Source organism: Drosophila busckii, chromosome X (genome assembly GCF_011750605.1).
Source record: "Drosophila busckii strain San Diego stock center, stock number 13000-0081.31 chromosome X, ASM1175060v1, whole genome shotgun sequence".
In the NCBI taxonomy this organism is placed as follows: domain Eukaryota; kingdom Metazoa; phylum Arthropoda; class Insecta; order Diptera; family Drosophilidae; genus Drosophila; species Drosophila busckii.
The window spans coordinates 16,397,683-16,638,959 of record NC_046608.1 but is presented as its reverse complement, the minus strand read 5'-3'; the positions used below and the strand labels follow the sequence as shown (position 1 = coordinate 16,638,959).

The 241,277-nt window shown below is 35.7% G+C and overlaps 15 protein-coding genes and 1 long non-coding RNA gene across 18 annotated transcripts; 7 read left to right on the top strand and 9 right to left on the bottom strand.

Annotated features, from left to right (window-relative positions):
• The first annotated feature begins 442 nt into the window (after nt 1-442).
• LOC108607243 (vacuolar protein-sorting-associated protein 36) lies at nt 443-60,315 on the top strand. The gene is made up of 9 exons (XM_033294291.1): nt 443-870; nt 9,561-9,586; nt 21,905-21,925; nt 34,039-35,253; nt 50,556-50,712; nt 50,865-50,993; nt 58,404-58,663; nt 59,151-59,243; nt 60,164-60,315. The coding sequence occupies exons 4-9, from the start codon at nt 34,234-34,236 to the stop codon at nt 60,266-60,268; spliced, it is 1,764 nt and encodes a 587-aa protein (XP_033150182.1). The 5' UTR covers nt 443-870; nt 9,561-9,586; nt 21,905-21,925; nt 34,039-34,233; the 3' UTR covers nt 60,269-60,315.
• Nucleotides 20,722-21,357, bottom strand: LOC117134943 (angiopoietin-related protein 7-like). The gene has a single exon (XM_033294504.1). It carries the CDS (start codon nt 21,355-21,357, stop codon nt 20,722-20,724), a length of 636 nt encoding a protein of 211 aa, XP_033150395.1.
• Nucleotides 60,316-64,508: 4,193 nt separating the features above from the next.
• LOC108606678 lies at nt 64,509-84,818 on the bottom strand. The gene is made up of 3 exons (XR_001915467.1): nt 84,690-84,818; nt 65,971-66,037; nt 64,509-64,736 (listed from the first exon to the last, which is right to left on the bottom strand). It is a non-coding gene; the product is annotated as an uncharacterized LOC108606678 (long non-coding RNA).
• On the top strand, nt 66,787-67,563 carry LOC108606677 (uncharacterized protein DDB_G0288467). Its single transcript, XM_017997024.1, has 3 exons — nt 66,787-67,148; nt 67,210-67,357; nt 67,417-67,563. The coding sequence occupies exons 1-3, from the start codon at nt 66,800-66,802 to the stop codon at nt 67,523-67,525; spliced, it is 606 nt and encodes a 201-aa protein (XP_017852513.1). The 5' UTR covers nt 66,787-66,799; the 3' UTR covers nt 67,526-67,563.
• LOC108606676 (myb-like protein AA) lies at nt 71,556-116,326 on the top strand. The gene is made up of 4 exons (XM_017997023.1): nt 71,556-72,178; nt 107,777-107,931; nt 109,547-110,684; nt 113,873-116,326. Exons 1-4 carry the CDS (start codon nt 71,968-71,970, stop codon nt 115,453-115,455), a joined length of 3,087 nt encoding a protein of 1,028 aa, XP_017852512.1. The 5' UTR covers nt 71,556-71,967; the 3' UTR covers nt 115,456-116,326.
• A 14,566-nt stretch (nt 116,327-130,892) lies between these two features.
• Nucleotides 130,893-131,816, top strand: LOC117134929. Its single transcript, XM_033294455.1, has 2 exons — nt 130,893-131,015; nt 131,080-131,816. Exon 2 carries the CDS (start codon nt 131,082-131,084, stop codon nt 131,631-131,633), a length of 552 nt encoding a protein of 183 aa, XP_033150346.1. The 5' UTR covers nt 130,893-131,015; nt 131,080-131,081; the 3' UTR covers nt 131,634-131,816.
• Nucleotides 131,817-134,967: 3,151 nt separating this feature from the next.
• LOC108605557 (protein yippee-like CG15309) lies at nt 134,968-140,729 on the bottom strand. Of its 2 annotated transcripts, none has more exons than XM_017995320.2 (3): nt 140,508-140,729; nt 136,300-136,791; nt 134,968-135,528 (listed from the first exon to the last, which is right to left on the bottom strand). In XM_017995320.2, the coding sequence occupies exon 3, from the start codon at nt 135,509-135,511 to the stop codon at nt 135,167-135,169; it is 345 nt and encodes a 114-aa protein (XP_017850809.1). In that variant the 5' UTR covers nt 135,512-135,528; nt 136,300-136,791; nt 140,508-140,729; the 3' UTR covers nt 134,968-135,166. The 2 variants fall into 2 exon arrangements, with proteins under 2 accessions (XP_017850809.1, XP_017850810.1); XM_017995321.2 differs by lacking the exon at nt 140,508-140,729 and adding an exon at nt 138,160-138,247.
• A 467-nt stretch (nt 140,730-141,196) lies between these two features.
• On the top strand, nt 141,197-143,476 carry LOC108605614 (kelch domain-containing protein 3). Of its 2 annotated transcripts, none has more exons than XM_017995395.1 (2): nt 141,197-141,428; nt 142,161-143,475. In XM_017995395.1, exon 2 carries the CDS (start codon nt 142,165-142,167, stop codon nt 143,356-143,358), a length of 1,194 nt encoding a protein of 397 aa, XP_017850884.1. In that variant the 5' UTR covers nt 141,197-141,428; nt 142,161-142,164; the 3' UTR covers nt 143,359-143,475. The 2 variants fall into 2 exon arrangements, with proteins under 2 accessions (XP_017850884.1, XP_017850885.1); XM_017995396.2 differs by lacking the exon at nt 141,197-141,428 and adding an exon at nt 141,792-141,852 and having other exon boundaries at nt 142,161-143,476.
• Nucleotides 143,477-143,658: 182 nt separating this feature from the next.
• LOC108605615 (INO80 complex subunit C) lies at nt 143,659-144,247 on the bottom strand. The gene is made up of 2 exons (XM_017995397.1): nt 144,061-144,247; nt 143,659-143,998 (listed from the first exon to the last, which is right to left on the bottom strand). Exons 1-2 carry the CDS (start codon nt 144,194-144,196, stop codon nt 143,799-143,801), a joined length of 336 nt encoding a protein of 111 aa, XP_017850886.1. The 5' UTR covers nt 144,197-144,247; the 3' UTR covers nt 143,659-143,798.
• A 273-nt stretch (nt 144,248-144,520) lies between these two features.
• LOC108606472 (alpha-glucosidase 2) lies at nt 144,521-147,457 on the top strand. Its single transcript, XM_017996600.1, has 2 exons — nt 144,521-146,299; nt 146,363-147,457. The coding sequence occupies exons 1-2, from the start codon at nt 144,646-144,648 to the stop codon at nt 147,235-147,237; spliced, it is 2,529 nt and encodes an 842-aa protein (XP_017852089.1). The 5' UTR covers nt 144,521-144,645; the 3' UTR covers nt 147,238-147,457.
• Nucleotides 147,458-148,324: 867 nt separating this feature from the next.
• Nucleotides 148,325-151,230, bottom strand: LOC108606473 (molybdenum cofactor synthesis protein cinnamon). Its single transcript, XM_017996601.1, has 8 exons — nt 151,008-151,230; nt 150,183-150,949; nt 149,939-150,117; nt 149,612-149,881; nt 149,396-149,554; nt 149,164-149,326; nt 148,676-148,777; nt 148,325-148,611 (listed from the first exon to the last, which is right to left on the bottom strand). Exons 1-8 carry the CDS (start codon nt 151,036-151,038, stop codon nt 148,438-148,440), a joined length of 1,845 nt encoding a protein of 614 aa, XP_017852090.1. The 5' UTR covers nt 151,039-151,230; the 3' UTR covers nt 148,325-148,437.
• Nucleotides 151,231-151,442: 212 nt separating this feature from the next.
• Nucleotides 151,443-152,011, bottom strand: LOC108606475 (cytochrome c oxidase assembly factor 6 homolog). Its single transcript, XM_017996602.1, has 2 exons — nt 151,993-152,011; nt 151,443-151,910 (listed from the first exon to the last, which is right to left on the bottom strand). Exon 2 carries the CDS (start codon nt 151,807-151,809, stop codon nt 151,531-151,533), a length of 279 nt encoding a protein of 92 aa, XP_017852091.1. The 5' UTR covers nt 151,810-151,910; nt 151,993-152,011; the 3' UTR covers nt 151,443-151,530.
• Nucleotides 152,012-153,846: 1,835 nt separating this feature from the next.
• On the bottom strand, nt 153,847-160,502 carry LOC108606471 (histone-lysine N-methyltransferase EHMT2). The gene is made up of 10 exons (XM_017996599.1): nt 160,313-160,502; nt 157,489-159,234; nt 157,117-157,433; nt 156,745-157,055; nt 155,802-156,043; nt 155,541-155,731; nt 155,312-155,473; nt 154,714-155,251; nt 154,274-154,647; nt 153,847-154,211 (listed from the first exon to the last, which is right to left on the bottom strand). The coding sequence occupies exons 1-10, from the start codon at nt 160,367-160,369 to the stop codon at nt 154,016-154,018; spliced, it is 4,134 nt and encodes a 1,377-aa protein (XP_017852088.1). The 5' UTR covers nt 160,370-160,502; the 3' UTR covers nt 153,847-154,015.
• A 3,301-nt stretch (nt 160,503-163,803) lies between these two features.
• LOC108605867 lies at nt 163,804-165,866 on the bottom strand. The gene is made up of 3 exons (XM_017995679.1): nt 165,614-165,866; nt 165,178-165,548; nt 163,804-165,124 (listed from the first exon to the last, which is right to left on the bottom strand). Exons 1-3 carry the CDS (start codon nt 165,688-165,690, stop codon nt 163,863-163,865), a joined length of 1,710 nt encoding a protein of 569 aa, XP_017851168.1. The 5' UTR covers nt 165,691-165,866; the 3' UTR covers nt 163,804-163,862.
• A 258-nt stretch (nt 165,867-166,124) lies between these two features.
• Nucleotides 166,125-167,627, top strand: LOC108605871 (beta-1,3-galactosyltransferase 5). Its single transcript, XM_017995685.1, has 2 exons — nt 166,125-166,542; nt 166,596-167,627. Exons 1-2 carry the CDS (start codon nt 166,248-166,250, stop codon nt 167,501-167,503), a joined length of 1,203 nt encoding a protein of 400 aa, XP_017851174.1. The 5' UTR covers nt 166,125-166,247; the 3' UTR covers nt 167,504-167,627.
• Nucleotides 167,628-168,892: 1,265 nt separating this feature from the next.
• On the bottom strand, nt 168,893-203,893 carry LOC108605953. Its single transcript, XM_017995773.1, has 9 exons — nt 203,865-203,893; nt 198,187-198,249; nt 186,561-186,618; nt 170,638-171,799; nt 170,312-170,487; nt 169,971-170,244; nt 169,620-169,914; nt 169,444-169,559; nt 168,893-169,384 (listed from the first exon to the last, which is right to left on the bottom strand). The coding sequence occupies exons 4-9, from the start codon at nt 171,797-171,799 to the stop codon at nt 169,233-169,235; spliced, it is 2,175 nt and encodes a 724-aa protein (XP_017851262.1). The 5' UTR covers nt 186,561-186,618; nt 198,187-198,249; nt 203,865-203,893; the 3' UTR covers nt 168,893-169,232.
• Between the last annotated feature and the right edge of the window lie 37,384 nt (nt 203,894-241,277).

Sequence of the window (241,277 nt, the reverse complement as noted above, 5' to 3'; positions counted from 1 at the left end):
ACAAAACATAACGGTAAACTTACGCGTTTGCGGTTCACGCATTGCCTCTTGTTCCTCCAGCGATTTTTCCAATTGTACGCATATCTCATGTAAATTGGGATTATTTGCGCAGAGCTTATTAATATAAGTAACCGTGCGTGGTAACATTTTAGCACAATTTTCACTTGAACTTAATTTTCTGAATTTACCCGCAAATTGTTTGCTAAAAGCGCAAAAGTTTCGTTAACCGATCACAAGTTATCGAGCGATAGAACTTAACAGTGCGACTGCGCAAAATGCTCTTTAACAGTGGTGCTGCTCGACTTGCTCAATGATCGATCTCATTTGAGTCGAACATCAAACATCTCTCGCTTGCACAATTGTCTTTGGAGTCGAACTCAAACATTTGATCGTGCTACAACCTACATTTTCTTCATTGTCATTTTTTCCGTCGAACGCTGCAGGTCGCATGTGCACGCCGGTTGTTTGTGTGTTTTTTTTTACGTGCGCGTTGTTATTGTTGTTAACCATTGCTGATTTTCGTTTGTTTTGTTTTGTGGCATAAATGCATATATCAATTTTATGATATGAATAAAAAGCAGATTTAGAACAAAAAGTGTTTACAGTTATACAAACACACGCACGCACGCATAGGCACAGTGACGCATGCGCGACTTCTGTGGTGCAATTTACAAGTTTTGTCGTCGTTGTTGTTGTTGTGATTGCAGGTGGCAAGCAGCTTTGAGCTTGCCGCGCGCGCGCGTTGCAAATCGTTAAAAAAAAGTTTCCACGTTAAAATAGTAATAAATTTTGTGAGTGTTAATATTTTCAATACACATTGCTGTGCACAAGCCAAACTGTAAGGATTAAACAAGTCATTTATTGTTATTGGTAAGTAATGCATGCACAGACTTGTCACGTTTGCCATTGCTATAAAAAAAAATATAACAAAACTCAGAACTTTCACTGTGAGGCCTACACTTGAATTCGTTGAAGCGTGCAGAGCGCAAAAAGAAATAGTAAAAATTCAATGCAATACATTCATAAAAGAAGATATAGAACAAAGTGATTTGCCATTTATAGGAATTTTTGCACCACAGTGCGGCGTCTAGCGGCATTTGAGTTTCAAAGAAAAATAAAACTCGAACAACAGTTAGCGTGCGCTCTTGGGCTTTCGCTCTCTCTCTCTCTCTCTCTCTCTGTCCCTCTCTCTTCATACGCATGCCGCTACCCTTTAATGTAATTTTATGTTTGCTTTACACTGCGCTTGCTTACATTGCTCTCTAACCTGTGCGCTCTTGCGCTCTCGTTGTCAAGCGCTCGCGCTTACTCTCAAAGGCTCACAGGTATACAAAATGTTCAAGCTTAAGGTGTTTTGTGTGTGTTTTGGGAATTTTTCAACGCAGCTGCCGTTGCTCGGCCCTGAATGTCTGCGACATAAACACACACGCACACAAGTATAAATGTATATGTGTGTCGTATTTACGTTGCTTGTATTAATTTGGTGCCTTACCTGAGATTTTACTTCCAGCAACTTCCTTTTTTCTTTTGTATAGTTTTTTTTTTTTTTTTTTTGCTTTGCTACAAGTTTCTATATTTTCTTTGCTGCTTTCATTTATTTAATTTATGCACATTTACATTTGTACATGAAATGAAAGTAATTTAACTACGCTTAATATGCTTAATTATATTTGTGCATAGACAACTTTATTTATTTTCATAATTGCATTAATAGAAAGTGTAGATTGCCTAATTGAGTGGCAATTAAATTTATAAATGGCTTTGTAGTTATAAAACTTGACTTAAAAGACTAATTTAATAATTTAAAAAAAGGCAACTAAATAAACAAATGTAGAACTAACAAATTATATTAATAAAACTACAAATGTATACAATAATGAAATTTATATATATACGCGCATATTTTATATATTATTTCAATAAACAAACAAAAATTCGGCAACGCTCTCGAGGCTTATCGTTCATTGTTTTGAAATGCAGCTTAAGCGCAGGTAGAGGCAACAACAATAAACGAAAAGCGAATAGCAACAACAATATAGTGCAATAAAAATAATAATGAAAAAGTAAACGGCGACAGCTTATAAATAAACACACATATGTGTGTGTGTGTGTGTGTGCGAAGAATGTAGAAAATATACTCATGTAACTATATAAAAATATAAGCGCAAAGCTAATGCGACTAACTGCAGTTTATTTGTTTTTAGTAAAATAAAAACAAAGGTTCTATGAATTTTTATAAATTTATTATTGTTTTTTAAATGCAGTAATATAAATATTTCATTCTAAATATCTGCCTGAAGGCTTCAATTGCTCTGGCTAAATTATTGTAATGTAGAAATTTCCAAATATTTGCAAAGGCAAAAAATTTCTAACAAAATCAAATGCAGCTATGGCTTAAATTTTTTTTAGAAGATTATGCTTTAAAATTGTTATAGAAAAAATGTGAATTTATGCTACTAATTATGCATAGTATTCTAGCAAAGGCAGAGCTAGGATAACAGGAGAAAAAAAATATGCAAAAAGCAATGCAAACTTTTAGTTTTTTGTGTGTGCGTGGATAAAAGTGTACACGACTAAAAGCCGGATGGACTTAATGGGGATTTATGCATATGGGAAATATGCATACAGTAGAGACGCGCTAAATGTAATTTATTAATACTAAAATGTTGTATTAAAAACAATATTTGATTGCAGCTTATTAAAAAATCTTGAGTGAAATAAAATCAGCAAAGAAAAGTTAGCAGATTTTGAATAAATAATAAAATTCAACTTTTTATAGACTTGTGAAATTTTTATAAAATACTTAAGAATTACAAATCATATATTTTCTTGAATTTTCAAATGATTATTTGATTTATTTATTGTTTTTAAAGTATTTATGATCTAAATAAATTTGTCTTTCAATTTGACTCCAAAGTGTAGTTTATTGATTAATTTGCTTACTGATGCAAATTATATTTCAAGCTTAAATTTCTACTTTAATAATCATTTGAAAATTTAAAAAGAGTTTGTACGTTTTGGAATCATAAAAATGAAATTTGCTGCAGATTTTACATAAATTTCAACTTTTTATAGGCTTGTGAAATTTTTATAATATACTTAAGACTTACAAATCATATTTTTTCCTAAGTTTTTGGATTTATTTACTTTCTGATGCAATTTATATTTCAAGCTGAAGTTTGTACTTTTTCGTAAAGTATTTTATCGAGTGTCTACTGTACTTTGTGGCAAGCTCGAACTAACAGTTAACCTCGCCAAACTAAGCTTCTCAGCTACCCACAAGCCCACCCCCCTGCCAACCCAAAAGCCCGCCAGCATTTAGTGCTTTCGCACTTTCAACATTTTTTTCTTCTTGTGACGTCTCTCTGAAAGAAAAAACAATAAAAATTATGTTGCAACAACAAAGTGCAGGCTAGCTAAGCATTCTTTTTAACTGACTCTGTAGCTTTAGCTGAGCCTTGCAGCTTTATTGTGATTTCGAATGGGCAAGGAAGCGTAACAGGTGATTCGAGCTTAGGACTTTCTTTTTTGTTGTTAACAAATTAGAAGCTGCGGCTGCTAAAAAATAGTAATAAATTTATTATTTATGTCTGACAAGCATTTCAATTTGTTAAATATGTCACAAAAATTTGCTTTATTTGGTTTCATTTCTCGCTCTTTGAACTGTTTGCTGCCGCTGTCTGTCAAATTTTTTCATAATTTGCATTGACCTAGGCAAAGTTGAAACAGGAAATTGACATTTGTCCATCAGCTGATTGACAGGCACGAGAACGAGTGAGCTCTTCCTCTTGCTCCTCCCTCGCTATGTCTTTGTCCGGCTGTAGTTAGCACAAGAGCCAAGGTAGGCAACAACAGCCAAGAGCGAGGCATAGGCAAAGGGTGAGTTGCGGGGGGGTCTTTAATACAATGCACATGTCACATTTTGTAAGCCCCCTCCCCCCACCTCAAACGTTCGTTGCCAGCGTCTGCATTGCATGTCATTCCTGTTCACTTCCTCTCTCTCTCTCTCTCTGTCTCTTCTTTTCTGCTCCTTCGACCTCTTGGCCGTGCAAGTTTTTACAATTGCACTTGCAATTTTGTAATGCCCTGCAAGGCTTAGTTAACAACTAAATTGAGCCGCTTGACTTTTCATTAAGATATATGTACGTTTGCTTATTTATTCCTTTTAAATGAAACCATAAATATTTTATATTAACCTATTTTTCTGCTAATCAGTGAAATGTCTATCAAAATTTATTTAATAAAAAATTTATATAGTTAATGTTTACTGCTTTTCTATAAAAAAAAAATGTAAGAACGAAGCGTATTTGATAAGCTTTAAATATTTTGATCTAGCACGCACTTTTGGCTAAATACCAATTTATTTTTTTACATTTTTAAAATTGTTATTTTTTTAAGATATATTTTTAAAAATAATTTTGCTATAAATAATTTTCGTATTTTTTTTCTATAATTGTTTTTAATATAAATTTTTCATATATTAATACCAATATATTTTTTTTAGATTTTAAAATTGTTTTTTTTTTTTAATTTTTCCTATAAATATTTTTTGTTTGTATTTTTTATATAATTTGTTATATATATTTTTGTTACATTTTGAAAATATTATTTTTTAGATATATTTTGCCATAAATATTTTTTGTTTACATATATTTTCTTATATTTGTTTTGAAGTGTATTTTATGTTCGTCTGTGGGGGCTTTGCAAATGTTTCACATTTTGTGTTTGCCTGTTGTTTGTTATAAAGCACACAATTTACTGGCTCAACTGTTTCAATTTCAATTACAGTTGAGTTGCTCGAGACACACACACACACATAGGACAAGGTGCACATGCAACAATTTGGGGCACGCTGTATGTCTGTCTATGTGGTGGGGAGTAGCGCTTGTGGCAAGCAGGCAACATCTGTTTTGTACTGCAACTGCCACACACTCTCTCTCTCTCTCTCTCTATCTCTTTCGCTCAACATACTCGTGGTTATGTTTCATTACATTTTGACAAACATTTTGTATTTCATTTTTTGTTGCTTCATGCCCCATGGCAACTGTCTGCCTGCCTGCCTGCCTTTGGGCCAATTTACAACTGCTTGTGGCATGGTCAGTTGCAAGTATAAAAAATGCAATAAGCTGCAACACAGCAGCCTGTGGGTGGTGCAGAGCGGGGGCGGGGGCCTTGATGTAGTGCTTGTTATTTATTTATGTGAGCGAAGAGCGAAGAGAGTAATATAGAGTGAGAATTTAAAGAACGAAGCAGGCATAGAAAAGAGAAATCAAAGGAAATATATTTGCCAAGATTGATTTGAAGGAGGCAACAAGAAATGTAAGACAAAAGCAGAGAGAGCGAGAGAGGGAGGGAAAGAGAGAAAAAGTAACGACATTATTAACAATAAAAATACAAAAAAAGTTAGCGTAGCAGCTTTCAATTGGTCATAAGCATTCTGCACTTGATTGTCTTGCAAATTATGCAATCGACTTTACATATATGTATATATATATACATATATCATATGCGCTATCATATTAACTGTTGTTTGTTGCTTCCGCAACAATAAATTGTTTGCCAATTTTGATTGAATTATGTTTGACTGCCGTTCGTCGCGTTGGTTGCGTTTAATGCAATTTTATTTATAATTGCTATTTAATTTATGGCATAATCAGCTTGAAATGAGTCTGACATTTATGTGCTTGTTATAAATATTAACAGTAAATAATAAATAATACAATTATGGCAAGTAATTGAAAACGAAATCGAAGTTAAAGTAAATTGCAGCAGCGCAAAAATTTTAAAAAAATTTTGAAACAAAGTAAAAATTGCAATTAATAAATTGCAGCAAATAAACTTAAGTAAGCAATTAATGATCGGCTGCTAATATTTATTGACAAGCTGCAGATGTAACTTTAGCCTTAACATTTAACTACAGCTGTAGATACAGATACGCGTAGGCGTAGGCAGAAGAAGAAGAGCGAGCGAGAGCTCTTATCGCTGTGCAGCGTCTTGTGCTCGCTGCTTATCAAAAACAAACACAAATACAAATACAAGCAGTGAAAAATAAATAAAAATAAAAAATACAACTGTAAAGAGCAAGAGTGAGAGAGAGAGAGAGAGAGAGCAAAACAAGCGCTAACATGCACAAAAGTGTGTACACCCTACGCTCCAGCCCCGCTATACACCCTACTCTGCTGCTTATCAGGCTTATCATGCGTAAATGATAAATGGAATTGAACACAATTGTTGTTATTGTTGTTGTTGTTGTTGTTGTTGTTATTGTTGTGCAGCAAGCCGTGGCGGCTTTGCTTTTTGGTTTTCCGTTTAGGTTTAACTCCCCCCTTTTTTTATTTATTTTTTTGTTGTATTTTCTTTTTACTTTTGCTTACGTTTATCTGCATTTTGGTTTTGTTTGCTCGTTTGCATTGTTAAATATTTAACAAACAACAATTGCAACAGCAGCAGCAACAGCAACAACAACAACAACTTTGGCCAGCATGTTAAATTAAATAAATAACAAGGCGTGTCTGTGTGTGTGTGTGTGAAAGTGGCAGGGGGCAGTGGGAGGTACCGCCTGCTAGTTAGCCATGTGGTTAGTCTCTGAGTGGGTCAGTGTCAAGTCGTAAATCTTTTGCGATATGCCAAAGCCAAAGCCAAAGCCAAAGCAAATGACACCCAACTGAAAGCTTCAAGCTTCAATTGTAACAGGACTTGGCCAAAAGTTTACCACCCCAAAAGCAGCACCCACAATTAAATAAAATTTTCTTTTTAAAGTTTGCTTACGTTTCGTTTGCATATTTAGGCTTTAAAATAATTTTATAAATTTTTAAAACTGCCAAAATTCAATTCAATTTAATAATTTTTTTACTTTTCCTTTTTGCTTTGTCAACTGCCATTTCCCAATTATTAATTAATTAAAAACGTTTTGCTAGGCTTAAATTTGTCATAGCTAATTATGAATTTAATCAACAAATAATGAAACTATAATAAAAATTAATCGACGTTTTAAACAATCAATACATTTGTTGTTTCCAGCTGGCCTTAAACAATAACAATTAAAAGTTCATTTAAGAAAAGCTCTCTAATGACTCATCAACAAAAACAAAACAGAAACAGAGCAATAAACTTGTAGCCAAAGTAATTATATGAAATTATTAAGCGTTTTTTTTTTTTTTTTGCTTGTTTTTCTATTATAATATTATATTTGCTTTTGTGTTTTTTGCTGCGGTTACGCGTTTTAGTTTCAGGTTCATAAACCTTTTGAGTGTTTACCAATTTTTTGTATGAGCAAGAGCTTGTTGCAAAATACGCGAGTGAGAAAGAAATAGCGCTAGAGAGAGATAGGCAGAGTCGCTTAATTTAAAAACTGAACTAAACTATAATTGAAGTAAGAAATTGAATATTTTTGCAGTCAAGAAATTTAAAAAAAAATAAACAAACATGTAATATAATTTTAAATGATATCTAAATTTATTTTCACTTATTTTAAAATGAAAATATAAAATTTTATATATAATATATATATTAAATTGAAATTAATTATGCTTAAAAATATATTGTTTTTTTTTTCTTTTAGTATTTGTTGCTGCTGTTTATTTAAGAAACAAAATCTCAAAGCTCAAATAGCTGCGCACTTGTAAACTTTGCCCACAGCTTTTCCTGTTTTTTTCTTTTTGCTTTTCTCTTCACAAATTGGCTGCAGCAGCTTCAACTAAAGTACATAAATTTATGTATGTGTGTGTGTGTGTATGTGTGAGCAATAATGGTTTGCGCACTTAATTGACTGTAAAATGTGCAATCTTCAAGTTAATAATAATCGGCTGTCGAATACTTTTGTGTCTTGCAAGCGTAACAAACATTGCGAGCAACAACAACAACAACAACAATGAGCAATTAAAATATACAATGCGTACTGCATGGCGTATGCGTTATATTGGCTAAAGACACAAATCCAATAAGCAACACTAATAATTAAACAACAAATACTTCAAGTTTGTTTATCAACTTCACAAGCAATGCAATCGCTTTAAGTGGAGTGGGGCGGGAGCTGGGGGGTTCCTTTTTTTGATATTGTTTAATAATTATTATTATTTTGTTGATAAACTTGTTAGATGAATTTTTGTCGATTGTGTCAATGCTGTTGATTAATTATATAAATAAATTGTTAATTGACATGCAATTGTTTAAATGAGACATGTTAAGTAATAATGTATAAAATTCATTTTGTTTGCTGCCACATATAAAGCTTAAAATACAAATATTAAAAAATAGTTTGCTTTATTATTATTATTATAAATTTGTTGTTGGTTTTTTTTTTTTTTTAATTGATTACTGCTTATTTTATGCCACATATTAAGCTTAAAATATAAATATTAAAAAATAGTTTGCTTTATTATTATTATAAATTTGTTGTTTCTTTTTTAAATTGATTACTGCTTATTTCATGCCACATATTAAGCTTAAAATATAAATGTTAATATTAAAATATAAATAATAATTTGCTTTATTATTATTCTTTTTTTACATTCAGTTTTGTTTTAAATTTCTTTCAACTCTTGCTCTAACTTGAGAGTTTCCATTTGACACACAATTTAATACAAATTAACCTCATTTCAATAATTAGCACATAAGCAAAAACAACAGTAAAATTTTTCGCACAAAACATCTTCAAAGCAGTTGAGAACAATAATCGTTCTACTTTTGGGCCGCTCTTGCTATTCAACTGCAAATGATGGGCCATAATTTATTTTGGCCAAAAGACGTTCTGTCTTGTTTTTTTTTTTTTTTTGGTCTAGTCTGGAGGCTACTTTTGGGCTACTTTGGAGGCGTTTCGGTTTGTGGCCTCATAAATTCTCCAGGCACTGCATTTGCGTATGTTGACTGCCAGGGTTGCCACCGTCTCTACGGCTATAATTTATGTGCGAATTTTTATGGTTTTGTTAGTTTTCTTGTTTTTGCTTTTTCTTATATTTTTCCTAGACGAGGCGAGAATCTTTAACGCTTCATATGCAACATGCATTTGCCCTAAAAGTTGCAAAAACATTTCATATATTTGCATAGCAAACACACACACACATACACGAGTCCTAAGCCAGCATTTTAGCCAAGTCAATTGCGCTTTTCTGATTTTATTTTTGCTGCAGTCTTAAACTTGTTATAGCAAAATATTTAATGCATTTAATATATAAAATATATTTAAATAAATTTGCTTTGTTTAAAATATAAATCTAAACTTAGACTAATTATTTGAACTTACGCTATAAATTCATTTTTGTTTAAAAGTGTATGCTGCAGTTGAGTGCATTAATTAATTTACTATTATTAAATTTATCTTTTCGTTGCTAATTTGCTTAAGCGTCAAATAGTTGTTAAGAGCTTTGACTTATGGCTTAAAGCCTTAAGTCACTTTTATATAGCGGCTAATATTTAACTAGAAATTGTTTATCTTGACAGCGCGTGCGATAAACAAAAAAAAAATTGCACTACTTGTTGCTACAGAAAATAAAAACCAAAGCAAGAAAAAACAAAACAGTTTGTTTATATATTAATTTTTTTCTCAATATTTTTCTTTGCAGAGTTTTGCTGTCTGGACTGACTTTTGGTAAGTTTTAAACTTGAAGCAGTTTGTTTATGTTACAGTTATAAAGAACAAGAGCGAGAGCGAGAGAGTGGGAGTGGGAGCGAGCAGCGAACAAAAGTGCAACGGCAAAGATTTTTCAATAGGCGAAAACTGAAAATCAATTTCCGCTCAAGTCTATAACAAGTTCAGTTATAATAGTTTGTTTTTCAAAAGCAAAACTCGCGCTCTCTCTCTCTCTCTCTCTCATTCTTTTAAGTGGCAAAGTGTATAAAAAAGTTGGTTGACGCACGTGCCAATAAATTAGTGTACATTAAACTAAAGCGGCAGCGAGGGGGCGGGGGCGAGGGCGAGGGCGTGGCTGACAGCTGAAGCAATACACCTGCCGGCCCATTGAGTATATTTTCTTTTAATGTTGTCGCCATTTCCGGCCAAAAATAGAAGCAGCAACAAATTGACAGCCAAAGTAAAAGTAGCAACAAATAATAAAAGCATTACCTGTTGTTGTTGTTGTTGTTGTAGACAGTAAGTAACTGTAATTATGTAAAGCTGCCAGCAAGCAAAACTGATTTACTTTTGATTGATGCTAAGCAACAATAACAAATTGCCAAGAGGCAAACAAATTCCAAAGCCAGCAAAAGTTTGCTACAATTTAAATCAAAAAGTGAAGCAGCAAATAAATTATAAATTCTTTTATATAATTTTTAAATCGATGTGTAATAATTTCATAAAATAAGTAAGCATTGATTTAAAATATAGAAAATTTATGTACCATAAATTTTCTCATTTTTCATATAATTGTTATTAACAAGTGCAGTTTAAAAATAGCCAATCCATTAATAAACAATAACTATGATTGTTTTTCAACAACATAACAATGATGTTTATTGTTGTTGTTGTTGTTGTTGCTGTTGCTTTGGCTGCGAGCACTTGGAAAGGCAGCCAAAGTTTACGGAAGTCAACTGTCAAGACACTTGCTGCCCTTCATCATTTCGCTCACACACACACACACACACACATACACCCACACTAATGCGCTTCATCTCTCTCTCTCTCTCTCTCCCTGTCTGTCTGTCTGTCTGTCTGTCATTTGGAAAGTCTCTAGTTCAACCTACGCGACCACAATTCATTTTTCAGTTCAGCTCCATGCAGTCTGGTAATTTTTTCTAGCTCTCTACAGTCTCTGCTGCTGCTTTGTTTTATGTTATTTTCATTAACTTTTTTTTTTATAGTCTTTGCGGCGGGGGCCAACAACTGCAACTAGCAAAGCAGCAACAGCCAACAGCCAACAGCTTCTACTGCCTAAGTAAGGCCAAAAAGATCAAGAAAAACCAATGAAACCAGTTCAAAATGCATTTGCGCGTTTGTTGTTGTTGTTGTTGTTGTTAGTCGCGTTAATAATGCCAAAAGCGGGCAAAACGCCAAGACATTGTGCGACAGAGATAGAGTTAGCAAGAGTGTGAGCGAGAGGCAGACATGGGGCTGTTGGTGGGGGGAAGCGCAGCTAAGTAAAGTGCAGCGTCTAATGGAAGTACCTGACTAAAGCATTAACTACAAAAACACTTCACATATGAGAGCGACACAGTGGGGCAAAATTGTCATTAGGCTGCATTTATACATTGGCTATTTATTTATATTTGTTACACAGAGATTTAGAAAATTAATAATGCATAATAAATACTAAATATAAATAATATAAAATAATACAAGTAAAATTTAATAATAATAAATTTTTTAAAAAAGCATAATAAAAATATAAATAATAATAAGTATGGCTTAAAATAATTGCAAATAAAATATGTGGCGCTAAATAATATAATTAAATATTAATAATAAAAATTGAAATTAATAATAAATGTACTAAATATATAATATTAATAATTAATAGCAAGTATGCATTGCTTAAAATAATTAATATATTTAAAATGTAATTATTTAAATAAATAATAAATATAAATAATTATTAGCAAGTATGCTAAAATTTAATATATTTAAATTAAAAAAATTTAATTATAAAAATTAATAACAAAATTTATTTAAAGAAGTGCATTGCTTAAGATAAATCAAATACATAAACTTAAATTGATTAAACTAAACTAATGAAATTAAATTATAAAGTACAAGCTTATTATAATTTGGCTTTTAAATTTGTTGATATGCAGTTAAATAAAATTACATGTTTATCATAAAATTATAAACAAAAAAACTATATTTAAAAAAAGTGCACACAATTATTCGTTGCTTGCAAGCTAAAGTCATATACAGTCATCCTCTCGCTCTCTCTTCTTTCCCCACTTAGCATTCATTGCTTTAGCTTTTCTATAGAAACTCACCAAAAATCTGACTCTGTGTGTTTGTTTTTTTTTTTTCTTTTTTTCTGTTGTGTACCTTTCACTTTGAAAAGCGTAAAATGTCACAAACTGTTCAATAAAAACACAAATGACAATAAAAATGCGATAAAAAAAACAGCAAGCTGCAAACCGCAATGGCAACAAAAACAACAGTAAAAGCAACAATGCAAGCAATTGCATAAATTAATGTAAATTTATGCGAAAAATTACAACAACAACAAGAAGAAGCACAACAAGCGGCAGCAGCGCAAAGAGTTTTTGGCATAAAATAACTTTTGGCTTGGTTAAAAAGTTACTGCCGAAAAGAAATTGCACACAAGAAAATTTAATTAAATGCCATCCAAAGTGTATTAAATATAAATATATGCATATGAATTATTTAACCCATAAATTGTTGCTGTACAATTTTATCACTCGCCGGGTCAACAGTTTTTCGTTTTATTTTTTAGCTTTATTATTTTTCCTGCGCTATGGGAATAAAGATTTCCTAACACACTGAGGCTGAGGCTGCTTTTCAATTTGATTTGGCTTTATTGTGTTGTAAGTTTTCGTTTTTGAATTCGTTTTTTCATCTTCTTTTCTACTGCATAAAAAAGTGAATATAAATAACAGCAACGTAAACAAGTCAAGCAGCGTAATTTTCCAAGTTTCTTTGGCTTTTCTTAGCCGCTTGTCGAGCTTAATTATATAAACGCTGTTTTGTGTCCATAAAATGTTTTTCGATTTGCATAAATCGCTTAAGAAATGAGTTGAGTTGAGAAATTGATGCTAGCTTGTTATAATTATATAAAAATGCAACTTCATTAAAATACAATAGTTAGGCAGAAGTTTTATAGCCCAAGCCGAAGCAGTCAAGCAACAGAGAGTGAGCTAGAGAGAGAGAGAGAGAGAGAGTGAGTGAGTGAAAGAGAGAAAGCAGCGCTGCATAATTTCGAGTGTGTGTTGAAACGTCATAAATTTAACAACAAGTTGCCAATTTTAGTGTCAGCGGTTTTATGTTTATTAAGAGCAACAATTCATAGAGCAACATTAAATATTATTGCAGATCCGACTAAGGTATACACTTTGTATGTGCTTTTGTATAGAAATTTATTATGCTAGTTGTACAATACTATGCTGTATTTTTATATAAAATAAATAATAATTGAAAACATTATTTTTTGCAATTGGTTAAATTTTTTTTTAATACAGTCTAATCAATAGATTTGATTAATATTTGTCATTTTATTATTTATTTATTTTATTTTATTTATTTTATTTATTTTATTTATTTTTTATTATTTTATTTATTTATTTAATTTATTTATTTTATTTATTTATTTATTTTATTATTTTATTTATTTATTTATATATTTAATTGTATTTATTTATTTATTTTTTATTTATTATTTATCTTTCAACTATCTGAATTGAATTACGCTTAGATTGCAAATTATTTTGTTGCTGAGTTAATTCTATTAGCATATTTATCTTTAATTCATTCAAACTAAGTCCTTTACGTTCAATTTTTATGCAAATTCAATCAAATTGAATGCTGTATTTGAATTTTAAATCTCTAATCGAAATGCGCTTTGAGAGTTACGCCAGTTTATTTTAAAATATAAAAATATAATTTTTTAACTTGCTAAATGTTGTAAAACTTAAAAAATAAAATACTTTGCTCTAAAAAAATTAATATTTTGCTTTTTTATTTAGTTTTCACTACTAAATTCAATATAGTTGAATTTTATTTTAAATATAAACTTTCCAACTGTTGTAAAACCTTTTTAAAAGTAAAAAATAAAATACTAAATTAATTAAGCTATTTTTTTTTTTTTGAAAGGAAAAAGGAAATTACTTATGACTGACAAATTTAAAATATATATTTTATTTTATGTTAGCGTATTGGAAAAGCAAGTGCCATAGCTTTATAGATTTATTTTATATACTTGAGAGTCGCAAGTTGTTGCCAGTGCTGCGGCCTGTCAACTCAATCAGAGCAGCACCCCAAAGTACTTCTGAGTCATAAAAAGCAAATGCAAACATCAGCTGTGACTCTGACTGTGACGTCGACTGCGCTGTCGACTGCGAAAGCTGTTGGCAATTTAATGCTGCTGCACTTGAAACGAAGCGGCGAAGGCAGCAGCAGCAGCAGCAGCAGCGGGGGCGATAAAAATGACACATGGAGTGTGCCATGGAGCGAGAGAGCAAGGGAGAGTGTGAGAGAGCGAGAGAGCAAGGGAGAGTGTGAGAGAGCGAGAGAGCAAAGTAAATAAACTGCCGAGAAATATGGCGCAAACTATAGAAATTTTGCAGCATGAGGCATGCAGCAGCATCAAGTAGGCGTTAAGGCGTGGCAAATGATTGCAACTACAATCGCTCTCATTGTTGTTGTTGTTGTTGTTGTTGCCGCTTTGTGGGCCAAAAGGGCACAGCGAAAGTTGTTGTCGTTCTTATCAGCGCAGCTATGCAATTAATTTACTATAAATATATGCTATATATATATATATATATGTATATCTGAACGATGTGTCATTAGCTTTGTGCGCTGTATTGTGTGCATATTTATTATTATTTAAACTTAGTAAACTTCACTGTGCGCTCATTCATTTTGTTGTGTGTGTGCACGCATTTTATCGAATTTCGCAATTCATTTAATTGCAATGTATGCCTGGTCAGCGTTATTTATTGTCGGTAAATCGATGTCATTTGCAAATACAAAAAGAAATTTAAAAATAAATATTAACAATGCCAGAGCACAAAGCATTAATTAAACTATGGAAAAAAATGCTGTTTGCATTTACAATGGCAAAGCTTGTTAACTTTTTATTTATTTTTTTTTTTTTTTTGGTCAGCGACAAGTTGACAAAACAAAAAGTTAATTGTATATGGAAATAATTTCAATTGTAAATGCAACTAGTAGCAACAATAATAACAATGACTATATGTAGTTATAATAACAAACAGCAAAAAAAAAGAAAAAAAACAAAACTAAAACTGGTCAACTGATCAACCTTCAGTTTGGTTTTTGTTGTTGTTGCGGTTCAACAACTTGAAAATCGATTGCAACTTACTTGCGACTGCTGCTTGGCTGATTGGCAATGTTGATTTATGCTAACATAACCTAAAGCTTGCCCTTTTTTTTAGCTTGTCTGATACATAAGGCTATAACCTTGCTGCAACTATTTGGCCTTGGCTGCGATGTTAAACTCCATGAGGAGTACATTGAATGTTAGAGTATAAAATAATCGCGCGTTTCGAAGTTATAGTAAAAATGTTGATTTTCTATTCAAAACTTAAAATATATCAACATTTAAATTGGAATATGAGTCAAATTTTTAAATAAAAATAATTTTTAAATTTAAATAAAATTAAATTTGTGTGTAATTTTTAGATAATTTGTGATTTTTCATTTCATATTTGGAAATATTTGGAAACATTTAAATTCGAATATGCATTTCAAATAAACTTAAATTTTATGAAATAAAATTTGTTTACGAGTTTTTAGATAATTTGTTGTTTGAAATCAAATAATAAAATAACATATTGTTAATAAGGTTCATATTTGAAACATTTAAATTCGAATATGCATTTGAAATGAACTCAATATTTTAATAATTATTTGTATTAAGTTTGTGTGTAATTTTTAGATAATTTGTTGTTTGAAGTCAAAAGTTCATATTCGTATATCAATAAATTAAATATAATTTTAATAAATTGTATTCGAGTTCAAATTTCAAAACATTCAAAAAGATATTTTTTATTTGTTGCAAAAGTAATTTTATGGCAGGCTCTACTGTAATAGCGAGAAATTCGCTTTGCTGATAACAAAAGTGAAATTTTCCATTATAAGGGCACCTGCATTTAATATAAAAAAAAAAACGCAATTAGGCAAACAAAAAACAAATAAGAAAATGCTAAACAGACAAATAAAAGAAATCTCTTTAAATAATTTATTTGCACGCGAGTGAAGATAAGAGCAAACCGAAATTAGAATAAAAACAAGTAAAGTTGCTAAATATTTGAAAACATAAATTTTAATAGAGATAAAAGCGTTAAGGCGTCAAGTAAGAGTAACGGCAATTTAGGGGAGGGCAAAGTGGGCGGCAAGGCTGAAGCTCTGAGCGGCTGCTGTTGCTTTCGGGCTTCGCGCGAATTTATTTATTTATGTATATATATTTTTTTTTTTGGGTAGCGCGAGGGCGTGTGACAATATTTTTGGTTTGCAAATTAACAAGTTGAAAGCGCCACAGAGTGAGAAAGAGCAAGAAAGAGCGAGACAGAGCGCGAGCTATTTACTCATATGTGTTATAAATTTTAAAGTAGTTGGCATTTTTTTTTTGTTTTTTTTTTTTTTAAGAATTAATGCATGTCATAAGTTAACGACTTGAATTTCTTTTCGCTTGAATGTTCTTTGATTTTGTTGTTGTCATTTGAATTTGAAATTTTAATTTCATGTCTGCAGCTTTGCAATACGCTCGCTCTCCCTTCCCACCCCCCCCGCTTTACATGGCACACTTAGTTTTTCATTTCCGTGCGACCCAATTGGAAAAGCAAACCGTTGCAACAAACTAACAACAACAACAACGACGACAGCAATTTGCTGTAGCCTTTGCCAACTTTAATTGACATTTGAAAAAAAAATATTATGCACTTTTTTATGTATGCCCACTATACAAATGTTGTTTAATACAAGAAACAAAATTTATGTTAGAATAAAATCTGCCAAATAAAAACTTAATTAAATTAATTATCAAAGTAGAAATTGTTTAAGCATTTTGGACAATCTTTTCTAAACATTTCAATTTGCAAAACTATAATTTGTATATATTTTAATTATTTAGTAGCAGTTAGAGCTTAGTTAGCAAATAAATTTGAGCTGCAATTTAAAAAAATTATTTTGTTAAATTCGCTTTGCATATTTAGTTTTACAATTGTTTAAATGAATTATCAAAGTAGAAATTGTTTGGGCATTTTGGAAAATCATTTCAATGTCCATAACTATAATTTGTGTATATATTAATTATTTAGTAGCAGATAGAGCTTAGTTAGCAAATAAATTTGACAGTAAAATTTTGAAATATTTTAAGCTGCAATTCAAAAATTATTTTGTTAAATTCGCTTTGCATGAGCTTTGAGTTTTACAATTGTTTAAATGAATTATCAAAGTTGAAATTGTTTGGGCATTGTCGAAAAATCTTTGCTTAACATTTTCTATATATGTTGAATAGAGAAATGTTCTAAGCTGCAATTCAAAAATTATTTTGTTGAATTTGCTTTGCATGAGTTTGAGTTTTACAATTGTTTATCGCTTACTCAAGTGCATGGAAGTGTGTCTTAGTGCTATTTGCACAGTATTTTAGTTTAATTAATATTTTTTCCACTATACTTTTCTTTTATGGTATAATTGCGTTTGCTTTTAAGCTTATGGCGCACACAATAAATATAATTGTATGTGGCTATATCTATTTTTGCTTTGTGTCTTAGCCTTTAGCTTGGCTTTCCCACATTATTTTTGTATTTTCGTTGTTGTTGTTGTTGCGCACTTGCTGTAATTAAAATACACTTAACGGTGCTTTGCATTTTAGCTTTTGGCTAAGCGCTTGAAAAGAAAAAATAGCAACAACAATAAACAAAATGCCAACGACCTATGAAAAACTTAACGTAACTAAAACAACAATAAGCGTAATAGTAATAAAAAATTCAAATACTGCAAATGCGCAAAGCGTGAGCGCTAATGATTATTTAAATACGCTGTAAAAACAAAATATAAAAAAAAAATGTAGATAATAATTTGAGCATATTATAGAGAAAATTAAAAAAAAATTTAAAACATTTATAAATTATTTAATTTATTTACATTATTCATTTTATTTTGATTATTTATTTTATTTTATTTACATTATTCATTTTATTTTTATTACTTTTATTATTTTCTTTTATTTTTAATTTTATTTTAAATTTTTTTTTTAAATTTTATTTACATTATTCATTTTATTTTTATTACTTATTTTTTATTTTATCTTAAATGTAATTATTATTATATTATTCATTTTTATTATTTTTAATAATTTATTTTCTTTTTTTTATTGTATTTTAAATGTAATTATTATTATTATTCATTTTATTTTTATTTCAATTATTTATTTTACATTTTATAGCTAATTTACACGCCATTATTTTATTTTTAAGTTTAAATTTAAAATTAGGCTTAGCACTTAGCTAAGGCAATACACCTGGCTATATGTTTATGTGTATATATATTCAGACATATATGCAAAGGCTCGACTTAAGCAAACCTGCAAATGTGGCCAGCAACACATTTTAATAGCTTTTTGCACTGTCGTTAATATTATTATTATTGTTGTTGTTGTTGTTGTTGTTGTTGCTGTTGCCGTTGCCGTTGACTTGGCTTTGGCTATATGGCTGACTGGCGTTAGGCTTGAACTTTGGCTATGGCAGACGCCTTTATAAACATACACATAAAGTACAAACAATTTATGACGTCGAGCATAAAATTTATAACAACAAAAAAAGGAGAAGCAAAAGAAGTCAAATGGCTGCCATAGAGGGCAATTAAATGCACATGTGCCCGCTAGCCTACTGCCCACTCCCCACTCCCCTGCTCAGCCAGCGAACAGACACGCTGCATAATAGACAAATATATAAACAAATACACACACACACACACACACACACACACACACATGCAAAGCTACAAAAGAGGCAAAGCGACAACAACAAGAAGAAATTCCCAGCAACAGCAACAGCAGCAGCAGCTGCTGCTCTTCTCAATGAACTTTGCATGCATTTAATTGCCCCAACGTTGCCAACAACAGCAACAACAACAATGAGCAGTATAAACTACAGTTACCGTCTGACTGCAAATTAAATTTGATTTAAAGGCAACCAAGTTCATTATATAACCACCAATTGCCTATATATACACACGATATGCAACCACTAGGCGAAGCAAGCAGCAGCAGCCTTTCCAGCTAAGCATAAATATTTAAACAATTTTCTTTGTTTTTTCACAAATTCACAATTTGGGCTTATTCAACGTTTTGCCCTTCACATAATTATTTCTTTTATACATTTTTGTATATATATTATTATTTTTAATTGGCTAAAGAGCTCTCAGGCAGGTAAATAATTGAATAAGTAGTGAATGCAATTTGCATAAATTGCAATTATTTAAAGCTGCGCTTTTTTTTTTTTTTATCAAAATATACAATTATGACAGCCATTGAGCAGATATATTATGATGATTTTTGAGTTCTTAAATGAAAAGTTAAGCTATAGTTTGAAATATTTAAATATATTTCATTATTATTATATAATAATGCTTATTTATTTATGTAACGATACCAAAATATAATTATAAAAAATAAAAATAAAATATTTGTTAAAAAATTAAACGTAATTTGGATATTAAAACATAGCAGCTGCTAAATTAGCAATTAAAAATATTTATTTTTAATTAAAAGCAATATATTTTTTCAATTAAATTTAATTTTTTTGCTATAGAAAAATAAAATAGTATTGTTTAACTTTTGAGAATTAAAATATTAATATAAAAATATAATATTTATATATATTCAAAAATAATTAATTAATTTGAAAGCAGTTTCTTTTCAAATCAATATATGTTTTTCCAACTAAATTCTATTATTTTACTATACAAAAATAAAATAGTCTTAACTATTTTGTATGAATTAAATGATCTAAGATTTTGCTGTAGTGAATTTTTCGCATTTGTTAAACAAAATCGCTGACTAAAATGCGCTTAGCCGCCCATTAACCACTATGTGGCCTGAACAGGGACAAGGGCAGGGGCAGCGGCAGGGGCAGGGGTCTTGTTAACTATTGGTAAGCCAAAGCCAAAGCCTAGGCCAACGGCAATACACAAAACACTTTTAACCACTTGGCGGTGGCATGAACAGAACAGAACAGAGCAGGCTGCTTGCCTTTTGCGCTTGTTAGCGTCCACTTGCAACACACACACACAGGTACACACACATACACACATACACAAAAAATTGATTAAAGTTCTTGCAAACGCGGCAAGCGGCATCAATTACCTGTTGCGGTTTGTCTGAGGTTTTTGCCTCTTTTTATTTTGGTTTCTTATTTTGTTGGCAACAACAACAACAGCAACAGCAAATTAAGCAGAAGAGCAAATGCCAAAAGCAACAGCAGCAGACGAAACTCAAATATGATTACAGCGCTTGGCTTTTAGTCTCAAGCATTTTTCAATATATGCGCTAAACAAAATAATAATAATAATAATAATAATAATAATAAATAAACTGCATATAAAGTGCAGCATATATGCCAAAAAATATAGTAAACAGTTTAACTTAATTATTTTATATAATGCAGCATTAATTTGTTTTATTTATTACAAATTTAACAACGTTTTTGAAGTTTTTTTGCGTAGCGTCTTAATTTAATTCACCAAACTAGTTGCAGTCATATTAAAAAAATAAGGTTTTTTATATTAAAGAAAAATATGTTGTTGACATTCCAAAAACAAATACAAAATTTTAACAAAATTTCTTAAAAGAAACAGAATTTAATGTATGGGCAAATTAGAAGTAATTTTTATTTGAAAATCAATCAGCTTGTCATATCGAAGGCTTAAATTTCTTTATATAGAATTCGGTCTTATCATTATTTGCGTAAATCTCAGTTGATGCTCATACCATTGACTGGGCAACTCAGCGCAATCATTTGCACTCCAAGGAATTAAACTATTTTGATAAACTCCATTGCAATGACTAAAAATATATATATAAATACTTTAGTTAAGCTATTAAGTTGACATACTTACGATCTGTAGCAATCATTAAACCACCAGCCGCTTGCAAAGTCGACAGCACAATTATCATCAACATCATTATCATTATCACGATCTGATGTTGTGAATTTGAGCGGCTCAATTGTATTATTGTTGCCACTTTGTGGCACTGCAGTTAATATTTTATATGATTCTGACTCATTGCCAATGGAGAAATTTGTATAGCGTATAAAAAGTCTTGCGCCCACAGCATTCTCCAGCTGAATGAGCAGCTCGTGTGGCTGAAACTTTGTCAGCTGATGCAAACGCTCCAGGCCGAGCCAAAATTCTCCTTGCAAATCACCAAAGCCATTTTTGTACTCATGCCAGGCTCGATCGAAGTTCACAATTCCTCGATTGCGTCGTTGTATAATCGCATATGGCTTGTTGGGCAATGTGGAATCACAGGGCAGCTGGAAGGCATCCGTGCCAGGTATATGTATCCACTGTATAGCTGCTCCAGCATAAACACAACTAGTCGCTGGATTTAGATCAGCAGTTAGCTTAGCCTTGTCAGCCTGCAGTTCTATTATAACTCGTTGCTGTTCTTCAAGCTTAGCTTGGAATTGTTTGATTTGTAGCTCAAATTCTTGTCTCTGCGCAGCAAGTTGCTGTTCTAATTTCATTAACTTAGCATCAACGCATTCGCTTGCATTTGATTTTGGATTTTTAATCATAAGCTGCTCAAACTTAGTTTTATATTCTAGCAAATCCTTGTTCATCCATTGAGTTACATTATTTGCATATTCATTGCAATCCTATTGAAAGACAAGTCTTAAAATTAATTTAAAGCTTATTGCTCACGCTTACCACAGCACAATCCAATGTCGCATTCAATTTCACATAAAGCAGCAAAAACACAATTAATAGCTCAAAGTTTAAGCTCTGCATATTGAATTTATATAAACGAACGTTTCAACTGAACTGAATGCAAATTTGGACGACGATCGTACACACGTCAAAATGATCTTTGACTTGCTTAAATTATTTTTAGCTAACCCGATTATCATCTTCGATCTTTGGCCAAGCATAAGCCTTAACATTGCTTACGAATTGAATAATTTGTATGAGCATAAGCATAAATATTGTGAATTTTTATGCTAAGCAAATAAAATAAAATTCATAAATGAGCACTATAAATAATGACTATATTATATTTTCTTTTAATTCTAGCATAGAAGCCGTAATTAACTGGTGAGTTTTATTTTAAATAAAATAAAGTGAAAATTCTGCAGTAAATAAAAAATATCTGCTGGGCTAACCCTAGCCCTGTATAAAATAATATTATTTATAAATCGAAGAAGTACTAACTAACAGTTTACTTAAAAAATATAAAAATTTGTTCATAAATATTTATTTTATAATATTTATTTTCAAATATTTATTTTCAAATATTTATTTATTTATTTTTGTATTTATTTATTTTTGTATTTATTAATTTTTGTATTTATTTTTTTTTGTATTTATTTTTTTTTGTATTTATCAATTTTTGTATTTATTTATTTTTGTATTTATTTATTTCATTATTTTATTAATTTATTTTATTTATTCTGTTTATTTTATTCATTTTATTTATTTATAGTTTTTATTTATTTTTATAATATTTTTACTGTTTACATATAAAAGTAATTGCATTACATTTATTTATTTTTAATGGTAACTTAGAATTAATTCTTTATGACAATTTTGTATCCAGAGCTACTGAGACCTTTAGGCTGCATTGAATTAAAACGTAATAATTAGTTCAAAATTAGAACTGTCTAATTTTTATTAATAAAAACTTTGAATACTAAAGCTGCAGACATCGCTCACCGATCGGCTGAGCTAAAGTTTCTTTTATTCTTTTCAACTATTATTATTATTATTATTATTACGTTTTGTTGTCTAGTGATTGATGATACATTACATGTTCAACTCTCATGTGTGTGTGTGTGTGTGTGCGTGTTATTGGGTGCTGCAAAGAAAGCGCTTAATTGCTTTTGAATGCTTTCGTGAGTTGCATTTGCCGCCGCCAGTCAAAAGGAAAAACAAAAAAAGCAAAAAGAAAAATAAAATGTAAAAAATGTAAAATCATTAAGCAGCAGGCAACACACAGCACAGCAGTCGTCTCGAGACTTCTCCAACTCAAAGGCAGAAGTCTGAGCTGCGCAGTCGCGCAAGTTGTTGTTGTTGTTGTTGTTTTTTTTTTAAGTTTAGTTGCCACTACCATTGTCTATGGCGCTGGCGCATCAGGCGAACATTGCAACAGAGCCAGCCACAAGACCTTTAAAGCCGCAACCACAACAACAGCAACAACAACAACAGCAACAACAACAACAACAAAAGCTTGAGCTTCAGCTTGAGCACTTGTGGCCACATAACTTACGACAACGAAGCGTTTGAGAATGTTGGCTAGAAAAATGAAAAGAAAGCTAGCACAGCAAATAGAAAAAAAAAAAAAATGAAGAAAAACAGTCGCAAAAATTTGCAATTTATTTATGTCAGTGAATGTTTTGTCTTTGTTGTTGCTTTTCAGCCATTTTGGCATTCACTTGTGCCTCGGCTGGTTTTTAGTAACTGATAGATTGATAGTAACGTTAAATGCTTAAAGAATTGATTGCTTAACATGATATAAAAATACAAATAATAAAACAATAAATATTATTATTTACAAGCTAGTGCGTAATTGAAGCTACGTCTTAAATGTTAAAAAAATAGTAATAAAAAAATAAAATGCTTAGCTTAGCTTATAACTGCTGTTGTTATATTGTTTTTAGTCTAGACTTTGTTTTTTTCTGTCTGTCGCTCAACAAAACAAAACCAATTTGAGCTAAATTTGCGCTAAACGCATTTAACACAAAATTAACTTAATATGGACCGCAGCTTAAAAGTTTTGCAAAGAAAATACCTTAACAAACGGCAAAACAACAACAGCAGCAGCTGCAACAACAACAACAACAGCAACAACAGCAACAAATCTGTAAAGTTTGCCAGACAAGTGCGCATAAAGTTTTAGTTGGGCAGTTCGCTTGCTTGGAGCTTGGAGCTAAAGCTAGAACTAGAGCCTATTGTTGTTGAAAACAAAGAAGCTGCTCAACAGAGCTTGCAACATACAAACGATGTATGCAACGTTGTTGCTGTTGCTGCTGCTGCCGCATCATTAATGCATTGCTGCTGGCGGCGGTGGCATAGGCATACGCTTAAACTCGAATGTACGCTGATCAACAATATATATTGTTAGTTGTTGCTGTTGTCTGTTCGTTGGTACATTCGCTTTGCGATACACTTTGTTTGCAATAGAGGTATGTACAGTTTGTAGAGCGATTATGTAATGAACAGCAAATAGAATAGATAATAAAATATGACAAATTTCTGTAGCTACATTTGAATTTATTTTTAGTGTGGCTGCAGTTTAAAATATGACAATATATGTAGCTATAAAATAGCTAATTTAGCTTAAGATATTCAAATGTAATGAATTTATTTTTAATGTGCATTCACATTCAATTTTTCTTTCGTTTTATATTTATTTTTCTTTTACTTATTATTTTTTATCTTTTTATTTATATATTTTTTATTTATATATTTTTTATTTATCTTTTGTTTTGTTTTTCTAGTTTTCTTCTTTTTATTTAATTATTTTTTATTACATTTTTTTTTATATTTTTATTTTTTAATTTATATATTTTTGCTTGATTACTTGTTTTTTATTTTTTTTATAATTTTTCTCTTTATTTTTATTGCTTTTAATTTATTTTTTTTTAATTTTTCTCTTTATTTTTATTGCTTTTAATTTATTTTTTTTTAAATTTTTTTATTATTTATTTTTATATATGTTTGTATTTATTTGCTTAAATATATTTTAATCTCATGTATTTATTTTTTTTGTATGTATTTGGTATTTTCTTATATTTTGCTTTCGCAATTGTTCAACAAAGTGTATATACTAGTCGGGCTGCACTTTACAATCACTTGTTACTTGCTTGTTTTTTGGTTTTTAAATTCCTAGAATTTAATCAAGGTGCATCTCTCTAAGAAGAAGAAAAAAGGCCGCAAGGGCCGTCGCCGCCGCCGCTCAAGCAAACAAGCGCCCAAGCAAACGCGCTTTGCCCAAATAGTTGGAGGGCAAACTAAATAAACATGGACAACAAATGTGACAACAGCAACAACAACAACAAGCAGCAGAATGAAGCAAGAGTTGTGGCATAATGAAGTGCTGATAATGAAAGAGCAAGTTTAAAGTTGCTGTGAAATCATTTTGTAGATGAGCGTGAGCGATAAAATATCAACAGCATCGTTTACGACCGAAGATTTAGAACAGGCAACAGCACAAGTTGCAACTTGCACTTGAAGTAAACTATGTACGTGTGCTGCAAGTGTATCTGTGTGTGTGTGTGTGTCTTGCTGACTTTGCCACCTGCTTAGACGTTTCACACGCTATGCTCAAAAGAGTCATAGATACATTTGGCAACTGCTTTGTTTTAGTTTTTCCGCTTATTTTTTCCCATTTGGCAACATCTGTGGCCAGTTGTTGTTGTTGTGTTGTCTTTGCTTCCTGCTCAACTTGGTTTCACATTGCTCAATCTTCTGTTATTGTGTTGCTGCTTTGGTTTGTATCTAATCAATTTGCTCTGTGTGCAACAATAGAACTGAACTGTGTTTGCTGCGACAGCTGTTGCTGACTTTATTGTTTTGTATCTCTGCCCAGCCAGTCAGCCAGTCAGCCAGCCAGCTAGAGATATATAGACCTGCCCGACTTATATTTCTTTTGCTCTGCTGCTGCTTCTTCTTCTTCTTCTTCGCTTAAACGTGCTGTGCTCTGTGCGGCTGAGCCAGCAAATCTAACAATTAAATACGAATTAAAAACACAGCGGCCAAGCGAAAATACACTGCAAGCATAAATAGCACAAAATTTAAGTGCTAGCTTTAAATATTTACTAAAAATTACAACATAATAATTTGGACAGCTTAATTAGCACAAAAAATCGAACTGTTGAGCAATTTGTTTAGCTTTAAAAATTAATTTTGATATCAAATAATTTGGCAATTTAGATTTTTACGTTTTTTAGTTTCTAAAATGCACTTGTTTTTTAAAATATTATATTTTTTTTTATTACTTTTATAGTTGTGTTCATTTATTTTTTCGCTTTGTTTTGCATTTTTATTTATATTTATATTTTAAATAATTCATATATATATGCTTTTTTCTATTTATATATAAAATTTGTTACTCAATTATTTAGATTTTAGTACGTGGTTTTTAAAGTTTAAAAAATTTGTATTGATTTGCAACTGAAAATATAATAATTTAGTAAGCTTTATTTATTTTTTTTAATATTTATGCAAATCACATTTCAATTTTTAAACTTCTTTGCGGACTTAATAACTTTTTCATTTAAGATTTACATATTTAGTTATTTTATTGAAAATAGTCTTGAATTGTTTGCAGTGTAGAGAGCGCCATTTGAAAAGCGCCCAAGTTTAACTAATGAGCTGTGCCCAAGCGTTGAATCTTCCACACACACACACACACACACAGACACACACATACGCACACTACTAAGCATTTGCAGCTGCGCAGTGATTTTTGTTGTTGCTGATCTGCTTTTGTTTTCTGATTTTACGTTTCGCTTACCTGCGATGCAGCATGTATATATATATCAGTATATATATATATATATCTTTATTTTTTTTTTGCTGTTGTCTGAGCAGGATCGTTGATGCGGCAAACCGGTTTCTCTTTTAAGCACTACAAAGGCTTCAGCTCAGCTTCAGTTTCCAGCACTGACTCTATCATTTGCTGCTGCTGCTTCTTCTTCTTCTACTAAATTTTGGGTTGCTGCTGCTGCTGCTTTTGATTTGTTAAAATTTACACCTGCCACACAACTTGCCTCAGGCAGCAGCACACACATACATATATGTGTGTTTATCTATGTATTGGTAGCACCCAAATGTCAGCATAATTGTTGTTTGATTATTGTTTATCGCATGCAAACAATTTGCTAGTAGCTTCTATTACCTAATGAACATTTAGGCACTGCAACTCATTAAATATATTTACAATTATATGTTCATAATTGATTGCGTTCTATTTTGATTCGGTCGACCACAAATGCATTTGTTGCCTGTTTGCAATTTAATCTTAAATTCCAAACTATTTCGATTCATGTAATAGTTTGCGCATATTAATTGAAATTTATTTTCAAAGCGTTATATTTTTCAAAATAAACAAAATCAAATAATGCATTTTACTGCGAGGGACATTTACTTTTATATTATTTTGCATTCATATTGTGTTTATATTTAGTTTATATTTATTTATTTAAAGAATTTTTTCTTATTATGCTTAATGTTGAATCGACATTTATGAATACAAAATAAATTAAGTTCCAAGACAATAAGATTATTTTAAATATTTATTAATACTATTTTTTCTAATGTTGACTCGAAATTAGCAGCTAACTTTTTATAAATGAGATTATTTTAAAATATTTATTAATAACATTTTTTTTTAATGTTGATTCGAAATTAAATGGAAATATTAATTTGCGTTAGATTATTTTGGATATTTATTAAAAACATTTTTTCTTAATATATCGAAATTAGCAGCTAACGTTTTATAAATGAAATCATTAATTTGCGTAAGATTATTTTAAATAATTATAAAAAACATTTTTGCAAAATATATTTAATGTTTAATGTAATTAAATTTAATCTATTAATATAAACACTATATGAATGCAAATAAATTAAGTTTCAAGACAATAAAATTTTACATATTTATTAAAAACATTTTATCTAAATATATTTAATGTTGATTTGAAATTAGCAGCTAACAGCTAATAAATGAAAATATTAAATGCGTTTTTTTAAATAATTATTTTGTTTGTTTAATAAATTTTTATATTCATTTTTTATGCTGTAACTGTCTCTTTCTCTCACTCTAGCACTATCTCTGTCTAACTATGTGTAAGTGACTGGCAAACAATTTGACAAGAATATCAAAAGTTGTTTTTGGCAAGGAAACACGAATGCCTGTGTGGCAAGCGAATAGTTCTTGCAACTTTGTTGTGTTGCACGCATGTGCATGTGGCACATGCCGCACCTTAGCCAGCCCAAGCCAAGCCAAGGCCTTAATGGTCAGTCGGCATACTTTCTACGGCCTTTTGTGCATTATTTTGCGCCTTAAGGTCTTTTTTTTGGGTCTCTTGTTGTTGCATGCAGCTGCCGAAAAAAAAAAAAAACTTTCATTTGGCTTGTTGCAAATTCTTCGTTAACGTTTGCAACAATTCGCAATGCGCATTCGCGCTTCCAACGTCAACGTCAGTTGCTGTTGCTGTTGCTGTTGCTGCTGTAATGTCTGTGTAATGGCGGGGCCTGTGGCATTTTTTTTATGTTATGTGGCAGACGTGACAGGAAGTCGCGTCAGCAGCAACAACAGCAACCATAACAATAAGTGCTCAATGTCTTCAAGTAGCCAACGGAGCTATAAATCGTATATTACAAGCGCTTAAAAGCTGTTTGCGTTTTTTATTTTTCCTTTGCTGCTTTTACTTCATTTCGCTTCGTTAATCTTTAAACTCAGTTCGATGCAAGAAAATAAAAAAACACAACGCTGGCTGTTGAATAATTTTGTTGAAATAACTTGCAGCTAGTTAACTGCAATTAAATTACAAACTATAAAGATTGGAACTCAATTAAAAACATGGCATTCGCCTTTTTTTTTTTTTATTTATGTATTGCACAACAAATTTGTAGCTAAAATTACGTTGCTGCAATTAAAAAACAAATTAAGTTATTAGCTTTCTACATTTGGCATTCAAAATAATTTTTAAAAATCAAATTGATTATGCAAAATAGAAAATTTTATAATCAATATTTTGCATTTGGCATTAAAATAATTAAAAACAATTTTTAAAATTAAAATTGACCATACAAAATAAAACTACAACTACTGCAAATGAGAATATAACATCACCAAAGGAAAGCTTGCTGCGATCTTAGTGCGCTTGATTTTAAATTATAATAAAATTGTTAAACTGTGTGATAGTTAAAAGCCTATTCGAAATGTCTACATCCCAGGCAACAAAGAACTGCATAACATTGAAGGGTTCCGCTACTATTATAGTGGAATATCTAAGTAAGTAAATACGAGTAGAAAGCGGCAACGACGCTTGTATATCGCGCGCGTTTGTAATATAAAATTGTTATTATATTTTATATCAGTTATAGTTAGACTTTGATTGTAAAATATTCTATGCTGATATTATTATTATATTATAATTAAATGCGCTAACCAAAAAATTAAATTATTATATTTATAATTTATTTTAATATCAGAAGCAAATTATTTATTGTCATTTATTTTAATATTTAATACAAATGAAATGCAAAATATTCTATGCTATTATTATTACATTTTTATTTTTATAATTAAATAAATGCTCGAACCAAAATAGTTACTATATGTTCATAAAAATTTATTTTAATGCTGATATTTGCGTTAGTTTTGCATAAACGCGCTGCTTGGATGTTTAATAAAATTTTGCAACTGATTGCTGCAACTTTTTTAAATCTCTGCTTGCCACAATATGTTGCTACTGGCAACCGATTCCATTTGCAGCCACATAGAGCAGAGCAACGTGACATGGCCTTTGCCTTGCCACCTTATCTTTGACGTCTTTTGTTTCATTAACAAGCAGCAGAAGCAGCAGTGAGACAGTTGCAGCCTGCACACGACCACGCCCACGCAGCCAGCTACGCCCACACGCGTTTGGACACACTGTGAAGTGCGTCAGTGGACGAAGTGCGTCATTCAGTTTGTGTCGTCGCTATTGTCTGCGTTTCATATGCAAGCTGCCCTTTTATATTTACTCCCCTCCCTACCTCCCTCCCTCCCTCGCTGGCTTTTTTTTTCTTTGAGCTGAAATCGCTCACTGCCCACTCAGCTGCCCCCGCCTGCAGTACGCCCCTGCCTTGGACTCGCTACTCTCTCTCTCTCTCTCTCGCTCTCTCGCTCTCTCTCTGTTAGCTAGTGTCATAGCCAGTGGCAATTTTTTGCAGCCTTGTTTTCAACTTAATCTCTGGCGTTTTTTTGTTTTTGCCACAGCTTTATTGCTGCTGCTGTTGCTGTTGCCGTTTGACGCAAATTACAAACTGTTGCATGCAACACACAGTGCTGCAAGTTGCCTGCCTGCCACTATGCCCCACGAGCTGATATATCAACTTTACTTCTTTTTTTTTTTTTAATCATATATATATTTTTTTTGCTTTTCATGGCTGTTCTTGTTGTTTGTTTGTTTGTTTTTTGCTTGACAGGGCACCACGTACGCGACATGCTCGTTTGGATACTTTGTTGTGGGTGAAGTGTGTAGTGCTGGGTGGGCGTGTTGTCGTCGTCGAGGGCGTATGTCCAACCGGCGCCTTGTTGCCATATTAAAAATAATATGAAATCAACAAGCGACAGAGAGAGAGAAAGAGAACTTGCACTCAAAATAGACAACGCCAGAGTCACAAAGTTGAATTGCATTTGTCCGTCCCTCCGTCCGGCCTGGCAGCCAAACAAGCGATTGCATTGACATGTGAGCAGCACAGAGTGAAAATAAAAACAACAATAACAACAACAACACCAACGCAAATAAAGTGAAAGAAGCAGCAGCAAAAGTTAAGCTTTGGCTGCTGACCAGATATTGATATAGACAGTCGACACTATATAGCATGAGCAGTGCACAAAAATTGAATTGAAACTGTTTGGCCAATTAGACAACCAATGAGCGCTAAAAAGTTGCTAATAAATGAGCCAAAAGGTAAAAAATCTAAATTTTAGTTGCCAACTAAATATGAAATTGCATTTTAATCAAAGCGTATTTCAATGCTCTTGCAATTAAAAATTGAATGCATGTCACAAAAAGCTTTAAACAAATTTTAAAAATATATTTTCTTATGGCAGATATTTAATTGAAGCTAATTCGCAAATATAACTTAATGCAATAGTAATAATTTAAAGCATTAAAATTAAATTTTCAGTAAACTACTTACATAAATTAAACAAATTAAACTAAATGAATTATTTGAAATTATTTTCATGGAGCTTAAATTTATAAACTAAATTAAATATTTATTCAAAATAATTATACATATATAACTTAATGCAATATAATTAATTTCAATGAATTTAAAGCATTAAAATTATATTTTCATTCAACTACTTTTAAAGTTACATAAGAAACACAAATTAAATTTAATGAATTATTTATAACTATTTTCACTGAGTTTAAATTTATAAACTAAATTAAATATATATTCACAATAAATTTATCAATAAAATTTAACAAATATAAATATGCAATAGTATTAATTTCCTTGAATTTAAAGCATTAAAATTATTCATTAAATTGCTTTAAAATAATTACATTAAATGTCACATTTTGAAGCTGCTTACATTAAATAAAAATTAGAAATGAAATTTAGAATTATTTCTATTGAATTTAAATTAAATTTTTATGCAAAATAAATATTGTCAATTAAAAAATATACAATATATACATATGCAATAGTATTAACTTCAAAGAATTTAAAGCATTAAAATTATATTTTCATTTAATCATTTTAAAGTTACATAAAGTAATGAAATTATTTAGAATTAAATTCACTGAATTTATAAACTAAGCTGATTTATATTTAAATTAAATGTTTATTCAAAAACCTAATGCAATGTAATTAATTTCAATGAATTTAAAGCATAAATAAAACATTTTTTCATGCCAACTAAATTGATAACATATGAATATATTATCGAATTATTGCAATAGTCTTAATTGATTTGCTATGCCATTCAATTTGCCTTACGTGACGCATTAACTTTTTATCAATGAATACAATATGCGTTAACTTTATCAACTTTGACTGTATTTAGACAGAATTTCAATGCGCTCTCTATTCGTCAATATAATGCAACTAGCCGAAAATAGCAAAAACAAAAGCTAGACACGTGCCGCCTACTGCGCCTCCTCCGCCTTTTTTTTTTTTTTTTTGTGTGTCTGTCGCGTGGCTGTGGCTGTGGCACGTTGATGAGGCTGGCGCGCTATAAGCTGCCAAATAAAGTTAGTTGTCGAGCTTTGTGTGCAGCGCACTCGCCACACGATCGCATCAATATATATGTATATGTATATATATATATAGATGTATGGACGTGGCTTTGCTGCTTTTCGTTTTTACATTTTCTTTGCTCTCATGTCATTTTGTCTGTTTGCTCTCTTCGGCGCACACGTTTCGCTGACATGCACCTCCCACTAGGCATTGTTTGTTGCATGCCCCGGGGCCAGGCAGCCTCAGTGTCGCCATTGCCATGGCCATTGTCATTTCACGCTGCCAACAGTATAACAATCTGTGGAGAACACTGCTGCATGGCCAAACCAGCAGAGCAAACCGCAAACGAAAAAAAAATATTTTTAAAATGTATACAGCAAAGGAAAAACAATTTACGCTAGACAAAGCTTAAAACCAAACAATTGCTATACCCTGTAAATAAATTAAGACAAAACATTCTATAAAAAAAAAATTTGGATGCATAATTAACTCAACAAGTTAACAAATAATGAAAAATTAGGAGCAAAAAAATGTAACAAATTAAAGAATTTGCAGTTAAAAATAAATATTTTATATATATTATATTAAAATATTTTTTTAAAATAATACATTAATTCAATATCTATTACGTTTGCCATAAACAAGTTTTCTCAAAATGTCTGTCTATAAATAAATAAAAAAGTTAATAAATTAAGCTTAATATTTAACAAAAATGTATTAAAAGTAAAGCAACTAATTGCAGTAGCAAATTGTTGCTTATAATTTTAATATTTTGTTTTTTATATTTCGTTCGCTCTACAGCTGAAAGAATTGCCAATTAAAAAATGCTTGCTTTTTATTTAAAATTGAACAGAAATAATCAAAGAGTTTATTAAAATAAAAAGAGCTGCGTTTAAAAAAAGGAAAATGAATCCATCCTTTGTATACCTTAACTAAAATGCAAAGCATAGGAAAATATTCAAATCGCTATTTCATTGTCTAGTGCTATCGACAAAAAAAATAAAAGAGAAAGAAGCAGAGACAGCAGCTCCCAACAGTTTTGATATTTTTATTATGACATCAATGCAATGCGGCAAATTGATGGCTGCGGTCGAAGCCGCACGCGTTGCGCTAACTTTATGCAGCATAGCAAAATAAAAAGCAAGCGGCAGCAAAAAAAAAAATAAATAGTAGAAAATGTTTGTCTAAATTGAACGATTTAAAAATATTCTTTAACAATATGCGCGCAATCATGTTTGTTGTTAATGGTAACTGCTGCTCTTGTTTATTGTTAACAGTTTGGCATTGTTGCTGCTGCTGCTGCATATCCTATTACAATTGAGCTTCCTTTGTGGTTGTGGCAGCAACAACAAGCGCAGCTTGCCTCTTGAGTCTTGAGGCTTCAAGCTCAACTGGCGCTGAGCTGTCAGCAAGTTTTGCTTTTTGCCCCAAACCCCGCTGCAGCTCTAGTCGGGCGTCAAGTTTGCTAAAGATTCATTTAGTTCGCTCAACAGTCGGAGCAGGGGTTGAAATGGGTTGGTATGAAACGAGTTATGTTCGTTATTGTTTGACTTTGACTGAGTATTGTATTGGCTCTGTCCAAATTGCTTTTAACTAATGACAGGGGGGGGGGGGATGGTGAGCTTCTTTGTTAAATAGTTAAACAATAGAATTCCTAACATTTTATATTTTTTATAAGTATTTTTTAGTTTTAATAATTCTTTAAAACTTTATTTTTGGGTTTTCGCTTAGCGTGCCCAGCTACAGGTAGAACCAACCAGCGAGCAGCACATTGGGATTTACCAAACAATAAACGTTAATCATAAAAAAAACATTCATTCATCATTAGCCATTATTGTGAAGCAAACTTAGCCCATATCTTATCGATAATTAATGACTAAACACACAGACACAACACACGCAGTTCAGTGGGCTCAAGTACAAGCGTATTTCGATTTATTTTTATTTCATTTTTTATTATTTTATAATTTTTAGTATTATTATTATTTTTTTCTTATTATTTTTTATTATTATTTTTTTATTATTTTTTTATTTTTTTTTTTATTATATTTTTTTTATTTTTTTTATTATTTTTTTATTTTATTTTTTTTATTATTATTTTTATAATTTTTTTTTATTATTATTTATATTATTTTTGCGATTATTTTTGTAGTATTTTTTTATTTATTATTTTTTTATTAATATTTTTATTATCACTTTTTTGACTATCACTTTAATTTTGACTTTTATTTCTGTTGCAGGCAGCACACCCACCAGCCACCACCCACCACCCACTCAGGCGCCCGCTATACAGCCAAGCGGAAACGGAAACGCTAAAACTGCAAGCGACAATTGTGGAAAAACTAAATAAACTTTTTGTCATTGTCTCTTTGGCATTGGGGGCAACATTTTAATTGAAAAAGTTTTTGCTGCAAAGCAGAGAGCGAGAGACAAATATGACTATCAAATTGACCAAGTTATTTGGCAGAGGCAGCAACAGCAATGCTGGCAGCAACAGCAACGCTGGCAGCAGCAGCAATCACCAACAGTCGCCAGCGCCGCCGCTGCCACCGCCCAATGCCAATATGAAGCTCATCAAGTACTACGATCAGCAGCAGCAGCAGCAGCAGCAACACAAGCAGCAGCAGCAGCAACATGCGCTGCCCAAGACTATCTATGGACATACCTATGCCTGCCATGAGCTGGATATGGACGCAGACTATGATGATGAAGATGAGGACAATATGCTGCAACGTCATCATCCCTACAACAATTCACAGCGCCCATTGCTAGCCGAGCGGCGTCCAGCTTTGTTGCATCAACAGCAGCAGCAGCAGCAGCAGCAAAAGAAAAAAAGCAACAATATGCCGCTGCTGCCACCGCCATTGCCGCCACAACGCCAGACGACATTGCAACAGCAGCAGCAGCAGCAGCAACAGCAGCAGCAAGTTTATATCTCACCGTATGTGCAGCAACAGAAACGCGACAGTGTTAAAGGTCTGCATGGCTTCAACGACTTTGATGCACTCAGCCAACAATACAATCAACATTTGCAAAGTCCACACATTGGCTACCCGTACGGCAGTCCCCCCTCGCCCACCGCCCAATCGACAGACTTTTGCTTCGAGCGACAGACGAGCAGCTCAACGGCCACAACCAAATCGAATTGCAGCAATAGCAGCTATGCTGATGTGGCTTACTATGCGCAACAGCAGCAACACCCACAACAGCAACAGTTGCTGGCAGCATTCGAGGATGACTTCTGTGCGACGCAGCAACGTGCAACAGCCGCGACAACAACTGCCACAGGTCCGTTTATATTTGGCATTTCACCTGACCAACAGCATACAGATTATGGTCGCAATAGCCAAAGCGATAGCAACAGCAACAACAGCAGCAGCAGCAACAATAATCATCTACACTCTGTGATAAATGCCACGCCCAACAACAAACAACAACAGCAACATGCTGCGCTGGTAAGTGCCACAAAGCTTGCTTCTTCTTCTTCTTCTTCTTCTTCCTCTTCTTATAGTTTTAATTGCCAGAGATTATTATTAACTAGTGCGTTAGTATGCAATTAGTTTGCTTTTTAATTAGCAACAACTTAGCTAACAATGCAATTTGTAACAAGCTATAGAATTTCTTATTATGAGCTAAATATACCAACTTCGAGTTTCTTGGAACTTGGCCAGCTAATATAATTGGCACTAAAAATAATTTATTCCACTTGAACTTCATAAGTTCAGTCGCGCAAATTGTGAACAGCGTGGGATTTTGTTCTTTGTAATTTGATTTGATGAGAGTGAATGGCTTGGATTTATTAATCTGAACAGTTGACTTAACAGTTTTATTTTGATTACTGTTTTGTAATATGATTCCAAAAATTTATTTATTTATTTATTACATAAATTTATTTATTTATGCCGAGCTTAAAGAATATAAAATTGTCAACTTTTTTTTTTTTTTAATAATTTGCAACGTTTCTTTAAATTTATTACAATTTTTTTTATTTTATGATAACTTTTATTTAATTTTTTTTTTTATATTTATTTTAATTTTTACTTAATTATTTTTTTAATATTTAATTATGTTTTTTTATATTATTTAATTATTTTTTTTTTAATATTTTTTAATTATTTCAAATATGCTAAATTTGCATTAATTATAATAATTGCGAATTAATTGCATTATAATAATTCCCCTTTGAATTTTGACTGAATTATTCAGAGAACTTTATCAATGTTGAAAAACTCGTTAGTTTCGCTTGAATTTCAAACGAAATTTGCTTGGCATTTCACATGGAAAGCAACACGTGCATTTTTTTTTGTTACTTTTCAATTTGTGTGTGGAGCTCATAAAACCGAAAAAATTAAGCAGCACGTTGGTGAAATTTTTTCCGCACTTGAAAAATGCAGCAGGGTTTGGTGTTTGGGGCGAAACGCATTAGAATTTACTGTTGGCTATTTGATGCTGCTGGCTGCAGATTGAAGAAGCAACCAGCAGCAGCAGCAGCAGCAGCAGCAGCAGCAGCAGCAGCAACTTCTATTTTGATAATGGACAAGCCAGCAGCTCACCTACAGCTCTGCCGGGCGTGCAAACAAGCCAGCAAGCAAGTAAACAAACAGGCAGACAGAGAAAAAGAGAGAGAGAGAGAGAGAGAGAGAGAGAGAGAGAGAGAATGACAGAGGAACAAACAGAACGTTAAGCCAGGCAGCAACATAAAAATGACTGTGAAGTGAAATTGTAATGGAATTGGCAAATAGGTATGGGGAGAGCATAAGAGCATGGTAAGCCAACGACTGACAGTCTGTCTGCTAAGCTTGAAGAGCGACAGAGAGTGCGAAAGAGAGAGAGAGAGAGAGAGAACGGAGGAGAAAGCCTTTCATTGCTTGCAACAGTTCACTGGGGCGCCACGTTAACGACTTGACTGCAACAATAACAAAAAAAAAAAATTGAAAAAAAAAATCTTTTTTATTTTGCAATAACAGCTGCACGTTCTTAACTCCCCCACAACTCCCACCCCTTAACATTAATGCCCAGCAAATTAAAATGTTGCGCAAATCAAATGTAAGAAATTTTCTTGCTGAAAAGCAGCAGCAAATTCAGTAATAGAAAAAAAAGAAAACTGGCGCAGAAAATTACAAAAATATTTTCATAAATTTATAAGTAGCTTAAATGAAATATCGCTTGCAATACGCTAGCAAAACGCTAGCCAGAGAGGGAGAGAGAGCGACTTGACTTACAGCTGTTGCTGTTGCTGCTGCTGTTTCTGCTGTGGCAGTCAAGCTAATGAGCCACCAAACTGTTGGCGGTGGCGCCACTTAAAATGCAAATTGCGCTAATGAAGTGCTTGTTGAAGAGAGCGCGCGCCACGCCCACTGTGGGCGCCCTCCAGACCATATCAATGGGGTCAACATTACAATGTTTTTTTTTTTTTTCGTTCTCTCTTATGTTTTAATTTTATTTTAATTTTTTTTTTCTACTTGCTATTTTCACACGCTTTTGATAGCGTGCCTATGAACGCTGCTGAGAAACAGAAAAGTTTTTAATTTTTATGCAACGCTGTGGCAAGCATGCGCTTAAATATACCCTAGAAAATGCATTAAAAACCAAAACAACAAAAATTGCGAATTTATTTAATATATAATTTTTAGAATTTATTTATTGTGATTAACAATAGACAAATATTATTTTAAACTAATTTCTAAAGCTGCCAAATGTTCGACTATGTGAAGCTGCAATTAATTTGAATTTAATTAAAGCAAAAACTGTGTCACAGTCTCTGGCTGTCTAGTATACCCCGTCTTGAAGCCAAAAGGTTCAAGTTTACGGGCCTGGTGTATGGTTGGGCCAATGAAAATACGTAATTGTTGCTTAAGTTGCTTAATTGGCGCAACATTCAACGAGGTGGCAGCTGGAAATTACTTGTCGTTTGGCAGAGGCAAAGAGCAAAGAATCTTTTTCATTAATTCACTCCAATTGAAATATACACATATGTAATTTAACATTGTCGCTTAGTCACACTTATCAGTCTTGGAACACAATACCAAATCGGGTCAGTTTAATGATTTGCAATACGCGAGGTTAAATAGACACAGACACACACACACATAGCTACAAGGTTGCGGTTTTATATGGCGCCAAGTAGCTAAAAATAAAAACAATAGAATAAGCAAAGAACGAGTGCAGTTTGCAATAAGTTCAATCGAGCAACGGCTATTGATTGATAACTAATCGAGTTGACATTGATTGCTGTTCATTTGACACTATTATGACACATGCAATGTTTTGTTTACTTATTTGTCATTCATTGCACTAAAATGATAAACTAAAAACGTAATAACCGTGAATTGTATAGTTGCAATTTAAAACTTGAATAATAGTAAAGATTAAAATTTTAATAATATTTTATTGATTTCAAAAAGTGCAAAACATTTTCAATATAATATTTATTAAAATTATTTATAAAAAATTTAGTTAAATAAAGAGTGTACCATAAAAAAAAAATTAATAAAATATAAAAAAGATTAATTATTATTAGTTTTGTATTTATTTATTACAAATTCGAAAACAAAGTAAATAAAATTTAGTTATTGAATTATTTAAATTAATTATTTAAAATAGCTAAAAAATTAAATGTAGCTTTCAATTAGTATAAAAAGTAACGCTATTTTATTTAAAATCAAAAATTCAAATAAAATAAATTTAAGTTTATATAACTCAATTTAATTAAACTAACTATAATACGTTATAAGTATTTATATTACATATAGCTTACAATAAGTATAAAAAATTATAAAAATATAAAAATTTAATAAAACATCTATTTATGCAATATTTATAATGCTCCAAAATGCAGTTTATATAATATTTGCGCTCAAGTTATTAAAACTAGGCAACTGACATTTGTATTACTTAAATGTTAACTTTAAATTGAATTATATTGTTGACATAATCGTATCTATGGCACTCAGCCTCAGCTTCAGATTCAGATTCAGATTCAGCTGCGGCTGCGGCTTGTCGTCCAAGGCATCAAAAGTTATGTTGCTTTGGGGGCAGCTGCAAATGTTGTCTGTGTCTACGAAAAGAAAACAAAAAAAAAAAAAAAACTGAGTTGGGTCATTGTAATCAATGTGATTGTGTCTACATGCATATATCACTTGTAGCTCTAGCTCTGGCTGTTGTTGTTGCTATTGCCACATAGCAGTCGCGTCGCGTCGCGTCGCGCTGTCTGCGCTAATGGTTGCCACAAGTTTCACAGCGTTACAGTTGTTAAGCAGCCAGCGTAGCGGGGGTGGTGGTGGCAGCTGAGGCAAAACCAAATTGAGGTTCCGACTGGTAAGCCAACTGGGGCTGGGGCTAGCCAACAAAGCCGGTTTATAGGCTGACCATGAAGCTGATGCTGCTGCTGTTACACTCCCTCTCTCTTATTTGTCGCTCTAAGAGCGCATTTTAGCTTAAGCTGCAGTTAATCAAGTATACGCACCTTTAGCACTGCAATACAACAGCTAATTAGATTAAAAAGTTATTTTGCAGCCCCAACAAGGCTGCAACTGTCAAACTTGCTGTCCACACACCCCACAAAAAGGTGCAAAAAACACTTTGAGTTTTGGCTTAAACGCCCTGGCCGGCCAGTCAGCTATAACTAAATGTCATCGTTGTCAAACTAGTTAATGCTGTCAGCGCAAAAACTTTCGACCTCTCTCTCTCTCTCTCTCTCTCTCTCTCTCTCTCTCTCGGTCTTGTTGATTCTTATTGCTTGTCCAAAAGTTATAAGCTAATGAAAAGGTCTTCATTGCAGGCAAGCCAGCGGCAAATTAATTGACAGAAATTGTGCAAAATTACGTATACGTCTGTCAAAAATGAAGCGCTGAGCAGCAATGTGAGTTTTAATTAGGGCTGAGGCACAGTGCAGCAGCAATAATACAAATTAATAGTGGTATAAAAATGAATATCGTAAAAAATTAAATATGCTTAAATTGTGCGCATGCTAAATAGTGGTTAAACTAATGGCTTTAGCCGAATATCGTAAGTTGCGAATATCGTAAATTTGAATATCGTATTTTTGTTTATACTCGAAATTGTTATACTTACGAACTGCAAAACTTTTGACAACTATCGTAAATGAATATCGTAAACTTGCTTTGAATATCGTAAGAGCATACAACTCTCAATGAAATGTGCCTTAAGCAGCTTCTAATTTAGCTCACCTTTGGTTAATTGAAACATGTACGATAAACTATTTGCCACACTGTACTCAATCATTTGCCGACAACATCGACATCGAAAGCGAGACGCAGCAGCGACAACATCAGTCTGTGCTGCTTGCTGTGGCACTTACCGCAAGTAGCTTGCTACTGCGCTTAACAGTGTTGTTAAAGTGCAAAATTGGGGTCGTCGGCAGCGGCGGCTGCAGTCATGAGCAGTCGCAACCAAGTGGCATCGTGTTGATGATGATGATGATGATGATGCGAAGAGGCGTCAGCGGGGGCGGCTTGACGGTCTGAGACTGCGATTGAGGCTATGGCTGTGGGGCCTGTGGGCTTTTTCAAAGGATGTGTCGTCGTTAGGTGCATTGGGAGCAACAACAACAACAACAACAACAACAACAACAAGAACTTACATTTCGAGTCTCTAACGTTGTCGTTGTCACTCTTGCATATGTAATTTGTTGAATTTTTAATTATGACACATGGCAAATGTTGCTGGCAACACAGACAGACAGACAGACAGACGAGTTGGCTGCCTGGCTGGCAAATATGTTTGTTGCACACACAGTGCCAAAGTCGGTAATCAGTGTATAATCCGCCATGTTGCAATTGCCACACAGCTGCCTGCCTGCATGGCTTGCTGCTTGCCTCGCGTAGCAGCCACAGTCTGCCACATTTGTCGACGTCTGGCTGCAGACAGCTGAAAGCCGCTTAAAGGCTCACAGTAAATCAATTTGAATGAAATAGAAACATATTTACAACGACTACGAAATAGCACGAACGAGAGCGTTAGGCAGCTTAACCGTTGACGATCTAATGTTGATTTGATGACCAACCAAGCGGCTAATAAAATTTATACAAAAAAAAAAAATAAAAACGAATCAAAAGCTGACAGAGACAGCGAGAGCGAGTGCAAGCGGTTTGCTGTAATGAGACTTAATTATAACGGTAACCTACTTGCAATTGGCATGCACTGAAAACAAAATTGTTTAATTATTTAAAACAAAAGTTGCTTAGACAGATAACGTAAATATCAAAACATTTTCAATTTGTTCACTTTATAAAACAAATGCCACAGCCTTGTTAAATTTTAATTTTTAAGTTTAAATGTAATTTTTTTACTTTATTGTATTTGGTCTGCCTTTTATGAAAACATTTTAATTCTAGGCTGCATTATTAAGCAACAAAATATTAGTTAACTTAGCTTAGGCTTTGCATTAGCTTTGCTTTAAAATATTTGAACACTTTTCTGTGCATTTTTGTAATTGCGACAAAAGCATTGAGTGTTACATTTTTGTTATTGTTATTATTGTCATACGCACTGTTGCCGCTGTGCGGGCACTAACAATTCAGCGCTCTTAACCAGCAGCCAGCAAGCATTACGTACGATAATATATTCGTTTTATTTGTTATTCGCTTGCGTTTCTCGCATTGTTTACAGTCAACAACAGCAGCAGCAGCAGCAGCAGCGTCGACATCTTCGTCAGCGTCATTGTCTATGCCCCAATAACATTAGCAGACACACACACTCTTCCACTCTCACTCGCTCACTCTTTCGCTCTCTCTCTCTCTCTCTCTCTCTCTCTCTCGCACTGGCCATAAATCTCTTGCGCTAGCTCTCGCTCTGGCGTTCGTTTGGCATTTGCATTTTTATTGTGTGTTTATTTGGGTTTTCCGTTTTCGCGCGCAAAAGTATGCTACAAAAATAAAATAAGCGCCTGTGTAAATAATCGCACAAAAAGGTCGATAAGCCAGCCCCAGCTATTAACATCATAAAAAAAAGCATAAAAATAATTTGAGCTAGCAAAAAAATTAAATTCTATTGTCTAGTTTAGTTTTGTATTTATTTTTAACAAATGCAAATATTACAGGGTAGCTTTAGCTGCAAATTGTGGCAGCGCGCTGTTGTCAATTATGCTGCAAGAGAAATATGTACGCGCTATATGTGTAATATATATTGCCAATATATATACTGAACTTTGTTTGTCCAGTTGAAATTGACATGCTTCAGTGCATTTAATTGCCTTTTCGTTATGATTTTTTTTTGGTTAGCCTAGGTTTAAATAAATGTGGACATAACAGGCGAAAATAAAACGAACAAACAACAACAATTAATGCCAATGGACTGACGCCTTCATAAATTGTTCCAAAAAAAAATAACGTTAAACCAGCTTGAATTTATTGTGGAACTATCAACAACAAGCAGCATTTGCTTAAAGTATTGATGACAATAAATATTGTGGAAGTGACGGCGAAAATAAATGCGTTTTGTTAGCTAAAGCTAGCGCAGGTTGATTTAATGTAATCGATACTATCGATTGCGTTGCTGATCAAATTGAATAATTGCTTGTTAACAATTGCTAAATGCTATCGATACTATCGAAAGCTTAAATAAATGGATGAGGCTGCTGCTGCTTCTTGCAAATTATTTGAACGCCTATCAAGCAGCACAACAGTTTCATTTATCTGCTACTTACTTCTCTCTCTCTCTCTCCCTCTTTGGCTGCAAATTAAATTAAATCGACGCCATTTCCAACTGGCTATAAATATTTCGCTCTTCCAACTTACGTATATATATATATATATATATTTTTTTTTTTGTCAAGCGAGCTCATAAAAGGCAAGTCAAAGCAAAGTTGAAGTATTTTTCGTTGTTATTTTTTCTTGCTTGGCAACAACTTTTACTCAAGAAAAGTTTCGCATAGTGCATGTACGTGTGTGTGTGTGTGTGTGTGCGTGGGCATCTTAAACTAAATAAGCCCTCAACGAGCTGCCAGCCAATGTCAAACGATACCAAGTTCGCTGCTGTTGCAAAAAAAGCAACTGAAACTGAAGCTAGAGTCTATTTTTATTTTTCGGGCGAGAGTTTGGCTGTTGGCATTAAGAGTTGTGCGTTTGAGCATTGCGAGAGTCCAATGTGCAACTTTTTAATAATTTCATTTTGAACTTAAGCATGCGGCGCCACAGTTTTAGCTTTGCCTGCAGAAACTTTTGCCGCATCTCAAGCCTCAGGTCTCAACTCGCTCAGGTCTGCTGGCGCCCATCAAGTAAAGTAACTCTATATATGCATTGATTCGCATCATTGTCGGCAAAAGTCGCTCTCTACTCTGCTACCTTGCCATATATATATATAATTCAGCAAGTTATTTAAGACAAAGTTGAAGAAAAGCAAATAAAATATTGATAAGAGTGTTTCGCACCCCCACACCCCCCCTACCACCACCCAAACGCCAAGCAAAAAGAATGGTTAGGGAAATGGGAAGGAAAGTAAAAAGCATAAAAGTGAAGCCTGAACTGAAAGCAAAATCAAATGTGAAAATTTATGTTTTATTCAACTGCGTAGCAAAAAAAACGTGTAGCATACAATTTGGGGCAAACTAAGTGGTTGGGCGTAAAGCCAAAGAGCAGAGATAATAAAATGTTCGCATGCGATTTGTGTTGCTTCTTTTTACTGCTCCCATCATGCGATTAACACTCAGCAAGAGAGACAGAGAGAGAGAGAGAGAGAAAGAAAGAGCGAGAGCAGCAGCAAGTTGAAAGTGAAGTCAACTATATTAACATGGCAAGAGTACAGCAAAAAAAAAAAAGATAAACTAAAGCGTAAGCTTACCCAAAGGAGTTAAGAGGCTGCTAGATGAAAATGCTCAGAGCTGCAAAGTACATAAAAAATGTTAACTGTTATAATAGCTATGCAATGATAGATAACCCCTTTTGTTAGGCTCTAAAGGAAAATAGAGTAAAGTAGCGTAGAAGTAAAAACTTAGTAGGAATATTTAAAATATAAGCAAAAGTTGTAGTGAAATTAATGTGAATAAAACACATCTTTTTTACATAATAACTAAATATAAACAGCAAACTAATTAAATTTAAAACAGTAACGAAAATAAAATAATAATATTAAAATTACAAAATATTTAAATAAAAAAAATATACAATAATCAAAAAGAAAAGAAATTAAAAAATAGGCAATGCGTAAAATATAAAGCTAAAAAATATAACATAATAGGAAAAGTTAATAAATAATAATATAAAAATTATAAAATATTTAAATAAAAAAATATACAAAAAAAAGAAAAAAAAATTAAAAAATATGCAACGCATAAAATATAAAGTTTAAAAATATAACATAATATAAAAAGGTAATAGTAATGAAATATCAAGCAAGCAATATAAATAAACAAAAAAAAATATATTTAAAAAATTTTAAAAATATGCTTCAAATATTATGATAATAACAAGTATTTTAAAATATACAATAATAAAAAAAAATAAAGCATTAAAGCATAAGGCAAGCAAATAAATTACAAGTTAATAAATTGCATAAGTAGAGGCTATCAAAAGAAGCTTCATTTGGGGCAGCATTAACTACAGTGAATGCCAAAAACTTATTAACTTAGTTTGGGGCAAGCAAATTCGGCGAATTTATTGCGTAAGCCAGCTGATTGGCATAAAATTGCATGAAGAACTTTATGCTATTAAGTTGGGACTTAGGCGCCCACAAATACACACACAGACACTTGTATATTTATGCGTAAAATTCTTAAGCAAAGCGTACTGTAGGGTTGCCAACGTTACCTTACGTATGTATGTGTGTGTGTGTGTGTGTGTGTTTGGCAAAAATTTTTACCATTAAAAGTTTGGCATGTAAATCATACTTAAGAGACATATAAATATATATTTCAGCTAGTTGAGTGGCTGGCAACAGCTGCCCCCCAACCCCACCCCCACCCCAGCCCAAACTTGATAAAATAATTCGCATAAAAATGGGTCAAAAGTTGCCGCACATACACATTGCAAAATGTCAACAGGAATAAAAAAGTTGAACACACACACACACGCACACACACACATACATGTGCATATATGAAATTGTCAACGCATAGCTTCGAAAAATTGTTAGATTGCAACAGCAGCTGCGATTTTGCAACTTCTTTCTCCGCTGCGCCTCGACAAGAGCAACAAAAATAAAAAAAAAAAAAATGAAAAAAGAAAAATCCAAAAAGCTGTTGACAGTCGCATGAATTGTAATTTACATGTGGCGAAAACTTTGGGCGTTGGGGCAATTGAATAAATCGCGTTGGGCAGGCGTGGCAGACATTAACATGGCACCGTTATATCTCACGCCCATTAAATTGCAGGGCGTGCCCTATATACAGTTAGACGCTGTTGAAACTTTTTGGCGGCGCGCACACATGTGTTGCCAACTTTGGTCTTTTTTTCTTCGCAGTCTTGGCCATATGAAAATTTATACGTTTTGCTTGCAAGTGAAAGTGTGTAAGCGAGAGAGAGAGAGAAAGGGAGAGTGCCATTGCGACTGAAGCGCAGCTGCTGAGCAATACGCAAAGTAATAAATAAATAAATAAAGTCAACATCTGTGGCATAATTAAAAATATAAAAAAAATAATGCAAACATTATAATTATATAATATATATAATTATTATAATTAGGATACAATTTAATACTGCTATAGTGCATAAAATAATGAAATGAAATTTGATTTGATATAAATCAAAATAAGCACATATAATAATATGTTGATATTTTTTTTCAAAATTATTATTGTAAAATTTAGCTAACAAACTTTCGCTCAGTGCAGGCTGCAAAAAAAAAAAAGTGAAATATTTTTTAATGCGCAAAAATTTAAATTAAAATTGTTTAGCTTGTGCACACAAAACTGTTTGCCCAGTCGGTTATGTTTTGTTTTATGTTTTTTGGCTTTCACACTTTGTGTCATTTGTTTTTTATGCACGTGACTGCAAAAAATGCAATTTAAAAGGCTTTGGGCTGGGGCGCTTGCATATTATAAAATATGTTTCGGCTACAAAGTAGTAAACATAATTGTTGTTGGCCGAACAGAAACAACAACATTGTGGTCTATTAAATGGCATGCCACTTATTGCATCAAAGCATTGCACTGTCTGTTGCCACACACACACACACACACACACACACAATAATGCTCAGACAAAAGGCCGAGTGGGTGCTGTGGGTGGTGACCGCAAAACTAAACACAACACAACAAGAGCAACAATTGTAGCCCGAAAAATGACCACAAAATGAGTTTCCTTTTTGGCAACATTGAATGCAGCAGCAGCGACGAGACACACAACTTGCCACAGATTGTGGCACGTATAGCGGCGTGCAGCATACAGCGGGCATTGTTAGGTGTTAGCTTGGCCAAAACTAAATGTTGTTATTACACAAGAGCAGCAGCCAACGTCAGCGCAAAACGCATGTGAGAAAAATATAAAACTAAAAACTCTGTTTCATAAGCAGACACAAACACACACAAACACAAACACACGTATACAGTGTCGTAGCAAAATATGCGCACACTTTTAATTTAAACTAATTTTGATTTTGATATTAAAGAAATTTCTTTCTAAACCAGTCAGTCTATTTCCTAGTTTGTTTACAATCAACTACTTATAAAATAGATGCAGCTTTTTTGAAAAAAAAAAAAAATATTGCTATTCCAATAATCTTTCAATTTTTTATTCTAAGAACTCTGCAAGGAATTCAATTTATATATTTTATTAATTTTAATTTTTAATAATTCACATTAAGTTAGCAATTGTGTTGTTTATTTAAAGCAAACGAAACAATCTTTGTTTAAAAAATATGTTCGCTTTAATTTTTCTAATGTAGCTAAAAATCTATGCAGCTATTTCTTATCAAAAATATTGGTATTCCAATAATAAAAAAGGTCAGCGGCTACAAATTTTGAATTATTTTATCTATTTACGCCGATCATCGATGATTTTCATATAAATATCTATAAAAATATATAAATATTATAATATAGAAAACATCGATAGTGTAAAATAAACATCGATGTTTTGGGTAAATCGAAAATCATCGATGCATCGATTTTTCAATCGATGTTTCTGCACCTCTAGTTAGCAAATGTTTTGTTAAAACAATCTTTGATTCAAAAATATTTTTGCTTTGATTTTCTATTGCAATAATTTTAGACTCAATTATTTTAGACATTTGTCATTTATAATAATTTTGTTATTGTGCCATTCACATTAAGTTAGCAAATGTTTGTCTTTGATTCAAAAGTATCTTTGCTTTGATTTTTTCTAATTAGCTTACAGCTTAGCTGTGCGCACTATTTTGCTGCTCACTGTACTTATATTAAAAGCACATGCAATTGATGCACACAAAGCAAATATTTCGTTGTTGTTTCTGCTCTCGATAATAACTTGTGTGTGCCATTGTGATTTTGCTGCTGCTGCCAAATGAATATACAAGCCGTAGAAAATGCACAAAAACATTTCATTCTCTCTCTCTCTCTTGTTGGTTTTTATTGCATTTTCTCTGGGCTCCACTGCAGGTGGAAATTGCGTTTAAATGCTGCCAATATCTTTGTTTGTCAACAACTCATTTTGATAGCTGGGCAACAAATTTTGTGGCTCCTGCTGCAGCATTTCAAGTGGCTTAAGCTGTTTGCTCTGTGGCTCAAGCAAACGCTGCTATGTTTATTTATAAAAACCAAATTGTTTGACAACAAAATCTGCAGCAAAGAAAATACAGTTGGAGTGATTTGTACATGCAATTTAATTAAAAAATGTGCCAAATACAAAATTCAATTTTATAACAAAAGCAGTCACAGTTACAATTGTGACAATAGTTAAAGTTCAAGTTAAGCTTTCAATCATGGCCACAACTTAGTAATTGCCACGCTTTGTCAAACTTTGCTAAACCACAAATAAACAACTCCAAGCTGGGCATTAATTTATAATTTTCTGTTATACACTTTGATATATTTATTTAAATATTAAAGCGCAGCAGCAAGTTGAGCAGCACCTATAAAATAAATATGTGCTAAACTGTGTTGTTTGTTTTTTTTTTACTGTTTTGACTGTATGAGCAACAGTAACTCAAAAACTATTGAAGCTAGCGCTACCAAATTTTCTATATAGCTACAACTATTTGCAAAGCGTATTAACTTTTTATTTGCTAGCTCAATTTTTAGCTGCTAATACTAAAAAATCAAAATAAAACTAAAGCGCTTAGAATTTTGAACGTCTTGCGTTTGTTTTAGCCTCCAAGTGTATGAAAAAGTTGGCTGCGCCCATTTTCAATGCTTTCTTTTTTCTTTGCTGCTCACACCATCTTGCGCATATATAGAAAGTTGTGCTGCAGTTATGCTGGTCGGTCCGAAAGGGTCACAACACAAATTGTAATATCAATTTGAGTAAAACTTTTTGTTGAACTTTGTTTTACCTTTTGCTGCGGCTGCTTCTTCTTCTTCTTTGGGTGGGGCTAGCAACAGTTTTGCGGCTTTTAAGCAGCAAGTTTTAATCATATTTTAACTAAAGCATTGACAGCATAAACACTTTTCAGCAAACTGTCTGCAACATTGTTGTGGCATGAAGAATTTCTTTTTAATTATATTTACTTTTCAGTTAGAAAAAGAGAGAGAGAGAGAGGCAGACAAATCAAAGTTCATTAAATTCTTAAATTTTAATGCGCTAAAAATATTAAATTGTCATTTATTTGCCACTTGCAATATTATGTATTTTTTTTTTTGGAATTTTAATTGTGCATTTTTAATTTGAAAAGTACTTACATGTCAATTGCTCTTTACAGCTTAAAGCTTAATTAATTTTTATTATGCTAATAACACAAGTGTTGCAATTTTTTTTTTTAGCACATACAACAATTAAAATTGAAGCTGTTCAACATTAGTGCAAATTTGTTTTCAATAAAAATTTTGCAATTTGTACAGCATTAACAATTTTTTTTGAATTTTTTTGTTGCCCAAGTTATGGCAATAATTAATACAAGCCAGCTGCAGCGAAAGCCATAAAACAATAACAATTAAGCGCAACAAGCGGCAAGTGCAGCTCATAAATTAAGTTGCTGTTTATTTTGTGTTGCACACTGTGTTAAATGTTAAATTGTTGCAACAAATGCAACAGCAAATAAATCATAAAATGAAATGTGTGGCAAGCGAGCTTTAATTGAATTTTAATTAATTTTTTTATGACTTGGCTTTTGTCAGTTTTTCAGTGCAAACCCCTTAAATCAATTAACAAGCACGCTTGACGGCAACAACAACAACAACAACAACTAAAAAACGAATGCCTAAATTATGCTTGGCTAACTTGACGTATACGCAATGTTCGCATGTTTTGCGCTTAGATTTTTCGCAACATCTTGCGTTGATTATGAACGTTTCGTGTCTGTCGCTCAGACTCATTTATATGTGCATATTAAATTAGCACAAATGTCGCGCTCGGCATTAGTTCACACTCCCTTAAACACACACACACACACACAGACACAGACACACACACACACGCAGGCGTAAGCAATGCCTGGCGGCTGTTGGCTTTCATTATTTAATTGACACTACGCTGCGTATACGAAATTTGCTGCCCAAATCAATCAAATCAGGCGAGAAACTTAAAGCCGCAACCAATCCGAAGCCGAAGCGCTACATTAAACGTTGCAGTTGCAGTTGCAGTTGCAAGCTTAAGCACGAAGCATGCAACAGAGAAATTCTGTTTGTTATATTCTTAGAGTGCTATTGAAATTGCGTAAGCAAACAGAAGCTGCTGAAACAAATAATTGAAATGTAAATAATGTAAAATATTAAGCAAATATTTATTGAGCTGGCGAGTGAAAAATCTTAAAAGCAAACTCAATTAAATTAACAAAAGTGAAAGCATTTATTGCACAATATTTAATATAATGCAGCAATTTTATTTACATTTGTTCTTAACTAAGACTAAATAGTACAAGTGCAGTAATAAATAAGAATAAAAGTTAAAAATATATTATTGCCAATCAAATTGAAGTAAGAAATATTAGAACAAACTATATTTAGTATAAAATTATTTTAAAATTCAGCTGATAACTGTTTAGTAATTGAATTGAATTGCATAAAATTATTCAAAATATATTGCGAAGTTGTTCTTGATTTTGTTTCATAAAATAAAAAACAAACTAAGAATAAATAAAAGTAAAAATACAAATACAAAATACGCTAAACAAATTAAAATAAAACAAAGAATTTATAAAAAAGAATTTAAAACGAACAAATGCAAAAAATAAAAAAAATATGTTAAAAATACAACAAACAAAAAATATATTTATTTTTTATTTTTGTATTTGTTTGCTTTAATTTTTTATTATAATTTGTTGTATTTTTGTATTTTGGTGTATGTTGTATTTGCACTTTTTTCTTTTATTTATTCTTAGTTTTTATTTTATTTTATTTATTTGTTGTATTTGTACATTATACATTACACATTATAGTAAATTGAAAAATATTTCATGCCAACAATAAGCTTAGATATTGAAGCAACTGCAAGAAAAATAAATTATTTAGAAACTTGTGCTAAAATTATAGTACAGGTCTAAGTAAATGAGTTTATTTTTAATGCTTTGATTGCATTTCCATTGTACAGTCGCCTGTTGGCTGCCATAGTTATTTTCTCTCTTTGTTTGTTTGTTTATATTGCCTTGTGTTTTGTTTTGAAATGAAACAATGCAGTTGCCGTTTGTTGCTGCTTTTGTTTAACTATTTTAATTGTCTTTCATTCTATTGCAGCAACAATCGCTGAGCGACACAAGTGCGGACAGTGGCAAAGGTGCAAAGTTTTTATTGCGAAAACGCAAATCGAAGAAGACAACAGCAGCAGCAGCAGCAGCAGCAGCAGCTGGAGCAGCCACAACAACAAAGCGAACAGCTCAGCAAGAAGAGCAGAGTAAGTGATGAAAGGAGACAATAATAAGCAATGGCGTCCACTTTTGCAATTGTTTCTATTTGTCTTGAATTAATTGCAAAATTTGCCAGCAACTAATTTGCAACAATGCAACTGAAACTATTTTTATTCTCTCTCTCTCTCTCTCTTTCTAGTTAAACATCCTTCGATTAAATGCGTGCTCGTTGGCGATGGCGCTGTGGGCAAAACCAATTTGATCTTGTCATATCTCGAGAATCGTTTCAATCCGGAGCATGTGCCGACGGCATCAGATATTTATAACGGTAAGTAACGTGAAAATTTCTTTCGTTGATTGCCAAGCCGTCGCCGTTGACTGCGCTTTTCAACAGGTTTACTTAACACGCACACACACACACACACACGCGCGCGCGCACACACAAAAAAAAAGTAAAAGAAAATTTGTGTGTAAGAGCTTCGAGTGCCAGAGCGCTTCGCCTTGCTTGCGCCTTTGCCCACGTATATGAATTTTTCATTTTGTTGAAAACCAATTTGTGAAATCTTTACTGAGTTTCCGTGTGAAGGATGCGGGCGCTTATGCCACTCAGTCAGTCAGTCAGCCATTCAGCCAGCCAGCCACCCAGTCAGCCAGGCAGGCAGTGTGTACACTTTCAAAATATTTAGCTGCCATTAAAAGCAGCAGCAGCTAATTAATTATAGTTTTCAATTGAATTAAATGCGCTAGAATTCGAGCATAATATTTTTATTAAAATAAAGCAAATAAATATAAATAATTTCTTTAATAACTTTACTTTAAAAAAAATTAAAATTGGCTTTTACTTCTACATATTCCATATTTCTATTAATTAAATTTATTTACAAACAATTTTAAATTAAAGCTACTTTAAATAATTTTAATAGCTAATTTTTTTTTGCAATCAAACTTACAATAAATTTTAAATTCTTATTTTTTTGCATGCATATAAATTATAAAAACTTTTTTAAAAAATTTTAAAAACTATTTGTTTTTAGTGCAATTAAAACTTTTACAATCAAAATTAAATTCTAATTTTTTTTTTGCATTAATATAAATATATAAAAATAAATTATAAGACTGCTTAAAAAATTTTTAAAACAAATTTTTTTTCTTTTTTTGTTTTTGCAATCAATTTTAAATTCTAATTTTTGCGCATAAATATAAATTATATTTTTTATTGCAATCAAACTAGCCAGCAATTAAAATATATATCAATTAAATTTTACTTTAGCAATTTTTCAAAGTAACTACCAAGCTCTCAAATTTAGTTAGCTTTGAATATTTGTTGAGTTTTCTTTACAATCGCTGCTGCTAAAGTAAAAGCTATGAAATAAAAATTTATCAGCTGATTTATATAAAAAATAAAATATTACAACAATAAATTAATATAGATAAATGGAAATAAGCAAATAAGTTTTTATTATAAATGCGCTCAAACTTTAAAGAGCTCGATTTTGTTAGGCTGCTTTTCTCACTGTGTAGCTGTGTGGCGCACAGAGTCTCAGCTGACGGAAGTAGGCGCAAATGATGTTCAGCTGACTGCCTGGACCAGCAGCCATTGCCTTGGCACAAAATTTCGCTTCAATTTAGTCCTGCCGCCTGCCTCTGCCGCTGCCGCTGCCTCTGCTGCGCTGCTGCTTCTTCTCCCTAGGCAGCCTCATTTGACTTTCACTGCTTCCGCATTTGCGCGCACTCATACACGCATATATATTGCTATGTGTGTGTGTATTGGTGTGTGTGCTATTCACGAATTTTAATGAACGGAAAATTGAAATTTGCGGTTATTCAGCTACAACAAGCACAAGAACAACAAAGGGGGATGGGGGGGTGGGTACAGTAGTGAACTCTGTGTGTGCATTCAGCCCCTCAGCCTTCGCTTCAACCTCCGCTTCAGCCTCTCAGCTCAGTCCACACGGCTTTCAAAATGGGCCTGTTGTCGTTTTGGCAGCTGCTTTTCTTCTTACCCCCAGCGAAAAAGTCTTTTATGTCTCAGCTTGCACTGCAACTGATTGAATTATGTTGTGTCACACACACACACACACACACACATGCAGCGTTGCTTGCCACACTTGAGCAGCAGCAAGCACTTGAATTGTTCACTCCGCTGTCTTGTCTGTCGCTTTTCTAATAAATTTTTGCATACGGCACTTATTACACGCCACGTTGCATTTATGCGCAAAGCTTAAGAGCAACGCACACACACACACACACACAGACACGCACACGCACACAGCTGTAATAAAGTTGTTAATAGCATATAAAACATTGCTGCGCTGCAAAATTATGTTTGCTAATTATACAAGTGACTTAGTCAGTCGCCTAATTTGTTAACTACTTGGAATATTATGCTCTTGAGTATTTGGGTACTCGAAAATTATTTAAGCGACTCAAGGGGCTTTGAATTTATATTCAATATGCGTAGTAGAAGTTTTGAAAATTATTTAGCGCATTACAATGAAACTAACTCAGCAATAAACTAAAACAGTTGCTATAAGCATGCAAATAAAAATATTTATTTAATAAAAAATATAATTTTTTAAAGCCATGCTAAGAAAATATAAAAATGATTAACAGCTATCAATAGTCAATAAAAAAAAACAATAAATTATGCACCAAAGCAAAGCTATATAATTAAAAAGAATTAAAATATTTAAAAATATAATAAATATATATATAATATAAAAATATAATAAACAATTTAATAAACAAAAATTATGCTCAGCAAATGAACTTTTAAATATATTAACAGCTAACAATAGTCAATAAAAAGTAATAAGTATAAAAAAAAATTCCAGTACTCAGCAATAAAAAATAATAATTAAAATATTTTATATAATAATAAATTGAATATATATTAATAAATAACATTATAGATTAAACAATTTATTAAATACAAATTATGCTCAGCAATAAACTATAAAAAATATTAAAAGCAAATGATAAATATAATATATATTAAAAAATATTAACAACTAATAAAAAACAAAAATTAAATAATAAACAACAAATACACATTTTATTTTCAATTCATTTTCTTTCACATTAATTTGCTCAGCGTACTTATTAAATTTATTAATCTTTTAAGTCAAATTACAAAAAAAAAAAAAGACTTAAATTAATAAAAACTATGGCGCAAGCTATTGCATTGTTGAAATATTACCAATTTGCAAATGGAACTGGCACAAAATGATTTTTAAAATGCAATTTTTTTGCAGCTCCAATTTTAGCTGCTGGGCAAAAATTTAAAAAGAAAAAAAAAAACATAGCATAGTTTGCTTTACACTTTTTGTTTTTGTTTTTGTCTATGAAATGTGCCAAACATGGCATTGAACGCAAATGGCCAATGGCTGTTGCCATTAGTATTACGCATACGCCATGTGTGTCGACTAAAACAAGCAGCAGCAGCAGCCCAGAGTCAAAGCCAAAGCAAACTTTATGTACGTGTGTGTTTGTGTGTGTGTGCTTTAGCATGCGTGTGTATTTTGCATATTTTAGCAAAGACTTTGCATAGTTTTTGTGCTCGACGTGCATAACTTGTGTGCGTAGTTTAACTAATTATCAAGTGCCTAGGCGACGCACACTAATAGCGCATATATATATATATATATATATATGTGTGTGTGTGCCTGACTGCCATTACTTTAATTGACTGGTCTCCATTGAGTGGCAATTACAAAATGTGCTTAGCTACCAACTAACTATGCCCAACAACAACAGCGCCACTAACTAAAGCTAACTGTATCTAAACGCAAACACACACTGACACAAAGACACTAATTGGGTAACGCTATTCGCTCATTGAATTGATGGCAAGATTGACTGACGTTCGATCTCAATTAGGTTTCAATAAGCATTGACTAAACTCTCGACTAACTTTCAATGCGCGCGCTGACAAGTAACAATTACGCAATTGTATAGCTTTCAACACACACACACACACACACAGCGCTGTCTTTGTCTTGTGCCTTTTGTGTGCGTAGCAATTCCCTCTTAGCTCCAAACTGCAAAATCAATAAACCATTAACCAAAACGAACTGATGTGAAAAAAAAAAAAAATTGTACAGAGCGCAAAAAATATGTTAAAATTTCGGTCTACAATGCCATAAATTTGTTATTTGTTAGCAGCACAGCGTGAGCGCATATAAAAGAGAAAACTGTTTGCCTTTTTTTGTGCTCTCTTCCTTTATTTTTTGTGTGCTGCTTCTTCTTCACTAGCAGCAGCAGTCTTTAATCTTGGCAGCCTAATAACATTTTTAGTAGCGCGCACAAAAAAAAATTGCACAAAAAAATGAAAAAATAAAGCAACAGCAACTTGCATAAAAAATATAGAATTGGGTTAGGAAATTGATAAATAAGATTCAATTGATATTTAAAAGAAATTTAATCGCGAATATTTTTTTATATGCTTAAATAATTTTTTTATATACACTTAAATATTTTTTTTAATTTAATGGCGAGTATATTTTTTTATCAAATAAATAAAATTTAGCAATACAAAAAAATATTGTTATTCATAAAATACAAATTATTAAAGAAAAACTTTAACAAAATACTTAAGTGTATAGAAATTTAATTTCGAACTAAATACATAAATTTTCATTTGCAGTGTTTAAATAACTCTTTGCGTTTTGTTAAAAACATTTTATTTTTTTTTTTTAATTATGTTTTTTATAATTTGCTTTATCTGCTTTTTATATATTTTCATTTGATTAATTTTGACTTAGTGAAAGTATATCACTAAAAATTAATTAATATTCTAGCATATATTTTTAATTTATATACATTTTATAAAAATTGTACTTAACGTATTTTTTATTTTATCAAATTTTCTTAAGCAACTAAATCTATAAATTTGAATTTTTTGCATATACTTTAATAAATTTTTTGTACTCAGACTCAGACAATAAAAATTATAAAGTAATGAAGCAATTGCTTTGATTTTTTAATGCCTTTCTCGACAATTTCGTGCATTTAGCTGCAGTTTATAATTTGTAGCGCTAATAAACATTGCTAAAGCGTTTCAAAGGGATTTCAAAAATGTTTTAAAGTGTTTTGCAAGTTAAAGTATTTGAAGTTAACTGAAAGTCATAAAGCATAGTTAAACTTAAACAGGCACTTTATACAAAGTAGCACTAGCCTAAGCACACACACACACAGAGAGGGAGAGAGAGAGAGAGAGAGTGAGAGTGAGAGAGAAACAATGACTTAAGCTTTCGCTGGAGTGCTCGACGTGGGACAAACATGCAAGTCAAGTGCTGAGTAGCAGCAGCAGCAGCAGGAGCAGTAGCAAATGCATTCATGAAATTTATGCACTACAAAAAACGAAATTTATTTTACACAAGCAGTGTGAGGCGCAGGGGATGGGGGGGCTGGGTGGGTGGTGTGCGACCTTCGGTGACCTGGGAGAGCTGATTAAAAAGCGAGCTGCTGCTGCTGCTGCAACTTTATTTACGCAAAGCAAACAGCTGCTGCATTGAAAGGCAGCTCATGATTAACTTTTAGATAGAGCACACACATACATACACACGAGGTCAACTGCACTTGAATGTTGCAGCAGCAAGCAAAAGCGGCTTGCGCCTTGCTGGGCCAAAAGGTTAAACAAGACGCTGCTGCTGCTGTTGGCCATTCAAATCATGTTGTTGAATGCGCTTAAATATGAATGCACACACACACACACACAGGCGCGCTTTGCTGTAGGTGTGGGCGTGGCCTGGGCTTAGCTAATTCAGTTGGGCTCATCATGTGTGTTGCGCTGCGTTGCATGCTACAAGGCAATTATAAAAATGTGTTGCATACTTTTCATTTGCAAGCGTCTGCCTCTCTCTGTGTGTGTGTGTGGCAAGCAAACTTGCTTAATTATATCGAAATTTTCAACACAAAACTTTCGCCGCAAAACTTGAAGATTTTGCCAGCAAGCAACCGCACCAACCATCCCCAACCCCCAACCCCCAACCCCCTGCTATACATTTTACATTTACAGTTAACCACAACAGCTGTAGTCCCAACCCAATGTTGTGCTGCTTCTGCTTCTTCTTCAGCTTTGCTCTCAATTGAAAAATGTTGTGCTTAATTTCAATTATATTTGCAGCTCTCGCACTCGTTACTTTATCTTACTCGTTGTATTCGCTTTGCTGCTGCTGCTGCTGCTGTTGCAATCCCTAGTGGCATTCACTTCAAATGCTTTCACTCCCTTTTTTGCTTTGCTTTTTTAGTGCTCTGCTTTCTATTGTATGGCAAGCAGCTTTGCTGTTTATCTTTTTGTAGGCATGTGCATATGAGTAGACAGTACAGTGCGCAGTTCTTAAAGCTAAAGCCACGCACTTGACTTGCATTAAAAACTTCAAGCTAAATTAAATTTCAGACTAGCAGACTTTAGGTTGCAGCAGCTAGCTTTTAATTTAAAAAAAAATTAATTTTTTTTATAAAACTGCTTTGCACTTTATTATATTTACTTATTTTTAACAGCATTCGCACTCGTTATTGTCAATGTATCACTTTAAAAAGTGATTTTAATTTAAATTTAAATTTCCTTGGTATGCACTTGAGTTGAATTTAAATTTCTAGCGAATTTTTTAAATTTGCTTGTTTTAATAATTCGTTACTCGCTACTTTAATACTTTAGCTTGCATACACTACGCTGTAATTAATTACTACTCGTTATGCATACACTCGCTTGTGTTTTAAACTCGCTCTATATGCAACAAAATTATTTTGAATGCACTTGTTACTCGTTAGACTGTCTCTAAATATGAAGACATTATTTTAATCGCTACTCTACTACTACGCTACTACTTTTATAGCTATATACACTATATTATATATAAAAATTTTAATCTTTAAAGCAGCTCTTTTTATGCGTTACTCGTTACAATTATAATACACTCGTTAATATATTATTTGTTTTTAAACTATTTATGTTTGTGTACTTTGTGTGCTGCGTCAACAGTTTGGCGATTGTAGCCACAGTACTATGGAGCAATTGAGCTGATTTTTGAAAGCGCAAAATGTTATAGCAAATGTTAAGCTCATTTAATTTGTAATATTTTCGTTTAACATAAGACAAGCAAGTAACTATGTTTGTTTTTAATTATTTAAACTAAAACCTAATGTAAATAAATTGTCGCAAAAAGTGCCTAAATTGCCCATAGTGCAATGCTAAACAAGGTGAATTGAAGTGCAGCAGCAGCAAAGCGAATGCCACGCATATTTGCTAAAGGAGTTTAACGTATGTACGTGTGTGTGTGTGTGTGTGTGTGTGTGTGTGAGGGGTTGGGGTGCTGCAAGTCATATTAACCTCTGCTGTAAAGTATGCAATGCCAAAAATGTAAAGCTGCGTGCGAGAGCTGAGTGAGCGAGACAGGTAGCAAGCGAGTGAGTGAGTGAGTGAGAGTCTCGGAGCATTTTAAATTAAATTCCAACAGCAATTCAATCAAAAATACCAACACCACCTTTTGCATGTGTTTGTGACTCTCGCTGGCTTTAAAATAATTTGCAATCAGCGTAGCGCGCGCACATGTAAAAAAAAGAAAATATATATAATTAAAAAAAAAAGCCGTGTATATAATTAAATTAAGCAGCGCTCTCGTGCTTTTCTTTGTTATTTATTTATTTTTGCTACTGATTAATTCATTAGCGCCGCTCAACTGTGGCATTAATTTCAACAACAATTTGTGATTTATTTTGATTGAAATTTTCGCAGCTGATGTGAATGTAAACGAGAGTCCTGTGCATTTGATACTCTGTGATACGGCCGGCCAGGATACGCTGGATCCTTTGCGCGAGCTCTGCTATCCCGACAGCGATGTCTTCATTCTTTGCTTCTCCGTTGTCAAGCCGGACACATTCGCTGCCATCAAATCCAAGTGGGCACCCAAATTCGCCAAGACCAGGGCTGCACTAATACTCGTCGGCACGCAGGCCGATCTGCGCGGCAATCTGAATGTCCTCAACAAATTGCAGGTGAGTTGCCTGCCATACTCAATAAAGAAAATCTAAACAAATAAATATTAAACATTTTCCCAAACAATTGAATGTTTGTAACTGAATTTTCAAACTTATAAATATAATTTATATATTATTATAATTATTTCTACAGATTCGTACTTTATTTATAGCTTATCGCTTAACTCTAATATAATTCGCTTATGAAATGATTAAGAGTAAATTGTTTTCAGTTTGTTTTACATTTATTTTCAGTTTAGAAAACAAATAAGCAATATTTTTGAATGAAAGTATAAAGCATACAATAAATATTTAAATTAAACAAAAAATTTATTTTTTGTTTCGTCTTGCAAAATAATTGCAAGCAAGTTAATATTATTTTTATATAAATTTTCTTTCGCTTTTATTATTTTCAAAAAATCTTAAAAATATATTCTAGTAAAATACACAAGTATTAAACTTAATTTATATTATTATTAAACAATTGTTATTGTTCTTTCCACAGACAAATGGCGAGAAGTCAGTTTCGTATGCAGACGCCTGGGATTTGGCAACGACCATAGGCGCCAAATACATTGAGACTTCGTCAGCTACACAGGTAAGTGCCTAAGTGTGTGTGTGTGTGTGTGTGTGTGTGTGTGTGTGTGTGTGTGGCAAGTTTGTTTGTGGCAGCAGCATATTAATTAAAGCCACGCAGAGCCAACAAGCAAATGCGACCACAGCAAAGTCATTGCACCATGTGAATTCGTCGCGTGTCTGTCTCTCTCCTTCTCTCTCACTCACACTCTTTGTCTCTTACTCTGTCTGTCTGTCTGTCTGCCTCGTGCGCTTTGTGTGCAAACACTTAAAAAGCAAAATTCCTGTGGCAGCAATGGCGACAATAAACATAATTGTGCGGTTTGGGGGCCGCTCTCTGCTAACTGTAACTGTAACTGTAACTGTAACAGCTTCCTGGCCATGTTGTAAATGTTTTGCCACTTGCCAGCGTCTCTCTCTCTCTCTCTCTCTCTCTATTGCTGTCTCTGTCTTTTGCCTTGCCACATCAGCTTTTTTGTCAGCGTGCATTGCACTTAGCGTTGCCCTAACCCAAAGGTGTCGCTAATGCCGAAACCGACTTTGCCCAGCCCCAGCAGGGCTACAGCAATTTTTCCCACCTACTCACTCTCTCTGCTTCAGCACTTTTCTTTTTTTTTTTTTTTTTGCTTGCTTTGCTTTGCTCCCCTGTGCATTGAGTTGCAAGTTGCTTTATATTTAAATAAATATTAAATTCAAGCTACGTTTTATACTATTCAAAAGAAATATAATAATATTATTTAAAAATAATTAAATAATTTTTAAATATTTATTTTGATTTGCTTATGTAATACTATTCAATTGTTTTATTAATTATTTCATAATTTTATTGCATTGCAATATTTTGGATAAAAAATATATTTGAGTATATTTTAATTAAGTAGATTTCAAACTTATTATTGCATAATTTTAACACAAATTTCCTTTCTTTTTTTTCTGCTTTAGGACAAAGTCAAGGAGGTATTTGATACCGCCATCTGGGAAGGTCTAGTGCCCACAACTTTGCCGCCCACGCCCTCATTCTGGCGCAAACTCTTTTGTTTAGCTTAAAGGAAAAAAGAAAACAAAAAGTATTTAAACTCGAAGATATCAAAAAACTCAAACAAAATACATTTTAAATTAATTATTATTATTATACTTTTTTTTTTTTTTGATAATTACTACTACATACAAAAAATAATATAAAATGAGAAAATTTTATTTAAGTTGTTTAGCAGTGCTAGCAACAAATTGCACGCGCACATTGACTGATTTATGCATAAAAATGATATAAATATTAAAACAACTCGAGCGACATGAATATTACAAAATTATCAACAATTTACTTTTAGCTATATATATAATGTGTTTTTTTAAATTGTTAGACTTTCGCCTGAATATATATTTAAATTCAATAACTAATGTTACATCATTCCATCCACTCTTAAGCATTAAGTTTTAAATGTATAATGCATGTATTCTAAACAACAAAGCAAACAACAAAGAAATATATATAAACTATATACAAAAAAAAAAAAAAAAGAAAACAAAACTGTGTGCAGCAAAATTTATGCAAATTTTTTATTGCTACTTCTTTTTATGTTTTATTTGCAGCTTGCGGCAAAACGTTGAGGCAGCAATAGTGTTGTATGCTCTTAGCGTGTGGCAAGTGTGTGTTGATGCCACTATGCGCATCAATTTGTGGCAATTTATACGCCAGACTCGACATTCCATTCCAGTCATGCGCAAATAAATAGCAACAATTTGCTATAAATTATTTCTAAACCGAAGTTGCAAAAAAAAAAAATAATTTAAAAACTAAAAAATATATTGAATATACATTTGTTTATAGAATTAGCGCATCAGGCACAACAACAACAAAAATCAAATATGCTTTTGATAATCAATATCAATTTTTACTATAATAATAATTTACTATGGCTACTTTCTGCTAGAAAATTATATAATATTATATTATATAGCATTAATTCAAACCGAACTGTTGCTTAAACCAAGTGCAGACAAAAATAATAATAATAATAATAACAGCAGCAGCAACTAAAAACACAACATAAGCGTTAAATTTGTGGCTAAAGCAAACAAAACCGCAGAACACAAAACACACAAAAACAAACATAGAGCGAGAGAGAGAGCAAGCGCGGGCGAGAGAGCAACAGTTTTGTCAGTCGTCGTTGGCAAAAACTTGAGCGGCAAAGTTAAACGTAAGTTGTCAAGTTCTTAAGCGTATATATATTGTATATAGCCTCCCCCCAAGCACGCCCCAGCCCATCACACGGCACGTTAAATGAATTTGCTTGTCAGTCTGCCACCAAGTAGAAACCATTGCACTAGTGCTGGAGCACTTAGCAATGCAGGAGCAGGAGCAGCATAGAGAGCTAGAGAGAGAGAGCGCGCGCGTTGCTTTGTTGACGTTGATGTCTTGATTGCCGGCACTAAAGTCAGTTTGTTAGGTAAAAAGTGGGGGGTTTAGCTAAATTGCAATATTAATGCAGACGCCGACAGTTAACAGCAACAACAAAAGCAGCAGCAGCAGCAGCAGCAACAACAACAACAACAACAATTGCTGACAGCCTCAAGTGCAGGACAAACAGCGTAAGGGGGGGCAAACAATGCACAAGCCGCCATCGATGTCTCGGCAGCTTAGTTTAAATGTTTGTTACAAATTGAAAATGAATCAATGAGCAATTATATGAATATGACGCATACGCAGCGTTGCGCTCGCTCAAGCTTTGTAATTATGCAGTCTTTATAATGAAAGCAGTTAGGGTACTGTGGGCGTGTCATGTGGCTATTTATGTGGGTCATTCGAACAACACACACACCCGAGCAATTTACGCACACAAGCATACATCCTTATCCTTATCCTCATCCGCATCCGTGTCCGTGTCCGTGTCCGTAACGACTCACCCGCTGGCTGACTGGCTGGCTGGCTGGGTGTGTGTAATTTACTTAGAAATAGATACAGTTACATTGACTAAACCAAAACAAGCTGTAACTCTAGCTCAGCGGGGACTTCAGGGCTGCGGGGTCAAAAGCGATAGCAAAGCTGTTGAACCCCTTGATTACGCCGCCGTCGCCGCTGCGCAATCCCATTGTTCCGGCTAAAACTTATAATCATAGCATCATCAACAAAATTATCGTTTTGCCAAAGCACGCATAGACTGCCTGCCAGTCCCACCACCACCCAAGGAGCAGTGTAAGGACAGTTGGTGGCTATGTGTGGGTTTTTATTCTAGGGGCAGCAACTGAACTGAGGCAGGCAGCCGCATAGCACAGATACACTCGCCATTTAAGAGCATAAAAGCGAAACGTGCTTCAAATGTGAATTACACACACACACACACACACACAGAGACACACACATACGCGCACTTTCACACGCTACTCAGCAATACTTTGTGCACTTCAAGCAGCCCGAGTATGCGTGTGTGTGTGTGTGTCTCTGTCTTTCTGCACTTGGAGAAAAATATGCAGGTAAATGAAATTCAGACTGCACACAAAGTTCATTGAAATTTTAGTTAATTTTCCAAAAGCGACTGTCAACAGCTTTTAATTATCGTTTGCGCAGCCAGCGCACTTCAGCCGCATTCCAGCCATTAACAGTACTTAAAGCTACCGGACGCCTGCCCCACACTCAACTCAACTCAAGCTTTGGCTTTAACTGACCAGCCAGCCAGGCATGAAGCCCGTTGTATTTTTTATTGTAAATTTTCATTCATGCCAAATAAACAATCAAAATAAATGTCTTATTATTTGTAGAGCAACACTCTTTGCGCGTGCATTATTTTTCCGACTCATCAACTCTATCGAACTGTATGCCAGGATATCCAGAATTGCGCAAAAAGTTTCTTAAGTCACTTTTTGTTTGCATTTTATATGGCCAAATTTCATCGTTTTTTAGCCACAGCTCCCTCGTTATCCTTCTGATCTAAAAAGGATGTGCATTTTTGAGCTTCTAGGTACAGAATCTATCGAATTGCATTCCAGAATTGCACAAAAAAATTTTCTGAAAAAATTTGCAGGGGGTAGGTCGCAAAATGTGGCCCAAAAACACATAATGTCCTTTTTATGGGAAACTACAAGGACCACAATGATGTCCTTTGGTGTCCCAGTAGTGCTAATGGAGAGGTTTCAGAATATACCACTTAAAAAACGAAGGTCCTTACAGGAGCTGAGAAAAACGGCTTTTTTCGTATACAGAAAATACGCTATATCGCACGTATCCTTACCAGGATTAGGACGAATGTAGTGCCAAACTATTCCTTTTCAAAAGGACTATCATCTGACCAAAGGACATCGGGATCGTCTTTATAGTTTCGGAGAAAATAAGGATTTTGCGTTCTTGGCCACTTTGTTCGCGCTCTGGAGCTGAAATTTTCTAAGTTGATGGACATTAAGATGACCCCATATTTTTTTGATGCAGATTGATGGAGTGTTGTCCTGAGAGAGTGCCGGGAACATAAAATTTTAGAAATGCGAACTGATTCTGCCGATATATGACCAGTTTTATGGAGAAGATCGCCTGTGCTTTGCTGCCCGTGGTGACATTATTTAAAAAATGTTGCATACTTTTAGGATGAAATATTAGCGGAGACAACAACCATCCCTTGTACAAAAGCACAACCGATCCTCTAGAGAAAAATGGCCATATATCGGCAGGAACAGGTCACATTTCCAAAGTTGTTGGTTCCCGGGATTCACAGGGCGAGACTCTATCGATTGCCATCAGAAATATTTTGGGTCATCATATTGTTCATTAACTTGAAATTTTTTAAGCCCAGGGCGCGAGCAAAGGGCCACAACACACAAAATCCGTGTTTGCTCCGGATCTACAAGAACAATCCGGATGCCGTTTTGCAGGACGATAACCTTTTTAAAAAGAAAGCGTTTGGCACTAGTTTCGTCCTGATTCTGTCAAGGGTTCGAAAGATATAGCCTATTTTCTGTAAACGAAAAAATCGGATTTACTCCGTTTCTGTCAGGACTTTCGTCCTTTGAGTGGTATATTATGAAAGCTCTCCAGGAGCACTACTTGGACACCAAAGGACAGCTTTCTAGTCCTTGTTGTTTCCGAGAAAAGGAGCGATTTGTGTTTTTAGGCCACTTTTTGTGACCCATCCCCAGCATTTTTTCACAGGAAATTTTTTTGTTCAATCCTAGATATTCTGGTATGCAGTTTGGTAGACTCGATGCTTAGGAGCTCGAAAATACAAGTACTTTTTGAGTTGGTAGGATAACGATAAACAAAAAAGACTTGAACAACGAACAAATTTGTATTTTGTGTTTATTATTTTAACATGTCTAAAACTTGATAGCAAAGCATAAGAGCTAAATTAAATTAAATTAATTGAATTAAATTAAGTGTAAATAAATGGTAATTCTCGCTCTCTCCTCTAGTGTCTCCCCATGTGATCCCATAACGGCTTGTAGTTGAGTTTGAGTGTTGACTTTGGATGCGCCCAAGGAAGCGGGTGATTGTGCTCCTGCAGAAGTAATGAGTCCTTTAGGTCAAAGTGTGCTGTAAATTGGAAAATAAAAAATAAAAATAATAAGTATTAAGTATTAATGTTAGTTTTATTTAATTATGTCAAGTATTTTGCAGTGTAGCTTGCATGTTTCTGTGTGTGTGAGCCAGTCGCACTTTGGTCTTTGGGTTGCTTAAGCCCATAACTTTAACTATTTTACACGAGCCAACGAGCATTTTCCATTCTTTTTCGTCGCTGCCAGCACGCTTTGCATTTATTTTCTTCTTTTAGTGCTTACTTCAGTTCACGCATTCGCAGACACACACACACATGCACACAGCAGGCAGGAAGACAGACAAAGGCGCACCTACAATTTTTTAGCAAATTAACAAGCCAACAGGCAATGCGATGCGAACTGAAGCGAAGCGAAGCGAGTTCAAGCAAGCCGAGCAGCTGCCTTTTTAAACATTGATTTTTATGTGCGCACACACAGACATACGCTCAAGTATGTGTGTGTGTGTGTGTGTGCAAGGATTTTGGCTATGATTTGGTATAATTTGAACGCTGAAATCCGCACCAGCACATTTGCCAAGAACGCAAATACGTTCATAGCTTGGGCATGCCATGTATGTATGTGTGTGTGTGTGTGTGTGTGTGTGTGTAAATGCCGACGCCTTTTGTGCGTCTCGCCAGCATCCGTGTGAGCCAAAAAAACCTTTTTTTGGCTTTTGTTTTTGTGCTTTTGCCGCTAATTGCAATTACACAAAATATTGTTTACACACTTTGCCAAAAGCCGCAGCATTCAATAACAAATCCTCACACCCACACACACACACACACACACACATACACAGGCAGCTTGTAAGCGAGCGCGTGCTTAAGCTGATTTTGCAAAATAATTGTAAACTCATTTCACTCAATGCAAAGCAGGCGGCGGGCGGCAGGCGTCTGAGCTGTGACCTTGCTGCATTTAAGCATTTGTTTTGTTTATTTTGTAACTGTGTTTGCATTTGCTGGAAAAACAGCTGATAAGCTGTTTGCCTTGAATTGAATGTTGATTGCAATGCAATGACAAATCGAAAAACAGGGAAAGCGAATCTCAAGCAACAAAGTGCATTGAAATGTTTTCAATTAATTGATTGATTTGTTTTGCTTTAATCTTTGACCAATGGCCTTTAAGTGATTTGTACAAAGCAATTAAATTGCTTTTCTCATTGCAAATTACAGATAAACGAAAAATAGTTCAGCATTATTTACTTATTTGGGCTAATTTTAAAATATACATACCAAACTTAAAACTGCAATCATCAAATAGTGCAAAGGCTTTGGTAAGTTTAGATTTAAAGCCACAAAACTGAAATTAAAAACAATTGAAAAAACTCTTTAGAACGATCTTCGTAATATTCTCATTTATTTTATGCCCAATCACTACTAATTATTAATCTACTGAAAGTATAAATAAATATTTTTAAATTCATAATATGCATAAACTTGTTTTCCTTGAATATTTTTTTGCCAGCAATCTTGTTGCCCAAAATATTGCGTATACGTAAGCGCAAACTTTTCAAATGTGAGCCATGAGTGTAGCTAAAATTATTTTATATGCATGCAAATTAGCAAGCTGTACACAGTTGTGTGTGTGTGTGCTTTGCTTATTTAGTTGTTGTCTGCATAAATTTGCATAAATGCGTAAAGCTAATCAGGCAACGAGTAGATAAAGTTGATTAAAATTGCAAAAGTGCAACTGCAAACAAACTGCAAGAGCGTGTGTGTGTGTGTGTGTGTGTGAAGAAAAAAACTTGAAGCAAACGAAAAATGATTTTTAAAAATAAATGTGCAGAGTTCTCTGTGTGTGTGTGTGTGTGTGTGTGTGTGTGGGGCATGTGGCATGTGTCAAGTGGCAAGCAAATAGCAGCATATTGCAAAAGTTATGAGCCGGAAATGAAACGGATGGCACAACAGTGCGGATACGTAATGCAGCTTAACGATCGAGAGCCAAGCGCAGCTGCCAAAACAGAAACGTCTAAGTGGCAACTGTTTTGCTGTCTCGTCGCTTTGGCTATAAAGCGCATTGGCCTGTTCGCTTTAGTGAGCAGATAGCAACGGACTTGGGCCAATGGAGGAGCAAAAACATCGCATGCTCTACCAGGGTCAGGATCCCAATGCAAGTGGATGCCAAGCGGTGCCAAAGCCGCCAGCCTATGCTGAGGCGATTACACATGCGCCCAGTTTGCGGCACAACAACAACAACAACAACAACAACAGTTGCCATCGGCTCAGCTTGCAGCAGCAGCAGCAGCGCAGCGAGCGTCGCTGCACATTCTTTGCCGAGCCACAACATTTGCGACAGCAGCAACAAGAGCAGCAGCAGCAGCAGCAACTAGAGCTAGAGTCAGCGGCAGCCACAAGCGTCAGTGCTGAGCCGCCGACGCCGACGTCTGTTGCTGCCACATCTCGAGTGCATAGTGCGTTAAGTTGGCTAAGAAATTCATTTCATTTTTATTTGTTCATTTATTTCGTTGGCAGCTTACATTGCCTTGAAGCCAGCGCAGCGTCTTGGCGCCACGCCCAGCTTGTTGCATTGCCCATTCTGCGGCCATGTGGCACGCACTGTGACCAAACGTTGCCCCAGCTCAAGCTCACACCTTTGGGCGCTCGCACTTTGCTGCTTTGGGTAATTTTACATATTTATTTTTTATAAACAAAACATTGTTGTTGTTGTTGTTGTTGCAGCTGGTGCTGCTGCGCCTGTTTGTTGCCTTATTATTGCTGCCTCGCCTGCCGCGCTACTCAACACTACTGCGCTGCCTGCTCCAACTTGCTGGCCACCGCGCAAGACTGACAACAACAACAACAACAAGCATTACTTATTATTTTATATAACGCTATTAAAATAAGAATTATACTTTGTTGTTCTTTTGTTGTTGTTACTGCTGCTGGGCTTGACACAAAGCCAAGTCAAATTTATGTTTAATCCCAGCCAAGCTGTCACTTTTATGACTTGTCACTTGTCAGTGCCGCCGCCACGCCCCCACCCACTCAGCCCATCCAACTGTCACAGCGTGTATCGTATTACACACACACACACACACACACACACACACACATGCAATGTGGCATGACTTGCTTGATAATCAAAACCAACACAAGCTGCAATTATCAGAAATAAATACATTTTGGCATTGAGCACAAATCGCTTTGCTCATTATAAAGATATAAAACGTATAGCAGTGAATGTAGTTTAATTAAACTAAAATAAGTTAACTTAAGGGTTGTATTTAATAAAATTCATTAATTATTCGTTATACTACATTTAAGCAAAATTAAAATTAAATTTAGATATAGATAAGAAAATATAAATTAATAAATAGATTGTTTGCTTTAAGAATTTAATTTAATTATTGGCTACACTACGCTTAAAAAAATATATATATAAATTAAATTTAGACTTAGATTAAATTTACTGAATTAAAATTCGATTTGTAATTTTAATTTCTGCTTGTTGGCTTTAAAAATTTAATTTAATTATTGGCTACACTACGCTTAAAAAAAATGTAAATTAAACTTTACTAAATTAAAATTTGATTTGTAATTTTGATTTCTGCCTGCTGGCTATAAAAATTGTAACAAATAAAATTTCACTTTACTTTCTAGTTTTATTTTTTTCTCTACAAAAAAAAAATTTATATACAAGTTCAGTTTTAGTTTGTTTGCTTCATTTTATTTATGTTTAATTGTTAGAATTCTTGCAAATGGCTAATTAAAATGCAAAAGCAAATGCAATTTTGTGTTTAAAAAAAAAAAAGACATAAACAGCAACAATAAAGAAAAGCCGAATTCGCATTTTGTGGTTGCAAATTCAATTAACTAATGCCACATGGCATGTAACAATGTAGCCACCACTCCCCCCGCCCCCAGCTGCACCCACTCGTATGCAATTCAATCACTGCTTGGCCACTTAATGTAGAAGCATTCACATCCGCATCAACAACAACAACAACAACAACAAGAAATGATAAAAAGCACAACAAGTTCAATTAGCTGACCAAATGCCATAACAACAATTACAGCTCTAAGCGCATTATGGTTGCACTACCCCCCGCCGCACCCTCGTGCTTTTGGCCGCTTTGTACGCTCATGTGTAAGGCCCACATGCGGGGAATCCAATCATAACAAGCATACGCAACGTTGCACGTTGTTTATGCTCTTTATTTCGAGTCATAATAATCATAATCATTGCTCGTCTACTACCAATGAGAATACACACACACACACACGCACACAAGCAGCCTTTCAACATTTGTGTGCTCCCACATTTGAGCAAGTTGAACAACTTTAATTAGATTAACTTGCAGCAGACACATAAATATCAAAAGCTGCCACCTCATTTAGCTCCTTTTTATTTCTCTTCCTTTCTCTCTCTATTTCGCTGTGTGCTCGTTATTATTTTTGTGTTACTAGTTAGTGTTATTATTGTTACAGTTGTCAATAACAAACGTTAAATATGTTTATACAATGCTGTTCAACTGCTTAGGTTAGACTGCAACAATTATAATAAAAATTACAGAAAAAAATATCAAAATTAATAATTATGAGGAATTTTCAAGCCAAGCGTATGCTTAATTTAAAAAGACAGCAATCATATTAAGAAATGAATTCGAAGAAAAATATAAAAATTAATAATGAAGCTTTGTTAAATAAAAAAAATATACAAAATATATAAATAATTTCCAAGCCTAACGTATACTTAATTTTTGAAAAAAAACAGCAGCCATATTAAGAAATGAATTTCAAGCAAATGCATTGCTTATTTTGATAACAAAAATGAATTAATAATTAATGAATATATTTTTAATAAATGCAGAGAATGTATCTTAAAGTTCGTTTGCTTTTAAGACTTTCAGCAATCTTACAACATATATATAACTTGCAGTTGTCGAACGTATACTTAATTTCTAAGAAATACAATTTTCACTTATGTCAAGCACTGAGATTTTTTACAAAGAGTTTGTCATTTAAAAAAATTAAAAGCAGCAAAGCGAACCCTTGAGCATTGAGTACTTGGAAAAAATTGTGGCAAGCATAAAAATATTGTAAGCTGATTGGCTGATTAAATGTCCTCGAGTTCGGGGGGCCAGAGACAAATCAGAGCAGTCAGAGAAACGAATGAAAAGCTTTTAGCAAATGGACAGCAGTGTGTCCAAATAAGCAAATGCCAAACACACACACACACACACACGTGCACATAATGAGCTTGTGAGTGAGTCAGAGGCTCAATTCTTTTTTTTTTTTCTTACTTGTGGCATATTTGGGCATTCGTGGAAAATTGTCAATTTTTGGCGGTAAATGTTTGCGCACGAGTATTTACAGTTATTTGTCGCGTGTTAATTTGTTGATGCGAGGCAGCGACTTGGCGAACTGGAGCGCAATACTTAGGCAAAAGATACAAATGTATCTCAAATCAATTGCAAATATATTTTAATTGCCAGCACAGCGCTTTGTGCAAGTTGCAAGCGGGCGGGCGGGCGTTCGCTGGGTGGGTGGGTGGTTTGGTGGCTGATCCCCAAGTAAGGATTAGAGTGGAATTTAGTGCAGTCAAGTGGTCAGTTGGTCGTCAATTGGAAATTGAATGCGCAAATGTTCAAAATGTCAGCGACAGTTGCTGCCGGTTGGTTGCTGCTGTTGGTTGCTGCTGCTGGTTGCTGCCGCTGCTGGTTGCTGCCGCTAAAGGCCAGCCAAATGGCCAGTAGCACGTAGCCAGCAAATGAACTGCAACGTTTGATGCTTCCCACTCGCTTTAGTTCAGTTGTTGCTGTTGTGACTTCTTTTCCTTTTTTTTATTTGTCGTTGTTGTTGTCATTGCTGATATATCTCATATAAATACACTGTGCAAAAAAAAGACACTAAGTGTATAAAGCTTTAAATGTTAAATGTTTTTAATAGTAAAATTACTTTGCTTTATTTCATATTTCAAATATTAATAAAGCATTAAAAACTATAAATTAAAGTAATTTGTATTTAATAAAAAAATATTTTAATAAAGCATAATTTAATATTAATAATTAATAAAGCACTAAAAAAAATATAAATTAAAGTAATTTCTTTTTAATAATAAAATAATATTTTACTTTGCTTTCAATATGCTTATTTCAATATTAATAATTAATAAAGCAATACAAAAATATAAATATTTATTCATCATAAATTTCAAATTATATTTAATATTTATTATATAACAACAAAAAATTAAGAAACTTTGTTTAAGCGAGAATTAATTTTGTAAATAAATCGTATAAAGCAGCAATATAATTTGAAAATAATTAAAAATGTCTGCTAAATATAATTTTACTACTAAAAATATTTTTATGTTTTGTTAAAATACAAATTTTTTAAAATTAAAAGTATTAAAAGAAAAATTATAAATTATTTAGAATTTTGCAAAATTTATTTTCGGCAGTAACAAGCTAAGAAATTTTGTTTTGATTAGCAATAAATTCGATAGTGGGCGAATATTAAACGATATTAATATAATGATTATTATATGATTTATTATATGATATGATGCCAACTAACAAGAGCTGTAATCAATTTTATTTTAAATTCTTTGTTGATGTGAGTGCTCAAAAATTTCTCTGAGTGCAACTTGGCTGGTTGTCTAGCGTTTGGGGCTGGCGCAGGCGCTCGCTGGCAGCAAACGAAACGAAGCGACAACATTCGCATCCATTCACTAAAAATTGCGGCTCGGGTTTTGGGGCCAAATGCACGAAGCTCGAAGCTCGAAGCTCGAAGCTCGAAGCAGGCACAGGACGAAGCGAGTCCTGGCCTGTGGTATATGAAGCACTGCTGGCAACATTAGCGCACTCAATTGCGACTCGCACGTTGGCCACGCCACACGTCGCGCAACCGTTGGAGGCAAGTGTAGCAACCAAACAAGCAAGTGGCAAGTTACGTTCAAAAACCGGCAAAACACAAAATACAAAATACAAATCCCGCGATCCGTCGGCAAACAAAAAACTTGAGAAACGCGTTGCGCTTGGGCTTTGAGATTTCAACTGTTGTACGTTCATTTGATTCTGCGGCTGCTTCATATTCTTGAGCTAAAGTTTACTTTTGTTATTTTTTTTAAGTGTGCTCGCGTGTGTGTGTGTGTGTGTGTGCGTGTGTGTGTGTGCGTGCGTGTGTATAAACAACAGTTAAAGCTCGCCGCCGCGTTATTTCCGCTTCCGTTTTGCCGCCTTAATTGCTCTGGCTGGCTGCTTGGCCGGCTGGCTGGGCACTTGAACAATGCCGCCACCGCAACGAACACTGCTGCCCCTGCCCCTGCCACTTGCCGCACACCTACCGCTGCGCCATCTACTGTTGCTCTTCAGTCTGCTCTTGTTGCTTCTCCATGGCCAGCAACACGCTTGGGCCAACGCCAGCAGCAGCAGCAGCAGCAGCAGCAGCAGCAGCAACGATCAACGCAAAGATTTAGACTTTGGCGCCTATGCTAACGGTAAGTGCAACTCAAAAACTCATGCCACACGTTTACTTAAGTTGCATAATTTAAGCTTATGCCACATGCAGCGTCTGTCTGCCCCAAAAATTTACATAACTAAATGCCAAATGCTAGAATAGACAGCTTAGCTCAAATATTTATAAACTTATTATGACCAGCATTTTAATTAGGCAGCAGCAACTCTCTGTTTCAGCCATTTGCATTATTCAACAAATGCATAAAGTTTTTGCTTAGTTTATGTTTTAATTGCATACACTTTTTATTTTTAATGAAACATTAATTAATGCTGGTAAATATATGTAAATTCAACATTAGTTAAAATTTGATTATATTTTGTTTAAAATAAATTAATATTTTGTAAGAGCATTTGATCATTTATTGTTTAAAATAATAAGATATTCTTAAGAGCAAAATAAATAAAAATATTTAAGAGCATATACATAATGTAAATATAATGTTTTTTAAATTTATTCTATAAATTGTTTGCTTTAAATTTATCACAATTTTAGATTTAAATGTGATTTAGCAATATGTCAATTTATATTATTATTCATTGAATAAATGGAATTCATATTCAAATTAATTATATGTTTTCTAATATAAAATAATATAATATAAAAATGATTAAGCTCAAAGTATTTTAATTACCGTTTAGTTTTGTAATTTGTATATTTATTATAATTAAATTTAGTTGTCGTCAATTTCGAATTTATTAGTTGGTCAAGCAATTTTGTTAATATTTATTTCCTTAACAATTGTTACACAATATTTTTTAAACATTTAAATTATTTTTTGCAAGAGCAGCGAATATAAAAATTTACTACAATTATTTAATGTTTTATCTGCATTCTGTTAACTTTACGCCTTAATTAAAATGTACCCAAAACATAGAAAGTAAGAGCTCCATATGTTATATGTTCGTATTGAATAGCAAAAGTATGAAAAGTATTTAAATTACATGCGCTCTTTGTTTTTCTAATATTTACTTGCTAAGCCATTTATTTAAATTTGTAAGAATTGTAAATAAAGCATTAAAATTTTCGTACGTTTGCGTCAATATTTTGAAGCTATCAAGCAAAGCTGCTATTTAGCATTATTTGGGCATAAATTTTACAAACACACACACACACACAGAGAGAGAGAGAGCAATCATTTTAAATAGAATTGACAGCTATATTTGCATATCGTACGGGCCTGATCGATTGTTGTTCAAATGTTAAATTGCATTTTAAACGCTGCTAACTATGATCCCAAATGTTTTGCTTGTTTTTATTTGTCATTATGAGAGAGCAAACAAACTGACAAACAAATATGCGGAGCAGCAGTAATGTCAAAATTATTTATAACACTGTAACTGCAAAACGCAATTTTATCAAATTCAACAAATGCCACATATCAACATGTAAACACACAAACACACTCAAACGCACACACACGCACACACATGGACAGCGACAGCGACAGAAACAGATATAGCGATAAGTAAACGCAAATATATGTTAAGCTGACAAACGGTAAATGGCAATTGCATTACTCATACGCAAACATGAGTACAATGGGTCACTTTGGGTTAGATTTTGTATAAATATTTGAAATAATTTTAAAACGTCTGAAGCTTTCAAGCCAATATTAAGTTGAAAGAGAAATCTGCTGATTTGCTCATAAGTTAAAATTGGCTTGGTCTGCAATATAATCATACAAATATATAAAGGCAACAAAAGTTTGCAAATTGTTTTTAATAAACTCTCAAACTTGAAAATTCAATAAAATGTAGTTCAATTGATTATTTTTGCATACTGATCGCTTGCTAAGCAGCTGAAAATTTATCTTAATATAATTTGTTAAACGCTGCCACGCCCATTTATAGCCCAAAATGCTGTCCATGGTGCATTGGCTGTAATGCAAAGTCCCGTGGCGCACATTAGTATGCTATAAATTTTTAGCATGTCAATATGTTTAGCACTAGAGAGAGGCTATCTCTCTCTCCCGCTCTCACATTTGCTCTGCTAGCACGCAGCTTGTTCAAAAGCAATTAAAATTGAAAACACTTTACACATAGACACATTGACAGTGGCGCTTGTTTTCTCTCTCTGTATGTGTGTGTGTGTGTCTAAGTGTGAGTGAGAATCTCTCACACTTGAACACTTTTCCCACGTTATGCAAAATTGATAATAATACAATAATTGCATTTGCAGTTGTCATTGCAACATTTCAGTGCCCCAGCCTACAACTAGCAACATGCATTACACTTAGCGAAATAGCTTGGCAGAAAATATAAAAAAAAACATTGATTGTATATATGTGAATATATATTCTTAGTACGCGCTAATGTATAACAAACAAATTATTTTTTATTGTGCAATTTTTCATTGCATTGAGTTCTGTTTTTTTATATTTTGCTTGAGTAACTATTAATTTTAAACAGTTGAATAAAATATTATTATTTTGATATAGTGACAAATTTTATTAGATGAATTTAAATGAATTTAAATTATAGCAAAATGTTTGAGCACTTTTTGGGAATTTTGTACGCATTTGTGTAACTTTTGCTATGAAGATTTTAATGCTATTGGTAATTAATTATTTAAATAAGCAAAAGGCTTGCAATTTTTATATATGCATAAAATGCAGCAACTGCTTATTCGAATTAAATTTGCTCAAGCTTTAAGCGTTGCATGTGGCTCTAGTTGCAGCAACCGAATCTTTGGCATCGACTTGTTGCTTGTATTACAAGCAATGCCTATCAATCGCCATATAGACAAAGCTGCCAAGTCTGGCACTGCCTCAACCCCCTGGCAGTGTCAGCTTTGGGTCATATCAACATCCGTTTGCCATAAATTATAACGCGGCTCCCTCTCTGTACTCCACTCTCTATATAGTGTGGGAATCGTATACGTTTAAAGGGTTTCCAGACGCGTTGAGCTGTGCGCATTGTTTATTGTTTCTATTTGCTCACACACACAAAAGCACACACACACACATGTGTATGTCTCGACGCTTTGCTTATTTATAAGCCGCGACAGGTTATGTTGACACCTACAATGCCGCAAATGCAACTAACACACACATGTAAACAATTGTGAGTGTGTGTGTGTGTGCCACAAATACATGTGCATACATCAACAGCCCGCAGTGTTACGCTACCAAAATATTATTGCCAATGCCAGGGCAGTAATTAAAGTTTTAAATCATATGCTAAATATAAATTTAAAAGCAATTTTTAATATTAAGCATATCTAGGCATATTAATAGAGCAATTTTGAGTCCAAAGAAAATATTTCACCGCATTTCATACAAATTCATTCAAATTAGCTTTAACTTGTAATATATAAATTACAATTTATTTATACAAATATTTTATATTTTAGCTTGTTTATATTTTGTATTAATTGTTCATCAAACAAAATAATTTTGTAGTTTTAATTTAAAAAATGTATAGAGAATATAAAAAAGGAAATAATCATCTAATAGTTGCTATTTGTGAAATTAAAAAATATTAAAAATTTAATAATTTTAGTTTGACATACTAATGTACTACAAACTATATATTTAACTATAAACTTAAAAAATTTTAAACATTATTAATAATTAATTTGTATAACGATAATTGATTTACTCAATTTGATCTTTTATGGAAATTTAATTCTTAGCTAATATTTTTATAAATTAATTTTTGCCAGCCTTGTATAATTTGGAGTTGTTTCAAAAATTCTGTTCTTATTAAAAATACTATTAAATTGCAAATAAACAAATGTGAGACGCCCGATTACGACGGACGATTAAGAGAATGAATGAATTAATGGCGATTGTTATGGTTCTTATGCAGGCCTAAGGCTTAACGCTTATGCTTTATTCATAAATAACTTGAAGCGCAACTTTTGTTGCTACCCATGTCGTCATTGTTGTTGTTGTTGTTGTTGTTGTCACAATATTTAAAGCTCTGCCATAAGCCGTATGTTAACTATATTGCTATTGTTGTTGTTGCTGCTGCCGCCGCTGCTCTGCTTCTTCTTTTTCTACTACTCTGCTGTGCTGCCTTTTTTATTCGCGTCGCTGTTTACTTTTCGCTTTGCTTTGTTATTGTTCTTGTACTTGTTTCTTTTAGCCGCCTTTTATTTGTTTGTTGACTTTGCGCTACACACACACACACACACAGACACACACACAAGCACACATACGACTGTCTCACTCACTTGGCCTTTTGATTTGGTTTGTTTGTTCGTTTTGTTCTTTTGCAGTTTGTCTTTCTGCAGCGTTTCTACTGTATTTCTTATATTTTGTGTGGCTCTTAAGCAGCCAATCCAAACAGTAAATAAATACATGGTGGTTTGTTTCACCAGGGAGCGGCCCGAGCTGGTATAAGCTATAAATAGCTAACAATCACCTTGATGCGTAAAAGCTTAGCCATATAACTCTTTTTAAAATATGTAAAAATCTAACGAAAAGCAATATCAGTTAAGCAATTGAATTCATTTTGTTAAATATTTTATTTAATTAAGCTAATTGTTGATTCAAACTTTTCTTAACTCAAGCTTAAGCCAAAAGTCGCGCATTCGTAGCATTAAATATTTAAGCAGCGTCTATTAGTAAATTATTGCAATGCAATTCATTAACACACACACACACATACATATAATTATATATGTATAAATTGAAGTGCAGCTTCCGCTGTCAATCTAATTATCTAGATAATTATCTAGATTAGTTTGCATAGGCACTGATTTTAATTAACTCGCACCGGCAATTTAATTGAACCACACACACACGCACACACACACACATAACAAATTGTCTTGGCAGCTTATTATATGCGATAATTATTTGCTTTTGTGGAATTAAATGAAATCAAGACTGCTTAAGCTCAACCCAGTTACACATGTTAAGCTATTTATAAAAATATACGCCCCATGGCAATAAAATAAGCTAGCAATATTTTATTTGTCATGGCAATCAACAATGTGATTTAATTAAGCAACTGTAGCTAAGCTTAACTAAATTTACACGAACAATTTAGTGTGTGCCTTTGGCAACTTATATTGCATGCAATATTTCAATAATTTTAATTTGTTTATGCAAATTAAGCTTTAGCATTGCTAATTGCTTGCAAAAGTTGCTTAACAATGGAGTTAATATGTTGCTTATTGCTCACAAAACTATAGCATAGTTATGAGCGCAGAGCATTCCAAGACCTGCAAACCGAACTCCGCTCGTATATAAGCATATTATAAATGTATGCATAGGTATATTGCAGCTTACCGTACAGCTGGCTAATTAGTGCGCTATCAAGTGATTCAAAGCAGCAGCAGCAGTGGAAAGCATAACACTCGTAATTATATTTTAATGCAACTAACCACGCAGGCACTTGGCAAACGCATTTCTTCTTGCTCTTAGCCTGCACAATAATGCTACAGCTTATACTATATACATATATATATAAATATATATAAATTAAAGCTTATGCGTTGAGTGCATTAAATATGCAAAGCTTATATTATGCTCGATTGCATATCAAGTGAGAGCTTTAAATGCAAACCTTTTGTTTTAATTATTGAGTTAAGCGGACTGAGAAATCTTTCAGCCTTTGTCTTCTCTCAGCCACAGACACAATTTTGTGGTTATGTGAGCCAAAACGGATTCACAATTCGGTTAGTTAGCTACCAGAATTTGTCTAAATCAAAAACAAGCCACCAATTCCAGCTAAATGAATTGCTTTTGCTTTTGCATTTGCTTTTGCTATTGTTGTTGTTGTTTAAGCTACTTTCGTTTTAATAACTGCAATTAGTTAAATAATTTAATAAGCAACTTACTTTTTGCATAATGCTTGCTAAATATTTGATTGATTTATACGATTTATATATATTTTCCAAATTTAGAATTTATTTTTAAACTGCATAGAATGCATAAATATAATTTTATTAAAATATACAAAGAAAATAAAAACAACGTACAACAGTTTTGATGTGCATTGATAAATTAAGAAATATTTTACAAATAGTTTTTGTAGTTTTATTAAATCTTTTTCCAAATGAATCAAATAATTTGGAAAAAATATCAAGTATTTTTCCGAATTATTAAGAATCAGAGTATTTTTCCAAATTATATCGATTCATTTTGGAAAAAGTTTGATAATATAAAATACTTGGCAATGTTTCCAAAATTCTGTAATTTGCTTTGCATTGTTTTTATTTTCTTAATAAATTTAAAAAAATTTTTCATAATTATTTGATGCATTTGGAAGACTTAATAAAGCTGCAATAATTGGTTTTAAAATATTTTTTAATTTAGCAAAAATGTTAAAAACCTTTTAAAAATAAGATTTGCAATTAACAATCACACAATTGAAATTTTAGCTGCACAAAATATTGAAGAAATGCATAAATATAATTATTAAGCGGCTTAGGTTTAACGCTTCAAGGCTTTGAAATCCAAAAGCAATTAGTGTGCTTGCCAGTACAGTCACAGCTATAAATATAGGTATACAAGAGAGCAGAGAGAGAGAGAGAGAGAGAGAGAGAGAGACATGCGGACGGACGGACAACTCACGCTTTATAATTAGTCTTGCAGTCAAATCGTTTTGGGTTTGCGCACTAATTAGCGCAATGCATTTGCTAAACGCCTTGAAAAGGCAGCAGAGAAATTTAAAGCAAGATATGCAAGGCGCACTAAATTTTGTTTTAATGCGCGCACATTGGCCAGCAGCAGCAGCAGCAGCGAATAAAGCAAAGGAAACGGAAAACGGGAGTCGAAGACACAGAGAGCCCGAGAGAGATGGAAAAAGTGAGATAAAGAGTGTGGCAGGCGAGTCTTTGTCTGCTTTGGGTGTAATCGCTGACTTTTGGCCAGCGTTAAAATGCCAATTTTCAGTATAAAGTGGGCACGGACCCGCACAAAGCAATTTGGCACAACGTTGCGTATGATTAATATAAATTGTTTGCAGCAAAAGGAGCCGCAAAAGCAAGCACAAAAAAAAGCAAAATATATGTGTGTGTGTGTGTGTGTGTGTGGTGGCGCATGTAGGCAGTGCACACTGTAGCGCTGCAGCTTGCCTTTGGCTTTGGCTTTTTGCAACTCGAAAAGTGGCAGCAAAAGTTGCTGCTGTTGCTGTTGCTTGTGGCACATGGCGTGGCGCAAAGTGTCACATTACGGCCAAGTGCAGCAATGCGTGGGTGGCTGCGAGTGGGCGGTGGATGCACTCAACGCTTACACTTGCTGCTATGCAGCTCAAGCGCTGCTATCATTTGTGGTTTTGCATGTGGCAGCAACAACTGCAAGCAATTTTCGTTTAGCGCAAGCAAAAGCAAAAAAATCGCGTATACGCTTCAAAAATTCAACAGTCTGCAATGAAAACGAAACGAGTCACTGTTGGCCTGGCCTGCCAACTAGCGTATATACATATATATATATATATATTTATATAAGTGTATGTGTGTGTGTGTGTGTGGCATTGTTGCAACAGCAGCAGCAGCAGCTTGTTGAAATTTTATGCGCTGGCTTTTCATACTTGTTAAACGCGCTTCGCTGCTGCAGCGCTGAATCTCGCGCGCGCAACATTTTGATGTACGCCGACAGCTTTGGGGACACACCTGCCGCCAAAGGCACACACACACACACACACACTTAGACAGACAGTTAGTTGGCATCGTGTTAACTGTTATGTTGCTGCTTTTTAAGCAGCGCAGCAGCCAGCGCATGCCTTTGAAATTTTTCACATTTTTCGCGCTGCTTTTATTGTTGTTGCGCTCTCGCTCTCGCTCTCATTTTATTCGTTTTTTTTTTTTTTGCTTCTCTCATAATTTAGATTTGTTGCCTCAGCGCTTTGTGTGCCGGACGTTTGTAGCGCTGCCGGAAATTGAAAACTTTTTGTATTTTTATTTATATTTTCCTTTTATTTTTGTCTGTCTGTGTGTGTGTGTGTGCTAGCTAACAAATATTATCAAACAGAAAGTTACAACAAACGTTTAAGCAGCTCAACTAGCTGAGCAGCGCATATCGTTTAAGTCAGCTATCGATACTATCGATTACTTGAAAAAGTTATTTGCATAGGCTTAAAAAAAAATGTAGCTAAATATAATTTAAAGTTGTTTGTTCCAAATTTTCAAAACTTAATAAAATAGTTAATAAATCATTCATAAAGCTCAACAAAGCAATTTAGAGCGCTTTTTGTATTAATGCAATTTTATTTTAAATTTTATGTTTAGATTTGAGAGTTTCACATAAATTTTTTTTTATTAATGCTGCAATTAGCAAAGCTACTGTCTGCACAGTGCTACAAAAACATAAATAAAGCCACGCAATGATGTGATAAAGTGGCAAACATTAAGCGACTTTGCTTTTTTGCATTTTTATTTTCATGGCCATGAAGTCATAATAAAGTGCAAAAAGTTTGTTTTGCCCAAACGAGCAAATAATCAAGCGAAACCAACGCGCAGACACAAAAAAAAAACCACAAAGCGAGACTCAAAAATCAAATGACAGTGAAAGGAGAGTCAGCGGGGAGATGAGAGCGGGGCAGAGCTCAAAGCAACTGTGGCGTTGAAACAATAAAATAAATTAAGCTTGAAGTTCAATGTGGAAAATTTAGTGCCACGCCCTACGCCCTACGCCTCAGCGCTGTTGAATTGTTATGAAGTAGCAACAACAGTAAACATAAACAAAACGTAGCGCCAAAGTTTATAAAAGACTGGCTGGCTGGCTGCTTCTTCTTCTTCTTCTCGACGCTTGGCTGGCCACAAGACTTTGGGGGCAACAATAAAAGAGTTGCCACGCCTACGCACAGCAAGCAGCAAAGCTTTCTGGCCGATTAGGCAGCATGCACTGCGCGAAAAGTCAAGGGGTTGGGGTGGGGGGGGGGAGTCCCAATTGATGGGCTGCCAGTTGTGGCTTTGATACTTTGATACTGTGAAAAGCAGACAAATGTATCGCACATAATTACTCAGTCTGGCATATCGCTTTACATTATTTATGACCTGCGTATGTGTGTGTGTGTGTGTGTGCGTGTATAAATGGGCGACAAAGGCAAATTCGCCTAATGACAACCGCAATGCTAATGCATTGTGTTCTCTTTGTCGCTCCCTCTCGCTCTCTCTCTCCTTCGTTTGGCTACCTAAAAGGAACAAAGTCCATTTACATAAATGATAATCCCTCACACCAAAAATACACACACACACACTCATACTCATGTATTGAAAACAAAGGCGCGCACACAATATAAACGCTGCTCACCTTTGAACTTTGCCCACATTCAAATTAAATAAAAGGTTTGCAGCTTGCCACGGCAGCTGCGTTCGAAATTCACTTATGACGCGCACAGTGTCACCAAAGCAATATTTATATAATTAGACGTATCAAATTTTATTTAACTACTTATTGCCATAAAAAAATAAATATGCATAAGAAATGTGAATTTATACAAATTAATTTTAAAATTTTTAGTTTTACCTCTTCAATAAATAATTGCAAATTATGCATAAACTATAAATAAATTTATTAAAAATACGTAATAAATTTAATAAATAAAATTTAAAATGTATAATATAAAAATGCATATTTTTAAATATCAAAAATAATTAAGCAGACAGAAAATATTAATAAATAAAATTTTAAATGTATAATATAAATATGCATATTTTTAATTATAAAAAATACGTAGTTAATATTATTAAATTTTATTATAAATAAATATAAATAAATAAAATATAAAATGTATAACAAAAAAATGCATAAAATGTAAGTTTTAAAATACATAAAATATTAATAAAAATACTATAGCATTAAATGCTGTTGTATATATAAAAATATAATTATTTTTTTTATATATTTCTGCACCACTGTGCACGATAAAATTCGGTAACATCAGCAACATCAATCGAAGTGGTCACCATTTGTGCTTTGCATGCGTGTGCGTGTGTGTGTGTGTGGGTTTCGCATTTCGCATTCACTTTGTTGATGTTGACGCTATAAATATTTTACAACTCTCTCATATTTGCCTAAGCAAAGGTGCTGGGATGGATGGATGGATGGATGGATGGATGGATGGACGGACTGCTGGACGGACGGCCGCCTTACGCACCTGACCCTGACAATGGTTAAAGGGTCTGGTTAAGGACTGCTTGTCAGCTTAAAGGCCGAAGAGTCTTTACTTTGGCCTAGCATAAAAAACAAACCAAAGTGGGTGGCGCTGGGTGGCGGCTGCTTGTGTTGTGGTTTCTTTTTTACATGATTACTGTTGGGCGTGTATTTTAATTGTGTTGACTTTGTAAATGATCCATTCATAATGCTGCTCGAAGGCTTGCCACTCTCTCTTTTACACATTCTCTCTTTCTCTTTCTCACTCTCTCACTCTTTTGAATCGTTTTTAATGGCGCTGGGTCGCCTTGCGAGGCTCGACAGCAATCCAAGAACAAAAATACAAAACGAAAATCGATAATGAATTAATTTCCCCAGCACTGAACTGAAGGCAAATGGCGCAGACAAATTTATGACTGTATGGCCAACAGCAGAGTTTCCCTCAGTTGCTGCAGTTAACGTTTACAACCTGAGCCGCAACCCGCACCACGCCCCCTTCCCCCCATCCCTCCACCAAGTCAGGCTCAATTTCAATGAGCTTTTGCGACTGATACTCATATTGGCAACTGCTGAGAGTTTTTTTTTCCCATCCTTAATCCCTTGAGTCCACATACAATAAAGAAAAAAAGAAGCCAAAATACACAAGCGTACAAATGTACAGTATAGCTTCGATAATTTGGCCAACAACATAAAATAAACTACAAAATTCTACTTAGCAAATAATCTTTAGACTTGTAGAAAAAAAATATTAAAAAAAGCAAGAAATAAAAATAAAATTATAATACTTGAGTTAATTTAAAATAAATACACATTGATAAAAGTAGAATAAATGCACAAAAAAAAAAAAAATAAAATTAACAGCGCAAATATAAAATAATTTAAAAATTTATTTTAATTTATGAAGCTAAAATACAAATGAATCGATAAAAGTGTAAAGAATAAAAAATATATATTTTTAAATAGCGCCAAGAATATTATAATAATAATATAAGTCGTTAATAGAAAAAATACAAAAAAATAGCGCCAAGAATTTTATAATATTTATTTTAATTTATTAAGCAAAAATACAAATGAATGAAAGGTGCAAATAATGAAAAATAAATATTTTTAAATATAATTTGAATCTAATTAAAACTTATATAAAGTAAAATAGCATCAAATTGAAATGCGCTTTAGTGAGACTGTACTGTGCATGCATGTGTGTGTGTGTGTGTGTCACTGACCAAAGTGTCATATAATGTGCGTATAATGAGCTCGCTCTTCAGCTTGCAAAGAGGGTCTCTAAGTTGAGCTTATGTGCAAATTTTATTACAAAGCAAACAGTTGAGCCAAAAGTCATATTAGCAGCTGCCTCAATGTTTGGCATTTTGATTTACAATAATTGCAATTGCCACACACACACACACACACACAGAGAGGCACACACACATGCAGAGAAAAGTTTTTGGATTCTAAAACTTTGCACAACAGATTTATAAACTTGGGCGAAAAGGCCTAACAAGCTAGCTAGCTTACTTTTGTGACTTGGCTGTCCGTCCGTCTGTCGACTTGGCTGCTAAAGTTTCTGGTGTGCTATTTACTTAGGCACAAAGCAAACGGTAACTGCTACTCACTCAAAATTGTCAAGCTGGAGCTGCAAAGCTGTTTGTCAATTTTTCTCTCAAGTCTAATTAATGCGTTTGTCAAAAGCAGCAACAAGAGAAACTGAGAGAGAGTGAGAGAGCTGCTAATGTGATTAGCATAATGCATAAATCAAAATGTTATATAGACAGACCGCAAGGAATTTGGGTTTGCTTTTCAATTTATTTTTGTTGGTAATTTTTCAGAGTTGCCTGCTCAATTATTTACAAAATATTTGCCACTTCACTGACACTAAATGGTCTATTAAATAATTTTGTAACACGTTTACATATGCGCCTGGACACGCCCACTTTATAAACTACAATAACAAGCCCAACAGCTGTGCATATGTAAGGACAAGCCCAGCGCATTAGTGTCTATCAAAAGTTTAGGTTTTTTCCATTAATAATGCAAGCGACAGAGATAGCAATAGGCAATAAGCAATTTGTGGCAATAGTTTATATTGAATGGTCGCATATTAAATGCCAATTAGCAATTGGCCAGCCAATTGGCATGACAGTCAATCACAGTCAAAGTGAGAGAGACAAGCACCACAAGTGGCATTAATAACTAAACGAACCAAAATGATTAAGCATTGCAATTGGGCAAAGCTACACAAATCCAAAGCCAAATCCAAATGCAAATGCAAATTCAAATGCGTATGCGTATGTGCAATTAAAGTCAAGAGGCAGCTCTCCAAGATTTATGCTAGTTGCCACTTGAGTACTATGGAGCCGTTACATGCAAAATGCACTCAAAATTATTTCAATTTCGCAGTCAAAATAAACTCAAATATATAAAATAAAATACAAACTACACTTACGTGCAATTAAGTCAAAGATTTGTGTCCAGTGCGAACTGCAATCAGAACTTCAGATTGGTACCACCTGTATTTGCTTTATATTGCTTTAAATTATTACAAAAAAAAAAAGATTTTCTTGAAATTTTAGTTGCCAAATAAAATAAAATAAAAAACAATTTTTTATGGCACAACTAAAAATTTTGAAACTAAATAAATTTGTTATTATTCCGACTAAGCCTTGGAGTCGACTAAATTTTTCTAGAGTTCTAGAGCATAATGTGAAAATATTTGCTTGTCTAGTTAGTCTAGGCAAACTAGATGCAAGAGAATTTAGATTTAGAAATTTCTGCTGACTGTGCTGATTTAAATTATGATTAATAATTTATATAGCCCTTGCTTCATTTTTATTTCAGCTGGAAAAAATGCTTATTTTTTATTATGTATTTTTTTAATAAATTATAAAAATAAATTATGAACTCTTTGCTTCATTTTATTTTCAACTGGAGAAAATTCTTAGTTTTATATATTATATTAATTTAATAAAATATAAAACTAAATTAAAAAAATTTATGAACTTTTTGCTTCATTTTTGTTTCAGCTGCAAAATATGCTTATTTTTGTTTATATATTTTTTTAATATTAATTTAATAAGTTTTATGTTGTTAAAATAGTTTTGAAATAAACTAAGATATCAGATTTAAATTTCATACTACGATGATGAGGACCAGAGAACGGCTTCCGTTGAGCACAAAAACGTTCATACATGAAAAATATCCAAAAATTAAACCTCTTCGGCTCTTATACAATCACTCAACTGTTGTCAATTTTTTGGTCTCTGAGCTTATTCATGCTCGTGCTCAAATCACTCGCCTCGGCCGCATGCTCAGTCGGCTCAGTAATGATGGTGTTGAATCAAAACACGAACTTTTAGTAATTGTCGCAGGACTGGCGACTGATAGTCTCTATGCTTTCAAGATGCGAAGCATACAAGATTAATGTACACATACTATAAAATAAAGTAATTAAAACAAAAAACAAACATATTTCTTCAAAAGCAAAATGATCAAATGAACAGTATGTCATATAGAAGTGAGTTTGCTCATTGCTTTGCTTCGTAGAGTGAGCAAACGTGAGCTAAACATTTCGGAACGAAGGCTCCAGTTGAACACGATTGACGTGTTCGTCAGCTTGAGCTGATTTTCACTCACTGCTGTGTCTTGCTCAGTAACATGCGTCGACTGAGAATTTTACGTCTGAGGAAAATGTGAGTTTTGCAGTTCTCTGATGAGAACGATGAGTGAAGTTGAACAAGCATAGAATATTGTGATTAAGCTTAAAAATAAGTGCAAAAATGTTTAGCGGCTAAGCTTGACTATGAGCGTATTTTATTGACAATTTCTTTGTACGGCTGAGCTTTTGATTTCATTTAGATTCAGAACTATTCTTAATATATTAATATTAAAGTGTTGAAAATTTGTTAAATTTGGTTATGAAAACCGCTCCATAGTGCAAACGTGCAAACGTGCAACGTGCAACATTAGGTGGCATATTATTAGGCAAGCTTGAGCTCGTTTTTTCGTCACTCACTCTACGTATTCGTACATGCATTGCACTTGTAATTATGCGCACGACTGACATAGATTTCGCAGCACAACACACACACATAGACACACACACACACGCATACATGTATTTATAGCCTACTTAAAGTTACACGCCATTGCCGACTTTAGAGCTGCAACAGCAACAGCAACAGCAACAACAACAACAACTATTAGCTACTCTATATGCATTTATATAAGTTATGAAGAGTTGATGCAACACACACACACACACACACACACACACACACTTGCCAGCTGTTTTGATTTCTAAGCTCTGCGTCTTTCATACCCATTAATAACGCTTCGGGACTTTGGGCTTAATGCTTGTCCGTCCGTCCGTCCGTCCGTCCGTTGCTATTATGCAAATTGCACTTAAGTGCCACTTTCGGCTTGCAGGCCCAATATACAACAATAAAATTAATGACACTGCACATTGTTCAGCTCAACAAAAAAAAAAAAAACAGAGGAATGCAGCATTTGCATTTAAATGAACTATTATTAATTTTTTGATTTATTTTTTATTATTATTATTATAAATAGTAGTTCATTAAATTATGAATAAATTTAATGTGCTTAAGCTTGAATTGAATTGCAGCAACGCTTTGTTTATTAATTTAATTTGTAAATATTTGAGCAATAATAAATATATAAAATATACAAAAAAAATATAAACATATTGTAAGCATATTAATTACAATTTATAATTAAATTAAAATTAAATTAATTAATAATAAGAAAATACATAAAATCACTTCAATTTTAAATGAGTTATGCTATTTAAGTTTAATTTATGTTTTTTAATTTTTAAACTATTTTTTCTATGCTTCAAATATGTTATAAATGAGGTTTTTGCTTAATTAAATAATTAAAATTGCTGATTTAATTTGAAATTTATCGTTTTATGAATTTCATTTAATTTCATTTAATCTATAACAGCTAAAATTTTTAGTTTTAAAGGGTATTGCTCTAGTCTTAAGTACAGCGCCCAATATTTTAACTTTTGCATGTTTCGTTGCGCTTAGCATGCAAATTTTTGTACACAAATTTATGTTTTGTTTTTTTTTTTGTTGTTTTATAACAAATGTTTGTGTATAAAGTAAAGGCGAATTGAGAGCAGCCAAAGCACGCGACGAGTTGCAAGTTGCAACACTTGTTGTTAATTTTGGTTGCGCCTTTTTCTTTTTCATTTTGTTGCTAAGGCTTTAAGGTCATACAATAGCTTGGCGAAATGAAGCAGCAGCAGCAGCAATAAGTGCATAAAGAAAAGCAAAAGAAGCAGCAGCAGCAAAAGTAGAAGAAGACCCCAAAAAATAACAACAGCAGGCAAGTTTGAATAGCTTGGCCAGCTGCAAACAAAATCGAGGCAGCATAACTTAAAGTAGGTTAGTTTACTTGCACACACACACACACATACTAACACATCGAGCCGTTTGCTTTGCATACTTAAGTCGAGGCTGGCAAACGCCTCGAAAATTCGCTCGTGCTCTAATTGAGGCAGCGACAGGCAGCAAACTTTGTTGCATAATGAGAGGCATGCCGAAACGCATACTTAACTATTCGAGGTGTCTGTGTATATGTGTGTGTGTGTGTGTGTGTTCGCTTGCGTGTGTGTCTGCATTAATGTTGCACAATTGAACTGCACTTTGGACTGCCCCAACTTTCACAAATTTTCGCGTGTTCAAAGTTCGAAAAAGCAAACAAGCAAAAAAAAAACATAAAATTACTTTGCTAATTGGCCAAGCTGATAACAATTTTCGATAGCTTAAGCTAGTAAAGATAATTAAGCTCGTTAGCTGTAATTTATTATTTATACAAATTTAAAAAGTAAACAAATAAAATTAGAATTAAATTTTTGACTATTTAAAATAATTAAAGCTGCTAGCTGCTCTTCAAGAGCAGATAAGTTAAGCTAAAGATCAAGGCAATAATATTGTTTATTTATATTTCATTAAAGAGTAAAATTAATACACAATTTTAGCAAATTAGCGTAAAAACGAAATCAATTTGAAGCTAATTGCAGCTGTAATCAAAATACAATTTACTTCAAACAGAAAAAGTTAATGCAGCTATAACTTTTAAACAATAAACAATTCTAACGAAATTAATTTTTGAGCATATAGCAGCTGCTTGGCTTTAACTTAACTGAACAACAATTACTTAAGCACCTATCCATAGTATTTCAAAACACACACACACACACACACATATGCGGCTAGAGCAGTGAAACTCACATTTGAGTTGGAAAATGGGAATTACAAAGCAATTCGATTTTATAGCTTTCGAAGGCGCCAACTGTGTGGGTGAAACAAAAAAGTGTTGCCTGCTTTTAGGCTGCCGACAGTCACGTGTTGGCCGCTGCTGCTGCTGCTGCTCGAAGGTGTTTTGGGCCAAATTGCAGGTGCAGCACGAAAAACTTTTGCTAAACAAGTGCAGCGAACTTGCAACTTGCAACACAACAAAGCAAAATGCCAACAAAGGCGAACGATAAATGAATTAAAATCGATGTTGCGCTGTGTCAAAGCACAGGGGCGTGGCAGTCGCCCTTAGATGAGTGCTGTGTAAAGTAGGCACAAAAAAATCTAAAAACAGGCGGAACATTTTTTAAAATGAAAGCAAACTTTAACTGCCAATGCTCAGCATGGGGTCAGAGTTCACACACACACACAGCTGCATTTATATGCACACAAAGCGGCAACACATGTGAGGGAAGAGCAAGCAAAAAAAAATTAATTTAAATTTTTATGATGCCATAAAAATAATACATGATGCATAAAGCGAGGCGTAAAAAAGCCAAAGAGCAGAGCAAGTGAGTGAGAGTGAGAGAGAGAGAGAGAGAGAGAGTAGAAGCAAACGTGCTGGCAATAAAGGGGTACGCTGAAGACGACGCCATGCTGTCCCAATTAGCTGCAGACTGTGCGCTCAGCTCTAAGTGGTGTGTGTGTGTGTGTATTAGTGAGTGTCGCACTCTCTAAGCAACCAAGTCATTAGTGTCGCTGCCGCCGTCAAAACAACATAATATATGCATATATACATATAAAACGCAACTTTTTCCACAGCTGCTGTTGTTGTTGTTGTTGTTGTTGTTGCCCCAACAGTATGCAAAACAATGTGGCAAAGCTGCAAGCACTCAATATCGCAGCTACTTATAACTCAGACTGCTAAAACTTGCGGCTGCCTGTCTAAGCACAAAAAGTGAATAACAAATATTTTATATTTAAATTTTCAGACTTAAAAATTCAAAATTTTAGCTCAGCAATAATTAATAATTTAATAATAAATACTAATAAAATAAAAATAAACAACAAAAAATAAATTTCATACTTAAAAATTTTGAATACAATTTTAGCTCAGCAAAATAGAAATAATAAATACTATAATTAAGAAAATTGACAAACAAAAAAATAAATTTCATGCAAATAATTAATAATTTAAAATAATAAAAATAATAAATACTATTAAAAAAAAAGTAAACAATGAAAAAAAAATTTCATTATTAAAAATTCTAAATGTTGAATACAATTTTAGCTCAGCAATTAACAATTTAAAATAATAGTAATAATAAATGGTAGAAAAAATTAACAACAAAAAAATAAATTTCATACTTAAAACTTCAAAATGTTGAATTCAATTTTAGCTCAGCAATTAATAATTTAAAATAATAATAAAATAGATAATAGACAATACAAATGTTGGAATAAAATAATTAATAATAAAATATTAATTACTAATAGAAATACAAATAAGCAACAAATACTAAAAAAAAAAAACATTAAAACGAATGTTTAATACTTGCATTCTATTAATTTCTAGTTGATTCCAAAAGTTAGATGCGATTTTTTTTAAATTTATTCATTTGTTCTGCTACTTAAGGCAGCAACAATAAAAAATGAATTTAAAAAATTATTAAACTTTGTTCTGCAGCAATTTTAATTAACTAGTTTTTATATTATATAAAAAATTTATATAAAAAATTAATTCAAGCTAAAGTTTTTGCCTGCATTAACAATAAAAAAAAGCAAGCAACCTGTCAGCTCACACTAAACAGATTTCTATACGCTCAACTGTTGTTGTTGTTGTTCTCGTTTTTAGCACTTGCTCTGCTATTGTTTATGGCTTTCTACTTTGTTTTTTTTTTTTTGGTTATGAGTGTGTGTTTGTTTGTTTGTTGGCTGCTTTTTGCTTTACAACTCACACCGCCATTAGGACTACTTGAGTTTGCCTGCAACTACTTTTTGGGCCATAAATGACTCATTTGTATTCATGGTTACGCCCTGGCACTCTTGTAGCTCTCTCTCTCTCTGTCTCTGTCTCTGTATCTGCCTCTCACTCTCTGCTTGACTCATGTAGTGCAAATGAGCAGCTAAATTTGTTAGCGTCGAGTATTTGTAAGTCAAGCTTTTGTATAAATTTTATGTGCAACTTGTCTGAAGTTCTTTGAGACAACGACACTAAATTATAAGCGCACTGCACATGTGTGTGTGTGTGTGTGTGTGTGTGTGCGCTTAAGCAGCTATAAAACATTTAGTTTTGACTGCTTTAAGCTCTGATTAATCAGCATTTAGTGCTTATAACTAATTCATGCCAAGAGCTCAAGCTGTTTGCCTTTGCTTTATGCTTAGGCTACAGTAAGTGTTGACTACATGTGATTGTATATAAATATTTTATTATTTTTAATGCACTTATATATAACTATAATTGCATTTTATTTACTGTTATATATACAATTTTTGTTATGCTGCAAAAAATAATTTAATATATATTTTTATATAAACATTCGCTTAAAGTTAAAGGCAGCTGCCCTTTGTCATAATTCTTACTGCATCCACCTCGTCTCTCTACCTCTCTCTCGCTCAGTCTTACGCTCTGTTTGAGCTTTTTTGTCAAGAAAATTGTTTGAAAAAAAAAAAAGAAATTTATGCGCAGCGGTATTCTTATTGCCCCAAAATGCTTTTTGATCAATTTTGACAAGGCTAACGGGCATTCTGCTGTTTGCTGTTACGCAACGCAATTTTAGTTTGGCTTTAGTGCCATAAATCTTTTTGTTTAAATTATGACTCAGCAGCAGCCGCGCCAGTTTAATGGCCTGCGACGCTGCCGCAGGTAAACGCAATTAAAATCGAACTTGAGTGCGGCACGCACAGCTTGAAGCAGCCAATTAAATTTATTAAATAAAATGCGCAACGCATTTCGCATTTCGCTGTAAATGACACTGACACTGACTCAACGAATCGATCGAAGACTTGCCATAGCCTCTTGTCCTTGGAGTTGCCATTTTTTTCTTGTTTTTTTTTTTTTTTTGCCATTTTTCGTTTGTTTGTTTTTGTTTTTACTGTCGCCTCATGCATATGTAAACGCACGACGATTTTCCTCTCGTTAATGTCGCCGTGCCATGCATAAAGCAAAAACAACAACGACAGCAACAAGAATGAAGCAAATCAAGGCCAAGGCGAATAATTCATATATTATTAAGCTGGCACGCTCTACTAAATTACACACACACACAAGTATATAATACTAAATATATTGATGTGTTTGTTTGTGCGCTTTAATATGTCGCCTTTGTCAATTTGGGAAAATTCAACGCTCAAATGTAGGCAACAGATTTGTCTTATTTTACTTAAAGAGCTCAGCTTGGCTTCATTAACCATTAAATTTATAATATTAAACAAATTTAATTCAATTGTCAAAGTAGTATTTTATTCTTATAATACGTATTTAGAAATAATTAGCAAATAATATGTTCAAAAATAATTGTACTTAACTGAAAATTAAAAATGGTTTTAAAATAATTATGCAACTGTTTTTAACTTAAACTATTGTATTTAGAAATTTGTATTACAACATATTTAATAGCATTAATAAATTTATGCTTAGCATGAATTTTAAAGCATAGTTCAACATAAAACTTAACAAACTTGCTTTAAGTGTTTTACAGCTGCGACTTTACACACACACACACCCCGAGTCAGTTTGACTTAAATCCACAGATGGAAGTCAAGTTGTGCTTGTTACTGGCGCCACTTCCTTTCGGTAGCAGCAACAATTTAATATTTGAGCTGCACAAGAAGCCCACAAAATGCTCACTGGCTGAAAGAGCGCCAAAGAAAAAGTAGTAAGAGCAGCAGAAAAAGAAACAAAAAATATAAAAGAAAAGCGAGAAAACGACGCTCAATGCAATTAATCAAAATGATGGCCGTGCGGAACTTAGAGCTTGCCACGGCTGCTGCAGTTTCAAAGCAGCTACTTTTTGCCGACTAGCATAGAGAGGCAAAGAGAGAGAAGGAGAGAAAGAGAGAGAGAGAAACTGTAAAGTGTAATTCATAGAAGTGGCTTGAGCGAGTCGAGACAGGAAACAAAACTAATTATCGTTATGGCAATGCTGTAAATGTGTTCTAAGTGTAAAAGACTGTGTGTGTGTGTGTGTGTGAAGAGAAGACAGCCATAGCATATTTATAATTACTGTTTGCACACTTAACGAAAGACGCCAAGGCACACACATAGACATACATATATATATACAAAGACTAGGCGTAGCGACAAAAATTTTTGAAACTTCATTTTGAAAATGAGGCTCATTAATCATGGAAAAAAAAGCAGCAGCAGCAGCAACAACGACGACGACGACGACGACGACGATGTCGCTGTTGTTGATAACGACGGCAACAACAACAACAACTCAAGTGTCACAGAGTTTCTAAAGCATAATTATATATGCGTGTATGCGTACTTATGTGTGCGTGTGTGAGCTCGCGTGTTTTGTATTACTTTGTTAGGCTGTACACGCAGGAAGCATCAACAAGAAATTGTCAAAACTGCTACGCACGCCTTTCAGTGTGGCCTAGAGATTATGCCAACGAAAGTTCAAACATAAACATAGACACTGAATAGCAGAAATATGCATATTAAGTATACGTAGCTGCAGCGCAAGCTGTTTTATCGATAGTATCGATAACATGCATGAAGTTCGCTAACATTAGCAATTTAATATTAGTGTCAACTAAGATTATACCAAAGCAAGTATTAATTCAAATATAAACAGAGCCTATCATTTATATTCTTAAATGTCTGTGTTATCGTTAGTATCGATAGCACTTTAAACTTAATTAAAAGTACAAACTTAAGCATATTTAAGTCCCATCGATAGTATCGAAAACATTTTCAACTTAATTAAAATGCCCTTAATAATAGCAATTTAATTTTATTTTAAGCAACGCAAATACAAACTCAAGCATAGAGCTCAACATTTAACTTTCAACATAAATAAACTGCAATTCGATTTGAACTTCGTTCGAACAACTTGAGCAAATATCTTAAAGCAACTCAACGCCCATATCCGCAACAATTTTCTGTCTGCTATGCATAATACTTAGAGCTACTTAAGCACAAATTTGCACTCACCGCAACCAACAGTTTCTGGCTCACTTAACAGCACATGAATCCATTTAAATACGCTCCAGCATATGCATGTCAGCAAAGCAGACGCCTCAATAAAACCTAAAAAAAAAACACAACAAAAAAATAAAATAAGGAAAGAGAGGAAAAGTATATATAAGTATATATTGCCTTATTACTCATAATCAATATTAGGCACAGCTGCGGTCGTCGTCGCCACAGGCAAAAGCAAATCAGCCACTAAATTATGTGGCAAAAAATAAAAAAAAGAAAAGATAAAGTTAAAGTTAAAAGTAAAGAGCACGACTTGTAAATACGCTTAAGCAAATAATAATAAAGTAAACATACTTTAATTGCAGTGTAGACTCAAAATGAAAGTTTAGCCAAAAAGATTTTCATCAGCTTTTCAGATTGTCTGCCCTTTTCAACTGCTTGACTGTTACTAGGCTTCAACAACAATATGGCCTTGAATAATACATATATATGTATGTGTATATATATATGTATATGTATGCTAGCGGCAAAGTTGAACCATTGTATTTGGGATGTCACATTGCTGTAGGCAAACGCAATTCAAATGGAAATTAATAATCAATAGCGTAGAGCAAGTCGCGGCAATCGTGCGTAAGCCAGCCGAGAGCGATTCAATTTCAGTTGCAATTTCCTCTGCGGCAGCGCACACACACACACACAAACAAAACGCATCAGGATCAAGCGGATGAATTGAAAAGGCTTAGCGTTGATTTGCTTTCAACGCGGCAAAACATAACTCATACGCACCATGTGTCACACAACAAGCGCTTGCATGCCATACATGTGTGTATGTGTGTGTGTGTGTGTCTGCTTTTGTGTGTGTGTGCACCCTATGCCTATTAATTAGTAAAGGGCATTTCGTTTCAAAAGCACAACACAAAGTTTTTAATCAATGCACATATTCTAAATTAATTTAAGTCAAATGCATAATTAATATAAATGCTAGAATCACTTAAAAAATAAATATTTTCATTATTTTTTATGTTTATTACTAAAAACAATAATTTGTGCTCATTTAAAACTTTTATTGATATTTGTTTACATTTTTTATATGTAAATGCTTTATATTTTTAGATTATTATTTTCATTAATTTGAAATGGAAACATTGGAATTGAAAAATTGCTTGTACTTAAAACTGAAAACGAACTATTAAAATTAATTTGGATAATAAACTTTAATGTTAATATTAGTAGTTAAAAATATAGTGTTGAAATATATAATTAAATATATTTTATTTTTATTAACTTGAAATTGAAGCATTGGGATTAAAAATATTGCTTGGATTTAAGCTGACAATTAATTTTGAAAATAAACTTGAAGGCAAATATTAGCAGTTAAAAAGAAAAATGCTAGAATATATTATTTAATATTTTATATTTATTAATATGAAATTGAAGCATTGGAACTGAAATTGAATTGCACTTAATTTTGGTAATAAACTTGATTGTTAATATTAGTACTAAAAACAACAGCACTCTTCTTTTTTTATATTACATATATTATATTATATATTTTATATTTGTTAAATTGAAATTGAAGCATTGAAAGCATTGAATTGAAAAATTGCTTAGATTTAAGCTGACAATTAATTTTGATAATAAACGTATTCCATATGGAACAAAAAAATATGCACGCTCTACTTTTCGAGCATAGGGTATGTATGTATTTGTTTGCTGTGTGTGTGTGTGTGTGTGTGTGTGTGTGTGTATGAAAGAGAGCGAGCGGAAAAGCTTAATATTTAATTAAATCGATAGAGCCTGTAACGCCTGTTGACAACAGCTTGTAAAATACCAAAAGCGTTGACAGTCAAGTGATTTATTTATGTTTTGTGGCAACATCCAGGCTGGCTGCCTGCCACACATGTTTACCTTGCCTCGACTGTGTCTGCCAACTGTCTGGGTTTGTCTATCAATTTGCTTGCGCCAATATTAATTAACATCCCAAGCACTTAAAGCTGCATGAGCATGTGCAGCTCTCGTAGTTAAAGTTATAGTTGTGCTAGTTCTAGTTGTTGCCACAAGTGAAATGGCAGCGAGAACGATGACACAGCTGCCAGTGGGACAAGCCGCATGCCGCATGCAAAGTCAGCAGCGGCAACAACCATGTGCAGCTACGAAAAAACACGTGCAACAATCTCTTTTGCCCACAATTTTGTTGACGCACTCTTACAGCGTGTGGCATGCAGCGCTTGTCTGCCAGGAGTTGTGCAATTCAAATGCAAATCTATGCATAACATGTCTTAAGCAACAAAAATATGCGCCACAGCTCAGCAGCGTGGGGCAAGGCAACACGTAACATGTGTCTGCCACACACACGATCAACTGCGCAACAATGTTGCAAATACTACTTGTCTGCATTTAAAAGCAAATACATTTTGTGTTCAAGCACAACAAATACATAAAACAAATGCATTTTCAATTGACTAGATCAGCACAATATATTTACAATTATTATAACTTAAATAGTAAACAAATTGTAATTAAAATGCAATCATTATACAACGAACTATTCATTAAATCCAAACTTACTCGGCTGTTGCCAAAATCGTGAACAAATTTTGTTAGATTTTAATTTAATTTAATGTTATTTTTTTTTTAAGTTTTTAATAGTTTTTTCAAATAACTATGTAATATAAAATAAAAACATTAACAGTTTTCAGCTGATAAGAAATTAATTTAATTTATTTGCTTTTAGTAATCAGCTTTAAATACTTAATTAAATGTTTCTGTTTCTAATTTACTTTTTAATTATTATTTTTAAGCAATTTCTTCTTTTATATTTTATATATTATTTTTTGCTCATAAGAAATTTGTTTACTTTATTTTGACTATTATTTTGTTATCAATTTTTTAATTATTTTTTATTATATTATATAATTAATTAACTATTTAATATAAATTAGAAACATTAACAATTTTGAGCTTAAAGCAAATTAAATTAAATTGTTTGTTTTTAGTTGCTCTAACTTACTTTTTAATTATTACTTTTAAACATATGCTTTTTTTATAATTTGTATTTTGCTTGCATAAACTTAAAGCTAATAATATTTAATTTAATGCCAAGTTTAATTTTTTCGCCCAATCTTTTATAAATCTATTTTTGAATTAGGCAGCCAAAAATGTCAGTCAAATGTATGAGCGTCTTAAATATTGCCAAACAACAAATGTGGATGGGAAACTGAAATGGAAACCATTTCCATATGAAATGTGTGCAATTGTCATTTGCTAGCTCTGGGCTTTGGATCACTTAATCTAAATAGATTATTAGGCCATTTGCAAGAGCAAACACACACACACACACACACACACGCACACACATACATAAACAGGAAATGTTTTGTTGTAACAAGTTGTGTGGCAAGTGTGTTAAAGTTTTGACTGTTGTCGCAAGTTTTTGGCCAAAGAGCGCTTTAGGCTTATTGCCAAATTATGCAAATTGAGGCAGAGTGAGAGACGCACACACACACACACACACACACACAGCTGCTGTTAGAGCTTTGGCTTTTACTTCTTTTGTATTTTTATTTGTTTTGTTTGTTGTGTTTTTTGGGTTTTTGGTGACAAGACTCGCAGTAATGCAATCATAAATGTTCCACATGCTGTGTGTGTGTGTGTGTGTGTGGCATGTTAGTGGCACAACATATGTGCAGCATGTCCATTTGGCTCTAGTTGTTGTTGTTGACTCGGTTGACTCAGCCTTGGCTGACAACTGACAACTGCTGCTGCTGGGAACTGACAAACTGCGCCAGAGAGTTTGCTGCCGAAATCAGTTAAATGACAAACTCACACAGCGTGAGTGAAAGAGAGAGTGAGTGAGAGAGAGAGAGAGAGAGAGAGAGAGAGGCAGAGCGTTTGAAAGAGTTGGACTCTGTTGTAGGCAGACAGAGACGAGACATGAGCGCTTACAAAACGTTTTCCAAGTTTGCGACACACACACACACACATACATACGTACAGTACAAATTGCTGTTGCGTGAATTTGCCGTTAACATCCTGATTCTCTGCCTCCCAACAAACAGGCCGCAACGGCATCGTTTGCTAGCAACATTCGCTGCGTGACCAAAACCGCAAGCCCAACTCCAACTCCAGCTCCACCCACTGCCACTCCCACTCCCACTGCCACTCTACGCCTCTCTCAAAGGATAGATTTACGTCAGCGACGCAACGCGACGCGACGCGACGATTCGTTACGCTTCGTTTCGCTTCTTCTGCTTTAGCTTCTGCCCATAGCCCTTGGGCTCTCTCCCTCCCTCTCTGCCCATTACAAATGCCAATGCTGCTTGTCTTTGTTGTTGTTGTTGGCCCGCCACGTATTTGCGGCACAATTAAGGTGCACAGAACGTTAGACCAACACAAACAATCATGGCAACCAAAGGCATCAAGCTTTTAGCCAGGTTTGCCTAAAACGCTAAAACGTCACGCATTCCGCGTTACAATTTCTATGCAAATTCAGCGAACACAATTTTTATTGTAAATTTGTTTAGTGCTCTCAACCACTGTTGCTAGATTGAGGAAAAAAATAAGCTTGAGTCAAAATTTTCGTCAAAAGAACTAAAAAAAAAAAAAGAAATCAAAATTCATTAAATAAAATTAAATTAAATTAAATTATTTATTATTTTTTATTTATTATATATTTGCTCAAACATTCGGACGGACGGACGAGCAAACATGAACATGGCTGTATCGATTCAGTTGTTTCCAAATTCTATAAGCTATCTCCAAGTACTATAAACTATTTTACTTGCAAAAAAGCTAGATCTAGCTTATAATAAGCTAATATGGCAACACTGCTCGCTTTATATTTCAAATCAAAGCCATTTCGTATGATGCCAAATTAATCATAGATTTATATTATTTATAATAATATAATAAAAAATAATTCTTAAATATTAGCAAATAAATTAAATATTTGTAGTCACAAAATAATATAATTAATTAAATATAAATTGCATATTAATCTTGTAATAATAAAAATAGTAAATGCAATACACTAAAAAATATTTTTGTGAAATAATAATAAATAATTCCAATTCTCTGGCAAATATTTTATGCAAACTTTGCGCATTTCCAGAACACACTTCAAACAAAAACAACAACAACAACAATGAGCCAAAATAACTGTCACTATCGTCAATGCCAATTAGAATCGTTGGGTAGCGTGTTATGCGGTTAACTTTTTCGGGTGATTTCTAACGTTTGGCTCTACCTGTTTTCGTTGCTGTCTAACGGAATTTATTGGCCGCTTAGTCAGTTGCACACGCATATATATGTGTGTGTGTGTGTGTAAGTGCAAGTTCAATTAATTCGCAGTCAGACACACTCACACACACAGACATAAAGACTGGCCACAAGCTTCATGTAAGCTTGCTAAACTGCTGGGCTAACTAAACTGTAAGCGATGTGTCTGTGTGTGTGTGTGTGTGTGTGTGTGTTTTGGGCTTGTGTGTGTGTGGACAGCCAGTGGCCATTTTGTGTGGAACTTGGAGCTCGTATCTTTAGCAAGTACCTGCTCCTCTCTATCTCTATCTCTATCGCTGTCTCTGTCTCTGTCTGTGGCCATCAGTTAACACAGCATGTTAGCCAGTCTAGTAGCGATGGACGCAACACTAAGCCAAACAAATTTTCAAAAAAGCAAGGCCTGAGCCAAGCTCTGTGCAATATAATTTAATTATTAACTTAAGTTTATCAAGCGTTTAATTTAATTGACTCATTTTTTGTATTTTCAAGCACAAAGCTCTGAGATTTTTTTAACATTTTTTGCTCATCTCTATGAGCTGCAGCTGTACCTGTTTGGTAATAAGTCTGCATTGGTGTGTGTGTGTCTGTGTGTGTTTCGCAAACGCTTAACACTCAACTGAGCACTTGAAGCCCCTATGACAACGGGCCAACAGCCAACAGGTTGCTTTTGCCACAGGCGGCAGCAGCAAGTGAAGCGCTATAAAACCCTAATCGGTTTAATGGACATATCACATCAAAATTGATAAGCAAAACAAGAGACGACAATGTTTGTTTATAAACAAATGCAAATTTTAAACACTCTGTCATAAATTGCAAATTAATAAAAATACATATAATTGTAATTAAAAAATTAATATAAGCTGCTGCAAATTAAATTTGAAAAAAAAAGCTGAAAAAGTTTAAAAATATATAAAATATTTTACATAAATATAAATAAGAAATATTTAAAATATAAATATAGATATGCTAATTAATAAACGTTGAGCTTAAGCTCTTAAGTAATTCATTATGTAGCAAAAAGTTATATATAAATATTGTTTTAATTTAATTAATAACAATTAAAAAAAAAACCCCAAGCTGCTTAAAAGTTTAGACCAACTGAATTGATTTTAATTTTTACAGAGAGTGTAACTAAAAAGAGCAAAGCGAGTGAAAGAGAGAGAGAGAGAGAGAGAGTACTTCGTCACCTGTTGAGCGTAAATGTTTAGTGATGCTGAAAATTGCATTTAATGCCAGTTCAACAAAGTTAATGCGTATTAATGTGCTTAAATTTTGCCGTTCGAAATTTGTTTATGGCCGTTGGCTGCGTTTACTCAATGGGAAATGGGAAAGCAAAGCAAGTGAAAGCACAAGTGAAGCTTCAATGAAGTGAAATGAAATCGGCTTAGCTGCAGACACACACACACGCACACATATATAAATACACAATGTAGTAAATTACTTGCAATAGCATTAAACGCGCCCAAAAATAGAAAACAAAGCAAAGGCAAAAGCAAAATAGAAATACAAGTGAAACAACAGGTTGGACTTATGCATGGCTTAAGTACACACACATACACACACACATATATATACATATATGTTTTATCGTGAACATAAAAGTCATGGGCAAAGCCAAAGCTAAACAATGCATATTAGATGCTATTTTTATACGCTAGTAACAAAGTTTTATGTTTTAGCCAACGGCTCATAAAATAAATAAAGAAAAAATAAAAGCCAAAGTTACGCTCACAGTCGACATTACGAAACCCTGCCACAAATCTATAATTTGACTGACTTATGAGACCAGAGACCGTCGCTATGTTTTATAGCAGCGGCTTAAGCAATATTTATGCTTGTTGCTTAGTCAATCTACTTTGAACTGGCGAGGCCAAGATTGAACAGCAGCTGCAGCTGGGTAATCAATTTCTCATACGAGACGAGGCGACTTCACGCACTCAATTCAGCAATACTCATTGTCCTTGGCGGCGTATCCATGTGCCTTGGCATTGATGCTACGCTCATGCATCTTAAGCCAAGCGACGCAATTTGATCTTTAGACATATCTGTGACATCTATTTAACATAAATGTTATAATTTATAATTTTAAATATCCTTAAACAGGCTACAAGCTAAACTAAAAATTAAATTTACAAATATTTTGTAACATAAATCTTTGTTAAATAACAATAAACTATGCATACGTAAATAAATAATTATATTATAACACTTACAACTTTTTCTTAAATAACAATAATACATACATGCGTATTTATTGAAATATTTTGTGCCTTAAACCTATAAAATTTATTTATATTTATTGAAATTGTTTGTCGCATTTTTATAGCACAAAATGTGCATTAAAATTATTAAATTTATTGAAATATTTTGTCACATTTAGAAGCAAAAATGTGCATTAAATTTATAAAATTAGTTTAAGTTCATTGAATTGTCTCATTTTTATAGCACAAAATCTGCATTAAATTTCTAAAATTTATTTATATTTATTGAACTTGTTTGTCACATTTAGAAGCACAAAATGTGCATAAAGTTTATAACAATTATTTATATTTATTGAAATACATAAATAGATACATGCGTATTTATTGAAATATTCTGTGCATTAAATTTATAAAATTAGTTTAAATTTATTGAATAATTTTGTCTCATTTTTTATAGCACAAAATGTGTATTAAATTTATTTATATTTATTGAAATTGTTTGTTACACAAAATGTGCATTAAATTTATAAAATTTAAATTTTTGCTTTAGCACGCAGCTGCTTTAAGAATTTCTACATTTGTTGTTATCTGCATGCTAACACGCCCTAATGTAGACACTCACTTTTGACACACTTGCCAGTTGTTTTTCTTTTCCATTTCCCTTGCCTTTTTTTTTTTTTGTTCAACTTCTGTCTCATAATGCGTGCTATGATTAACTTGCTTACATATGTATGCATGGAAGGAATCCAAGCGCCCCCAACAAGTTTGAATTTTCACTTGGCGAACACAACTTCATATATTTTTATTATGCCAGCTGCCTACAGGTGAGACAGTAAATGTCTTTGACACACACACACACGCATATATATATATATAGCTAGAGTTACGCAAGTCAAAGGAAAATTGCTTTCTCGGTTTATTAAGCGCATTTTATAGAATTTTTAATGCCAACAACTTTTGGCTACAAACTTATATTATATTACTTTAATATTTTGTAAATTTTTATTATGTTTACATAAAGAATGTGCAGAGTGTCTTAAAAGTTAGTCCAATGAACAGACAGCAGAATTCTGGATCAGGCTGCTGAGCTCTTAGTCGATAAGTCTGTCTGGCTGTTAATTGCGTCTCAATCGAACAGCAGCTATTAATATATAATAATATATATTATTTGTTTTAAATTTATAGCCAAATTTAGTGGGTGTTGTAATATCAGCTGCGCCCATTTATTGTATTTGAAGCTTTACATATAACTGCAATTTATTGCTTACTAAAAATACAAATAAATATTAATAGTTTGTAATACTTTGCATATGTACACAGTAAGCCGATTAAATATAAATTGTTATAACTGTTGAGCCAAGCATAAATCTGCTGCTAGTTTACGCAAGAATTTTAATTTAAACTGGATTTGTTAAATTGCTAGAAGCATTTAAATATTTGCTAAATCCAATTTTAACAAAAACTTATCGATCTATGGCAATTGCTTTTTAAATTTAACCCGCACACAAAAAAAATAAATGCTTATAAATTAATTGCCGACTTTGATAAGTCAAACTTTTGCCTTACACAACTTTGGTTTTGTGGCGAAAGTACAAATATAACGCATACGCATAGTAGCGCAGCTTTTCTTTTTAACTTTATGCTCTGTTCCTTTCGCATGTTTGCTTATTTTGTTGACTAAATTGTGCCAATTTGATTTTTGCTAGCTGCGATGCCAGGTAAAGTTTTTTATATGCGGTTACGGTTTTTATTTTTTGTTTGGTAAAAGCAAAAAAAAAAAAAAATTACACAGCGAGTGCAAAAGTGCAAAAAGTGCTTTGAGAAGCGTAAGTAAATTTATTTGCTTTGGGCCCACGCTTGAATAGCTCAACAAATATGTTTGCCAAGTTGCCCAAAAATAAAATAAAATTTATAAAAAAAAATTATGCATATGCAATGGCTTAAACAAAAAAGTTTTTGAGCTCCAAAATGTGGAAATTTTTAGACGTGCGTAGAATTTGAATTAAATTTTGATAACATTATAAACGCAGTTGCTGCAAATTGTCAATTTAAAGACTTTAAAGCAGCACGTGCCAACGTGTGCAACTTGCAACATGCAACTAGTTGTGCATAAACATAACATGTGTCATTTTAAGCAGACAGCAGCAGCAGCAGGAGCAGCAGCAGCAACAAAGTTTTTCATGTCGAGTATTTCTATGTTATGGCAAAAGAAATGCGTTTGCCGCTCATTCTGTATTCCATTATGCTACTAAGCAGCAGAGCAATGTTGCCACTACCACTACTACTACTATGTGTGTGTGTGTGTGTGTGTTTTGTATTTAAATTTATTTAGTGCAGAGTCGACAGGCAGTGAGACAACAATGGCGACCACAAAACCCACTAAAGTCTAATTAACATGTCTGCAAACGTAACAATGCTGCTTGTTGTTGCTGACACACACACACACACACACACACAAATACACACACACATACTGGTTAGCTTCACTCAAAGCACTTTTGGTTGTCTCTGCATTTGCAATGATTTAATAGCTGCACACAGTTTGGTTGAAAATACTTTTTAAAATGCATTTCATGTTCAGACCAACTTGCTTGACATTTGTCGCTCTCTCTCTCTCTCGCTCTCTCTCTCTTTTTATCTTTTGTGGCTGAGCCTTGGCCCTGTCATTTGTTGTTATGCAAAGTTTTGTGACATTTTCTTTTTATTAATAATATGCAACGAGTCGTATGCGTGTTTTGTCAATAATAAACAAATTTTGTGAGTCACGCAGCGTATACGTAATATGCGCGCAAAGCCTGTGGCGCTCGCTCTTCTGCTCTTCGTTGAGGCGTAAACTAGAGCTGAACTAATGCATTAACTGTTTGCTCAATTGCCCAATTGACCAATGTTTGTGTGTGTGTGTGTGTGTGCGTGTGAGCTGCATGAAACAATTTGCACAGTTGATCAGTCGACTGCACATTGTGTCTATCTGTCTCTTTCGCTCTCTCTATCTTTGTGTGTGTGCAAATTTGCGCATAATTATGCTAGAGTGTGGCTAACATAAGCATACACTGCTACAAAATATGAAATATATTTTAAATATATAAAATGTTTGACTTTGCTAACTCAATTAAAGTTTTTGTTGCCTGCTTTTGTGCGCAGCGAGTTACAACTTTAACCAGAAGCTATTTAAGTTATTTATATATAACAAAAACATAACTAACAAAAATAAATGTTAGTAAACATTAAGCAACTAAATATAAATAAAAACAAAGTAAACCGCTTAAAAATTGCATAAATAAGATATGAGTATATATAAATATATAAGATATATTATTAAAAAGGCTTTAGGTTGAGCAGTTAAAATTTGCGCTCTAATAATAATTGAAATTGTATTTCTGTACTAAAAACTACTAAAAAGTTTACTCTAACCGCTCAGTGTTTGTATAACTGCGTTTATTAAAAAGAACGAGCCACTTATGCTATGCGTGTGTGTGTGTGTGTGTTCGAGCTAAAAGTCAACAGGCCAGAATGGGTTAATTAACAGAGCGAAAGAGCGAGAGAAGGAGATACATAGTTTACTATTCATGCGTTGAATATGATGCGCTCGATATAACTGTTGAGCTAACTATGCTTGGCACATTTAAACGAAGCGCCAGCAGAGAAAGAGCGAGAGAGAGAGAGAGACAGAGAGAGAGAGCGGCAGCTGGACTATATAGACTGTAGCAATTAATTAGACTAAAAACTGTAGGCAGACGACAAGCTGTTGTCAGAGTGAGCGAGAGAGAGAGAGAGAGCAAGTTGGCAACTTTTGCTGCTAAAATATGCAACATGCTCATTACAAGCATAATAATTAAACTCCAGAGTGCCACAACATTCAACTGGACGAGGCCAAGGGGGGAAAGGGTCAAATTGTTTGCGCGCTTCTTGTATGACAAGCAAGTGGGGGTGGGGAGGGGCTTGGGGGTAGCAAGATAGTGTCAGAAATTTTTGTGCCAAGGCCCTGTGCAATGGATTTGATGTTTGTGTGTGTGTGTGTGTGTGTATCTGTGTGCTTGCCACTGAAGCTGAAGAAAAACAAGCAACGTGCCACACACACACACACACACATACACAAGCAGCATGCTTGCAACAGCGAGAGAGCTCGAGCGACGCTGCGTGCAAATTAATGCGACATTTATTCATTATGGGGCAAGGAGCTGTGCCTGTGTCTGTGTGTGTTGTAGGCTTGTGGGCTGTGTCGCATCCACTTGACAGGCGACTCAATGCAACAGCTGTCGCCGTGGCAAGTAGTCGCTTCACTAACGCCGCTTTGAGCCTTTGAGCGGCAGGCAACAGCCCACTGGGCACACATAAAAAGCATTTGCGTGATTTTATTTACAGATTTTTATGCACCCACTCTACCCACCTCTCTCTCTCTCTCTCTGTTTGTGTCGCTTGTCTCTCTGGGGCACATTCAGACCCTGCGGCCGTCAGTGCGGCTCATCTTTTCGTTTGCCCCCTGTTCGTGTTAATTTAATCACAGTAAAAACGAATTTAATTAGTCGCCTGCATACGATTTTCATAATTCTATGTCCAGGCTGTGCCACCAAAGCACAAGCTGCCACACAAACTGGCAACAGCTGTTGCACGCATATTAAATACTTGCCACACACACACACACACACACACACTAACACACACGAGCACACACACACATTTGCATATTGATTACATGCGTGACAGCTGCACAACTGAAATTGGTTTTAATTGTAAACTGGTCCAACTGGTTGTTGCTTTATAAATAGTTTAGTGCAACTCATTTTAAATTTAATTAAAGCAACTACTATAAGCAGTAATTTTTTCGCTTGCCACGCACAGTGGTTCTCAAGCAGTTTCTCGAAGACTTCAATATTTGTATACAAAATAAAAAGAAAGTCTATAGTATAAACAAAAATAAATAAACAAAGTTTATAGTATAAAAAAATAAAAGAAATAATACATATATGATTAAAAGCATTAAAAATTAAGTAAATTATATAATAAAAAGCATAAAATTGTAAGCATAAATTAAAAAAATCTAATTTAAATTTAAAAACAATAAATAATAAAAAAAATATCAAATATAAATCAAGTAATATAAATTAAATATTTTTGTTAAGCTGTTAAAAATGTTTTGCCTTTAAATTATTTAAATTAAAAAAACAATAATTAATAAAAAAAAAAAATATAAAATATAAATCAAGTAATATAAATTAAATATTTTTGTTTAGCTGTTAAAAATGTTTTGCCTTTAAACTATTTAAAATTTTTGCTTAGCTTGCAATGAATTCCAAGGATTTCAATAAAAAAAATAAAAAACGAAAGCAGCTTAAAAACATTTTTTTAATATGTTATAAATAAATATTTTACAGGTCAATTATTTGTAAATAATATTTATTTAAATCTGCCACGCTACAAATTACTCATAAGTAATACTTATTAAATTATTAGACAATTTACTAATTGTAAACAATGCAACAGTGCAAATAAATTTTCCAAGCTTAAAATATTTTAAAAACCAAATTGCTAATCGCTTTGCCTAAAGCTAAATTGCAGCAAATATTTTAAATAAATAAATGAAAATATAGTTGAGCAATTGCTAAGCTAAGAAACAACAAAGAAATCTTAGCACAAGCATGTGTGTGTGTGTGTGTGTGTTTGGCAAATTGGTTTGCATTAATCATGCAGCAGTGTTGCTTGCTCTTTATATTTAGAAAAGTTTTTTGGCAAACAGCTTGAGCTCAAGACACCCTAGAGAGAGAGAGAGACTTTGAGAAAGAGAGAGAGAGAGAGAGGGAAAGCTTGGACAGCCAAAAGTATTCACAATGCACAAAAGTAAAGACTGAAATGGAATGCAAGAAAGAGACAGAGAGAGAGAGAGAAGCAATTGTGTCAAATTTGCAGTAAAACTAATAAATTTTTATTTGCGGTCGAAAATGCTAGAGATTGTGATATGCTAACTATATGTATGTAGATATATATATATATATAAATGTAGAATGCAGATGCTTTATGCTAGCCCAAGCTACACACTCACACACACACATATAAACACATATAAGTTTGTGGTAGTATATGACGAATTTTTATAGCATTTTATTTTAATCTTTTATGTTGTCAGACTTCAGCTGTATGTGTGTCCTTTATGCCCTGTCATTGACTGAATTGCCATTTGGGGAAATCACACACACACACACACACATAGTCAGGCGCTAGCTCTTGCTGTTGGCTTCTTGCTGAATTCTTGTCTATTCAACTATGAGTAAAAACCTATTTTTATCAGGTCATGCACATACTTATACACACATACTTGCATGCATGTGTGTGTGTGTGTGTGTGTGTGTATTTCAATGGGCGCACACAAAAGTGGAAGTCAATTCAAGCAGCTTAGTTTTATTTAAGCAAAAAGCTTGCAAAACAAAAAAAAAAAAAAATAACTACAGCGCATAGAGAATTCATACGCAAAGAAATTCATACCACAGCAAATACTATATAGCTATATATACAGCATATAGTTCTTTTTATCCAAAATGTACTTGTATCTGCATTCACCTGAGTACATTTTTTTTTTTAGATAGCGTAGAGCTCTCTTTCTCTCTATATATATTGCGTATTATATTTGTTTGCTTTGTTTTTGCAGATTTCAATTTACAAGCTGAGGCTAGCATACCGGAGGACATCTTTGACCAGCATGATGGTGACATTGAGGACGATGCTGCTGCAGCCGCCGCCCAACTGCAATATGTCGAGCCTACGGCAGACAGTGACGCTGATGATTTTGAGGCGGCTGATATTGTGAGTATGAGAGCCAAAGCGAGAGCTAAGCTAAGACCCCCACCCAAGAGTGTTGACGATTGAGGTCACATATAGACACAGAGACATACAAGTGTTTCTCTGTCTGTCTCTGTGTGTGTGTGTGTGTGTGACAAACGCATTGAAATCGCACACAATGCGGCCAGCCAAGCTGAAATTACTTTTGTGCTTTGGGTGGCAGCTAAGCTTGACCTAAGCGCAGACCAAACTAGAACGAGAGCAGCTTAAGTAGCAAACAAAAAAAATGTCGATAGTGTTGCTTGAAGACCAAAAACTAGTTTAGCAAGCGGTGTACAGCAAAAAGTGTGTTATCGATAGTATCGAGTGAGTAAGTTAGAGTTTTTTTCGAGCTTGGCAAACTCAAAAGAGCAATAAGAAAATGTTAAAAGTTTTGCTTAGTAGCTAAAAGTATAGCTTACTATCGATAGTATCGATAAATGAATTAGACAGCATTAGCAGCTGTTTTATATAATTACAAAAATATGTTAATAATGAACAAGAAAAATGTCGATAGTGTTGCTTGAAGACCAAAAACTAGTTTAGCAAGCGCTGTACAGTAAAAAGTGTGTTATCGATAGTATCGAATGAGTGAGTTAGAATTTGTTGAGCTTGGCAAACTAAAAAGAGTAACAAAAAAAAATGTTAATAGTGTTGCTTAGTAGCTAAAAGTATAGCTTACTATCGATAGTATCGATAAATGAATTAGACAACATTAGCAGCTTTTGTTATGTAATTACATGTTACTAAATATGTTACTAAATATTTATAGTATTATTACTTTTATTTTATTACTATAAGCATTATTTTAAACAATTTTTTTAAATTTTAAACAATTGCCAACAATAATATTCAACTCTTGACTTGGCAAACTTGCCAAAACTTTATTAAGTAAACGCAACAAAGCTAACTTATGCCAATCAATAGTTTGTTGGTTTTTTTTTTTGTGTGTTTTTGTTGGCTGCAAAGTTTAATTTGTGAAAATTCAAGTTGTTGACAATTATAAGGCCAAGGCATTGAGCTGAGAGCTGAGAGCTGAGAGAGCCAACTTAAGTTGGAACAAAGTAAAGAATTAAAAATGCATAAAAGCAGCAGCAAAGCCAAAAATGTCACCTGTGCTCAATGGGAGCGAAAGAGTGAGATAGAGTTAGGATAAGTAGACTGAGAACAATTTGGCAGCAGCAGCAGCAGCAGCAGAAAACTTTTGCTTAACAATTGTTTGCAAGCACTTTCAGGCTTAATGGTTTGGACAAATGCAATTTTACATGAAATGGCGTGGCAAGAGAGGGGAGAGTGGGGGCAAGATACTAAGTCTCATGGCAGCCACATATTCGCATCTAATCAGCGCTGTTGCAGCTGACAGCTGTGAAGGCAACTTTGAGAGCAAAACTTGAGGCTTGGGCTTTTTATTGTCGCCACATGAGTCGCTGCCTCTCGCTCGCACGCTCAGTCAGTCAGCCAGTCAGTCAGTCAGTTAGGCAGTTAGGCAGTCAGTGTCGCCCCAAAAGAACTATGCAGCATTTTTGGCATTGCAGTGAAAGGCTTTCTTTTCTTTTTATTGTCTTTAGTTTTCTCACATTGTGCGCTTGTCTACTTGCAGATACTTGAATCTCAAAGGCCCATTTGGAGGAATTTCAGTGTTTACCTAGGCAGGGATGGCAGCAGCACAGTCAAGAAGAAGCACAGCAACAACAACAACAACAACAATAAGAAAAACCACTACAACTACAAATTGAAAAACAATAAAGCGAAACAGCTGGCGCTGCAACGACTTGAAGCAGCTACAAAATCCATTGCTGCTGTTGAGGCCGTAGTTGGGGATGAGATTCAAGAGGCCAAAGAAGCAGACTACGATGGCGATGACGATGCGGAGGAGACTGAAGAGCAAAACTTGAACATGGACATGAACGTTGATATGGCTGTGCCGAAGCACGCGAACTTTCCCAGCAAAAGTTTTGCGTATAAAAAATTTAACAACATGCACGAACAGCAAAATCAACAAACCCAAAAGGAGCAACAGCAGCAGCAGCAGCAGCAACAGCAACAGCAGCGTCAGGCAAATGCCAATAGTCCAGTCCAGGAGTCAAAGCAAAGAGAGCAGCAGCAGCAGCAGCAACGTGAGCCCGAGCAGCTGTTAGATGCTATTGAAATATTAAATGAACGAAAATTTAATAAACCAAAGGAGCAGCAACAGCAGCAGCAGCAGCAGCAGCAGCAGCAACAACAGTTGTCAGAGTCTGAGAATATTATGGCAATTGGTGATATTGAGGACAATTTTGATAATGATGAAGCATTGGCGGAAGACATTAAGACGCAACTTGACAATGATGAAACGACAACAACAGCACAACCGACACCAACAACAACAAGCAGAACAACTTTAGCTAGCAGCACAGCAGCAACAATTACTGGCAGCTATCAACAGCAGCAGCAACATCATGAGCCCATGGCACGCAAACAAAAGCGTCATGGCTGGTCCAACTACAAGCAACAGCAACAGCAATCGCTGCCTGATTTGCCTGAGAATGCGCACCTAAGCGACGTGGGTGAACTACATTACTATGATCAACAACAACAGCAGCAGCAGCAGCAACTTGGAGCTGACAGCAAATCACAAGCCAATTACTTGAGCAGCTATTTTAGCTCAACAATAAATGAAACCAAGAGGCAGCAGCAGCAGCAGCCGCAGCAGCAACCACGTCTGGCAACCGAAACGACTGCAATGCGTTTTCATGCGGGTAAGACATTTGAGTGCCACCAAATCTTGTGCCCAAGTCTAGCCAAATTAGTAAAATGTCTGCCAGATATACATTGGTCCACCCATAACACAAATATATATATATATATATATATAGACTATATATGCCACTTGTACATTTGTGTTTGGTAAGCAGCATAAGCCGCAGTCCAAATAGCATTGGCAACCTGAGCAGGTAACGGCCAGACAATGCCAAGCCACACACACACACACACATACGAGTCAGACGCTCAACTCACACAGACAGACAGACAGACAGACAAACATGCAGAGCACTTGCACTGTGGTTGGCTTTGTGCTCAAAAGCATTTCACATCTCAAGCGAACTAAGTTCATTTTGCATTTAATTCAAACAAGCAGCAAAAAAGAAGAAGCAGCTGAATATATAACTTAACTTAATATAACGCAATATAAACAATATGCATAATAAAGAGAATTTATATTTATTAAAACAAAAGCTTATGCAAAATTTATTACAAAAATAATTTACAACTAGCACAAGACAAGCAAAATGAACAAATAATACAATATTAAATTTATAAAATAAAAATAAAATAAACTAAATAAAAAAAAAATAGTAAAAATATATATATATAAACAAATTAAATTATTGTTTTATATAAAATAAAACTAATAGAAGTTTTATTTGTAGCCGTTAAGCGAGGTATATTCGTATTTATTTCAATTTATTATTAATTTAAAAAATTTAAAACCTTAAAACAAAATTAAAATGAATATAAATTAAAAATAAATATATTTAAAAAAAAAACTAAAAAATAAAACATAAATAAAGACGCACGCACATACACACACATTTAAAAAATATTTTATATTTAATTTAACTAAAATTCAATATTTCAATATCATTTAATTTAATATAAAATAAAAAATGTATCTTGAGTTTTATAATAAAATTAAAATCAATATGAGTTGAAAGAAATTAAAATTAATTAATGAAACCCATTAAGTTATTTTGAGAAATTTATCCTAGTCTCTATACATATTTATAATTCGCAGCTGAGATGTATGATTTTTTAATGATTACGATTATAAAAAATCAGTAATATTCCAAAATAAAAACAATTCTTTAAACCCAGAAAAAATGCTTAGTCAATATGGAGAAAACATTAAATATTTTAATTCTTATATAGCTATTTGTAATAACGTGTGGTGTGGAGCGTGTGTGTGTGTGGGGGGGGGGGGGGGGGCAGGAAAAGTGGGCAACAAGCCCTAGTGGCTGCGCTGGTTTGTCAGCAACTTTGACTTGGTTTGCCTGAAGGGTTTTCGCTTATTTTTTTTTTGTTTTAAATACGGTCAGCAGCAAAACCGAACGTGAAGCGCTTGGAGCGCTGGGGCAAGTTGCAAGCTTTGACTGTGAAGCGTAAATTGAAAATATGTTAGAGAGTTTAACCCTCAATTGAATGCCAACGTGGGAGTTTTGCAGTTTTAATGTTTTTTTTTTTGTTGTGTTGAGCATGAACTGAAATTGCATGTGGCTTTAATTAGTTTATGGGGCTTTTCAGGCACAGAGAAACTTATGCAAATTCAAGTTGAAATCAAACGGAATGAGCTTTGGCGCCAACGAACACACACACAACAGAAATAAATAAACAAAGGCGTGTTGAGGGTTGGGGGGCGTGCCAGGCTATAAGGCCCCATGGGCACAACATTTTATTACAACAGTTTTGTACGTATTTCGTTTTTCTATTTCTCTGCTTATTTTTCGCCAGTGGCAATAAAGCCAACAAAACGGCAAATATTGTATAACTTCGTCCCATATACTGACTCTCTCATATATATTGTCTGCGGCCACCCACACACACACACACACACACACACACACTCAAATGTGCGTCGAAAAAAATGAACTTCTCTCACTGCATTTTGCTCTTGTGGCAAGTTGTTGTGGCAGGGGCAGGGACAGCGGCAGGCAGCTCGATTACGTGCCTAGACTGCCAGAGGTATCTATAGCTCATGCCGCTGCTGCCTTTACAGCATCTTAAGCTAGTCTCAGGCTATATTCTATATGCTTACATACTGCCACACTCTCACATGCGTCTGTGTGTGTGTGTGTGTGTGTGTGTGTGTGTGTGTGTCAATGCGCGAGGGTAGCTCTAACGCTTGCTTGGACTGCATTTTATTAGCTCTTAAATACTTTAAGCATAAAAAGTATTTAAATTTCTGCATTAAAAAAAAAGCTGCAGCATTAAAAAAGAAAATTTTTTTTTTTTTTTAAATTTGTATATTTTATTATCACTTTTCGTAAATGCTACATTTTAATTTAGCTTACAATTTTCAACTTTTACTACTTAATATGTAAGAAATTTAAAATAACTTGCTTAGTTTTTAGTACTAGCAAATCTTTTGCATTAGATGGAAATTGCCTTTTAAAAATGTAAGCAGTTGTTTATACAAATAAAAATAAAACAAACAAATTATAGTAAATTTTTGAATTACTAAAACTACGCGAAAAAGTTTCAAAAACATCGCAAGCAGCTGAAAATATATAAAAATAAAGAATTATATAAATAAAAATGAAATGCGACTTTTAAACAATAAATCAAATAATTAATTTAAACATATTTCATAGCTTAAAGTGCATGCTAGCAATATATTTTTGATAAACTAGCCGGCACGCCCATCTGGGCTGAAAGATCAGATACCAAGGCCATAAAGGGGTTCACCGACTTCCCCGTATACCTTATTAATTAAATAAAAAAAATAAAAAAAAAATTTTTTTAAATTTTTAGCTAAACTAAACAAACTGCCCTCTGTTTGTTTGTTTGCTTGTGTGTGTTTGCTTCTTGACTGAGTTTGGTTGTTGTTGTTGTTGTTGGTTGTGGCCGCCGCACTTTTATGCACAATCAAATGAAATGAATTGTGGCCTTATGGGCAACGGATTTTGTGGTCTTAGAGCGGGTCACAAGCAGCAGCAACAATAAGAGCACGAGCAAAATGAAGTAGAAGAAGAAGAAGAAGCAGCAGAACAAGCAAGCACAAATATGGCGATTTGTTGTGCTTGTGCCTAATAGAAATCTATTACTTCCAAGCGAGCGCATCGTGCCGGGACTTACAATGTTTCGGCCTCCAAAAAAAAAAAAAAAAGAGAGAAAAACAAAATAAAAAATCAACTCAATTTCTATTTGTATTTTTTTTTATCTATTGCAGCTGCTGGTAGCAACGACTACGACGACGACGGCGACAGCGCTTTCGAACGCTTCAAGGCTCAGCGTCGCAGCAATCATCACACAGGACACAAGAGCCACAAGAAGCGCTACAAGGACTATTTGAAGCACAAGTCGAGCATCAGTGGCAAGCATAATTTAAAGCGCGCCAAGCAAGCAACGCCGCCAATTTTTGCGCTGGGCGTGCGACCGCAACGCGCTACAGTAAAGCCATTCTATGAGGGACAGGTCAATTACTATGATCATGCTGATCAGCTGAAGCAGCAGCAACAGCAGCAGCAGCAGCATGAGGAGGAGCAGCCGGCAACACAAACGGAAATGGAACGTTTGATAGCTCATGACAATGTCAATTGGTATCGCCGTGTGAGTCCAGTGTTGAGAAACGGCATTAAGAGCAACGAGCCACAGCAGCATGCAGCACATCATCAACACCAGCATCATCATCATCATCATCATCATCATGCTGAGAAGCAGCAGCAGCATCATCATCATCATAAGCATCATCATCAGGCGCCCAATCCGTATCAACGTAAACCAAACGCAGCAACAACGACGCCGTTGCCGCCGCTGCCGCCGCCAAAGCCGCAGCTTGGACATCAGATCACCGAACTGGAGCAGCTGGAGCGTTACTATGCCAAGTGGCCGCATCTAGCGCGCGTGCAGTTCCAGGTCTATGATGAGCATTACCGTGAGGCGCATCCCGAACTCTATGTGGACTACGATGAGGACTACGAAAGCGCCGCCGAGCTGGAGGAGGCGCAGCAGGAACATGGCGCCGAGGCAAATCTTCCGCCGTACATCAAGAAATACAATCGACGCAACAAGCAGCTGTTGAATCTGCTCGAGGGCACTTTGCCGCCGCCCACACCGCCGCCCAACTCGGTGTGGAGCAGCTCGCAACTGCAGACGGGACCGCATGCCGCTGTTGCCACCATACGCCTGGACGATGACTATCTCAAGCAGAAGCGTCGACGCTATCAGCAGCATCACTACGAAGATTTGTTTGCCCAACAGCGCAGCAGCAGCAGCAGCAGCACCACAACAACCATAGCGCCTGCTGCTGTTGCCAATGAGTTGCCAGATGATAATGATGATGACCCCCACTCGTCGGACTTTTGGCCAACCACCAAAGCTGCGGCCACGCCCATTTCTGTTAGCACTACGCCCAAGCCGGCTTTGTTCAAGCTGCCGCTTTATTCAGCCATCGGCAGCAACTTGCTGGGCACACCGCGCAGTCGCAGCGCCCAGTTTGTTGCCAATGTCGCCGGCCGTGGCCAGAGCCAGAACAACTGGCCCAACAGCAGCAGCAGCAGCAGCAGCAACACTTTGTCGCCTGTGGCAGCTGCATCGCCGATGAACTCGTTTGTCTATCATCGTGTTGTGGATGCTGCGCCCGCTGCTGGCTCCGCTGCCAACGCTGCTGGTGGCGCCTCAGCTGCTGCCAATCGCAAGCAACGTTTGCCGTTTGTTGCCATTACGGATCGGCGTCTGGATAGTGGCGCCTCGCACAAGTTGCTGGCGGCGCGGCACAAAGACTTTGAGCAGAACCACTATCCAATGCCTTAAGCCGTCGCAGCAGCAGCAAAGAAACAGCAACAACAACAACAACAACATTAATTAACAATGCACGCAACGAAGTGAAACGAATTGGAATCGGCACGGCCTGTATTTGATTTTGTGACTGAAACGCTTCAAAATGAAACACTTACGTTTCCATTTCGTTGCGCGCCCATTGCTAATCTTCAAAGAAAACTTAACCCTAGACATAAATTTTAGAAGCTGCTTCATACAACAAAAGAAAAACACACAAAAAAAATTAACGCAAACACAAAAATTTGCAACGACGAATTTTTTCGTGCTATTTATTGTGTTATGTACTTAGATTTAATTTCACTCGCTAAACTGCGAAGCTAAACATGATAAAAAAAAAAAAAAAAACAACTAGCGTTAATTTCAAAGAAAACGTAATATCCCAAATAATTTTTTTTTGGTGAAGCGTCGTGCAAGAAATTGTTGAAAGAAACGAGAGCAGCAAATTAAGTAAAAGTAAAAAAAAACTAAATGTAAGCTATAGAATTTTTTTGGTGTATGATAGCAAAGAACACAAAACCCAAGCATTAAAAAAAGTAAAAAAAAAAAAAAAAGTAGTAGCATACAGACAAACACACACACACACACACACATACAGATTAGCTGTAAGAGAATTTGCAGTAGAAATTTTAGTGTTGCAAACGCCGGCAAATATGCAACAGTTTTTGGTTTTAATTCAAACGCCCACAACGTTCACGCCCACATGCCCACACACTCTAGTGTGCTCTAGTTCAAGTCAAGGCCAATCAAATTGCATTCCAACAAATCAAGTAGGTTTCAAAATTAACAAAAACAAATATTTATACATTACAAAAGAGACAGCAAACAACAAAAATAAATACAATTGAACAACAATAGTAACAGCAACAAGAACAGCAGAAAAACAAAATGCAAATTATGCAAGCAATGCTATTAAATAATATATTGGCTTGTATACAAATGTTTGGCTGGCATTGTAGTGTTGCCCACAAAACCCCAAATGCATTATGAAAGTTTAATTAATTAAAACAAAAACTTTTAGCGCAACCGAATTCAGTTCAGGAAGCAAAAAATCACACACACACACACACACACATATCAAGGCAATAGGCAACAATAACAATAAACACACATATAGATACAATTTGTATTGTATTTTTATTTAACAATATAATAAACTGTAGCATAGTGATAAACACTTGGAATCCATTTAATCGAAATGAAATTAAGACCCACAAAGTATTTGCTTTGCTTTCTAATTGAACAAAAGACAACAACAGGCAAATAAATTTATTTAAAGGGCAAAACAAAGAATATCGATATCCGCTATCTGTGTTAGTAAACAGCTAAATAACATATCAAACGATATATAAAGCGAGAAATATAAAGTCAATAAAAAAATAGTTGAAAAAAAAAAAATGTTTAGAAAATGATTTGAAATTAATTTGCTGTGAAGTTATCGTTACTATCGATAGGTAATTTGCTTTGAATTAAATTTTAAGCAAGTAAATTATTTAAAAGTGAATGTCTACATAATTTAAAATATTCAAGCTACTAAGTTACACTTTCATAAGTGCACCTATCGATAGTATCGATAAAAACGGCGTTCGCTAGCAATGTATTGTCTTAAGTTGTTTTCATTTATTTGATGTATTGTACAACGCTAACTAAATAAAAAGTATATCAACTTGAAAGGAAATTAAATGTGTAATTATGTGCAAATCAGCTAATAACACCAATACACACACACACAAACAAATACACACACACACAGCTTTACATATACATGTTATTATGTGGTAACATTTTAATGGAATGAAATTGAATAAAGCAACATTTATTATTTACGCATAATTACAAATACAACAGCTGTGTTTTCAATTGTGACTTTTGTCAAAGGGTCAAAGGGTAATAAGCTCTGGGGTCAATAGAATGTAATTAGCTGCGCTCAAGTTCAGGTTCGCTTTAATTTATAAATGCGAAATTTATTTGCCTTGCAGGCTCTAAATTGAAAGTCTCAATGCAATACAAACGAATGTGGCATGCAGCAAGTCGGTAAATTGATGCAGCTAACGTGTCTGTGTGTGTGGCAAGTAAAAGGGGCATGAAAATCTGTCTGTTGATTTGCATAAAATGCTGCAGCGCTGCAGCTTTTTACAACTGCTGCCAAATAATTTCAATTCAATTTGCAGTCAACTTAAAAGAATGACGTCGCCAAAAAAAAACACACACACACACACACATAGAAGAAAATAGAAAATAAAAATAAAAAGCAAATAAATGTGCATGGGATTTAGCTTGTAGTTGGCGCAGGCAGTTGTCAGTCTGCTTGGCGCGCGTGTGTGTGTGTGTGTGGCAACTTCAAGTGTTGCAACTTACAGTTTGCATTTCAAATAGACACACGTAGCACAAAGTGCCAAACGCGACGAACGCGAACTCGCGGCCCGCTCTCGCGTACTGAAGACATTTCGCCAAAGCCAAAGCAGCAACTTGAAAGAAAACTCACTAACACATGCATACACGCATGCCAGGCCACACAGCATGTGGCAAGTTGCATCAACGTCAGTGTCAGCGACATGAACAACATTTTTGTAAGCTCAAGCTAGAGAATCGCTGCCGGCGCCTGCACTTGACAGCAGCCATGCTAGAGTCTGTCACATAACTAACTACCGACCCCCTACCAATGCACCACTTGCTACCTGCTGCTTCTGCTGCAGACGTAACCAAGCGCAGCCAAAATGCCAGCAGCTGTCTGAGTGAGTGTCGCATAGTCAACAGCGCTGCTGCTGCTGCTGCTGCAAATGTAAATGTATGCACACACACACACACACACACACACATGTCTTGGCTGGACATGTAATATGTATGTATGTATATTGACATGTGAAATAGAAGTAACAAGCATCTAATGAATTCCATGTCAGATTTTGTTTTACATTAAATTGTTTTGATTACAACAGTACAGTTTACAAGAATTTCTATTAAAGGCTTTGCTGCTAAAGAACGTAAGGCGAGAATAACTTTAATAGTTGCAATAGCAGAGCCGAGCTTTGGCTTTGCATAATAAACGAAAATATTTAAACGCTGATCAAAGACATTTTATGCATCAAAACATTCTAAAGAAATAGCAAAAGGAAAAAAATACAAGCACAAACTGGGTACACACACATTGGCGCATGACAAAATGCGCAATAATCATAACTGTATTATCAGATAAGCAAAGAAAAGAGTAATATACGCATGACTTACCTAGTGCGAGCGGGATAGACAGCATGAGAGCGACATTCAAAATGCTGAAGACAGATCGCACACAAGGAAGAGAGCGCATATGTAGGTGGGGACATGATACAATAATACAAGGTAGCGGACTGCACTCTTCTTTTTGAGTGTTTGGGTACTTAGCTTCATTCGCTCTCGCTCACGCCGTATACAAAACGAAAAGAGCAAGAGCGAGAAAGCAGCAAAAAGGAAGAAGAAGCTAAGTAACCTAAGAGCGCAGACCGCTACCTTCTCATTTTGCTGCCTGCCAACTGATGCGCTCAAGCAGCGATCTGAACTGAGAGCGATACGTCGTCGATAAATCTGCGCTCTCTCACTCAATTGCTTGCGCTCCTTTTGCTTGAACTTGAGCTAAACATTTACTTAATGCCATCTGGTAAAATTCATTTGGTACAGTGACCGACTGCGCTCAAGCAGCGATCTGAGCAGAGCTCTCGCGACGCCCAGTCTGCGCTCTCTCGCTCAATTGCTTTTGCTTTTGTTCCCAAAAACTAACAGAGCCTTACTTGAACTTGAACTTGCGCTAAAGCAGCGATCTAAGCAGAGCTCTCGTGACGCGCAGTCTGCGCTCTCTCGCTCAATTGGTTTTGCTTTCGTTCTCGAAAACTAACGGAGCCTTGCTTAAACTTGAACTTGAACTTGAATTCCTCATGCGTTTACTTATTAGTCAACTCTAAATTTTGTTTGGTACAGTGTGTCTGTTGTTTTGCTTTTGGCTTTGCAAATACAAATAGAAGTGCAATGGGCTTAAATTTTGGAATTAAATGCAAGGCTTTAAGCTAGCTAAACTAAAACTTTTAAGCATTAACTATAAATTGTAATTAAATGAAATTGAACATGCGACTAAGCTAATAATAATAGAAAAACAAAGCTGCGACTTTAATTTTGTTAATGGGATTTGTAATTACCTAACGGAATATACACACATGCATGCATGCATATGTATGTATGTATGTATGTATGTATGTATATGTTGCTACTTTTTTGGCTTGACTGTGATGCTTTAGATAAGCAACACATTAGCAGCTACTACTATGGGCATTAATATTTCATTTCATTTGAACAGATTCGTCGATAATCAGTGTTATTTAAGTGAGGAAAAAGGGGAACGGATGCAACTGGGCAGCAGAATAATGAATTAAGTTCAACTACTGTTAAACTTGAATAAGGTATTGTCCTAAGCAAAACGAATAATAGGCTTACAGAAAAATAATTCTTTAATTTTATTTAAAAAATCGTTCTTATAAAGGGATATTTTTTTATATTATTATACATTCTATTTTATGTGTTAGTTATTTGATTTAAATATTCTCAGCTTAATAATTAATTGCAAAGATTGTTGTGTTCACCATTAGTTTAACTATTTAATAGAGCGAATTCAATTACTGTTTTTTTTTTTTTTTTGGTTGCTGTCACTTTGGACAAGTTACTTAATTTATTTAATAATTTCATTAAAAAGCATTTGGTTTGGATCAACAAGACAAGTTGCTTCATTTGCTTAATAATTTGATTAAAAAGCACTTGGCCCAGGACATTTCATTAAACGGCATTCTATCAAATTCACTTGCCACTGAAACACGCGCGCCTGGCAGACAATAAGTAAACTGTCGCCTTAATCAACGTTTTTGTCCTGTGTATGCCCCGCCCCCTCCTCACCCACGAATACCTCATCATCATTATCATTATCATTATCGCGGTTTGTGCCTTGCGCCTGACGCTTGTCAAATCAAGTTTCCAAAACCAAAAAGCTATCATTAATTTTAGTCACAGTCCCACCAGAGCAACAACAACAACAACAATTATAATGACAATAATAATAAGAAACGCCCTGAGCAACACAGCAATTATATTTAATTATAAGAATGAGCTATGCAATTCTTTATTATTTTTTTAATGTGTAAAACAATTAAAGCATTTGCCAAACACTAAAAACGTCCAAGCCCCGAAGAGGAAATTAAAATGCTAAAAACGCAAAGCAGATAAAAATATAATCCAGGGGATTAAAAATGAAATAAATAAGCTCATAATCATTTTTAATATAAATAGACTTTTAGTCACAGTAAACTAAAAGAGATACACAAAAATTGAAAAACATTTTAATTAAAAGGAAACTTAAATACACACAAATTAAAAACATTTTAATTGCAGACGAAGTTTTCAAATATTTTACAAAAAAAAATTTAATTAAAACTGTTTTAAATTTTTGCAGACGAAATTTTAAAATATTATTTTTTTTTTGACAAACCATTAATGTTGTTAAAATTTATTATTAAGCTGATTATTTTTAAGAATGTTTAATGATAAATACATTTAAAATATATTTCTTGTAACTTTAATTAAAGTAAAATCAATTCAAAAGAATAAAATTCAAAGAAATAATTAAATAAATTTATATTAAATGCATAAAGAGCACCTATCGCCCACTCCCACCCACACAAACACACACACACACACACAGGTATATTTGTTGTTGCATTTGTAGAGTTGGGTGCACAGATTTTGGGCCGCACGCTGTGTCTTTGGGGCCAAAACATGTGGCCAACTGCCAAGTGCCAGGTGCTGGCCGCTGGGCATTTGAACAGAGCCGGGGACATAAAAAAAAGAACTTGATGTTGTTGGCTTGGGTGTCTCTGTTCGCAATTACAAGAGCTTTATCAAAAGCAAATTAAAATGTGCGACATCGGGATGGACCCCGCGAGCAACAACAGCAATAACAAAGTGAGAGTGAGAGGCAGGACAGAGAGAGAGAGAGAGAGAGCGAGTAACAACAACAAACAAACAAGCTAATTAACTTGTCAAAAATTCAGCTTCGCACCGTCTAAAACAAAAAAAAAAGGCAAAGGCAAACAAATGGCAGCTGTGAGGCTTTAAGCTAGGGCGGAGGCGAAGGCAGTGGGCGTGGTTATAGTGGCGGCATGCTCTTTACTTTTTTGCAGCTTAAGTTCTATTAAAATTTCAATTACAATTTTTTCTGTTTTGTGCTTTTTTAATAATTTTTTTCATGCTTTTGCTTTTGCTTTTAATTGCTGCTGCTGTTGTTGTTGTTGTTGTTGCTCTCTTTTTATAATTATTATAATTATGATTATGAGAGTGCGCGAGCACACCCCTAAGCTCCCTATCTAGGCCCCCCACCCCCCGCGGGCGTGAACCTTTGTTAATCCTAAATTCCAAAAGTTCCAAAAGGGCGTGGGCAGGTGTGTCAGGGCTGCAATTAACGTGAAGTACTGTGATTATGCATAATATATCATTTAATAGCCACGCTAATTGCTCAGATTTCAGATATGCTCGGTTAGGTGTAGCAGCCGCACTTTTCAAAAAACACTTTCAGTTTGGCATATATGAATAAAAGTACTACACAAAAGTTTTCAGTTTCGTATTTTGTTAGCAAAATGTTCAGTCAATTAACATAAAGAAATCTCAAGCTGAATTCTGTGATAGTTAACACTCGCTTTATTACAAATGTTGATGATTTTATTGGTGAAACGCGTGCAGTGTTTTCACCAACGTTAAGTAGTGTGGAATATTTTTTATATTTATTAATGCAACGCAGTATTGTTTAAGAATTGAAGTTGCTAGCTAATAATGTTTATTAATTTAAGTAAGTAATTTCAGCAATGTTCAACAATTTAGTTAATTTCATTATTTTTATTTACTCACTTATAAAATCTATGCAGTTTTTTTCTAGCTCTCTGTATATTTATTCTATTTATTTTTAGGGCAGCACTGGTTTCATGATAAGGAAAACTTTTTGAGTTCCTAAAAATGCATTGTAGCTTTTTCAGTAAAAGCATTAGGGTGTCTATTTATATACATCTAGCTTATTTTCTTTGAACAGTGTTGGAAAACGCTTTTTGACAATGTTGCCTTAGCCTTGTATACAGATTTGAAATTATTCGTAACGATTTATTTCAACTGCTAGCTCGAGTTTATAAATTGACTTTTTCAAAGAGTTTCAATTTTCATTGCTGTTTCGTTAGCCACCAAAATATAACTTGATATTTACTAAAGCATAAACAAATAGCTCGTTAAGCACAAGCAACTAGTACTAACTATATTTCCTTACTAGTCAATGAGAAGCAAAACTGCGCAAAAATAATCTAGTTAAGCTTATCAATTACCAACTTTATGGGTCCATGGACACATGGAGACAGAAACTTTGGCGCGAGCGTAGCAGCTATTAATTTTATTATGAGCTCTATTGATAACTACAACAGTTTTTTTTTCGTTTACAACTTTGCCGTTAACTGTAATTAAGCGTGTATTTTTTTTGCTTTTGTAGCACAAGCCATACAATGAATTGTCTGCCTGTAGTTAAATCAGCTTTGACCAACGCTGCGTATACGCAATGGCATTTCAATTAAATGCCAAGCGGCTTTATTTAAAGTGCTTAAAGCGCATTAAAAAAAAAAAAAAAAAGCGAACACAATTTTTTGCCTTCAATTTATATTGTATATTGAGCCTGGTGCTAAACAAAAGACAACGTAGTCAGCCAGAAATTGGCGGCGTGTTCGGCGAATTTAATGGCACACTTTGTTCATTAAAATCCTCAATCCGTTTGCGTGCGATTTTAACGCTAATTAATCACGTTAACTGTATTGCATGCCAAAGTCATTTGAGCAGGTTGCGAGCTCAGTTTACTGAAACAATTTTAAGCTACTATACTTTGGCATTAAGACAATAGATCACAAACTAAGCGAAAATACACTGCAAAGAATTATATGCACAAATGTAAGCAATATAAGCTCGCGTATGTAAAAAAAAAATAGAACAATTTAACATCATGCTGCTAAGCTGAAGCGCTAGAGCGTGAAGCTAACACTAATAGCAGTTTAACAGATTGCTGTAAATGTTTAAATTAGTCGCAATTATGTTAAGGGTATGCTATTAAGTTCAAAAGCTGTTATTTGCATAAAGCCAGACTATACAAAATTCATTAACAGTGAGCTAATACTAAAAAAAAGCGCGTAATGTTAACAATTTTATGTTAGGCTAAGTATGTTATTTGAATAACGCTTCAGAACAAAAAGTTTAAGAACAAGAAGTTAAAATTGAAATGCTCATGAGAGCTATACAACAATTTTTGAGATATTTACATATGTAAACAGCTTGCTGTCAAGCCTGTGTTAAGTTTAAAATTAGCAGCAAAATATTTCAAGCAGCTAAACAGCAATACTGGTTTGGTTAGAAAAAGCTAACAGATTGCTGTTAAGGTTGAAAGAATATTATTTGATGTTAAAAACGTTAACAGTTTGCTGTTAAGCTGTTATTTAAATAAAGCCCAAATGCATAATATGCAGTAACAATGTATTAACAATAAAATGCTTAAGCTAGTTGTACAACATTGCGCTTATTACCAATAGCAAAATGTTAACAAGCGTTTAACAGTGCGCTGTTAAGCTTTAACATACAAAATAGTGCTTCAATCTGAGTATGTAGCATAAAGAGACGTAAAGCAAACTAGTTTAACAACTGAAAACTTGACAGCACACACACACACACACACACACACATGCATAGAATGATACTCACAGACAGTTACACACAGTTACAGACAATGTAAGAGCAGCACGCACTCGAAATACAAAATACAAAAAATGGGTGTGAGTGTCTCTGATGTGAGTGCGTATTGTAATGTGCTGAGGTTTCAGTGCAGAGGAGAAAGCCTTGCTCTAACCAAGGGGGTGGAGCGGTGTTGCTTTAAGCAAGTGGGTGTGTGTGTGTGTGTGTGTGTGTGCGATGCTTGAAGGCGTCGCCCAAAAAGAATCTTCACGCCTTTACCAATGTAAATGGCAGATTTTTATGCGTACACGATTTCATGTTCAACACTGTAAGGTTTGTGGCTGCTAAGTACAGTGTGCATTGTCAATTGTTAGACAGCGCACATGGTTTAAAAATAAAGCAAGTTTCTTCGCACGCATAATTAATTTATAATAAAAATATAGAGCATTGCTTAAACGACTTAGCCATACAACTGGCATTGCTATGCGCTTTGGTTTATTTGCAGCAAATGAAAGAGCAAAAAAGTGAAAAATTTGGTATAAAACGCACAGGGCACAAGTATAAGTAATAATATATACACGAAAGTTCCATTTGGCCCATGTCATCGAGCCAGAGCGACAGACACAGAGGCTTGCGGTGCTCATAGCAGTGCCCAAAACACTCGCCAAACCTCACTCGCTACATATGTGTGCGTGTGTGTGTGTGTGTGAGCCACAAATCTCTCTCTCTCTCTCTCTCTTTGGCAGCATCACATTAAGTTAACTGCCGTGTATTTCTTGCTTTCGTATATTCGAATTTCAATTGCTGCTGCTCAACGTCAATTGAACTTTGGCAATAGATTCATAACAAACTAGAATGGACTACTAAATAAAGAAAATTAGTAAAGCAGCAGTTTATAAATACCACAGAAATTTATGGCATTGCACAAACAAAAACTTGTTTAATTATTTGTGGTCATGTCAGCAGTCAACTGATATTCAATTTAGTAAATAATTCAATTAATTAAATCAAATTAGTTGAATTATATAAATGAAATGAAAAAGTAAATTTACATTTAAAAAATGTATGAGCTGAAGGCTTTAGCCATTTAAGCTTAACTTTAATGTAAATAATTATAACAATAATACATAATACTAGTGTTGTATAATTATATAAAAAATTATGATTTTTGTAGTATTTAAATTATTAAAATAAATGTAAAATTTGTTGTTTTTTTTTTAAATAATACAAATAGCATAAAATAAAAATACTAAATAAATTTTAATTTATTTATTTATTTTAATTGCAACTTATAATTAATGCTATAGTACAACTGAGAATGGACTAAATTAAATAAACAATTGACTAAAACTAATAAACAAAACAAACAATTAACTTAACATATATCATATAAATATAAAATCAGGAATACTCAATAAAATAAAAAGTAAATTTAAATAGCCTAGCCATTAACAAAGTCTGTTTGTTAACTCAAGCAAAGTTAGTATTAAAAAATTGCACAAATGATAATCAAAATTTGCCCAAGCTCAATTTAAAAAGAAAGTTATGCAACGAATTTCAACAAGCTAAAGGTAGACAGAAAAATAATAAAGTCAACTCTTAGTAGTTACAGTCATTACAATTTTTTGGGCAGATTAGTTACAGTTGCTAACATAAGCGTAGCAGCATAAAAGAAAAATAAATGGCCCACAAATGTATGCTACAGTTTATGATTCAAAAATAAACATTTGACAAAAATGATCAAAACACAAATATGTGTAATATTTAAATGAAATTGTTAAATGCCTGCCAGGCAAGCAAGGCAAACATTTGCATGTGCAAAAATATATATGTAAGTATATATATCGTGTACGTGTGTGTGTGTGTGTGTGTGTGTGTGTTTGATAGTTGCTTTTCACTTGCTTTTTGTTGATTTGTTGGGCCGTAATAAATCAAGGGTATAAACGGCTTATGGCCTTCACACACACACACACACACACATATAGCTCAAAATTCTGCCCAATTGCAGTTTGTACTTTACGCTGTGTGTGTGTGAACTATGTTAAATTTATGTAACTGTATGGAATTGGCAAATAATGCGGCCGTTAGGCATGAAACTTTGCGCTCAATTTAATGCACAACAAAAGCAAAAAATAAAATAAAACGCGCGCGCCACAATATACTACTAAATATTTATTTATATATATGCATATGCATATGAATATATAAAATGCATGCCACACAAAATAATAATAATAAATAAATTTGATGGCAAGCGCATAAAGTTATATAAATTTTGAACTATGCAAAAATATATTTATGAACTTCACACACCAATGCATGTGTGTGTGTGTGCGCGCGTATTTATTAGTTGACTTAGCAAAAGCTGGCTGCTACGCAACGCTGCCGAAGCCACACAACAACACACATAAAAAAAAAAAAGGAAGCTCTAAAATCCAGTGAAAGTGGGTGGTAAGTGGGTGGATGTGTGCGACTGCTCCCTGGCAATTCAATTCACGCAAAACGCAACTTGGGCGTATATCATTCCGTTTCGTTTCATGCGAGACAAATTGCTCACGCTTCGCATCATTTCATTTCCGAGCCGTTGATGGATTTGTCACTTTATGGGCACTTGGGCGCCACCCACAACGACCCACAACCCACCCACCCTCTCTCGCACACTCTTATATTTTTAATGCCATAGTCAAAGACAGCGCTGCAAGTGCTTTATATGCTAGCGCTTATTTTGACTTTTTCCTTTTTTTTTCGCCTGACGGCAACCAAAAATTGCAGCAACTAATGCACTGCGAAAAATGTTTGAAAGCAGCTCTGGTCGACTTTTGAATGCGCTGCGCTAGAGCGAAACAATTTATATTTAATAAAATTGCTTAGACACATATATATTTTAATGAAAGATTAAGCAAGAAAGCTTAAAATAGTTTAAAAATATATAAAATAATATAATAAACAAAATAAAGGCGCTTAGTTACTTTAAAAAAAATAAATTAAAAGCGATTTTCTTTTACAATTTTGTAATAAAATTTGCATTGCTTGTATAATATTGTATTTAGTTCGCATAGTTAAGCTACAGGGCTGACAATAAGTTTAGTAAATTTTGTGTTAAACTGCATAAAAAAATATTACAGCAGTTTTTTTTATGTATTTACAAAAATTTAGCTCGTTATATAATATCTTTATAACTATTTATTTATAACATATTAAGCAAACATATGTATGTATATTCTCATACGATATTTATTTTTTTTTTCTATTTGCAATACACATTAATAAAAATAAAATAATTATTTTAAAATTCTCTGCAGTCTCAGCTGCAATATAATTTTGGTAATTATTATAAAATTTTCTGCAAGCTCTCATCTGGCAATTTTTGTTATGTTTAACAATATTAAAGGCTATTGATTGAAATTAAAATATATAAATAGTGTAAAGCACAGCAATAAAAGATTTTAACAGCTGCTGAGTAATGAAAATTCAATGAAACACTCAAGAGCAAACAATTAAAAATGTTAGCCAAACTGTTTAAGTTATATATATTACTATATTTCTAATAAAAATAACAAAGCGACTCCATAACTCAGTGTGTGTGCTAAAAAAAAAGTGCGCAGCCAAAGGAATTTGTCGAAGCTAAGCGATTTGGCTAGTCCAAAGATTTATATACACTAACAAGCCATCTCGTATGCAATCTACTCCACTACACTCCCCCCCGCACAGCACCGCAACGCAGCGCAACGCCCGCTCTCAATTTGAAAGCCAGCAGCAACGTTTTCGTTCTAGATTCAGTTTTTTTTTCTTTTTGCCGTTTCGGGGCTAAAGGAAATGCAAGTGATTTGCTTGGTGGCAGCCATGAAGCTTTGTCTGTGAATGATGGTGCATTGCATATGACAGCAAAGCACTGAACTGCACCAAAAAGGGGCAGCGAGTGTTAGTGTGCGTGTGTGTGATTAGTTTAAAGCTGCAACGGAACCGGCAGGGGGGGGGGGCTAAGCACTGCAATAAACGCCCTGAAAGTGTGCAGACATGCTGGCCTCTCATAGAGACCCATTCATAAGGCTGTCGCCTCTGTAAAAGTTCATTCCCGTCTGTTCAATAATATTGAGGTCAGGCACTACGGGGAGGCACAATTGCCAAGCTGCAAGCAAGCAGCGCCGCAGCAGCAGCAGCATAAGGAATGAATTGACACCAAGACTTTGTCAAGCTGGCTGACGCTCTTTAAATATTTACGTGTGCAATTTGCCGTTGTGTGGTGGCTTTTTTTCAAGCTTGCGAGTGCACTCACCCTGTAATCCATTTAAGCCAATTTCAGTATAATAAATGCTCACGCAAAAACTAAACAACTATCTGCGAGACTAACAACATCAAGAAAGTGCACACTAAACACGCAGATATGTCAGTACAGCGAAGAAGTCATAACACACTAGAAATTAGACATTATCAAATAAATAGCAACAAACCGCTCGAGACAAGTTAACAACACAGCACGAGCACATCTTCTCATTTAGTAAAAATGTTTGCTTAAAACATTCTAAATATCGAGCCACATTTCTATTTAACACTATTATTATTTATCTTAAACATTTTTTCATTATATACATTATATTTTATTCATATAAATATTTAATATATGGCATTATTATGTGATCTTTTAGATCACACAAAATCACAAATCAATTAACTTTATAATCTATAATTAAGAATAGATTCAAATATTTAAAGTAAGCCAGAAAGCCTCTAGAACAATTGCTTAAGCAATCATATTTGAAAATTGAAAAACTCTTGTCTACTAAATTAAGAACATATTAAAGTTAATTAATAAGCTTTTTGTTTAAATTTTCTTATGCTTAGCATTTATTTTAAATGAATTTATATAATAACATATTTTATTTTTATTCACTTTGTTATGTCTGTAAATATTTTTATTATTAAAAATACTGTACATTTAAGACAGGGCTTCCTCTATCTATTTAATTTTGTAATAATGTCACTTAGACCACCCCTCACAAACAATATATATACACAACATCTACACTCGTAGCCAACTCTTGATCATAATCGATAACTGGCTCTAGACTAACGCAAAACCTGCACTCCCTTTACATTTGCCAAGCTGCACGAGCTTCATACAATAACTCATAACTTATACTAATACTCTAACTCTATTTTCAGCTAATTTTTGCGGACATTTGCTGAACATTTCCTTTTCTTAACCCAATTGCCACTTAAATTTGATTTGGTATTCCATTAGCCTATTTGCCAGCTTTCTTTCTCTCTACTTGAGCACAAGCCCATAAAATAAAAAAGGGAATTTTGTGCGCTTTAATTAAATTAATTTGTAAGCAAATCAGTTGGACTTCCCATGCACAATTCAATAAGCTGGAGCGCAAAACAAGACGTCAGCTAAAGTGTTATTTATATGGTGGCATCAAAAATAGAATAATGAATCTGCTGACAGGCGCACAATTCCCCCGAACCCAACCAACAACAAAAAAAAAAAAAAAATAAGAAAAAGAAAAGAACCCCAATAGAAAAACCCTTGGTTTGAGTAGAGTGTGAAAAATAATGGCAGAGCTTGGGCATATGAAGCAATTTGTTTGCTCTTTTGCTTCAGAAACGAGCTGTGATAATATTGTAAGATTGAATATCGTAAGCTTGAATATAGTAAGGCGATATAAGAGTTTTACAACGCATTATTTGCATATATTGATAACTAGTCGGATTAATGCAAAACAGTTTATCGTATTGTATATCCTAAGTGAGAAAATTATGAAGCCTTTTGTCTGAACATAGTCAATGGCATTGGTAGTCTGAATATATTGCTAAGAATATCGTAAAAGTGAATTATTGTAAGTGAGAAAATTATGAAGCCTTTTATCTGAACATAGTCAATAGCAAGGGTAGTCTGAATATATCGTAAAATAGTTTATCGTATTGCTTAACGCAAGAGCTAATTATTTTATTGAACATCGTACGACGCAAGCTCAAATATATGAATATCGTATTTAATATCGTTAACATTTTAGCTGCGCAATTAAAAAAAAAAACAATTTTATGACGTAAGTATCGAATATCGTAACTGCGCATGCGAATATCGTATAACTTGTTGTCTTAAGCTGAATGCAGAAATAAGCATAACCCAGACAATTGTTAGAGTAGCAAACAAAAGGACAAAAGGGCCAGACAAAATACGTATGCTTACAAGCGGGGGAAAAACATATGTATGTGAGAGAGAGAGAGAGGGAAATGTAGACGGAGAGAGAGGTAGTGAGAGTGTGGGGGTTGGACATTTCTGCTTTAGAATCTCTTCAAATTAAATTGACCTACGTCAGAAATTGACGCAAGTTTGACAACTGTTAAGGTGGAGCGGCAGCAAGGACGAGAGGACTACAGCTGTCCCTCACATGTCCTGGCTGCTGCTGCTGCTTTTTATTTTACTTGGCCCTTTATTTTTTTTTTTGTTCTCGTAACTATTTCTTTTTTGTCTTGGGTAGAAGTAAAGGATTAGCTTGGCTGAAGACATTTCATTTGATTTGCCTCATTTTTTTTGCGTCTGTAATTTTTTTTTTTTTTTTTGTGCGTGCACTTGACTTTGGGATTAGGTGAATTGAGTTTGATTAAATAGAAGTCGACGCTGGCCCAGCTGTCAATTGCCAGACGTAGACATAGTCAGTAAGATTTTTTCCAAGGCACAAGCAACAAATTTGAAGCGAACAAAAATCAAGCAAAAATTTCCACACACAAACCCCAGAAAAAAGTTCAAAGTAAAAGTGAAAGTAAAAGTAAAAGTGAGTATTGAGCACTTACCTGGTGCGCGCTTAATCTGATTCCCGCTCCCACTTATTGTGTTAGCCATGATGTCGCTGTCGCTGCGTTGCATGGGCCGGATGCATGCCACTTTACGTGCCTCAACATTGTGGTCGTTGAGTCAGCGTTGCATGCATCACGATCCCACGCGCTGCATGATTGGTGACCGTGAAATTGTCGGCTACGGCATCAACGGCAGTCCCATTTACGTTGACTGCGCCGCTTTTCCATTTCCGGCCATACGCTATCGCGAAGTGACGCCCGAGATTTGTGCACTGCGCGAAAAGGAGCTGAGCGACTGGAAGACTCTATCGCTGCAGGAGAAGAAGGCGCTCTATCGTCACAGCTTCTGCCAGACGTATTCGGAGTTTCAACACTTAACGCCCGATTGGAAGCTCGTTATCGGCATGAGCATCTGGGCTGTGGTCCTTGCCATTGCCTTCACCATGTTTGAGCAGGCGCTGGTCTATGATCCGCTGCCGGATACCTTCGATGAGGAGCGTCGCCAGGCCCAATTGCGTCGCATCATCCATTTGGAAATGCAACCAATAACGGGCCTATCATCCAAATGGTGCTATCACTCTAACAAATGGAAGTAAACATTAACAACAACTGACTGACAAACAAACAAACAACAAAATCTGCTGCTGCTCAGTAACGTTACACACACACACACACAGCAACATCCACACACACACACACAACATGTTGAGCTTCAAGACACACACAGCATAAGTTTTATTGTATTCGACAAAAACTTGTATTAAATTCCATCTCTCAAACTTTTTCGACTATAATTTTATTTTCTAGCGGTTTGGCAGTGCACTCGACTACGCTATACACTTTGTTTATAAAAAAGTATATGCATAAACATTAAAGCAGCTTGTCTTGCTATTAAATGTACATCTACAATGTGTATATTATTCAATGTATTTTTTATGAGTTTACTCAACTTGAAAATACACTTTATCAGAAAATAAGTGCAGCTTTAATTAGTTTGGTTTTCAAATGAAAAATAGGCGTGTGGAAATAAAAATTTTAGTGCAATAAACCAGTTTAAGTTTACCCAAATAGAACATACACTTTATTAGAAAACTTATGCATTTGCTATAAATAAATGTTTAGTTAATAATTTTGATGAGTTTCGAAATTCAAAATAGGCGTGTGGAAATAAAATTTGTAGTTCCCAACTTGACAATACACTATTTAAGGAAAGCTAGCGTACCTGAACTAGCTCGAATTAAATTCGGCATACAAAAATGTTTAGCTATTAATTTTGACACAATTTTCAAATTGAAAATGGAATTTTGCTTTGCTATTTTAAACAAAGTATTATTATTATTTTTTTCAACACCCGACAATTAAAAATCACTTGATAAAGTTGAGCTAAAAAATGCGCTTTATTGCAAACGTTGGCGTTAATTAAATTTAATTACCATTCTTTTGTATTTTCTTCAAATTTATATTTATTTGTTTTTATTTTTTTTATCGTTTACACATGCATAAATATGTAGCTATGCATATATAAGTTTCATTCTTCAGTTTTTATATATATATATACATATGTATATATTTTTTTAAATTATTTGTTAGGTACTTGCACAGCCAACTTGAACTTCGCTTAGCTTTTTGTATGTTGCCTTGTTGCGCGGTTACTGTATTTCTGTTTAAAGCGTCTATGTATGATCAAGTGTTTCATTAATAATTGTTTGTATCGTGTATGTGTGTGTTGTGTGGTGTGTGTGTCGTGTGTGTGTGGTGTGTGTGTTCATGTGTGCGGACATAAGAAACTCTCTGCTTAGTAAGGAATGCATGTGTAGTGTTTACATCAATTACATCAAATAAACTTTTTTTGCTATATCCACTTTTATGTGTAATGCATGAAACATAATAATCCTTAGAGAGATATCTGTTTGCAAACACAGAAGTTGTAACAATTATGTATTATTAATATACTATATAGATATAGTATATATTATATATAGAAATTATAAAGTATGTATATTTGAGAAAAATTAGAATCATTCTGTTACTTGGTACTTTCTTCTTATATAATTTATTTGATAATCTTGACTTGTGTTTGCGATTATTTCGTTTCTTGCTTGATACTGTTGTGATTTGCAGAAAAATTCAATGAAAATGATTTATACAAGACTTTGATATTGTGAATAATTGTTCTAAATGTTGTTGCTTGTGCGAAGCAAATAATAATAAACATATTAATATATTTTTTAAAACCACACAAAAAGGTGCACATGACTATTTCTATTTGTTTAGTTCAGCAATCCCATAAAACACTTTAAGACAATTAGTAAGTTAACATTGTACATCAACTAATCAAGCACATTGGATCAGAATATATATTATATATACATATATTCATGTGTGTATATATATAATATATATATAATATATATATATATTTGATCTTTGTATATAGATTTCGTTTTTGCCATTAAGAACTCACAGTTAATATTTAAGAAAAAAAAAACATAAATTTAAAGGAACACAGCGTACAATTTAAACAGTTTGAAATTCATTAAGTTAATAAAGTAAATAATTTACATTTAGCCAATTTGTTGTATAATTAAGCTTAAAATTTAACGGAATAAAAGCTCGTGTGATTCTTTAAACTAATTGGTAAGAGTGCAGAAGACATTCTATGATAAAGCCTTGCCTAATTTTTTTTTAGAGATTTTTCAGTTTATTGCATTTTTGTATTTTTCCTTTCTCGAATGCTACCCACAAAATATATATTTTCATATATTGTATATGTATATAATAAGCATATATTCTGTCACATATATATGTATATTGTATATATAGATATATATTTATTTATTTAGTTTATGACTACTTAGAGAACATTATTAACTCGAATAGTTCTTGGCAGTTACTTTTGCATATTAATTTTATTTAAATTTGCTGCGCGCTAATTTGATTTATTTATATCATTCAACTCAGTTAATTGTTAAAAAACTTCTTTTTAGTTTTAATTGCGACAAAAATACGCATAAATAAACATACAATTGTATGCATGTATTTGTTTGTTTGTGTGTGTGTGTGTGTATGTATTTTATATAATTTCTTTCACTTCAATTTTATAGTTTGAATGCACAGAAGCTATAAACACACTTTTGCTTTTGCTTTTGCGCATGGCGCCCTCTAGCGTACAAATTTGCTCTTTATAAATTTAAAACTTGGCATTCACAATTTTTTGTTTATCGCTTTTCATAGTTTTGTTTTTTTTTTTGTTAAGTTGCATTTGCATTTTCTTGCGCAATTTCTTTCAAGCTAAATTTGTTTTTAAATAATTCATATTTAAATATTTTTTTAAAATAACTCCTACATGAAAGCTAGTATGCGTGTATTTGTGTGTGTGTGTGTGTGTGTGTGTATGTGTGTGGGTTAGTAAGAATTTTGATTTTAAGACTTAAATATTTTATCTCGCTTGTTTATTGGCAGTGCAAGTTTTTTGTTTTAATTTTAAAAAACTTTTTTCATTGCGTACAAAAAACTTAAACTGCTTTCTATATATAAATTGATAAAACACAAGCTTAATAAAAGCTTTAAGGCAAATTAGAAGGAAGCCAATTCAACTGCTTATATGAATTTCTGTTTTGTTTGTTTTTTTTTTTGGCCAATAGATGGCGACAGTTAGTGTGGCGCTGCTGAGATCTCTCCAAGCTCTTTATTGTTTTTTTTTTACTTTTGTTCTGTTATTTCCGTTGTGGCAATTAACTAGAGCGGCTAACATCGAGCTGAGTAGGTATGTATGCATGTGTGAGTGTATGTGTGTGTGTGTGTGTGTGTGTGATGTTGATCAATGAGCCGAGTTATGTACTAAGTGGTAAGTACAAAAATATATAACAATATATTTATAGATTTATGTACGGGTGGGCGAGAGAGCGTGTTACGTCCTGTCTGTCTGCCTACTGCTGTGCGCTTGCTTGCTCACTTTTGCACTCTTGCTTGCTTTCTCTGTTCCTTTCTCTATTTCAACAGCATTCTCAGCATTGAATCTCAATCGCAATGTTGTTTCAAAGCCTGTCCTGTTACTGGTCCTTAGCCTGGCGGCCCCGAGGGGCACTCATGGCACCAAACAACGCTCATTCCTGTGCGCTCTCTTCGCTCAATCCCAGCCATTCTCCTTGATCATATGCGCCAGCTCAATGATGAACTTGCCCTCCTTATACTTCTGACTCGATTCATATGCATGCTCGTACTTCCAGCCCAGCGGCGTCTTACAGCACTCACAATATATATCCGCGACGGCATGCAGACCGGTGAGGAGGACTCGCTCCTCGGTCTGGCCACACGCCACGTTCACCACCGAGTTGAACAGATACGCCGGGCCCTGACTGCCCTGAAACGATTTTGAGATGAGCTCGTCGTGTGAGGCGAGGTGCGCTCGGCAGTGAACACATGAGTAGGTCCGGTTGGTGGACGGTAAGTAGGCTTGAAATGTTTTCACCATTATGTTGGTTATTGTTGCTGCAAGCAAAAAAAAAGTTACTTTAATAATTGTTTTATTATTTTATGGGCTCAAAGCAAGTGCTGGGCAAACTGAACAGTTGACAGTTCTAATAATCTAAATAATATGTGAAGACAAATAGCACAAATTTGCTTTACCTAATGAACTCTAAAAATTATGAGTTTCTATTAAAAATTTTATTATAGCTGCGTTATATTTAAGAAAGAAATGCCATTAATTTAGCTTCGGTTTAAATATGGAAGTATTTTAATAACTAGTTGGGATTTGAGAATTGAATTTCTTTTTAAAATTTTCATTTAATTATTTCACTTTACATTTAATTATTTCACTTTACTTCATAATTTTTGCAAAATTTTGCTTGATTAAATGAATTTGTTTTAGATATAAATTAAATTAAAACAATAAGCGGCTATTAAGAACTGCAGTTAAAAATGCATAATTTTTTAGAAAATTATTTTTTTTTTATAAATGCAGCCATATGTGCGACTTTGGTTTGAATATAAACTGATATGGTATGATATCTTATCTTTACATTGCTGTAATTAAATTGATGCAATATGCAATGCAATTGTTTGTAAACAAAACACACATTTAATAATAATACTATATAGGCAAATTGTGAAAAACAAAGAAAGCAAAATAATTGTTGAGTGAAATACACAAATAGTTGTAAACTTTAAAACTGATAGCGGAAAACCTTGAACTTTTGAACTTGTAGAATTTTAGACGATTGCTTGCCCAACACTTTGCTTGCTAAATTCAGACTTTACCTTTAAGAAGTCCAATCAGCTAACGTCGCCTTAGCGTAGTTACTGTTACTAAGTTGCAGTTATTCGTTTTCGCTATATTGGTGTTGTTGTTGCTGTTGTTATTGCTGTTGTTATTGCTGTTGTTGCTGGTGTTGCTGGTGTTGGTGTTATTGTTGTTGCTGCTGCTGCTGGGCGTTAACTGCGCAAATTGCTTATAGCACAGGCAGCGACAGCGGCAGCGGCGCAAGCAGCAATGCTGGCGGCTGCTGTCATTGAACGATTATGAGCAGGCAGGCGCCTCGCTTGCTCCACTCGCTGCTGTTGCTGTGTGTACCGTTATCCCCGTTGGGTCAAAGCTCTCTTTACTTGCGTGTGTGCGTTCTCGCTCACTCACTCAGCCAGTAGTGGCTCGTTTGCACTCGCGCGAGCTCTCTCTCTCTCTCTCTCTCTTTCTCTGTCTCTGTCTCTCTCTTTCTTTCGCTCGTTCTTTTGTATGCAAGTATATCAGATTTCCTGCAGCAGACAAAAGACAAAGACAAATGATTATGGTTATTATTATTATGTATATATGTTTATAAAAAGCTTACAAATGTATGTGGCAGTTATAAAACGACTGGAGGCATACAGCGCACCCCCCCACGCCCCCCTCCTTACAGCGCACGCCTCTGTGTTCAGTACAAAAACAAAGACAAGTGGCCGCCAAGTCCAATTGCATTTCCATTATTGATTTCCATTTTGTTGTGCGCTTCTCCTCTTGGCCAACAACAACAACAACAAATAACAATAACAATTGTGGCCTACTGCCCGCCCACCCCCGCACTCGCTGAGTGGCAATTTGATGGACTGGGTTTTCATCTATTAGCGCCTTTTGTATTCTACATATGTTGAATGTTTTATGGGCGCGTCATCAGCAACAAATAAACGGTAACAGTTCATTGCATTTGTTATACTACAATTATTATATGCACGCCTTATTATATTGCAAAATGGCAAACATTTCAATCATACGAATTCATGATTCAAAACTCAATGATTCATTGGTACGCGGCATTCATTTTTAAATACGCAATTTTATGCATTTTAATATGCATCGAAGCTTCATTGATTTTTCATTTCAGTCATACAAAGGATTTACTCAAATATATTTTCAAAATTTTATGCATTTTTAATTTTTGTAGATAATTTAAAACTAAAATTTACGCTAATATTTCTGCATTTTAAAATACTATTTTCATAGTTTAGTTTGTTTGCTAAACTTTTGCATAAGCCAAGCTTAAATTTATTAAATAAATCAAAATATTTTATAGCTTATAAATCATAATAAGTTGCTAAAATATTTAATTACAAATCAATTAACACAATTAACGACCATCAAAGCTAGTCAGGAAATATACTAGAATTTGTTGATGCCATATTATATATATATATATATATATATTTACTTTGGAGCTAGTCTACAAGTTCTTGGATTCTTGTTTCAATCTTCAAAATGCAAATGTAATGGCAAACAAAGAAACAGGAGCGCAGCGAAGAGAGAGAGAGAGGAAACAAAGCGAAGCGTCAATTGGGGAAATGCACTTGCCACTTGCCTGTTGGCCAGACAACAAAGGGACTTTATGTTTATGCAGCAGGGGGGGAGGCAGGGGGCAGCTTGAAGCAATGCAACTGCATATGGAAATTCAGTAAGCCGACAAGTTTTTCGCGCCAAAAGCAAATTGCGTTTAATTAATTAATTCAATTAAAATAACAACACACATTATGAATGAGCTAACAAAAGAATTTGGCAAACAGTTCACTGAACTCGCAAAAACAGAAATCACGCACACGCAGCGAACAACAAAAAAAAGTTAAAACAAAAAGGAAGCCAAGACGAAGACTTACGTTTATTTTTTTACACTTGTACTGCGCGTTATTAATATTTATTAGTTATTAAAAAAAAAAGATTATTTATTCGTGAAGAGCAAAGCGCGCTGGGCGAAATGTAACAAGCAACTGACGGGGTAGCTAAGGCATCAGCGTCAGCGTCAACGCCAACGACAGCGACAGAGCAGCAGCGCAGCAGCAGCAGCAGCAACAAGCAGCGTACAGCGTAAAAAAAAACTAAACGAAGTAAAGCAACAAGAACACAACGCATACAGGTGGCCAGAGCTTTGAATGGAGTGCAGGCAAAGCAACAAGCACACCCACACACACAAGCTTATTACGCATACACACACACACACACACACACACACACACACACACACAGGGACGTAGAACACGCGCACTGTAAACTGAGAATGCATTTCAAGTGCTTTACTTCAAAGCAATTTTGCTCAGCTCATACAACAACAACCACAACAGCAGCAATCTTGATCAAATGTAATAACGCGTGTCTCCTCGACTCTCGCTTAAGTTTACACATTTGTATGCGTGTGTGTGTGTGTGTGTGAGTGCACAAGGTAAATGCAAGCATTTTAATAAGCTTATGCATATGTATGCGTATTTTTATTTGCTTTTTGCCATTTACCATTGCGCCGCAATTACCGTTAGAAATGTTAACCCAATATTCTTGTTATTGCTGTCGCGCAATTATATTTTTGCTTTCCTTGTTGCTAAGTGTGGGCACAGCCGATCGCCATGACACAGCAAATAGCAGCAGAAAGAGTGAGAAAAAAGAGAAACAGGCTCTGCTCAAGTCTTTGGCTGTGCGTGCCAAACAGTAAGCGGCCATAAAAACAGGCAGGGCAGGCACACAATTTAAAGGCCAAACAGTCGTGGGTATAAAAATTGTCGCCGTTTACGAAGTGCATAATTAAATTGACAATAATAATAATAAATTAATTAGTTATTTCAAAACACTTCAAGCTTGCCAATTATTTTAGGCTGCACTGTAGCAGCTTCAATGCTGCGTGTAAGTAACGGTAAGAACGTTTCTTTTTTGTATGCGCTTGTATGGTAACTGTAATAAGTTCTTGTTATTCGACTGTCTGGCGCTGTCGCACCGGCACCTTTAACTTGCCCCCCGCCCCTCTTTCACTCTCACTCGACTGCTGTGTAACCGCCGCTCACCAGTTACAATCAGCAATCAGCTGTTCTTTATTCAATTTGCAGTGCGAATTTACAGCTACATGCATGTGTGCTTAATACGCCTTTCTTGAAGCTGAAGCACGCAATTTTTTTGTTGCGTGCGTGTTAATTTTTTTATTTTTTTGTTTACTTATTGTATGTCTAGCCTAGAGTCAATAGAACGTAAGCATATTATTAAAGATAAGAAGAAGACACACACACACACGCACACAACAAAACACTGCGAGGGGTCAACAGCGTCAATGGCCATGCTCTTTTACGCTCTTGCTCTCGCGCTTTTTCTTTTATACACTGTGGGAGTTCAATAAACAGACGCCAGCCCCAGCCCCAGCAGCAGCAGCACATGCATATGTACATATATATGTATAAGATTAGCGGCTCATAATATTGGTAAAAGTGAGACAGTTAAATGTTATGATCGGGTTTGTGAAAACAAAAACGAAAACTTTTTAACAACAGCTGACGATATAAAAATACAATTCTTATCAGAAGCGGCCAAGTAGAAACTTATTGCGTTGCGACTGAAATGGCTTGTGCGAGCGCAAGCGAGAGGCAAAGAGTTTGGAAGCGACTGCAAGAGAGCGAGAGCAAGCATAAACAATAATATAACGCAAAAACAGCTGAGAGGCAGCGTTAGCGGTTGGGCGGTATGCACACCCGCTCTCACACACACACACACACACATGCGCATTACAGCTGCTCTATTTATGTATACAAGTGTATGTGTGTGTGTGTTTGGGAATAACAAACAAAACCAGAAATGTAGCCCTTTTTTTTGGAAACAGCTGTGACCAAAAGACAAAGCGTTAGAGCAAGAGCGGGAGCGAGATAGAGATCAGATGAATGAACTTTATTGACGCAGCGCTCTCACTCGCTCGCTTGCTCTTTCTCGCACTTTGGCAATGTTTATCGAGCTTTTGGAGTTGCTAAAAGACGCAATTTGTTAAACACAAAAACACACACACACACATACACCTACACAAATGCTAGAGCTACATATGCTATAGATGTATGTCAGTTTTTTGTTTGTTTTATTTTTCTACGTTGCAGCGGCGTCAATGATGCTGTTATTGTTATTCATATTATTATGCTTGTTTATAAATAAACTGTATTTCAAATAACAAACGAAGCTAAGAATACTTTATTTCTTGTTAACTTACGGTTTTCCTTTGCAGTTGCAGCGCTGCACACACGCATACGTACACACACACACATACACGCGTAACGAAACAACAACAAAGCCTAAAATGCACTCTAGTGCATATGACACTTGCTTAAGTATTCTTTGTTGCTTTTTTCACAACGTTTGCTTAATAATGTTGCAACACTTTTGCATACTAACAATTTGATTTGATTTATTGTAATGACTCCAAAATTTGTTTGCGTTTGCACATATTGCGTGCTTTTCGCAGTTTGTAGTTTGTGTTGTGTTAGCTCAAGCTGGTCACACTATTTGCAACAGGCTGGTCTTACCGCCAAATTACACAATCGATAGCAGCAAAAGCGCGCGAGCTCTAAATATATAAAAACAATAATATTAATCTCCGTGAAAGCGTCTGTTTGTAAATATATATTAAAAGCAAACATAAGATTGCAACACTATTAGCAACAATAAGTGTTATATGTACTTTTTAAAAACGATTTTATCACCATTTTAAAGCTTGTATTAATATCTCAGCAGTTCAATTTATCAGTGTTGAGTAAGAGCAGCTGCACTTCTCGCTCAATATAATTATAGATAATACATGCGTTATGCGCTCCCGCTCGCACTTATTCAATTCATTCACTGCCCTGCTCACACGATTTTAGTTTTCATTGTGGATGATATGTGTTACTCTTGCACGGTCACACAAAGTTAATCAAAAGTAAAGCACATCGTTCATGAGCAGACCAATTAGATTATTTATTGTTATTATAAAATGTGCATGAAATTGTTGTGCCGCTGCTGCTGCTGCTGCCAACATATAGAAAGCAAAAAGTAAAGCAAATAAAGAAGAAGCAGAGGGCAGTTAAGGAGTGTGCCATAAACAAAGTGCAAAGGCAAAGGTGAAACAGGAGAGCAAGAGACAGCTTAAACGAAGGTAAGTAAACACACATACACACCAACACACACAAGCGAGTACAATCACACATTAATACGCAAACCCCAAGGCCGTATTCACAGCAGATAATAAATATTTAAACAATAAAAGTAACATATATATACTTGTATAAAAAGACATGGACAAGTTTGATGTGTGAACTTTTTTTTATTTTTTGAGCTCAGCTGTTAGCAGCGCTTGTCTTCTCTCTCACTCTTACTCACCTGTCTACTTGACGTATTTGGCAGAAGTTCAGTCCTTTTGCCATTACAGTCAGTTGTGGTGAGCGAAAAGTAACTTTATTGTCAAAAAAAAAAGGTTACAAATTGAGTAAAATTCTACAAAAAAAAAAAAAAAATACTTTTTATCGTCTGATAAGTGGAGCTGCGCTGCATTTAAAAAGGTCTTTAATTTCAATTTCTTGGTAAGTTCAATTATATGCGTAGCGAGAAACACATTTTTGCGTGGGTCTTTTTCCCCTCGGGAGTCTCCGAAGCCATATGTGCAGTCGACTCCTACTACAGTAATTCGTTTTCCTTGAGAATAAATAAATAAAAGCTCGATTTGCATGCAACTGCCAGCTGCTGCGGTCTCACGTGAAAACGACTAAATTGACAACATTGAGCCAAACTTAGATTTTATACAATGCGCTCAGCTGTTATTTATTTTTTCTCTTTTCAAGTTAAAAATTGAATTGATTACTTAAAAAGTCTTTGCGTGGGTTCGTTTCAGAGTCATGCTGTGGACAGTGCATCTGGATGGCGGACCGCAACGCGTCAATCATGCCGCCGTAGGCGTGGGGGATTATATCTACAGCTTTGGTGGCTACTGCACCGGCGATGATTATCGTTTCAACGAGCCGATCGATGTGCATGTGTTGAATGTGCACTCGCTACGCTGGACACTGATACCACTACAATGTGACGAGGAAGGAGTTCCTTATAAATATCCGTTGGTCCCTTTTCAACGCTATGGACATACTGTCGTCGCGTATAAGGAGCGCATCTATATCTGGGGCGGACGCAATGATGAACATTTGTGCAATGTACTTTACTGTTTTGATCCGAAGACAGCCACCTGGAGTAGACCACCGACGAGTGGTATTCTGCCTGGCGCTAGGGACGGACACTCGGCATGTGTGATTAACAACTGTATGTATATATTCGGCGGCTTTGTCGATGAGATCAATGAGTTTAGCAGCGATGTGCATGTGCTCAATCTGGATACCATGCAATGGCGCTATGAGCAAACCTTTGGTGTGCCGCCCACTTACAGAGATTTCCATGCTGCCGTTGCCTATGAGGGGGAACGTATGTACATCTTTGGTGGGCGTGGCGATAAGCATAGTCCCTACCATAGTCAGGAGGAAACCTACTGCCATGAGATTGTTTACTTAGACATGAAAACCAAAGTCTGGCATCGTCCTTGTACGGCCGGAAAAGTGCCTGTGGGTCGCCGTAGTCACAGCATGTTTGTGCACAATCAACTAATCTTTGTCTTTGGCGGCTACAATGGTCTACTCGATGAGCATTTCAATGATCTATATACGTTTGATCCGCGCACCAAACTTTGGAATCTGGTGCGTGCACAAGGACAAGCGCCGAGCGCTCGACGACGCCAGTGCGCTATTGTTATGGGCACACGCATGTTTCTATTTGGTGGCACCAGTCCACGTCCACTAATTCCCTATAATCCCTTATCAATGGCCGAAGCGGTCGCTGCCACTGCGGCCGCTGTGGCCGCTAGTGCGCTAATAGATTATAGCGATCTGCATGTGCTTGATTTTGAGCCTACACTTAAAATCTTGGCCACCATGGTGGTGCTGAAGCATCAACTGGATATATCGGGCCTGCCGCGCAGCTTTCGTGCCGACATTAATATGCTGACGCAGCCAAACAGTATTACCAGGAGCAAGAATCAGGCCGGCTAGTCCGATCGATCTCTTCAGCCATATACACACCCCAGTATAAAACATGCAGTTTATAAAACACTCGCCTAGACAACTAGCTTGTAGTCTGTTTATACTATACATATAAATATATTATTATAATCTTAAATAAACAACGATACGAAGTCTTACTATAAAATATTTATTTACATATGTATGTGCAACATTTTCTTTATTGAAAACATTAACCAGATGTAACTATCGGGACTGGAGTGAAAAATTTAATATTAACTATAATTCTGTTTTATTATAATTTATAGATAATTTTATTTTTTAGACTTATTTATACTATCTTACGTTTAGAAGGGCATAGCAAACAATAATAATGTCAACAGTCGCTGAATAAATGTGTTACTAACTAAACCTTAAACTTCAATCAAGCTAATCGTCATAATTAAATTAAAACAGAAAACCAGTTACTGCTATCCAACGGCACTGGTATAGCCTCGCGCTGCCAGGTAACCCATTATTATATCCGAGGGCATATGCTGCATGCTGTTATATTCCTCGACATTGGCATAGCGTAGCTTTGTATGTGGATCGACATAAAGTGCGGGCAGTCCGCTTATATCCGAGTACTTCTTAGGCGGTATTAGTGAAGGTGGCGCATTCAATGTAAAGTCTAAAGTGGTAATTAAATTAATTATTTATTAATAGCCTTGTTTATTAATTTGCAACTCTTACAGGTTGCCTGTTGACTTGATGAATTTTTATTGCGTTCCATATTTTGTATTTGACGCAGCGGCCGGTATACGTTGTTTCTGGCAAACGTAAATGGACGCTTAAATGTGTGTTTTGTTTTATTTGTGGAAGTTTCCATTATAAACGCAAATATTTTTGGCTAAAAACACAATAATGTGTATAAACAGCTGTATTTGTTTAAAAATATGCTGTAATGACAGTGTGTTATAAATTTAACATACAGCAGTTTTGGCAACTCTTACGTTATTTTCCCTCTAAGAATAATCCTAATTAAAATTAATAGAACGCATATAATTTAAACAAAAATTGCTTTATTATTTGTTACAATTATAAAATTTTTGTTTACGCATTTAGATTTTCTGCTATTTAACAGCCTGCTGTAATTGCTATGTAACGCGCCAGCAGCTAAATTGCATATATCGATAACGATAAATGTAAGCGGCTTAGTTCTGTTCTGTTCGATGTGCAAAAAAAAGAAAAAAAATACAATTGTGTGCGTTGCGTGTGAATCATAAATAAATACACACATCATAAGCGTTTAGTACACGTCTCAATTAACTTGAAAGCATGGCGCGCAATGCTGGTGGCCACAACAATGCACAACCGGCGCCATCAAATGCAGCCGCTGCAGCAGCGGCGGCGGCAGCGGCGTCGGCAGCAGCAAAGCATAAGCGCAGCAGTAGCACCAATCGCAGCAGTTTTAATTTTAATTTAAGCTCCAAGTTAATTCTGGACAAGTGGAAGACGTTAATCGGTTGTGTGTGCTTGGCAATTGCCAGTTATTTTGGCTATCTGGGCTATCTGGAGACGCGTGTAAATACACCGTTTGATAATCAGAAAATGGTGTTGCGCACTGGACTGGATGAACCCGATCGTTACTGGGGCAGCTATAGACCGCAAACCTACTTCGGTTTGAAGACACGCGATGCACACTCGCCGGTCATGGGCCTAATGTGGTATGCACCAACGCATCTTGGACCCAATGGTCAGGGCATAAGGCATTGGTGTGAAATTAGCGACAAACTCGATGGCTACGGCTGGACACACCATGATGGCCGCAGTTTTGGCGTGCAGCAGATACAGGACATGCCCTTCGAGCTAAAAACATCGTTTGTTAAATTTACGGGAGATAAGCAATATGGTGGAGATTGGACAGCACGCGTTTCTGTTCGGAATACATCGCGAGCCTGGCATCGTAGCATATCGTTGATCTGGTATGTGGCATTGGATGAGCGCACCCAAGGACACATTAAGTATGTATCGGACGAGAAGAGCACTGAACCGGGAGTTTATGGACAGACGCAGGGCTTGGGCGAATTCCAGCTGCGTTTTCATGCCATCAAAGGACGCGTGCTGCACAAATCCTATCTCAGCACAGTGGCGCCCAGTCTTGCCAAGCTCAAGGAGACGGTCTTTGCGCATTTCCGCGCCTTTACCAACAAGCTAGGACATCGTTTCATTGGCCTGCCGGGTGAAATAGTCTCGCAGAATGGTTTGCCCGCCGCCCAAGTGGAGCCCAACTTTATAGCCATACAATTTACGGCCGATGTGGACTTTACCTTGGACATAAGCTATCAATCAACATCGGGCTTTGCTCTGGGCACCAACATACCCAAGCCCCCTGTGGGTCGCGCCTATACGGATGCACTGCAGCAGAAAGTGCAGGAGTTTGAGACACGCTTCGAGCGTGTCTTTCAACTGGCCGCACAGGGTTATCCACGCGAGCAGGTGCACTTTGCACGCAATGCTTTGAGCAATATGTTGGGTGGCATTGGGTACTTCTATGGCGCCAGTCGTGTGCAATCGGTGTACACACAGAATCCAGTGCCGTACTGGAAGGCACCGCTCTATGCCAGCGTGCCCTCGCGCAGCTTCTTTCCACGCGGCTTTCTGTGGGACGAGGGCTTCCATGGCCTGCTGCTGAGCGCCTGGGATGTAGACATTGAGCTGGACATCATATGCCATTGGTTTGATCTCTTGAATGTGGAGGGCTGGATACCCAGAGAGCAAATCTTGGGTGTCGAGGCGCTGGCCAAGGTGCCCGAGGAGTTTGTCACCCAGCGCAATAGCAATGCCAATCCGCCAACGTTCTTCCTCACACTACGCAAGCTGCTCACGGTGCACAAGCAGCAGTTGGGTCAGCAGTCCAGACTGGAGACTCTGGAGCGACTCTATCCACGTTTGCAGGTCTGGTTTGCTTGGTATAACACCACGCAGCGTGGTAAGTGGTGCATCATGCATTTGAGTGAAACAACAATTATATTGCTATCTCGCTCTTTTTCAGGTGAAGTACTAGGTACATATCTCTGGCGTGGACGCAATGCGACTACACAACGTGAACTGAACCCAAAGAGTTTGTCCTCTGGTCTGGATGATTATCCACGTGCCTCTCATCCCAGCGATCGAGAGCGTCACCTGGATCTGCGCTGCTGGATTGCCTTGGCGGCAAGTGTTATGGCTGAGCTGTCTACGCTGCTGGGCAAGGACGATGTCAAGTACTACGAGACGGCTTCCTATCTAACCGACAATGCGCAGCTGAACAAGCTGCATTTGGATCCATATACACAGCGTTATGCCGATTGGGGTTTGCATACGGATGGAGTGCAGCTGAAGCGGCCGCCGTCCTTGAACTCGCCACGTGCGCCAGTGCAGCAGGAGTTGCAACGCTTTACGCTGCAGGAGCCAGAATATAAGTTTGTGGACAGCATGTTTGGCTATGTGAGTCTATTTCCAATGCTGCTGGAGCAGCTCGACTATGATTCACCGTATTTGGGCAAGCTCTTAAAGGATTTGCACGATCCGCAGCTGCTGTGGAGCAACTATGGTCTGCGTTCGCTCTCCAAGGATGCACCGCTGTATATGGCACGCAATACGGAGCATGATCCGCCGTATTGGCGTGGACCCATCTGGATTAACATCAATTACTTGGCCGTCAAGGCTTTGCGGCATTATGGCAACATTGCTGGTCCACATGCCGCCTTGGCGCGTCAAATCTACGGCGAACTACGCGAGAATCTAGTGACCAACATATTCCGTCAATATCAACGCACGGGCTTCATCTGGGAGCAATATGACGATACCACAGGCGAGGGCAAGGGCTGCAATCCTTTTACTGGCTGGAGTGCTCTTGTAGTCCTTCTCATGGCGGAGCAGTACTAATCCTTTCCTGTGATAAGAGCGCTCGCCACAAGCAACCCTTTCCAAAGTTTGTTCTCTAGCCTATATATATAGATATATATATATATTTACGTGTATCTCAGTGTCAATGTTCCGTAGCGTTTCCTACTTTGTAAGCTGTACAAAAAAAAGCATTAATTAACAATTTCCAAACTGAGGATTTACTTAAAGTAGTGTTAAATAGACGAATTTAAATTTAATTTAAAGCAAAATACCAACAATGTGTGTCAAGTTATTTGAAAAAGGATTCTTAGGAGCTACTGCTCATATTTTATATCTTTGCTATTCATGGTCGAGCTTTACTGCAAAGCAGTCCTTTTTCAGCTGCTGCTCCGTTATCCTTCCAATTCCAAAAGGACATTGCGATCCTGGGTATTGAATCTATCGAACTGCATAGCAGAATATCGAGGATTGTACAAATAAATTTCTTGAAAATGAATGCAGGGAGTGGCTCGCAAAACGTGGTCCCAAAACACAAAATGTAAGTTTTCTAGGAAACTGTAAGCACTATAATGATGTCCTTTGGTGTCCAAGTAGTGCTCCTTGAGAGCTTTCAGAATATGCAACGAAAGTCCTTACAAGAGCAGAGAAAAGCAGTATTTTTCGTATACAGAAAATAGGCTATATCTGCCGATTCCAACCCAGGAAGAGGACGAAAATTGAGCCAAACGATTCCGTTTTAAAAGTTTTTTGTCCTGTAAAAGGACATTCTGATGCTCCTTGTAGTTCCGGAGTAAATGCGGATTTTGTATTTTTGGCCACTTCGCTTGCACTCTGGAGGCGAAAATTTTCAAAGTTGATGAATATTAAGATGCCCCATATTTATTTGATGGCAATCGATAGAGTTTCGTCCTGTGTATGCCGGAAACCTAAAATTTTGGAAATGTGAACTGATCCTGCTGAGTTATAGAGGATCGGCTGTGCTAGGCAGCCCTTTAAAGTATGCAACGGACTTTTTAGTTGAGCGCAATGTTGTCTCCGCTTCAAAGTAATTTTTGTTGTACTTTTTTAATTTTAATTGCTGTTTTGAATATGTTTATGAATATGGTTATTTAAGTTTTATATTAATTTGATTAATATAGACATTTATAATAGTAATTGTTAGTATTAACTTATACATGAAGAGGCTTGTGATGATTTAATTTGTTCATGATGCTTTCGTCCTAGACCGAGACTAGCGGCTTAACGCCGCAAATTTCCAGCGTCAGGGCTCACCTTATAATTGGAAATAAAATCGTTGCGCAAGATCGAAGCTGGAAAAATTTCACCAGCACGCACTGTAGTGCGGGCTGCCGATCGGGCTGGCAAATGGACTAACACATCGGCGCGTACAATGCTCTTGAGACGGCTGCTAATCTATATAAATTATAAAAAGTTTAATTAGCAAATGGTTTATAATTGAAAAAGTAAGGCAACCTACCTGATCTCCAGTCACAATAGCATAAAGCTCTCCATTAATGGAGGTAACTGAGGCGCGCACATATTCGGGACGCGCGTCCAGCTCAAGGGATTCATTGAGCAACTAAAAAATGTAAAAATAATTAAATACAAGTACTTAGTTAAAGCTTAAGCTATATTTAAAGCTTGTTAACGAAATTAAATGAAAACTAGTTGATGCTTTAGGTTGCTTTTGAAGTGACGTGATAGCGAAAGCTGACGTATATTTCAGTCATATCAGACTTTAAGTTATGCTCTTTAGCTGATAAGGGAAATATTTTGAAATTATATATAGCGCGAAGCATGTTGAGCTTATCAGCAGCAACTGATAATATTTAAGTGCATAGTCATTGAGAAATATGAAGCATTAAAAAGATCTCAAGTGACGACCTAGAACAAGTTGATTTAATTAACCAAAATGCTTGATAAACAAACAACAAGCAGCAATTTCACAATAATTAATTCACTTACGCTGACATTGACAACAGGCAAACTGCATTGAGCACGCTGCCAGCCAGCGGCCCAGCGTATGGCGGGCAGGGCAAACAAATGAAAGGTAACAAAAGCCGATACCGGATTGCCAGGCAGACCGAAGAAATACTTGTCCGACTTGCTGGCAAAGGTGAAGGGTTTGCTGGCAAACAAATATATAAATAAATAGTTAAAGCAAGTTTACAATAAAGTGCATGTGTTCTTAGCTAACCCAGGCTTCATGTTAACACGTCCAAAATGCAGTTTAAATTGCAAATGCTGCAGCGCGGGCTTTATGAAATCCTTGTCACCCATGGAGACGCCACCGCTGCAAATGACAAAGTCCACAGCGTCGAACAGTTTGTCCAAGTTGATGGTAGTGGAGCTTAGGCTGCAATTGTAAAATATATTTGGCATGTAAATATTTTTGTCTTGTCATAGAACTTACTCATCAACCAGCACGTGCTGCTGCTCACAATCAAAGCCAAATTGTTGCAGCAATGCGGCAAGCATGCTGCTATTCGAGTCAAAGATTTTGTCAGGCTGCGCTGGCTGGCCCGGCGCCAGCAGCTCGCTGCCTGTGGATATTATTGCGATTTTAGGCTTTGGCACAGACTGCTGAATGCCCACGGCGGCTAGCAAGGAGTTAATAACCACAGGCGAGGCATCAAATTGTGGAAAAACTTTGTCGCCAGCTGCCATGTCATGGCCAATGGCTCTGCAATTAATTAATATATAAGTAAAGTTTTTAAATTAAATGCGTGCTTGAACTAACCGCACGTCCAGCCCAGCTGTGGGTTCGACTAGTATTTCCACCAGACTTTCCTCGCCATATTTGTCACGCTGCAGCAACTTCGTATCCTCTACTTGCACCACACAGTCTGCATGCTCGGGCAGCGGTGCGCCCGTATTGATCTTGAAGCACTCATCTTCCTGCAGTGGATGTGGCTCAATCTGGGACAGCAAATGTAATCAAAATCAATCAAAAAGTTCTTATAATACATAAACTAAATACTTACGCCATCGCCTGCAGCTATGCAGCCCAGCACACGTTTGCTGCCTGCAAATCCTGTAGATTTCATAGCATAGCCATCCTTAATGGACGCTCGGAACGGAGGTATATGCACCGGTGACTGCAAGTTCATCAATTGCTGCTCCAGCTGCGTATGGCGTTGCACATGCTGCAGTATAATATCCAAGGCCTCCAGCACCGGCAGCATCGGGTAAGGTGAGTTGCGATCATTGGCATCGCCAGCGCCAGTTTTGTGTGGACAGACATGTCTGGGTGAGGCTACAGTTTCGGTTTGCATTGCCTCATGCGTCGCTTGCACCAGCTTCACATTATCGCTTATTAGACTCAGAGCATGTGGCAGCAGCTCTTGGACTACCTCAAAGCAGTCCACCACGGCACGTTCGCTGCCTGGAAAATTCAGCACAAGCGTATTGCCTGCAATGCCGCAGAGACCACGCGATAGGGCGGCAAATTTGGTTTTTTTCAGCGATGCCAGGGCAATGGCAAAGCTCATCTGCATGCATTCCTTGTCGAGCAGCGGCTTTGTGGCCTCGGGCGTAACATCGCGTGGCGCAAAGCCAGTCCCACCTGTAGTTATTATAACACGCACGTCGCTGCGATCAATCCACTTGCGTAGCTCACGTTGTATCAAGTCACGCTCATCGGGCAGCACGCTAGCCACCACCTGTGCATTGGTAAAGGCAGCGCGAATAAGCGACATTAAACGCGGCCCGCTGCTATCCTTAGCCGGCTCCTGGTAACAGCTATCGCTAACTGTAAAAGCAGCACATGTTTTCATTTATGTATGTAATTAACATTTAGTTTTGCTTACTTGTTAGCACACCAAATGTTATAGACTCCATTGCGTCAGTTGTGAATAAATCGATGCCGACCAACTTTTAATTAAATTGTTTAAAGTTGTGTTTAGCACTTAAATCATGTTCAGACTGCTTTGTCCGTTTAACAGAGTTGTCAAATAGCGCGTTTTATTCCAATGAACTAGTGCAGTTCATATTTATCATTGCGTCGTTCTAACTAAAATTGAATATTAGTATAATAAAAGTTTCCTCTTGTTGCTACAAAAGCTGAAGTTCTTGTAACATTTTATATCGAGCAGCAGGTTATCGATAGCTGTTTGCACATTCAAATTTTAGCTGTGACGTGAAAATGGCTAAACAAAACTGCACTTGTGCATTGATAGCAGCTTTTATCCTATTTGAAATGCAATTGAAATGAATTTAGTAGTTATGACAATAGCACACGCCAATTTATAAATTAGTCATCTGTTTTTTATTTAGCCTACACTACAACAATATAAAAAAAACTGTCGAGTAACAATACACACCAAAATCATGTCACTTGGCCGGCTTTTCGGGTTTAGTGCGTTCCTCTAACGGATCATAACCTGAAGCCATTTTCTCTTTAAACTGTTCGTAGGTACGTTTGCGATCAAAGTGCTTCACCCATTGACCGGGACAGGATTTCTCGAATGCCTTGCGCATTTGTTGACAGGCATTGGGTACTTTTTCACCACTCGTTGAGCTATGTTTGGGTGCATTTTCGTCCAGACACTTCCAGTATTCATCACGGCTGGACCAGCATTTGGCACGCTCCGCTTTATCCGGGAAGCTCATATTTTTGCTTTCGGTGTTTTGGTTTGTTATTTTCTATTAAACATGCGCTCAACAAATGTAATACTTATAAGTGACGGCGGTCTATGGCAGCACAGTGTTCGCTATAAATAAAAAGCATTGTTAGTCACAGATACAACAAGAGTAACATGTAATAAAACAAAATAAATTTACTGTAAAACCAACCTCAAAATTACAAAACAATTGGGCTATAAAAAATATAGTGTGACCAATGCGTTTTATGCTTGCAAACAGCTGTGCACTGTAAGACACATTTTTTTGTAGCTAGATTCAGCTATTTTATCGACTTAAAATGGCATTAGCAAAAAAAAACTGTTTAAAAAGCTTGACTCCATTTTATCGGCGCACATTAATTGTTTTCAATTTTGAAGTTAAACACTTGTTACTTTTGTATGACAATTTTTATTTTATTTAATATCTTTGTGACTTACAACTAACATTATTGTTTTTCCTTTTTAATTTCAACTAATTAAAATGGTGTATGTACTGCTAAAAAAAACAATAGAATATCAAAAAATTGTTACAAATTAAGTAAAAACAAAACAAATATCGTATACCCATTATACTTTATAAATAACAATTTGAAAAAGCCCGAGTGTGAACGTGCAGCGAAACCGTTATATGTATAAATGTGTGCTAATAGTATATTATTAGAAATGCTGCCCCATAGCAGTCAAAATGGCGTGCAGGGGCGCAATAGAAGTCCCGTTAGACGCACAATTGACCAAAAGGTTGATTGGACACTTACAAATGTATGTATGTATATATTTTATGTTTTTATCAATAGTTGTTCAAAATAAAAAATGATTATAAACTATTTACGTTTAAAGTGGCTTAAGTATGTGTATGTGTTAAATTTCAGCATTTTGTTATTGTTGTTTATGTTAAATATGTCTATAAAACAAATACATATATTAATGCGTATATATATATATATATATATATGTATGTTTTCAAATTGGTTTAATAATAGTAGCTTAAGTAAGACTAAATGCTTAAAGTCTAAAATTAATGTTTGTGATTCGTTAGACGCAAGGATATGATTGGAACTCAAATTAAGTTAAGTTATAGAGGTTTATTAATCAGAGAATGCAGTATTTGGTCTATAGAGCTGTCGAACCATTATCTATGGTTCGCAGACTATTGCTATTTAATTGATACTATCGATAATAATTTATAAAGAAACATTAAAGAAATTATGATTACAATTCTTATTGAATAAAAAGTTCAAATATTAGTTTATGCTATTGATAGTATCGTTTACAAATAACAACAATCTTACAACTCCAATGTATGTGCATTTGTTTATACCATTCCTATAGTAAGATTTATTCAGATTGTTTCGGTTAGAAGGGGGAATTTTCTTTGAAAGCTTTTGAGGCACTTGTGGCTTACGCACAGCAGCATGTGGCAGTTGCAGTTGCAAATAGCTTTGCTTGTTAAATTAAAAACGAAATCTAAGTTTGGACAACAAAGTTACAGGGTTACGTCTACGTGTGTATGTTTGCGTGTATGTGTGTGTGTGAGTATGGCATATATATTATATAGTATACATATGACATTTATGTATTTAAAAGACTATCAGTACTTTTGCCTAGCACATGCATAAAATTTCCAAATCAATTTCAAATTATTGTTAAATTCACATGTGACTGTTTACGTGTGTGTGTGTGGCTTTTGTTAAACAATTGCATTTAGTTACATTTATATATGTATAGTATATATTTTCGCTTATGACTAGACACAAATTTTTATGCACGCCTTTACGTATTACAAATTGTTTGCTTTTGGATTACTTAATATTAACACACATAGACAAATATAATATATTATAGTATATTCTTTTTGTTTTATATATTGCACCAAGCAACATTTAGCATGTTGTTAAGAATAATATTAACTCATAAAAACAAATGTTTAATAAAAAAAAAAAAAATAAATGATTATGATAGCTATAATTAATCAAATTAAAACATTTGGCAGTCGAAGCAACAATTACAAAAGTATCGCAAACACAATAAAAACAAAAGCTATTTGCATATCAAATGCATTTAAACAAAAAAGAAGAAAAAACAAAAACTATGCATGCACTAATCGATACTCTCACATTTTGTTGCTGTGTTTATGTGCAATTAGTGCTAATTAATTTGGGCACTTTTGCATTAATATGGCATTTGTTATTGTTTTCTTAAATGTGATGCTGTTGCACATCATTTGAAAATCCTTCAAAGCTGCGCTCCTCATTTGTTGTCGATGTTGGCTCTGTGGCATTGTCAGGCGAGGGATTTGAGCTTTCGGGATGCAGCGCATATTTGCAAGAGTCCGTCAAGCATTTGCAGCCGGAACGCTGCTCGGCACGCCAGAATTTATCGCCATAATCGTAGCTGCAATACAATAAACAGTTAAAAATGAGGCCCAACCCTAGGTGGCTGCGCTGACAACTTACCAAATCTCCTCGCCTGCATCGATATCGCGACAGGCGAAGAAAGCAATTTTAGGAAAGCGATAATCCTGATGCTCGTAGAACACACGCACAGCCAAAATATTTGGCTCGCACGAGTGATTAAAGAAGCGACTAATATTGCCATAATAATTGGCATCAATGCAATGGCCATTGTTCAAGTCAAAGTAGTAACTATCGTCGGTGCGTCGATCCGCCTCCGGTGCTGTGAGTATTTCGCCCGTATAGCAAGCGACAAAGCTGCCCTTGGGCACATTAGCCAGCGCACGCACGCCCCAGCCCTTGCTGGTCTCCTCGCACTCGACAATTTGCAGTGGCACGCGTATGCCGTTCTGCACTACGCGATTCTTGCAGGATAGCTAAGGATAGTGGACATGCATTTAGTAAGTGTTCGTTAATTTGTTAATTTGTTTTTTTTAGCTAACCTGATTGCAGCCGCAGACATCGTTGCACTCGAATATCACAGCTGGATCATCATAGTTAAAGTCACAATTGAGTCGCGACTCCGCCGTATACCAGTTCTGCGAGGAGGCGCCATTGCACTGGCAAGCATCGCTGCTGCAGCTGTCCAAGCAGCTGCAGATGCGCATTTGGGAAACGCGTCTATCGATCTGCACCGAATTCTGTTGTATAATGCAAGTGGTTATGTACTTAAAGTCGGGCCACATAAGCGCATCCGCTTCATCCTCATGCTCGGACATGATGAGCTCATTGCGCACCGCCTGTATGGGGCGCAGCTCGCGTCCATTGGAAGCATCAGCGCAGACGACGCGTGTGCGCAAGCCCAGCGGACGAAAGCTACGCATTTGCATATTGAAGCCAACAATGCGTCCGCACTCGGACTCCTCATTGGGTATGCAGTCAAAGGGCAGCTGCTCATGCCGATTCTTGATCATCAGGTCAGCGCCATTGGCAATCAAGGCAATGCACATGCGCGTAACCGAATGACGACAAGCAATGTGACTGAAAATAACAACAAAACATTTAATTGAAATTTGCATAAATTAGCTGCTGCCCACTTACAGCGGCGTGTCGCCCTCAACATTTTGCACATTGCAATCGGCGCCAGCTTGCAGCAGCACCGTTATGGTCTCCAGTCCATCATTGTGCAGCGTCGACCAATGCAGCACCGTATTGTTGTCATTGTCACAGATATTGGGATTAGCCCCATGATTGATAAGCAAGCTGCGCATGAAATAAATTTGTTTAGCAAGAGCATTTAGCATTTAGTTTAGTCTCAACGCGCGCCTACCTAACAATATCCGTATGTCCCAGCTCTGCTGCCCACACCATAGCCGTCCAGCCGCCCTCATCCTGTGCATCAATCAAGCTCAGAAAGTTTGCTATATTCTGCGAGCTGCGATAGCTGTCCACAATAAGCTGAGCCGCCTCCAGGCTGCCCAGTTTGGCAGCAATATGCAAGCTAGTCATGCCATCGGGTCCCTGAGCAAAACAACAACAAAAAAGAAAGTTAAAGCTTGAGCTTGAGTGCAAGCGAGCGAGAGTTACGCACCTTGATGGCCACATCGGCGCCGCATTGCAGAAAGAGATTTAGCATATCGCACTTTTCATTCATTACGGCGCACATGAGAGCCGTGCGCAGTTCGCTGTCCACGATGTTCACAAAATTCTGCAAGCTTGCGCCCTTGCAGAGCAGCAAATAGGCCATTTGCAAAGTGCCGGAGTGAGCGACCAGATGCAGGCAGGTACCATTGAGGAATTCACGCATTCGCTGTAGCACATTGTAATCCGCAGCTGTGAGTGAGTGAGAGAAAGCAACAACATTTATTAAAAGCTCTAACGCTAAAGTGAATATGTAACATCTTATCGATACTATCGATATAATTAATTGATATCAAATTGCTGCTAGTCTATTTTGTATTGCCAAGCATTTAAATACAGTTTTTAATTAAACATTTAATCTATAGCAGCTAAATATCTTGCTATATATATATTTTGAGAATGATAATTAATAAAATAATACAAATTTACAAATTGTAAATTAAGCAATGAGTTTCTTTTTTTTGTATTTAAATTTATAAAAAAAGAAAAATAGCAAGCATGTACTTTTTATAAGCTGCAGCTTTGAATTAAATATTTAATCAATTGTCTCTAAATATCTGCTGTTTACTTTTTTGTAAATAGGAAATCATTTCCAAATATATGCAGACAGAACAAATTTAATTAAAGAATTGAAAATTGAATGTATACGATATGAAATTGCCTTTTCTCTTTTGTATTGTTATCATATAATTAAAATTTATGAAAAGAGTAAAGTGTAGATATTGAAAATCCAATTGCTGCTGCATACTTGTATATTTAAAATTATATAACTTTAGGCTTAGCTGTAGCTTGCAATTAAGCATTTAATCGATACTATCGATATATTGAATTGTCTTAAAAGTTCTCTGCTGTATATTGAGAAATAATTGTATTTTTCTTGAAGCTACACTTACCCAATATTTCGGCTACGCGCTCCAGATCATCGTTCTGCACGGCGTAGTACATGTCGCGTGAGCTGAACTCGGTGGTGACGCGTCCACTGCTGGAGACGATGTGACCACGCAGCACAACATTCATCACCGACTCGGGTATGAGCTGCTCAAAGGGAATGCTCGATGAGCCGCCGGCAGAGGATGAATTCGATTTGGCTGGACGTGTGCCATTGGCTTTGAGGCTGCCGGTCTTGGAGCGTGTCTTGCCAGCGACGCCGCTGCGATTGGCAAGCTGGCTGAGATGCGCTGACGTGGTCAACTTGGCGGGTTTACTAAAAGCAAAAGATGAGGATTATACTGCATGAAATATTTGCTGGTTGGGTGGAGGCTTACATTTTGGTTTTTTGAGCTGGCAAAAATACGGGCAAGGATTGGCATTTCATGGTGACGGTGGAGGTGCGTTCGGGCGTATCGAGACCACAGTGTGGACACTTTAAGACCAGCAAGGGACTGGCAAAGTTGTTGCTGGCATTGGCATTGCTGGCTGCTGCTGCTGCAGCTGCTGCTGATGTTGTTGTTGTTGTTGTTGTTGATGTGGCTGCTGCTGTTGTTGTTGTTGTTGTGGGCGTCTCATAGGGACTGTTGAGTATGAAACGCTGCGCGCAGTCGGGATGAAAGAAATGCTGCTGCTTGCATAACATAAACTTGCCCTGCAATAATAAATCAATTAAATATATAACATATTGCTATCTCTTTCATGCTCACCTGAGTGCAAAAGATGCCGCAGCCGGCGCAGCAATTGTGCGACTGCAGACGCTTCTTGTGATCATCGCAGAGTATCATGTAGCCGACCCGTTGGCTGGGACGCAGCAGATTGTGCACCTCGGAGGCGAGCTCATTGCAGCAGCCAATCTTCTGCTCATCAATGTTATCAATGGCACAGCAGTAGGAGGAGTCCGGAGCATTGCGTGCATAGTACTGCGAGCTCTGCTGGCAGAGACAAATAAATTCCTTATGGCCAGCTCTGGCTCTAGTGCCCGCTGTGGTTGTTATGGCTGCAGCGGAGTTAGCAGCAGCTGCAGCCGCCGCTGCCGAAGTGCTGGGCACAGCATCCTGCTGATCCTGCTGCGCTGCTTTGGCCTTGCGTGTGAGCTTGGGCGTCGGCGTGGCAGCAGCTGCTGCTGCTTGCAGCTCCTTGGCGGCATTGCGTAGACGCAAAGTGACGCTGGGCTTGCCCACATGCACCCGCGTGGTGGGCACAAACTCCTCGTTGTCGGTGTTGGAGCTGTCGTTCTCGCTGGCCAGCTCGGCGTTCTTGCGTCGCAGGCCCAGCTGCTTTAGATGCTTCTCCTTTTGCTTGGCCAGCTTGCGTTGTTGCTTCTTGTTCAGCTTGCGCTCCTCGGGCGAACGATTGGCATTCAGCTTGTCTGCCTTGATTTCGCTCATGAACTGCTCAAAGTCGGGACAAGCTGGCTGCAGACTCTTGGCAAGCAGCGCTGCATCCGAGTTGTCTATGTCGCGTTGCGATTTGAAGAGCAGACGCTTCTTAATGGCAGCACTGCCAGCGGGATGCGCATGATCCAAGCTGCTCTCGCTCTTTTCGCTCTTCTGGCGCGAGGCGGAGCAGTGGGAGCTGGTGGGAGTCAATGCCGCCGCTGTCGCCGCCGCGGCCTCCTCACACTCCTCTGCAGCTTCCCATTGGGCCATGCGCTCGATGTGCTTCGTTTCGAATTCGCAGCGCAGTTCATCGTTTTCCAGTATCTTGGGTGTGGGCTTGATGCGCCGCTTGGAGCGTTTGGGCAGCGGCTGCTCCAGCGTGGCGCGCGGCTTGTTGCCGTTGGTAAGTGATACGGCCACGCCCATCGGCATGCCTACGCCTACGCTTTGTGTTGCTGCTGCTGCTGCTGCCTCCACAGGCGGCACTTGTATTTTGGCTTTGCGTCCACGTTTCTTGGGCGGCGTCTTCTCGTCCAGCAGCGTTGGTGCCAGCTCTGCAGCTGCTGGCGGTGGCAGCGCTGCTGGCTCTAGTTTCACATCTTCTGGCCATTGCTGACCTGCATCTGTGCGATTGCCCAAACGCACGCTGCGGCGCATGCGCTTGGCATCACCGCTGCTGCTGCTGCCACTGGGCGTGGCATCCTCCTCCTGCTCTGTCTTTATCTGCAGCTCATTCAGCTGCAGCTCCTCCTCGGCCAGCTTGCGTTTGCGTCCCACTTTTCGCTCACTCTCTTCAGCGCCCTCCTGTTGCGGCGGCGGCGGAGGCTGCTGTTCCGCTTCTGGTCGAATCTTCTTGGCGCGTCCACGCCCACGCTTAACTGGCGGCTCAATGCTCAACTTTTCAGGCTCCTTCTTGACATCAGTCTGCTGCTCCTGACTCTCAGTTAGCTGCTCTTGGCTCTGCTCCACTTCCACCAGCTCCTTTTCCCTTTCCTTCTCCGGCTGCTGCTCTGGCAGCTCCTCTGTGGGTCGCGGTGTGCGACGCAAGCGACGCGTGCTGCTCGCATTTTGTTCCTGCGCACAAACAACAAGCATTTAAAATTAAAATTAATCAGTTCTCTTTCCTCCCCCCACCCCCAGCACTCGTTCGCTCTTTCACACACTAACACTCTCTCGAGTGCTCGACATGCTCATCGTTTATCTAAAGCATATAGTATATATATTTATATAGTCACTATATATCACGGACTGATTTCGTTAAGCGCAATTCGCGTTTGTAGCCTGGGGTTGGCCTGGCAACCGCTGTCTACACAATCTTGGTTGAAACCCCCTACACAAATGACCCCACCCCCCCACCAACCCCACCCTTATCACTTACACACCCCTCTCTGTGTATGTGTGTGTGTGTCAACTGTCACGCTAGTTGCTGTTTATTTATTTAGCTAAACTGCAAATTAAATTCAATAAAAGTTCTAAACAATATATAAAATACATAATATTAAAAAAAAAAATTGAGCTCAGTGTCTGCATTTAACTACAGTCAATATTATAAATAAATTATTTTATTTTTTAGAAAAAATTATCATCAGTTTTAAATAGTTTATTTTACATATGTTTTCTTTATAGCCAAACAAACCACCAAAGATTCAAAATAAGCAAAACCAAAAATGTTGTTCATCACTGTTTTTCACTAAATTTTAAAACTACAAATAAAAGTGTGCATCCCCTTAATCAAAAGCAGAGTTCCCCTAATTTCAACAAATTATGCTTTGCCCGAAAAGTTTCATCAATAAAGAGAGCACGTAAATGTGCGAGAGAGAGAGAGAGAGACAGAGTTAGAGAGAAGGTGCATTGATGACGATCAATACTTAGCAATTATTCATCCAAACTAAACAGATAACATACGTATGTATGTATGTGTGTACCTATATATATTTTCTTATCTACCTATATACTATTATTTATTACTTTTATATGTTATTTGAGTGCAGCAAAAATATAACAAGAATTTGCTTAAAAAGGGAAAAATCATGCGCGCTCGCTCTTTAAACAAAAATAAATAATTTACACAGCAAGTGTATCAAACATTAAAAAGATATACACACACACACACACACACATAGAGAGACATGGCTCATATTTATGTACTTACGTTTTTATCAGCAGCGGCGCTGTCGTCGCTGGCAGCAACAGCATTAACAGCATACATCAACGTTGAATCTGTTACGTCACTGTTAACAGCAGCGTTGACAACAAGTGGAGCAGCTTCGGTAACTTTTAGCAGCAGCGGCGATGGCAACGCCGGTGCTGGCGATGCTGCTGCTGCTGCTGTTGTTGTTGTTGTTGTGCTTGTAGCTGCTGTGACCTCGACTGTTAGTATTGTTGTTGCTGTTGTCGCTGCTGCTGGTATTGTGCTTGTTTCATCTGGCAGCGCTGCTAAAGTTGACGCCTCAAGCTCTGCCTGCGCGTCGATGTTAGCGTCGGCATTGGCGGCAGCTTCAACTTCAGCCTCAGTCTTAATAGTTTCGCTTGCAGTTGCTGCATCTCCGGTTCTCGTTGCAGTCTCAGTCTCTGCAATATTTGCAGCTGCTGCAATTTTCAATGTTTCCTGCTCCAATTTTACAGTAGTATTTGTTGTTGTTGTTGGAGCTGTTGTTGTTGGTTTTGTATTTGTTGTGTTGTCATCACTGCCATTGTCAGCTTCGACTTCGTTTAAACGCTCGGCGTCTGTCGCTTCGTTAGGCGGCGCAGTCGATGTCGGCTCTGCGTCAGCGTAAGCAGCAGCAGCAATTGATGTCTCTGTTTGCTCTTCTTCTGCTGCTGGTGGTGCTGCTGCTGTTGGTGCTACTTCTGCTGTTGAATTTTCCGCATTTTCGGCCGCCTTTTCAACGATTGTCTCTTGCTCCACCTTCTCTTCGCCATCAGCTTTTGCTACCTCACTTTGAATAGTCTTGGGGCTCTGGCCTTGAGGCAGTGGCTGTGGCTTTGCTGTTGCTGCTGCGGCCGCTGCTGCTGCTTCCGTCTCCAGCTTAACAGGCGCTGTAGCGTCAGCGTCTGCAGCAGCCGCATTCACTTTTGCTTGCGTTATCTCCTGTTGCTTCTCTGCTTGCTTTTTGTCCTTCTCCTTATCTTTGTCTTTGTCCTTATCTTTATCCTTGCAGGCAAATTGATTGTTGGCCAAATTACGCCATTTAACCGTTTTATCCTCGGCCAGGTCCAAATTTAACAGCGTGCCACCCTCCTCCGTACTCGTCGCACAATCGCTGTTAAATGTGCTCGACATGCTGTTCAACAGCTCCACATAGTCCGTCATAGTGCTGCTGCTTTGGCTTGGCTTCCACGCCCCCTTCTTGATGTTTTATGAGTTTATGTTTGATTTTTAAATTTTCTGACTTTTCGTCTCTCTCACAGTTTATTCTGTTTGTTTATTTGTTTCTTTTTCAGTTTCTCATTGTGCACTTTGATTGAATGTTTGCTTCAACTGCGCTGCTGTTATTGCATATGTATGTATGCACATTTTTGTTTTGCACTGAAAATTATATATACACACACATACACATTAATATATAGAGACACACACATAATTATAGCTTATTTATTTACGGAATCAATATTGAGCAGCAGCAGCAGCAGTAACGGTACACAACATATGTCTCTGCCCAACTGCCAATAGTGAAGCCTACAAAAGAATGTAAAAATAACTGAAGTTTAATGCTGTTAATGCTAACAGTTGACAGTGGGTACACGCTGTATGAAACGCAGTGAAAATTATATCAATTACATTTAAATCGCATACGTGCCATACAGCAGAGACTCATTAATAAACAATTATATACAATTTATATAGTATATATTTTCAATTATAGCTTTTTTTTGTATAAATTTTATAGATTGAATTTGATTGCTTTCATCATATCGAGTACACACTGTAGCAAAAAAAAAATTAGCATACACACTAAACTGTTTCAGCTAAAATAATAAAATCTCACTCTCTGCAGGCTTCACCGTATGTGTGCTGAGCGCAGTTATGTTTTTCGTGTGATTAAGCTTTAGGCTCTCCCTCCGCATACACCGTTAATTTCACAAAAACTTGACAGCGATAAGATGTGTGTGCTGTGTTCGTTCGTTCGTGTATGCGATGGACTCAAAGACCGATTGACGATTTATCTATTAGCGCAACTATTTTGCAGCTGATTTCAACTGTAAATTTTCATTATGAAAAAAGCGATGTGAAAAGAGGCAGTGCAGTCGGCGCAGCCCAACCAGGCTAACAGCCGTTAAGCAGCAAACCTACACACACACAGACACACAAACGCAGCTGCCTACCGACAGGAGCTGTGTTAATAGGCTGCCGGGGGGTGAAGTAAGCCACCTACACTCAACACAGACACACACACGCATTTATGTATACGCGCGCTTGGAACGTTAACGTTGACACCACGAGACGACGCCGACAGCGACTACAACTGCGACTGCGACTGCAAGGCAGCGACTCAACTTTAGCTTTGCGTAAATTTTTATAAATATGTATGTACATACATACATATGTTTTGTCGAACTGTGTAAGCACACAGACATATACACGATGTATACACATATATGCACTTTTAATTGAAATGCATTAATTTCTTCACTAATGTATGTATTTTAAAAACTGCAAATTTACAAAATTTAAAAAAAACACACAAAACAAAAAATATAATAAAACACTTTACGGTTTCTGATTAGCTCACATGCTGTTTTTTTTTTTTCAGCTTTATTGTTGTTTTACTTTTCGTTTTGCTCTTGCTTCGACGTCTTCTTGTACTAAAACACGACCGTGCTGTCGCTGCGGTGGCTGCTCAGTCGCGGCGCTGCCGTCAGCGGAGCTATTGTTGTTGTTGTTGTTGTTGTTACTGCTGCTGTTAAGACAAGTTGTAATAACTTTTATTTATTGCTTTTGGACTTATTTAAAGCTACACACAATTTTAAGCTCACTTCCACTCTCCATCGAAAAAAAATACACTGTTAATTATACATGGATGCAAAAAAAGTTTTTCTTACTGTTAACTTGTGTTTTTTGTTCTTTTCACACTGTTAATTCACACACTCATACAGCGGCCGCGTTAAACTCAAATACTGCTTATATTAATTATGATTGAACTGGATATTTAATGTTACAAAAGAAAATAAAGAAAAACACACACAAAAAACCGCACGTTTGTTGTTGTTGCTGCCTGGCGATTTATGTTCGTTTATCGATACCTGTATTGGCCAATATGCAGACAACGGTCAAAGTAATCGTTACAACACTAAAAAATTTAAAAAGAAATCAACGTTCAAGGGCTGGCAAGTTACCATATGTGTTATACGAATTTGTGACGTCACGAATGCCAAAAATCAGAATTTCCTTAGTATTTGCTTAGCAGTGATGCCCATACTTGCAGTAGCAAAAATCGCTAAGCCTAGCTATTTTTATGATATTAAATATTTAGCCTTAAGAAATTTGTTAACATTTCATACTTACTCTCTTACTGAAATGCTCTCATTTTGAAGTTTGTGCCTAAAACATCGTTAAAGCTATTTCTACCTATGTGCATAGCAATTAAAAATACAGTCAGATTAATTATCAGCTTTTTATTTAATTCGTTACTATAAATGATATGGTTAAAGTGCAAATCACATAAATAAATCACATTGAGTGTACAAAATTTAAAAACATGTTACAAATTGCTTATAGTATAAAATCCTTTGCATTCCGGACATTTATATTTACGTGCGCTAGATGGCGCCGCTTGCAACGCTGCAAAATGATTAGTTATAACATTTAAAATTTCCTCGCGACGTTGTTCCAAGAATTCCACAGCACAGTGCTCATAATTTTTGACGCAGTGCATCAACAAGCGATAGAGGACTAACTCCGTGGAAACAAAAGTATGTAGATGACGATCAATGGTGTCCACCTGCTGCTCCACAAAGCTACGTGCAAGTTGGAGCAGCAGCTGCAACGCTTTGTCGCTAAAATAACGCATCATAGCCTCGAGAATATCCAGAAAGCTGCTAAAGTGTCCAATTTGTTGCACAAACTGCTGTCCAAATTGTTGAAGCAGCGAATCCAGTTGAAGCTGCAGTGTTCCTCCAGCGCCAAGTTGTAAAAAGTTGGGAAGCAAGCCGGTGGCGCTAAGGGCACCTACCACGGAAGCGCCTTGGGCCAGTTGGCCATGTAGCTGATGCAGGCCCAGCAGCGTTTCCTTGAGAGGAATATCATTGAGTGTGCGCACAATATCGAACTTGGAGCTGCTCTCCGCACGGCGTGAGGCTAGCGAAATGCGTTCGTAAGCTTTGCGGCTGTGCTGGCGCACTAGACGGCGCATGCTGCCGCCAGTGGTCATCTTATTAGCTAAACGCAGATTATTTATGGAGTGCGTGAAGAGCAGCAAGCTGTTGGCCAATTGTAGAACATCATAGCTGCTCAACAGCTGTTCATCGCTGACTTTCAAGTAGAGCTCATAGACGCCATTGGCTAAGCTGCCGCCGTTCAAGACCAGGCTGCCCACATTCATGCCCCTGACTGCTATCTGCGCGGCCGCATTGGGTGAAGTGCTCAAAATTTTGGTAGCTCCGCTAGCGCCCAAGCTCACGACGCCGCCTGCCACGCCTAGCCAGCTGCTGCGTGCCTCAGCATCACGCAAGGATGTACTCTGGGCATGCCAGCGTCTATCTAGCAGTCGTCCCACTGCACGCACTGTGCTATAAGCAGCGCTGCCCACGCCCACAACGCTGGCTGCTAGCAATAAAGGCGGCGCCAATGGCACCGCTATGCTGGCAGCGATGGGTACGCTGGCCATCAGTCCAGCTGTCGTGGCCAAACCATCGCCTGCTTTTATAATCTTCTGCTTAAGCCCATACGCTGGCGTTGGTTGAACTGTCAGCTGCACATCATCGTCGCCATTATAAACGCCGCCTTTGGGTGCAATTAACATGCCTGTAAAGAAAATTTAGATTTTCGGACTTCACTTAATTATTTAATCACTCTACCTTTGGGCAATGCATTGTTCTTTAGATAGCGCTGCCAGCTGGTATAGACACGGGCATGTTCATCCACAAATACCATGCAACAGCCCTCGCTATTGTTGCTGTTATTGCTCTGCAAACATTTGCGCGTGCGTATAACGGGATGACAGCTGTAATCTTTGCTCTGCAACGCTGCATCTTCATCGGTTTCGGCGCAGACCAGCACATAGATTATGGATGATAGCAAATTGCCATTTGTGTATTTACGCTGTTGCCAAACATTTGTGTATAACTGTTCTCGCTGTTTTTCCAGCTGTTTTGCATTACTTTGCGGTGTTTCGCATATTAAATTCTCAATTTTTTGTTTTAGCACATCCGCTTGCTCAGCTGACAAGCTGTCAAAATAGAACTTGCATGTACACATGTAATTATAAATAATTATTTATAGTTTTTTACTTACGAGTCCCATATAATTTCACTGCGTAAACCGCTGCTTAGCGCAAAGTCCCGTTGCACATCGTAGGCGTTGCGCGTCATTTTACACTGTTTCTTTGGCTCTTTTTTGCTTGTTTTTGGTTTTAGTTACGATATTTGGTTTGCTGTTTAGTTAAATTGCTTGCGCTGTTATTGTGACATGATGTAATTTGTTTATATATTATATGTCGTTGTTTATTGTTTCAAAATAAAATGCGCGCAGTCGCGGCAGTTTGTATGTGTGTGTGCGTCAGTGTTGTCGCTTAGCGGGCAATATGTTATCGATTGATCGATAATATTGCTCTAACTAAGCAGTGTGTGCTTAATTATAAAATATTTATAGAAGCGATAATTGCATTGGTTTAAATTTTGGCTGCCAAATTTAGCGTTTAAGCGCTAAAACGATTTGATTCTTATTTTTCATAGTTCATTCGTACAAGCCAATAAGCCGCTCATTAGAGCTAGTTCTGATCGCAACAAAAGAGCCACACTGTGTTTAATAACAACTTGGCAATTGTTTTTGTTTTGTGTTTATTCACTTCATTGTTCACTTAACTTATTAATTAGTTACTATTGCACACACATACAACGCACATACATAAGCAAAGCATGTGTGAAAAATGCGCATGCGCGGACGCAGATTAATACCAATAGTTTTATCACTTGTAGTAATTGTCATACTGTGCATAAGTTTTATAACAAATCAATTGCGCGAGAATGTGCCACAAAGAGATGCGTATCTGTTGCACTTGCCGCCCATTAAGGAAGCAGCAACAGCTGCAACAACAATAGCCGACGCTGCAGCGCTGATCCTGCCCAGCGCAGCAACATCGCCAGGCGCGCTGCTGAATCTCACTGACTTTAATTATCTGCTTGCCAGCGATGTTTGCAGACGCGCCGAACGCGAGCTGCTGGGTAAGCACATGTAGTTAATAATGAGCAATTAATAACATCATTTATTTCGTTAGGTGTGCTTATTGTAACGAGCTATGCGGGCCATGATTCGCTGCGTGCTGCACATCGTCAGGCCATTGCACAAAGCAAACTGGCCGAGCTGGGGCTGCAGCGTGTCTTTCTGCTGGCAGCGCTGCCGGCGCATGAAAGGTTTATAACCCAGCAGCAACTTGTTAGCGAACAGCAGCGCTTTGGTGACTTGCTGCAAGGCAGTTTCATTGAGGACTATCGCAATCTAAGCTATAAGCATGTCATGGGACTGCGCTGGGCGGCCACAGAGTGCCAGCAGCATGCCAAGTTTATAATCAAACTGGATGATGATATTATCTACGATGTGTTTCATCTGCGCAGATATTTGGAAACGCTGGAGGTGAGCGAGACTGCCTTGGCCACAAGCAGCGCGCTGCTGGCGGGCTTTGTGCTGGATGCCAAGCCGCCCATACGACTGCAGGCGAACAAGTGGTATGTGACACGCCAGGAGTATCCACATGCGCTATATCCATCCTATTTATCCGGCTGGCTATACATAACCAATGTGCCCACGGCCGCCAGACTGGTGGCTGAGGCGCAACGCGTGCCCATCTTTTGGATTGATGACACTTGGCTCACGGGCATTGTGCGCACTCGCCTGGGCATTCCGCTCAAGCGTCACAACAATTGGTTCTCGGCCAATTCGCAGTTCCTCGACTGCTGTGTGCGCGATTTGAAGCTGCACAACTATGAGTGCGAATACTTTGCCGGCCCCAATGGCGGCGATGCCAAGCTTTTAATTGAATTTCTGCACAACGTGGAGAAATGTTACTTCGATGAGTGCCTCAAGCGCCCACCGGGCAAGTCGCTGCAGCAAACGTGCCTGGCCACAGTCAAGTCGCCTGCCCCAGAACATGGCATTGCTCACATACAGCCGCTGCGTCTCAGCTGATTATACTCCACCTTAGTTTACATTTCTTTCTACATAGCTTTTAACTTTCTATGTAATTTACAAAAACCATAATTTATTATTTATAGTACACTCAATGCAACACGAACTCAACTCAACTAACCTGCCGTCCAATATTATATTTATTGGCAGCTCTCTGCAGCTAAATAAATAAATATATTTTTAGAAACTAAATGCCTTACAGATTTCGATATACTATTTTTATATGCGAAATATATATATTTTAACAATAGCTTTATCGATAAAATATAAAAAAATATATTTTCAATATAATATATTGTTTTGTAATAATTTTAATACATATATTAACATTTTATAGTAAAGTATACTATTATTTAGTATCTTTAGCTTTTATAGTACCCAACATATTGTTGCTTATACAGACGGACGGACAAGCGGATGAACATTCCAAGCAAGTTAGTTTATCTTGCTGGAAGAAAGAAAAAGAAAAAAATTCAAAGCAGTCCTGTTTTTCAAAAGGAAAAGCTATAGCTTAATACTATAGATAGGTATCTTTTTTACTTTGAGGTTCTTCTTGTTATTTCTTGATATATTTTTTTATTATTAAAATTGTGAGTTGGGAAATTTTTCCATGGAGATTGTCGAATCCTTAAGTCTTCTTTCATAAGTTGTTCCCTCATAAATTGAAAAGCAAAAATATTTTTTTTATCATTGTTTATTATCATAAATAGATTTAAATTAAATAAATGCAATACAATTAAGCACAATTTCATTGTACACACCAAGAAATTCATGTTGCTTTGCTTTTGTTTGTTTATAATATTTTTGTTGTCAACTTAATCATTTGTTAATTATTGCAATGTGCTCAGTTAGCTTGTCTTAATTGCTCTCTTTATACGATTTGTCATAACTGTTAAATGTATGCATGTATATGTTAATGTGTGTGTGTGTGTGTGTGTTAGTGTGCGTTGCGTGCATGTTTGCGTGTGTGTGTTGGGAAATTAGCTGGGCGTGTATGTGTGTGTGCCTCTGCGGCTGCAGTCTCTATAGAAGTTACAAAAGAGCACAAACAAGCTCTGTCGCTCTCTCTCTGATTCTCTCACTCGTTGTCGCTCACACTGCGCTTGCTGCTGAGCTCGTTTTGAATTATTCTTATGACTGTTTTGTAACTTTATAGAAAGTACGCGCTCGCAGGCCATTTTACTTGTTGCTTTGTTATACTTTTTTTTTTTTAGTTATTTGTTTAAAATTTTTAAATATAAATAAATTGTGCAGTTCTTTTTGTTGTTGTTTGTTTGCTTGTCTACTAATTGTTAGCGTTGAAATAAAAAAAAATATAGGCTAAGAGTAGGCGAATCAATTGCTGCCGCTAACGGTACTTCTTTTCGCTAAATCTAAATAAATATAAATAAATAAATTGTTTAAAGTAAATGGTAATTAAAAAAAAAAAAACAAAAAGTATACGCTTGTCAGCTACAAAGCTCTCAGCTCACAGTTCCTCTCTCTCTCTCACTCTCTCTCTCGTGTGGGTGTGTGAGCTGACAAACGTTTGATATTGACAAGGCGAGAGAGAGTTGGACATAGCGTGTTGTGTTATAAGCAAGAGAGTGAAAGAGAGCGAGAGAGTGCACTTGGTGTGCTCATCTCTGTGTGTTTAGTGTATGTTTTTTGTTTTCCTTTTTTCTTTCATTTTGTTTTTGTTGTTGTTGTTGCTGCTGCTGTTGCTTCAATTGCTGTTTGTCGCCTAAACTTATGCTACAATCTTATGCGGCTGCATCCATTTCTTCATGTAATAGCAGAACAGCGTTGAGATATAAAGTAAAATCATGAGCGCACAGGTCACAGCAAGCGCCAACACGGACGTCTTTGTGGGGCAAGGCTCAATAATGGTGACAGTCTTGTCTGCAATTAAAGATTGAGGCTTAGCAACAAGTTATTAAAGCTAAAGTCGATAAACTTACCTTTGGCAAAGTCTGTGCTGGGATCGGCCTTGAAGAATTCACGCTTCTCATCGCCAAAGTCCAAAACCAAAATCTCTTGGGAAATGTTCATATCATCTTCGCTCTTAGTCTCATTGCTAGCAGAGGAGCAGAAGGATTGAGTGCTATTGAATTGATTGAAATTTTCTTTCGCTTACCTCTCAATAGAACGACGACGCCTTCTGCCCAAAGACTCAAACGATTCCATGTTCCATTCACAGACAGCTGGCTCACAAGGTCCCAGACAGTACTTGACGTTGCACTGGAAGATGACGCCATAGCTTTCGGTAAAACGGAATGCCTCATAGGTCGACTGCAGCGCATTGCCATCGGCAGTGAAGCCCGGGAAGATGGTCGGATCTGTGGGGCAGCCATCATCATCAATGATCTTGAAGCTGGTGCGCGCATCCTTGGCCATGGCAACGCAGGAGCGAGCAAATATGCCATAGGGAGCTGTAAAAGTAAAATGGGTAAAGTCTATTGTTACATTTAGTTTTAAGTACACTTACTATCCTCGGGAATTTCAATGCGGAAGTTGAGACGATCACCAATGCGCACGGTTTCCACCTCGCGTTGTCTAGTGTCCAGGATGCGTATTCTTGGTGGTGGTGCCTCGGGCGATGAGTTAATGTGTATCATCTCAGGATCGCGTATGGGCATCATGCCGAATGTAATGTTCTTCGAGCTCATGTCATAAGTACACTTGACCTTGTAGATTTTATCAGCCTTGGTCATCACCACGCTGTGATGTTGCAGCACCACGGTATTCGAATAGACACCAGTCTAGAGAATGAGCACGAGAGTTAGTTTGTACTTTTGAGTAGTCAGTTCAGTTGTAGCTCAAACTTACCACGCTCTGTGTATTACAATCCTGTCCAGCCATAGTGAGATCTAGACGGAAAGCATCCGAGTTGATAACATCAATGTTGCAAGTCTCGGAGCGTCCCAAGGCATAGATGCGTCCATTGAAGGGCTTGTTGGTGCGCACCTGGACAGCAATGCGTGTGTCCTTGCAGTGTACAGAGACTGAAGAATGGAGAAAGAATAAGAAAAAGTTTAAAAAAATTGTTTAGTTTTGAAAAACTTAGGGAAAACTTGCTAGTAGAAACTCAGATTTTTTAGTAAGAAACAAGCTAAATGCTGCAAAACAGCTTTTGAGCTTAGCTGTGAACTTACCATCGTAGCAGGTGCCGGTCTTATCGCAGTTAACATCATTGCGCGTCATATTGGTGAGGTTGGGATCTTCGATGGTGTCCAGACTAACGGGCAGAGTGTCAATCTTGTCTAGAGTGCCGGGAGGTGAGCCTGGGGAGCCGCCAGTTGATGTAGCCGCTGACTTCTCGCACTGATTCTCAAAGTACTGGCCAATGGGCTCGCCGTGATCGATGAGTGGACGCTCGTGATTCAAATAGGTAGAGGGACCATCGGGCAGCGTCTTGTGATCCAAATGATACAAACGGCAATTGTACTGAGCGCCCTGTGGCTGACCCAAGTAGAGGAATGAGCGGCAAAGGAACTCGGATTCAATTTCGCAGGCCAGACGGCAGGCAGACTCCGAGGTCACCTGCAGCTCCTTGTCGGTGTAGTAATGAAGTCCAACGTACTGAGCAACCTTCTCCTCGGAGACGCCCATGCGTGCATTGGCAAAACCGCGCGTGTTCTTGCACGCCTGCGTGGGCTTCAGGCACAAGTTCTCAAAGTAATCCGTACCCTGTGCATCCACCAGCTGCACAAACTGGCCCGAGCTGCGACGATCCGAGTCGCTCAGCACACACTTCATGTTGTTGTAGTCGTACTCGACGGAGCGGCAGATGAAACGCTTCTCGTTCAGGCAGGCGGACAGACAGGCCTCTTTGGTGCTGGTGTAGATCAGCGCATTGTCCAGGCCACGTATAATCTTGTTGGGCACACGCTCAAACGACCACGGACGATGGCAGACGTTCTCGCTGCGCAGCTGCAGCTTCACCATATAGTACATGTTGGCCGAGCGCTGTGGCGCCGCAGTCGGATTGGCGGCCGAGGTATCGTTCTGCAGCTGGCAGTGGGTCTCCTGTGAAGGGGACAGCGGATTCACCACAAAGCTGAAGGCGGCCGCCTGGCAATCCGCCTCCTCGCGACACCAGCCCTGGCATTCATACAGCGACAAATTCTTCACACTGTAGTACGTGGTGCCGGCAAAGTCGTAATCTGTTAGCTTCTCAAAGGCCATGCGCGCCGTGGCCTGAGCGGGCAAGCCCAGTACCAGCATCATGGCCACCAAGGCGAGCATCAGGCTGGGAGAGATCATGTTCGTTGCTGCTGTTGAGTTGCGTTTTCGACTATTGCTCGTTGGGTTCATCTGGCAAAGAGAAAGAGAGAGACGGAGACGCAGAGAGTTAGAAAAGGTGCGAGCTATGATTCTTTTATAGCTAAGAAATATCTATGGATATTATATAAATATTATAATTACAAATCTATTTGCCTTGTTTCAATAGCTTCTATTATTATTATTCTATTATTAATATTGAAATTTAGAATTTCATAGAGAAATGTTTTAGCTTTTGGAAATTTCTTTACTTTGCTTTAAGCAGTTAACTGTTACTTAAATACTTAAAGCTTAATTACTTGTAGTCTAAATTAAGCTTTTGCTACCTAACCTCACATATTTGTGAACTGTCAGGCCAAATTTGCAGTTTCCGTTTGTTTGTTTGCTTTGGGTTTACAAATAAATTATTTGTGATTATAAACAAATTAGTTTAGTGTGCTGCTTTCTCTAGAGAAACACGCACAACTGTCATAGCCACAGGAATGTTCATTGGCTAAGAAGCTCAATTTCCATTTCTTTGCTTTTTGTTTATTATAATGTTGTTTGTTGGCTGTTTGTTGAATTGGCAAACGCGTTCATTACAAATTTGCCAACCGCAGCGGCATCATCAATATTGAAAGACAAGGCGAGCAAGTGGAACGTCTCCCCCTTTCCGCTTTCCCCGTTCTCATTAAAGTCTCGAGCAATGCAGGCCCAAGTAGAACTTGCGAGCCAACGAACTTGGTTTGCCTGGGAACGCTGTGGGCCAAAGCTAATAAGACAAAGAGCGACTTGGGCAGCAACAAACTCTTTTCTTGACTTTTTTGTTGTTGTACTTTTATTGGTTCGCTGCTTCGTTGGCTCAGTTAAGCGTGTAATAGGCTGCAACGGTAGCGGATGTTTAGCTGGCCACAGGCCACCACAAAGGCTCAAAGCTAATGCTGTCGACGCCCGCAATCAGCAGCAGCTAAACGCCATCTGGCGTGCAAAAAAAAAAAAAAAAATTCAAAAGAAAAACATCTAAATGTTGCTTTAGAACAAACTTAGATTTGTTTGCAACTCCTGGTACTGCAATTAGTATGCAAAGTGAGGTTAGGTAGCAAAATTCTACAACTCAACTCTACAAATTCTTCTAATTTTACAATGCAGTTTTTAAGTCAGCTTAGCTTTTTTTTAGATTTAAGAAATAGTTTATAGTACTTTACGCTTAATTTGAGGTTGATAAAACTTTGAGCTGCAGCTTTAGTATGAAAATAGTTTTGACTAAGAAACTTAGCTAACTTTAATCAGCTGCAAATTAGGCTTAGTTAAGGTTTAGATATCAGTTTATTGCTCAAGCTAAGCATTGAAGAAGCAAGAAGCAAAACTTTTAAGTAACCTAAGTAAGACTTAACGCTTGAAGTGAGGTTAGGTTGCATTTTATGCTGCAACTTAACTATAAAAATGAGCTTAGTTTAGCAGTTTAGGCTGACTCGCTTTCAAATATATTTGTTGATAGTATTGTGTTGAAAAAGAATTTAGCAGCACATGCTGGCACAGTCGATGAGTATATTAGGTCTGCATGCATTTGCATTTGCATTTTGCATTGGTGGCTGCTTTGGGGGCTGGGATTGCATAATGAACTCGTTGCAAATGGTCAATGCCATGCGGAAGTCTATTGGCCTCTCGCCTTATATGTATATGCATGGAATATTAACGAAATGCGAATATGTTGGCGGCCATTTAGGCAACAAATTTATGGATTTTTAAACGCCTACTAAAAAGCGCTGAAGCAAATGCAAGCAGCGCCCCGAGCGCACCTCAAGCAATTATATTAACATATTCAATTCAATGCAAGTGGGGGGTTAGAGTTGTTGTTGCTGCTGCAGTTGCTGTTGCAATTATTTATAGCAGCGTATTTATAACAGTCGAAACTTAGCAGGGAAGCCACAGGCAAGCGGCAGGGGGCAGCGGGGCAGCGGCTGACAGCCAAGGGCTTAAATGATTATAGAGCTCGAGCCTATGCAGCCTACGTAGCTATTACAAACAATATTAACTCAATGGTTGCAAGTCGCGCGAGCTGCGCATTGCTGCCGTGTCCAATTGCAACATGAGCAGCATTGACAACAAGCAGCAACATGGCTTGTAAGCAATAGGTGGCAAACAGCAGCAGCACAACAGGAATGTGCCACAGCAGTCAAAGCAGCAGCAGCAGCAAGCAGCAGCAAGCAACCAGCAACTGTTGCTGGCAGTTGTTTTTAGCTTGCTGCTTTATTTATTTAGTTTTTAGCATTTACCTGCGTGTGTTTTTATTTTTTTTTTTTATGTCTTGCCAGTTCGTGTTTTACAATTGGCAATCTGCATGCGTTGCTTGCTGGCAGTGCCACAAAATGAAATGCGTTTGAGCCAATTACATGTTGCTGGCGATCGCCACGATCGCAGATAACGCATTGCTACACATTTGACGTTATTGCTGTTGGTGCTGCTGCTGCTGCTGATGCTGCGACTACAACTGTTGCTCACGATTTGTTTTATTTATAGACATGCTGCGCGTTTATTTTTGGCTGCCCACTTGGGCACTTCACTTCAGCTGCGTCCTTGGCTTAAACGCAACGTGCCACTTCTAATTTGCCCTAAAGCCGACAATCAGCTGCAACTCGCTGTTGCCACCACTTGCTTGCCACAGTTGTTGCAGCTGCTGCTGTTTGCAACAGTTAAAACTAAACGCATTCGATTGCTGCCGGCAAATGCAATTTTGTTATTTATTTATTTCTGAGCAATTTTTGTTGTGCTTTTATTGCTGTTTTTATTTAATGCATTGATTGTTTGATTATTTATTTAATAACTATTTGGTTAATTAAGCGAAATGGTTTAAATAACTTGAAGTTGCTTAATGCTTGCCAAAAAATGTTAAGTACTCTTGCTTATCAAAAATGACTTTCAATTAGTTTTTTGTATGAATTTAATATTAAGCGTTGAATTAAATTTTGCACAATATTTTTTTTTTTTATTTGATTGTGCCCATTAAATGATTTATTAGCATATATTAAGCAAAGCAAATGTAAAAATAAAAGTAAAAGCAAAATGAAGCCAAACAAATAGTTTCAAAATTGTAGTTGATTAGGAATAAAATATAAGTATCATATTATATTTATAATTGTCAGTTCATCTTTAATTATTTGTTTTCTCTTTAAAAAAGATTTGAGTGCAGCATACGATAAAATTATTTCAAAATCCAGTTTCAGCAATTTACTGTTACAAGTGCCACAAAGATTTCTTAAAGTGCAGCCTGCAATTGTTGCAACGTGTAACTTGCCACTGCAGTAGCCCAAATAAGCTGCAAGTTGTTGCCGCTGGCTAAGAACACAGGAAACAAAAACAAAGCGAAACGAAATGAAACGAAACGAAATGAAAATAAAGCTATAGTCATATATGTTAAGTGACTGTTTGTTTGTGTGTGGCGCCACTAAATAGGCGTTGCAAGCTGCGTGCCTAGAAGTTTAAGCAACAATAGCAGAATTAAAGTTAAAGCCAAGGGCTGCGTTGGTGTTATGCCAATTGAAGTTGAAAGTTGCAGCTGGGGCGTTAACAGAACTGTGGCCGCACTCAATCAATACATGTAACAGGCAACATGCAGCATGCAACATGCAACAGCTAAGCAGCGCTGCTTTTAGTTATGAGTTCTGCTCTTTTGTTTTGGTCAGTGGCGCGTACTTTGTTTAGTTGTTGCTGCTGGCCTCTGGTACTTGCTGCTGCTGCTGCTTGTGGCTAACTAGCAATCAAGTAAATTGTACGCTTGGCCAAATGGGGGCTGTGGCCTGGGCTTGGGCTTGGGCTTGGGCTCGAGGGCGCCCTCAGCATTGAGTCTAAAGGTTATCATTAGGCGCGTTTACTTCCTCTTACAATTCTACGCTAATTGTTGCGCCCACTTGTGGGCATGGCACGCTCGCAGGTAAAAGTAACCTTCAAAAGGTCAGCCTACAAAATTTCGAAAATCTAAGCAACTTTGCAATAGTGAAAGTAATACGCACTACAATTAAACTCAATTAACTTTAATAAAGTAGAAAAAAAGAAGAAAACGACAACTGCCCAAAAGCCCAAAAGCTTTAACGTTTCTTCTTTCTGTTTATTTGCCGCCTTCAACTTGTTGCTTTTCTAATGACTCTGACCAATGTGAAAGCATAAAACGAAAGAAAGCATAAATAAAAGCTAAAATAGTTTAACTTGTTTTTGTTGTTGCTGCTGCTGCTGCTGCTGCTCAGAGACAGTTAGAGTTGCTTGCTTAATTAGTTTACATGCGACAGTTATGAGCTTTAGCTATATATATTTATATAAAGTGTATGTGTGTGTAGAACTAGTGAAAGTTGCAGCAATTAGTCTAAAGTTAATGACAAAGACTTTTAGCAAGAGCAAGAGCGCGAGAGTTGATTTCGAAAATTATTATTATTGCATTCATATAAATATTAAATTTTTATGCGTCTAAGAAGCCTAAAATTAAATTTTTATTGTTCAAATTTGATTTGAAAATTTGTTACGTATGCATGCTTATAAATATTAAATTAATTATTTTTTGTTGAAATTTTCATGTAAATATTTAATTTTAAATGTAGCTAGCTACATTTGAATTATTTATGGCTGAAATGTGATTGAAAAGTTTACTAATATTTCCGACATATTTTACCGCTTTAGCTAATTTTGTCTTCATAAAAAACATACAAATATTAATACTAATATTAATACTATTAACAAGCTAAAAATCTTAAATCAAATAATAAAATATTAAAAGCTTAACGCACAGCACAACAAATTCGTTTGTTTAATATTGAATTAAACTTTCAAAGCAATGAAACTTTTTGAAATTAAAAGTGTAAGCAATTTGAAATGAACCAATGCTAGCTTAAATTACTTCAAGACTCAGTTGCAGCTCTTTAACTTATTTTTTTTTTTTTTTTTGTAATCATTTACAACTTGAGCTGCTCATACGGCTTACACTGCGAGCCAAGTGTCTGTGCCTTGTTGTCTGTTTGGTTTGACAGAAGAAATCTTTAGCAAATACTTGAGCTGCGCATGATTTTCCAGTTAAAAGCGCTTTAAGGTTGCGCTTCCTTTCGTGTGCCAGCAAAAAGACAAAGAGAGTGAGAGACTGTGTGAGAGAGAGAGAGAGAGAGAGAGAGGGGGCAGGAGAATTGCATTTGGCCAACACTTGAAACTTGACGCACATCGAACATGCAAACAGTTCTAGGCAAAAACAAAACGGATATGTCTGCAGTCCGGTGTCGGCAACACTTGCCACAAAAGCGCAGCAAACGGAAATGCAAGAGACTTTTCATATGCAGCTGCATCTCTTTCTAACTCTCGATCTCTCTCTCTTTCTACATGCAGCTGTTTAGCTTTCTATGCAATTATGTAATTTTCAATCATTGCAACAACGCTGCAAACACCTGCCACAATCATTCAACACAGCTTCGCTCTCTCTCGCTCTCTATCTCGCTCTCGCTCTTACTTTGCTATTGCTATAAAAGTGCTAAACTATAATTGCCATCGAACAATGCAGCAACATGTCAAGACGCCAGCAGCAGCAACACCTGTAGAACCAGCAGCTGCCAGAGTTGCCATGCAGCATTAAAATTATTAAAAGTTATAATTAAACGAGCAACAAGTCGAGTTTGCAGCAATTTTCTTATTACACTTACAGCAAGCAAAAGCTTCTAATAGTGTAAATTTTTAGTTTTGTTTTATATTTATAAAATTAAAATTATTTAAAACATTAATAATAATTCAAATATTGTGCGTGCATATGTCATAACATTTTTTAATATATATTTTGTTTGAAACAAATTTAATTTACTCAATTGCCAAATAAATGAAATTTTTATATATATTTTTTTTTAATTTTTAAAGCCAGCCAGCGACCTTCAGCAAATAGCGCAAGCGTAAACTAAAACTGGCATTGATTTAAGCTTGCAACACACACAGACAGACAGACACACTTGCAACTTGCCACACACTCGTTTTAGCTATCAGCGCTGTGGCCAGCTGCAGCTGCTGCGGCATGCAACAAAAACAACAACAGCAAACTTAAATTCAAAGTGAAATGCTTTGCAAAAACATTTTACACAAATTAATTGCAAATGTGTTCCTGGCATGCGGCAAGGGCTAGCAGCACTGCTTCTGCGGCAAGGGGCGGGGGCATGCCTTGTGGCAAGCATCAAGTGCTGCAGCAAAGACATAATAATGACTGCAAAATGGCAGCACTTTTAATTTAGCAGCTAAATTGAAATTAAATGCTAGTCTCTTGCAAATGAGAGCAGCTGTGGCTGCTGCTGCGGCTGCGGCTGCTGCTGCTGTTGCATGCCACTAAATGTGCGGCAATTGAGGCTGTGCCTTTTGTACTGGCGACAACAGATTTTATACGCTTGTCTGTTGAGCTTGAAAGATTAAAGAAAGCATAGCTAAATAAATTAAGTAAGACATGCAAATTATTTGCTGTCTCAAATAGTTAAAAACAAGCATAAAAATATAAAAAATGCTATACAAAAAAAAAAAAAAATTGAAAAAAATACATAATAAATATTAAACACACATTAAACACTTATTTAAATGAAAAGATTGTAGATTTATGTATTTTTTGTTTTAGTTAAAGCATTGACTAAAACATTATTTTAAAATAATGAATAAAATTTTTTTTTATATATGTTATAAATTTAAATTATTTTATAGCAATAAGCAAAAGTTTACGAAAATATTCACTAACTTTATTTTATAGTTCAAAGACAAATTTAAAGCAAGCTAATTTTACTATTTAATTATTTTTATTTGTTGCTTTTAGCTATTTTTATTTTATTATTTTTTAGTTAAAGTTGAAATTGAATACTTGTAGACAGCTGCAACTGCTTTGGCTTTGGCTTTATGTTTTATTTCTGCTCTACAGCTCTACTGGGAATTTAATTTATGGGTTTTGAGGAACCCAAGCCAGAGGTTCAACCACTTAGAGCTTGCTTTAGTGTGTGTGTGTGTGTATGTGCGTGTGTGTAGTAGTATTTTTTTTTTATTTTAATAGCTTTTAGCTGCAAGTGCTTTGCGTAAATTTGTTTTTTATTAGTTTTGCGTTTTGTTCAAAAGACTGTGGACACAAACTTGTGTGTGTAGCTCAAATGACTTAAGACACAAACTTGTGCTATTAAATGCCGTTACTAATTTGCAATACCAACACCCACTGCTATATATAGCAGCATGCCGCTATATAGTGTATGGCATATAATAAGCCCAAACGCGTTGCAAATTGGCGAAGCGCGCTCTGATTGAAACGGACTTGACCATGGCCAAGGTGTTTGGGCCGCTGCTGGGCATTGGCCAATGCGCCGCAGATTGCGCCGCCTGATTGCAGTTGCAGGCTTAGAACCGGAAATTTATTGCATAACAAGTTGGCAGGCAAGCGCGGCAATATCACATGGATATTAGTTTTGAAGCCAAGCCAAAAAGTCTTTTGTGCCTCAAGGTTGAGCACGCTCTCTCTCTCGCTCTCTCGCTCGCACGCTGATGCAGCAGCTGCGATATAGAAACGGGTGTGGTGTTGGTCGAGCCCACGCTTGCAGCAGCAGCAGCAGCAGCAGCAGCAGCAACAACATTTTAGAAATTCTTTGCAAGAATCCATGCAAATGCAGCTGTCAAGACAAAGAGCGAGAGCGCGAAAGAGTGAGCGAGAGAGCGAGTGTTGCCTTTTGAAACGTTCAATTGTCTGTTGTGTTTTTCTTCTTTTTTTGCAGCAGTTTTGATTTCGATCAGCTGTGTGGGTTGCGGCTTCCTGGAAGCAACTTGCAGCAGCAGCAGCAGCAACTCCTTGCCTTGCTACGCGGAAGTTTTTTTTTTTTTTGTTTGCTTCTTTTGCTTATTTTTTGTTGCCACAAAAGCCATTAAGCTGCGCAACAAAGAACAGGAGTCATTAGAGCGCATTTGAGTCGTGGTATGTGGCATGCAACACACACATAGACACACACACACACACACACAGACATAATATATACGCTTGGGTATATCTAACATAAACGCAACAATGCCGCGCTAAACGCCTTGTGCGCTGACCAATGACGCAGTTGTGGCAAGGCAATGTTGCAACTGCTGCCTCAGCTGCAGCTTTTGTGGCAAGTGGCAGCATTGCATGATTTATGGCAATTATGTTGATGACGTTGCTTCAATGCACAACAGAAATTACAATTAATTGCAAAAGGCTAAACGCTCTCAGCGCTCTACCTAGCCCACCCAACCCCACACCACCCCACCCCACACCCCTTGTACCTGCTTGATTGCCACGCCCTCTACTAGTAGAGACGCCCACCTGCGCTTAGAGCTGCTTTCGTTTATTAGCTAAATCTATGGTTACTACTGCAAAAGCAAAAAGCATTAGATTTTTAGCTCACTTGAGTTTATAAAAAAATAAAAAAAAATTAATAAATATTTTAAATGCTTTTTAAAAAGTTGTCTGTTGTAATAAAACAAAAACTAGCCATTTGCATAATAAATAAATAAAATGTAACAATATTTGATAGATCTTTAAGCATTTGTTTTACAACAATAATAAATCAAATAAAGCAAGCAGTAGCTTATTTATGAAGTGAATAAATGAAATAAATTAAGAACTAGCAACTTTGAATACAAATTAATACAATTCATCAACACTCAGTCATATATTTATATCATATATATATATTTTTAATAGCTATTGCCTTAGTTAACTTTAAAGAAATTTAACATCACTTTGACTTGCTATAAATATAATTAACTTAACATCAGTCAAGGCACATTTGTGTGTTATCAATTTAACCCTTTTTCCTTTTTTGTTTATATCTATTATGCTGTTCATTAATAAAGCATAAATAAGTATGAGTTGAAGATAAAGCTGTCAGCGAGCGTCTTAAATATGCAAAGCACTTGCAGCAACTCTATGTATTTTTAGATAAAGCTCATTACAATATGTCCGACACCTTTGCAAGTTGCTCATGTTGCTGCTGCTGTGGTTGCTGTTGTGACTGTTGCTGGCGCTTGCGCCTGGGCTTTGGCTCATTAAAAATTGTGCAATTTAATAGCTCCAGCTATGGCTATAGTGAGAGGCCGGCCTATTTTTAAATGCAAAGCAGCAAGCGCACGACAAGACAATCAGGACATGGCAATAATTGAATGCGCCACAGCAACAGCAGCAGCAGCAGCAACAGCAACATAAGCTGGCAGTTGAAGATGACCAATTTGCTGGTAACATGGCAACATGCCACAGTTAACAGCAACCGGCTTGATAAGCAAATGCGCCCAGTTAGCAGCCGCATTGCCACTTGCCCCATTCTACTTTTGTCTATGTGTGTGTGTGTGTGTGTGTTTGTGGCCCATTGTGGCTCATTTTGCAATCTTTTCTTTTTAAAGGCCAGGCATTTAATTAAAGCACTGTGTGGCACAACTGCGAGTGCATGTTGCAACTGCACTGCATGCTGCATGTTGTTGTTGTTGCTGCTGCTGTTGCATGCCGGCTGAAATGCTGAATGATTGTGCATGTTTTCCTTTTGCTTAAGAATTATGTTTTAGTGTGATTTTTATGGCAATGCGATACGCAGAATGCAGAAAATATTTATAACTTGACAGGCAACTATTAAGTGTGCGAAAGAGATAGCAAGCGCATACAAATATTTAAAGCATGTTGTCGTCGTACAGCAAGCCAGCAGCAATAAATAACATTTGCGAGAGGTGGTTGTATGCACTTCCTTTTGCTTTAAGACAGAATTTTTGTTAGTCAAGCAGTGCTTAATGCAAGTTTTATAATTGCAAATTAATTTAACGCTCAATTTGTAGTACAAAAAATTGCAACTCTGCTTAAAACACGCTCAAGTAAACAAAAGCAAACGTTTAACCGTTAAGGAATTTAAAAACGCTCAAGCAAGTTCATGCAAGTTTGCTTGCCGTTTTAAATTTGAAGCTCTCAATTTATGCTCACAATGCAAAGCGCTCAATTTATAACGAAGAAGACTTCAAATCAATGAGTGCACTGCTTAGCACACAGCGCATGCATTTTGAGTGACAAAATGTTTGAGCGAGAGCCAGAGCGCTTAGTAGATCACGCCACCTATCATCAACTCACACACATACATGCAAGTAAGCAAGCGACGAACGAACGAACTCTACTAGCGCGCTCATTGCACTGAGCGTAGGTGGCGCTGCGTTGAGAGAGCGCACGTCAGCTTTGACTTAGCGGGGGTGAGTGCAATTAGTAAACGTTTGACCTGCAAGTCGAACGAGTGTGATGCGCGCGCGCGATGTGCACACTTAGTGGAAATTTCCTATGCAAATGCTCAAGTGCACATAATGCTTTGATGTCATTTATTTTCTAGCACATTATTATCATTCTATTATAATATTGTCATAATTAATACATATGTTGAGTTTAAAAAATTTAATGCAGCCAAATTATCATTTTTTATTAACTTTAATGACTTGGACATTTAATAAGTAATAATTATATGGCACATTAGATATTCAAGCATTATACACTTACTTTTGTAGTGTATTAAAAGCAGTAGCCATGATTGATAGCCAGACAGACACACACACACACACACACACAGTTGACATTGCACATGTGTGTGTGTGTGTTGTTGTTGTAACGATTTGAGCGGCTTAATCGCAGTACAATCAAATTGTAAATAGTTGCGGCTGCTGCGCTGCTGCTGCGTTTGCTTCATTAGGCTGCTATTACCAACTAATGATGCGGCTGCGGATTTTAGGCAGCCAACAGCAATTGTTGTTGTCCAACTAACTGTATGTGCCATTAGGCAAATCGGCTTAGAAAGCCAAAATGTGCGCAATTTCAATTGTTTGGCATTTGCAACAATTAAGCGTGAGGCATGGGGCGAGACTTTGTTAACAAATTGTGCAAATTAAAATGAAAACTAATAAGAAATTAGGCGTGAATTGTGCAAATAAAAATAAAGAGTATAAACGAGCGAGAGAGAGAGAGAGAGAGAGAGAGACAGAGAGAGCGAGTAAGCGATATTGCAATAGATGCGGGCACTTGACAACTCGAAGCGCAAAGCCTGGAGAAAGGTGAATGAGAGAGAGAGCAAGCAAGCGAGCGAGCGAACGAGAGAGGGATGGGGGAGAGCTAGAGAGAGAGTTTGCGAGTCTGAATGAATGAGTGTTATTTGTTTAAGTTGGCTTTAACAGCTTGCGGCCGTTGCCGTTAGTTGACCTGGTTAACAGCCTGAGATAAGCGTTAGAATACAACAGCAACCAGTAGAAGCAAACGGAAATCAAGCACAATAGCAACACAGCAACACAGCAACAGCAACAAGCAGCAGCAGCAGCAGCAACAACAAACAAAACTAACAAACAAACAGCAAAAGGCAAAGCTGTAAGATCTTTTTTGAGAAATAACTGCATAACTTCAGTCGCAGTTAAGAGCAGCAGACAACACTGATCACAGTAAAACGATAGCAACAGTTGCCCCAATGTTGTTGCTGTTGTTGGCCATCTCGCTTACAATGCAGCACTTTGATTTGAATTGAGCAGCACACAAAAGGTCGCCACATAATCCGCAACAGTCATCGCCAAAATGCAACGCACGTAGCCAAAGCAACAACAACAACAGCAGCAGCAACTGTTGCTGTTGCTGTTGCGCATCATACTTTAAGTGCTTGAACGCGACCTGCCCAGAGTCCATCATTAGTTGCATTATCTACAACAACAGCAACCAGCAACATCATCATCATCATCAGCAACATCAACATTATTTTGTAGACTTGTTGCTGCTGCCACAAAAAGTAATGTTGCATGCTAATGACAGGCAGCGAGCAATTTGCTGCGTGCAACATTGTTTGGCTCTTCTTCTTGCTCTTCTGCTGCCACTTCTGCATACCAAAGCAAATTGCTTGTCAATGTCAATTTGAACAGAACAGGACACTTTCAATTTCTATGCAACAGGCAAAATCAATTTGCATAAATTTAATACAATTTGTCAAATAGTTTTAAATTGTTGTCTATTTATATAAAACAGCAATTAGCTGTAATACAATATTATTAAAATGTAAAATCAATTGCAAAGAAGCATAAAAAATTAATAAAAATATTTTAAATATTCAATTTAATTTAATTTTGACTATAAATTCTCAAATAATTTTCTAACATTTAAAAAAGTTAAAACTTTGATTTTGAAATCATTTTATTTGAAATTTTCAACTCAAACTCTAAGACTCTTTGGAGTTAGTCGATAAATTTTCCAACTGCACTTGAACATGCTGCGCACATTTAATGATTTTCCCATAGTTAGCCGCGTTGGCACTTGGCCCAGTTGGGCGCTATTTGGCTTGGACAGTTGGCAAACGCTTTGATTATGGGAAAGTGCGTTGAGCTCTTTCACTTTGCTGCTTGTTGCTGTTGCTGTTGTTGTTGTTGTTGTTGTCTCTGATGTTTTATTGCTTTATTGACAGCAGCACGTTGCAAGTTGCATTGATTAGCGAGCGAGCTGGCAGGCAGGCAGGCATGCAACACACGCCGTGTGTTGCTGCAGCAAAAGGCGGTCACACATCACTTGCAACTAGGCCAAGTTCCCAACGCCAGCAACTTCCCACTCGCTTTGCCTGCTCAAGTTGCTGCTGCCAGTGCCAGTGGCAACTTTTGTTGTTGTTGTTGTTGTTGTTTTCTTTCTTTTTCGTAGGTGCATGTCAAAAGCGAAAAAAATAAAAAATAAAAGCGTGTTGCGGATGCCACAACGTGTGGCATGCAAATTTAGCACAGCCCATATACATATATTTTATGGGTCAGGCTGCCGACAATTTTATCTTTTTTCGGTTTTTTTTTTTTGGGCGTCTCATTTGACAGCCATTTGCAGGAACGATCTTGGCCGCTAAATCAGAACCAGTTTGGTTTGCAGCTTGCCACAAATGCGCTTGTTGCACTTGGTGAACTATCAGTCGATGGTGGCTAAATGAGTTTTTGCGGTCAGCGTTAGAGTTGGCCACAACAATCGATAGTATCGATTGACAATCAAGCGATCGATTGCTTTTGATTTAAAATGGAAAAATATTGATAGCAGCAACGCTTTATATTTGAGTGTGAAAATTTGAAACTTAACGTTTGATACTATCGATAGTATCGATTGACAATCGAATCAAGCAATCGCTTGCAATTTTATTGCAAGCAGCAGCGCTTTATATTTAAATTTAAATTTTAAAACTTTTTGTTGCTTAGCGTTTGTAACTATTGATAGTATCGGTAAATGCTCATTATTTAATTATAATAATGAATACATATTTGTCGAATATTTGACATGAATTTATCATCGATAATTTTCGATATTTTCAACTAGCAATATTTAGCGCATATATGTTAGTTTTAGCGATTTTTTCAAAGCGCTTGAGCACAATTTATTTTCGCTAGCCAATCGCTCTTAAACTATTTTCACCGCCTCTTTGCCCACCCACTTCATTGTGAATAAGGCCACCCAACTGTTTACTTTATGCTCTGGTTTTCACCTCAACTGTCATTTGTGTTTTCTTTTTGCTTTAATTTTCCACTTGAACTTTAATTGCTGCAACGCTTTGCCGACGAAATTTCTTTGCTTGTTTGCTTTGCTTTGCTTTGCTTTGCTTTGCTGTGTGTGTTCTTAATGTGTAATGAAGCTTGAGCCGAGCGAGATTTATGTGAAATTTGAGCGGGGGGCTGGGGGCTCTGAGAACTTTTTCAGTTTCATTTTCAGCGATGGAGACTGTGAATTTATTATGCGCATTGTGGCCTGGCACGACCTAAGACAATTTACAGTGGCGTCTCATTCAAATGCCAGTCAGCGCCAGCGAGAACAACCAACAGTGTGCGAAGGGAGGGGAGGGAAGTGGGGGCAGCTTGTACTACAATACTTTGGGCAGAATCGTGGCGAAAATAAAAAGAAAAAAATTCATTGGCATGCCAACATGTGCTGCATTGTCATATGTTTAAGTCCCCACCCCCCGCTCTCTGTTTCGCTTACACTCTAGTTTCGTTTTATTTAGCACTTTAGCTTGTTGTGCAGCTGCCTTGTTTGTGTTTGGGCCTTTGACAATTGCAACGTTTTTTCTAACACATGCGATAGCTGCTTGTTGCAACTGTCTCAGCGGCATGGCTGCCACCACGTCCGTCCGCTTGTACAATTTGTCCGCAGCGCGTTTTCGTGCAAACGTGCTCGACATGCACAGAATTCAATAAATAAAATGATTTCGGTGAAAGCGAAGCCAAAGCAAAAGAATCAGCGGCAGCAACAGCGGCAGCGACTGTGGCAACAAGTCGTGTCGCCACTAATGGCCAATATGCAGCGCTAACAAAAAACTCTGCAATCTCAACAAAAGATTTGCATAGTTGTTGCTGCTACCAGTTGCGCTTGTTCTGCTGCTGCTGCTGCTGCTGCTTCTTCTTCTTGCTGTTGTTAGTGTGAATCGAGCTATAGTTAAAGCTCAAAAGAAAATATAATTTTATATTTGCATTCTTGCAAGCTTAAAACTGTAATGTGGCTTTATATAAAATATAATTTTATTTTACTTTAGCATATTTTAGTTAGTTGTAGTTTATAAACAAAACAACTTAAATATAACAATTTGATTATTGACTTCAATCGAATTTCTAACAATTTTAGTTGCAGCATCATAATTTTTTAGCAATTTAAATTTTATTTTATTTTATTTTTATGCGCTGCAAAATTTATTTTATTTTATAAGTATTTGCCCTTTGCATCCTTTGCCTTATTTCTTAGTGTTATATATATAATCTTTTTTTTTTTATGCATATTTTATTTATATGATTATATTTTTATATTAACTTTTGTTATATTTACCTTATTTTTTGCTTCAATTTTGTTGGGCACTTTCGCTGGCTTTTTTGCTTGTGTTAAACTGAAAGTAAAAGCAAAACAAACAAGAAATGTTTTAGAAATTATATTTTAATATTTATGCAGCGCTATGTGAGGACAGTTTGCACATATAAATTCTTAAGCAAAAAGAAAACAAAGAGTTTGCGGCAAGTTTGTCGCTTAAGTCTTTTGTATGCCGCGTTGCTTAATAAGCTCATCAAAATGCAACAGCAGCAGCGGCAACATTTGCCAAATTGGCGTAATAAAGGCCATGAGCATGAAATTAAGGCTTAACCCGCAGCCTAAGCCGTGCAAGAAGCAACAAGCAGCAAGAAGAAGAAGCAAAAGCAGAAGAAGGTAAAAAAAACTACGAAATAAGAGCAAACGGCAAACTGTAACATGCGGCGTATCGCTGCGGTGTCGTGGTAAATTACCGTTACTTAATGACACACGACACGTACCCAGCGTAAGGCCAAGAGTGGGGGCTGGTAGCGGTTGGGGGGAGTTAGTTGAACGTGCTGCAGACCCACAGCTTTGAGATAAGAGAGCACATGGCCTGCTGCTGCCTGGCCTGGGCTCGAGGCTAAAGTTTAAAGCTAAAACGCCATGTGCTTAGCTAAGCATAGAATATGCCAAAGCGCGCTCTAGTGAAAGTTAATTGATCTCAACATTAACTAGGCAAAGCACAAGAAAAAACAAACTAATAGCATTAACTAAAGCTGACAAGCAGCGAGCGCTAAAACGCAAAAGCAAACGCAGCAGCGACGCGACTGACAAGCTGCGTTATAAAAAAATATATAAAATAAAATTCAAATACAAAAACAAGCAAGAGCAGAAATGAAGTAAAATTAAATACTTAAATAAATAATATGTAAATAACTTAACACTTTTATTACTTGTTATTATTATTTATATTTAATTTATAATAAATAAAATATATAAAACAAAATGCAAATAAAAAACAAGCAAATTAAATACTAAATGTTTGAATAGTTACTTAAATTTAATACTTTTGCACTGAAATATAAAAAAATAAATATGGCATAAAATGAAATTCAAATACAAAAACAAGCAAGAGCAAAATTAAAGACAACAGTAGAAAAAAGTAAAATTAAAAACTAAATGATTTAAAAGTTTCTCAAAAATTAATACTTTTTAAATATATGTTATTATTATTAATATTTAATTTATAATAAATTTAAACACAATTCAAAGCAATTTCTTGCTTACTGCATTTTTTTTTTTTTCAAAATATGTGTGTATTGCAAAAATGAAGAAAACATTAAAATAAAGTAGAAGTAAATACTAAATGTTTTTAATAGTTTCTCTTAATATTTAATTTATTTCTTGTTTATTGAATTCTACTTTACTTTGTAAAGTTTAAAAAGTGATTTATATGAAATATTGCAATATTTTTTTTTTATTTTCTTTTTTAATATTTTTCTGTATTGAACTTTGTTGCTAAGCAAATTAATTTTAATAATTAATTTTTTTTATTAAAACTCAATTTTAACTGCTATCGAACTTATAGCTAAAAGCTTATAAGTTCTAATGCTGTCTAAATTATTAATTAATTCAATTATTTACGCATTTTTTAATGCTATTTTTGCAAGTCTAAAATAATTATGCAAAGCTTATGTGCAGCACTAAACTTTTTCATGTAGTTATTTTTTTTATAGCTTAGCCCAACTAACTTATCTTAGATGTTATGCTTAAGCGTCTAATCTTTAATCAAACATGACAAATAAAAATTCCGCAGCGCTGCTTTTTTTTCACAATAATTTTCAGCCAGCCGCGCTTTATAACTGTACACTATGAATTCATAGAAAACTATAATACCCAAGCGAGAGAATCTCAAAATCTGTAACCGAATTGCGTTCGCTGCGCATAAATTGTTGCCTTGTATTTTTTGTTGTGTTGCCCGCTGGCTGGCTGGCGAAGAAGAAGAAACAAAAAATTGTTATGCATGGCAATTTTCCATTTTGAGGCCTCTGCTTTGTGTTTTAATGCCATGAATTATATTTGCCGCAGTTTGTGGCAAGCAGCAGACCATTGTTGTCGTTAGCCGAGCAGCAACAGTTGCTGGCTGGCCAAAGTGGGCGGCAGAGCAGGGCCAAGGCACAAATGTCAAATATTTTAAACACCAGGCAAACAGGCTCAAGTGTCCCTAACACACACACACACACAGTCAGCTATGTGTGTGTGTGTGTGTGACTGATGTTATCTTTGCCTGCTGGTGTTGCCAGTGTCATGTGTTGCAGCTGTAAACAGAGCATAACGCTAGCAACATATACACACACACACACACACACACACATGTGTCCAGCAGCTAACAAATTTGCATAGTTTGCTCGGCCGTTTCGGCCTGTTCTTAGTTCTAACGGGTTCACGTTCCTCTCGTAAGCCAAATGCAAATTTTTGCTTAGAAAATTCATGTGCAAACGCCCAAAACGTTGCCCCAAAAGCTTTCGTTGAATTACTACGCCTTGAACACATTTGCATAGACTAGCGAGGACTTCTAACTGGTGCAAAATTCCTTGCCACATGTGCCACATGCCACATGCCGCATCCCAAAGAATTTATGCTGATTTTTTTTGTTTTGTTTGCTTTGATCAGAAATTTTTGTATTTCAGTTGAAATTAAATTCTAAACTTTCATCAACTATTGGTAAATTAAATATTAAGTATAAAAATTAAGCACAGAAAATTATGAATTTTAAAATAAATATTAAAAATAATTTAGTTTTGTTAGCCAAGTTAGTTAGTTTTAAAAATAATATTAATACATTTGTATTTTTAATATTATGTGTATTTTTTTGTAATAGTTATAAATATATATTTATATTTTTTATATATTTTTCTATTCAATTTTTATCTTTAAAGCTTAACAAACAGTTTGTTGTACTTTTTTTTTATAACAATTAACTATTTATTTTTATTTTTATGTTTTCTATTTATTTTCTGAAGATATTTTATGAGTCTTTTTTTTAATTTTATTTTTTATATATTTTTCAAGTTATTGTTGCCACTTTTATTTATATTTTTGATTTATATCAATGCACATAAATAATTGAACTGCTTCGTTGCTAGTGCTGGGCCAAAGTTTAGTCTGGCTGCAGCAGCAATTGTTGTTGCTTGCTGCTGCTGTTGTTGGTTGTCTGTCTGCCCTTGTTAAGCTTGCAACAGCAACAGCAACAGCAGCGGCGGCGGCCCTTAGGTGCAACTACAAGCACTTGATGTTGTTGTTGTGCTTGTTGCTGTGGCTGTTGCTTGTCTTGTTGCTGTTGTACTTTTGGCCTGTTGCACATCCTGTTGTGTTGCAGGAGCAACAGCAACAGCAACAACTCGACACTCGGCAAATGCAGCAAAAGCAAAATGATCACCATTATCCAAATGGCTGACATGCAACGACATTGATGATGTTGCTGTCTTGCTCACACATATACGTACATATGTGTGTGTGTGTGTGTGTGTGTTGCTTTGGCTTGTTGCAGTTGTTGTTTGAACTGTTCTAATTGCTGTTTGCAGCTCGTTTGGTATTGGCATTGGAATTGGGTTTTGGGTTTTGGCTCAGCGGCTGCTGCTGCTGTTGCATGCCTCTGCGTGTGTGTGTGTTGCTGGTGTGTTTAACTGCGATTTGAGTCACGTTTCATTACTCGTGATGCCAGACAGTAATCACTTGATTTTGCTAGCCGGCCTGTTTCTTATTTTATTTTGGACTCACACACACACAGACACAAGTTGCAACTTGGCTGCAGTCACGTCCAGAATTGGGTTTGCATTGCTGCTGCCTGTTGCTGGTTGCTGCTACTTTTCGCATCAGGTCAAAATGGAACACAAAAATCTTGTTAGACTGCAACAAGAGCAGCAGCAGCAGCAGCAGCAGCCGCAGCCGCAGCAGCAACTGTTGCAAGCTCGGCGCATTGCTAACTTCTAATTTGGTATTTTTTTCTCTACTGCTGCTGCTGCTGCTTTGATCTCGTGACGCTTGTCATTGGCCGTAGCTGCAACGGCAACAGCAACAGCTTTAGCCTTCATTTGCGCCACACTGTGGCATGGCCGCCGCCGTGGTGGACACAACGTCATGATAATCAATTAACCTTGCCACAGCTGCAAAGCTATTGCCAGCTCACTCACTCACTCACTTGCTCGCTCGCTCGCTCTGTTTGTTGCTATCATTTTGCAATTGATTTTCTTCTTGCGCTTTTTTCAATTTGCGGTTAACCTCAAGCTTCCCATCAGGCAACGCATAGGGAAATCTAACAGACAACAGCAACATCAACAACAACAACACTTGACAGCATTGTGTGGCATGTAGAGCGTTGCATATATATTTTTTTCTTTCGTTTTGCCATTATACTACGCCTAGAAATGCGATCGCCGCCGCTTGCTACATATAAGGTTATGTACTTCAGTCTGTATCTGCGTCTGCGTCTGCGTCTGCGATTTGATATGCCACAAGCTGCAACAGACTTGCAACCTCTGCCACTTGGCGCTGCTCGCGCGTATTTATGACAACTTGCGGCGCAGTCTTAAGATAACTTAGAAAAGCAACAACATTCTAGTCTATAAATTGCTTGGGAAAATTATTTAGCAACTAGTAATAACAAAATAATAATAATTAATAATTAAATAGTAAAAATGCTATTCAAATTATATAAGGCAAAATATATGTTGAGACATAAATTAGCAAATTCAGTGAAAATGTTAAAAATTAAAACGTAGAAAATGCGCTTCAAAGTTTTTTTTTTTTATGATAAATTTAAGGTGGAAATTTGCCAATGAAATCTTTGTGCAGATTCTTAAACATTTAAGTAACAGCATAAAGCAAGAACCAAATTAGATTTTTTCAACTTTCTAATTAGATCTTCATCCATAAGCCTGCAAAAATCTAAACAATATTTTATAGCAATCGCTAGTGCTCAAATTATAATTATTGCTTAATTAATTGCTTAACAAATTATTATGCCAGACATTATATTATATTTAATTAATATGTAAGCAATGTTTGATTTTGTTGTTGCTTTTATTTTTGCTTTATATTTATTTGTTTAAATTTTTTAATACAATTTATTAAACACTTTGATATATTATTTTATATATATTTACACTGAAGGCCTGAGCTGCTCTGGCTACAAAATTGTTCTATACAATTAATTCTCTGTTAAAATTAAACTAATAAATTTTATATATTTTATGCAAATAATTTTTAGTCAATGCCTATTTTGGCAGCAAAGTTTCTGCCATTGCGCTTAAATTTTTTTCTCAGTGCAGTCAACAGTGCATTGTTCAATTGTTTGGCAGCCCGAAAGAAAGGGAAATATTTTGACCAACAAAACTGGGCGTGCGTGTGGGCGTGGCTGGCCTAAACAATAGCTGCGGCCATTTATCTTGCGTATGACATTTGACATTTTGGTTTCCAGTGAAAAAAGCGCTTAAGACTTAGGAGAAAAATTAGAATATGACGCGGCGATATACTGAAGGTGAAATCTTGAGGCTGCAGCAACAGTTGTCTCTTCGCTGTGGCACGTAGCGAAGATTTGTGTTGCTTGCTCTGTTTCTTGTGTTTTTTTTATTTTTGTTTTTTTTTTGGGGGAAAGGCGACAGGCAGCTGGCATAGCAGCGCATACGGACTTAAGTAGGTTAATTTTGACCGGTTTGTGGCAGCAACAACTTGTGGCAAGCAACACAACACACACAAAACGGCATTTGGCTAACTACAAAACTGTTTGCAGTTGTTGTTGCAACTGATTGACTTGCGCCTGCCTTATTAGCCAGCCAGGCAGCTTTTTATTTTTGTCTAATGAAGCAACAACAACGTACCACTGTAGCTGCCACTAACGATGCAAATGTCAATGCTGCAGCCCTGACATTGAATCTTCTATCGATCGTTAGTGACATGCGCGCAAACTTGCCACATGCCACATGCAACATCAGCGACAGCCTAACTAATGATTGCTGCTTGCCACACACACAGACAGACGCACACACACACACACACATACACACACTTGTTGTTGTTGTTGCTTTCTATGCAAATAATGCAACAATAATCGCGAATTTCAGTTTTCCCTTTTTTGGCTGCGCACAGTGGCTCACAGGCTTCAAAATATTTGTTTTACATTTGCTGCATATTATTTTATTGCATATTAATATATTTTTCTTCTTGCTTTTCAGTTCAACTGACATGACATAGCTTGAACATTTTATTATATTTTATTGATTTATATTTTATATATTTTAGCCTGAATGCCTCAGTTACTCTGGCTACATAATTGTAATATTGAATTAGTTCCAAGTTACAATTAAAATAAAAAAATGTATATATTTTATATGCATAATTATTTAGTTTATAGCTTACATTGCTTTTTTTATATTGTTTTCTTTATAAATTATTTTGTGTTTACTTTAAGTTTGTTGCATTCATTTTTTTGCTATTTCCTAGCGCACTTAATTTAATTGCTTAAAAATGCGCAAATAAATGTTTTCGTTAATTTTTTGTACATTTTTATATATTTTTTATTTTTATTTTATTATTTTGCAAGCAAACATTTATATCTCATATGCTAAATTAACTATTTAGACAATATAAATTTCAAATAGTTTTTTGTATACTTTTTGTTTATTTTGTTTTCCATTTCAACATGTTTGCTTAAAGCTTGCACCACTGTGCGCAAGCATTTGCAGCTCATTAGCAGCGCTCAGTGCGCAGCTCAGCAACATGTTTGGCTTAATTAACATGTTGCAAGTAGCAATTCAATTAACATGAAACCCCAAAAAAAAAAAAAAAGAAAAACAAGCTGCGCCTTTTTTCTTGTTGTGCTGCTGCTGCTGCAGTTGTGGGCGTTGTGACTGTGGTGGGCGGGGCGGGGCTGTTCTGTTAACTTAATACAGTGCGCGCTGTTGATTTATGAACAGGCAAATCACTCAATAAGCAGCTGCAACGACAGTTGCCATTGATGCTTGTGGCATGCAACAAGCCAAGGCATTTGCATATATGACGAGCAGTAAGTGCAGCTTAAATGGACATTGAGTGAGTGGCAGAGAGAGAGAGAGAGAGAGGAGGGCTGGGGCTGGGGCTGGGGATGGGTAGACAAACAAAAAGCGTAACAATGCTAACTGGCATAGCCAACAGTCGCGCTGCTGTTGCAGTTGCAGGCTCGTTTGGCATTGCCTTAACGGGCTGTTGCAGCTACGGCTGCTGCTGCTGCTGCTGCTGCTTGCCACACAGTTGCACAGTGTGCTGTTGCGTGTTATCTCTGGGGGCGCAGCGCCTTAGCATAAAACATAAATAGCAACTGCATTCAAATGAGTCTGACAAACAAACTAAACCAATGCAACGTGTGCAACGTGCAACGTCGTGGCCAGCAATGATAAATGCAAATACATGCGCAACACAAAAACAAAGCTGCCACAACTTGTGGCAACCAGCGCTGTATGCCGCGTGGGCAGCCTCAACTATTTGCTGCTGCGGCAAGCTTTTGCTTTTGCTTTTGTGTTTGCTTTTTGTTGCAAGCAATCACAATAATTGCAATTATTTTTCATATTTTATGAGACGCATTTTGGACAATAATGAAGTGGGTGCCACACGGCGGCGGCGGCATGTGGCATGTGGCATGTGGCATGTGGCGTTGCATTTGGGGCGTTTTTAATGAGGCCTTAACTGCCAGTCAAGGCAGCCCATCAAGGCAATGGCTGCGGCTGCTGCTGCTGCTGCTGCCACCGGCAACTTGCAACTTGCAACAGCATGCGGCAGCCAATTTCGTCTTGCATTTATGGTTAAATTGCTAAATTTGGTTAACTTCATTGCTTGTTATCGCAACGATTTAGAATTCAATTGATGGATGCCTGCTGGCGAGAGCGAGAGAGCAAACGAACGAAAGAGCGAGCAAGCGAGCAAGAACTTTCTCGTAGTCCTAATAACTGCAGCCATAGCTAATGCGCTTAATGGCCAACAAAATTTTCAGTTTTATTTTCCCCTTCTATTTTATTTGCTTGCGGCCAAATGGAAAGCCGCGCTCTCCCTCTCTCTCTCTCTCCCCCTCTTGCTCTAACGGTTTGCTATGCCTAACAACTTCATTTTGTCAGCACAGCAGCGTATCGTAAATTATATATATCCAGCGCATATAGCGCATATATATTTTCTTCTATGCTATGCTCAGCTTAACGGCAACATTAAAATTCGCTTTGCAGCTTCAGCTTGCAACTTGCAGCTTGCGCACTTAAAGCCAAACTTAAGTCATAAACTTGTCTAATCAGCTACTCACACACACACACAGATACACACACACACACACATATAGCCGCACATGCGTGCGTGTAAAATTCGCTATTTATTTCTTCTAGCAACTTTTATTTATTTATTATACAATTTTTATGTGTCTTATATTAACTTTTATTACTGACGCAATTTGGTTAGTATGAAAAGAGTTTTTTTTTAAGCAAATTACATTTTTACAACTTAAGTTTTTTATAAATTAAACTTGCTTGCTGTTGTAATAAAATAGTTAAGCAAAAATTCTCTATTTTTTGAGTTTATTAAATTTCAAAAAATTGTTAAAAACTTCTACTTTGCATGCTCAGATTAGCAAACTAAATGAAAATTGCTTTAGTTTTAGCCAAGTTATGACATAAGAAGAAGAAGAAGAAGAATTGTGCTGCTCAAAACTTGCTTTTCTTACGCTTTTTATAGCGTTCAAATTATTTGAATTAAGCGCAAGTTTTTTGTTTCTTTTTTTTCTGGCCAACTGTTTGGCTTGGTGTTGGGCCTGTGCCTGGGCCGCGCTTAATTAAGCAGCAGCCAGCAAAAGCAACAACAAACGGTAGCCATTTGCTAGCTCAGTTTATGGAACTGTTTGCCAGTTAGTCTGATGTGCTGGCTGCCAAGCTGCCAACAATGCCAACTTTATCTTCGTCTGCGACGACTGCACGCTTTGGCTTTGGCCTGTTTGGAGGCTCCTTTAAGGACAGCGGCGACAACTGACTGACAGACATTGGGATTAGCATTAAACATCAGACGCTCAGCCATCAATGCCAAAGCCAAATGGCCAAAAACAAAGCAAAGCAAAGCGAACTCAACTCAACTCGACTTGAAGTGAAGTGAAGCGCATAGAAAAGCACAAAAGTTCACAAACTGTTGCTGTTGACCAAGTTACAAGACAATGCCGCTAAACTGCACTGCTAGCAGCTGTCTCGCTCTAGCGCTTGCCTAGCTCGCTCTTTGTCTAACTCTTGTTATGCAATTTTAGCTACTTAATGCCCATCAGTCAATCAGACCAAATGTCTGTCATCACATTTTTTTTTCTTTCTTTCATGCGCTCTCTTGCTTAGTATGTGTGTGTGTGTGTGTGTGTGTGTGTGTGTGTGTGTGTTGACAGGCTTTTGTTTAACGCTATACGCAATTTTCTAGTCAAGCTTAAGACATTTTATTTTCCATTTGCTATTTGCCAACTTACGCACTTGCATAACAGAGCACTGCTAATTGCTTAACAGTTGCATGTTAAGCGCTATGTTAACGTTAACAGTTGCTAGCATAATTTTCTGATAATTGCTGCAGAAGTTTTACGTATTGTAAATTATATTAAATGCAATTGAATAAAACGTTTTGTAGTTTAACTAACTTTTGATTTTGTTGTTTGTAATAAACGCAGCTAAGCTTTAACTATTTATATTTTCAGCATTTCAAACTAATATTTATTTTTTGTGTAAAACGCTCTCTTGAAACATTTAAAGTTAAAATAAGCACTGCGTGCGTTAAAAATAAAAAGTACACAACAAATTAAAATGGCAATAACTATGACAGCTGCTCCAACTCGTGCTGCAGCCATTAGCAAAGAGTGCAGAAAAAAAAACAACAACACGTATTAACAAAAAAAAAAGGGGCAGCAGTAAAAGATTCGTGTGACAATTTGTAGCTGAGACAAAAGCACGCATTGTTAGCAGCTGCCCCCAAAAGAACAACAGCGAGAACTTGCGGGCACGTTAACGTATCCGTTAGAGCTCTTGGTCGTTGTTGTTGTTGTTGTTGTTGGCCATTTGCTGTGGCTTGTAGCGCAAACTGCGAAATTGACCATAAAGTACGAAAAATGTATGTGAATGGCCATGGGCAATGACAACAGCAACAACAACAACAACAATGCCGCACGCAATTTGGAATTTATTTGCACTATAATTGGCAAGCTGAATCAATAAACGCTTTGGGGCAAGAACAAGTTGCCTGTTGCGCTTGGGTTAAAGGCCAAGCATAAAGCCATATAAAATAAAGCGAAATTAAATGTCAAGCGAAGAAGAATTGTGCAACAATTTATAGCATGAAATATAAAATATTTTATCTTTATAGCTAATTGCTATAAAATGTGTCTGACTTTCCAATCAATTGGCGCAAGCTCATAAATCAGCAACAAGCGACTGCAAAGCTAGAAAAAAATATTGCAGTGCGAGAAAGAGATAAAGATAAAGATAAAGATAAAGAGAGAGAAAGACACGAAGTTCTACATAATTGGAAACTTTTATATATTAAAGAATTTGACGCTTTAAATAAATGAAATATTTATTTTTATATGTTAGGTTTAGTTTGAATTAATTTTTTCATTTGTTATTAATTTTGTTTATATTTTTATTACGTTTATTTGCTTTCTAAGCTTAAGCTACGCTTGTTACTATTTTTGTAAAAATTCTTGCTGTTGTAACTTAATTAGTGCAACAAGTTCGTGGCCTAAGTCTTTTGATTTTTTTGAGGTTGGCCAACAAAAATAACAGCAGAATAATCAAATAGGCGTTGTTCGAAATAGACAACAATATTAATTGCAATGACTGCGCCAACACAACGAGTGAGATAGCGTGTGTGTGTGTGTGTGAGAGAGAGAGCGACAGATCTTGTGCTGCTGACAGAGATCAGATAATAAATTAGTGTAGCTTGCCCATGACGCGCCTTGAACTTGCAATGCTGCTGAACTTTTCGGGGCGTTGCTGCTGCTCACTTCTATTTTGAAAGCAGCAATTCATTTTGGTTTTGTCAGCAGCAACAGCAACAGCAACACAGCAGCAGCTTAATTGCAGTTGCAGCAGCAGCAGCATCAACAGCTGCGCATCTTCAAACAAATCAAAAGCGCAGCCAAAGCAACAAAAGCAGTTGCGGTCAGTTGTTGTTGCTGTTGTTGTTGTTGTTGTTGCAGCTAGAAAATGTTGCTCGCATTACTCAATGTCATTGCCGCCAACGCTTGCCGCCAAAGTCAGGCCAAAGCTTCAATTAGTTGCACACACTCCAAGCTCAAGCTCAAGCTCAAGCTCAAGTTGCAAGCAGCTAATTGTGAAGTCGAGACAGTCAGAGAGTCGAGTCAGTCAGTCAGCCAGTCAGTCAGTTTGAGTGACTAATTGCCAAGTGATTGCGTTGCGACAGTTTGCGGCTTTATAAATAGGCGCAGGCCTTAGCGGGCCGATTAGATGATTGTTGCCCCCCCCCCCCCCCCAGCCCTGTCCAGCTTGACTGCCCTTAAGCACAAGTTGCACGTTGCTTTGGTCTCAACACCTGCCTGACAAAGCTTCAAAGTCCAGCAAATTATGGCTATGTACTGCAACTGAATTGTGTTTATGGCTATGGCCATGGCACTTACCTCTTTAACTCGAGCGTTGGGGGCAGCAGCTTGAGGAGCGTTCAAGGCGTTCAAGAGCGTTAACTGCAATCAAATCAATGCAACAAAACAAGCAAAGTTAATAAATTTCATTTGCTAGAGAGCGAGTGAAGTAGAGAGAGAGAGAGAGAGAGAGAGAGAGAGAGCGCTTAAAGTTTGTAGTTATAAATTATAAACTATCAATGATAAATTTTAAATGCATAAAATTTGTAATTTTGAATTTATTTCAGTTAATAAATTTGCAAATACAAATAATAAATAGCAAGCTCAAAGTAAAATATTCAATTAACTAATTTTATATTGTGAATTTATATTAGAAATTTAAGCAGCAATTAAAATAGTAAATTCAATAAATTAAAAATGCTTAACATAGAAAGCAACTTAGAATAAAGTCTTATAGTTAGTTGCTTATTATAGGCAGCAAAGATTTCACATTTTTGAAACTCTGTTGCCAATGAAATGAATAAAATTGTTTTGCTATAGCTGCAGCTATATAAATTTCTATGCATTTAAGCCTAACCCTAGCCTAAGAATAAAAATAAAAATAAAGCAAAACGTTGCAGCTTTTCTCACAGTACAAAACAGACTAAGAAAATTGCTTGAAAGCTACACTTAGTTAGATGCCAGATAAACTGAGACTCAAGCAAACTGTGAGAGAGTCGCTGCTGCTGCTGCTGCTGCTGCTGAAGCTGCTGCAATGCATTTGGGATCTTCATTAATCTATAACATTGATCGCTGGCCACTTTCAGCTACTTATTATTTCTTTTTTGTTTTTATATTTCTTTGTGTGTGTGTGTGTGTGTGCAGACAATGGCGCCTTAATTATTAGTTAGACAACAAGCTTGGATCATAATAACAATCAAGCTTAAAAGAGCGAGAGAGAGAGCGAGAGCGAGCAAATGCAGCAAACAAGTTTTTCATTTGCGTTGTGCGCGTTTCATCTTTTAATTTAAGACAAGTTCAAACGATTTGGGGAATTTCTACGCGCAGCTGGCCGCCGATTTTTCGAATGCATAACAGTTGTTGTTGTAACAGCAACAGCAGCAGCTACAGCAGCAGCAGCAGCAGCAGCAACATTGTCATCATCATTAAGTTCATAATGCCGTTGGCTGCTGTTTCATTCTGGTTTATCAACATGTTCTAGCGATTCTCTCAGTTGCGCTCTCTCTCTCTCTTGCTGTGAAAAGTTGCTGCGTAACGGTAACTGGCTGGCCCGCATAGCTATTGATAGCATGGAAAAGCAAATGCCACGCCCACATGTACATGTTAGCTGGGCGGCTTGGCCACGGCCACAGCTGTGACCAAAGAGTCATCATCATTCAATCGAGTGAGCGAGCGAGCGCAGCGCAGCGAGTGGAAAGTGCAAAAAGAAATTGTGGCGCAGCATGTGGTCGCTTCATTGCTTATGTATGTGTGTGTGTGTGTGTGTATTTTGCATAGCAGCGTAAAACTGCTGAATAATTAAACTAACAACTGCAGCTGCATAACAACATAAACAATTAAAAGCGAGCACTCAAGTCTATAGAGCAAACATGACAGCTTGGCGACACACACACACACACACACATACACATGCATGTGTGTATAATAATCATAAATGTTTGCTTTCTATTTGATTACTTGACCGCTATTTGCTAGCGAAAGACTTAAGGCACAAACGTGGCTTGGCATGCAGCCTCTTGCATTTCATTTAGTTTACAGCTGCAACGCTCGACTGCAGCAGCTGCCCCACAAAAAACATTTGCATATGCCTGCTTACGTCTAATAAAAGTTCTTAACACACACACATACACACATATGTATGTGTGCTTTGCTGCTTTTTGGACAGCTCAAGTGACTCAGTGATATCATTTTTCATGTTGAAATTTCAGCAGACTTTGAATTGAGAACACTTTCACACCCAGCAAAGCATGCTTAACACACACACACACACACACACACACACACACACACGAGTCGAGTCGAGTGGACATGGATATAGTCACTGGAGACAAGGGCAAGTCACTCTCAAGTTGTTTATGAGCAACAACTTGGCACAACTGACGGGCATTCAATCAATTTTAATCAATTTCAAGTGCATCAACTTGAATACAAATAACAAAGAATTTATAAACAAATGCAAACAAAGTGAAAATACATTTTGGAAACTATACAAATAATAATGAATCAAAATATTTGGCAGAGCTAACTAAAACAATTAAATTAAAATTAACAACAAAAGACAAAAATGTAGTTTAAATCAAAACAAATTCCTGCAAATGTTTTAGCTTAATGTGTGTGCATAAAAATATTTCAAAAATAGCAAAATAAGCATTTTTTTAAATTAAAACATAAATTTGTTGCTCAATAATTTTAATTTAAATGCAAAACATGCAAACAAAAATTTAGCTCATTTATTTTAAAAGAAAACAAAACTAATTAGAACAAAATTATAAAGTTTGACTTTAATCATAATCAGTTGCTTGTTATTTTTAAATTTTTAACGAGCTGAAATATATTTACTCAAAGTATTTAAGATTTAAATGCAAAAGAGCTTAACTTAGAAAAAGTCTGTTCGAATTAATAAATAAAACTTATACAGAAAATGCAAACGAATTGCAGCTGAATTATTTTTTACTTCATTATTAATTTTGCCAACAATTAAAATACAAGATGCTTGTAAATTCAAATGAAATTCTATGTTGGGAAACAAGTCGCGAGCTGAACTATAATTATTTATTTATTTGTTTGGAAAGCTTCTCACACTGAGTGCAAAGCTTATTTAAGAAATGTGCAGCTCATAAAATGAGTAAGAATAAAATATAAAAATGGGAAACGAACGTAAATTATGAGAGACAGTTGCCCATAGAGAATCTTTTGTTAAAGCAAAAAAAAACTCTTAAATCAAATGCATAATGAGCCAAGCGGCGCATAAATTAAGTTTACTATGCTTTTAGTTTTTATGATTTTTTATATGTGTGTATTTCTTATTTCTTTTTTAGTTACTTTTTGGCAAGCGGCGGTCAGTGGGGCGTGCTGGGCACAATGGTTAACCGTTGTATAGCACAGATATGGACAGCGCTAAAGAAAACGAAAAGATTGAAGCTGAAGCTGGAGCTGGGCATTTGTGAAATTCTTCTGGGATTATTTAACGAATTGGAACAGTTTTGTTTTAGCAGCGGCAGCGGCAGCGGCGTTGCCGTGTTGAGTGTAAGTGTTAAGCTTGGTTTTGTCTATTTGCTCAATGGCCATTGTTGTTGTTGGCCATATCACTGTCGCTATTTGTTATTTGGCGCAACAGGTGCTGATTTCGTTGGCTTAATTTGTTCGTGTGCCAAACGAAAAGTGGGTCAGCCAGCAAGTTTAAACTATGCCACAGCGCATTCAGTTACAACGTTGTGTGGCACAAGCAGCCAAGCGGCAAGCGGCAAGCGGCAAGTTAAGCGCTAAGCTTAAGCCCCAACACCAAATGCTTGTTGGCCAAAAAGAGCAACAACCAACAACAACTAAGAACAAACAATTTCTAGTGACAGGATGAGCAAGCAGCTTATGTTCTGCTTCTTCTTTTGCTTCTTGTAGCTTTCGTTGTTGTTGTTGTCATTAACATAAGTCTGGCTTCAGTTGTTTGCTTAGGCATTCAAATTGTTTAGCCAATGGCTACAACTTTTTATTTTTAGTGCCAGCTGCAACAGAATTGTGCATTAAATATTTTAAAAATATATAAACTAAGCTCAGCGTGCGAAATTTAAAATAATTATGTTGCTAAAATGCAAACAATTTAAATTTATGTAAGCAATGTAAAAAAGAAGCTTGAAGCTCTTTTAATGTTTATACAAAGCACTAAGTGCTTAAATATTGTTTATAAGCTACAAACAAATTTTATAAAAATTAAATATAAATATTTAAAAATGTGTAAGCTATTTACTAAACGTGTGGCATAAATAAAATTAAAAGAAGCTGCTTTAGCTATTGTTTAGGCAATTGTATTATTTTATTTCTATAGCAATTTTGCTTATTTATTATGCATTAAATATAGTATTAAAAATTCTGTATAGCTAACTTCTATAGCTTGCATTATTTATTTAAATTGTAATTTCTTTTTAGCTTTGCAAACTGCACAAAAATTAGCAAACTAACTGCCAAGCACTCAGCTCACATTTGCTTGTTTTTTTTTTCCACAATATATAAAAAAAAATATGCCATGTGAACATTTTGCTAAAGTCCGTTCTCTCTCTCTCTATAATTTATTGCTATAAGAAATCGCTTTAACGTTTGCTTAAGCTGACAATTCACACGTTTTGTGGCTTTCATTTGCCTTTGGCTTTGCGTTTTTTTTTTTTTTGTAATTTATTTCTTTATTTTGTTATTTGTTGTTTCCTATTCTAATCTAATCAAAATCGATTTCATCAATTTCCGCTGCGAAACTGGCAGCTTGATTGCCGCCGCCAACAGCAACAGCAATAGCAACAAATGTTGTTGCAGTCAATTGAAAAGTGGGGCAAGCTTTTAGCGCTTAACATTTAGTTGCTGTTACTCTAAGTATTTGGTTTTTTCTGCTTCTTCTTGTTGTTGTTGTTGCACTTTCTTAGCGCTTGGCAGATTTGGGTCAGTTTTTTGTTGTATTTATTTATTTAGTTTGGTTTTTATTTCTGGCCGCGCTGCCACGCAGAGAAATTTTTCTAATTTGTGCAGCTTGAGCAAGAAAATTTGCATGCAGTCGACAATTAATTCGTTGCTAAAGCAAGTTCGTTGCCTAAGTCTTTAGTGTTGGCCGCATGTTTTATGTGTGTGTGTGTGTGTGTGTGTTTTTTTTTACGATTCGATTATAAAAGAACAAGTTGGGAGCTTTTTATGCAACATGATTACGTTATTTCCGGGCATAGAATTTATATATAGAATAATTCTTACATTTCTTTTTGGTCATAAAAAAGACGAGCAAAGACGGCAGACGCCAGTCTGACCGAAAATAAAAAAAGGCTGTAGTGCTGTTTGGGGGGTGGGGGGAGGTAAACTCTATGTGCGCTTTTTTTTTTTGAAATTTTTTTTTAATGCGTTTCTCATGCTCTTGGCCCGTTGCTTTTTGCTGCCACTGTGAGTAAATGCTTTGCTAATGAATTGGGTGACCAGCGACGACGACGACGACGGCGACGGCGACGACAACGCTGGCGACCGGGTAATAACGGTTAATTGCGTTAATGACTTTAACAGAGAAATATAAAGCGCAAGCTTTAATAACATAAAAATAAGCGCAGAGTAAGAAAAAACACACAAAGTAGACAAGCGCATTAAATGTGCCATTGTATTAGTGTGTGTTAGTGTGTGTGTGTGTGAAAGAGAGAGCGTGTCCAGTTGCAACAGCAAAATGTTGGGTTGATCCCTCTGCCTGCATTTTTTTTTTATTTTTCTATGAATTGAAAATGTCGCAAGTTGTGCAAAGTCAAAGTGCGTCGACTTCACACACACACACACACACACACACACACGCACACGCACACTCACATAACACATTTATGCATAATTTTGCAGCAATTGGCTGACTGCAAGTCAAGTTTGTTGCCTAAGTCTTTTGTTTGACTTAGCTAAAAAAAAATGCAAAAAATTGAAATAAATGCTGCTCAATTTTTTTAAGTCACTTGTAGCAAAAAAAATATGAAAAAAAAATGTCACAGCATACGGCTTACCTTTCAAAATTGTTTATTGCACTTTGTTGTTACTTATTGTGTTTTGTTTGTACGAGAATCCTTGCGCGTTTTATTTGTTGCAACTTGAAAAAAAAAAATAGTTTTGGTTTGCTTGCACTTTTACACTGTTGTGGCTCACTTGGCTTGACTTTGAAATTTTTTTTAGTGGCTTTTGTTGCACTTGTAGTTCACTGTTTGTTGAAAAAAAAAAATTGTAGAAACAAAATGAAATTTTGTTTATTTGTTCAAGCGGCGGCGGTGGCGGCTGCTGTTGATGCTGCTGCTGCTGCTGCTGCTGCTACTGTGGCTGCTGCTGTTGGTTGGTTGATGGTTGCTGATGGTTGATGGTGCTGACTCGACTCGACTCGCTGTTAGCACTTCAATTGCATCACGCGCAATGGCTGGTGGGCCAGCGAATGCGCCACTTTTATGCCTTTGGCCGTGGTCTCCAAAAGAAGAAAAATACAGCGGCGAAGAAGAACCGAACCAGCAGCGCTGAGAGAGCAAGAACAGCGCTGCGCCAGAGAAAGCGGCTTTTTGTTAAGAAAGCCAACTTTTGTGGCAGCGGCAGCAGCAGCAGCAGCAGCAGCAGCAACTAAAGCCAAAGAAAAGCGCGAGCCCATTTCTACTTTTAACACAGACACACACACACACACACATGCACGCTTGAGCGCGCTTTGCAGCTCTTCAGCAGAACAGAAGAGCGAGAGAGTGCGAGAGAGCGAGAGAGAGCGCGCAAACAGGGCCAAGAGCACAGCTCTACACAAAGCCAGACTTACAACTTGCCACACAAACGCCGCTTGGAGACTTTTGGCCCAGGCCTAACAGCATTGAACTTGAACAACAGCCAGTCAACAGCGCTGAGCTAACAGTTCGCTCTCTCTACCGCTCTCTCTCTCTTTCTCTAGCGCTGCTTGCACTGCCCTTTAAGCGACCTCGTCATGCTTGCGGCAAGTGAGGCAACGGCACCTGTTCTAGCGCAACGATTTGCATGGCTACCGTTTGGGCTTTGCTTTTTATGCTCTTCGTTTCTTTATTTTTATTTCGTTTTGGTTTTGAGTGCGTTATTGATCTGCTATTGACTGCTCAATATGCTAATTTATTGTAGCCACTTGTGTTCTGTGGCATGTTGTGTAATCAGCTGTAAATGTTCTGCTGGCTGCTAATTTATGCTGCTGCGCTAGTTTCCAGGCCAAGAGCCCGCGTGGGCTGCATGCTTAACAATTTCTGTTAACATTTCAAATACACGCTTCGTTTTTTTATTAATACTATTGACTGACTTAAAATACACTTTAGTTGCTTTCTAGAAAGTATTTTGTGCATTTTAAAAACATTCAATAGCCAAGCTTATCTTTTTTATTTATATTTCTTCTTTTTTCAATTTATTTATATCTGATTTTTATTGTGCTTAACATTTTGTTTAGATTCCTTACATTTTTTATACATTTGCATATAAATTATTAGAATCTTAACGCCTCTCTTAGTTTGCATGTATTTTTAATTTCCAAGTACTTTATTATTTAAATAAACATTCAAGCATTCTCTTTTCAGTTTTGTAATCATAATTTATATATTTTATTTTACTAATTTATTTATAAACAAACATAGTTAGCATGCGCTTCAATTTAATTATTTATACACGTGTTGCATTTGTTTATCTTTTATATAACTTAATAACTTTCATTTCAAACATTTTTGTTTATTTTTTTTTAAACGTAACTTGCAGCACTTGCAAGTTTTGTATGCTGCAAGTAAATAAATCATTAATATTATTTACTTAGTTCAGCTAATAAAAACATAAACAAGCAAAACTTGCTGGCGTCTTTATCAGTTTTGTTAATTTAAATTATAGAGTGCCTAACAGCATATTTAGAAAAACTTTTAATTCGTCTGCTTGGCTCGTTTAATTTTTATTTTATTTTGTTGCCTAAACGCTTTCGTTAGCCTGGCTTAAAGCAATAACCAATCTGTTTATTGCTAGCGCGGTTTAATTTTATGAACGGCTTGTTGATTGGCCACAAATTCAATTTGTTAAATATTATCTATGAAATTTTTGATTAATACTTTCATTGACCCGCTTTTCATGCGATAAATGCCGAAACAAAAGCAAGTGAGTGTGCAATTTGCATTTAAAATTGAACAATTAAACAATTTCATATATAGAAAATGTGAAATTGAAACTTTATTAATGCAGCGAATTTGTTAATTAAATTAAGAAAAGTGCTTGACCAAATTCAAGGTGTTGGCTTTCAGTTCTGCGCGTTGCTGTTGTTGCTGTTTTTTATGCGAAAAGAAAGTGACCAAAATGAAATTATTGACGTTGTTAAAAAGAAACGAAGAAAATAGAAATAGAAATGTACATAAATGAACTCATAAATGATATTACGCCCAAGAGGGTGACAAATTTTAGCGTAGAAATTTTCAAGCTTGAAACATCAAAAGAAGAAGCAGCAGCAATATTTGCATAAAACATTAACGCACAAGAAATGAAATAAAAACAAACAAACATAAAAAAATAAAGAGAATGAGAAGTGAGAACTTCACACACACACACACACACACGCACACACACAAAGCTGGAGACACAGCGAGCGCTGCTCGGGCTGTAATGAGAATTTTTGCTAACTGAAACGCAGTCGGCGTCGCTGTCGCTGCTGGCGTTGCAGGTCATTGGCATGCGCTGCTAACGGGCGCAATACAGAAACTTAACAGCGACCTTAACAGCGGCCATTAACAGCAACTGTTGCAGCCTTGTAGAGTTTTCGCTGCTGCTGTAAATGCAATCATAATTCATTAGAATGGCATCAATTGCTAGCTAGCTCTCTTTCGCTCACGCGCTCGCTCTCGCTCTCTCGTTCGTTCGGTACACATAACAGCAAATGAATTGGCATGTCTAAAGCTGCAGACGTCTTAGAGGCTGAGAAGCTGTAGCTGCTGCTGTCGTAGCTGCCGCTCAAACTGTTGGTAATGCAGTTGGTAACTTGACTTGGCAACTGCCTCCACTGCAAAACGACAATAATTAAGCTTGGAACGAATGACGAGGCAAGGCAATTGCAATAGCAATGGCAATGGCAATGCGTTCTGCGAGCGAGCGAGTTGCATGCCACAAGTTGAAACAACTGCCAGTTGCCAGTTCGCTGGCAACAGCGTAAAGAAATCACTTAAAAATAGGAAAATTACTTGACGCTTTGGGTTCCGCTTACTTAAACTGCGCTCCACCTTTCAGCTGTTATTGCAACTGCAACTGCAACTTCAACTGCTGCTGCTGCTGCTGCAACAATAACACCCTCTACTCTGCTGCTGCTGCTGCTGCATGCAACGTTAAGCAGTCCTTGCTCTATATACAAGCTTAATATACTTTAAATCAATTACATATGCATTTCAAATTTTCAGTACTTATGCTCAGTTCATTTCGCTAAATTATATTTAAACCAAATTCATTTCAACTGCTCAAGCTGCAGCAATTAGTTAAGCTTAGTATGAAATATTAAAGCAGTTTTAATGACTTGATAAAGTTCCAATAACTGTTGATATGCAATTGCTGTAAATTGATAAATTTAGTTGGCAACTAATAAAAGTAACTTTGTCAAACAAATTGTTTAATTGATAAAATAAATATTCGAAATTTATATCGAATCTAATGAGTGTAAAAAGATATAACAAACATTTGTGCTAAACTTTGTTATATGTTGGAAATTAAAAAAAAATAGTTAGGCAGCATAACATGCATATTTTATATAAAGCAGAAACTGGACACGACTTGGCAGCAGAAACAGAAACATAATTTTTAAGAAATTAGGACGAGCTATATTTTCCGCAAAGGACACTGTGCAGCTTAAGCTTAAGCATTATTTTATAAGGATTTGTTGTTAATCAAAATAGTTAAGCTTATTAATTGATAATTTAAACATAATTAATCTTATTATTATACTAAGCTGGCAAACTTTTGCTTTTAATTTAAAGCTCATTATCGAACTTAAAGCGTGAAGCAAATTTTAATCTCAAACTTAATTTCGTATCGTTTTAAGCAAACTTTTTATTGATTTACTTTGATATGATCTAAATATTTGCAGCACTTTTTGTTTGACTGTTGCCGTTGCCTTTCTTTTCTTTTTTTTTTTTTTTTTGCTTTTACTTTTGCTTTAGTTTAGTTTATTTATTTTGTGTTGAAACTATGTTCCGGTGTGTCTTGTGTCCATCAGCTGAGCAAACTGAGCTGTAACCTTTCACTTCAACTGCTGCTGCTTTGATTGTCGTTGCTGTTGTTAGAATATAATGATGGTAATCGTTTATTTTGTTTGCATTTCGATTTGATTTGTTGCCAGTTGATTTAATTTGATTTGATTTCTTGTTAATTAGCTTTTATCATATGTACACGCAAGCCAATCACACCACAGAAAAACAACCGTTAGACCCCGTATACACTGATGTCTGTCTGCCCCGCCGGAAGTTCAGTTTGTCTTTCTATAGATGTGTGTGTGTGTGTGTGTGTGTGTGTGGACCCAACTGCTGCCGTTGAACTGCTCAAATTCTAAATCAAGTCAAGACAATGGCTTCAACACGCAGCTTTCGTAATTTAGTATATCGCATATATTTCGAAGCAGCACGCAGCGAACTGTGTATTTATTTAAAAAAAAAAAGAGCGTAGCTTTAAATTAAGTTAGTTATATATGCTTAAGGAAGTTAACATGGCAGCCAAGGCAAGGGTTAACTTTAATAATGAAAAATATAAAAGCAAAACAGCTAACTCAGCTCTTGCGTTTGTATTTGTAAATAAAACAAAATATTACAACAAAATTGTAAAAATAAGTAAAGTTCAAAGCCTTTATCTATGTTAACATAATTTAAATAAAAACAACTTGCTTAAGTATTTTTAAATAATTTTATATGCATTTTGTAATAAAACATTGTTAAGCTTTAAGCTGCGAATAGAGCTTCACATAAATTTCAAATGGATTTATTTGTTTAATACTAAAATTTGACAAAATTGTTCAATGTTCTTTTCAAGCTGAACATAAAATATTACAGAATTGTCAAATATATATTTTTAATAATTGCTGCGCTTAAACTAGTTACCAAACGTATAGTATAACATATAGTAGTAAAGATTTCTAAATATCTGTTCATTGCTTCATATTAACTAAGTTAAGATAAAGATGTCACATTCAGATTCAGCAATTTTAGATGTCAACTTGCTGTCAAAGCTAAAAAATCTGTAATAAATCAAACTATCAATCAAACGACAATAAAAAATACCATAATAATGTTTTTGTAATGTTTGTTTTATTAGCTTATAAATATATGTATATATAGCTATGCATAGATATAAAACTAACTGCATTTGTTAATAATCAAATTCCATAGCATGTTGTGTTTTTTCCAGTGTACTCATTGCAGCAACGAAATCATTAAAATTTTGACAGTAAGCTTGGCGTTTATAAAAAATTGCCTGCATTAGAGAATTATGCTGGCAGGAGATGTTGGCAACGCCTGCTGAGCTGCAGCAATGCGGGTGAATCTCTTGGCTTTGTGGCTGGCTTTCTCCAGGTCTCTCGGCATGGCAATCAGCGCTAGCGCTAGCGCAAGCGCTGGAGCTAGAGCTAGAGCTAGCGCCCCCTCGAGTGCTGTCATCAGGGCCTAGTTAGCTTGTGGCCACAAGCAACGCCAAGCTAACGCGGCTAATTAACGTCTTGGGCTGGCTAACAAGCTGCTGCAGCTGAGCTTGATGTGAATGTGGCAGCTGGAGCTGTGAACTGGGATTGCATCTCTGGATTAGTCGGGCTGGCGAACGCGTTTGGGTTCTAATTGAAATTGTCAACAATTGCCAATTGCGAAGCGTTTTGTGGCATAAATCTTTACACATTTTGGCAGGCAGCCGAGCGCGGCAGCACTATGCGATATATACGATATACGTATATATAAAAAAATATATATAAACATTTGCATTTTGTATGCCAAGAGGCAAGCGACAGCGACAGCGACAGCAAACATGCGACGCGAACATCGATCATCATTTGCGGCACGAAAAAAGTGAAATGCTTTGCAACAAGCTGTACGCCCAAGGGGGGAGGGGGCGGCGCGGGCAGACGCGTTGGCATTCTGATTGCTGTTGATGATGATGAACCGTCTTCTTCGTGTCCAGCGCATTGCCTGGGCATTAGAATTAAGCTGTTACTTTGCATCGAAATTAAATTTATAGCTTGAAGAGCAACGCGGCCTCGGCCTCGACCATTAGAAGCAAAAGCGGCTAACAAAATTGCAAGCGGCTCGTTCGAGCAGCCAGCCCATGAGCTGGACTATAGCATACACTTTACTTTGCTTATATCTGTGAAAATTGAATACTATTTCATTGATTGAATAGCAAAAATATTGTTTTGTTCCTGGGCAATTGATCAAACACAACAACAACAACTGCTTGTTTGGACAAAAGATTTTGTTTTTGGGATCTAAAAAGTTTGAAATTAAACAAAATGCAGGCCAGAACCATTTTTGTTGTTGTAATTTTGTTATTGTTGTAGTTGTAAATATTGTTGTTGTAAACGTTGTTGTTATAGTATTTGTTGTAGTGGCAGTAGCAGCTGTTGTTGCAGTAGTAGTTGTTGTTGTTGTAATAGTTGTTGTTGTTGTTGTAGCAGTTGTTGCTGTTGTAGTTGTTGCTGCTGCTGTTGCTGTTGTATTTGTTGCTGTTTGCTGTTGCTGCTGTTCTTATTGTTGTTGTTCTTGTTGTTGTTGTTGTTGTTGTCGTTGTAGTTTCGGAGAAAACAATCACTTTTTTCTTTAGGCCCAATTTTTACGACCTTCCTCCCAAAATTTTTGTATATCCTGGATGTTGCTGTTGTTGTTCATGTTCATGTTGTTGAGACTCTCGCATTCGAAGCGCTCATAGAGATTTTAAATGTGCGAACGGTGAAAGAGAGACAGAGAGAGAGAGAGAGAGAGAGACAGAGAGAGAGAGGAGAAAGAGAGGGTAGAATGAGAGAGGGAGAGAGAGAGGAAGAGAGAGAGGGAGAGAGAGAGGGAGAGAGAGAGGGAGAGAGATAGACAGAGATAGATAGACACAGAGAGGTAGAATGAGAGAGAGAAAGAGAGAGAGAGATACAGAGAGAGCGATAGAGTGACAGAGAAACAGAGAAAGAAAGAGAAACTGAGAAAGGAAGAGAAACTGTGAAAGAAAGAGAAACTGAGAAAGAAAGAGAAACTGAGAAAGAAAGAGAAACAGAGAAAGAAAGAGAAACTGAGAAAGAAAGAGAAACTGACAAAGAAAGAGAAACTGAGAAAGAAAGAGAAACAGAGAGAGAGAGAGAGAAACTGAGAAAGAAAGAGAAACAGAGAGAGAGAGACAGGCAGAGAGGTACAGAGATAGTTTAGTCTATCCAGAGGAACCGGTTTTGTACTCAGTTTATATACCGCCGTTTTCAGGATATTTTATAAGAAAAATAATATCCAATCATTTTTATTAAAACAAATGTAATTATATTTAAAATAAATACTTCTGTTTTTTCTTAGACTATTGCGAATGCCTTACACAAATTTAAGTGAAGTAAGTTGCCACTTCAAATCAGCATGTATCAGTATATATATACATTAGTTTTGATATTTTTCTGTTACATACTTTAGCGAAAAGCAGTAGCTACCTATTTTACATTTAGTGTAAGTCAAAGTGTATGGAAGCGCAGACTAGAAAATATTTATATAGAGACTATCTAAAGTCAGCTTGTAATAAGCGTTGCAGCATTGGCATTGATGAGCCTGGCTGGGAGAGAGGGAGGTGGGGAGAGGGGAAGCGGCGCTTCGACGTTGATCGTTAGAGGGCGTGGAACGCAGGTGATGATGGCCATCAAGACAGCAGACGTCGCCAATGCACATGTGAAAGTTGTAAGAAAACAAGATAAATGATTGAGAAAAAATACAACAACAACTACAACAACAATAATAATAATACAGACGAAAAAATTATAAATATATATAAGCATATATATATATATATATATATGTATGCGGCTGTCAATTGCTTGCAGCAGATTTGTCAGATTTATGCTTCTGCTTCTTCTTCAGCTTCTTCTGTTGCTGCTGCTGTCTGATAATGATGATGGCACTATCGTATTTATATATCTCTGACCCAAATGCGCTGCTTTAATCGCACTTAAATCCATTTTAAATCATCATAAAAATTAAGATGATGCTTTTTCGTTATTATTGCTCTTTATATAGCTCAATTGACATAGTTTAAGTGCAATTGTAAATAGTTTTTGTTATTAATAAATTCTTTATTGCTGCTGCTGCTGCTGCTGCTTCGTGTCAATATTTTGTTAAGTTCTGAATTCAATTTCAACTTAGGCATAGAGTATTTGTTGTGTGTGAATAAAATATTTAAAAAATTGACAAAAAGCTTAAACATTTTATAGCAATTTAATTTACATAATTTTGCTAGCTTGGCACTTAAAATTCTAAATTATTAATATATCAGTTTATAAAAAGTCATTTTGAGTTGTTTGTGTATTTTTGCATTATTGAAAATTTCAAGAATGCGAACTTCACACCCTCGATGCCTTAACTTGTCGCCACCCAATGTATTTGCATTTAATATTTACTTAAGTTAATCGAAGAGATTGTTTTTTCTTTATTTGCATGACTTCATTTAAGCCAAAATATTGTTTGTGTGAACTTAAAGTTTCCCTTTGTATATTTGTTTATTCTTGTGTCCAATATAATTTGCATTATGTTCTAGTTTCCATTTAAGTATATTTACCTCAGTGTTTCAGTTTTGTTTGACAGAAGTTTTCTATTTGCGTTTGGCATTTGCATAAAAATAAAAATAAAAAACAAAACGATGAGTAAACAAAATAAAGAATGAGTTAAAGGTTACAAATAGTGCAAAATGTGATGCGTCATGACCAAGCACCGTTAGCTAAGTATATATAAGCCAAATATTTGTTAAGTCTAAGGCTTTTAAGTAACAGCAACAACAACAACAACAACAAACAGAAAAACTAAATGTATGATGCTTTAATTATAGCCGCTGTCCATATTGTTCTAACGTGAAAGTAAAAACCGTTAAGAATTAATAACTATATACGTTTAGTATTTTTTTGCTTGCGCGCACAAAAAAATATTTGCGGAGCAACAAAAGCACGCCAAGCACACAAAAAAAAATTAATCATAATAATAGTCAAAATGAGAGGAAACTACAAAAATAAACTTTTTCTTTTACTGGGTCAGACTGCATGTTGTTGTTGTTGTTGTTGTTGTTGCTGTTGCTGCTTTGGCTTCTAATGCTGTTGTTACCAATTTTCGGCAGACAAAACGAATCAGCAAATTTCATTTTGTGGTCTAAACGGCTGCTGGCCAACGCATTTAACAGTTATAGCCATAAGAATGCCACAACTGAAGGCCATAAAAAAAATTATATACCTATAGCCAAGATGTATGATTTATTGCGTTTATCAATGATGAAAGTGATACGCGACCCAGAGACCCACACATGCCCCATATAGAGTTTGCCACAGTTACCAAAAACCAATTCAATGCTAATCAATTTACCTGTTCTCGTCGTTGTTGTTGCTCTTGTTGTTGTTGTTGTTGTTGTGTGGGAGTCGAAATGACTCAGAGGCCATCAGCAAAGTAGCTCTTTTGTCATTATTACGGCAGCAGAGCAGCTTTGTGGGCGTGACCAAATTGCCAAGAGCCAATTGGTAATGAATATAAGCCGCATAAGTAGCATAAGAACTGAACTCTGCGGCAATAGTGAGTACCCCTGCTGAATACCCTGCAAGAAATTAGCATAAATAAATTATTAGAAATTTGTAAATATTACATATTGTTCAAATAAAAGCTAAATACATATTTTCTTACACATATATATTTTATACAAAATATTATTCTACTGCTACACTAGTATATAATAATTTTTTGTATATGCTTAGCATAAATAATTGTTAGAAATGTATTTTATTTTAATAAAATAAATTTAATGTTAAATGCTAAATGCAAAACATATAAAATAAATTGAAATAAAATTTTTCTTTAGCTGATTTATGTATATAAAATATTTAGCATTTAAATTTTTGAAATTATTTATTTGATATTGCAGTTAAATAAATTGTATATGCATACATATTAACTATAATTTATTTAATAAGCATAAATTGATTTGAAAGAAAATTTAACATACAAAAATTATATAATAAATTAGCCAATATTTGTATTTTTATTATTTGCAAACAAACATAAAGCCTTGCTAAGAATAATTCTACAAAATTTACAGGGGCTACTATTTTTTGTTCTCATAACTAATTTGTTTTCATATTTTTTGCTTTGCTTTTGCTCATTTTGAATACCGTTGCGGTTACAGCTGACTTGGGAGGTCTATTGCCTGTAGATCGGAGCAGCGTTGAAAGACAAAATGATCATTATAATAATCACAGAATTGTCACTAATTTTACAGTAATTTGTAATACGTGTGTGTGTGCGTGCGTTCAGTTAGTTAGTTGTGCTTAGTTCTGTTTCATTTACTTTGTTTTTTTTTGCCATCATTATCGCCTAGCGAGCACCATTATCATAATCATTAACATCATTAGTTTAAGCATTAGCAACTTTTGCGGGCAATAGCAACAAAAGCAATGACAATAACAAAAGCATGCGAAAAAGCAACTGTAAAGCGCTTGACAGCTATAGAGCCATAGATACGCAGATACAGATACAGATACAAATACAGATGCAGATACAGATACAAGTGCGCAGACTCAGAAGAAAACTAAATTTCGTATAATTGTTATTGTTTTGCTTAGCGCCAATTCACAAGCAACAAACAACGGTACAAATAATTAAATATAAAAAAAAAACATTAATCTAAATTAAGTTTCAAATAACATATTAAAAGGAATTAAAAATAAATACAAATTAATAATTTCAAAATTAATAAATTATAAATGCAAAATAAATACATTTTTTACTTTAACTAAAACTTGTATAAACTATAGCTACATATTATATAAAAAATAAAATGCAAATTATTATAATAATTAAAACTAAATAAGTTAGAATTAATACATTATTTAAATTTATATATTTATAATTTATTACAATAAATGTGCATTGAAAATAAGCGCACAAAATTTTAGTTTATATCAAAATGTAGCCCAAGTAAATTAGCATTCATTTATTATTTGCTGTAGGTCAAAGTTGAATTTGCTTAAAAGCAAAGTCATGTCTATTATATGCATATATTGCCTTGATCTTGGGAGCTGAAGGTCATTGCGTTGTGGGCGTTGCCCATATGCTAAACAACCTGAAAACCTCAAAAACGAAATGCAAGCTGGATATAGCCAAATGGCCATTTAGGCCAAATAAGCCACAAAAATTCAAGTATAAATAATATAAGTAGAAATGGCAGAAAACAAGCAAAAGAGTTGACCAAGCAACAATTGACCGATTTCCATGGCCTGCTCCTGCTGCTGCTGCTGCTGCTGCGACTGTTCTCGTTGCTGTTGTTGTTGTTGTTGTCTGATAAATGAATGAGACGTTGGCCAACACCACAAGCAGCAGAGTTTTGTAGCTGGAGCTTCTAGTAGTCAGTGACCTAGAATGCAGCTTTAGCTTTTACTGTTGTCTCCAGCGCCAGCTCCAGCTCCATTGCTGCTGCAAGTTGCTGCTGCTGCAAGTTGCTGCTGTTGCTGTTGCTGTTGCTGTTCTATGTTGTTCTATGCTACGCTTTATGTGTCGCTTGCTTGCAGCGGTTTTTTGGGATGCTGGTTTTGCTGCTGCTGCGGCGACTTTGGTTACCAATACCGTTTGCAGCGCCAACTTATTAGCATAATCTTGCAGTCGCTGCTGCTGTCGACGTCGACGTCGCTGCCTTTGGTTTAGCTTCACTGAGTGGCAGCTCATCATCGTTGTTGGCTGCTGCTGCTGCTGCTGCTGCTGCTTGCTGCATCGCCAGTCAGCGTGTGAAGCAGCGCGCTCGAGTCTATTGACTGAGGTTGCATGCCACGCATTCCATGCCACATGATGATTTTCAGTCTACACTGAATTCAAATTTCGAAATTCATTTTGCTTCTAGAAATTAACCCATCGCACTCACATTCGCATTCGCATTCGCATTCGTTTGGCATAATTTCTAGCCTGGCCAATAACGGCACTTCTAACCTTTTCATTAGCCTCTTTCGATTTGTGCATTTGGCCAAAAAGAACAAACACAGCACAACGACAACTTCAAACTCCAACTTCAACATCTCAGTTCGCAGTTCTCAGTTCTCAGTTCGCTTGACGAGTTACGTTTTGATTGTTTTCCGCTCAGTCGCTCTTTAGGCCATGTTTAGTTGGCCAATATTGCTTGAACGGCAGTTGAGAACAGTTAGCTGCTTAAACGCCATCATTTGTAGACGCAAATCAAACAGACTGATTGCTCGCTCTAGCGTTGCCAGCTGCAGCTCCAAGCATCTTAACTGAAATGGCAAATTAAAAAGGTTAATAGCTAATCAAATAAATAAACAAAATAGTTTAACTGAATAACTGATAGTTAACGAATTAAAGACGCAAGCAAAGGTTAAATAGCTATAAAATTCTTTAGCTGTAAACATCAAGTTAAAGCTTCAGCTAAACAGATTTATTTTATAAATAATACGCATAATATTATAAAAATGTAAACCAAAATTGTAAAAATCATATAAAAATTGTTAATAATATTTACTCAATCGAACGTTATATTTCATGCTTAATTCTTTTTAATATATATTTATTTTACTCGCATTTTAGTCAGTTAATATTTAATTATGACGAATAAAAATTGACCGTCTGAAAACTTCGAAGACTGTCTGATTTTTTTGTAAAGTAAATACAAATATACATTATAAAAATAAATATATATTAAAATAGACAAATATTTAACTGCCTTGCCATATAAATTGGAAATTCCTCAGCGTCTTCCTCGTTCTCAGCTCCAATCTTTTTGCTCTGACACTTTTGCAGCTTTGCTTTATTTTGCTGAAAAGAACGAAATTATTATAAATAGTTTTCATATTCAAGTGAGTAAGTTTAACATAGAATTGCTTTTAGTCGCAGCCTGCTTGATTGTAAAAATTTTAAAAAGCCTAACACACACACACACACACATATTTAAGAGCTCTAATGACAACTACATAAAGCGCCGACAGCAGCAACAACAACAACAATAAAATATATAAAAGCCGAAAATTTCACTGCAGCAAACGTAAATGAAAACGAAATTAATTTCCCAATTAAAGCAATTAAACGCAAAATAAATAGTGTTTTAAGTTGCCCACAACAATGAGCACTCTTCGACGCTCTTTCTCTCTCTGTCTGTCACACAAGAATTTGTTAAAAAAAAAAATACAAAAAAAAGCGGAAAACATATAATGATCTACGCATTTTTCATTATACTTTAGTTGCTTAGATGTGGCGACCCTCGCCTTTGCCTCTGCCTTGGTTCAGGCTTAGGCTTTTTGTCGACTTCATTAGATACACACACACACACACAGATACACACACACATAAACATAGTGGGTACGCAATTGGCTGCATTAGCTATGGCTTAGACTTTGTAACGTCGCTTGTTCAAACTGTAAAAGAAAAATAAATAAAAAGTACTAAATTAGCAATATAAATATAAATATTATATTAAGAAATATGTGTTTATATTTATGATAAGAATTTGTAAGAATATTTTATAGAATGTTCGTAGCATTAACTTTGCAGTAAATTATTATAAATAAATATTATATAAATTATTATTAGTCAAATTAGTTTGTGCATAAAAATATTCTTAAAAAATGTATATAAAAATACGTGCCTATTTAAATAATCAGATATAGTTTAAAACTAATTTTTTAAGCTCTTAGATTAATTAATAATTACATAATGCACATAGCTTTAATAGAAGAAACAACAATAATTAATTTTTAAGTTAAGCAAATAGTTCATATATTTTTTAGTTTAATTAATAATTTATAGTTTACTAAGCTAATTTATTCTTTACTAAGCAACACAATAATTGACTTTTTGTAATTTATTATATGTATACAATTAATTAACATGTTAAACAAACATAAATAATATTAATGCAAGCAACATAAAATAAATAAACAATAGTACTTATATATATGTATACAAATTTATTTAATTTAAATGTAAATATTTTTGTTTGATTTAAAACAGTTTTAGTACTTGAGTGCTTGACTTTTAGTTTAAGTGCCACAAAGTAAGAGCAACTAAATAGCTGTTTATTTTATTTGTTAAGTACGTGTGGCGCATTGTAGACTTTGTGGCATTGAGGCACACAAAAATTTCACTTCGTAGAAAGAGGCACAAGCAACTGGCAACTGGCAACTGGCAACTGGCAACTGGTCACTGCCACTTCCGAATGTGCTAGTCCCAAAGTGAACTGCACTAAGCAGAAGTTCAACTAAAAAAAAACAAAAAAAAAAAACTGGGCGGTCGTTACAGCTTTTTGCTGCTGTTTTTTTTCTTAAAAAGTACAAACGTTGTTATCTTTAGACTTGACTTGCTTTCTTTTAGTTTACTTTGCTTGTATGTTAACTTGATTTTATTTTAATGTCGGCGCACTTGCAGCAGCATTAAAAAAAAGGTTGCGACAGCAAAAGAGTGAGCGAGTGAGAGAGGGAGAGAGTACACGTGTCGCACGTCTGACTTTCTTGTCATGGTCATCGTCAGTCATTCAACGCCGGCGATTGAATCTAATGGGTTTTACTTTCATTACAGTTTTTTATTTTATTTTGACAAATGTAACAACAACAAGAAATGTAAAAATAACAAACAAACAGCGCTCGTCTGCTGTTGATTTCACTCATTATGGCTTAAAGCCAATTTAGCAAGTGCTCTAGGTACATATGCACTTAATTATAGTTTGTTGCTAATAGAGCCGCCACAAGCTTATAATTTATATATAAACTTTATAGTGGTGTGCGCGGGGCTCTACTTATGCATACAAATCGCCTTTGATTTCCAAACAAACCTTGTCCATTGTGCAGACTTTAAAACCGGACAATGCCCCGTAATCTGGTTCAATAGGTGAAAGTGCTAAGCCGCAGACAAATGACTTCAGTTACGGCTTTGACTTTGTTTACGGCCCAGACTCCAGCTCCAGACTCCAGCTCCAGACTCCAACTCCAGTCTCCAGTTAAGCAGTTAGTCGCTTGCATTTAACTGCCAACTAGTTTCTTTTGTAAGCAATATTATTCTATTAGGCCAGCTCGAGGGTTCTTAACAACATTGTTTGCCTTTTATTTATTTACAACAAAAGCTACAAGTTCGAAAACTAATAAATTATTTTGAAAAATGTAAATTTGAAAATTACACATACACACATTTCTGTGCTTTGCTATAAAAAATATATAAACAAGTTTGAAGCAAATAAAAATACAATTTAAACAATAATTATTTATTTTATGCTTAGTAATGCAGCTTTAAATTTATAACTAAATTAAATAAATTTAGAAACAGAAAATTAGTTAGGAAAAAAATTTATTTTAAAAATACATATTTTTCTTTTGAATTAATTATAATAAACATCGCAGATAATAACATAAATTTCGAAACTCAAATTAAAAATATTTTACATTTTATCTAACACTCATTAAGTTTATATATATGTGTTCTAGGTTTATATTAATAAATAACTCAATTAAAAATATTTTTCATTTTAATTAACACTCTATAAATTTATATATTTTTTCTATATTAATATATTGTTATATTTTACTCTATTGCAGCAAAACTTTGAAAATGCAACTAAATTCTCTATGCTTATTTATGTTTTAGCTCATGCCAAACGCACGCATTTCAGTCAAATCACCCATAGTACAAGCTAGAACAAGTCTATGCAACTAAATAGAGACATTATGTAAATGAGCTCAAGAGTCGAGAGTCCGAGAGCACTTGAGGCACAGGCTACGGCGTCGAAAGGGGAACGGGAACGGGGCTATAAATTAAGCTACGCTCAGTTTGATAACCAATCTAATGCTAGAGCGGGGTGGGGAGGGAGCACCAAATGAATTCCTTAGCTGATTGTAATTGTAATTGTAATTAAGGTTCTTCGCTTTTTATTTTTTTTATTTTTTTAATTTTTGTTGTTGTTGTTGCTTCTCTTCGCTTTTAATACGAAATTTTAAATCAGATTCTGGGCGCGCTGTCATGTAATGCGGCTCTCTAAGTAATCGTACTGGCTGGCGGCACCATCTGTGGCACCGGATATGCGGCAAGAGAGACAGCACAACAATAAATTCAAAGCAGCAGCAGCAGCAGCGACGCAGTCAAGAAAGTGAGAACAGTTATGTAGTGTAACTGATGCCGTTAGATAGCATTTTACAGATTTAGCAGCCAAAGAACAAAAGACACACACACATACACACAGCACTAGCATTAGACACACACACACACACGCACACAAAAATAATAAGCAAACGAAACAAAACGCAACATGGAAGAAAAATAAAACAATAATAACGCTTCAAACAAAAGCTAAGAACCAAAATGTTCAACAACGCGCGCAAAAAAACAAAAAAAAAAACTAAAATTTGTGTTTTTGACTGTAAAAATAGAGCGCTAGGCTTAGGCGTGACTAAGCTACTATATCTCTGATAATCAAACTAAACGCAGCTGTTAGGCTCAAGTCGGCTCAGAGCTTTTCAAGTAAAACAAAAAAAAAAAATACAAATTAAGCCAGAGCAACAAAAAAATTTATATTATAAATATATAAGCAACAGCAAAATTGTTTAAGTTTAAAAGCTAATAATTGCTAAAATAAAATTATGACACATATTTACTTTATTAAACATTAGCATTTAAATTTCTATTGTGCTTTTTGCTAAGCAATAAATAATTTAATGTCTAAAATTAAAATGTTATTAATAATATTAAAATAAAATAATGCAAAATATATTAATTTTAAATGTGTAATGAATATTTTATTTTATTACTAAACGATTTATTTTAACTATGAAAAATTAACACTAACCCAGAGCTGATTAGGCTTTTGGATTTTCCCCAATCCTTGCAACGAATGTTGAGTCTGTTTAACACTCCCAATCTATAAGTTTATCAAATTTAAAAACTAAAACATCATTTTTAAATACTTTTAAATATAATGTTAAATATGTTTTGTAATAATTTACTTTTATCGTCTTTTATCATAGTTGACATTAAATAAATAAATAAAAAAAATATTAAGCAAAGATATACACATTATTATTTTTATTAATAATTACAAGATAGCAATTTTAAATCTAAATAATTGTTGTGCGCTAAACAATAAGATATCAATTATAATAATTTGCAATTAATAATTAACAAATGTATAAATTAAACAAAATATAGCATGCGTATATACAAAAATTATATAATAATTTAATATATAATGAAAAGACTTAAACTGTAGCTTTAGCTTTAGTTAAGTTTCAACGACGCTGCATTCAGTTCAATCCAATTAAAAATATAAAATAGTTTTATATATTTTGTTACATTGCTTGTTTCGAAAAGAAAACAAGTGGCAGCCACAAGTTTGTTGCACTTAAATAAATCAACTTTCTTCGCTTGGCAGCGGCGGCGGCCAAAAAACGATTCTAAACATGAATCTGGGATTTGGTGCGCGCCGTTGGCGGGCGAATGAAAAAAAAAAAAAACAAGGCACAAATAGTTGAAACTTTTGGCTGGAACCTGTGAGAGAGCTGCGGATGTGAAAAATAGTTTTCGATTTTCGTTATGGCTTTGGCTCTTTTGGTTACCCACAGTTCGATTGATGGCTCTGGGGCTCACATCATTCGCTCACGTTTTAAAATTTTCCTTTGGACTATTTTATGTGCACAGAATTCTTTTGTTTTGTTTTTTGGTTTTTAGTTTCCCAACCAAACCAAGACAACACAGAATGGGCACAAGAAATTGAGCCCAAAAACTGAGCCAGCGTCAGCGTCAGGGCCAGGGCCAAGATCATCTTCGCGCAAGGCAAAGAAAGTGATTTGAGTCCAAAAAAAAAATTGCAGCACGTTGCGCTGGTCAGTGAAAGCCGCCGCGGGGCATGGACACGAACTCAATAACAATTTGCGTAGAGTCAGCGATAAAAAAAAGAAGTTCTAAGCAATGGGAAAGTGTCCCCCACCCCACGCCCAGGCGCAGCTCTAACTCTTTCGAACTAGTACTCGGTGTGTACTTTTGTCAAGCAGCCAAGCGCTAAGCCATGCCACAGACTTGACAGTTAGTTGAGTTCTAAATGCAGTTAGAGGCGCAGTTATAGCTGCAGTTGGCTTAACAACTTCTTCAGCAGCAGCAGCAGCAGCAGCCACAGCAAATTGCATTTGACATTAGTTTGGCATATTAAAGTTAATATACTACTATAGCTATAAATATATATATATATATATATATATATAGAGCTGGCTGGCAATTTTCGTAGGCCTTGACTCGCAACCAAGCGATTAACAACAACAAGCCATGGCCCAAAGCCATTGACATCTCATGCTACAATTTTCCGACTGCCAAGCATGAAGATATTGTCAACAACAACAACAACAACAGAGCTAAAACTTTCTGCTTGTCTTCTTGTACATTTTAACTGTTAGAGTTAACAAACTAAATCGTTAGAATAACAATTGTTATGCAACTTGACTGTCTTACTTAGCATTTATATTAATTGGCCTAAGCTGCTGGAACCAATTCCTCAAGCTAGAGCTGGGCATGGGTTTGGAGTCGTGTATATATTTATCCATTTATTAAATCTTAGTCTGTTGTTTAGTTGTTGTTTGCAAAAGAAATTAAAAAGAATTAATAATTTATGCTTTATTTGAAAAAATTTAATGCCGTATTATTTTTGTTAGGCTCGATCTTTAATAAAAATTTAAATCGGCAAACGCAACTTTCGCATATATATTTTTATTTTGCTTTTAATGCACTATTTTTTTTTATTAAAAAATATATACATATATATTAAAAGAGAGCATTCAAAAACAGCTTATGCATAAATATTTTTTTAACATCGTCTATTTGCATAACTTATTTAATATATAACTTTATTTTATGCGCTTGTGTATAAAACACTTTTGACTGTTAACGCCTCTTTAAGTGGCACGCCTACTTGCAACATACATTTTGAAAAAAAAAAAATCAATACAATTTAAGTTTTCAAACAAAATTCTTTGCTTTGATTACAAAATTAATAAATAAATAAATTAAAGTCTTAAGGCTCAACAATCGCTTTAGGACTTTTATTTATTTATTTACTAATTGTGAATTTTAAGATTTCAAATGAATTTAAGAATATGTATATAGGTATAAATAAAATAGTTGGCTGCAGTTGTTGCTAGTTGCTCATTTTGATATAAATAAATCTGCATTAAAAATAAAATTAAATATTTTGCTTACAGCTAAGTTTTATAACTAATTATAAAGCAGCAGAAAATTCCCAAATTAAACTAGTCAAGTGTAAACAAAGAGTTCATTAAACCGCAGACAATTGAGCTGGAGCTGGAGTTGAAGCTGAAGCTTGAGCTTGAACTGATTTGTGTGCGCTTCCGCTTAAGCAGTCATTAGCTGTTAGTGGTGGGGGGTGGGGTGCACCCTTAAGTGGGTCATGGGTTTGCGTGTGTGTGTGTGTCGAGTGGCAATGTTATGACTCCCATGGGGCAATTGCATAAATCATGTGGCAGCTGCTTAACGGTAACGGTTCACCAAGCAGCCAAAGTGGCTGCCACATGGAATGAAGTTGCATAAGGGGCAGAGCACTGAGCGTTTAGCATTTTAGTTGCAATGAATTTTCGAATGAATTCATTTCCATGCAGAGTGGCAACAGTAATGGCAACAGCCAAATCACCACATCAACAATCAACAACAAACGTTCATTGTTACGCCTGCGCAATATATACATGTGTGTGTGTGTGTGTGTGTGTTAGCCAGTTCTTATGTCACTTGGTCGCTGTGCTCCATTTCTGTCACGCTTGAAGACTGCAATTGAGCCAATTGACGACGACGACGACGACGACGCTGCGCTTCTTTCAAGCCTCAGAAAACGCCTTAAAGCCTTTCAAGCTTCAACTTCTTGCTGGCTGCGGTTGAAGCTGCTGCTGTCTGTCCAACAGTCTGTTGTGTGTGTGTGTGTGTGTGTGTGTGTTGGGGGCGTGTGAAGAGTGCGGCCCATTAGAAATGTGCTAGAGAACAAAGCAAAACGAGTTAGTTGTACATTACAGCAACAAAATAAAACTAAAATAGCAAAAAAAAAAACTCGACTTAATGTTATGCCAAAGTTTCGGGCAAAAGCGCAGACGCTTGCTTGCTCTAACTTTTAAAATATAACTAACTTTAAAATATAAAACTAATGTCAAATAAAATTTTTGCAATTTTTTATTGCTTACTATTTTAACAGATTTTATTGAAATAAAAACAGAGCTGCTTAGCATTAGTTATCAACTTAGTATATTTATTATTTATTTATTATTTTAAATAAATTGAGCACTTTAATTTATTTATAAGCAGCATTTTATTTTCAAAATTTAGCTGTTGGTGCAGTTCAAGTCTATTTTAAATAAATTGAGCACTTTGATTTATTTATAAGCAGCATATTTTTCAAAATTTAGCTGTTGGTGCAGTTCAAGTCTTAAGCAAGTCTCTAGCAAATATTTTGGAATATCAACAAATTTGTTTTTAGCAGAGTTTTATACATATTATATGCTAAGCAGAAACTTAAATTTAAAATTTTTTATTTTTAACTTTTTTTGTTTGGCCTAATCAAATAAATTTTGAAGCTTAAACACATTTAATTTTAGCAAGTTTTAAGCATATAATAAATTTTTAAATGCAGGGCTGTTCAATTAATTTAATTAAAAAATTGTAGAATCCTAAATATATTAAATTACTTATTTATTTTTGTGTTTGGCTTAAGCAAATAAACAAGTTTTTAAATTCAAACACATTTAGTTTGAGTAAACTTTAAGCATATATTAAATTTTTGAAAATTTTTAGAATCTTAAAAATATTAAATTACTTATTTATTTATTTTTTTGTTTCTGGCTTAAGCAAATAAATACATTTTTAAGCTCAAGCACATTTAGTATTAGCAAGTTTTGGCTATTAAATAAATTTAATTCATAAGCTTTGCTTATAGCTTATAATGCTATTTAAATGCCCAGAAATATTTTTGCACAAAATAAATAATGCTACGCATAAAATTAAAAATATGAAGTCAGATAAAACTAGAATTGAGAATATAAAAATTTTTATGAAAATCGCAGCAGTCTAATGAGACTTTGTTTGCTACACTTGTAGAAATGTATTTATTACAAAACTAAACATTATACAAACTAATATAATAACTAAAGATGGTTACTTGGGCCATCGACTCACGATGAAATGTACTTGCCACAAATGCTGTGGCAAGTGTATCTAACGAGCACAACGACACGATCGGAGCAGTGACAATGGCGCGGGAGGCGGCGCTTGGGCTTTGACTTGGGCACAAAAGCAAGCGAGACAGACAGACAGGCAGAGAGACACCTTAGTTAGTTGGTATATAGTATATATAGAGATATATAAGTCGCCAGGAAAATGACTAATTATGCAGCGTTGTGTTGCTGCTGCTGCTGCTGCTGCTGCTGCCGCTGGCAGTGGCACTGCCACATTAAAAGCAAACGGGGCGCGCTCGCGCGTTGGTAGCGGTGAATGGTAATTGCGAACCGTTATAATGCGAGAGTGCGCATAATAAGAGCAAATGTAGACGCTCTTGGCCAAGTAGTTAAGCTGCGAGTGGGCGGGGGAGTGGGAGCTTGCCTTAAACAAAAGGCAGCCCTCACACGCGCACATTTGCTCTAATTTCTGCAAGCGAAGAAGACTAAAAAAAAAAAAATAAATAAAGTAACAGCAGCAGCAGCCGCCGTCGCTCTCATTAGTTAACCAACTGCATTTGCCTGCCTGCATTGATGTAATGATGTTATTGTTGTTGCTGCTGCTGCTGTTGTTGACCCAGTTTAAGTTGCCAGCCAAGTCGCTTTATTATGGCAACTGTGACATTGACTACAAATAGCTACAGCCATGCGTCTCGCTCTCGCTCTCGCTGTGTCTCTCTTTAGCGCGTCTCCTGTGCAACTACAGCTAGAACTATGTCACTTGGCTCTGGCTCTGGCTCTGGCTCTGGCTTGGTGTCAATTCCACAAAGGCGCTCTCATTTAAGCCACTAGGTGTCGCTGCTTGGCCCCGGTCTTGGCCATATTTGGTTACCAAATAACTTTTGCCCGTCCACACAGTCTCGCCAGCCACAAATATGGACAAATTGCAGGAACTAAACTATTTTGCTCCCATTGACTGCCGCTCCACCCCCCACCACCTGCTGCAGCTCAAGCTCAACTCATAATTTATGCAACTTGTATTTTATTTTTTCTTTTTCAGTTCAGTTCAGTTCCCTTTTTTGTTGTCAACTTCTTTAGCTGACAAATTGCATATGTCGCTGCTTTTTTTTTTGTTGCTTGTGGCCAAAACTTTGGAGTTTGCAACTAGCACAAGCTTTGACACAAATTTCCACATTGAGCTCAAGCCTCTAAACTTCCAAGACATTCAAACTTGCACACACTATTCAATGTTCTTAATCTTTTTGCTTTTGCTGAGCTTATTATTGAATCTCTGGAGCGTTTTTTTATTTCATTGCCCTAATGAATTTCTTACTTGCTAATAAGGCAAAAATCTTGATCCTGGCCAATCGACAGCGGTGTCTATGTTCTCCACGCTTAAATTTGTTTTATCCTTTTGCTAAAATGTGTTAAAATTTAATTACTTACGTTTGAAAGTCCGAAATGCTTAAATTCTTTAATTCTTTCTTGTTAAATATTGTCAGCTAAATATCGCAAAATGTATTAAATATGTTTCTTTTATAAAATTTTGTCGCTTTTTTGTACAAATAAATTTGCCTTAGATTTAGCAGATTGTTCAATTAAACTATGACAGACATTTGTTTGTTTATATAAGTTGTAAGTTTTTATATGTACAATTTATGTTTGCATTCGTAAAAAAAGATTTAAATTGAATAACAGACACTGACAAGAAATTTTTTTATATAAAAAAATAGCACATTAAATGGAACTTATACAAATTTCAGCTGAACATGTTTCAATAAACTCTATAGCTCACATTAAAAATAAAATAAAAAGCAACAGCTCTAAATTTGAGTTATAAAACAAAATTCTAAATGTTTATGCTGCTTAACAATAAAAAAATATTAGAAATTGCTGCACAAGCATAAAATTATTGAAAAATAGTTTTTGCTTTATTTTATTTTAGCAACATTTGTTGACTAGTGTAGCCATTTTGGTGACACTTGCCGCTTGAGATTGAGTTAAGAATTGCAAATTTCACTCAAGCGTTGCCCACAACATTAAAAATTTGTGGAATGCAATTGCTTATTATTGTGTTGGGCGATTGCTGTTGCTGCATTGCTGTGGTTGCTGCCAGCAACAGTTGCTGCTGCTGATGATGATGATGTTGTTGTTGTTGTTGCCAGTTTGTCTGCTCATTTGTCGCTTGGCTTGCTACACTTGAGAGAATGCCAGTGCCCCAGACATCAATCAATGCATCAGCTAGAGCTAGAGCTAGAGATTTATTTTATTTCATTTTTTTTCTCTGCTGTCTGCTGTCTTCTTCTTCTGCTTTTTGTCGTAACTTGAGGCATTTAACAGCTGCATTTGTGTGCAGTCATTGTTGCAACACCCAAGTCCAAGCACCAGCCCCAGCCCAAGCCCCAGCCCAAGCAGCTTCAACTTCATTTGCAACTGCAACTGCAATCTTTAGCAGCCGCCGCTATCGAACGATCTCAGCCCTGACCAGCAGACTAACTATTCCCAGAGCTCCAGTTTGCTGCCGCTGCCCAGAGCTTTAACGTTGAATGACTCTCGCATTTCCTATGCGGGTGCAAGGCATGGCGGCAGCTGCCAAAAGCATTCCCAGCTCACGCCGCGGGTCAGCACCCAAAAGGCATCCACAATCCACCAGCCCCAGCCCCAGCCCCAGCCCAGCCCAGCCCCACCCCAGCCCCACCCCAGCCCCAACGCAGCTGCAGTCTCAGTCTCAGCCAACAGCGTCAAAAGTAGTGGCTCTGTATACGACACCCAAATAAAATAATAATAAATTAATTAAAGTTTGCATGTGTAAAAATTTATAACAGTCGCTTGCATTCCAACAGCTTTAAAGTCTGAAATTAGTTACGAAATTAAGCAATGTGTCAAATAAAATTAAAATGAGATAAATTTTAGAAAATGCTCAAAACGGTATCAGCATATTTATAATCTAAAAAAAAATATATTTAGCATAATTTAAAGCAAGTGCTGTGTACAAATTTTAATATAAACAAAATAGAAAAAACATATTTTTATATATAAATATAATAAAATATATTTAAAAGCAACTTGCATTTAAAATAAATAAATATAAAATTATGTTAAGTACAAATTCTGTGAATTTCAATTCAATTCGGCAGTAAATTGTTGTCTTTTAATTTATTTAATATTAAAATTATTACGCTTTTAGGTGTATTTTTAAATTTATTGCAAGTTTAAAAAAAATATAGAAAATAAATAGCGATTAGATTTGAATAAACTATTTAAAAATAGTATTGCTGCTTTAATAAATTTTAAGTTTGATTAGCAATTGCACTCAAAGCAAAAAATTTGCGTCCAAAATTAATTTTTTTATACAAACATATAAGATATGCAGACGTAAATATTTTACATAAAAATTATATAAAATTATATAATGTGAATTTGAATAAATTTAAATTAAGAGTCTATGACCTTTATTATATGTAGTTATTATATTTTTTTTGCACAATAATTAATCTTGTAAATAAATAATAAAGAAATCGACAAGTTAGCAGCTGCTGCTGATTATATTAAATGTAATAAACTAGTTAATAAAGAAATGAATTTACAAATTTTTTAGCAGCTAAGCTAACGTACTAACTTACTGCTCTACAGGGTATAACGCTGGAATTTTATTTTTATGTATATATACACAGCTATTTAGTTATTTTGCTTCGTTCGCTTGTTTTATTTTTTTACTTTTTTTTTTTTTTTGTAGTGCAGCCGTTCAACACTTTGAGGCTGCATGACAGATTTCCATCAGCAAGCTCATCAATTTTAAAATTGAAATCGCCAGCGGAGTTTGCCAAGAAGCAGCCCAAGTAGAAGACGTTGCCCATGATAATGTTGATGAAGATAGCGCATAACCGATGAACTGCCTGCTATACTCCCCCAGCTTATGGAGTGTTGGCTACGAGTTTTTTTTTTTATCATTTAGCTGTGGCTTGTCTGTCACTTGTTTAGAGCCTGGCCAGGCAATATAATTTTTGGCCTAATGAAGCATAAAATGGCTGCAAGCCCCAAAGCATCACTGTCAACATCATGATTATGTTTGAGAGCCAGTCAGCCAGTCAGTCAGTCAGTCAGCCAGCATTGTCATTGCAGCATAAAAATTCTAAAGTCAAGTTCGCTGCATGCAACGAATTTTGTATTTTGTAGTTTGCTGCTTTTTTTTTTTGTTTTTGTTTGTGAAAGTCCAAAACCGCAGATCAAGTTGGCTGGGCAATCGTGTTTACCCTAGAGTAGGAGTTGCCTTAGACATGGCCAAATGGGCCGGCGCGGGGTCAGGCCAACGTCGTCGTCGTCGTCATCATAGACAGACATGCGCAAATGCTTGCCACAGTCAGTGGCAGTGGCAGTGCCACCGCTTGTTGCTGTTGCTGTTGTTGTTGTTGCTGTTGCGGCTTCAATGGTTAACTGGCATTTGCCAGTTGAGAGGCTGCCAACTGTGTCTGAGGCGCACTTGAATTTCGATTCCCATAATTTTGCAAATTATGCAGAAACATTCACGCACACACACAAATACACACACACACACATGCATAAATATTTATATACATAGTTGTATATATCTACATAGAGTTATATATGTAGATAGAGCCCATTGCGATTGCGATTGCGGTCGCTGTGAGTGAAGCTCAAGCGCAGGAAATGAACATTGACGACAGACATCAGCGCTTCAGCGTTTGACCAGCATGTGGGAGCAGCCAAAGCGAGATAGATATAGAGATACAGATAGAGACAGAGAGTGCGACGTTGTCGACCCATAAAAATGCTCGTTATGAGCAGCAGCAGCAGCAACAGCAAATAACTCACAAGCAAATTGCATTTGAGTCTGCATCAAAGTCACAACTGACAGATTTTCTTAAATATATAAAAGTATTTACTACACTGCTCAAAAATATGTGCTTTAATTTATATTAAAACTTATTTTATATAATACAGTCATAACTTATAGCAAAGTCTTTTTGTTTCGTCTGTAACATTAAAAGTTTGTAGTTCAATTTTAATATTTTGACTTAAATTAGTTTTCGAAGTAGTAAAATAATATTCGCATTTAATTGCTACTTATTTGATAATTAAATAAAATTCGCATACAATTGCTACCTATTTAACAATTAAGTAGTAATTTAATGTGAATTTTTTTTGTTTATTTTTTTAACTTTAAATAGTAGTTTGTTGTATTTTCAAAACTGTTTTAATTTCTTTTATTGAAACGTTGAAAAGCTTCACATTTATTTATTTTATTACTTATTATTCATTGTAGTTATAAGTAATTTATTATGTATGTATTCCTCAACTATTAACTTTATAATTTTTTTAGCAAATCAAATATATGTTCATGTACTTAATTTATTGTTAACTCTGAACTAACGCACTGTATTTGCAGCTCTGACATTAAATAAAATTAGTGTTAAAAATTTATAGTAAACAAATTGAAGCTAAGATGAAAATCTTAAATATTTGTAAGACAAAAACGTTTAAAAATAAATTTAATACTTACGTATTTGTTATATAACATATTTGAGTATATTAAGAGATGAATAAAAGTTTGCAATTAAAACAAAAACAGTTGTAATTATTTTAAATATGATACACAAAAAATTAAAATCAATCAATACTTAAATGATTAAGTAAAAACTTAACTATGCTGCTCTTAGCAGAAAAGTTTTGCTTAAATTTAAATTACATACTAAATTAACTATTTAATGATAAACAATATTGTACATTGTTTTTGTCAGTGCATACACATATAATCAAAGCCATAATCATAGTCATAAAAGCAATGCAATTGCTGCTGCTGCTGATGTTGTTGCTGTCCCTGCTGCTGCTGGCGATTGCTGACCCTCATTTTGTGCGCCATTTGAAGTGTCAACACTTTTGAACTTGGCCTTGAACTTGTGCCCAATCCCAGCAGCAAACACAATCAACGCTGAGCTATCAAAAAAAAAAAAAAAAAAATGTAAGTAAAAATTGCTGGCAGCCAACGCAGGCTGGAGTGCTGCCCATCATTTCCAAACGCATTTGCATTTCACAGCAGCCCCAGCCCGATGCCAATCCCAAGCTCCAAGCTCAAGCCCATCAATGTGCAGGGAGTCGACAGCTCAGGCCACGTCTATCAAAGTTTATAACAAGCGCCCGCAGCGTCTATGGCAAGTCCAACGCCCAGCATAGATATATAACATATATATATATATATATATATATATATATATGCGAGTGTGTGTGTGTGTGTGTGTGTTACTTTATAATATATTTGATATGCGCTGACGCGCCAAATGATTAACATGTTGACTTGACTGCAGCTGAGCGCGCTTCAAGTCTAACTCAACTGGAGCGGCATGACGAAAGCAGCGAACAATGCAACATGTTGCATGCTGCATTAACAAATCCATAGACAAGCAGCCCACGCACTTGCAGCACCTTGGCAACACTTCCAAAGGCGTTGACAGCAGTTGAGCTGCTGCTTTCAACGAGCTGCTTATTGATTGCGCATAATAAAATAAACTAATTCAAATAATAATCAATTAATTATAGCAACTTAATTTAGCTGCTTATTGTTTCACTTGGTGGAATAACTAACAACAAAAATATGCAATAAACATTTAAAAACATATTACTTATAATTTAGGCTGGCAGTTCATTAAATTTAAACAGCTGTAAATAAATGCAGCTTACTAAATTTTTAATAACAAATATGCATTCAAATAATAATTTGAGTTTATTTATTTATTTTTAATTGTAACTTCACAACTCAGCTCTTCAAGCTGCTTTTGTATATATAAACTATTTCTTATATTTAATTTTTTTATGAGATTTATGCGTATTATTATATTTCTTTTTGGTTGAGTTCTGCGTAAGTTTGGAGCTTTTACATAAAAAATCAAGTGCCAAAAATAACGAAAATAAACAAACAATATTAAAAAAATATATATTGCTGCATTTAAAACTTTTAATGAAATTTAAATTAAAAGATATTATTAAACATGTTATCAAAATCAGTTTGCTTATTTATTTATTTAATTATAAATACAAGCAAATGAATAAAGCTCAGCTTGTAAAAAAGCATAAAATTATTTTAAATATTAATAGGCTCATATGAATATTATATTGGGAAAATATTATATTTGCAAAATATTTTTATGACGAACACTTATTTTGTGCGTAAGTTTAAGCTGCCTTAAATAAACATTAAACAATTAAAAAAAAACATAAATTTAAACAAAATACCTAAGCCAACTTTTAGTAGTAAGTATTTGTAAAATCATTAATATATTATTAATACATTTTCTTATGCTTGACAATAATGCATGCGGCAACGTAAAAAATCGTTTAGCGTTAGCTTTAGTTTTACCTATTAATTAATTAATTAATTGCTGCCTGCAAGTTTGAAGTGAAATAGTAAAAATTTGCAGATTTGTATATTTAATTTGCAGCTAGTAATATAAATTAAAGAGTTGCCATAACGACTTAAGCACAACAACTAACTAATAGACTTGAATTGCAGCTGAAGAGTTGGCGTTTAGTGTTTAGCTTTAGTGGCTAATAATAGTGTTTTGGCCTGGCTAAGTAATTGTGGCTTAATTTGACTGAGTAGAGAAAATATTTTGCCACATATATATAGTATATACAATATAGTATATGTATATGTATTTAGCTGATGCGCATCATTAAAATTAATTTGAATTGGCCTGGGCAGCGTTGCCGGATCTGCAATGAATTTAATGACAGGCTAGCTAGGCCGTAGTCAAAAGGCAAAACCACTGACGGATGTGTCGTCGCTGAAGCTCTTAATGTGCATATGTGTGTGTCTTGCCACAAGAGGGGGCACATTGCAGCGCGTCGCATCGCAACGTTTTTGCCTTTGACCAGCACGAAAATTCAATTAAGGCAAATTACGAGTGCAATCTTAAAGCCAAGAAAGTGATTCGCGCTTGCAAAAAGAATTCGCTGCCGCCAGCCAAGCGAACGGGCGAACGGACGGACGGACGGACGCACAGTGAGGCAAGCAGCAGCTCGAAGCAGTTGCAGGCAGTTTACTGTAAGCGTAATTTTCATAGAGTTAGATTAGAGTTTGAAATTGTGCTGCTGTTGTTGTTGTTGTGGCTGCTTGAGTTGTCAAAAGGTTGAAATTAGCATTGACCCTTTTGGGCATTTTGGCCAGCTAATGGACCAGATACTGACGTGCGCATTTTACCGTTGCAAACGATGCAGCATCCTTGACAACTTGGCACGCTTATAGCTTCACAGCTGCTGCGAGAGCAAGAGAGAGAGCGAGAGAGCAAGACGACTGCACCCACTCTCGTTAGTGCTACATGCATCGTTTCGTTTCAACCACCCGTAGCCAACAATGAAAGACAGACAGACGTACTGACAGTCATATGTAGCATAAGAATAAAAATTATGATTAAGTGCTCTCTGCCACGTTCGCTGAGTTTTCCAGTCTAAATGAAAGTTACCTTGACGAATGACCCATTTAGCCACAATACCGAAAACCTACAAAAAAAAAAGGGTCATAGATAAATGCTATACTAAACACACACACACACACACACATAGACACAAATTATAGTTAAAGAGCGAGCACAAATGAAAAGAAATATGAAAAGCAAAAGATCTTCACATTCTTTCAGTCAGGGCTTTGCCGATCTGCTGGCTGCTCTTCAATTAAATTACTTATTACTTATTGTTGCTTAACAATTTACGAGTCTATTTGTTTTTTGTTCTAATTTGGCTACAGACTTGGCCCAAAATCAATTTAAATTTCAATAACAAGCTATAGTTAGTTTAAAAATTTTTACTTGCAACTTTTTTTGGGCTTTATTTTGTGGAATTTAAAGCAAAAAATTAGCAAAATATTTTTGCATAAATATTATTAAATATTTAAACATAACTAAAATGATGTTTATAACTATTAATTAAATATTTAAACATAACGAAAAATTTGTTTTTAACTTTGCATATTTATTTATTAAATATTTAAGCTAAAAATTTGTTACATATATTTTTCATAATAATTTATAAAAAAAAAAGGCATTAGTAGAACAAATTAATTTTTATTCAACTTTTTATTTATTGCCTTTTGTTTTTATACGATTTTCGAATTATATTATTTAAATATTTTGAATATACGCTTAGTAACTTTTAAATTTTTTAGCACCTGTTGCTTAAGTTCTTATGAGCGTAAAATCAAAATTCATCGTTATTATTATTAGTATATATTTTGTATATTTTTAAATTATTTTTTTAAGAATCTGCTCACTCTCTTATAAAAGAAATACAAGTAAAAACAAAATGTTCTGCAATATATATATATATTAAATTATATAATTAATAATTAATAAATTCTAATACAAAATATATTGTCTTTCAAATTCAAAGTGCTGCGCTCTAATATTTATTAAATGAAATATTTCAAGTAAGAGCAATCAATTGTCTGTTAACTTATTCAAGCGCCGCTGCCAACTAGGTAAAGCCAATTATGTAGTTACGTCTGTAAGTAGAACCGAAAATAAAAAAAAAAAACATAAACAAGCGCAAAGTCAGCAAAGCAACAACAACAAAAATTCAGAAGCCACAAGGTTGCATATTGAATTTTATATGTTTTTTAGTTTGGGGCTGAAAATCGTTTTTGAGTGCTACATAATTAAATAAATTGTTTGCTGTTTAGCCAACAAAAAAATAAATGTTCTAATGACCCAAAAATCAAGACAGCGAGCTACTGTGTGAAGATTGGAAGAGATTTTGCCGTTTGTGCTAAATTTTGAGCTGGCAGCAAATGAAATGCAATTGGGTTTTTGGCTTAAATGTGGGTTAAGCGCTAAAAAGTAAAAGTTCTTATTATTAATTGCCACTAAATCGATTAACAATTTGTGCTGCCATGTTAGTTATTGTTAAGCCCTCGCACCTGTGCCCCCATTGCTTAGCAATTGCCGCTAATTGCAAGCAGCAACAGCAACAACAACAGCAACTTGTTGCTACAAATTGCTGTAACTGAGCCCAAGCTGTAAACGCTTTAACGAGCTGCTGCCCCAATGTCTCTACGTCTGCCAAATGCATTAATACCGTTATATTACCATAAACGAGTTAGAGTTAGAGTTAGAGTTGTAGTTGTTTTTTCTTTCGATTCGTTTTGGAGCTTCAGCGTTTCCCCATTGACGAATTGACCTTTTACATCGACTCAAAATGTTTGAAGTGCTGTGATTGCTCAGCTACAAGTACTTGGGCCCCCATTGTTGTTGTTGTTGCTCTTGGCTGTTCTCTTGGTCTTGGCCTTTTGGTGCACTTGGGCCTAAAATGCAAATGACCATGGCGAAACAAAAACCAATGCTGGACCACATGCCACATGCCGCTTGCCACACGATTTGCCTGCCCCAGACCGTTACTGCAAAGGCTTTCAACATTTTCTATGCTTAGCGCATCAAATTTATAAACATAATTAATGCTAAATTGCAAATCAATATAAAACAAACTGATTTAGTGCATTTGAAGCTTAAAAAATTGAACTTAATATAAATAAATATCAAACTGAAAAACTTCAACTGCACTTTAATATTTAAGTTTTTATGTAAAACAATTAATTTCAATTTTAAAACGTTACTCAAGTTACGATCTTAAATTTATTCCAGCCTTAATTAAAATAAAATACTTTTAGTAATGCATTAATCTGAGATTCGAATGCAAATAAATTTAAATTGAAATTTTTTACCAAATTAAATATATTTTTTAAATATTTTATGTTTTCAAGAAACTTGAATAATTTCAAAACTTTGTTTTTTATATTTATTTAGCTCATATAATTAATATACTAAGCTATGGCAGCATAGAAATTCCACAATTTGGCGGCTTTTGTTGTTGTTCTTTTATTTTTGGGTCACTAGCTAAAAATTTTGCGGCTGAAATATAAAAATTATTCTTGTCATTAAGTTTGCTGCTTATTTTCTTTCTTTGCTTTTTGCACTTCACTTGTCGTACTGCTAATAGTTTCGGCCTAGGCTGATGATGATGAAGATAATGGCTAATGACACTAAAGGTACCGTTATTGGACATTAAAGCCCGTACATAATTTCGAACATTGCAGGGATTTTCAGTAGACAATAAAAGTGTTAATGGGCAAACGGCAACGGAAGCCGGCGAGAATTTTAGCGAAGCGGCAAAGAAAAATCAATAAAGCTGCTTGAAAGTCAACAAATTGTATTTCTAAATTGAATAGACGAGCGCCTGGCAGCAAGCAATAGACAAAGGCGCGCGCACAAAAGCAGGCTACAGGCAAACTGCATGTCAAGCGCTGAAAGCTATGCAGCGATTTATTTTGTTAAAGCACAAACTGCATTCAAAACAATTTTTGTTTATGCCGCACAGTCAAAGGCGTAGCAAAAGAAAAAAACAAAATGCAAACAATGCTGCAAAAAAAAAAACGTTGAAAATTTCAAATTTGTGTCGTTTGTGCATTGGGGCAATCGGCAATCAAACTGGCTGGCTGGCTGGCTGACCAACAGCTAGTCCACTCATATACATTTTTTTTTGCTTTTGCATTGTTCCCCACGTTCCCAGCTTGTTAGCTGGACTGACTATGCGCAACTTTTGAGTGTCTGCCAAAATAAAAATTGCATCACAAAAGCGCTGGTTAGCCAACACCAACACACACACACACACATGCTTAGGCTGGCTGGCACACTCTTTTTATGACAACAAACGACTAATAGCTCAGCAAGTTTTGCAACTTTCTTAACGCTGCACTTGCCGCTCAGCTTAGGGCTTTAATATTTATGCATTCATTTGATTTTAACTAATTTTCTTAAGAATTACTATTTCAATTCGTTGCACCCAATTAGCGCGTTGCGTGTTTGCCCAAGCATTTGCTATTCTCTCTGCCTCATTATGCAGCGTGGCGCGCTCTCTGCTCTGCCACAACCTTGTTCATGGCTGCAGCTAATACGCATTGGACTTGGCCACTTTCGTTACAGTTACAGCTCAAGATGCAAACAATTTTCAGCATGGCCACAAAATTCGACAAGGCTGGCTAATTGGCAATTGGCAATGCCCTGACCTCGACACAACTTGCGGCAGCTAAATGCCAAAACAAAAATTCTTAAATCACTTGAAATATTTATGCAAATTTGTATAATTTAAAGTTTGAAAAGTTCAAGCGCGTCTTATTTTCAAAATTTTAACAATTTTGTGTAAGTTTCAAAACAAAATTAAATAACAATAGCAACAATCAATTTGCACATTAAATTTAGTAACTAAACAAAGCAGTTTGCAAAATGAAAGCAAGTTTGAATTAAAAGTTACAACAATTTAATTGTTATTATTTATCACTTCAAAGCTCAAACTTTAATAAAAAATAAATAAAATAATGCAAACCAAAACATTTGTTAGTTTAAAATTAAAAGTGCTAAGCGTAATAATAAAAGATTAAGTCATATTAAAATAGAAAACACAGCAAAAACTTAAAATAAATTAAGCAATTTAAATTGTATGCCAGCTCTTAAGTTAGTTATACTGCAAATAAAAAAATGAAAGCACAATATTTTTGTTTGAAAAATAAATATATTGATATTAATTTAATTAAACTGCAGAGTTCGTTAGGCTAGCAATTAAAATTAAAAACTAGTTTGAAGTTACGCCGATATTAAAATTAATTGTTGCACAAATTTTATTAATAAAGATTTGCTTAAGACTATATTAAATAAATCTATTTATTGTAATATATTATTATGAAATATACTTTTATGCTTTAGCCTGACTATGAACAGTTGCAACGCTTTTGGCTTTTGCTGTTTGCTGGCAACACTTGCAACAGCAACAGCGACAGAGACAGAGACAGAGACACAAAACTCACTTTCATTGAACGTTGGTAAATGTTGTGGCTGCTGCCACTGAACTGTTTATTTGCGAATTGTTGTTGTTGTTGTTGCTGTTACCAATTTTAGCTGCAATGCAATGTGTTTGTTGTTGTTATTGCCTGGACACGGACACGAGCGAGTTCTGCCAGTTAGTTGGGGCTTGGGATTAGGCGACTGGTTCGCACTGGTCAAGCCACTTTGATTTTTTGTAAGAGAGAGAGCGCCCAAGAGAGAGAGAGAGAGAGAGAGGGAGAGCTAACGTGTGTTAGTTTTTTGGCCGCATGCGTATGCAGCCAAGACTTTGGCCGCTTGTGGTAATTGCAATAGGCTTAAGCTGGTTTTTGTTTTTCTTTTTTTTTTTTAGTGCACATTATGACTTCTGCTTGTTTGCTTTATTGCGCTTTTCACACACACACACATAGACAAATAAACAAAGGCACTTGCAAACTGCGTCTCTTTGCATTTGATGTAAGCCCCGCTCCGAACCAAACCCCCCCCCAACTTCAACTAACTCTATTTGCTTGACTCACCTCGACTTGCATTTGTTGTTGCTTTTGTTGTTGTTGTTGTTATTGTTTTTTTTGGTTGCAGTCGGCGTGCATTGGCTTCCAGCGCTGCTTACGTTGGCGGCGCCTGATCAGTCGCGGTTTTTACTTTCATCGCTTCGGTTGAGCATCGTCCCCAAAGAGCTCCAAGTCAGCAGCACCAACGTGTGTCCAGTTGTTGCCCAAAATTACACACAAAACGAAAATAAATCAAATCAACAACAGTTCAGTGCCTTTTTCAACTTTTTTGTTTTTGTTGTTCAGTGTACTCATAAATTTTGCTCTTTTTTTTTTGCTGTTTTGTCTTAGTTTTTAACAATTATTAATTATTGTTGCATTTGCTTAAGCAATTACTTAAAGTTAATAGCGTGGGCGCTTTGCTATTGTTAACTATTGTTGTTGTTGTTGTTACGTTTAGCAAACAATTGCATTGCAACAAGCATGTTGCAACATACAAATGTATGTGTGTGTATATGTGTGTGTGTGTTTGTTTGTTCATGTTAACTGGTGCAGAAAACTCAATTAGCATGCTAAAGAATTTTCGAGAATATTCAAAAATATTTAACAGAAATTTAATTAGCATCAACAAATTTTACAACTTTATATAAATTAAATTATAATACATACAAGCAACAAAAGCAGTTAATTTAGTAATTTTACATAAATTTCATTTTGATACAATTTTTTTTAAGCAAAAATAAACACATAGGCAAAATGTAATAATTTAATATAATATAATTAAATTAAAAATATTTTGCAATTTTATTACATTATCAAAAAATGTATATTTTAAAATATGTAAATTACGAAAGCAAAATATAATTATAAACAATTTGATAGAATTTATATAAATTCAAATTTAATATATATACATTTTTTTAGCTTAAGCTTTATACTAAAGCACAATATAAATTACATGTATAATTGTAAATAAAATTGTTTATAATTACATTTTGAAATAATTTTTTTAAAAGCTGTAAATTTTAAATATTAAACTAAAGCAATATACAAAAGAAAAGTATAGCTATAAACAATTTAAAATGCAATACAAATAATTTACAAAGACTTGAAGTTACATAAATTAAATGCTTTAAAATATTAAAGATTTTGCTATTTAGCTTAAACATAAATAAATATAATTTATAATGCTGCAATCTTATGAAGCAGCTAAGAAATTCTTAGCAAGTTCAACATAGTTGAGCTAGGTTTCTGCTTTATCCAATCAGCCAATCAAATTGAATATTTACTTATAGTTAATTACTAAATAAATAAATTGAATTATTTTATGCATATTTTTGAACAGCTACCTAAGAAATGCGCCTAAGAAAGTTTGAATTAAGCAGCTAAACCAGTTGCTCAATGAATAAATTGTTAACTTCAGAATTTAATGCTTTGCTTGCCATTTGAAAGTTATAAACTAAATGCAAGCACTAAGTAAACAATTAACAGTAGGCAGAGCTAGCAAAATGCTGTTGAAACTCACGCGATTGAGAGTTGACGCCACAGTTAACAATCAATTTAGATCGAAATGTATGTGTTTAATGAATTGCATAATCAGCTGTTGTGGTGTGGCTCCGGCTCTGGCGCTGGCGCTGGCGCTGGCGGCGAAGATCACATCTCAGCAGCTTGAGCTGCTGCTGCGCATTGCGAATCGATCGGCAAAGAGATGCGGAAGTGTTATGTAAGCCGCTGATCAAAGACACAGTAAAGCAGTCGCTGCTCACTTCATTCACAAGTGTGTGCAGCATGTGCTGCATGCCCCATACCTCATGCCACATGCAGCAGCAGCAGCAGCAGCAGCAGCCCAGGCTAGACGCTATATGGGGTTTTGGCATCTTTTGCATTTGCCACCGTCGTCCCCCAACGAGTTTAACAAGTTTAACCAGGAAATTTTGTAATTTAACTCTCAATCTTTTGCTTTCACAGCAGCAACAACAACAACAACAATAAAAGCAACAGCAATCGTTGTCTGGCTTGTGGCAATAGGAGCAGCCAGCCAGTCAGCCAGCGGTCGCTTAGAAACAATTAAGGCCATTAACTAAGAAATCGACTCATAAACAACTGCTCAAAATAAATGTGTGGCTGTGTTCAATGCACTCTAAACACCAAAAAAAAATAAAAATAGCAACAAAAACACATGCAAATGCGTTAAGTGCCATGTGCTTTGAGCCATATTATGTATACGACATGTTGACACTAAACAATTGCCAAGTCGCTTGCGCACATTTATTTTAACTAGCAAACATTTAGATTCTACAGCTAAATTTTTAACGTTTAACAATTTTTTTAATTACAAATATTTGTATAATTTATATTAAATATATTACTGCAGCTAAACTTTTAAGTTGCTTGCAAACTTTAATATTCTTTAATTAAAAATACATAAGCAATTTCTTCTTTTATATTTTTATAATTTATATTAAATATGTCACTTTAAAGCTTAAAGATTTTTGTTGACTAATTTTTATTTTGTTTTTCTTTTTATTTTCCAAATAGTTTACTTTAAAAACTTTAATAGTTTTATTCGTGTTCACTTGTTGCCAATGGTTTTTATAAATATTTTCATTAATTTTAACGTTTAGCTCATTGTTAATTCAGCCCTTTAATAATATTTATACTTTGACTGTTTATTTGACGCTTTCAAATATATTATTAATATTTAGC

Coding starts and splice junctions, on each gene's coding strand:
- LOC108605867 (XM_017995679.1), bottom strand. CDS start 165,690: ATGACGCGCAACGCCTACGATGTGCAACGGGACTTTGCGCTAAGCAGC. Junction 165,549..165,613: donor AGTGAAATTATATGGGACTC/GTAAGTAAAAAA, acceptor CTATTTTGACAG/CTTGTCAGCTGAGCAAGCGG. Junction 165,125..165,177: donor GAACAATGCATTGCCCAAAG/GTAGAGTGATTA, acceptor TTTTCTTTACAG/GCATGTTAATTGCACCCAAA.
- LOC108605871 (XM_017995685.1), top strand. CDS start 166,248: ATGCGCATGCGCGGACGCAGATTAATACCAATAGTTTTATCACTTGTA. Junction 166,543..166,595: donor CGCCGAACGCGAGCTGCTGG/GTAAGCACATGT, acceptor TTATTTCGTTAG/GTGTGCTTATTGTAACGAGC.
- LOC108606473 (XM_017996601.1), bottom strand. CDS start 151,038: ATGGAGTCTATAACATTTGGTGTGCTAACAA. Junction 150,950..151,007: donor AACATTTGGTGTGCTAACAA/GTAAGCAAAACT, acceptor CTGCTTTTACAG/TTAGCGATAGCTGTTACCAG. Junction 148,778..149,163: donor TGCCTGTTGTCAATGTCAGC/GTAAGTGAATTA, acceptor TACATTTTTTAG/TTGCTCAATGAATCCCTTGA.
- LOC108605614 (XM_017995396.2), top strand. CDS start 142,165: ATGCTGTGGACAGTGCATCTGGATGGCGGACCGCAACGCGTCAATCAT.
- LOC117134943 (XM_033294504.1), bottom strand. CDS start 21,357: ATGAAATTAGAACAGCAACTTGCTGCGCAGAGACAAGAATTTGAGCTA.
- LOC108606472 (XM_017996600.1), top strand. CDS start 144,646: ATGGCGCGCAATGCTGGTGGCCACAACAATGCACAACCGGCGCCATCA. Junction 146,300..146,362: donor GTATAACACCACGCAGCGTG/GTAAGTGGTGCA, acceptor GCTCTTTTTCAG/GTGAAGTACTAGGTACATAT.
- LOC108607243 (XM_033294291.1), top strand. CDS start 34,234: ATGACTATCAAATTGACCAAGTTATTTGGCAGAGGCAGCAACAGCAAT. Junction 35,254..50,555: donor AACAGCAACATGCTGCGCTG/GTAAGTGCCACA, acceptor ATTCTATTGCAG/CAACAATCGCTGAGCGACAC. Junction 59,244..60,163: donor AGACTTCGTCAGCTACACAG/GTAAGTGCCTAA, acceptor TTTCTGCTTTAG/GACAAAGTCAAGGAGGTATT.
- LOC108606475 (XM_017996602.1), bottom strand. CDS start 151,809: ATGAGCTTCCCGGATAAAGCGGAGCGTGCCAAATGCTGGTCCAGCCGT.
- LOC108606471 (XM_017996599.1), bottom strand. CDS start 160,369: ATGTATGCTGTTAATGCTGTTGCTGCCAGCGACGACAGCGCCGCTGCT. Junction 155,252..155,311: donor GTTGAGGGCGACACGCCGCT/GTAAGTGGGCAG, acceptor TGTTATTTTCAG/TCACATTGCTTGTCGTCATT. Junction 154,212..154,273: donor GATGCAGGCGAGGAGATTTG/GTAAGTTGTCAG, acceptor ATTGTATTGCAG/CTACGATTATGGCGATAAAT.
- LOC108605615 (XM_017995397.1), bottom strand. CDS start 144,196: ATGGAAACTTCCACAAATAAAACAAAACACACATTTAAGCGTCCATTT. Junction 143,999..144,060: donor ATCAAGTCAACAGGCAACCT/GTAAGAGTTGCA, acceptor TTACCACTTTAG/ACTTTACATTGAATGCGCCA.
- LOC108606677 (XM_017997024.1), top strand. CDS start 66,800: ATGGAGGAGCAAAAACATCGCATGCTCTACCAGGGTCAGGATCCCAAT. Junction 67,149..67,209: donor TGCCACATCTCGAGTGCATA/GTGCGTTAAGTT, acceptor TTTCGTTGGCAG/CTTACATTGCCTTGAAGCCA. Junction 67,358..67,416: donor CTCGCACTTTGCTGCTTTGG/GTAATTTTACAT, acceptor TTGTTGTTGCAG/CTGGTGCTGCTGCGCCTGTT.
- LOC108605953 (XM_017995773.1), bottom strand. CDS start 171,799: ATGAACCCAACGAGCAATAGTCGAAAACGCAACTCAACAGCAGCAACG. Junction 170,488..170,637: donor GACCGGCACCTGCTACGATG/GTAAGTTCACAG, acceptor TCCATTCTTCAG/TCTCTGTACACTGCAAGGAC. Junction 169,560..169,619: donor CGTCGTCGTTCTATTGAGAG/GTAAGCGAAAGA, acceptor CTCCTCTGCTAG/CAATGAGACTAAGAGCGAAG.
- LOC108606676 (XM_017997023.1), top strand. CDS start 71,968: ATGCCGCCACCGCAACGAACACTGCTGCCCCTGCCCCTGCCACTTGCC. Junction 107,932..109,546: donor ATTTTGAGGCGGCTGATATT/GTGAGTATGAGA, acceptor GTCTACTTGCAG/ATACTTGAATCTCAAAGGCC. Junction 110,685..113,872: donor TGCAATGCGTTTTCATGCGG/GTAAGACATTTG, acceptor TATCTATTGCAG/CTGCTGGTAGCAACGACTAC.
- LOC117134929 (XM_033294455.1), top strand. CDS start 131,082: ATGATGTCGCTGTCGCTGCGTTGCATGGGCCGGATGCATGCCACTTTA.
- LOC108605557 (XM_017995320.2), bottom strand. CDS start 135,511: ATGGTGAAAACATTTCAAGCCTACTTACCGTCCACCAACCGGACCTAC.